The sequence below is a fragment of the Lepidochelys kempii genome, chromosome 2, assembly GCF_965140285.1.
Source record: "Lepidochelys kempii isolate rLepKem1 chromosome 2, rLepKem1.hap1, whole genome shotgun sequence".
Taxonomy (NCBI): Eukaryota; Metazoa; Chordata; order Testudines; family Cheloniidae; genus Lepidochelys; species Lepidochelys kempii.
The window spans coordinates 58,549,189-58,837,546 of record NC_136381.1 but is presented as its reverse complement, the minus strand read 5'-3'; the positions used below and the strand labels follow the sequence as shown (position 1 = coordinate 58,837,546).

Genomic DNA, 288,358 nt, shown 5'->3' with positions numbered 1-288,358 from the left:
TTGGGGCTTTGATTGTTGGCTAGTTATCTCAGAATGTAATCCACTGATCATCCTATTGAACTGAAGCTTGCATGAATCCTGTAACAATGTAACCAGTCTCCACTTTTTGTCCCATACTGAACTTTGCTTATGGAACAAAAATCTATCCATACTTCCCTTCCTCACCATTCAGTTGTGTACTTGTGTAGCTTAAGAGATGCAGAACTTCCAATGAATATCTCTCATATGGTGCATTGATCCTGCTCCTACTGAAGTCAGTGATAAAGCACCCATTGGCTTCATTGCAAAAGGATCAGGAAGAAAATGACTAGTCGTGGCAATGGTACAAGAAACCATGGGTGTAGGTTTTTTTTAAAAAAAAGAAGAAAACCTAGAAATTCCTTATATAAAAGACTATAAAACAACCTAGCAACTAAAATTACATCCATTGTCCATGAAAAGCAAAAATTAAACTTATGTTTTGGTTCATGCATTGCTTTTCCTAAGAACCATTAACTCCCATCCTGAGCAACCCATATTGGTGTGTGGACAAAGACTATGCAATTACATTTTTGTTCAAACTCCCTAACTGCATATCTGATTTTACTGATTTGTATACACAGGGTTGGAAGGCACTTTGCAGCTTCACCAGCTGGGAAAATTAAAACAGAAGTTCCAATTCCAATTAAAACAGAAGTTCACATACCTTACTTCAGAGCTGGCTTTATTAAAAAGGAGAACTCAAAACCAGAACAAATCAACTCAAATCTGATAGGTAATAACCACCAGGCCTTTCCAGCTGGGAGCAAAGGGGAACCACCCTTCTCCTTACTGATATCCTTCTTTGCACTAGCTTTCCTTTTCCTTTTATAACCCTACCCTCATCAGCCAGGTGACAGTCAGAAACCCAGTAACCCCTTACATGCCAGACTGCCATTACAACTTGTCACAAAGATATTGGATTTTTTTTTAAGTGTTGGGTGAAATAAATGCAATATTTATCAGTTAGTGAATAGTGCTAGTTTGTATTTTAAATCATAGGAACACAGGACTGGAAGGGATGTCCTAGGTCATTAAGTCCAGTCTCCTAGCTATTGCAAGCAACCCCATCATATAATCCTGTTCATAAATTTGTTCAACCTTCACCCTAAAACTCGTTAGTTGTTTGCCCCCTTTCCTGCTATTGGGAGGCTGTTCCAGAACCACACACCTCTGATGGTTACCGACCTAATTTCCAGCCTAAATTTATTCATGTCCAGTTTAAACCCATTTGTTCTTGTGCCAACATTGTCCTTGAGCTTAAATAGCTCTTCTCCCTCCTTAGTGTTTACCCCCTGTTCTATTATAGACTGCAATCCATATCCCCAGGCAGCTTTCATTTGCAAGGCTAAAGAAGCCAAACTCTTTTAGTCTCTTCTTCTAAGATAGAATCTTCATTCCTCGATCATCCCAGCAGCCCTTTTCTGTACCAGTTCCACTTTGAATTAATCTTTCTTGAACATGGCTGATCAGAAATCCTTTCATTTATGCATAAAGCAATGATTTCTAAAAAGTCATTTAATGTTGTGACAAAAGCATTGAACCATATACCTTAGTGATTCATCTGAACATTGTTTTTCATGTGTGACATATTAGTTTATATATTAGTTTGCATGCACACTAAAATGATTTGCATAGGAAAATATAGATTCTATGAAGCACGGATAATCTATTAAGCATGATGATTTATGTTTGAACTCTATTGGGTTTCTTTTCTCTTCTGAATGAAGCTATGTCAGAGGGGACTGAGCATGAGTCCCAGGGTAAAGATAAGGATAACTCTTCCTGCTGGCTGATGAGTTCTGTGCTGTGCTTTTTAGAGGCACACACATAATCTCACCCCAGGTCTTTACTCTATCATTCTATGACCTACCATCCCAGAAGAGCAACTAAACTATCTGCTATTTACTTTTAAAAGATATCTCCTCTCAGGGCACCTGCGCTGGTATAAACGGGTTACCATTATGTTTGTGTTTAAAGGGTAGTGTAATAACCAGTATTAGTTTTTGGTGGATATCTCACCACTTGGTCATATATACTGGCCTCAATTTTCAGAAGGGGTGAGCAACCACAAAGAGGGCAGCTTTTCAAAAAAACAATAACCCTCAGTTCCCTCTCAGGCATTTAAATAAGGGTCAGCAGAGAGATGGAGTTCTTTTAAAATCTGGCCATGTGTGTTACAAATGGGGGTACTGCCGTCTGAGCACTTATAAAAATCCAGGCCTTAATTTGAGGCATAAATGTCTTAATCTTTTGAAAATCTGACCCAGACATAGGTGGCACTTTTGAAAATCTGGCCTGTGATGTGTATAGTTTCCATCTAAGTAACACTATTTATAAAAATTGGAAAAATACATGAGAAAATTGATTTAAGGCCAAATTCTTGCCCTATAGCACAACGTGAGCGACTTGACTGTATGATGTTCTCCACAGGGGCTGGAAAGGAATCCTCTTCCCCACCCCTCAGACCACTTTGCAGCTGCTAGTGCAGCCGTGGGGCTGTGATAGCCCAGACTGCTCCTGCGTACTCACTCTGTAGTCCAGAATGACAGGTGAATCCACATTACTGAAGATCCACCAGCCCCACCCTATTCTATCCTCACAATTGCCTGTGTACTGGGATTCAGCTAGTCCTAGACAGTGCGGCTTCTCATCGCACAGGGTCTAGGGCCTTCTGTGAGGTCCCAGAGGCTTGTCCCATCACTCCATGCAGTGCAATCAGACTGGTTTTGTAAGGGACCTTTATAGCCATGCTATCTTAATTATATCTCAGAACACTGTACATTTCAGTGCATTGACAAACTGTTCAGATTCATATCATCATCTAATATAGTTTCATTCACTCTGCAATTAGTGTCAAATTGATATGCAGGTAGCACAGTAGATAAATATATCCAATACTTAGAAATGGTATTTACTTTAAAACTCACTTAAAATTAGTAATTTAATAGAAAGACCTTTACTACTCTGTGATTAGTTTCAGAATGATGCATAGGAATTCATACAGTTCTATGTAATATGACAAGTCGTTTTTCCCCCTATCATATACTAAAAGGTGAACCAGACTAATGGTAGCAGATTTTGGCCTCAGTGTTATATAGACCTGAAGGGCTTTAATAAAAGGGATATTTTATTACTCACAAATCATAGACATCAGCACGTTTTTCAGACATTCCCCAAAATATCATGTACAGTATATAAATTGGCACACCTGTGAAGGATGTTGCAATGTAAAATAATGGCTATAATCTCTCCAGAAGTACTGCCATTTGCAAACAAACTTTTGTGAATCATTGCACTGATGATAGAGAGTGAGTCTGTATGTTAGTGAGTGAGTGTGTATGTATTTTGAGGGATATCCATAGTTGCTCAACAGCTAGCTCATTTAAAGTTGCATTGGTGCTTTTTAAAATCCTATGAAAACCGTTTATTCACATATATTTCATTTGTATGAAATAGGTGGATATCGGGGTTGGGACAGCCTCATGGAGTCTGATGGTTTGAGAACGGTTCAAATTAATATTTTATTTCCAAACCTAGTTAGAGTTTTTAAACCTTTTTTCCCTGGAATTTAAATCCATGTTTTGGATTGTTCTTTGCTAAGAGTGACTCATTTTAAATAAACAACCAACCCCACCAACCAACCATGATTTCTAGCTAAAGGGTAGCATGTACTATGTTTTTGGGATGGAATAACAATCTTCCCATCTATCCACAAATAAATAAAATAAATACATAAGCTTGGCAGGCACAAAGAAGTTCTCTCTAATGGTTACACTATTGAATTGGGGCAATTCCTCATCTGATATAAATTGGCATAGCTCTGCTGAATTTACTGGCTTCAATCAAGCTATCCTGATTTACATTAGATCAGGATTTGACTCACTGTACTTATTTTTTCATTAGAATTTTCCCCTCTGTGCTCCCTTTTTTTCAGTCTTTCATAAGCAGAAAAAAAAATCCAATAATATGCATGTTTGCATCATACTTTCAAAGCCATGAAGTTCAAATGCCTTTGAAATTAGGCAAAATGAGTTCATTCAGCCCAGTGAAAATAAATGCTCTGCAGAAGTATCTAAAATTACTAGTGATAATTGTTTTCATATTAGCTGTACTGCAACTCTACAGTGATATATTTACTGCCTGTTCTGGAAGAGATACAACAGTGCAATGTGGGCAAGTAAATGGTTGACATTCCCGTGTTTGTAAATTATGGTTCCATGCACATTCCACATGGGGTGAGGCCCAAGTGCCTGTATGTTTTTGGAGCCTAAATCTGTACACTTTCCTTAAGCTCTCACAAATCCTGGCATATGAATCTCTTGCATTCAGCCTTTCTTCCTGACAAGTGCACAGACATAGAAGGTTCTATTAAATTACTGTAGTGGTGAAATGTTCCGACTGCCTTCTGCATAGCTGATATAAATCTACGAGCCAAATCTTAACTGACATGAGCAGTCCTATTGACTTCAATGAGACCATTTATGTGGGTATAGAATGACTATTCATGTGGGTAAGCATTTGCAAGATCAACCCCCCAGTTTTTATTCAGTCCTTATTCAGGCAGAACTCTGACTGCAACCGTGGATAAACATGAACATTTGCAACACTGAGAAGTGAACACGGGGAAATTTGCAAACATGGCAAGGGGTAAAATCCTACTTCCATGGAAGTCAATGACAAACTCAAGACAATGTGGAAGACAAGTATCAGAAATAGGGTGCTTAGTCACACGAATTCTGAGGCATGAGCTCTTAGTTAAATAGTTTGATATTTAGCAATTTTTTACTTACATAAAAATATGTTGGTTAATTCAGGACATCAATCATTCGAAAACCTCATTTCATTATATGATATTATACCCAATACTGTTTTTAATCTATGATGTAAGAGTAAAATTTACTTCCCTTATACAATGTAATTGGGTTCTATGTGAAAGTAGTGCAGGTGTGCTGAGGGTGTGAAATTCCCAGGTTTCATGAGTCTTGCCTAGTGAAACCTGAGTAAGGACCTCACAATTTAGCCCTGAATGTTTTAGTGTGTGCGTACGTACTTTAATTTTATAGGGTTGCATAACGGGAATCTAAATTACAACACAGATTCAGTCCCACCGAGCTGCACTCAGTGCAGGGCGGAAGAAGAAAACAGGCAAAGGTGACTTTATTTTTGCAGCTACACAGTTCTGGGATCAACCAGAGATTGGTTTGACTCTCCTAGTGCTATTTAGAAGAGTCTCAGGGGATGTTCTAAACGATATCTGACTGCCTATGGTACGAAGGGCTGTTCTGGAAGCTGCGGTTCACTAGAACACAGTTACTTCCCTTTTGCCCAGCCATATCCCCTATGAAAAGGGTGGTGTAGAGATGCTATAGTGGCTTTATGCCACCCAGAGATTATACAAGGAGAATTTTCAGGTAGTTGGTTATTCCATCTTTAAAGTCCTTTTGTACCAGTGGACTGACACAAAAGGGCAGTATCAGGGCTAAAATCTAACTCACAATCCCTTATTTGGGTAATTAAATTGGCATATGAGCTCCCAAATGTCTATGCTAGGCACCTAAGTGCCAAACTGATTGCCCAAATGTGGAATTAGAGTCCTAACTGACCACCCAAATTTGAAAATTGGGCTTCCCAAATTAGATAATGAACTACAATGGTTGCATGAAGGCTGTATAATAATGCATGTAACATACATTTTACAAAGGAAAAGACACGATACAATTTATCCTCCAGTGCATTTGCTTTGTAATTTTATTCACTAAATTTTAATAAGCATTAAAGTCCTTCTTTTAAAAAAAATCACCTCCGAAAATATTTCCAATTATTTTCAGTTCCCCATATCCTAAACAAATTATATTCACTAAAAACTATTGAGTATTAAAAACAAACATATCTGGCCATGTAAACAAAATGCAAACATCAAAAGTGGTTTTGATCTGAATATATCTAAATAGGGAGGTTTTTTACATTTTTTTCTGTGCCGCTAATGAGGTTTTACATATATGGTTTTAGAAAACAGACACCATTAGTGAAATGCAAAAGCCGTATCAATAAGGTTATTGCCTAATAACCCTGGGAAGAAATAGCATCACATAGTGTGGATTGTTAAAACCAAACCTACTCAGTAGCAGCTCTCAAAAAGAAACTCTAAATCTAGAGTGATAAATCTTGAATTTGCAGTGTACTTTGCTATTAATCATGGAATAATAAAACTCCAGTATTCTACTCCTCCTACAGTACATATGCAGTTCTCCCAACTGGAGATCCATGAACCCAAAACTCTGGAATTTAACATGTCATATTATTATAGCCGGAAAGCAACTGGAGGACCTGTTTCTCATGCTAACATTAAAATTTCAGTTTATTCAACAAAATAACGGAGCAAGTAGAGGCACCTTTATATTCACTGATGGCAGCAGAAGCAAAATGGTGAAAAAATGGGAACTACTGATGCGGCTGTTAACCGAACTTCTGTATCTCACAGTTTGGTGATTAGCAGTGGTAATTCAGTGGATGTACTACTTATAGGGGGTAAGGGACAATACTGCAGCTGGGCCACGCAAGTTTCCCACAGATTACACTTTATATCTAAAGCAGAAAATAACTTTGGCTTTATCTTCCTTATCAAATCCATTTGTCTGATGATGATTTTGTTAGTGCATTTGCCAGCATGTGGAAGTGGGTTCTAGCATACTGTTCCACAACTTTACAGGTGGAAGTCAGAATGTTTGCATTCATGCTGTTTGGCAAAATTAAATTCTGATATTTCAACATCTGTTTTTGTCGCAAAATGGGATGAAAAAAATCAAAATATCAAACATTTTCACAGAACAAAAAGCACTGAAAAATTTCAGTTTGGAAATGCCACAATAAACAATTTTGACATTTTCGCTTAAAACACATTTTTTCATTTCAAAATATCCATTCCAAATCACACATTTCATTTCCAAATGATGAGATTTTAAAATCTTGATTCAAAACATCAATTCAAAACACAATATTGCATTTTGAATGTTCCTATCAAAAATAAGAAATTCACATGTTCCTGTGCACATTTTCAATTTAAATATTTTTCCAGGAAAAAAATTTGGTCAATATTTTTTGACCATCTCTAGTTACCACTTTCTTCTGTTTCAGTAGGAATGTGTTATTTGCTGCTTTATGTGTGAAAGGTGTCTGCAGTTCTCAACCTTTGTAGCAGGCTTGCATATCACTTTCTCTTGCACAGTGTGCTAATCAAATTAAAACAACATTTACTTAAATGTATTAACTTACGTAACTGGACAAATCATGCTCTCTTAACATCGGTATGATTCTGGAATAACTTCATTGACTTGTGTGGAGTTGCTAGGGATTTACATTGTTGTTAAGAGACAGCAGAATTTGGCCCAGTTGCTTTGTTGTATCTGCATACACCCTGAGTCTTCAGTGTGGCATCCCGCAGCCTCCCCAGATATTAGATGATCTCTTTAGCCAGTTACATAATAACTGGTTCTTTAAACCTATTCACTTATGGTACATTGAATTTTCTGGCACCAGAGGTTCAAAATACCATCAGGTTCTACTTAGCCCTTCATCTTTCAGAGGTAGGTAAAGTGAGTTACATTCAGGTTACAATGTGGGTTTCATTTGGAACAGGCCTGAATACTCAACATCCTGTCTGCTGTGCATTAATTTTAAAGATCCCATGGCTCTGTTCATGAGAATAGTTGTCCTTGGACAAGACTTCACCTCATCCCCACCCCCCATTGTTGTTCATTGTACAGTAAGCTACTTGCCTGCCTGGCTGCTTTCCTTCACCTCAGAGAGAACTATATTTAACTGGTGAAGCGACACCAGTTGCATATGGATTATAAAGCACTTTGTCATCCTTTGAGAGGAAAGAATTGTATGTTGTTTTTGTTCATGAGGTATCATTTAGCTGACATTTACCCACACGTAATGGGTACAATTCTTCCCTGCATCTGAGCTCCACTTGGTGCAGGGGAAGACACAGAGTTATGGCTCCTTCATTCTGCACCAGCCCAGCCCCTAAAGGACCTTACAAGTAGAGGATAAAGTGTAGCTGCCCCCCACCTCGCTCCCAGCAAAACTGTACCTTCACTGGCATGTCCTCTATGCTGTGGTCAGGAACCTCACACAGGAGCTGCCTCCGCTAGGTTGATGCCAGCCAGGAGTTCTCCTCAGCTAGAGGAATTCTCCACTGGTCATGTATTATTAATTATTAACAACAATCATGTGTATTAGGTGGTGCCTAATGGCCAACAAAGAATGGGGCACCACTGTGCTAGGCACAGTCCAAACACGAGGGAGCAGACCTTCTCTGCTCACAGTCTAAACAGACAAGATGGACACAGGATGGGGGAAGGGGTAAAACATCCGAACAGAGTGAACGAAGCGATGGCAGCAGTTTAAGGCCAGAACCTGGCCCGATAGCATTAGCCAGGACACTACAATATTCAGGTTTCTTCTGCTTTAAGCTGAGCTATAGACATAATTTTCTGGTACATAAAACGGCAATTAAACATGCAAAATGTCAGAGCCTATAAGAAAAGAAAATCAGTTTCATTTCAACTGCATCAGTGACTTGCAGCCTAGCTAATGCGCTGCTGTGTACCGTCTGCAGTAAATCCTCACCTTCTTCAACACCTCAGAATGATTGGCTGTCTTTCGGTATACTGGCACCTATTTCATGTGAGAACTTTATGGCTTGATAACTATAAAGGGACAGCTGGCTCAGTGGAATGGTTATTACTTGCTCTCACCTCCTAGTTAGTAGGAATTTAAATATATAGAAATACTACGACAATTCTCTCTTGTAACTTGATATATGGAAAATGTTCCTTTATGTGTAAGCTTATTGCTGTGGGGATAAGTGCCTTACATCAGCAGTTGCTTTGTAAATCCCCTTTTAATAATATAGCAAGTTGCAGTGTGCTCAGACAGAACCCTCCTGAAGTTTGGGAAAGTTTGGATTTGAACCATGGAGCTCAAGCCCATCTCTAGTTTCAAAACTTTCTGCTAGAACTACATAGATGCATTATTAATTATTATTATTTGATGGAAAAAAGCATGACCTAAGATACTATCAGCTATGTATATGAATTATAACCCAGGTTTAGAATAGAAGACTGATGTGTAAGGTCAGCATTATAAAGGAAAACAACTTCCACACTTGCGGCCAGACTCTGCACCATTGATGTTAACAGGAGTTTTGCTTTTGTTTGTCATGGGAGCAGTAAAGATCAGGGCATTAAAGAGAAGACAATCACTCTCCCGTGCTCTCTCTTGTTGTTGTACTGTTGTTGTTTTTTTAAGTCCACTCATAAAAGCCCAGTTCACATGAAGTTGAGATTTTCTTTGTGATTTACTGTCCTTGAAAGACTAGCAGGCAGCCTTGTGAGTCACAGACAATACAGATCTGACAGTGACTAATTGCTTTCATTTATCCTGCTTCCCAACACATTCAGGTAAACTGACTGTAGTCTCTTGTTTGCCAGTGACCCAGGAAGCCTGGGTTTGGAGGATCATTACGGAAAAATATTGGAGTTTTGTAATCAGCTACTTGCATGGCTCTAAGGATATAATTACATACAATATAATATAATTACAATCAAGCAGAGGCAACAGGTTGTACATGTGTCTATTGTTAATAAAATGAAATCTATGTTACCTTAAAACACCTGTATTCTTTGAGTCTTTCTTAGAGTATCTGGCCCACAAACGTCATTCTTTCCATAAGCAATATTGTAATCCCCTTTACTCTCACTTTGCTTCTCCTCTCCTGTGTGTTATGAGGCCCCCTCTGTGCTTGATCCAGAGTACATGGGTCTATTGAAACTCATCTTGAGAGTCTGTCTCTTTAGCTCAAGCTGCAGAGACTGCTATGTTGGCAAGATGGAGGCATCCCTTCTACACTAAGCTTCTTTCCCGTAGGATAAAGGAAGCCTTAACACAGGCAAACCACCACTATTTTAACCACCATGTTGTGTAATCTTACTCAGAGCAGGACTGAGCAGGATAAGATGACCAAGAGGGGGTACCTCATGACCACAGGTAACAAACCAAGGCTCTGAAACTCACCGCTGGAAGAATTAAGAATGACCACTGGCCTTACCACATTTGGAGCTAAATGTAAAATCCACCTTTTTGACCCAATTTTCCCACAATAGTGTCCTCATACTCACAGATTTATTAAAGGGGGGAAAAGAGAGGGAAAACAGCCCCAAGGCTGCTCCTAGGTGGCAGAAAAGGGAGGGAGACAGCAAGAGAGAAAGCATTGTTTTCTTTGTTTAACTTGTAGGAGTTGCTCAGATACTACAGTGATGAGAGCCACATAAGTGTACCTAAATGGATCAATAGTTAAAACACTAGCACAAACACCAGTGTATTGTCTATACTAGAGTGAGCTACCACCATTGCAAACCCTGGTGGAAATGAACCACTGGAAGCTAGAGTGGGAAATTTTAAATTTTAGGAAATAAGTCTGATGTAGACAAGGCAGAACTACTGGAAGTAGTAGATGTCCCATTTCTCAAAATCCAATAAGCTAGTCGTACCAGCCAGTAACTCAGAAGGCTTTAACTGATTAAGAATGATAAAATAATCAAGTTGGCACATGGAGGGGGAAGGTTAGTATTCTTTGATTCAGTATCTCCAACCAGCTCCAGCATTAGCTGCTTCCAACATACATGTCTCTGAACTTCACACCTGGAATATTCCAAGTGTTAAAGGTGCTCTAACCACACACACTGTCGTAACACTTCTTAAACACAGTACACAATAGTGGACATGCTTCAAGATGCTGAGGTACAAAAAGATACTGAGAATTGCCCATTGGAAATAATCTGAAGGAACATTTATGCTTTTTGATGAGATTCTCCAGCACAGCTAACAAATTATTCTGTTACATTTGTAAATAGTGCAGTATTTAGAAAAGAAAATGAAACCTAAACAGCAACAAAAGCTCAATCTTTACTTGATTGTTTCCAGCACTAACATTATCTTTAGCCAGATTCCTCCAAAAATGTTTTCAATGGTCTCTTGGAAATTAACTTTACCATCAAATTAATGTTTTTTAAAATTTTTTTTGCCAGCTTTCATTATATTTTCTTTTTCCTTCAAAGTTGCTATTTTTGTTAAACCTTCCATAAATCCTTGCTAAATTCTTCCCATTTTATTGCGCGTTCCTGATATTTTAATATCCCAGTGCTACTCCATTTGCCTTTGTAGAAGTCATAACACTTTATCTGGTTCCAAGTGACTCCTTTTCAGATCTTTCCCTAGCTGAAGAAAATGCTACGACCTTCAACATAACTTTCAGGAGTCAGCGTAAGTGTTTTAGAAGGAGGGCCAGAACTGACCTTCAATAGGGGAATTTTTTTTATTTTGGCTACTCCATACACCATAACTCAGTTTTTTTTCTGAGATCCCAGGTGACTTCAGCACAAAATCTTGCACATAGAAAGAAGTCAGGTTTGTAGGTATTAAAATGGAAACTATAACAATTTTGTGTCTTTCCATCAGAAATTTTTCAATATGAAAAAAATGTATAAAAAGTAGTGACTGTTTGGCCAATGATTTTATTTTTCTAATTGACATATTCTTGGAATGGAAAATGCTAAATTGAAACATTGGCTTATTTAAGATCCTAAATTTCCTTCACTTAATGTCCTAGCCCTCTGCTAAATTTACTTTCAGCCAGTTCAGTAGCAGTGTAAGCTGTGGCTTTGCTCACCATGTGTTTTATGGTATAGTGTTACCTCAATAATACATTTTGTATCCCACACACATGCATTACTGTACAATGGACAAGTAATTTCATTTTGACTATTCTCTCCTGGGTATTTCCTTACAAGTTATGATTGACATTCTCTGAATACTTATTCTGTTCATTAAATATATATTTATAATTTAATAATACATTCCAATAATGGGTCACTTAAAGCAGCAGGTGCCTGTAAAGTATGCAGAGCAAAGCCAGCAACTACTTGAAAACATTTCATTACTTTTGGCCAGCATATACAGTACTTTTCTTGACCCACTTGTAGCTTTTACAACATATTAAAGGACTATAAAATATAGACCTTCAGCAATAAAAGTTTCTTTTTAGGGTCATTTCATCAGTTGAAATGTAATTTTTAAACCAATTGTAAAGTACATTCTCCAATATTTGTTCTATTTTGTTTCAGTTCTCTAAGTCGTGTAAAATCCTGGCCTTATTGAAGTCATCAACAGCTTTGCTATTGACTTCACTAGGGCCAGGATTTCACCCCTAATTTCTAAATTCATTAGCTCTCACAACTAGGTGATTCCTCAGAACATTTATTAATTATCATTATTATTTGTAGAGGTAGCCTTGGGCTGCATACACAAATAATTATGCCCATGCTCATTTCAGTTCAAGTACCATGAAGCCATCAGATGAAACTGGTCCTGGCACAATATTCATGCTAATGAGGCATGTTAAAAATTATAATAGAAATGTAGACCCCAATCCTGCATCAATAGAAGCCAATAAAAAAGCTCCATTGACTTCAACTGGAGGAAGAGAAGATCCACCATAGTCAAGGAATTATTCCTACAATTGGTTACAGTTATGTTTTAATATGATCTCTCAAGGTGTGTTACAAACCTTTAACAGGGACAAATTTCATAAACAAAACAGAATCCAGAGCTAACTGTAAATGATATATCAAACAGTGATAAGTACCTTTGCTGGACCAGTATTTTACCTCAATCACTGCGCTGCTCTTAAACATGGGATAACCGGGCTACCAGTGATGGGTACAGTCTTCCGGTTAAGGCCAGAGTGTATCCACAGTCAGAGACACGAATGGATTACTTTCTGCAAGGGCTGTGTTCATCACAGAGTTTATGATCTAAGACCTTGTTTTCTATCAGACAAACTCTGCTGTGAGGCGTTCTCTTTTCTAGCCTTTGGAAAACAGTGCTGTTAAGCTAAAAGAATTGTTGAAGTGAGAAGTGCTGGGCACCTGTAGCTCTCATGAGATGACTAGGAATCATAGGACCTCAGCATATCTCACATTCCGTCCCTTAAACTCTAGCTATTGGTTTTGGAGAGCAGTAGTTTTAGTACTGAGTTAAAACGGACTACCTTTACCTCCAAGACAAAGCTAGGGAAGCATGTCATCTCCTACCATGAAGCCTGGCCTTGGGTCTTCAGCAGAAGTCCTCGGAGAATAGTTACTGTGCCTTGCGCCAGAGGTGCTGGAACTAGGGGTGTTGGGGATGCTGCCGCACCCCTTGGCTTGAAGTGGTTTCCATTATATACAGGGTTTACAATTTGGTTCAGTGGCTCTCAGCACGCCCACTATATACATTGTTCCAGCACCTCTGCCTTGTGATTTTTCATGTCACTACTGCTGGCACGAAGTACACTTGTCACCTACCTTTCACCGTGTGAGCCCTGACAAGATACACTTTTCCGCGTTCCTTGTGATCTCTCAGGCAGGGACTTATCAATGCCCCACCCATATCCAGCACAGACAAGGGAAACCCCCAATCCCCATGGATCACTGCAGGATCCTCAAGCCCTCCACAACTCACCTTCCGACTGGTGTGATGACTGGGTGACAAATAACATTAGTTGTTAGCTGAGAAAAGGGGCTATATCTGATTCAGTGTTCCTACTGATTCTATTCAGTACCTGGTGTCTTCACTCCTCAGTCACCAATATTAGAGGATTGACAGAGTCAGGAGATTGCCTGGCTTGAAATCCTGCCTTCCCCCAGGACACACACTTCTGCTCAAGTTCTTTCTTTTTTTTTTAAGCACATGAAATGCAAGTCATTCAGGCATTGCATCCACTACCAAAGCAGAGAGTTCTGCTGGTCTTCTGTTGATAGAAGCACTTGTGTCCCACTGGAAAGCCAGGAACCACCCCATGAAATGGTATCAAATTCCCCTTTGTAGCTCTGTAGCATCACATGATGTCAGATCTTCAATCAGTTACCAGTGCAGGACAATAATCCTATTGTTGTCATCAGGAGAGTTTAAATCTGAAGGGGAAAGAAGAGAAAATTTTAGTGACACGTTGACTTTTTCTTGTTAAATGGTATTATCTGTGGTTGATCAGAGGCTTGGAATGTTAGAATTAGTTGTGGAAAAGTGGGCAGAGCACAGATGAAGCAGTCAAAGATTCACAATAAATACAATTTATCACATGTGTGGGATGTGTGAGTGTGAATTTTACAATATTTTAAATATTCATAGATTCTAAGTCTAGGAATGACTACAGTGATCATCTTGTCTGACCTCCTGTATAACACAGGCCATAGGACTTTGTATCACTTACTTTGCATGAAGATATTGCATGTAAAGCCAAGGCATTTAGACCTCATTCTCCACTGCCTTATGCTTTGTATAGTTATTTACACCTATGGAAAGTGAGAGCAAAGAGGATGTAAAATACCACTCTTCTAATTTGGCAGAGTTTCACACCCACTCAGCACAGGCAAATTACTACAACAAGGTGTAAAACAGTAGAGATTCTGGGCCATAATTGAGAATCTTAATTTAAATTACTAGGTTGATTAATCCACAAACAAATTTTTCCAAAAAAGGAGGAGAACATTAAAAAAATGTCACATGAATTATTTATGCTGGAAAATAAAAAGCATAAATTAAATGTTGTGTGAATATTTGTGAAGATTGTATTTCAGTGTGCAGATTGTGTCAGTAACAATTAACATGCCACCTTCAGGTATGCCAGACAAACCTGTTTCACAGAAATGAGTTAGCAGGACCATTTTATTTTCATAAATACAAAAAAAGAGCAAGAGAGAGAAAAAAGAAAAAGAAGATGAACAAATCCCTGTAGGCGTCCCTTGGTTTACTGGTGAGGGATTCAATAGTGCTTGCTGTGTAATAAAGGCACTATTATGAAGGAAACCTTACTCAAATTACTGGGTCAGAAAAAAAAAATCAAAAAGGACTTTGTGACTGACTGCGCCTTCTTGGTATTGTCAAACAGCCACAGCAAATTAAATTCATTTGACTGACATTGTGGCATGCATCATTTACAAATCTACATTTATTTGGCCAATAACATTTTTTCCTCTAACAAGCTAGCATACCATGAGTCTGTTTGTTTTTCAAACTCCAATTAAATTAACATTTACCAACTATGAATTGTCACTAGTTACAAAACAAATGATTAGTGATTAAAGCAAATATCCCAGATTTCCGATAGCACTATCTGACTTTAGTGATTTGTCAGGTTGCCATTTAAGGGCCTGGTTCTGGATCTCACTCAACTTGCTTTTAGAGCAACTTAACTCCATTCGCTTCAGTGGAGCTACTCCCGATTCATGAATTTGGGTCCCTGTGATCAGGCCATTGCATGGAGTCACACTCAAGTCACTGGGGCCCCATGAGTGTGCAGGGATTTGTCACACAGACATGTCTGCAGAATCAGGACTCTACAGTAGTGTAACTGAGATCAGAATCAGCCCTAAATATTTTTTTTTCAGTTTCTTAGCATGGCCCATTTTTTGAATTTGAGGTACTGCTACGGACAATTTAATGCGAACGGGTTTTTAAGAGTCTATGTTGCACATGCTGCAATTTGCCACCACTTTTGGGGAGTCACCTTGGGTTGGATTTCGTAACCCCACTCTTATTTTTAACCACCTCAAAACACTTAGCATCTTTGACTAAAGTAATAAGAACAATACTTAACTTCCTCCATGCTCTGTGCAAACTTCACAATGTAATAATAAAGTTTTTGGGCTATTTCGTTTTTAGAATCTCTAAATAACATGCCTTGCCTGTTAGCTTGTATAGATTTCAAGATTGGTAAGGATATACGACAAGACCCTTCACTCACAGAGTGAAATTTTGTCCTCTTGCATAAATCCTGGAGAGAATGCCTATGAGGTTGTAGGCCAGGATCCATCAAAGCACTTAAGCACATAAGTAGTTCCATTGACTTCAGTGGGACTAAGCATATGCTTAAGGTTAAGTACCTGGTTAAATGCTTTACTAGAACAGCACTTTGCCACTTACATTTCTGTTATATATATTTTTAAAAAGTATGAGCTCAAAGATTTAACCTGTTTACTTAAAAAAAAAGAAAAATCTTGAGCAGCATTTCAAGCCATTCCAGGTTCATATAACAAGATAAGTTTACCTTTTACATGATACTCAAAAATAAATCTCTCCTCACTTTTGACCTAAAGTTTACATTTTTCTTGTCCTTTGTGTATCAAAAAGCACAGTTCTAGCCTAAGGGAAAGTGTTTGAAGAATTTTATGTTTATATATGGTGTATATTATATTTTATAGAGAGAGGCAGAATCTATATTATCTACGTTTAGGTCGTGGGGGAAGGCCATGGTTTCCTGTGCCACAGATTCCCAGCTCCCGTCTGTAAGCAGGTACACAAAGCTCTCTTTAACTAGCTTGAAATGAGCGGTGAGATGAAACATGCCCACTGATGGTTAACAGATCTGTCCCCTAAGACTCCTCTCCTCCGAACATGGCATTTGTTTACATTCAGTGAAGCTTTTAGCATTTTCAGGCCTATAGGAGGATTTGGCTGGTAGCCCTGCTGTTGATTGTCATATTCCCTAGCTAGAAATGTCAGTTACCACTTTCCCTTCTTCTTCCATTCATTAAGCTTTTTCTATATTTTTCTCTATCATTCCTAGGAATTAATAATAACATGCTATTTGCATATCATTGTAGTTCTTCCAAGGGATGGGAATGCACACAGAGCTTGCAATTTTGAAACAAATAGTGTTTTGAATGTCTGGGAAATACTTAAAATATTATTTGTTAGCATCTTGCATATGGAAAAACAATTGGAAAATAAAAACTATTGTATGGCTGGAGCCGAACATGCAGAGGTGCCTTCTGGCCCAGCAACAAAGCTTTGCATTAAGCACATTCACCTAGATCACATGAAGGCACATCTAGAAACCTGTGAAAATATGACTGACTGCAAGGATGAACCAGCTAAGGAATCTTTGGCCCTGACATTTTTACTATGCAATGCTGGATCTACAATATTATTTAATGGCTACTTAGATTTCACTTTGAAGAATCTTTATAATCAGTTATTTCACTCTGATTGTAGCTAAGAAAAGCTATGTCCCTTTCTCTGCTCTGCTAACACACAATGTGAAGCTAAATATGAGAGGGCACCATATGGTTGATACACCCAATCCACTTTACTGGAAAGAGAGCACAGTGCCCCTGGAACATGCAAAGTCTTCTGTAGGACAGAGCCCAGGGTTTGTTTCATTCTACAGGATCTATTCATGTGTATTGAGGCCCTGATTTAGTAAGCAAGTAGTTCCACTGAAGAGACAAGGTGGAGGAGGCAATACTTTTATTGGCCTGATTTCAGTTGGTAAAAGAAAAGCTTTTGAGCTTACACTGAGCTCTTCTTCAGGTCTGGGCAAGGTACTCAGAGTGTTATAGCTAAATACAAAGTGGAACAGATTGTTTAGCATAAGGATTTAACACACATGCTGTAAGAGACCGTTTGAGGTGAAGTGGCCAGTTAACACCTCTACAGTCATGGGACAAAAAAAGAGGGGTTAGTGGGTTACCGATTGTTCTAATAAGCCATTAATCCAGTGTCTTTATAAAGTCCACGCTTTTTATCATCTAGCAGAGTTATGAATTTAAGCTCCCAGGCTTATCTTTTGAAGGTGTTGTGGACTGAAAGATCAGATATGGAGTGATCACTTTGTGAAAAGTGTTCACTGACAGGAGACGTGGTGTTTTTATCTTTCATTTGTGAGCTTACTCTCATTCCACTCACATAGCTGTTACTGGGCCATTTAGTGCACTGGATCAGGTACACCACATGTGGTGATAGGCATGTGTAGAACCCATGGATCTTGAAAAGTGTGTTGTGCGGGATATTGATCAGTGTAGCAGCAGAGATATGTCTGCAGGTTTTGCATTTGTTGTTCTGGCAGAGTTGGTGCCAGTTTAAATTGGTGTGTCCTGGTCTTGATGATGAACTTAGTGAGACTGAGGAGTTGTCTGAAAGACAGAAGAGGGGATTCAGGAAAGTTTTATTTCAGGATATAGTCCCCACTGAGAATGGGTTCTAATTGTTTAATGATATGCCATATGGGTTCCAGTGTGGCGTGGTATGTGACAACTAGGGATGTGTGGTTGGAGGGATTTTTTTTCTGTATTGAAGCAGGTTCTCTTGAGGTATTTGGATGGCCAGTTCCATGATGTGATCTACTTCTCTGGTGAAGTGCCCTTGTCTGGTGAAGGTGGTTTTAAGCGAGTTAAGGTGTGTACCCTGGACTTTCTCCTCAGAGCATATTCTGTGGTATATGAGTGCCTGGCTGTAGATAACAGATTTCTTGTTTGTTTGGAGTGGTAACAGCATCTGTGAAGGTAAGTATAGTGATCCGTGGGTTTCTTGTATATAGTTGTCTGAGGGGGTTCCATTTTTGAAGTTGATCATAGCATCCAGGAAGTTGTGCCAGTGCGGGAGTGTTCTAGAGAGAATCTGCTGGATGGGGGGTGGTTGTTGAAGTTTTGGTGGCAATTCTTCCTTAAGGTGGCCCATGAAGATATTACTTCACCTACCTAGTGTCTTGCTAATATCCTGGGACCAACATGGCTACAACACCACTGCAAATAATAGTTCCATTGAAGTCAGCGGAGCTCTTCAGAGGTTTGAAGATAGTGTGCGTCTTACTGAATAGGGAACTGGATGAAGCTGTGGTCTACAGGTGCCCTTGTTTCACTGAATATTCATTTTGTGTAGGACACAGTGTTTCCTGTTCTGTAGCAAACAGTGTCAGTCAGAAGCAACATGGCCATCCCATACTCGTTAAGTAAAACGTTTATATTTCACTACATCCTTGGGCATTCTCCATATATACACATGTATACTGACATATATAAATTTTACACATGCACACTGATTACCTGTACTTCATTTCCGGTCATTGTACAGTTACAGTAAATTAATTCTGCATAATGCAAACACAGGACAAGGCATGAGACAACGTACATTACCTATTCACATCAGTGAACTGATGACAGGATGCATCCTGTGACCTGAACAAGAATCCCTGAACATATAAGGTGAGGGAACAAGATCCATTTTAATTTCAATTAATATGACTATAAACTGACATGAGTCACTCCCATTTAAAATGGCGAAGGACCCTGTGTGCACATTTTCCATATCGTACCTGAAATCTGATGCAATGGGTGTCTAACTGAATAAGGATGATTAGCCGAGTTCAGGGGTTCTCAAACTTCATTGAACTGCAACTCTCTCCTAACCACTAAAATTACTACATGACCCCAAGAGGGGGGACTGAAGGCTGAGCCCACCCGAGCCCTGCCACTCCGGGCAGGGGGATGACAAAGGCTGAGTCCTACCATTCCAGATGGTGGGGGGGGGGGAAGCCCAAGGGCTTCATGCCCAGCTAGGGTCCTGTAACCTGAGCCCCGCCACCCAGGGCTGAAGACTAAGCATGAACCCCGAGCAGTGGGGCTCGGGCTTTGGCTTCAGTTCCTGGCAGTGGGGTTCAGGCTTCAGCTTTGGGCCCCAGCCAGTTTAATGCCAGCCCTGGTGACGCCATTAAAACGGGGGCCTGACTCACAGTTTGAGAACTGTTGGCCTAGTTGGATACTGTTGTTTTACAGCTGTAAACATGCAGATGTACATTCCTGATAGTAGAGAGCTCTTTAATTTAGCAGGGAAAGGCATAACGACAGCCAGTGGAGAGACTCTGAAATGAGACAAATTCAGATACCTTCCCACAATTCCTCTCATGTGCCCACCAGCACAGACTAATCCTCCCATAACTTACTGGGAAAGAATCATAGGGTGATTCAGCTTAGTGCCCCACAAAAGAACTGTGGAACATGTCACCAGAAGTCGTAGTGACACATGGGGGGAGAGGGCAGCACCAGTGAGCGCACAATAACTTGGGTATGACTTTGCAGTGTGGCTGCATACCTGAGTGAGGCTAATGTGGGTATTCAGACCCAGGTGCCAATCATCTGGACTAACTCTGCAGTGAAGACATACACTTGAAGTCTATAAATTATGGCTTGGATGTTTTTCTAAAAGATACACTCTGGCTCAACTAGAAGTTATGGGCTTAATGCAGGAATCAATTGGTGAAATTCTGTGGCCCACATTACAGAGGGTGTCAGACTAGAAGATCATAATGGTCCCTTCTGTCCTTAAGGTCTATGAGGTTTTTCAAATTAAAACTGTGTACTGTCTCTCTTGCTTAAACAGTCGAGAAATATATGGATGGACAGTAGGCACATAACTTTGCATGTTTACTCATACTAGAATTTCAAAATCACATTTCAGTACTAATATTTGACATTAGATCAAGTTTTTGATGTGCTAAAATGAATAACTCTTGAAGCGTATAAGGACATTTCATGATTGGTATTAATAATCCAATAAACAAAACTTTGCTAGGCACTTTATAATGTATAATCAGAGAGCTCCCCAACAGGTTATAACTTAAACAGACAGAAGAATTGAAGATCTAACCAGACTGAGGCAAAGCTTGGCATTTGTCCTGATAGTTTCATGATTTCCTGTTATATACATAAGTAATTTAGATACAAGATATATATGAAATACAGATTCTAGTACATATGAAAAAAACAAAGATTAACTTTTCTTCTTCATATTATTTAATTTAAGGGAAAATGGTGCCGTGAATGCTTCTATGCCCCAGTTTAGCAGCAATATCCCTCCCTATTCAGCAAAGCACTTAAGCATGTATCTCACTGGGATGTAAATACATGCTGAAAGTTAAGTGGTTTGCTAAGTTAACATGAACTTTAGCACAGGCTTAAATGCTTTGCTGACCTAAGGCCTTAATGAATTCTGAAGTGGTGTTCTGACATGCTATTAAATATAATAGAACCACGTCAGGTAGGATGCACAGATCTTACCAGGAATTAATGTTCCCCCTGAATACCTAGTAGAGTAACAGGATAACCAGCCATGCTTGATATATTAACAAATGAACAGTGAATACTCTGGGTGTAAAAGATCAACACTGCCAGAGTTGTACTGCTTGACTAAAAATAACCAGGCACATGAACTTTTAGCACTTATTAAGGACATCTTTCCTCTCATAATATATTTGATTAAAAAGTCCAGCTACACAGAGATTTTCTTTAAGTCCAGAAGGGGATGTACCTACCGTATAGAGGAGGTAAATATTTTAATTGCTTGTTCTCTTTTCCCACTTCCTCCCCTGCCATATTTGATCTAGGCTGGCTGTAGTGCAGATGACAGGTCCAGGCCGACAGTGCTGCTTGTACAGTAGAACTAGGAGGGAAGCCCAAGCAAACTTGTGCCGGCTCATGAAGTTAAAACAATTTTACATATAAAAAGGAAACCGTAACTAATTAACACTAGGCAGGTGGTCTAGCTGGAGATTTAAAATCCAAACTAGGTCACAAGGGAGTACAGGACTTGGCAGACAAAACTGTAATTGAAATCATCTCCCACGACCAGCCAAGTGAGAGCAGAGCCAACTACCCTTACGAAAAAAGATGCCCGTGCCAGTCGTTTCTGGGAAAAAGGAGCCAAGGACAGATGACTACAGCTCTCAAAATGAGCATGAGCACATTTAGCCTTCAGGGGTTTTGCTCCTAAATGGCTTTTTGTTAAATGTTATTCAGTAAGATTCACAGTGAGAGCAAAATTAGCCGTCATGGTGCTTTAGGAAAATCAGCAGGGAAGGCGATGGGGCTGGGGTGTCAAATATTAAAACAAAGGGGGGAGTGTGAAGGTTTATGTTGAACCTAGCTGGAATTTGGAGTAGGCAATATACCCTGCTGAGTTACAAAAGTAAAAGCAGATACCAGAAAAGCACAAAGCGGGCTGGGTGTGCGCTAAATAGAATAACTGAGATTACGGCAGTCAGCGAAGGAAAAAAGAGAGTTTTAGTACTAGAGAGAAAGGAAACAGAGAAAGCGAGATTTGTGAGGTGTAGGGCTGAACTGTTATGTTGAAACTATGGACCGGTCACATGGAGGTTCAGTGTCATAAAGCTGAGCCTAAGCTGTGCATGCGCGGAGGGAGAGCGAACACTCAGGTCACAGCTGGTGGTCCTGAAGAGCTCACAAGCTCTTGCTCTCCTCAAGCACCTGAATCTAAATGACAGGTTTCAGAGTAGCAGCCGTGTTAGTCTGTATTCGCAAAAAGAAAAGGAGTACTTGTGGCACCTTAGAGATTAACACATTTATTTGAGCATAAGCTTTCGTGAGCTACAGCTCACTTCATCGGATGAAGTGAGCTGTAGCTCACGAAAGCTTATGCTCAAACAAATTGGTTAGTCTCTAAGGTACCACAAATCCTCCTTTTCTTTTTGCAATCTAAATGTAATCATATTGCTAACCTAAATAACTGAGCAAACATGTGGATGGGAGAAGGACTTGAACATGTAAGTGCTCACGTGTATAATGAATGTAGAGTGAAAACTGTGCTAGTGAACACAGTCAATAGATTTGTATGTTTAAGGAATTGTAAATGACTGAAAAACACCGTAAGCTACATTTTCAAAGCATCCTTGTTAAGTGTGAAGTTAGAGTCTTAATCATGCAAAATAACGTGAAAAAACCCACAGAATTGTTGCCGTCCCATTTGCACTAGATGATTTTGTTGATTTGAATATACAACTCCAGGTCTGAGTATGCTCAGATTTCCATGTGTAAGTTCTTAACTGTATGTTTAACATGCACTCTTTGAAAATGCAACCTGTAAGGTCAATTGACTGTAGCTTGAACATTTTTAATGGAATCCTTTGGAAAGCAACTCAGTGAAGAGCTAATTGTAATCAGTGAGCTAGAAAGAGAGTAGCTTTTTAGCTTTAATCAGCCTCATGGTACCATTTATACGTTCTGGTAAAAACAATATTATAGTAATTTTATAGCAATTCATGTTCATACTTTACTGTGATTAAGAAGTAGATTGTTGCTATTATTATTGCATTTATCATCTACACTATAATGCAGGCATACAGTCATGCATGGCGTTATACAAGCAGATAAAAGACCAAGGGCCAAATCCACCGCTGGTGTACATAGGCATAACTGATTGATCTCTATGGAACTATTCTAGTTTACACCAGCTGAGGGTCTGTCCCATAGCCCCTACCCTGAGAAGATTACTCAGCCTTATGCAATACAAACTAGGAGATCAGCTGAAAATGGAGCAGATTGGTCAGTGAGGAGGTTAAGAATGGAATGATCCACCTAAGAAGTGTGAGTCAGGAAAAGAAATGAAACAGACAAAGGAAGTTGCTCGTCACAGGAGATATAAAAGCTGTTTCTGGTACAATGGGGTAGAAGGAAATAAAGGAGTAAGGGCAAGAGTATGAAGTGTGATCAGAAGGTTGGACTGGGGGATAAAGGGGCAAACATTGTGCAAACAAGCAAAGGTGAGGATGAGGCTCTCAAACCTGATTCAGAGCAGGGCCCAGATCTAATCCCATTGAAGACTGTAGGAAGACTTCTATTGACTTCAGTTGGCTGTGAATTGGGCACAGAGAGAGGAAGCCAGAGAATAGATGCAAAGAATGGATGGTTGCCACAATAACTGGAGAAGGTGATCTTTACTGCAGCCTTTTGGCCAAACTAAAATAGGAAGAGAAGTAAAATGTGGCAAGGCAGAGAGGAAAGGAGTGACAGGATTTAGCAAGGACTTGCATGTATGTGTGGGAGGGAGGGAAAGCAAGAGACATATCAAAGATGACACTGACATTGTAAGCCCTGGTGACAAAAAAGATAATAGTTATCAGTGGAAATGGGGAAGGGAGAGAGAGCATATGTGGCCATTGCGGGCCTGCAGAAATTGGAGCAGCCGTCAGGCTAGTCTAAGCCCTGGTCTACACTAGGACTTTAGGTCGAATTTAGCAGCGTTAAATCGATGTAAACCTGCACCCGTCCACATGATGAAGCCCTTTTTTTCGACTTAAAGGGCTCTTAAAATCGATTTCCTTACTCCACCCCTGACAAGTGGATTAGTGCTTAAATCGGCCTTACCGGGTCGAATTTGGGGTACTGTGGACACAATTCGACGGTATTGGCCTCCGGGAGCTATCCCAGAGTGCTCTATTGTGACTGCTCTGGACAGCACTCTCAACTCAGATGCACTGGCCAGGTAGACAGGAAAAGAACTGCGAACTTTTGAATCTCATTTCCGGAGACTGCGGGAACTGTGGGATAGCTACCCACAGTGCAACACTCTGGAAGTCGACGCTTGCCTCGGTACTGTGGAAGCACTCCGCCGAGTTAATGCACTTAATGCACTTAGAGCATTTTCTGTGGGGACACATACACTCGAACATATAAAACCGATTTCTAAAAAAACGACTTCTATAAATTCGACCTAATTTCGTAGTGTAGACATACCCTAACAGCACAGGACAGAGTGCACCTACAGAGTGGCACCAGGATCAGGGAAGTGCAAGGGAGAGTTTTGAGCCACCTTTACACACTAAATACTCCCAGCATTTTAGCTGTACCTGAGCATCTGGCCTGAAAACTATGCTTTGTTAGTATTTAAGGGAAAATCTCTCTTATTTAAGGTTGATAAAGCTCATCTATAAATATAAATTAAGTCCATGATAACAATAGAACTCCAATCTGCTGCCTCCCAATGTTTTGCTGTAGGCAAGAGACCATCCTTCCCTTAAACTCTAAGTAATCTTTGAGCCAGAATCAAATCAGCAACATAAGCATCCCCATGTACCATTACCTTATAGCCTCCATACAACCAACTGAAATATTGAAAGAAACTCTATGCACAAAATCTTTTGGGAGGCTTGTACAGTTTGTGCATCTGGGGACAATGGAGTCATTTATATAGTCCTTGTGATCACTATAGATACATTTGATGTCATCTTGAGGAAACACATTTGAATCCTTTTAAAAGTTTATTGCGTCTATTAAAAAATATTCTCTTGGACAATTACTACACCTGTTGATTTGGGCATTCAGTTGAAACTGGTGTATTCTAAAACCAGCCTGAGGTGATTCTTGTAAAAGTTTTAATTATCAAGTTAAATAAAACATCAGCTGTCTCTTAATGAAATACATCAGCTTGTGCAGACTTCCTCTTGGGTTTTACCGGATGCATTCAAATAAACTCTAATAGACAGCTGATTATTGTCATTATTACTTTTCTAGTGCCAGAGATGTGCCTGGCACTTTACAGAACTGAGTGGTCCTGCCCAGAATAGTTGATAATCTGAGTTAAAATGAAAATCATATATGAAATTGCCCTAGTAATGTAGTGATGTAGTGAAGGGACAGTGTTTTGCTGCTACAATTGGAAGTATATATTCTGTATTACAGTGTAAAACCTAATATTCCCCAAAACAATCTGTGTGTGTTAGGTAAAGACGTTAACAAAAGAGGTCACAGAACTTAGCCAGAGGGTTTGAGGCTGTTCTCTGAACCAGGCTGTATTTGTGCTGCCCCCAAAACAGCAGCTTTGGCTCAAACTTGTACCTGTGCCAAGATCCAGCTATCCACTAAAAGACCCTGAAGTTACTTGTTAAGCACATTGAAAGGTAAATTATGGCTACACTGTATGGGTGCACCAGGGAGGCGGGTACATAAAGAGCCCCTTGCCCCAAAGTCATAGCATGGATGCTTGTGTATCTTCACTGCAGGAAGGTGCACTATGCACTGATGGCAGTTCTCCACACCCCAAAGGGGGCAGGTACCAGCAAGATGGGTTCACAGTCCTGTCCCTTGCAGCGGAAAAGCCAGGAGCAGAACGGCAGCACTTGAGATAGCTGATGCTATAGGATTGAACAGGAGTGGGCTTAAGTGAATCAGGGCCTAAAGAGCAAAATTCTCTGTGTGTTTAAACTAGGAGGGTGGAAATGGAATTGTAAATCACTGCTGTTATACTATCACTGTCATGTGACCACTTAACTTTTTAGCATAATGACTACCATGAGCAGGAAGCTCAAAATTTTACATGATTCACTTTCACTGCTCATCTGATTAAATAATCTCATAATAGACCAGATCCAAAACCAGCTGAAGTTTAATAGGAGTCTTTCCACGGGCTTTGGGCTATGCCTATTTGGCCAGTTCCTGCTCCCACTGACTATAATGTGAGCAAGACAGGGCACCTATATCTTGTATGTTACATTTTCTTCTCTCATACTGCATTATTCTCTGTATATTGGTTTCGGATTTGTTGCATGTTTTGTATATTTTATACAATATGAAAATCAATATAAGAGATTGAACAATGAACAGCTAATGAAAAGTGTCTGAGGAACTGCAGCCGTTTCATTTAAAACAAATGCTTTAAATCTCCATTGCCATAGAGAAACGTTTTGCATGCTGTTGAATGATAATCGCTACCAAGATATATGTATTGTACTCACCATTAGGTAAAAACTACTGAACAATCCATTCAGCCATAGCATTGGTCTGAACAAAGTAAACTCATTCAGTGAAGCCACACCATTGAAATCTAAGAAAATGCTGCATAATATCGCTCTCAAATATCCAGATCAGTGTAACTCTTCCATGCAGTGAGCAGATTGAAGCACATCTAACTGTAAAGACTTTTTCATATCTACTTTGTAGATATGATTGATCAGATCTGGACTGGTCTGACTGCATCCATAGGGCAGTGTCAAAAAAGGAGACACCTGGACCTTTTCTCATGAGTGAGGTTTCAGCCCATTTCATGGACAAATTGCTCTGGATGTACCAGGAAGAAGTTGAGGTTCTAAGACACTGACTCATCAAGGTCCTTAAGTATGTGTCTAATTTTAATGGTTATGGTCACAGCATACACACAGAGGTTAGATAAAAACATAACTTCTCTTTCTGGAAGGTTGCAACATAAAACTATTTTATATCTTAAAATCCAGAATGTTAACACACAAGAACCAAAACCAGAGAGACACAAAGCAGGCTGCTCCCTAAGGCAAAGAGGCACAACTCACCCCGCTTTCTCTAAGCTGGCGCTTTTGCAGACAGAGTCCTGAGGAGCCAGGCAGCCTGTTTCCTCACAGAGCCTCCTGACCCACAAAGAAGGACCAGGAAGCCCCTTAGAATTTAAAGTGATAACTTGTAACTTTAACTCAGTTTTCAATGCAACACTTTAACCATGGAAATCAGTCTTGTTGGATCGGAGTCTAAATGCACAATAATTGCAATAGCTTCTCTCTACAGCTTTACCTCTATGACACAATAGGTATGCACAGCACTTCAAGGGCATAAGGAGGACAATGTCCTTCTCCAAGAAGTTTACATTCTAAGTCCCTGATCCTGCAAACACACTGATGTCAAAATGCACCCAACAGGCACAGTCAATCATTATGAAGTCAATGGGGCTACTCAGTTGCTTAGAAAGCAGAAAAGTATAAGGATTATTCTACTGCACATTAGTCTTGGCAGTCCATGGGAGATCTGGGTACTCAGCACCTCTGAAAATCAGAATGATTATTTAGGTGGCCAAATACAGATTTAGATGCCTAACTTTAGAGACCCAATCTTGAAAAATTTGGCTGGCGATGTCACAATGTGGCAGAAAATGGTGGTGAGGGTGAAATGTAACTATGCAGAGGCCAAACAGAATAGGAAAGAGTGAGACAGAGGGCTAGCTATAGGGTCTGAATATAGCAAAGAGTTAAATATGACTGGAAAAGTTAGGGAAGGGAGGAAAAGTGTTGGAACCAGCCTGTGAGTGAACATGTGAGTGTTGGAGGGAAAACATGCATGTCTACACTACAAACTTTGGTCAACACATGTTACATCAGCATAAGGCCATTGTGGTTGGTATACCGCTTGTGTGTGTGCATACTCAGCTCATTGCGTTGGTGCTACACATGCTCACCAGCAGTGGTTGTGTTGATGTGTAGTGAGATGTTCCACTGGTAAATCTGCCACCATTCAGTGCACAACTCAACATTGGCCAGTGCATGTAAGTTCTGGCAATGCATGGTGGGGCAGAAATGAGACAAGGGTCAACTTCTCAGTGTGCCACTGTTTCCATCCTATCTATATCCTATAATTTTCATGCATTATTTAAAAACCCCATGAACCTGAGTGGCCTGCCTCACAGTCAGCCATCTCTGACAGAAACATGGATCCAGCACAGCTCTGCACTATTGTCTTAAGCATTGTAAGCTCTGGTATTTGCAGAGCCATAAGAACAACTGAATGAATGGGGAACATGATGATTTCTTGGAGGACAGATTGTTGTAGGAAATAGTGAGAACCAATTTAAGGTTGTTGGTGGCATTCATGGAGCAGCTGCAGATGGTGGAACACTTCTTCTGGGCCTGAGAAACAAACACTGACTGGTAGCACAGCATCATAATGCAGGCTTGGAATGACAAGCAGTGGCTGCAGAATGTTCAAATGCATAAGGCCACATTTCTGGATCCGTGTGCCGAATGTTCAGATGCATAAGGCCACATTTCTGGATCCGTGTGCCAAGCTTGCCCCAGCCCTCCAGTGCAGGGACATTAGAATGAGAGCTGCACTGACAGTGGAGAAACAAGTGACAATCTCACTGTGAAAATTTACAACACTGCGTTACTACCAGTCAGTGGGAAATCACTTTGGGATTGGAAAATCCACTGTGATGGGCTGTCAGGTAAGTGTACAGGGACATTAGGACTGTGTCTCTGTGCCTGCAATGTGCAGGACATAGTGGATGGATTTAAAGTAATGGGGTTCCCAAACTGCAGTGGAGCAATAGATGGCATGCATATCCCTAGTTTGGCACCAGACCATGTTGCTACAGAGTACATCAACAGAAAGGGCTACTTTTCCAAATGTTGGTGGATCACCAGGGATGCATCACTGACATCAATATTGGCTGGTGAGGAAAGGAGCATTAAGCTCACATTTTAAAGAAATGTTCAAAAAGCTAAAAACCAACCAGCAGATCACCACTGGTGATATTAAAATGCCAATAGTGACCACTGGGGACCCACCCTGCCCCTTGCTTTCCTGCTCATTACGCCATACATCAGCCACCTCAACCGCACCAAAGAAAGATTCAACTTCCAGCTCAGCAGGTGCAGAATGACAGTTGAATGCACTTTTGGTAGATTAAAGGGACGCTGGCGTTATTTACTCACAAGATTGGATCTCAGTAAAAATAACATCCCAATGGTGATAGCTGCCCCTGTGTCCCAGATAATATCTGTGAAGCAAAGGGAGGATAGTAGCCACCAGAGTGGAAGGTGGAGGTAGAGAGGCTGTTTGCTGAGACTGAACAGCCGGAAATAAGGTGTATTAGAAGAGGTCAACATAGAGCTATATGGCTTAGGGAGGTTTAACAGTGAGCCACAGTATGCTTTGTGGTGTACTATGCTCCATCTGGCCCCATAATTAGGAACTGTGTGGTGCTTGATGTAAATCTATTACCATAACACTGTCAGTACACCTATTAATTCTGTGGTGCTTGCTGTAATTTGTGAATGATCTTATGACTTTTGCCACACTATACAGTAACAAGTGAGTGGGTGCTTTCCGAACTGCTAGGCACTCTGCAGCATGTGTTGAGAACGAGTAAGGATGAATTATTTTCCAAATAATATAATTTCATTTAGTAACAGTACCAATGCAAAGAAATCCTGAGCAATTTAAAAGCAAATAAATTAAAAACTTAATAAATTAATGGAACAGAACTTAACAAGGGGAAAAAACTTTCATGTCCATTTTAGCTACACATACAGCAACTGTGCCTTTCACAGGTAAGTAAGTATGAAGCTATGGTTGTCCTTAACGTCCCCTGGTGTGGAGTGGTAAGGATAGGAATGTGACCTTGATACCACATGGAATATTGGGGAAGAACATAGGGAGATGCTGTAATGCATATCTCTGTGGACCGCAAAGGGAGGTGAGCCCATGATTGTTGAACCTGTAAGTCTGCAACACCTGTGTTTGCTGCCGGAGAAACTCCATTATGTCCTGGTGTATCTCCCTCTCCTTTTCCTACTGGGACTCCTGGGCCTTTCCCCAATCTGCTCTTTCCTTCTTCAGGCTGCCTGCGATGTTCACCCTCCAGGCCCTTTACTCACAGTGTGATGCAGCACTGGCTTACAGGATCTCATTAGGCATGTCATCCCTAGTCTCCTCTTTCTCCTCCTTATCTGGCTCAGGCATTCCATGGGCATGGAGGAGGATCATTTCAAGGCCGCAATGGCAGAGGCTGCAGATAAAACACACAGAGGTACCATTATTAGTATAATCACAATGGGAAGTGGAACTCAAGTTTCAGAACTCTCTGACCTTGCTCCCCTGAAGTTTTAAACAAAACAAGCTTATTGGCATTTCTGCTTTGATATGCTTGTACATGGTACCACTCACAGCACTAGCCAGGGCAAGTATGGCCCTCCAGGGGTGAGGCAAATGAGGAGGGAATTGCTCGATTGCATGAAACCATGAATATGGGACAATAGATTTGAATCCTGGCATCATTTTCGACAGCTGGTGGTTAGTTTAGCAGATATCTCACTCCTGATGGTAACAAAGGCACAGAGCGTACAGCTGCTGATGGCGCCCCAAAGCCAGTGGGGGCCACGTGCTGCTAGCCTGTTTAATGAAATGGTACCTGCTGAAGTTATCACTGACTGGTGTGAGAAAGTGTCCTACCACAGAAAAAGAAATAAGGCTGCCATCCCTAGAGACCTTTGGGAGAGGATTGCAGAGTATCATAGAATCATAGGATATCAGGGTTGGAAGGGACCTCAGGAGGTCATCTAGTCCAATCCCCTGCCCAAAGCAGGACCAATCCCCAATCAAATCATCCCAGCCAGGGCTTTGTCAAGCCTGACCTTAAAAACTTCTAAGCAAGGAGATTCCACCACATCCTTAGGTAATGCATTCCAATGTTTCACCACCCTCCTAGTGAAAAAGTTTTTCCTAAAATCCAACCTAAACCTCCCCCACTGCAACTTGAGACCATTACTCCTTGTTCTGTCATCTGCTACCACTGAGAACAGTCTAGGTCCATCCTCCTTGGAACCCCCTGTAAGGTAGTTGAAAGCAGCTATCAAATCCCCCATCATTCTTCTCTTCCGTAGACTAAACAATCCCAATTCCCTCAGCCTCTCCTCATAAGTAATGTGTTCCAGTCCCCTAATCATTTTTGTTGCCCTCCGCTGGACTCTTTCCAATTTTTCCACATCCTTCTTGTAGTGTGGGGCCCTACTTATACATCCCAAAATGCCATTGGCCATCTTGGCAACAAGGGCACACTGTTGACTCATATCCAGCTTCTCATGCACTGTAACCCTTAGGTTCTTTTCTGCAGAACTGCTGCCTAGCCATTCGGTCCCTAGTCTGTAGCCGTGCATGGGATTCTTCCATCCTAAGTGCAGGACTCTGCACTTGTCCTTGTTGAACCTCATCAGATTTCTTTTGGCCCAATCCTCCAATTTGTCTAGGTCCCTCTGTAACCTATCTCTACCCTCCAGTGTATCTACCTCTCCTTCCAGTTTAGTGTCGTCTGCAAACTTGCTGAGGGTGCAATCCACACCATCCTCCAGATCATTTATGAAGATATTGAACAAAACCGGCCCCAGGACCGACACTTGGGGCACTCCACTTGATACTGGCTGCCAACTAGACATGGAGCCATTGATCACTACCCATTGAGCCCGACAATCTAGCTAACTTTCTACCCACCTTATAGTCCATTCATCTAGCCCATACTTCTTTAACTTGCTGGCAAGAATATTGTGGGAGACAGTGTCAAAAGCTTTGCTAAAGTCAAGGAACAACACGTCCACTGCTTTCCCTTCATCCACAGAACCAGTTATCTTGTCATAGAAGGCAATTAGATTAGTCAGGCATGACTTGCCCTTGGTGAATCCATGCTGACTGTTCCTGATCACTTTCCTCTCCTCTAAGTGCTTCAGAATTGATTCTTTCAGGCCCTGCTCCATGATTTTTCCAGGGACTGAGGTGAGGCTGACTGGCCTGTAGTTCCCAAGATTCTCCTTCTTCCCTTTTTTAAAGATGGGTACTACATTAGCCTTTTTCCAGTCATCCGGGACTTCCCCCGATCGCCATGAGTTTTCAAAGGTAATGGCCAATGGCTCTGCAATCACATCCGCCAACTCCTTTAATACTCTTGGATGCAACGCATCCAGCCCCATGGACTTGTGCACGTCCAGCTTTTCTAAATAGTCCTGAACCACTTCTTTCTCCACAGAGGGCTGGTCACCTCCTCCCCATGCTGTGCTGCCCAGTGCAGTAGTCTGGGAGCTGACCTTGTTCATGAAGACAGAGGCAAAAAAAGCATTGAGTACATTAGCTTTTTCCACATCCTCTGTCACTAGATTGCCTCCCTCATTCAGTAAGGGGCCCACTCTTTCCTTGACTTTCTTCTTGTTGCTAACATACCTGAAGAAACCCTTCTTGTTACTCTTAACATCTCTTGCTAGCTGCAACTCCAGGTGTGATTTCGCCTTCCTGATTTCACTCCTACATGCCGGAGCAATATTTTTATAATCTTCCCCGGTCATTTGTCCAATCTTCCACTTCTTGTAAGCTTCTTTTTTGTGTTTAAGATCAGCAAGGATTTCACTGTTAAGCCAAGCTGGTCACCTGCCATATTTACTATTCTTTCTATACATCGGGATGGTTTGTCCCTGTAACCTCAGTAAGGATTCTTTACGGCCTAGATGGTTTGTCCCTGTAACCTTCGTAAGGATTCTTTAGATACAGCCAGCTCTCCTGGACTTCTTTTCCCCTTTTTCTCCCAGGGGATCCTGCCCATCAGTTCTCTGAGGGAGTCAAAGTCTGCTTTTCTGAAGTCCAGGGTCCGTATTCTGCTGCTCTCCTTTCTTCCTTGGGTCAGGATCCTGAACTTGACCATCTCATGGTCACTGCCTCCCAGGTTCCCATCCACTTTTGCTTCCCCTACCAATTCTTCCTGGTTTGTGAGCAGCAGGTCAAGAAGAGCTCTGCCCCTAGTTGGTTCCTCCAGCACTTGCACCAGGAAATTGTCCCCTACATTTTCCAAAAACTTCCTGGATTGTCTGTGCACCGCTGTATTGCTCTCCCAGCAAATATCAGGGTGATTGAAGTCTCCCATGAGAACCAGGGCGCGCAATCTAGTAACTTCCGTGAGTTGCTGGAAGAAAGCCTCATCCACCTCGTCCCCCTGGTCTGGTGGTCTATAGCAGACTCCCACCATGACATCTCCCTTGTTGCTCACACTTCTAAACTTAATCCAGAGACTCTCAGGTTTTTCTGCAGTTTCATACCGGAGCTCTGAGCAGTCATACTGCTCTCTTACATTCAGTGCAAGTCCCCGACCTTTTCTGCCCTGCCTGTCCTTCCTGAACAGCTTATATCCATCCATGAAAATTTCATTGAGATCTCTGAGGAGGATTCAAAGGACATCCCTGTCTACATAACCAAACTGCTCCACTTGGCCGCCCTTCCATAATTCTGCAGTGGAATAAAAACAGATGATAACACTCCTTCTCTTTGTTTTACCTCTACCTCTTCTAGTTGGAGTAAATTACTGAGAAGTCGAGAGCTGTGTCCTGCTAAGTTGAGGAATGTCATCAGCACATCACTGTAATGGGACATACAATTACACACTTACCTGAGCTTCCTTCCCTTGCAACGGACTCACTTGTACTAAACTGCTGGGACTGACTGGAATGCAGTGGAGTCTCAAACAGGTCCTGGCTCCCGGCATAGCTGGGCCCCCCCATTCACATGTCCCCCAGCCTCTTCCTCCTCCACCTCCTCCTTGCCCTCTCGGTTCCCACCAGGGGCCTGTGGCTTGGGCTGCTCAGAAGTATCCACGATAGCGTGCAGGGTGGAGTTGGGGTCTCCACCAAGTATGGCATGCAGCTCTTTGTAAAAGTGGCAGGTCTGCAGCTTGGATCAACTGTTGGCTTCTCTAGCCTTCTGACATGCCTGATGCAATGCCTTTGCTTTCACATGGCACCGCTGCTGGTCCCTGTCATAGCCCTTTTCCTGCATCCCCGTTACAAGCTGCTCCTACTTTTCTACAGTTGGTCTATAGCTGTGCTTGCAGCCTCTTCTCCCCACGGGCCCAGGAGATCCAATATCTCCTGGCTGCTGCAAGCCAGAGGGTGGCTGGGGCATGCAACCAGCAGTGTCAGCTGGGCAGTTGCACACAGCAGTGGAGAGCTGCTAAGTGTGCTCATGAAGCTGGACAATCAGGAAAAGACATTTCAAAAAATTTGCAGGGCTTTAAAGGGGAGAGGGGCCTTTCAATCTCAGTGACCCATGGGCCGTTCACAATTATTACCAGAGTGGGCAGTATCAGACATTGTGGGACAGCTGCTGGAGGACTGTTTGGGATGACATAAATAACAATGTCTACACTCACACTGCATTAACAATGGCTCAGTGCCTCTTGGGAAGGTGCTGTTACTGCGTCCCTGTAACACTTACACTGGTAGGGGACAAATGTAAGTGTAGACAAAACACAACTAGATCAATGTAGGTGGCTCATGTTGACCTAACTTTATACTGGTGTAGACCAGGCTATGATGGAGTCAGTTTGAGTTTGTATCCCTTGAAAAACTGAGGTTTTCTAAGAACTCCAGGAAGAGACCCTGTCTCGACCCCCTCAGAAGCCACCAGACTACACTGTAAAGTCAGGGGACTAGGGCAGGTGAGGAGGAGAAGAGGAGGAGAACGGGAGAAGGCAATGGGCCAAGAGAGGAAAATAGAAGGGGGTAGGGAAAGAAAATGACAAATTTTTTTTTTGAAATTTCAGTAATTGTGGACATAGCAACCTGCTCCCTGATAAATGTTGTAACTCTTTCTTCCTGCCTTTTTCAGTTTTTTGTATTTTTAGATTGTAAGAGGAATGGCATCTTCCTATATATCTGTGCAGCACCTGACATGCTTTGGGCATTAGATTAATATCAATAATTAAATCTAATGGATTTGTGTTTTCCAACATCAGGGTTGAATTTAGCCTTCAATCTGGAGCTTCTTCCTCATGTACAGCTTACCACAGCATACATAACTATTTCCACAGTGATGCAATTCACCCACGGGAAGGTACTCACTGGGAACACACAGCTACCTATCAAGATTACTTTTAGTGTCATTTAGTCTGCACTTCCCTGCACCATCTTGAATAGTCTCTGCCACAGATATTTAGGGGAGCTACAGCCAAGAAACATGGGGCTGTTCAAAAGCATTGGCTCTGCCTGTGAAGCATGAACCCACACAGTTCAGGTGCATTTGAAATGTACTTGAAAATGTTCTCCAATCCAGATTTGAAAATTCACTTTCACTAAACCCATTATCTATTTAGGATTATTTCAACATTGTCCAATTACATTCTTTGAATAAAAGACTAATGTACTGTCTTTCTGGCAGGACTCACCTTGATCTGCATTATCATTTAGGCCCCCATCTGAAAACATCATTAATTTAAATAAGCAATAGAGACTAAAATAAAATTCCATTCATGCTTAACTCTCCAATGTGGTTTTGAAAACCTTTCTTCTTTAGCCAGTCTTATGTTACATGCTGGATGGTCTTTGCTTTGACCACCTCATAAAAAAAAGCTCATAAATAGTTTTCATGTGTTATTTAAACTAGCGGCACTCCCTGAGGCACTGTGCTTTTATTTTTAAAAATCCTCTGAGTATTTCTAAAGTATTTCTAAACCGGTAGCAGAGGTAAAACTATATTTTAACCCAGGAAAGACGTTCTATCACTATCAGGTCACAAATTTTCTTACTCTTTGCTGATAAGAATAAAGCACTTTCAGCAAATGTTGCCTGATTTACATGCTTTCTCTAAAAATCATTAATTCCAGGACATGAGGGAAAATAACTGAAATTATTTTAGAAAGACAAGGCCCAACTTCTATTGGACCAACTTCTGTTGGTGAAAGAGACAAACTTTCCTGTTAAGAAGAGCTCTGTGTCGCTCAAAAGCTTCTCTCTTTCACCAACACAAATTGGTCCAATAAAAGATATTACCTCACTCACCTTGTCTCTTGAATATCCTGGGACCCACACACAGGGGCGGCTCTACCAATTTTGCCGCCCTAAGCAGTCCCCGCCGAATTGCCGCCGTGGGACACGGACGGCAGCCCCATTCTGCATGCCGCCCCAAGCACCTGGAAAGCACATGGAAAGCTGGTGCCTGGAGCCGGCCCTGCCCACACAGCTACAACAACACTGTAAACAACAATGACATTACTTTGTTTGACTAGATGCTTTCCAAAACCAAAAATGCATACGACAGACACAAAGAACTGACCAAGAATTTTTCCTTTTACAGTTGACCATGAATGTTCCTGAATGAACAAACACTACATAAAAGCAACATTGGATGATGTCCATCTGCTTGGTGAGGATCGGGCGCGGTGCAGAAGGAGGCTGTCACTTCATGTGAAGTAGTGGGCAATGACTGAAGTGTCTACTGCTGTCTGTAGATTGGGTGGAATACTTGTAAAAATAAAGATGGCATGAAAGGAGGTTTCTAAGAACAAAATTAAAAAAGCTTTAAGATATAGTTAAGGTAGTAAACAGGAAATATACACCAATATTAATAGGCCATTGTAATTATGAATGAAAGTGAGGAAGTTATGAGTTTAGGTTGAAAAACAAAAATTTGGAAGTCAAGGAATCAGAAAGTTGTAGAATTAACAGAAACGTATATGTCAGAAAGCCTGGAAGTATTCATTTAAGGTTCCAGTTATGTCCTTATTTACCTTTCCAACAGGCAACAAAACTGCTCTCCTATCCACAGTCCAGAGAGAGCTCTCCATACTGATCTGTAAACTAGAAGTTCACCTAATAATGTTGAGCTGGAGTCTAAATCCTCTCCCACCCTTTCCACATAGACTTGAGATCACTACATCCCAAGTGACCAGGGGGAACTGGAGTTGTAGGACGCAGGAAGCAGGGATCACAGAAATATGTTGATAATACTTGAACCATTAGAATAGTGGAGCTTTGAAACTGCATCTTTTCATCAAGCTCTGCTGCTTCTCCTGACACTTCTCTTTCAACACACATGATTCAACTAGTAGAACTGGCAAAGTCTGCCCAATTTACCAGTGGAGCTCAATAAGAATTCTTAAAGGGTCACGTTCGTATAATGGCTAACTCCAAATTTCACAACGCCGTTATTTGAGGAACATGCAAAGACTAGATCTTGAGGAAAAATTAATAAGGCAACACTGTAGCTTTTTAACCAAGCTGATTTTTTGAGATATACCATTTTAAAATAAATCTATTAGAAGAATCTTGAAAGATTTTTTAATATGTTTATTTATTCAGACTCATCTCTCCAAGACTAGTTTTCCAATTAACCTCAAATTTTCTTTAGAAAAGGAAAGAAAACACAATTATTTGACAGGGAACCATTCATGAGAAATCTGAGGCAGAAAGGAAGTTTCTAAAGAAGTCAGAATTGTGTTGCATGCAGGGGAAGGAGAGAGAAAGAAATGGTCTCAGGATTCATTTTATAGAACGTGAGCTGTTGCATCACAAACCATGAGTTGCTACTGCAGCCATTTTCCTTGCAAATAGTTCATCATAACCTCTCTCATACTCAGATCAAACCCTTCGTGCCAAAGGAAGCCATTTAAAACACTGCTGCCATTTATCTGTCACAATAGCTGTAGAATCACATTCCAGTTCTAATCCCCCCACGCAAACATGAAAGGTCAGCTGACTAATTACCTGATGTACACCTCTTCAGTAGCCAAAGTGGAACTAACGGGTGCTGTGTATGGGACCAGATGTTCGGTTCTGAGCATATGTGTGTGTGACAATTTCTCCTCTGACTGTTGCATCAAATTCTGCCACTGGGGAAAGGAGATAATCTCCACATACAGCCATCAACTGTGAATGTAGGGTGGGGTGGGGGGGAAGTGCCCTTCCAGCATGATTTCACTGAGAGATCACCATTTAGGCCTGTGCTGTGTTGAGATGAAATGTAGATTGCCCCCACGCTTCACAGACAAAGCCAGAATCAGAAGACAATTACACACTGTCAAGGGAGATGGAAATTCAGCAGGAAGAGGAGGATTATCTGGCAAACATCAGGGCATTTGGCTGACCTACTGGGAGCTGTAGGGAGTAAAGAAAAATAAAAATAAATGAAGGTTTAAAATGGAAATGTATGAGGAATAAATACCTCCAGTTGGGTCACACATTAATTACCAGTAAAAATTCAACTACTAGGTGCCATTAATACCTAATATAAACACGTTAGCCTATGTCACAGCACTTAGCATTTTACATCTGAAGAGCACAAGGTACTTCACAAATATTAATGACCTCATCCTCACAACACCCCTTTTGTGGTGTTTGTAGTTTCCCCTGTTCTATAAAAGGGAGAACTGAGCCACAGAGCAGATAAGTGACTTTACTCCAAGTCACACAGGGAACACAACCCAGATTTCCTAATTCCCAGTTCTGCCAGAATCATCCTTCTGCTCCCAGTAGAGAACCATTTATGCTTGAAACACTGATCTAGGTACAATATTATTTGCCAACCCTTTTCAACTGATACACATACCTAAATGGCTATTGCCAATGCCCAGCATTCAAAAATCATGAGTCAGGCCTCAAAACACCAGGATATTGGCTAAAACATAAAGAGATTTTACAAAAGAAGAAATGTTGGGTTCTTTTTATTTACCTTTTAGTTTTGGAGCCTTCAGGACTTGTGTCTTCCAACTTTCCTCAGTAAGCGTAACGGTTAAACACTAACTTACCAAAAAAAAAAAAAAAGAAAAGAAAAGAAAAAGAACAGATTCCTAGGTAACCACAGACTGGCAGGAGCAGGGACTTTAAAGAAAAAAACAAACATTGCAGGAATTGTGACAAAAATCACAAGAGTTGGCAGTACTGTTAATACCTTCCCTTGGTAGCTTTGCCAATGATAAAATCATAGCCAAGGTAACTGCATCTCATTGAAATTATCATTCTGTTTTAAAATTAGCATTTGGCATTCTCAGTATAAAGCCAAGGACTAAATGGGAATAAGAAAATAACCTACCCTTTCCACCCAGTAGTAGCCGTGATAGTCTGTATCCGCAAAAAGAACAGGAGTACTTGTGGCACCTTAGAGACTAACAAATGTATTAGATCATAAGCTTTGTTGGGCTACAGCCTACTTCACTGGATGCACAGAATGGAACATATAGTAAGAAGATATATATATTGTGATACAGCATAGCCAGAGGGCAGCACGAGAGTGTTAGAAGGGAGCCTTATTCTCTGTAGAGAGAAGAAAGTTTGCTATAGATTAATTAAAGCACCTGAAGCCAGTCACTTGATAAAATCCCTGCTTCAATCAGACAAGGGGAGGAGTTGAAGCAGCGTGGATTGGTGTTGGAGCAGAGAGCATTTTGGCGGAGTTGAAGCAGCGTGGATTGGTGTTGGAGCAGAGAGCAGTTTGATGGAGTTGAAGCAGCGTGGATTGGTGTTGGAGCAGAGAGCAGTTTGATGGAGTTGAAGCAGCGTGGATTGGTGTTGGAGTAGAGAGCAGTTCGGCGGAGTTGAAGCAGAGTGGATTGGTGTTGGAGCAGAGAGCAGTTCAGAGGATTTGAAGCAGAGTGGATTGGTGTTGGAGCAGAGAGCAGTTCAGCGGAGTTGAAGCAGAGTGGATTGGTGTTGGAGCAGAGAGCAGTTTGGAGGGAAGCAGAGGAGAGTTTGGAGAAGTGCTGTGGTGGGCTAAGGAGACCAAGACCCTAGGTAAAGGGACACCTGATTTTTGCAGAGGGAGGGCAGGAAGCCCCTCAAGCTGAAGGGCAGGAGAGGGAAGTAGCCCAGGGAAGGAACTGCTAGTTCAAGTGGTTTACTGCTATCCCTAGGGCCCCTGGGCTGGGACCCAGAGTAGAGAGTGGGCCCGGGTCCCTCCCTCTCCACTCCCCTCCTCTAGGACACTAGTTGGGCAGTTAATACCCCAGTTCGGGGTGAGAAATGGTGCCCTGAACCCTCCCCAAGAAGAGAAAGCGCGAGACCCATCAAAGTAGTGCTGGCAATTTGCCACAATATATACATACAGAGGTGGAAGTTGCCATACAAACTGAAAGAGGCTAATTAATTAAGGTGAGCTATTATCAGCAGGAGAAAAAAACTTTTGTAGGGACAATCAAGATGGCCCATTTAGACAGTTGACAAGAAGGTGTGAGGGTACTGAACATAGGGAAATAGATTCAACATGTGTAATGAGCCAGCCACTCCCAGTCTCTATTCAAACCCAAGTTAATGGTATCTAGTTTGCATATTAATTCAAGCTCAGCAGTTTCTCGTTGGAGTCTGTTTTTGAAGCTTTTCTGTTGCAAAATTTCCACCCTTAAATCTTTTACTGAGTGGCCAGAGAGGTTGAAGTGTTCTCCTACCAGTTTTTGAATGTTATGATTCCTGATGTCAGATTTGTGTCCATTTATTCTTTTGCGTAGAGACTGTCCGGTTTGGCCAATGTACATGGCAGAGGGGCATTGCTGGCACATGATGGCATATATCACATTGGTAGATATGCAGGTGAATGAGCACCTGATGGTGTGGCTAATGTGATTAAGTCCTATGATGGTGTCACTTGAATAAATATGTGGACAGAGTTGGCATTGGGCTTTGTTGCAAGGATAGGTTCCTGGGTTAGTGTTTTTGTTGTGTGGTGTGTGGTTGCTGGAGAGTATTTGCTTCAGGTTGGGGGACTGTCTGTAAGAGAGGACTGGTCTGTCTCCCAAGATCTGTGAGAGCGAGGGATCATTTTTCAGAAAAGGTTGTAAATCTTTGATGATGTGCTGGAGAGGTTTTAATTGGGGGCTGAAGGTGAAGGTACTATACCTTCAGAAAGGGATTAAACATCTTGTGTTATATCCATGCTAAATAACTGAAATCTACATATGTATATAAGAACTAGGTATTATTAATTATTATTATTATTATTATTAATAATGTCTTTTAAATAAATACTCATTGCCCTAAGTATGAGTGGTTTAATTGCTTCCAGTACATTTTGATTTCTCAGTCGTGACATCTTCTCTACACAGCACTGTCAAGTAAATCCCTCTTAGATAGCCACTGATACGTCACATGACAAATATGGGTTCCGAGCTTTCTTAAAGATACAGGCCTGAAATTCATCCCCAATAACATCCTTCCTTGACTCTTCCAGTTTTAAATGAAATGTGTGTTTGTCATCTGGCTGGGAAATGTTTGAGATCAAATTGAAAGTTTAGCCAGCCCTTCAGAATATAAAGGAAGGTCATCAAATGAGCATAGCAGCAAATTTGCTAGGAATAAAAATGGATGTGATACATTTTTTTAAACTGCAATTGAACAAGTTATGGTGTGAGAAAGGAGAAAAAAAACTTGTTCTTGTAGGTGGACCTGGAGTAAACTTGTCTTTTTCCTTTCCCCCTTGCAGTCCCTGATGCCACATTTTAAATCTAATTGTCACCCCCTCCCTTCTCTTCTTACTTAATGGCTTAGTAACAACTATAGCTTCTACTCTACCTTCTGCATAACCCAATTCCATCTGCTGTTACTGGGCCTTGGCTGAGAGGCAACCAGGGTCTTAGAGAACACAATCACCCTCTAAAACTACACCCACAAGTTAATAGGAAGTCAGTGCAACGATCTGATGGAAGACCTCTGATTTTACATACAGTGGGCAGTCCCACACAGAAAGCAACCAGCTGCTTTTTCCACAGTAAATACTACCAGAACAATTCTGGTTGTCTCTTGAAATTACTTTTCTTTGCAGGTAGCACCTTATTTTACCTGAAGTTTCTATGGGCTAGGTTTTAAAGTTCTACTAGTTACATGTAACCAGAGCTGGAATTCACTTGCTAAAGCTAAAAAGGAAAATTTTCACATAGACCCTTTGGAATCCTGTTCCCACAGAAGTCAAGGGAAAAATTCCCATCAAGTTTGCCTGGTGAGATGCAGTCCTATTTGCTCATGGCTTCCTTATTCTCGACTGCCCTGATTCCACAAAGTCTTACACATGTGCTTAACTTTACACAATGAGTAGTTGCACTGACCTCAAAGTAAAGTGCATGAGGCAGATCCATTCCTAAATAAGGATGCTTTCCTCATCAGGATCTAGATGTTTAGTGATATTTTCTTTTCATAGCTGTACCATTATTTGATTAGGGATAGATAATCGTCTAGCTGGACAATTACTGTGGTAAACCCTTGAACCATTAACATTTCCTTGTACTTTTATTTGGTTCACAAACCTTGTTTTGCTGGAGAACAAGGTTTAATTTTATTTCCTTTTTCCTGTTCAGCAGGCCAAGTTCTGTGCTACTCCACTGGGTGAGGAGAGAAGAAACTTACCTCAGCTCTTGGGAAGCATGTTCCTTTTTATCTTCTTTTCTCATACATTTGTCTGCAAAGAAGCAGGCACTTACCATGATGGTCCTCCCATTTTAACTTCTTCCCACTGTGTTCAATATCCTAAATCCATATTCTAAAATGCCCTAATGTTTTTACATTGACATTTGAGACAATAGCCATTTAAATACTTCCATAACATTATATAGTATGTTTCCTTTTGTTCTGAGATGTACCTGAACACCTTCCTGAAACGTACAGGAACATCTCCAACTCTGATAGTAATATTTTCCACAGGCTTCTAATTACTCTTTCATCTGTAGCAAATATAGTCTGATGTTCAAAACTTGTGTGGGTATCTGGCAGGACTTCGAACACTAATGTTCTCTTGGGTCAGGTTTCTAAAATCATTCGAGTATTTCTGAAAACATGCTGGCAAAAAGAGACTGCTCAACAAGAAGCATAGGTTTAATTCTTAGACAGTGGCTTTCCACTGAATGCTTGTGGTATGGGTTCTAAAGAGTACAAGTACATGGGATTTCTAAGCCTTCAGTTTCCGGGTGATAATCCTTTTGGACAGATGGTTTTATTGTCCAGATGACAAACTAATTACCAATAACTTTAAAGAAATAAAAATCTTATTTGAAATGATGAGCTAAACATTATGTCAAGCAATAACAAGCCATTGTAAAAGCTTCATTCTGAAACATGAACCTACAAATGTCCTAAGGAAGCAGTTTTCAGACCCAGACCTGCATTAGGTTTATGTTAAAATTCCAGGCTAAATTTAAGGCTGCATCAGAGCTAGATTTTTATAGTCCGCTTCACTGGCATTGAAATGTGTAAGATTTCAGCCCCAGTTAGTAGAAATATTGCAGGATTCCCACTGTTTCTGAACCAGAATTGGAAAATAGACCGTTGCCAGTTAGATCTGATTTAGAACCAAACTTGTGGGGCAGCTTCACATCTGGGATTCAAATCCAAATACTCCAGAAATTCAAAGGTGTTCTGATTTGAGGTTCCAGTTTAACTGTGTAAAGTCTATTTAATCTAGGTAAGTGACCAGATCCTTTTACTATACATCATCATATAGAACTCACTGTGAAAGGCTATCCAGAATGCTGTATACTAGTGTGTTACATGACCTTTACATTTAAAACATTCCATATCTCTACCAAATGCATTGACTGCATTTACTAGTTTCCATTTTCTGTCATCACCATGATCAACATGCAGAAGTGTCAGCCGAAAAGGATACAGTCACATATTCATGCCCGTCTTGTACAATTAACTGCATTGGTGCCAGATTTCTGGCCTGTTGTAAAGCATTCTGTCCCATCTCCTGCACAGCAATATTACAAACACTAATTATTTTTTTTATTTATTTGTCTCCATTTTCCTCCTTTACCACAATCACATGGGCATAGTGGCTCCCATTTGCAGCAGCAGCAGCAGTTGTGTGTCCTTGTCCATCTCACTTGATTAGCCAGTTTAATGCTAGGGGTTTGAACAGCACTGTGCCATTGCTGTGCTGAGTATCCTATCCCATCTAGAGCAATATTTCATGTATCTGCTGAGTACCTTTATTGAATTCATTGTCTCCATTTTCAGTTACCGCTGGTCATTACTCGCCAGTCAAAATCAGTTTAGTAAACTTGTGAGCATGTTTTGCCATAGCTGCAGAAGGTGTGGCTTCTTGGCATTGTCCTTCATGGCAGTAGGGAAACCCATAGGCACATAATCAGGATGGCTAGTTGGTCCCACAGCTTGTGGCAAGGCTCTAATTTTAGCATATTAGCTCAATCAAAGCTAGTGCAGGTATGTCTCTTCTAGCTGGGAAACACACACTCCAGCTCCAAGTGGATTCACGTCTAATTAAAACTCTTAAGTCCATACAGTCTCATTCACTTTACAGCTTTGATTTGAAAGAAAGTGTTCTTCTTCCTTTTTGTGTTCACTGCTTGCCAAGGGTTGCTCAGGGTAAAATATATATAGTTTCATTTAAGTCCACAGAAGGAAGGGAAGGTTTTGTTTGAAGCCCATGCTAAGGTGTTCTATAACAATATTACTATTCTAAATTTCAAGGCCAACCTGTTTAGTTTCTCTAAACTGAGGAAAGGGGTGGAAAATGCTTGCCTTAATTCCATAAATATAATCAACTATTTACACTCCTGAGCATGGATGAAGTATCCAGCTGCTGATGTAGCTACTGAAGTAATAAATCATGTAGGGTAAGGGTCAGACTATAACCTGCTACAGCACCTTTATATTTTCTTTTAAACCAACAGTGGTTTGCAATTTTCTTTGCTGCAAAGAGGGGAAAAAAATCTACCCAGAACCACGCTGCTATTTTAAATTACTCAGCAGAAGTGGGACTCATAAGACTGACATTTGTACTCCTCTGCCAGCATTGGTTTTCTATAGATATGTTGCTTTTTTCTTTCAGAATTCTCAGAGGTCCTCAGCTCTGTACTATAGACAACATATCCTAAAGGATAACATTTTAGCACCACTTTAATTGGTAAAACTGCTGAAAGAGCCCAAACACCCAAGGGAACAAACAGGATAAAGATAATTGCCTCTGCCCTCAAAGCTAGTGTTGTGGTCCCTATGACTTTGTCCCTATACTTCAGCTTGCCAGCTGCTGGATGCCTGACATTATGCCACTGTTCAGAATAACTCTTCAGGTTGTTTGAGAGAGAAAGGCCTTTTGGATCGTTGACACAAAAAGCTTAACGAAAAACATCATACAAAGTAAATAGACCCAACTCTATTGGTTGCATAATGCAACTGCTGAAAGCATAGATGAGGACATTAGTTTACTTACCTGCTGAAGGAAATACATTCAGACTAAAAGGTTGGTACCAGATTGTGAAACAGGAGCCTCCAGATGAAGAGAAATGACTTGGCCTAGCATGCTTGTTGCCTGCTTTGCCAACACTGAGTAGTACAACATAATGTAGTAATGGTAGTGCTTAAAACATCAAATGGAATTTAATTAGTGCACTGAGAAAAATAAATGATTATGAATACTGAGATCTCTGTATTTTTTCCTGTCTTTCTGTGGAACTGTTGCATAGGGGATCTTGGAATCAGCAAATGATATTCCCTCAGCAAGGTAACCTGATCTCAAATCTATCTATCTATGGTAGTTACGTGACTGCGCACCTCCCAATCTTTAATGTATTTATCCCCACAACACCCTTGTGAGGTAGGGTAGTACCATTATCCCCATTTTACCAATCGAACAGACCACAGAGAGAGGCTAAGTGACTTGCCTAAGATCATACAGGAAGTCTGTGGCAGAGCACAAAATTAAATCCACCTCTCCCAAGTCTCAGGCTAGCCCTCTAACCACTTCCACAAACAAAACCACATCATGGAACCAGAGAATTTAAATTTAGAGATGTAAAAGACCTGGTAGGCCAGCTAGCCCATCCTCTGCCACTATTCCCTTCAGTACATGTTCTAATGCTTTGTCCAGTCTACCTTTAATTGTCTCAGTCAACGTAGCTTCCATTCTTTCCCTTTGCAGATTATCCCACAGTCTAATGGAGCCCACTGTCAGGAAAATTTCCAGACAGGCAGCTTAGTTTTTCCCTCTTCATGCCACCCTTTGCTATATAGTTAGATCACCATGTGTACTTAGGTTTTTAGTTTTAAATGCTGCATGTCAATGTATGCTGTTTACATTGTGGCTGCCCAATGCTATACCTTTCCTGTGGAGAAATAAAGGGCTTCAGTTTACTTTGCTACCAATCTAGCACCACTGAAAATTCTCTCCAAAAATAGAAATGGAAATGAAAGTTACTACAAAGTAAATTTACTTCTCCCCCCACCATGTTTGCTGAACGTGAAAGACTGGAAGGCCTGTGCGGACGGTTCTCTTCATTTCTCTTGGCTTGGTCGGAGGGCGTATTGGTGAACTTCAGATTGTCCTTTTCTCAAACAATCTGCTTCCAAGTCAGAAAGCCAAAAGGTACGTAAAAAAGCCACCTACACTTCCGGTTCAGCTAGCACAAACCATCCTGTCATTATTTATAAGTGACACAGTTAGGCTACAAGCACTGCCATCAGAGATGCACACACAACTAACTCCCACTGAGTATGGTGAGGAGGGTTGTGGGACAGAATTTGAAAAAAACATGGAATTGAGAGAAACAGGAAATATTTAGAGAGACGAAAGGGGAAACCACACACACAAAGTGTTTTATGAGTTTACATTGTATGCTTTTGAGGACAGCAACTTTGTCTTCTTACAGGTCTACAAAGCACCAATATACTCCTCCCATTTCACAAATAATTATTAATTCCAGCTCCTTGGCATTATCCTGAAGGAACAATCCTAATAATTTGGACACATATAATTATTATAGGTAGAACTACTGCAGCTGGTCATCTTATCAATGAGCTTCTAAGAAATGAATGGGAACTTTATGCAGTACTGTTTCTAAAAGGAAACACAGCAAATGCAGGCGAATTGCATTACAAAACAATCTTAATTCTGTGTGACTTCCTGCATCCCTCTTCATTAGAATGGGGAGTAAGAAATTATTGCCATAGGTTTTTGGCTGCCATAACTGGCTTCACATACTTATGAACATTTTCATACTTAAGCCAACCAACTAATTGCGAAACAATTCTTCACCTATCTTTTGGACTTATTTTTATTTTACAAAACCCCAACGATTTCAAGGGGGATTTCAGTGACCCCATTGATTCTCATGCTGCTTGGTACATACCACAGACAGAACATGCCCCTGACCATCTAACTGTGGGTCTAATGCAAAACGCATCATCTTCAGATAATCACAGTTTGTTCTAATGTGGTAGGGAGCAACAGTTAGCTTTAAAGGAAAAAAGGGGGACAGAGGTGGAAGCACAGTCATATTTTATCTCTACCTTGCAAGAAAACATTTGAAATACTGTGTTTGTGTTTTGCCACTGTAACCTCAATGCTTGAATGGATTACTACAAAATAATATATAGCATCTGGGCATCTCTTCCTTCAAAACTTTACAGTGCTGTACATTTAAATCATTTTAAGATGTCAAAGTTTTTTAAAAATAAGGGACCTGAGGCACCAATTTTTTAATGCGAGAGAGAGAGAGAGAGAGAGAGAGAGTGTTCATGTATCAAAGAGATTGATCCACAGCCTAGGGTATATGGTTATGTAGGCTACAGTTTTCAACATCATGTGTAATGTCAAGTAATCTACAGCTATAGGCCTAGTCGCCTTCTGAAAGCACATGTCTGGAGCCAAGTAGTGCTTGCAATTTAGGGTTCTTGGTTTAAATCTAATTTGAGATATGCCTTTAAAACACATCATGGTAATACAGCAGTCTAAACAACAAAACCACCAGAAAGAATTCAGCTGAGCTTGCGGTCGTCATTTCTCCTGAGAAATTGAGGAACACAACTGAATCATACCTCATACATAGAGAGGGTCAGGGAACTCAGCTTATTTTAAGCTGCCTCCTATATCAGGGCTGGATGGCTGGCTAGTGAATTTCAGCTTCCAGTTCTGCCAAAACCACTCAGACTTAATACTCCCAAATGCTAACAAATCTGCAGGGGGTTTGCTTCTCATACTTTGAAAAAGCAAATTACAGGAATCCATATGGTTACAACCCCCATGCATGAGCCAGAGCACGTCGTACAATGCTAGTTGTAAGGAAAATTCATTTCACTTTTTGGATTTCAACAGCACAAATTAATACACATGTATATTTTATGAGACCGAGAAAGTTCCTTCTTAAGCACCCTCAACTTGTATAAGTAATGGACTAAAACAGTAATAACTTCCAAAGAGAAGACGGCCTCAGGGGTTAGTATAGTATTGAATTAGCCTTTCCCCTTTGGAGAGACAATTTCAAAACCTATTTAAGTGCCAAAAATGAAAGTGAATTTGCTGATCCAAGTTGTGTGCTAATCACCCTTTGTACACATCAGGAAACCACCACAGTGCTGCTTTGGACAGGCACAAGAAAAGTCATGCAGCTCACAACAAATATGGGGTAGGAGCGATTAGTGTATTCTGTAACCCACTCATTGCTTGCCTCAGGTAATTTCAACTCTCTTCTACTTCAATGGACCCCAAGTTCCTCGCTTTTATGAGGACTAAATTCAGTCACAAGCTTAAACAAATGAAGAGCCAGTGCACTCTGATTCCCATTCTTGTGGGTTATTTTATATTGTTCTTCTCTAGCACCCACTGATCAGAGAAGCAGCTGCTGCCTATCTAGTTTACACCTCTACAGCCAAGGTATTTTACCAAGGCATGGTGGTTGTTCTATAGAGCTTCTTATCTGGGTAGCATAGACAAGTGAGCATTTTTTTCTTCTTGAGACAGCAAAAAACCTATGGCAAAAATAATCAAATACTTACGTCTCAGAGGATGGTTTACTAGTTCACAAATCAATTTTATTAATTTAAAACACAAAATTAATGAAGAAAAATTCTGTACACAATTGTGGACACAACACACTTTTTTGTACAATAAGGCCAAGATAAACTGTTTTTTTTTTCAGTCTGCAAAACGACTACAAAAATTGAAAAGACAAAAAACTGTCACTCTCTACTTTGCTTGAAGCAAAGGAAAAAAAATCTAATTATAATAGCCCCAATCCTAAAAGAACGACACACCATGTGCTTAAACTTTATGCACTGTGAGTAATTCCCTCGACTTTGTTAGAACTACTCACACTAATGTGTAAAATGAAGCACATGTGTAAGTCTTAGCGAGACAGGGGCCTTAGTTGGTAATTAAGCAATTTGGAAAATCCACAAATGATTAACTAGCAGCAATATGAATCCTCCAACACAGGAGGGTGTTGCTTCACAGCTACTTTGGTGCTTTGCAGGTAGCTGTTTAAAAGGCTGGTGTTGTTTTTTGGGGGGTGGGGTGGGAGGAAACGGGGAGTAAAATTTTGAAGAATGAACCAACAAAGCTGAGGTTTCTTTTTAATGAAAAGATGGAAATCAGGGAAAGGGAACTGGTACAATTCAGGCCCAGATGTCAGACTCAGTTTAACTGACCACATTGCTCATGTCCTGTAAGGTTTAAAAAAGTCACAACTCATAGATCAGACAGAGTTTACATTGATAACAGAAATTAATATAGACTATGGATATTTTACATCCTTGGTGACAACTATTTCATTGTGTCCATTGCCGGCAATGGATGTTACACACTAGGAAAATCTGACTCCTGGTGGAAGAGAATTAAAAAAACTGAAGCGGGTACACTGCATATAATTATGTTTTGCTCAGTTTCTCCAAAATACTCTTTTCTAACTTACGTGAAACAAAGCACATGCTGTAATTTTTGATTTTCTGACAACATGAAAACTTTGATTTGTTAGTCTCCAACTCAAATACCCCTTGTATAATTATTTTCTATTCTGTAACTTCTTTTTATGGAAGGAGTTTGTTGGTTCATTATTCAATTCTTTAAGGAGATTTAATACATTAGCATTAAAACAGAAAATGAAAGACAGTAAGGAATTCCTCTTCAATTAAGTTGTGTAGCTCTGTGTATGTGTTTAATGGGGACACATGGTAACCATCATTTTATAGCCAGAATAGCTGAGGGGGAAAAAGAGAAAATAGCTGAAAAACAACAACAAATTCCTTATTGACACTTGACATCCATGCTTTTGGTCTTGACAAATTTATCTAAAAAATCCATTATCTACATATTTATACCCCACACTCTGATAAGGCACTGCACAATAGCTGTGTACACATTGCCTCAGACTTCATCAACAAGGCATTACTACCTCTCAATAGCATTTACTTAACCAATATGTAAAAGAATCATCCATTATTACAAATTTACACAAAAAATTCTTCCTGTACATGATTGTCTCAGTGATGTACCTATTTGTTTAAATTAGACATACTTTAGACTACTTTGCAATGTGCTAAAATCAAAAGTGTTTGCTGTATCATGAGACAAAGGCTTATAAATAGCCTTTAATCCTATCATATGTATCCTCAGTTATATGATGTCAAAACACAGTCTGTTCATAAATAAGTAAAGATGTACAGAGTACCCTGGGTATGAGAAACCAAAAAAGTAAACCTTCTTTACAAGAAAATTACTCCACTGGTATTTTGAAAAATTCAGTCTTCATTGTGCAATCAAGTTTGCTGTGTTGAAGAAGCTGTGTGTGTCACATTGAAGATTCTAAAAACTACAAAGCATTTGCAGGTCCTTTCTTTCTTCACAGGTATGAACCTTTTGTTTATTTTGTATCAAATGTGGTAAAATGCGCTGTTAAAACATTCTCATGGCTTGTTTTCATTGGATTCGCAATATTAGAGTCAACAGCTGTTCTGAAGAAAAAGGCATGCTCCTCCATTTACTGAAAGGGCAAAAGTTAAGACCAATTGCAGCTGTACATCAACATGTTGAAATCACAAAATTCTGTAGTCCAATGCTGACACAAGACACAGGCATACTGTCCATGGGCATAAGGGAGGTTCTGGGGTTTCAAAGTGCTGCTAAGCTGCTACAAGTACTCCAGTTCCAAGGCATGATGAAGGGCCATAAGGTCAGAGTGGCTTGAGATCCTCCAAAATGGCATGGCATGCTATGAACAGAAGAAACACAATGTCAAAAACTTGGGCATTCTGGTCTGCAAACTCATCTCATTGTCTCTTGCAAGAATAAGGTAACACTGCAAGAGGACAGCAATACTTCAGCTGCTCTCTAACTATGTATGACTCAAGATGAGCTATAATAATTATAACCTCTCTTCTCATCAATATTTCTCAGTGCTTCTAACTTGAATTCTCAGTAACATCAAATCTATTTTTTTTTAAAATCACATTTGTAGGCCTTATTTAAAGAGTAATTTTTTTAGTTCCTTTTTCTAAAAAAAGGATTAGGTACGTTTCTGAAATACAAAATATATTTCTATAGAAACACGGAAAACATTCTATCCTGCAGATGAAATATATGGATATATAAAAAAATGATTAAACTTGTTGACAAAAAAAAATGAAGATAAACTTGTCTACTGTCAAAACATGTTTAGTCTTTGAGAAACTATTACTGGCAGGTGAGTTAAACAACGCATTGGCAGTGATTCAGAATACATCAATATGCTATTCAAATCATGCAGAAAGTAATTTTTTCCTGGTGGTTTGTATTATGCTGGTTATTGTTTGCACTGACCTTAAAACAGCTTTTCCATGTAGGAGAATTTTAAAATGAATGTTTAATTTTTTCCCCATTAGCTAAAAAAAAAGTCTAGGTCTAAATCTTGAACATATTTGCAAGACACCTGAATAAACTAAAGACATGAATACCAGGGGGACAAACACATATTACATCACCCATGAAGGGTAAAATAGCTGATTGTGAAACCTCACTATCCTTAAGCTGCAAAGCAGGCACTACAGTGTCAGCAAGAAGTTTTTCGTAAATAAAAGAAAGATAATCTCCTCTGTCAGAGAAAATATTCCATTCATCCCAAAGGAAAATTGCTTCAATGCAACAAATAATTTCAAGGCTACAATGAACATGTTTTTCATTGGTTCAACTCACAGCCAGCTGATTTGAGCACACACACTGAGAACAATGTAGGCATTACAATGGCTTCTGGGATTCGGTGGCATTTTAAGAACACTTTCTGGGGCATGTAACTTTATTCTCCTTCAAATCCCTCCTCAGAAGTTCAGAGTGAAATCCTGGTCCTAATGAAGTCAATAGCAAAACCAGGCTTTTACTCATGGTTGTCCTTACAGTGCATCTTCTCTCTGGCTTTCATTCTGGTCACTTCTCCTAATTTACATGCTGTCTAGCTATACATCAGTCTTGAAATCTCAGAGATCCCTTACACGCTCTCTAGTGCCTTGTTTATTGTAAACCATTAATATGTTACTTTATGCAATTTAGATGGTAAGATCCTCAAAATGGGTCTATAATTTGTTATTTGTCTGGAGAGTTTTGTATAAACCACTGTGTACGCATGTCATTGCAAGCCTGGCAATAACATCATGATGATCTGGGTTGGACTGAAAAAAATAAGACTGGAAAAATAAGGAGCTTAAAGATAGGTAGGCGTGTAAATCTCTTTGAAAATAAATGGGAGTGCCTAATTTATGTAGGCTTCTTTGAAAATCCCAGCCTCAAGAAACAACTGATATTGCCTGTTGAGGAAACTGAAAACAAGCAACCATTGCTCCACTATGGAGTGAAATACCATGCTGCAGCAGGACCTTGCTGGAGTGTGTGTTAATCAACTGGCAAAGGAACATCAGGGAGCCCTGGGGTAGCTGAAGACTGAGAAATGAGTGTAGGGCAAAAGTGGGGAGAAAACACAGGCAGCCAGCTTCCACAAATGTTGTAATACAGAGCAGGTGAGCTTTATAAGAAGAAAAAAAAACTTTGAAGCCCTGATGGAAAGGCAGAGGGGAACTCTATCTTTTTCAGATCGTCACAAAGCCTTGAAAAAGAGCTAACTGCACTTCAACCTGAAGAGCAACAAATGAGCCATTGATTTGCAGAGGCACTAGGGTACTTTAAGGTATTTTGGGAGCAGAATTCCAGAGAAGCATAGCAAAGCACAAGTATATGCTTAACCTTCTTCTAAGAGATCTAGAAACACTAGCGGTCAACTAACTAGAGGACAGAAAATCTCTATATCTTCAACCTAGATTCCCATTGTGTCATCTCCATGCCAAGCTCCATCAGCAATGGCAGCCAGATGTCCTGGTCATCCTTTTCCAACATGACCGTCTCAATGCCGATTTCCACATTACCCCGTATGCATGCAATAACCTCCCTCTCCTGGTCTGCAAAGCCATTTCTCTTCCCACATTTTCATCCAAATCCCTCCTAAAGTCACAAAATAAGTCAACAGTAAGGTTCAGGGGAAAAAGTTGCTAATTATTCAATCTGGGCTTCCCAGTGTATCTTGTCTTCTCTGTGTCTATTTTACTTAGACAGCAAGATCTTTGTTGCAGGAACTGTCAACACCGTATGACTTGCACAATACCAAAAACATTGTTGGTGCCAAACAATGCCCAAGACAGAAGTGTTTATGTTCACATCAGGTTTAGGCTGTTCTAGTTGAGCTGGCTGCATTTTCACCCATTTATTTTTGCACCTCACTTGAGCTGCCGGAGTTCTCCTCCTTTGTCCCCATCCAGCTTTTCTCCCATGAGTGCTCTCTGCCTAGTGCTAGGCACCACTTCTCCTTCTTCTCTGATTGGCCAACTAGGAACCTCAGTTCCCTGCTTCTCTTTTTGAATCAAGCATGGCACCGGGTCTCCCCACTCAATTATGCCAGGGAAAGATGAGCAAACAATGTATAGCAGATGGAGCATGGTGACTGACATGGTGGAAAGTATCTTGCTATTTACTAAGAAGTCAAGAGCCAAAGAGAAATGAATGAATGGCACAAGTAGGATTATAGTCAGGTGTTACTGGCTCTCAACTCCATGTTCAGCCCCCTTGATCATACTGCCTCCCAAGTAATACTCCCTAGTGTCATACTGGGTACTCATCAGATATGTGGAGCATCTAAAGAACTTGTGTCAAACTATTTAATAAATTAAGTCACCGTTACTCCTTTGTACTTGTGATGGGGTGTATATACCCCACACTAGGGCTGAAGTGGTTAAAGAACAACTCTAGACCCAGACGATCCCACCCACACCTGCAGAGCATGCTCCAGATGGAGGTGGAGCTCAAAAGGAAGTCAGATAGCTCAGAAGCTTGGATTACAGAGTGGGATGCTGGAGGTGGCCCAGGGAGGACAGCTGTAAAACGGCCTTGGGGTGCCTGGTCTTTGCTAACCCACACAGGGCCCCGGACAAAAGCCCAGTGGAGTGGGACGACCTGGGCTCCCCCTATGAACCCCCTTCTGCATTAAAAAGGAACCGGCCCTCCTAACAACTAGGCATACCTCCATCAAGCTCCAACAATCACAGTACTGTCCAGATGCAGTATAGGTAATGGATTAGTCTCTGTAGTCTGGGATGTGATTCAGGACCAAAATCTCCAGGGGGCTATTTCTGAGCTACTGAATGGTCTTGGAAAAATCATTTAAATTCTCTTTGCCTTAGTTTCCCTATCTGTAAAGCAGGGATAATTCTACTTATGTATCAGAAAGGAGTATTGAGGGGATTAATTATGCTTGAAAAGGCCTATGAAAAAGTTATGTAAATGCTCGGCATTATAATTATGTTCAAGCCTTCTGTATGTAGGCCAAAAAGGCCCCTGGTTAACATTGCCAACAACGGAAACATGCCAGGAATGCTGTAGCTGCAAGCATACGTCAATTTACACTGGAATTTTGTTTACAGGTCTGACCTGGCAAGATCAGATCATTATGAATTTCACTCAGTGGTATACATTTTATACTGCATCTCGGGGGGGGGGGGGGGGGAAGAGGAATTCTTGCTGTGGTTCATAAATAAATAAATAAAATAAAAAAATTCACCTTAAATAAGGTAACATAAGTTATTGTACAAATCTATCAATGCACCTTCATCTTTTGGTAGTATATACCCTACAAGCCAAACATTCATAATAATACTCTATCACAGAGAAAAACACTCCCAGATTCGCAAACCCCTATAAAACACTATAAAATGAGCAGATAATGACAAATCCAACTCGTTGAAAATAGCAACACAGCTCTGGGACCCAGCCTCAAAGCATTTGCTTTTTTCACTGGGTGACCAGGAAGGAAGGGCTTTCATTGGTTTATTTTCATAGGTATTTGACAGACATTGCCTTTAAAAAGTAAGCTTTTGCTAACAGTTACCACACAGTGGAATCTGATATACTTCAGGTATTTTCTATTCTAAGCATATTGAGCAACGGTAATACCTCACATACTGCTGGATGGCAAATACTATGCCTAATGGCAGTGAATGTAACTGGATTGCATTAATATCTGATAAAAATGTGGAATACAGTAAACATAATTGTTGACTAGTGTAACATGTAAAGATTATGGAGCATATTTTCAAGCAATCAATTTGCAGACACCTAGAAGATAATAAGGTGATAAGTAACAGTCAGCATGGATTTGTCAAGAGCAAATCATGTCAAACGAACCTAATAGCTTTCTTTGACAGGGTAACAATCCTTGTGGATGGGGGGGAAGCAGTAGACATGGTATATCTTGACTTTAGTAAGGCTTTTGATACTGTCTCGCATGACCGTCTCATAAACAAACAAGGTAAATATAACCTAGATGGAGCTACTATAAGTGGGTTCATAACTGGTTGGAAAACCATTCTCGGAGAGTAATCATCAGTGGTTCACAGTCAAGCTGGAAGAGCATATTCAGTGGGTCCTGCAGATATTGGTCCTGGGTCCAGTTCTGTATAATATCTTCATCAATGATTTAGATAATGGCAGAGAGAGTACACTTATAAAGTCTGTGGATGATGCCAAGATGGGAGGGGTTGCAATTGCTTTGGAGGACAGGATTAAAATTCAAAATGACCTGGACAAACTGGAGAAAAGGTCTTAAGTAAATTGGATGAAACCGAATAAGAACAAATGATTGTTACAAGGATGTGTGTGAATATTTTTTCTCCTTAACTCCAAGGATAGGACAAGAAGCAATGGGCTTAAATTGCAGCAAGGGCGGTTTAGGTTGGACATTAGGAAATACTTCCCTGTCGGGGTAGTTAAGCATTGGAATAAATTGCCCAGGGAGGTTGTGGAATCTCTGTAATTGGAGATTTTTAAGAGCAACTTAAGCAAACACCTGTCAGGAGTGGTCTAGATAATACTTAGTCCAGCCCTGAGTACAGGGCACTGGACTAGAAGACCTTTCGGGGTCTCTTCCAGTCTCATGATTCCATGTACCTACCTCTATTATAATTTTAGTGGTCAAAATGAGATTTCCATAATATCTGTAAGTAAGTCTGAACATTTTGCCTATTAAAACTTATATATTATGCAATAGAGCTGGTTGTAATTTTTTCAACAAAGATTTTGAAATAAAAAAAAATGGGAGCCTGATAATTTTTTACTGAAGAAAATCATTTTTTCAAAATGTTTCAATTTTGTGATGAACCTTTGAAATAAAAAATGTTGACATGTCAAATTTTTTCATTTTGACATTCTGAGTAAAATCCAATTCACCTTTTAATGTAGGAAATATAAAAAATAAAAAAGTGGCAATTTCCCTTTTTGAAACAAGAAATAAACTCTCAATTTTTTCTATCAAGCACAAAACAAAACAAAAGTAACAATTCTGAACAAAGTGAAAAATCTTGTTGTTTCAAATATTTTTGCAAAATAAACCATTTTTCGATTGCATAGCACTGAAGGACAAATTGTAAATGACATCTCTATTTCCTGAAAGAAGTATTTGCTCATGACAAAGAAATTTATACCTGGAATTTTGTAGGGAATATGAATAAAAAGCCCACACATTTGTGCCTTCAGTCATGCCGCCTTGTGCTGTGGTTCTGTTAGACCTCACTCAGCAGATTAGGGACTAATCAATACCTTGTAGAAACACTTCCTTAGATGCTGGAAGAAGTGATGGAGCACTTGAATAAGTACTTAGCTAAGACCAGTGTACTGTGCTAAGATATACTGTGCTGTTGTAGGTGACAATTTTCTGACAAATCATAGGACCTACATCTTCCCTTCTGGTCCTGTGGTCATTCCAGATCCAAGTTCTAATCCTCTGAAAGGATGGCAAATTTATCCCCAGTGTTTCGGTCAAACTGAAATGTGGGTTTATTACATTCTGACTATTTAAAATATCCAATGATATCAACTAGATATGACAGTCTTCACTTCCTGTCCTGAAATAAAAATGTGAAGTGTGCTGTGAGTTATTAAATAGTGGCTGTGTTGAATATCCATCATTATAGTATATGATGAATCACAAATATTAATGAATTTATTCTCACATCTCCCCTGTGAGGTGGAGAAGCATTACTGCCATTTTACAGATAGAGAACTGACTGACCTAAAAGAACCTAAAGCCTATAACCTATAACCTAAGAACAGTGCCTGTGGTAACAAAAATTGAGTTGTGTTGTGATAGTGGCTGGGACAAGACAGCAGGTTTTCTTGCAAAAAAGTCACCTTATTTTGGTATCTACTGTGTCACTTTAGCAGCCTTCAGATGCAGGAAGACAGCAACCTTCATGTGGCATGACTTTGAACTCTAAAATACTAACTACATCAAGTGTTCTGTGTTTTGATCTAGAGAAGGCTCCACAATTTACTTTTGCTCCTTGGTCTGTACTATGAACATGAAGGCCTGAGTATTTCAACTGTCTTATAAAAATGAGTTTTCAGGAAATAATGGTTTAGGGAAAGGTGACAATACCATGACTTATCCAATGCTAAGTGAAATATAAGAGGGTGCAGTGTCCCTAGTGTATCACACTTATTTTCATCAATCAAAAGGAAATGTGAAAAAATGTGGATTATGAAAATCTTTTTAAAAATAACTGTACACTGTATAAACTTAATTTAATGTATTTACTGACTCAGTTTTATAATAATTACAATAATTTATTTTAGATACATTTTAAACATCCATCACCTGTGTACTGAACTAGCATTTTCAGTAAATAAAGGACTTGTAGGCAGGGGTGCTGGAACAATTTGTATAGTGGGGGTGCTGAGAGACATTGAACCAAACTGTAAATCCTGTATCTGAGGGAAACCACTTCAAGCCAGGGGGTGCGGCAGCATCCCCAGCACCCCTAGTTCCAGCACCTATGCTTGTAGGAATATTTTACCACCCTTCTATGATGAAACAACAGGTCTGTTTGTTAGTGAAGTGGTTTTTAATACGGACCCTCATTTTCTCACTTACTAATCTGGAAGTTCGTCACTGTTCAGTACTGGAACAGAAAATAAAAATCTGTGAAGTACATAGGTTGGCTATTTTAATAAATTACAGAAGTCTTGATGAATAAAACAATATTGTTCATTATACAGCATCACTGGAGTGGTAAATGCTTTACAAACAGGGAAAAAGAAAAGAACCCTGGTTTATAAAAAGTTTATATTTATTATTGAGCAGTACTATGTAGGGGCCTTCAATCGTGGACCAAGGCATGGAATGCTACTTGACGGACAATGGGATAATAAAAAGATAGTGGCTTCCCTGAAAAACTCACAAACACACAGATTATTGGTGGGAAGGTAGGATGGAATGTGGTAAAAAGTTACGTGGAAGAGCGGGGTACTCTAATAGGTGTCTTCATAGTTACACCATTTTTGTCAAGTTTTTATTTTTATTATTATAAACCTTCTACCATTTTGTTGGTGCTTCTGTGTGTGGAAGGTTAAGTGATTTTATAGTATAATAGAGTTTTATCTCTCCTTATTTAAGCATAATATATCTGAATACAAATATGTACTCAAATGTTTAGTGCTTCTAGTATTGCTAAAATGTGCTGATTTACATAATTCTTCAGAACTGAACAGTTTTTCCACTGTGTTTATCATTCACATATCTAATCGTTTTGGGTCAAATTAAGGTCTAGCTAGCATGGTGGCTCTGGGGCATAATGGAGTGCAAGGCACCCATCTCATCTACTTGTCCTCGTTACCCACAACATGGATAGACTTTGCGGAGCCACTGTGTTCCCAGTTCACACAGGTGGCACCTTAGCTCTGTCCCCACAATGGGGCAGCCATTTTAGCTGTGCCAATGCACGAGGGAGTGTACATTGGACCAGGTGACGTTTACTCCCTTCCCAGAGCAGCAGGGAATCTCACAGAGAGACTGTAACTTTGAGTCACAATCTCACTCTGGAGCAGAGAAAGTAGATCCTCAGCTTCCTACATTCTCCAAATCTGAACATTCCTTCCAGCAACAAAGAACACATGGAACAAATGCTCCAAGGGAACTTTCTCTACTACCTCTTCATTTAACAAATGGGAAGGCTTTCTTAGTTAGGCCTTCCTGCATGGTGTTTCCAGTTAAAAACTGCTGAATTAGGTGTTACTGAAAGAAGTACTTTTGTCACCGTTACATGGAATACTACTTCACTGAGCAATGGAAAGGAACAAAGACAACAGCTTTTCCTGGTATTAAATGTAGCTGTTAAAATGTAATCATTTACAGCAGAAAACTTCTCTGCAAAGATTAAAGGCATTTCTTAAGGGAGAAAGGAGGAATCTGTTCATTTTAGTGTGCCAAAGGGACACATGAAACTGACAAGTTCGCAAACTGATGTAACGAGATGGGAAACTACACAGAAAGTTTCAGAGGGATGTAAGTTGGTATTTCATGTTGCAAAACTATTCAGTGTCACATCTTGTAAAATTGCCATGTGGTGTAATTAGTTTAATCTCTCCATTCGGAAAGCTTTGAAAAATGGTTACTAGAAAGATATAGTATCGCCACTGGGATTTTCAAGTTAAGCTGGGAAAGAGAGAGCGTATGGAAAGGCAATTTACAAGGAAAATGAGGCAAGATAAACCTCCTTGCTCCCATTTTTTCTTCTCTTTGTACTTGCTAGGATAATATTCTATGGTTTCAGTCAAAGACCTTAGACCAGCCCCTCTCCCCCTGCACTCTATTAGATTGACATATTCAGTAGTAACTCCCAGCAGTAAGACAAAGTGTTGCTTTTTGAGATGCCCACTCCACATTGCAAGAGAAGAGACCGTGATATTTTCCCTTCCTAATGGAGAAAGGAAAAAACATGTAATAAGAGATTCAATTGCATCTTCTGCCAGAGCTAAAGCAACAGGGATTAGAATAGCAAGAAATAACCAATATTTGGCCGAAAATGCAGGCTCCCAATTTAGGTACAGCTGACATGAGCAGAGGTCAACATTAACGTATATGCGCCATTTCTCAGATACTCTTTCAATGTATAAAGGTATAAAATTCAGGTATAAAATTCACAAAACAATGCGATGTATCTAAACACCACAAATTGTAATAGCTGTGCTTAAGTTTATTATATTTCATGGCATTGGGGGATGCCAATTAGAGAAGTGGAATTATCAGTTTTAGTCAAACCAGAATCCATACTTAACATCCTTCATACGGATATATTGGATACACATAGCTACCCTAATGCATCTTTTGGAGGACAGCAATATCCCAGACCCAACAAGAATTTTAAGTAGAGTGTGTTACTAGCCCATCAGTCAAAATGTTCTAATTTTGTAACGCTACACAATTATAGATCTGAGATCACAATCAACCCCGATGCATACAATCCCAGGTGTGAGAAAATGCACATATTTACTTTCAAAGACTTGAAATAAAACTGCACTGAAAAAGAATTACTACCTTTTTTGCTCCTTGTTCTTCTTCCACGCCATCACCTATAACAACATACACTACTTTTCTTCCAAATCTTTGAATTATTCGCTCAAAACAACTTTCCTTTCCTGAAAAAGAAATGTAAACTATTAAGGGTTTTACACATGATAGCTGGTGAGAGAACATAATGAAACCACATTCATTAAACACCCATCCAAGATATCTCCAAGCACTTGCAATGTAATATTACCGTCACTGAGAGATTACAGAGCAGAATCTCTCCTGGATCAATTCTGTGCTCAGCATAGGAGTGAGAGCAGAGTGTCAGAGACACGGCTCCTGACATCAGTTAGAACTGCTGACAGTCAGCTGTAAAATCTACTTACGGTCTTTTAACAGATCCTATACTTGTGGAGAATAGACATCGCATAGCAGAAGTCTGCCTCCACACCACCTCCCCACTTCCTATGGCAAGCAGGTGCAAGCCCCACACCTGACACACTCATGACTTCAGAGAGTTGCCCTCTGAAAGGGGAATTTTGTGCTGTTTGTCTGTAGCCAGCCTCCTGAATAATGCTTTGGACTCAAATGCCCATAAGTTATACATCTGTAAAGACAAAGGAACTGATCTTGCATTGGATTGTCTTCAACTTTGTACATGAAATTCTCACCCACCTTTAATTAAAAAAGAGCATCTCCCTCAGGAGACAACCTTTGTTGTTTGTCCACTGAGTGGTTACTTAATATAAGCACAGCTCCTTACTTCAGTGGGATCTCTGCAAAGGCTTATGCTAATGAATCCCAATCCAAGACTGGGGCCAAAGTTAGTGAACAGGAAACTCTGCACTCTTCATAGTTCATTGTCTTAAGTTTGGAACTGAAAACCCAGACAGAGTACATTGTGAGGTCTATAGTCAAGATTGCCTAAGTGCTTCCATTGTAAAACAGCATTTCAGTTTTTCACAATATAGGTTTAATTTTACATTTTTTTCCCACCTACAGTATGTCTAAAGCATAGATTAGTGTTCTGGCAGATGGTAGGGGTGGGGCCTGGGGCAGAAGGGGTGGGGCTGCATGGCTAGCGTCCCCCAAGAGGTTATAGATTGTTGTAATAAGCCATAGATCCAGTGTGTCTATTCAGAGTAAAAGCCGTGTTAGTCTGTATTCGCAAAAAGAAAAGGAGTACTTGTGGCACCTTAGAGACTAACCAATTTATTTGAGCATAAGCTTTCGGGAGCTACAGCTCACCTCATCGGATGCATACTGTGGAAAGTGTAGAAGATCTTTTTATATACACACAAAGCATGAAAAAATACCTCCTCCCACCCTACTCTCCTGCTGGTAATAGCTTACCTAAAGTGACCACTCTCCTTACAATAAGAAAAGGAGTACTTGTGGCACCTTAGAGACTAACCAATTTATTTGAGCAATGCTCAAATAAATTGGTTAGTCTCTAAGGTGCCACAAGTACTCCTTTTCTTTTTGCGAATACAGACTAACACGGCTGTTACTCTGAAACCTCTCCTTACAATGAGTATGATAATCAAGGTGGGCCATTTCCAGCACAAATCCAGGGTTAAACAAGAACATCGGGGGGGGGGTAGGAAAAAAAAAGGGGAAATAGGTTACCTTGCATAATGACCCTTTACCCTCTGATCCCACTGAGAGTTACCAAAAGAAACTACAGCATTTGCTCAAGAAACTCCCTGAAAAAGCACAAGATCAAATCCGCACAGACACACCCCTGGAACCCTGACCTGGGATATTCTATCTACTACCCAAGATCCATAAACCTGGAAATCCTGGGCGCCCCATCATCTCAGGCATTGGCATCCTGACAGCAGGATTGTCTGGCTATGTAGACTCCCTCCTCAGGCCCTACGCTACCAGCACTCCCAGCTACCTTTGAGACACCACTGACTTCCTGAGGAAACTACAATCCATCGGTGATCTTCCTGATAACACCATCCTGGCCACTATGGATGTAGAAGCCCTCTACACCAACATTCCACACAAAGATGGACTACAAGCCGTCAAGAACACTATCCCCGATAATGTCACGGCTAACCTGGTTGCTGAACTTTGTGACTTTGTCCTTACCCATAACTATTTTACATTTGGGAACAATGTATACCTTCAGATCAGCGGCACTGCTATGGGTACCCACATGGCCCCACAGTATGTCAACATTTTTATGGCTGACTTAGAACAACGCTTCCTCAGCTCTTGTCCCCTAACGCCCCTACTCTACTTGCACTATATTGATGACATCTTCATCATCTGGACCCATGGAAAAGAAGCCCTTGAGGAATTCCACCATGATTTCAACAATTTCCATCCCACCATCAACCTCAGCCTGGTCCAGTCCACACAAGAGATCCACTTCCTGGACACTACAGTGCTAATAAACGATGGTCACATAAACACCTCCCTATACCGGAAACCTACTGACCGCTATTCCTACCTACATGCCTCCAGCTTTCACCCTGACCACACCACATGATCCATCGTCTACAGCCAAGCTCTGCGATACAACCACATTTGCTCCAACCCCTCAGACAGAGACAAACACCTACAAGATCTCTATCAAGCATTCTTACAACAATACCCACCTGCGGAAGTAAAGAAATAGATTGATAGAGCCGAAGAGTTCCCAGAAGTCACCTACTACAGGACAGGCCTAACAAAGAAAATAACAGAACGCCACTAGCCGTCACCTTCAGCCCCCAACTAAAACCCCTCCAACGCATTATTAAGGATCTACAACCTATCCTGAAGGATGACCCAACACTCTCATAAATCTTGGGAGACAGGCCAGTCCTTGCCTACAGACAGCCCTCCAACCTGAAGCAAATACTCACCAGAAACCACATACCACACAACAGAACCACTAACCCAGGAACCTATCCTTACAACAAAGCCCGTTGCCAACTGTGCCCACATATCTATTCAGGGGACACCATCACAGGGCCTAATAACATCAGCCACACTATCAGAGGCTTGGTCACCTGCACATCCACCAATGTGATATATGCCATCATGTGCCAGCAATGCCCCTCTGCCATGTACATTGGTCAAACTGGACAGTCTCTACGTAAAAGAATAAATGGACACAAATCAGACGTCAAGAATTATAACATTCATAAACCAGTCGGAGAACACTTCAATCTCTCTGGTCACGCGATTACAGACATGAAAGTTGCTATATTACAACAAAAAAACTTCAAATCCAGACTTTAGCGAGAAACTGTTGAATTGGAATTCATTTGCAAATTGGATACAATTACCTTAGGCTTGAATAGAGACTGGGAGTGGCTAAGTCATTATGCAAGGTAACCTATTTCCCCTTGTTTTTTCCTACCCCCCCCCCCCCCAGATGTTCTTGTTAAACCCTGGATTTGTGCTGGAAATGGCCCACCTTGATTATCATACACATTGTAAGGAGAGTGGTCTCTTTAGACAAGCTATTACCAGCAGGAGAGTGGGTTTGTGTGTGTGGAGGGGAGCGGGGGGGGGTGGGTGAGAAAACCTGGATTTGTGCTGGAAATGGCCCAACTTGATTATCATACACATTGTAAGGAGAGTGATCACTTTAGATAAGCTATTACCAGCAGGAGAGTGGGGTGGGAGGAGGTATTTTTTCATGCTTTGTGTGAATATAGAAAGATCTTTTACACTTTCCACAGTATGCATCCGATGAAGTAAGCTGTAGCTCACGAAAGCTTATGCTCAAATAAATTGGTTAGTCTCTAAGGTGCCACAAATACTCCTTTTCTTTTTGTGTCTATTCAGTCCATGATTTTTAGTGTCTAGCAAAGTTACAAATTTAAGCTCCCACGCTAGTTTTCTGAAAGTTTTGTGCAGGTTTCCTTTGAGAATAAGGACTGATAGGTCAGATATCACAGATAGGTCTGTGAAAAGTGTTCACCCACAGGTGATGTTGTGTTTTGTCTTTTATCATTTTCCTGTGTGAGTTCATTCAAGAGCGTAGTGACTGCCTGGTTTCACTCACAGAGTTGTCATTGGGGCATTTAGTGCACTGGATGAGGTACACCACATGCTGTGATATGCATGTGTAGTACCCAAGGATATTGAGAGATGTGTTATGGAGTATGTTGTTGATTGTAGCAGTGGAGATATGTCTCCAGGTCTTGCATCTGTTGTTCTGGCAAGGTCTGGTGCCGCTTTGGGGCTGATGTGTCCTGGTTCTATGGGGAGCTTGCTTCTGATAATGAACTTGGAGAGGTTGGAGGTTGTTTGAAGGCCAGAAGAATGGGTTCAGGAAATATTTCTTTCAGGATGGAGTATCCATTGAATATGGGTTGTACTTGTTTGAGGATACCTCAGATGGGTTCCCAGTATAGGATGGTAGGTGACAACTAGCTGCCTGTCCTCTTTCTCCTTTCTCTTCCCCTTATGATTGGAAAGGTGTCAACAGGTCACTTCACCTTGAATGGTCCCGTGAATATGTGTTAACTACTTATGCTAAACACTCTGTTCCACTTTGTATTTTGCTGTGACACTCTGTTTCCCAGGTCTGAAGAAAAGCTCTGTGTAAGCTTGAAAGCTTGTCTCTCTTACCAAAATAGTTGGTCCAATAAAAGATATTAACTCCCCCACCTTGTGTCTCTAATATATGGTATTATGTACTTCTAGTTAACCAATCTGATATTCCTGTGTTTCACTGAGAAACAAATCTGCATAGACTTTGGCACAAATTTATTAATTTCAGTTTGAATAAACTTAAAATAATTAAATTCTGGAGGCAAACATTTTAGCTTCTGGTAAATTCTTTTGTCAATGGGCTCTGATGAAGACACCGAGCCCTGGAATTTCACCATATAAATTTTTAGTTTTGTCTAGATTTAGACTGAATGCTTTACACTTATGACTGAACTTTTGAATTTCTGTTTTAGAAGATAGCCCTTAAAGGTTACAGTTAATAGCATCTTGTCTGATTTACACATGGATACAGGAAAAAAAACAGTACAGTGAATCTCTATGAACTAAAAAATGAATTCATTTTGGACACACTGAGACTTAAAATCAAACATACAGAATAGTGACTTTCCTGATCTAAACTATTATGTAGTGTTGCAATGAGCTGTTAAAAAGCTATTGTAGTTCATCGCAGGAGTGGCTGCATTTCAGTTGTGGATGATGCAGTGCATTTTAGTGGTTATATAGTAGCTTAGGGCTCCAGTTCAGCAAAGGGTCTACCAAGCTTGCTGGAACAGGGCCTAAGTTTGTAAAATCATAGAATCACAGAACTGGAAGGTACCTCGATAGGTCCTCTAGTCCAGTCCCCTGCCCTCAAGGCAGGACTAAATATTATCTAGACCATCCCTGGTCTTTGTCCAGGTGTTTGTCCAACCTGCTCTTAAAAATCCCCAAGGATGGAGATTCCACAACCTCCCTAGGCAATTTAGTCCAGTGCTTAACCACCCTGACAGTTAGGTGCTGTAGGATCCCTCAGTATGAATGGTGTTTTACTGTAAGGTATGTTATTTATCATTAGTCCCTAGATGCTATCGTGATATGAATATACAGATACATATGGTTTTTCATTTAGAACTATGGCCTCAAATATTTCATCATGTTATTAAAAAACCTCACCTATTTTAGTTGCACTGTAAATATTTTCTATTGGAAATACAACCCCTAATCCATATAACAAGACTTTTGCCAGAGCTGGAATAAGTTGAGTAGTTGTTACTAGAATATTCACACAGTTTGTCCTGCAAGAAAACAAAAACAGACACCCTTAAATATACACATATATATATTAACACTAAAAAAAAAGGGAAAAATTAACCTTCCTCCATTCTCCCCCCAACAAAACCTCACCATCATAGTCTCAAAGTACTTTAGAAAGGAAGGGAATCAGAAGAAAAATTTACTCACCTAGTGCTGTAACAATGGTTCTTCAAGATGTGTCTCCCTGTGGGTGCTCCACTGTAGGTGTGCTTGCATCCTTATACTGCTGATCAGAGAACTTTGGTAGCAGTGTCCATTATGCCCCACCACGAGGCTGTCTCTCCTCGTGCCCCTCCACAAGGCTATCCAGCATGTGCAGGCTAACCCCCCTCAGTTCCTTCTCTACTGCAGAGCCATTGACAAGAACTCCAAAGTAGAGGGGAGGCGGGTGGGTTGGGGAGCACCCATGGGGGACACATCTCGAAAGGTCATCATTATTGCGTAACTTCTTCTTCGAGTAGTGTCCCTATGGGTGCTCCTCTTTAGGTGACTTCCAAGCAATATCCCTACTGGAGGGCTGGGGCTTCAGAGTTGGGTCAGTTACAGATGACAGTACTGTGGAGCTAAAGATGGCATCGGAGGCAGGTCCCCAGTAATTGCTTGGTGTTCTGCAAAGGTGTAGACTGACGCCCAACATCAATACTCTACAGATTTCTGAGATAGGGACATTCTTGAAGAAGGCAACAGATGAGAATGATCTTGTGCAGTGCATGCGAATAGTATCTGGAGGGGTTATGTTATGAATCTGATTACATTGTCTAATGCAGCCTGAGTCCCACTTGGAGAGTCTCTGGATTGATATTGCTGAGCCCTTGGATCTTTTCATAATAGAGAGGAACAGCTTCGGGGACTTCCTGAAAGACTTCGTCCTATCCAGGTAAAAGGCTCGGGCCCGTCTGACATCTAGTGTGTGTAATATAGTCTCCTTGCTGTCACAGCGAGGCTTGGGGTAAAAAGTCGGAAGGTGAATCACTTGGTTTATATGGAACAGGGCAGTTACCCTGGGGATGAATTTTTGGTGCGGCCTGAGCGTAACCTTGTCCTGAAAGAATACCATGGAGGGTGATGTGCCATCAGAGCTGCTATTTCTCCTATCCTCCTAGTCGAGGTGATTGCTATCAGGAAGGCCATTTTCTTCAACAGGTACATAAGCAAACAGGTGGCCCTGGGTTCAAAGGGCGGTCTAGTTAGGCCTTTCAACACCAGGTTTAGGTCCCATGTAGGTGTGGGGTGTCGGGATTGTGGAGAAAGGTTTATTATACCCCCGGAGAAATCAAAAAAGGTCCCTGTCCCAGGGAAGAAGGAGAGCATCACCTAGGGAGTGTTGTCCTATCCCTGCTCTGGAGCAGGAGTGTGGACATTTCTTGTTCAAGTGATTAGCGACCAGATCTGTGGTCAGTGTACCCCAGCATCTAAATAGGTCATAAAGTACTGCTGGGTTTATTTCCATTCATGGTTGTGAGGGAACTTGCAACTTAGGATGTCTTCTATAGAGTTTTGTGTGCCCAGAAGGTAATCTGTTGATAGCGTAATGTAGTGGGAGATGCATCAGTTAGTTCCATAGCCTTATCGCTTCTGAGCGGAGGGTGGGCAACCTGGCTCCTCTTTGTCAATTTATGTAATACATGCATGCTATGTTGTCTATTAGGACTTTGGTGTGTGATCAGTGGGAGAAAACGAGTGCAGACATTTCTGAATGCCCTGAGCTCGAGGAGCTTGATGTACAAGGATATCTCCATGGATGACCACTTGCCTTGTGTTGTAAGGCCATTTAGATATGTGCCTCATCCTATAAGGGATGTGTCGGTGGTGAGAAGCAACAACGGGGAAATTTTCACAAAAGGAATCCCTTTGCAAACATCTGCTGGGTCCTTTCACCAATCCAGGGATATATTGACTTTGGCAAGCTGTGATGCACATCGCATAACCACCGCAGCGGAGCTGGACTGGGTCACAGTGTTGGCTGCATTGAAGGCAGTCTGTAGCACTGTTTGGGCTACCAGTTGTCCTTCCTCGATGATAGCTTTGAACTGGTTGTGCTGTGACTCTGGAAACTGATCAATAAAGTTGTCAGGTTTCCAATAGTTGATGTAGATGTATTTCATTGTTAAGGCTTGACAAATAGCTATTCGAAAATGTAGTGTGACCGAGGAATAGGCCTTCCTCCCAAAGAGGTCCAAGTGCTTCCAATCCCTATCAGATATCATTTGGTGCTCATAGCCCCGGGAGTTTACTGCATCCACAGCTATTGAGTTTGGGGGAGAGGGGAAGAAAAGAAATTCCATCCCCTTAACTGGTATGTAATATTTTTTATCAGCCTGTTTACAAGTAGGTGTCACTGATGCTGGGGTCTGCCATATGGTTTTTTCAAGGTCCTGTCAAGCCTCCTTGATAGGGAAGGCTATTTTAGAGGCCGAGGAAGAGTGTAATATGTCACGGAGTTTGTGATGGGTGTCCTTGACTTCTTCCAACCCTTTTTCCCAAGTACTGGAAAAGTCGGAAATCATCAGCTAAGCACAGTGGCAGGGACATGAATGCTTCATCTGGGGAGGAAGAGGATATGTTGTTGTTGGTCCTTGGAGTCACATTTTCCTCAATTCCGCCCTCCTGCTCTCAGCAATCTCCTCTGGGAGTTCCAAGGTTCTAGATGCCGTAGCCGAGGGGGAATGTCTTGGGGGGTACGAGCAAGGCTGGGAGCTCAAGAAGAATGGGGCAATATGTAGCCCAGGGATCCCAGTACAGCCACTGAGGCAGTATACTCTCGGAGCCTCTTGGCAGTGGGCACAATAGGGAGCATGGGAATAGTGGGAAACTGTCTCCTCTGGCTCACTGACTCCTCACTCAAAAGAGGGGGTGCACGGCAGGGTACTGGAGAAGACTCCTACACTAGGGGGAGATGCTGTGCCAAGGTCCCGGTGCCAAGAAGAGGAGAGTCTGGTATGCTAGATACCCGGAGGTCTCTTGAGTGCCGAAATGCTAGTGGAGCTGACTGACCCAGTGCCATTGGTGGTACAGAGCGTGTCGGGGATCTTGCCCATACAGACCGATGACGGTGCCAAAGGAACATCATATACCGGCAGCATCTTCTTACTGGAATGCCGTTTGCTCCTATCTTTGTCAGTTGGTTCTGTTGACTCAGTGCCAGTGCCCATTAGGTCCTTAGGCCTGTCAACGGTACCTGACACTCCTGATCTTTGTGAGCTGGGACTGTCTCGGTGCCAATGGTACTGAGTGTGCTGGAGATCTTTTGTGGCTAGCTCGGAGCTCACTCTGGTGACCCACAGCTCTCTTTTTGAATGACTTTACAAGAGGGGTCTGTGGCTGATTTCTTTGACCCATCCTTGGATGTTGAGGGCTGTGGGGAAGACTCACATCTGCCAGGTGACTCTTGGTGAGGGTTTAGGGAGGGCTAGATGGCTGCCTCCATGAAGATGATCTTCTGTCTCAACTCTCTGTCCTTGTGAGACCTGGGTCTGAGTTGCTGGCAGACACCACACTTCTGTGTGATGTGGCCTTCCCCGAGGCAGTGTACGCTGCGCGAGTGCTTGCCTGCCACAGGGATGGCCTCTTTGAGGGAGAGGCACTTCTTGAAGTCTGGTGAACTGGACCATTGGGGAAGGGGCCCCCAATGAAAAAGGGGGGGAAATAAAGTCTTTTTTTTAATATTGGGGGTAGAGAAAATAAGAGAGACTACAGCTAAGACTAAGGACACTAACAAACTAGAAACGCTAAAGAAATTAACGATCACAAACAGACTGCTAATGGTCCCATCTCTAGCCAGGGGCAGTTGACAAGGAACTGAGGAGGGTTAGATCATGTGGCAGGGCATGATGAGAGACAGTGCATGTGTGGGCCTAATGTACACAACTGCCAATGTTCGCCAACCAGCAGTGCAGGGACACAAGCTACTGTGGAGCAGTCCTAGGGACACTACTTGAAGAATTATCCCCATTTTACAGGTGTAGAAATTGAGACACAGAAATGTCACGTGCACATAGCAGGACATTTGCTGAAGAGGGAAAAGAACTCAAATCTCCTGACTCACAGACCATGTACACCATGCAGTATCTCCTAAACCATAGGCATTACAGGCAGATTGTTAACGCTACCTATTATTAAGGTTGCACAACACTTCCCATTATAAGACCCTATTTTCAGTTGCTTAGAACTTTGTCAAATTTAACTATTCAGGATGAAAATTTCCATGTCTGCCTCAGGTTTTTTTTATTTTATTTTTGAAAATTTCAGCCAGAAGAGTTCAGTTGTTTCTGAGAATGAGGCAAGGAAAAAATACTATGTTTTTTACTGTGAAAAATTTCCTAGTTCTCTTTGGAAAGTTCTAGTGCCCCCATACTTCGGAGCACAGCCAGAGAGCAGGGCTATTAGAGGGGCCGAGTGCAGGGCTGCAAGGATTAGGGATGCCTTGAGGCTGAAAGCCACCAGTAATGTCTGGTGCCCTGCCTGGGAGTGAAGTGCAGTGGTTCCAATGTTAGTAGGAGCAGGGATTTGAAATTTGGCAAGGGAGCGGAACCTTTATGTCAGGGATGTGCCTTTTACCATCATCATGAAAACTCAGCCACATTTGGCCAAGTCATAAACCTCAGAATAAAATCACAGTTCACGCATGCTCAGAAGAGACTTGCTAGAGTTTAAAAGATAAAACCTCAGAAGATTCCGTCCTTATTGAGCATGCTCTAGTCTCTCACAGCTCCTAATGATGACCAGACTGCACAGGTATCATCTGCACAGAGCCACTGAAGATGCTCCATCCCCTCATAGTTCCTGTGTGTGATTGGAATGTGCACACACCATCCCCACAGGGTGACTGAGCATGCTTCCTCCAGCCCAGAGCTACAGAGGTGAAGCTGGACTTTTCCTATAATGGCTGCTCTGGGCTGGTGTGGACCCAGGCACTAGAACTGAGAGTATGGAGCCTGTCTCTCCTGTGCTCTTAATGACCACCCATCCCAGTTCTGGCACCCAGGAAGTGTGGAGGAAGAAGCCATCCAATTCAAAAACCAAGAGGAGAAGGGCCAGACTTAGGGCTCTGAGACGCAGTGTTGGAGAAGTATATTGGGACAGGGAGTCCAGGGGATGAAGACTGGAATTGGAGGCTGGCAGAGGGCAGAAACTGGGACTGGGAACCCGGGATGCAGACTGGGACTGGATAGGAAAGGAGACTAGGTCTGGGAGCTGGGGAGAGTAATGGGGTGGGAGTTAAGGGAGACGGAGGGTAGGGGGGAACAGGGATAGGATGCAGAACTGGAGTGTGTGTGGGGGGGAGAATGGGAATGGAGAGGAGACAGCTCTGATAAGGGGCCACATTACAGGGGAGAACTGGGACTGAATGGAGAGAGAGACTGGGCCAAGGAGCCAGAGGAGATGAGGACAATGAAGCCCAGGGAAGGAGACTGGGTGCAAATGGGGATGGGAAATGTGGGTGGGTGGTGACTGGAGACCATGGAGCTGGGAAATGAGAACGAGAGAGACAGAGACAGAGAGGTCAGGGAGTGGGGGAGGGAACTGGCACTGGCTGGGCAAGGAGATTGGCAACAAGGAGTTAGGAAGGTGAGTGGAGGGGACTGGGAACAGCTGGACAAGGAGACAGGAAGCAGGCTAAGGGGGGAGGCAGTCTGGGAGTCTGGAGGGATAAGGCAAGGACTTACAGGGCAAGAAGCCTGGGATCAGCGGCCTGAAGAATGAAAACTGGGACTAAAGGTGAAGAGAATGGAACTGGGATGAGGAGCCAGAAGTACAGTACAGACAGGCTGGGGCAGGGACAGATTGGAAGGGTTAAGGTAGAAGGGGTGAAGATTGGGGTGGGTATGGGGAGGAGAGCGTATCCACGACAGCATAATCCTTTCTAGAGCCTGGAATGGAACCACACACCCCTGAGTTTCACCATTCTGCTGCTGTCAGCAAATATCTGTGAAGCCCACTGGCAAAGCAACCCACCTGCATCTAGTGCTGATCCACAGAGAGGATGACCTACTCCTGCTACAGTTACTCCATCAGCTGAAGTGACAGAGGTCTTTTGTGGTAGATGTAAGGGTTCCAACCCTTCTGACCACCCACGTGGCCATTAATAAGATGCCACACGATGAAACTTCTGTTTTTTTCTAATTTGCTTTTTTAAAAACTTAGAAAGTACTCACAAAAGTCTACATTAAAACAACATTATTAATTGCAATTCAAGCACTGAACAGTTGGGAAATGTCAGAATTAAGGTTCCCTTAATTTGGCCCCCTTGTGTGTATGCATTAGGATGCAGTTTTTAATTACATGATCATATACAGTAAAAGCTGTTTTATCCAGCATACTGGGGATATGGGGGGTGTCGGTAAATGAAAAATGCCAGTTAACTAAGAGGGAGGGAGTTTGGGTGTGGGAGAGGGTGCGGGGCAGGGGGTTGGGGCGTGGGAGGGGTGCGAGGTGTGGGCTCTGGGCGGGAGTTTGGGTGCGGAAGGGAGCTCAGGGCAGGGGGTTGGGGCATGGGAGGAGACTTGGGATCCGGGGGGGGGGCGCCGGATCCGGGGAGGGGGGGGGCGCTCACCTCGGGCGGCTCCCCGCAAGCAGCGACCTGTCCCATCTGCTCCTAGGCAGAGGTACAGCAGGTGGCTCTGCACACTGTCTCCACCTGCAGGTGCCGCCCCTGCATCTCCCATTGGCCATGGTTCCTGGCCAATGGGAGCTGCAGAGCCAGAACTCAGGGCGGGACAGAAGCAGTGCACAGAGCCGCCTGCCATTCCTCTGCCTAGGAGCAGCAGGGACAGGTTGCCGCTTGTGGGGAGCCGCCCGAGGTGAGCCCCCTCCCGCACCCAAACTCCCTTCCAGAGCCCACACCCCAACCCCGCACTCCAAACCCCTCGTGGCCATTCCTCTGCCTAGGAGCAGCAGCGACATGTCTTCTGGGGAGCCACATGGAGTCAGGTAGGGAGCCTGCTGGCCCCACCCCAACCAGGACTATAAACTGGACTTTCTATGGAGATTAGAAATGCCGGTTTATAGAGCTTTCTGGTTGGTACAGGGCTGGATAACACAGCTTTTACTGTACTCTTTTTTTTCCCCACAGGACCCTTGCCTCAGGACAGACCTGCTCTGGGGGCACTTTGTGGGGAAGGAAACTGTTTTCTGTAAGACCCTCGCCTCATCTCTTGCAGAGATTGGAAGATCTGTAGTGAACAAGGCAGGGGACTTCTGGAAGAGAACAGCTGGTCTCATAATTAAGATAGCTGAATGTTGCCCTGGAGAACTGGATTCTATCCCTGCATCTGCCACAGAGGTCTTTTGTGTTTCTGGTTACATCTTTTAAACCAAACTTTGCACAGGGGTTGGTCACTAATTGTGTATTCCTTTGTTTCTTGATGCTTGACTTGAGACTCTTGGTCTGATTTGCAGAAAGGCTGAGAGCTCATGGCTGCAACTGAAGTCAATGAGATCTGTTCTTTGAATATATGAAAAGCTATGTAAATACTAATTACTCTAAGAAATCAGGTCCCAGGTGTCTTAAATTTGACACCCAAATGGATTCTTTTGATCTTAATCTCTCTGTGCCTCAATTTCCCCTCTATAAAATGGGGATAATACCCTCACCTAACAGGGGTGTTGTAAAAATAAATTCATTAATGTTTGTTAAGCACTCAGATATACAGTGATGACTGCAACAGAAAAGCACATGAGGAAATGATTAATTTTGTCTTTATGTCAGTTTGAATAGTATGCTGTAAAGAAGTCCAAGGGCCACACAATGAAGAGAAAACAAAGTATTGAAGAGCAGCTCCTAAATGAGGCAGAGAATTCTGTGGGAAAAATAGTATGTAATCATGTAATTAAACATTGTATCATAATGCATATGCAACAAGGAGGCCCAATTAAGATTGCATAATCAAACTTGATTGTGGCATTTTCTAACTTTTGAGTGCTTGTTTGTGTAAACGTAATGTTCTTTTAATGAAGTTTTGTGTGTGTAACACATTGTTAGGTTTCATGAATATTCTGTGCTGCCATGATAACTCTTATATACTTACCTAGAATGAATAAGTGTGAGTGCTTTCAGTGCAAGTGTTAACCAAGAATCTGTAAGAGCTTCAATTTCTGCTCTAAGTTGCAACCAAGCTTCTCTCTTTGCGGGACCAAGAAGACCTGTGGTGTAGAAAAGGGTACTCAATAATGTGTCGGTATTTAAACTCAGATACCTTTCTGTTATTTCCTTCTGCTTCCATTAGTTGTAAGAACAGTTTTCTGTAGGGACTACAAACTGAACAGTTCTCTAAGTAAACAGAATCATGTTGAAAAGGATCAGCAAACAAGGGCAAGGTTAACCCTTTTCATTTATAACTTCTCATTTGTCTTTCGAGAAACAGATGAGTAATATTTATGATGGACACTTGCCTCCAACATTATTTTTGTAGGTGTTGTAGATTTCTTTTACGCGTCTGTAACGGAAGGCCAATTTTCTCATCCAGTCCACTCCTCCACGCACACCCGTTGCTAGGCATAAATTAGCGCTGGTGGCTGCTGCAGGAAAGCCGTCTGTTCCGAAGTTATAGGTGCTATTTAGAGTGAAGAAAACTCCCAGATTAACAAAATATGTTGAACCAAAATTAACGGTCAGGTATACTAGTGACATTGATGGAGTTTCAAAGGCATAAATGAAGGCAGAACTTGACCCAATATATGTTTCATGGTATTTTACCATTTTTCCAGGAAAACAACTCGCAAAACCCAATATATTATCTTGGTCGGTTCTGACTTACCTTAAGTCTTGGCCGTTGTCATCTGAAGACACATCATCTATATGAACCTGGTCGCATTCCTAAGATGACAGATTTTTCCTTATTAATTATTATTAGGCTAAATTAAAAAAAACAAAAAAACAAAAGGCTTAAAGATCTGCTCATCAGGGGCTTTTTTTGATTGGATAAATCAGTAGATGGCAGTCTTGTTAAATCAACAATTTTACTCATTTTTTATGTTCCATTCATAGAAAAAAGTGCACTGTCATTAACTACTACTACTATTATATGACTTTCTGAAAACACATTTTTGTATTTAGAAAGGAAAGTGGTTAAAAACAATTAGTGTATGTGTTCCATAAATGGTCTTGTACCCTTTCAGGTACCTTAAAACATCATGCTGCTCAAAGCTGATTCAGTCAGTGCATAAGTATAACTGAAACCAGACAATTTGGTAAATGTAACATATTAGAAAAATTAAACCTGATGCTAACCGCCAATGAAATTATGACCTCTGATTGCTGTTGAGCCACACACCAACATAGCCCAAGGCCAATGTTTCAGAGGAGTGCAGACAAAAAAATCTGTTCCTAGTTTGCCATTCATTTGAGAGTTGTGAGCTTCTCTCTTTCTCTTTGGTCTTAGTGTATGAAAGCAGCATGCAAAGATGAAAAAAAATCTAAATAGAAATAGCCAAGTCAAATGACCTTTCTTCAGTCCCTTGTACATAAACTTTAATACAATACATTTATAATTAGCTTTATCTCAGTAAATTACAAAGTAATATAGTATGTGTTGTTTGCCATTAAAAGGCAGTGGAACATGAATTACTATTAACAATTTGACATTTGGCAGGTAAATAAGCAAACCTCTAGCATTGTAATTCAAACTGAATCCAGTGTATAAAACAGTATTTTCCAAATATTTCAATAATGCTCTCTTTTCCCGCCTAACATGAAGCCCCACAAAAAGATGATACATTTGATGTGCTAAAACACTGGAATTGTGTATTTTTGTGTTACTGCTTCCCTCTGAACAAATTTTTCTCTCTCCATGGATTTGTGAGGGATGGAGGGAAGATAGAAGTGGAAAGAAACTCAAACCAGCTGTTCCCTAACAGAATTAAAATCATGACCCTCAACCCCTGTTCTAAAACATCTATTCTCCAGCCAGTCTTCTCCCAGCAAGCAGCAAGCTCCAAGGAGGAAAAGACTTTGACCCTGTAACCTTCTCCTCCTCTCCTGAGGTCAACAACCTCAGATAAGAAAAAAGGAAAAGAAAGTCTATCTGGCCTCACATGATGGCTGTGAATTTTTAAAGTAAAACAAAACAAAAACAAAACAAAAATAGGTTGCTATCTGAGGACACAGGTTAGAAAATTTCTAAAGCTATTTAGAAAAATGATATTTACTTTATAACTATTCTATATATTTGTAAAGTGTGCAGTTCATACAGTGACAAGAATTTTGTTGCACCTTTGTATTTGAATTAATAGTAGTTTAGCTAAAAGAGAAATAAAAATGAACCATGATGTGAGAGGCAGAACTATATTTGCTCAGATTTAACCATCATCCAAGGCATTGCCTGCTTTGGCAGATACAATGGATTTGATGCACAGTCAAAGCCAAAACTAAAACTACACATTTGATGCTAGAAAGGCTTGAAAATCAACTTGGCTGATACAAGTAGAAAATTTCTTGGCCATGTGACATCAACTCTAGTAGAATCTAAATTTGCATTTCCAAAACAAGTTTCTAGTCTGTATAGGTGTGACAATAATCATTCATATGTGAGCTGCAGATGTAAATTAATGCAGCGTCATCCTTCTGAGTCTACACACAACATGCTTTTGTGCCTCTACTGCTCAGAGGGATTTTTCCAAGCTGCTGCAGGAGCGTGACACATGAATCTTCTGTTTTCCGTGCAGCTATTCAGAAACCTGTTTGCAGCAGTGAAATGGACAAGAATCCAGGCAATTTCATTCTATCAAAGCCTAGGAGAGCAATGAATTGCAGCTGGAGCTTGTCACCGGAGAGGAAGGCTCAAACAGACTATGGGAAGGAGACACACCACTTGCAATGGCCACCAAGCTAAGGGAAGCAGCGGAGACCCATCCCATCACACAGGAGAGGCTGCGGGAGTGTTAGAGTAGTGGAAACCTCCCAACCCAGGCAGGCACCGGAAACTCTTGGACAGTAGATGGGAATAGTGAGAGAAAGAATGCTCTTTGTTCCTTGCTAACAGCCAGAGACGGTCTAGGGGCTAGGGAACTACAAAGTAGACAGGACCCCCACTTGTCAGAGGTGGATACAAAAGACAGGATCTAGGGACAGCATCTTAGTAGGCATCACAAGCACCTTCTCCTTTCCCAGCAGCTGGGATTGAGGTAGTTGCCTGCTCACCTGGATGGGTTGATAAAAAGGACTTTGACCCTGTAATCTTCTCCTCCCCTCCTGAGCTCAACAGCAGATAGGATAAATTAAAATAGGAGATTGAAAGAGAGAGATTGACTGATTTTGCAGAGCTAAGTGGGGGGGAGGGGAAGTAGAGACAGAAAATATATTGGAAGAGGCAGAGAACACAAAGTAGAGAATGAGAAGAAAAAGAGAAAACACCTGGAAAACTACAAAGAGAAAGATATTCTATGATCTGTTATAGGAAATAAAAAGAAAAAGGTGAAGTCAGGATGGGAAAGAAGGTAAAATAAAAGCAAGGGAGGCAAATTATAATTTAGAAAGGATTAAATAGAAAATTGACAATATGTTACAGTTAAACAGAGGTCAAAAACAGTATGCAACAGTTTTGTTCCTTTTAAATGCTGGACTATGGCTTTGGGGCTAAGTATGGTTTGAGACAGGGTGGCTCAGCTATTTTTCACTCTGTTTAGCTGACTAAGAGTTTGGGCTAGTGGGCGTTGGGTAAATTTTTCAAGCCCTGGACACCAGATGGAAAAATGCTTTTCTTTAACTCATTTAGCAGGAAATCTTTTTGCAGAAGCCAATTATCTCTTGACTGTTAATTAATCTAGTCTGCCTATTCTTCTGGAATATCCTGTGTTTGTTTTCACCTGCTTGCTTTGTCTGGGGCTTTTTGTCCCCAAGCAGAGGCAGCTACTTGAAGCTTTGTTTGGTATCTTTGTTAGCTATAATTCTCAACAAATGTCAGGTCTTAACATTTTAAAACCATGGGTTACCAAAGCGATCTCATAGGGATTTGATTAAATGAAGTTTATGGAGTGACTGAGAGTGAGAGAATTTTCATTCTTTATCAGTACATTTTTGCAAAGGTCTCTTTCAATGAAAACACAAAGACTTTCAGAAAATCCTAAAGCACTTCTAAAAAAGCGTCCTCAGAAGAGGGAAACAACTTTTTATAAACACACCTTTTAAAAGTTTTAAGAAAGCTATGAATAATGTCTTTCCCGTACCTCTCTTATAGATGTATCAGGCCACTGAATCACACACATATAAAGTTTAAAAGTTTTCATACTGTAAATAAAGTATATGATAAATTATATCCAGGCATTGCTTTTATTCTCCCTCTCATGCCTTTAGCATATGTAAGTTTACAACTTTGTGAAAAATTTATAAGTCCCTTCAGAAACACAGTATTCATGCTGAACTTAGAATAAATGTATATGATTTATTCATATATGTATTTTGTTGTATTGGAATCAGCACAGATACCATCTCTGCATTAAAGGTGCTAGATTCTACTGGAGATGGGTAGGATGGGTCAATGCGCTAAGCAGTAAAAGTACCTGGTGAATTATGCTGAAAAAAGGCTGTTTTTTACTCCGAAATGTGTTGACCTTGTAATTTCAGCACATCCAGCTGGAAATCCTCATCAGGGACTGCAAGTGGTGACATGTTTGCATCCAGTTTTGGGATTCTGATCATAGAACCCGAGATGTTACTCTGCAGAGCAAGAATGATCACTGGGAGGGAAAATGCATTCAGTATTGTCTGGGGCCCAAATTTTAAAAAGCACCTAAGTGATTTAGGAGTCTCAGTCCCATTTTTCAGTGACTTATGCACTGAACAGCTTAAATCTCATTGATTTTGAATGAAATTTAGGCTTCCAAGCGACTCAGACACTTGAAATTGGGACCGAAGCTACTAAGTCACTTATGCACATTTGAAAATTTTACCCTTGGTGCACGTGTACCTTCTATTGATGAGGAGAAAACACTGGCTATGTAGTCATGGAGGCTGCTACCTTATCATTTATTGGGCACTGTCAGCATACTCAGCTCTATACACACAGATCAAGTCAGCCGCCAACCCTAAAAGGACAATTCAATTCCAAACCATGTTGCATAGCTACAGTCTGGAAGCAGTGCAGGTTTTGTTCTTGGTTTTTATAATTCTTTGGGGAAAGGCCACTGAAAGGCTTCATGGAGGAAGTGAGCTTTAAAGAGGAGTTCAAGGCAGAGAGGGAGGGAATTCTCAGCACACCGAGTAGCCTGCAGGAAAGCATGAAGCCAAAGCAGAAGGATGCAAAAGAGGCTTCTAGGAGGGAGACCTGGGAGAAAGGGGTCAGCAACGGGAACGGGGAGGACTGTGCTAGCTCTTTGGAGTACAGATAGCAGGCAGGTAGGGCTTTGCAGAGCCATAATAGTGAGAACAAGAAGCTTGAACTTGCTGTGGAAGGGGATGGGAGGCTAATGAAGCCATGTGAAAACAGCAGTGAGAAATATCATTTTAGCAGCTGCATTTTGGGCCTGACAATTGATTTAAATGGGCCTTGGATGAGATCAGAAAGGTGAGATGAAATGCAGCAAAGCCAGAAAGAAGGGATGAATAGAGGAGTCCAGCATAGTCTTCCAAAGCACAGCTCAAGTCCTCTCTCTCCTCCATTCCCAAAGCGTTTGCTAACTCCCTATTGCAACCTTCGCCCCCTCTTTCTCCCTTTTTTGCTCTTGCACAGTGGCGAAATGTGATTTCCCCAGACCCATCATTCACAACACTTAAAAGCCTGCCCAGCCTGCATAGGTATTTCCTTCTGGATCTAGCCCCTTAAAGTAGCTTAGAATCTGAACATAGCTTCATACACAAAATTTTAAGTTACGGCATAAATGGTCTGCAAATATTTACATTATTCTGCTCATCTCACCACCCCTATGGCATGCTTGTGCCATAATTATATAAAAGTATGCCTTACTATTCAACTTACTTTAGGAAAATTAATAAAAAAGAAATTAAGGCCATTGCAATGGTTCATCTTATCTGTGCCAGTAGTACATGCCAAGTGCAGTGATGTAATAACTAGCATGCGGATCCTCTGTATTTCTGTGCTACAAAACTGAAAAACCCCAAAAAGCCACAGCAATACTGTAATCTTTGAATAAAAAGCGAGTATAAGATGGCTTTGGACAAGTTTGCACATTATGAAAAGGGAGAATATGAATAATGTTATGAACATATCCTCAAGAGGATGCAGAAGCATTACAGCCCCAAATCTGCTGATTATAGCCAAAATGCACTTCCACGTTTGCTTAATCTTCCTAATTTACCGTGAGAAAACTAACACCATGCTGTCAACTAATTGTTTCAATACCTTGCTTTACAAAGTAAAATGAGAAAGGGGTGGGGGGGGGAAATCCCTTCAGAGCAAGCTATTTTCATTTAGCCTTTACATCAGTGTGTCCATTGAGACTAGCTGGAAGCTAGCCAACTCACAGGAAATGATCCTTGGGATTCTCTGTTCACCTCATATCTGTCATTACGCAATTATATCCACTGCTTCATTCTCCCTACTGAACAGTAGAGAAATTTGGTCATGTACATGTGAGAACAGATCTGGCATAGGAAGTTAAAAGTCACAATCCTTTATAAACGTGATCTACATAAAAATCCTCAACTAAAAAAAAATCCTTGAAGTTTAGACTATTGTGCTTAGGGGTTTTTGTTTTGATTTTCATACACATTGTAAGGAGAGTGGTCACTTTGGATAAGCTATTACCACCAGGAGAGTGAGTTTGTGTGTATGGTTTTTGGAAAAAAAGGGGGGAGGTGAGAAAACCTGGATTTGTGCTGGAAATGGCCCACCTTGATTATCATACATTTTGTAAAGAGAGTGGTCACTTTGGATGGGCTATTACCAGCAGGAGAGTGAGTTTGTGTGTGTGTGTGGGGGGGGGGGGAGTGGGCGGAGGGTGAGAAAACCTGGATTTGTGCTGGAAATGGCCCAACTTGATTATCATACACATTATAAGGAGAGTGATCACTTTAGATAAGCTATTACCAGCAGGAGAGTGGGGTGGGAGGAGCTATTGTTTCATGGTCCCTGTGTATATAATGTCTTCTGCAGTTTCCACAGTATGCATCCAATGAAGTGAGCTGTAGCTCACGAAAGCTTATGCTCAAATAAATTGGTTAGTCTCTAAGGTGCCACAAGTACTCCTTTTCTTTTTGTTTTGTTTTGAGTCAGCGCCATCTTTTAGTGTGTCTATTCCAGACATCACAAGTATGCCCTTTCTACATGGATATCTGCCACACCAGATGTACATCACCCTGTAAACCTGCCCAAGCAACTCTGTTCTCCTTTAGGAAACTTGAATTGTACAGGGTGCTTTACAAGATGACATCTGCTTGACTGACAGATGTGTGTACAGTACTAGAGCTGGTTCATGTGTGTGGTATGTGTTTACAAACCTATTGATTCCTCTTTAAAGTAAATAGTTTCCTATGGCTTTTTATGATTAAAACTTAGAAAAATAATAGCAGAAATCTTGCCATTTGTTAATTCTGGTAGTTAAATTTTATATAAAATCTTGATTTCTCATTTGGTATAAAGATCATGAAACATCTCATTTACAGAAACAGTTCAGTACATCTATATTTGTACACAGAATATTAAACATCTGCCAATGCAATAAATATTTACCTTCTGTACAATGCTATTCTTCTGTACTTGCTAAATATACAACAAAAACCTGCATTAGCTTTCAATCAGAGGTAATAAAGGCTAAAGTGCTGCTCTGAACTGCCTAACCCATCATCACGGAATTCCTGTTAACATACAACATAAATCCATGTGAAAAAGCAGGGACTACGGTTCGCAGGTTCACAATACTGGCACTCAATTGGCAGAACCTGTCATCCCTGTCTAGTCTGCACTTTGTGACCCTACCATTTTCTCTGCTTTCCCACCACAATTATTCTGTGCCGAAGAAAAAAGGTGCGGATTACCTGTAGGTCAGGCACAGGATATGAAAAACAAAGAGAGCTCTTGAAATCCACTTCATTCCATTTGACAATTTGTGGATGAACAGTCAAGGAATTAAAACAGACCTTGACGAGTTTTAAAATACTCCCATTTTACTTAACTGATAGAAAGAAACTATACAGTTTATATTCACATAAAAATGCATTCTTAAATGCCCATTAAGTAACAGGTCTAGACAAAGGAATAAATCAGTGACTAAACAGACACCAACGGATTGAAAACTGTATTCCAAACCCCAAGGGCTGGGAACTGAAATTATTTAGTGAGCTGATTTTTCCCCAACAGCATGTAAGGAACATTTTACTACTTTGCAAGTCTAACCCCTCCAACCCCTGTCAGGAATCACACTGGATCATGTTTTGTTCTCACTTGTCAGCGTGTAAATGAGAACACAATTTTGTGCACTGATTGAAGTGACACACACTAACATGCTATTTTAGTGAATTTTAATTAATCACTAATATTTTATTCTTATTTACACGAATGAGGGATAGATCCTCAAGGTTTAAATGATCATAGGTCCATCAACTTCAACTGAGCTATGACAGCCTACCCAAGTTGAGGATCTAGCCCAGGAGTAGTCAATAGGCGGACTGGGAGCCAAATCCAGACTGCCAGATGCTTTTGAATGGACTGAAAAATCTTTTTATTTAGTTATTATTTTGTATTTTCTCTGGAGTCTGGACCTTGACCAAGAAATCTGGACCTTGACAAAAATAACTGATTACCCCCGATAGCCCCAGGAGATTCTAATATAAATGACCAAATCCTAGTCTCCTTGTTCACATGACCAGTTCCATTCATATTAGAGTATTCACAACATGAATAGGAGCCTCACCTGCAATCTTTACCCATGGGAGTAGTCCCACTAAAAATCAATAGTCTAGATTTTCAATTCAGTTACGCTCATATAAATCCAGAAGAGCACCACTGATATCAGAATCTGATCTAATGGGGCTACATGTATGAATATGTGTACATACTGGCACTGGGTTCTGTGCGCGAAGTTAAACTGCTGACAATTTCATCCTGTCTACCTGTTTTGCTAGTTTCTTTACCTCTGCACTGGAGTAGGTGTAGATATTTTCAGAATTGAAATTCTAGTTTTATATATACATTTTTACCACTTTTAAAATATACCCAATATACTGAAATCTTTCTAATATTGAAAGGGAAGGCTGAAAATATAAAGCATCCTGGTATACCACAGTAAGTGTACTAGAGCAAATGACAATAACCACAAGTACAGTTACAAAATCCAAAGGCCCTCAGCTTCCCTCAAAGACTATAGTTTTAGAATTAGGGTTCTTATTCTGAGAGTATATCACACCATACCAGATTCGTTCATCATATTGCAAAACTGGGATCTAGAAGGTGGTGAGATGATTTAATAATTGTTTAGAATTTGATGTAGTTTTCTTTCTGCATTTCCCCAATGTATGTCATTACATAGGGAAGGTGGGAAATATTTTAGAATTGCAATCCAAATTTTTGCTAGAAGTCTGCCAAACTGACTAGTTATCTCACACAGAATATACTTTTAGGAAAAGTGTAGTTCTCCTGACAAATCTGCTATATGACTGACAAAATACCACTCAGGTGGATCTGTTTAAACAATTCTTCCTTCCTGGAAAGCACAGTATTAAGTTTAAAGTGTCAGATTCACCCTACTTTAAAATCTCAGCACTTCACACTGTAAATACCTTCTTTATGACATGATTCATGCTATATGTGGATACACCTTTGTTGAAAAATCAAATCTGTGACTAATGAAAGTCGGGGGAAATAAAAAATGGCTACATTTAAAAGAAAGGAAGAAAATCGATGAACATGGCTAATATTTCAAAATTTACTTCATGGCAAATCTATAAGAGCCAACTAAAACAAAGGTACATTTTTAAGCACATACAATTTTTAGTGACATTATATTCTCAGAATTGTTTGGATACTTTACACTTATAAATCTTTGCAATACGATGAAGTTGCTGTATTTTCTATAGAAGCTTGAAAATTAAATAACTTTCTGGGAAGAGGAAAGGATTCTAGTGGTTAAATAGCACAGAAAACACTGGTTCTGTTTCAGCTCTGTGCCCCCTCCGGCAAATCACTTAACCTGTCTCTATGCCTCACTTTCCTCATTGCTAGGACAGATATTCATTCTGCTTATAAAATGTCCTGGATGAAAACTAATCCAATTGGCTAATGAGTCTTTCTTCCAATGTAATTATCTCCTAATGTATACAAACACTGGGATTAAAAAACCTTTTCACCAACCTATCACTAAGCATATCTAAATCTGCCACATTTTGAGCAGCATGAACTTCTCCATAAAATCCTTTCCTTTTTTCCTCCTCCTCCTCCCCTTTCTTTAGCTCTCCAGATGACACAGGGCAGATGTTGACCCCAATTACCCTTCTCAGCAGCAGTAGCTGGGTATCAAAGGAGATGCTGCTGCTGAGCTGAGTGGAGCAGGAATGGTAGCTATTTTTTGGAAGGTTTGCTAATGTCAGTTAGCTGAGGGGGGTGGGTGGCTACTCCTTTTATGCCCATTACTGCCACAGTCCCACTCAATAATCTGGAAAGAGCAAGAGGCAAAAGGGTGGTTAACATATAGTATTTTAAACTACTTCTCCAATGGCTCCTGCTTTCTCCAGCTGAAAGGTGTGTGTGCGCGTGTGTGTAAAATCTACTCCCTCCAGCTGATTTGCTAGGGAAAGGTAGGTGGAGACTTAACCTTTGCTTCCTCTACCTAATATGGAAGGACAAATAGGAAATAGGAAACAAACAGAAGCCAATCCCTGATTTCTCCAATCCAGTGTTTCTTAACCATTGGTCCGTGGACTGGCAACAGTCCCTGAGATCTCCCTGATAGTTCAGGAAGGCAGCAAGCCAATCCTTGGTACCAAAAAGGTTGAGAAACACTGATCTAGTCCACTTCTGGCTAACATTTTGCTTAACCCCAGTTGAACTCTCTGCTTGAGCAAATTAATGGACTTATCCTCTCCTATCTTTTCATCAATAAGATATAAGTGCAACAACATGTTCTAGGGTGAGCATTCATCAGCCAACTTCAGATGTGTTAAGGCTTTCAGCTAAGATATTGCCTGATGAATGCACACTTTAGTTTTATTGCTTATTTATCTATATCACAAAGGGGTTGTGCAGCTTAATTCAATGTTTGTGATGTGCATGAGATCCTGAGATACTAAACAAGTACAAAATATTAATGTTACTCCTGTCTGTCAAGATATTTTTAATGCACCCAGCACTTGAGTATCTGGGCACTAACAAATGGTTACATTTGCAGACAGGCAGTTTGAAAACTGTATTATCCATCTACTCCCTTGTATATGCAATGAGGGGAGATTCCCTCCCCATTTCTCGTTTTTTCTATTTCCCTTTCTGTCTTTCTTCCCTCTTCTTCAGGGAGGAGAAATTGAGCTGTTCTTGGATTGTTACTGAGGGAAATCAACTGCAGATAGATGGGTTTTGTATCTCAGTTTGCACATGCTGAGATCCATCGTCACTGTGATACTCAGTAAAAGGGAGTTCCATAACAATGGGCCAGCTGCTGAGAAGGCACAGTCTCCTACTCCTACGGGTCTTAATCTCAGCTGTGTCATTGATGACCAGAATTGCTGAGTGTCTGGAAGATGAGGATTAGGTTCTTAAATAGGATCTGATGGCCTATTGCAGCATGGGGAACAGTGAGATGATGTGTTCTCAGAAGGCTTTGTTATTCAAAAGGTGGCCCACGATGTGTAGGGCTATCTGAAGTTTTGTCATGGTATTCACCGTTATTTCCATATAGGGAATCTGGCAGCGATCAAGCCTGGACATGCTAAACACTTGACTCACTGTGGCTGGTTCCTTGTTTGACAGGAAGAGGTGTAACCTCTGTAAGCTATTATTTGAAGCTTAGCTGAAAAATGATAAAAGGCATTTTTGATCACTGATGCGAATTCTGGGGCAATGCAGAGTCCAGAATGACACCGACTCCATATATGATGACTGGGTGGGGAAATGTCCTCACACAATTTAGAGTGAAGTTACAGTCTGGCCATATAGCATCCTCCTTTTCCTATCAGCATTCCCTGTGTCTTTTTCAGGGACTAAGTTTAGCCAGTTGTCTTTCATCCATCTGCTTTCTGATGGGTCTGAAAATCCATGTTAAAAATCCAGAATCTCCTCCAGCAGTTTTACATACAAGTTGACTTAGATGGGAGACAGGATTCAGCATTGTGGCCCAAAGACAGGCATACACCTCAAAGTAGATCATTCTGTTCACCCACTCCTGCCAGTTCTCTCTGGAAGTCAGCCACATCTCACGATCAGCAGTGTAAAACACTGCGGACAGACCCAGCAACATGACCATGGCTGATGGCCCCATGTCCATGGCTAAATGGAGATCATTTAGCAAAAATCTGAAAGCACACGACGAGCCAGATTGTTTACCTCTTCAGTTTTTGATATTACCAGGCTTTATCAATCAGATCACCTGTGCAAATGATTGCATTCTGAGATGATTATCAGAGGTCAACAGTTTTATCTGCATTTCCTTTTTTGAAAGTAATTTTCAAACAAAAAATCTTTTTAGTATCTGGAGCAATAATGGGGCAATTTCCAGACATTTTGAAGTACGACATTTAGAATATATGTAAGAATGTTTATGTTGGCTTCTGGCTTCAGAGAATATCAGGCTCATTGATCTATGAGAAAAATACTGAATTTCAGTATTTTTTGGCCTCATCTCAGTCAGTATTTAATTCTCAGACCAACAAATCTTGATATTTGCTTTAAGAGTAGTCAATGTCCACTGACTACCAAGATTGTCCTTTCCAATTTGACAAACATTTTTTTCCTGCAATTATAATTTTTTCTTGAAATTGACACAACTGTGTTGATGTACATCTCTGTTAATGTAGCCACTTTAGTGATCTCATCATAGCAAAGGAAATATGAAGCACACGTTCACCCCATCATGCTACGTGGGCATTTTTAAAGCTCTGGGAGAAATCTGCAAGTTTAATGTTTTTTTTACAGAGACACAAGAAAAAAAGAGAATCCAGCACATGTCTGCCTCACAAAGAGAAAGTATTATTGATTTTGGTGGGTTTTTTTTTTTTTTTTTTGCTTTCTTTAGACTCAAATGAGTGACTGGAAACCATAAGACTTAAATTCTCCATTTGCTCTGCCACAGACTGCTGTGCAATCTCAGACAAATCACTTAACTTCTAAGTGCCTCCATTTCTCCTGAAAATGGAAGATAACACCAACCTCACAGAGGTGTGTTGGGTGGCCTAATTGTTTATACAGCACTTTGAAATTTTTAGATATGTGAACCACACAAGTGCAATATATTATCATGATGGATAACATTCACCAAATTAAAACAATTTTAGTGTACTGTAGAGTAAGCTAAGAATCAGGTTTCCACTACTTAAACAGTGTCCTTTTCATTAAAAAATTACAAATATATTAAGCAGTTTAGAGAACATGTAATGAGGTAACTTAAAAAAAACATTTAAAAGGGTCAAATTCTGCCCTATTTCAGACTTATGCAACGTCATGGACTATAGCTGGTTTGTACAGATGTAAATCAGAGCAGTATTTGACTTAGTGGGCCAGATTCTGATCTCAGGTGCACTGGTGTAAATCTGGAGTAACTTTATTGACTTCAATGGAGTTACTCCATATTTTACACCAACACAACTGAGATCAAAATCTAGCTCCACAGTCTAAAAGCCTTACTCACTTTACAACACCACCAAAAACCAAAACAAGAACAAAAAAACGATCGTAACTCAGAATATAAGTAATTTGTGAAAGCTTAGGCAGACCGCATACTCCTAGGAACAAATCTCTGATTTACTGCTGTCCCCATTTCTTCCTCTCCGATGGGTTTACCCATCAATTTGTAAACATAATTTGTCACTTGCACCAGTCAGTGTTCTCTGTAATTTCTTTTGCCTTTCTTTTAGATCTGTTATTCCTGCTGAGACACTCTCCTAAAGAAGAATTTTTCACACTGACACCAACTGTAGTCTTGCTGTGAATAACCACATTCCCATAAAAATTATTCCCTTTACTGCAAAGTTGAAGCCAGACCACTGGAATAATAGTCAACCCAGGAAACCTTTTATCTTTTCCTTGAATCACTTATTTTAACCCTTCTATTTGAGGATTTATGTTAGTAAATATTAAACAGTCTCCTTTGCAGGCTTTTCATTAACTGTTTTTGAGTAAATTAATTAACATTTCTGTGGCTGGTAAAAGTGTTCAAAATAATTTGTCTTTTAAAATTATTTTTAAAAGATCAGAATGAATTAGACCAAACAGCCTAAGAAAAAAATGTTGAATGTTAACTTTCAGATGCTTTCCCAATATCTAAAACAAAACACTGGTACTGTTGCCAAATGCTAGTTTTGATAATAAACTAAAAAAATCCCTTAGTATCAATTTATACTCTCAATATTTTTGTATATTTGCTTGTGCTACAAGCCCATTTTATTTCGAACTGGGATTAACTGCTACAAAATACACACAGTTTTATAGTTTCAAAAACATATTTCCTCTCCTGTTGTGCTTTATGATAGTAGAATCTTAGGATCCTTTTGTTACCAAATGGTCACTTTGATACCAAAACAGTGTAGATTTAGACTCAGACAAAGTCAATAATCTCATTACTCAACATACCTTGACAGTGCAGGAGCCAGATGATATAGGGATTTAAAAAAAATATTATTGTTCTTGTAGAGTACAATGGAATTAGAAAACCCATTTTTATAAAACAAAATCAGGCGAATGCCTTTACTGTCTTGTCCTTTTTGTGCAGCTTGTTGGCTTCTGTTGTAGGTGGTTACAGCTTAAATCTCCTCTAATCATGCTGTCAAATGAGTGTAACCCCTGTTACAATCAATGGAAGTTCTGCATGTGTAAATACAGCTGTACTGGGACCCAATACTTATTCACACACACACATACAAACACACACACACACACACACACACACAGGAAAAAGGGCCAATGAGAGCTATGTTTTCATTCCAGTGGAATCCTCTCTCAGTACTTACCACAATTAAAAATATTTGGAAATGCTGTAATCAAATATTCTTTAAATATACAAAGTACTGGACCAATATATGTATGTTCCATGCTGTATAGAGGCTAAGGGGCTATTCTGTCCTTATGCATTTGTTCTTACTAGCAATGGGAGTTACACAGATGAATGGGGAAAAATGAAGAGACCCTAGACTGGCTGAAATGGTCTTTTCTAGAGTTCTGTAAGGAGCTTGTGCTTAGATTTACCTGATTTCTCCTCTCTCATGGCAATAAAGTTTCAGCTGAGTTTAGTGTTGATGTCAGGGGCCAGTATTTTGATGTCACAAGTATTTAATAGTTGAAGTCTTTTATATGTGCATAGTTGTCAATGTACTGTTTAGCACTGCACTGAGGAAAAATCTGTCTCAAATCTGTACCGTTTTAACTATCCAAGAAGCTTAAATACATAAACAAACACTTCATCAAGAGTCTCTCTTCTTACTTCTTCTCTAACCTGTTCTTAAAAATACAGCTTAGACACTAATGTTTCACACCGCACATTGAGATACTTTCAGCTCACTTCAAAATAACCCAGCAGATTTGTTAGCCTCTTTCATTTCATTTAAGGAAGGAAATAGAGAAACTTTTAAAATGAAAACAGAAAATTATCTGGAGCAAAATTATATTTTAAAACCTAGAATATAAAGTGAGACTCTAAAACATCAAGGGAATCAGTTTTTTTTCTTTCTTTTAATGTTTTGTCAGACCATTGAACTGGATGAAATTCAGGTAGAGGCTTTAATATGACCACACGGAAACAGTAGAAACCTCTTGAGACCCTGGAACTTAAACACATTTTGGGAAGTCTGAGTTAGAGCACTCCTCTTGCACTTTTCAAAGAAAATGTGTGGAAGGCACATCTTAATTTTGTCCCCTTGGAGGTAAAATTTGGACATACTTCCTGCAAAAGAAACACCACAAGTTTTTTTTTTTTTTTTTTTTAAAAACAGTGTATTTATTTCCCAATTAATGAATTTCTGTAGATTTGTCACAATTGGGTACTTCAGTCCAAACTACAATGTGGCCCTCAGGATGCCAGACGTGCATTGGGAATGTTTGAAATTTGGCTTTAAAAACCAAACAAAAAATATGTTAAAAGGGTGACAGCAACCCATTCATAGATTCATTCATAGATTCCAAGGCCAGAAGGGACCATTATGATCATCTAGTCTGACTTTCTGTATAACACAGGCCACATAACTTCCCCAAAATAATTCCTAGACCAGATCTTTAAGAAAAACATCCAATCTTGATTTAAACACGGTCAGTGATGGAGAATTCACCACAGACCCGATAAATAGTTCCAATGGTGAATTACTGTCACTTAACAATTTATGCCTTATTTCATCTCAGTTTGTCGAGCTTCAGCTTCCAGCCATTGGATTGTTAGCCTTTCTCTGTTGCCCACATAGATACTTATAAACTGTAATCAATTCACCCCTTAACCTTCTCTTTGTTAAGCTACACAGATTGAGCTCTTTGGGTATGTTTACACAGAGATAAAAGACCTGCAGCACAGCCAGGGCTGACCTGGGTCATCTGACTCGGGCTCACACTCATGGGGCTGAAAATTACTGTGTAGACAGTTGGGCACGATCTGGAGCCTGAGCTCTGAGACCTTCCACCCTTGCACAGCAATTTTTCCACCTGGACCCCAAGTCCCCATGAGCCCAAAACAGCTGAGCTGGGTCAGCCAGAGGTTTATTTAATCCCTGTGTAGATTGTACCATTTGAGTCTATCACTAAGGCAAGTTTTCTAATCCTTTAATCATTCTTGTGGCTTTTCTCATGCCCCGTGAGGGAGAAGTCCAGACAATTGGCACTGTTCTCTGTGGTAATCAGATCAATTGCTGGCTCCTGGAAAGTGAAGCGTCAATAGGGTTACTCCACACTGATGACACCAAATCTACAACCTCATGACTTCCTGTCAGAGAGGGAATTACTGAACGCCTCCTTGTTTGTTCACATAGAGCATCGTGGATGTATTGTCCTTCAAGATCTGCACTTGATCTTCCACAAAGTTCTGCGGAACAGGGAGGGAACGCTATAGAAGCCAGCCAGATGGCCCTGAGCTCTAGGATGTTCATATATAATTTCAAATTGTCCTGGAACAAGGTCCCTTTTATCTGCAGATGGCTTAGGTGGGCACCCTAAACTGGCACTGAGGCGTCCATGACAAGTGTTGTCAGGAAGGGGGGGCAGAGAAAGGAACCCTTGATTGCTTGGGTACAACCACCAAGTAAGTTCTCATAGGACATGGGTTGGGACAGTGACTCTTACAGTGTTTGGACAGGAAATGCACCAACCTACACCATAGATGTAAGGGTTGCAGATGAAGTCTGGCAAAGGAATCACGTGCGTACACACTGCCCTTGCTCACTATTCCCAGACATGTATGCATCATTGAATTCAATTGCAGGTTATTTGACACTGACTGGAGAGATAAAAATCTGCCTTCCAGGAGGTAGGCTCTTGCCAATCAAGAATCAGTCAGGGTTCCTATGAACTCTGTTGTCTGTGATGGTGAGAGATGATTTTTTTTTAGTCCAAAAGAAGTCCAAGTTGGGTGAAGAGGGAATACATAATCTATGGCTATTGTGGTCTCTTGCTGGGACCTGCCCCTGATCAGCCGGTCATCCGGGTACAGGTAGTTATGAATTCTTTATTTCCTCAAATGTGCATTTTGTGAATACTCTTACTAACACGGAGAGTTCAAATGGCAGTCCCTTGTCCCGGTAAAGTTGGACTCTACTGTGAAGCAGGTACTTCCTGTGGGAAGGGTGGATACCTATATAGAAGTATGCATCCTGCAAGATGAAAGTCACAAACCAGTCTTCAGCTTGGAGAGATGAAATGATGGAGGCAAGCAATACCATCCTGAACCTGAGGTGGGGTATGTGTTTGTTCAGTGTCTTCAGGCCTAGGATAGGATGAAGACCCCCTTTCTTCTTGTGAATGAGGAATACTAGGAATAAAAGCCACGTCCCCTGAATTCTGATGGCACGTCCATTACGATTCCTAAGCAAGGTGGCCACTTCTGCTTAGAAGCAGCTCTCATGAGAAGACTGATGTGAAATGGGGTAGGTGGAAGGAAAAACATGGAATTGGATGGGGCAGTCGTGGGCGATAACCTCTAGCACCCATCTGTCTGATATTATGACAGACCATGTCTGATGGAATGGTATAAGGCAGCTTTCAAAGATCTTGCTCTTTGGACTGGCTTTGTTGTGGATCATAAGAAAGGCCCTACTGGGTCAGACCAAAGGTCCATCTAGTCCAGTATCCTGTCTTCTGACAGTGGCCAGAGCCAGATGCCCCAGAGGGAATGAACAGAACAGGTAATCATCAAGTGATCCATCCCCCGTCATTCATTCCCAGCTTCTGGCAAACAACAGCTAGGGACACCATACCTGCCCATCCTGGCTAATAGCCATGGATGCACATATCCTCCATGAATTTATCTAGTTCTTTTTTGAACCCTGTTATGGTCTTGGCCTTCACAATATCCTCTGGCAAGGAGTTCCACAGGTTGACTGTGTGTTGTGTGAAGAAATACTTTCTTTTATTTGTTTTAAACCTGCTATTAATTTCATTTTGTGCCCCCTAGTTCTTGTGTTATGAGAAGTAGTAAACAACACTTCCTTATTCACTTTCTCCACACCAGTCATGATTTTATAGACTTCAATCATATCTCCGCTTAGCCGTCTCTTTTCCAAGCTGAAAAGTCCCAGTCCTATTAATCTCTCATCATATGGAAGCAGTTCCATGCCCTTAACAAGTTTTGTTGCCCTTTTCTGAACCTTTTCCAATTCCAATATATCTTTTTTGAGATGGGACAACCACATCTGTACAGAGTATTCAAGACGTGGGCGTACCATGGATTTATATAGAGGCAAGCATGATATTTTCTGTCCTGTTATCTATCCCTTTCTTAATTATTCCCAGCATTCTGTTCACTTTTTTGACTGCCACTGCACATTGAGTGGATCCTGATAGTTCTGTCAATTTCCTGGGGTGCTGTGAAGGAAAGGTACATTGCTGAAGAGGAAGAAGACTAGCAACTCCAGTTATACCTAGTTATTTTCTTGGCATGATAAATCAGGCTGCCTGGTGTGATAAGATGTCTAGGGCTAAGGACAGTGTGGATTGCAGAATGGGGCAGGACGGTTGATTCCCAGGAAATGCACACTGATAAGGAATCTTTAAGGAATAAAAAGCACCACTGGCTCAACGAATAATTCCACGTCTTCAGTTGTGGTTTGTACTTCCCTGGGAATCCCCAATGCTTGAAGCCATGTTGTTCTGTGCATAGTCTCTTTAATGACCATAGATCTGGCTGTGGTCTCAGAAACATTCATTATGGTCTATAAAGCCAACTTGGACACTAATTGGCTTTTGTTATTCATATGTTTGAGCTCTTTCTTGTTCTCACTTGGGAGCTTTGATAGGAAGGGTGTCACTGTATTCAAGGTCAAAAAGACATATCTGGACAAACGGGTCTGGCAGTTTGCCTCTTGCAAACTCCTATAAACTCTATTAGTTGTGAAGATGTCAGAGCTAATTTCTCCTGGTTGAAAGGAGCTGGAGGAGTAGGATTTATTCTCAAATAGATTGTAATTTTTTGGGTCCTCGTCCTTTGAAGTGCTTCTGTTCGATTTGGATTTCTCCTGCACCTCTGAGATGACGAAACCGTCCAGTTTGGAATGGAGTAGATCTAGGCTAAACCTTTTTGAGGGACCTGGCTTTTCTACCCTTTTTGCAACTGGTGGTGTGACATTACACTCCATATTCTTCATGAAATTATGCTTATGATAGGGATATGACATAACTGAGATACACTACAAAAGTTTTTTCTCCTGCTGATAATAGCTCATCTTAACTAATTAGCCTCTCACAGTTTGTATGGCAACTTCCAACTTATCTGTATGTATATATATTTCTTCTTACTATATGTTCCATTCTATGCATCTGATGAAGTAGGCTGTAGCCCATGAAAGCTTATGCTCTAATAAATTCGTTAGTCTCTAAGGTGTCACAAGTACTCCTGTTCTTTTTGAGGATACAGACTAACAAGGCTGCTACTCTGAAACCTGACTTTATGGAAGATGGCTCATGGAAGATATCATTGGAAAGGTTATGATTTACTGAATGTGATTATCCAATTTGTATGCATGTATCATTTCTGTATCTAAAGTTAGGAATATGGACTATAACAATTACAACTAGGTGTATATTGGGAAGACACCCACCAGATGACAGGCCACCAGATTTGATGAACCATTAGGAAAGAACAACAAGACTGTGAAGATACTAGTCTCTCCCCTCCTGGGAGGTGTCCTGGGATGTAACTGCGACACTACTAGGCCAGGTGGTCTTGTCACCTGATACTAAACATTATCTTGGATTTCTTGTAGCTTTCCCCTAAAAGGGAAGGGGAGTCAAGTTTGGGAAACAAAGGATTCCTGCCTTATGTAAATCCTATTTAAGGGTGGGGAGGGAGGCAAACAGGACTCCTTTCCAAGGCCTTTCTGAATCTGAAGGGCAGAGAGCTTGCATGAGGGCATCTTCATGTCATTTTACTTAATTAATTAATGAATAAATACTCTCTAAGTCCCTTCATTCCCTTCATTTCTTTACAGTATTCACAAGAAGAAAGACTGCTAAAGACACCTGAAGGGAAGGCAAGGGGGAGTCCAGACTGAGACAGGGGTCCAGTCTGAAAAGGAATATAACTGGAACTGTAAGCTACAGAAATTTTGCAACCTGCTTAAAATAACATTTAGGGTAAGAAATTGCATTTTGTAACCTGTTTCTTAAGTATATTGAGCCTAGCTTGCGTATTTTGCTTTATTTGATCAGTAATTTGCTTTGTTCTGTCTGTTATCTCTTATATTCACTTAAAATTCACCTTTGGTAGTTAATAAACTTATTTCTTGTTTATAATATAACGCCGTTTGTACAATTCATAATTTGGGGGGCGGGGAGGGGTAAGAGGCTGTGCATACCTTCCTCCACATTGAGGCTGGAGGCAGGTTTCATAATATACCTTTGGGTCTGCACTCCAAGGAAGGTGGACACCTGAGTGCTGGGGCAAGTCCCTTAAACTGAGTCTTCACAGAACTCATCTCAGTGTCTGTGTCATTCTGCAGTTGGGTGTGGCCCTGCCTGTGTGTGTGTGCTGGAGGAGGCTTAATGGCCTGGCTCAGCAAGACAGGTAAAAAGGGTGTACAGGCTGGCATAACTGGTGGGCTCAGTGGTATCTCAGCACATCAGGTGGCATTCTAAGTGGGGCAACCCATCACGGGTGGTATTATGGCGGACATTTGCCATAGAGCCTTAGCAGGGTCAATCAGCCCTGGCCAAAATGTTCAGTGACTTATGGGATCTTTCTTGTATGATGGATGCCTTTCTCTACAATCCTCAGAAGACCTGAAATGACTTAAAGTATCTGGCACTGGGGCTGTAAGAAGCTGGTTTGTCTGGTACCAGAGAACGAAAGGCATACTAAGCATCTACTTGGTAAATGGAACTTTCTTGGACTTTTAATGGGATTAGTGTGTCATAGGAAGGGCAGGGCATGAATCTGCCATGCTGAGGTGTCCGATAAAGGGGAGGGCTGTACATGGGGTTGGGAGTGTCTGACAATCCAAATTCAGTCCAAACAGGTTAACATCATTCATGGCAGTTCTTTAGAGATGAAACAGATGAGTTCTGAAGAAGCTTTGAAGATTTTGCCAGAGCTAAAGCCTAGCAGGTTGGACACTCGCTCAGTTCCATCTTGCTGCCACAAATGGTAAGAGGGAACTGAAGCAGAGTTGCAGCCGCCCCGCACTTTATGCCTTCATACAGGAGCATGAGAAGACTCAGGGTGCAGGTGTGGTCCCTGCTAGACACTATTACTCACAAGGCTCTGATCTTGTGTGCATGATGCACATGAGCTTCTACAGTGGTATCCACACTGACACATACTCAAAGAAGAAAGTGTGTTGTCACTGCCCAGCCAGAGGCACAAAATACTGGTAATTTTGTGAGGGAAAACCTGTTCAAATTCACAACGTCTAGATAAATTTATAAGAACTGAAAATGCTGCTAAAATTGTGATTGTAGAGAACTTTCATTCAGTTACCAGGAAATGTTTTTATTTCTCATGAGCGAGACCCTCACTCCATTGAAGTCAATGGCAAAATTCATACTGATGTCAAATGGGCCAGGATTTCACTCTATAAATTGTATTTTAATGAAATTGCAACTTTTAACCTTTTCCAGAAAAAAGTATTTTGTCTTTTCTACCTATCACATGGTAGCAGTGGCAATGAAAAAAAGGGAAATCTTTCATCACTTTCTGTTGTAATGGTCTTTGTTGTGGTGTTTTTTGTTTGTTTTTTTGCAGCAGTCAGGCCTTCTGACTGTATTAATTACAGAATAACTAGAATCAGTTTCAACTAGACTGAGGGCTCAAAGCATGCTGGGAAAACAATGTTACAGTAATAACGAATTCTTGATATTAAATGCCTTTTCTCAGGCTTGTGGAATAACTATTGGAAAACAACACACTGTTTAGTCAGTGAAGCATACTTAAGATTTTATAAAGAATAAAGAGCACCTTATCATTGCAAATCAGTTAATCCAAGTTGCTACATCTGAGTAAAATCCACCAAGTAAACAAATACAAATTATTAGGTATATTAGAAAGGTTTACAGAATTATAGACTGCGGAGGGGAGGAGTAAAGTGGGGCCAAATGCAGCCCATAAGTATTTTACAATGTGGCTCTGATCTGTCCTCTGTTTTAACATGGGGAATGTGGAGACTCCACGACCCAGCGTCCAATCTGGCATCTTGACTGTCCACTTGGAACTCAGTGGCATACTGTAAACTAATACTGATAGGGCGGAATTTCCAAAAGCAATCAACATTGGTCTACCTCTGTCCCACTGAAGTCAATGGTAAAACTCCCATTACCTGCAAATGGAGCAGAATTAAATCAATCCTGAGCACCTTTGAAAATCTCACCCCTACTTTCCATGGGATGAACTGCCTTATGGGGTGTGCTGGAAATCTTCACATTATGCAAATTATCTGCAGCCCTTATGTAGGCAATAACTAAGTGGGCTTGATGAGGAAGAATATGCTAATATAGTGGTTCAAAGGTCAATCATTTCAAAGCAATATAAAGTTTATATTGTAACTATGCAGTTAAAATTGATTATGTTAGCTGGTTGCTACATACAGGTAGGATTATGCCACAAACATTAAGCAAAACACATTAAAAACAAGATAGATGGTCACTGAATTAGAGTCTGAGGAGATATTAATGTAAATCCTTATTCTGACACCAAAATATTGCCTATAACATGAACGTAATCTCTGATTCATTTCCCCCACCCCTTTACTTGTGCAAACCACCAATATAAAAAAATAGCTTAAGATCAGCAGTGGTATAGTTAAGACATAACATCAAACTAATTTCTCTCCCCCCTTTCTTTTTTGGAGGGCTTGCACTATTGCTTTACAGTCATGACTGATAATATTCCTTCTTCTCTCTGTCAGAGACGAAATACTTTCCCTAAAGTAGCTGAAAAATTCATTCCATATTACATTTATAATAAATGACTTCCATAGACATTTAATCAGACTGCACATGGAGACAGTTTTGTAAAATAATATACAGGACATTCCTCAGATTCACAAACAGAGAAGCAAGAAACGAATTATGCATCTCTGAGTACAGATTATGTGTCTTTCACTAGTGGAAGAAAACCAATTGCCAGTCATTACTGTATCTTCGTGTATATCATTCTCTGATGTGTCAAAATTAAATTAATAATTTAATAATAAAAAGGGACGAAACAAAAGAAAAAGCCAGAACCAAAACAAACAGAAAACAAAAAGCTCAGACAAACATAACCCCAATGAACTGAATTGAATAATTAGTTTATTGGCTCTTTATTTCTTCTAAGAAAATTTTCATTTTCTGTTAAACTAAAGAGAAAAGTATCTCTTTCATAAAAATTATCCGGAAAGATTTCATAAAGCTAAGGTTTCTAAAAAAAGATTTATGATCTTGGTCAACTAATATATAAAGTAACACCTACAGCTTCAGAGATGAAGTTATATCTATACTTTTTAAGATACTAGGACCAATGAAATCTTGTTTAATACCTTGCAAACCTTAGTCTTAATCACTATTTTAAGTATCAAAAATAGAAGTAACCAATAGTTCTTTCTACAATGTACCTAATTATAAAGGTCATGTAATTTACCAAAGAAATAAAAGAACTGATTTTTAAAGGGAGTCAGCAGGACAAATGTTAGAAGTTGTGATGGGTGGATATCACATTTTAATCTAGTCATCAAGTGGCTAACTTCCTTAAAAATGCTTGTAGCATAGTCTCTAAAATGCTAAAAACGTGTAAAAGAAGGGATTAAAACATAATACTTTATGTCCCATACCACAACATATTGCTAATTGGAGCATGAATTCAGGCATTACTACATCATTCTTGTCTGGTGAGATAATTGTGGTTCTCTTGAGAACATTATGCCAATACTTATAGTTCCCCCGTTACATAATGATGTCTTCTAAGCCTGGGCACTTGGGCACTAACTCTCACTGATTGATGCTCACTCTTCAAAATGAGGCCACTTATTTAGGTGCCTAAACATAGATTCAGGGTATATCTACAGAGCAAAAAACAAAAACAAAACACAACAAAACCGGTCTCAGAGCCCGGATCAACTGACTTGTTCCTAGGGCTTGCTCTATGGGGCTAAAAATAGCCATGCAGACATTTGTGCTCAGGCTAGAGACAGGGGTCTGAGACCCAGCAAGGGAGAAAGGTCTCAGAGCCTAGGCTCCAGCCCAAGCCCAAACACCTACATGAGCCCAGCACTAATGTCTACATGTCTATTTTTAGTCCCACAGTGTAAACCCAAGTCAGTTGACCTGGGCTCTGAGACTCGCTGCCATAGGGGATTTTTTGCTGTGTAGATGTCCCCTTAGAAGACTATGTGTTGAACATATGGTCCTTAGTTTCTACTTCTGTTTGATCTATGTATATATTATGGTTTCATAATCTAATTTAAAAAATTATTTCAACCAATACATCTGCCAAGTCTACTGTACGTACTTTAACAATGCATTTGCAAATATTTACACCTCTCTTTTAGTATATTAAAATACTTATAAGGCTCATTTAATGTACCATATAAGAATCTGAGAGTGATCCTTCAAGATTTACAATTATATCTTATATTAGTTTTATTACTCTAATAAAAACAAGAAAAAGTGAAACCCACCATTCTATTACTTTTATTACAATTAAAAAGTTCTATAAGGTTGCAGCTACACTTCCATTATAAACCCAATTTTGATTCTCCTAAAAGCCACAAATACAGCAATATTGGCTTCTAAGCTAATAAATTGGGCCAGTGGCAGGGCAGAATTATTTTTTACCAAGTTTGATTTAAACAACATAAGATTAATAAGTTATCACATTCTAAAGCCTGAGACTGTCACCAGAGTTCAAAAAGTTAATTTTTTTAAAAACACCTTGTAACAAAACAAAATGAACAAAAACAAGATAGGTTAAAATTGCTTTTTAGGCTCATATAGCTGTGCTCTAGTGCACAGAACCAAGAATTAGTTGAATAAACTGTAGATTTGAAAGTTACTAAATTTTATTATCAGGATGTCTTAATGGCTCCAACGAACTTAAAATAGACCATGAAATGACTGCTGGATATTTACACTGCCACTGAAAAAAAAAAATTCTAGGTTGAAATATTCAAAGCCAACCAGGGCTTCCCAATGGAAGTTGTCTACATCTCTCAGTTGCTTTTGAAAATCTCAACCCTAGCCTCTTTTTAAAGTGATCATTAGGGAGTATTGTAATTAAACAGAATTTTCTCCTAACGTGTCTATCAGTAGATCTACGGGGTGAAGGAAATGTCCGGATGTGCTGTCCCCCACAACCCTCTTGTCCTCTCCTTCCACACTTCTCTGCACATATCTTATGGTCCACAAGAGGGTATCCTCCCTTCTGTGTAGTTTCTGAGGGCTGCAGGAGATGGTCTCTACACCTTTGGATCTTAGAAGATATACAAGAGTGAGGCTTTGCCCCTGCAGACCTCAGAAGGCCGGGGAGGGGAAAATGGCTCCCCCGGCACCCTGTTCACCTCAGTCTCATGTTATGACTATTAAAAAAACTGGGATATCCCCAGATCAAATCTTTGTTAAAAGGAGTTAAGGTTATGGGCATGTGTATGCATGGGTATGCATTTGGGAGTACATTACCTCCCAAGAACACCTGAGTTAAAATAACCAACTAAATGTTGTGAAACCAAGTAATCAGCAGTTAAGTTTTCACGCCTCAAACGACGACTCAACTGAAAAAAACTACTATAACCCTCACCCTATTCCAGCAGAGGTAACACATACTAATAATCTACATCCCTGATGAGCATATATGCTTCAGTGTGCACAATATGCTGGAAGACAGAGTCACACCACGCTTTACCAGGACTGTGGAGCACTAGTAGGTGCAGTAGAAATTTCCTCCTCCAGCCTTCACAGCCAATGCTTTCTGGAATGGAGAGCCTGGAGCCCAGTGTGCTAAGCACTGTGCCAACTGACTAATGGACAGCCCCTGATTTAAAAGCTGCAATGCTGCCAATGGCGGGCAAGGAGGGGCTGCCAACACCTTGTTTCCTTCTTCTCAGAGCACCCATGAACCCAGGGTAGAATCTGGCCCTAAGTATTTAAACACCACCCAATATGAACCGTGTACGTTTATATTTAAGAATCCTTCTGCATTTGGATTGCTCTGGCATATGCTGGGAACACCAGACAATTGGCACAGTATTGGGAGAATGTAAAGGTGGCCAAGCTGCTCTGTGAGGTTCTTGGCCTTGGCTGAGAATGTGGGCCGTTCTTTCTACAAAAGTACAGTCTGCTTCAAGGGTTAATGAATGATTAAAAGACACTATTTTGTAACGTTAAGGCTGTAACATGCCAATTATCCCCAGGATGTATGTGATTAACTCCTATTCATGCCAATGGCACTTACATTTAAGTATCAAGGGATGGCTACAGTACTCACATTTGGTTGTGCAAAGCAAATGAAAACACTACAAACTTTATTAAGCACACTGGTAAGATTTGATACTACTATCTTTTGCTGCTCTGGATAAAATGAAATGTAATTGTAGATCAGAAACAGATTTGGAAAGTAAGTCGCTTGTCTTGTTATGGTCTTCTAAAGTCTGAAAAATCAGTTCTACACATGTCATTCACAAATGGCATTTTTTGTATCAAAACCAATAATGTCTTTATATTCAGCTTCCTTAACGAAAGAAAACACACTAAAATGCAAGCTTTCTTGTATTCAAAACTTAAGTGTAAAAATACATAGTTCACAAAGGAATGGAAGAAAAAATAAAGCACATTTAAATAATTTTATTATACTGTAAGTTGCCAATTCATCTGTGAGGAGTTTCTTCTCAGATGAAATGAAATCAAAACAAGGGACAGATGTTGTACAAACCACATTTAAGATCTGTCACACACTGGCATTTTTCAAATGATTTTAGCTCATCTACTAAATAAGGTGTATTTTGTTGATTTTGAAAAGGGAAACATCAGGAAATATTTAAAGGCCAATTGATGCCAATTAACTTTGATCAGCAGAAGTTGCATTTGAATCTTTTAAGATTCTTTTGCCTGTCTGGAATAACACACATTCCTAAAATCTAGCAAAACAACCACCTGATGATTAATGCCCATTGGCAGTCCAACCACAAGCTTGCTTAACAGTGGGATTTTAAATAAACAGCTGTCTTTATGATGATGGGAAACAAATCTGACTATTTTCATATTTTCTTGCTATGAAAATATGAACAGAAATCACTTTTTCTGTTTTAAGATGAACACAGCCACATATCATGGTGACAGTTGCTTTCAGCAATCCAGACGGTTTTTAGAATGATCTCACAAGAATCCCAAATCCATAGCCCACAGAGGCTGAGAAAGCCCTTTGCATGCTGACACCAAGTACTCACAGCATGCCACACAAGAGAGGCATAACTAACAAAGAAATCCTAGTATGTAACAAATTGTACCTGCCACTGCGGAAGGCAGAAGACCCACTGTAATAAGCCTCTGAGATTGACAGCATATACAACATTAATGATTTCCCTTGGGTTCTCGGGTAATATTTCCTCACAGTGGGATGTAACTGAGAAATCTGCACCCAGCTATTAACTGTTTATAGAAGCTGAAGTTTAATATTTAATGGCCTGTACAGACTATTGAATTCTAATGTTTATAGATGGTTTTGGTGTATCCACTTCTAAAGCTGGTCTATCATGATCATATATACAATAGTTGAATAATCTAAAATTGCACCTCTGATGGCTCAAAACTGGTGTTTACATTAAATAAAAGCATTGTATTTCGGGGTTAACAAAAACTGTTGGAGATTTTAAAAATATATGTACTCTAGCATTTGCATTTGAAAGTTGTTATACCAAACCAGACTTTCGAGCTATTTGCTATCATGCAATATGAAACAAATGTTAAATAACTGCTCAGTGTAAATAAACCGTCAGTACTTACTTCTAAATCATTAAAGAACAGGTGTGTGTCTGCCAAATTGAAAATCATCTCCTCCATTCGTAGTCCAAGTGAAACTGAAGTAGGTGGATCCTCAAAGAAGAAATGACAAAATATAGTCAGTAACTTGCATACTCCATATGCTAGAATAAATATTTCTCAGAAGCAGAGAATACTGAACATGTCAACTGATGGGTCCGCCTACATAGTTAAAGTTGGACTCCCCTAAAACCTTGCACCATAGTATCTAAATATGTCAACATTTTAAAGGACACTTTAAACCTGTTGATAATGAAAACCCCAATTCTGCAACTGGGCAAACCCCTTCACCCATGCAGAGCTTCACTGCCTTAAATGGAGCTCTGAACAGATATAAGGGGTCCACTGATGTTGTTTCAATTGCAGGATTGGGACCTCCCCTGCCCTCCAAGATTTAATGACTGTGCACAGATTTAGAACAACCATGGGCTCAATAATACAGTCCTCACACAAGCAAACTCTCTTGAGTAAGAGGATTTGGTAATTAGCCTAACTATTGCCTTTAATAAATCACCATTAATGTTTAATTTACAAACAGCAAAAACATATAAAATTACTCCTTAATTCTCTGCAAAACTGTACTTTAATTATTCTTTAAATATAGCCCACCCATGCAGAATGAACAAATCTATTGTTTGTTATTAATACAGAACACACTAAATTCTCTGCAGAAATTACCATAACAACTTACTCCTTACTGAGTTAATAAACTCAAGAAGTGTATTCAGCATTGTGGTTACCAAATGCATTACAGATGTTTGTCCTGTTTTGATTTTTATGTGCTTTATATATTTTCTATCTGAAAATTGAAATAAGAGTCTAATATATTTATTTGATGTACATTCCCTCACTTAAAATGCTTTCTCAAGAATATCCAAGAGCATACAAAATAGAACCTTAAAAAGTATGTTATAATGCTTCAAGACACAATCAATTAACCAAACATTAGTTCATCAGGAATTACATTTTATAATAAAAACAGGATTGCAGGAACAGTTCTCTTTTTTCTTAAATCTGCTTAGATTCTACAACTGATGACAACTCAAAATGGGAACTTTAATAGGTTTAGCCTCCAGTTTTTTCCTATATCAATCAAATTAATAGGTTTTTCAACAAGATTTCTGAAATTCCCAAACATCTGTCTGTCACAAGACACTATGCATTATTGGCAGAAAACAGTTGAAAAAAAGATTTTTTAACTTGGCAGCTTAGTCTGACATTTCCAGAGAACAAAAAATGAAATCAAAGCTAATCTGAAAGAATATTTTGCAAAGAAGCATTTAGACATGCAGATGTCCAAATAATGAAGCTCTAACACAATTTTTTTTATACAATTCACTAACAAGTTGACACACAATAAAAAGTGAACATTTTTCTAACTTAAATAAATACTTCTGAACCCCTATAAAAAAGGATTTTAGTGTATTGCTACAACTGCATCATGCCAGTTTGTTGGCAATATTAAGCACTTTGCCCTTACAAATCAGTCGTCTTGTATTTATATTTTACATCAACAAAAATTTCAGAAGAGAACATTTTGATTTGTAATGCAAATGTGAAGATTCATCTGCTTGCTTTAAAGTATGAATCAGACTACTGTTTTCCCTCTTCTGTAATGCTGGTAGTTTCACAGAACTAAGTTTTATTTTATTTTCCTGGAAGGGAAGTGTGTACATGTAAGGAGTTAGGAAGGTTCTATATTCTCACTGAAGTCCTAAGGATGGCTTTCCTTCTCACCACACTTTCCATCTTTGTGGACAGTTATAATCTCAGCATCCTTTATAGTTCATCAGTATCATTTCTTATTTCAGTTGCAGGGATTGCTGTTCAATGAAGTAAAACACTCCGTCCTTCTAAGGGCTGTCTGTGCTAGCCCCACAGAACTCCTGCCAACCTAGGGAGCTGGAAATTGGAACTATGCATCTGACACTGGACTCCCACACGACAGTGCAGATCACTAACACCAAGCACCACTTTGGCACTTCAATAATAAAACACCACCACCACCAGATAACTGAACCAGTCCCATTCAAATGTTATGGTCATGTCCATTCGCGACCTTGCATGTTATTTGGGAAAACAATGAGAGATACTGGCTCTCCATAGTTGTTACAATGTCACAAGCAAACCTTAAAAAAAAAAAAAAAAGCGTGTCTAAAGAATATTGTAAAGAAAAGTTGAATGAATAATTAATTTTAACAAATTTTTAAAAACACACACTTGAGTCAGAATAGATATATTTTTATTTGCATGATGTGGACCATTTAGCTCAAATGTTATTTTAAACTATTACACACAAAACAGTGGGGTTTTCTCTCAAGCTACATTATTAATTTAGTTAGAAAAAAGAAAAGAAAAACAAGATCAATGACGTTTCCTGAAAAATGTCAGATCAAATCCCATAAACGCAAGACATGAAGCAAAACAGGTTACTTTTAAAATAAAACGTAAATCTTTGATTTAACACCAAGTACTTATTAGAAAGGTTGGTTGTGCCTAAAACTATACTTAGACTGCTGCCTTGGATACCACTTTAGTGGGCTGTAAGGACTTCTCTATATTAGGGTTTTAGCCACCAATGTAGCTGCATTGGTGTAACTGCACCAATAAAAAAACAGGACATGTGTGTCAACTCAGGGTGATTTACAGCAGTGCAGTGTGGACTTTGACTAGTTACAATGGTGACTAAAACCTAAAGATGACAAAGCTAGATAAGGCCAGAATAATATAAGATGCCGAGCCCTCTTTTGGAATTTAAAGCTATTAATTGCAAGGCAATTACTGCGAGATGCAACACAATGAAAAGAGGCTAACAATCTGTTCGCATTTATTAGGATTTGCAGTTCAATGTGAGCACCTTTTAAGGAATGGCCAAAATCAGGTGCAAATCTCAGAGAAAAACCACTTAGCTGAATGAAGAAATACCACTGTTGAATCTGTTAAACAAGCCTTTTCTTTTGAACACTGGCATTAGAGCCACAAACGTATATATGTCATTTGCAATTTTGACCCATTTGATGCCTTTGTCAGGGGGAAAAATAAGAAGCTGAAAAACAGGAAAGATCACTGAGTACACAGCTTTGCTTATTTTCTACTAGGCTGACTGGTAACAATTGAAGGCTTAAGTGAAACAAGATTTTTGTTTTTCTTAAATCTTTAAAATATATAACACCCCTCCCCACAAATATCTTATTTGTAAAAGACTATCTCCTTAAAAAGAAAAGGAGTACTTGTGGCACCTTAGAGACTAACAAATTTATTTGAGCATAAGCTTTCGTGAGCTACAGCTCACTTCACTGGATGCATTCAGTGGAATGTAGTGAGCTGTAGCTCACGAAAGCTTTTGCTCAAATAAATTTGTTAGTCTCTAAGGTGCCATAAGTACTCCTTTTCTTTCTGCGAATACAGACTAACACGGCTGCTACTCTGAAACCTATCTCCTTAAAGTATTTAATGTAAAAGTTTTCACAGAAAATGGAAATACGTAAGGGCCACAGCATTTCCAGTGCCATTCCAACTGTATATCCACCTGTTTCAAGTTATCAATACTATACATGGGGCATAGACTTCTTCCCAGCTTCCAGGACCCGTTCAGTAGGCAGATGGCTCAAAACATCAGGTTTATGTGGATGCTAGCAGCTCTAATGTCAATTAAAATAACTGTTAACCACAAGCGTTGGGGCAGACAGATCTCCCTTTCTCTTTTACACTTAGTTTTTGCCTAAGAGCAAATTACAACATAATTCCAAGAATATTTTTTTAGTTAGTACATTTGTATTATTATACTCATTTCATTTATTTCAACTGGGAAGAAAAATATCCCAGTCTTCCAGATTAAACACTAACACTATGGCACGTTTATCATTTTGCTCATAAATAACATCTGAGGGACAGAGGTGAAAAAAAAATAAATGGAGAAGGTGACGTAAATGGAAAAGATGAAGGGAGAGCAAATGGAAAAGGGGAGCAAAAACCAGAAGAACAATAGTAGGAGAGAGGTAGATACCAAGAAAAAGAATAGAGGAACTGTTGCTGAACAGATAATATCTACTCAGCGACAGGTTAGAGTGTTGCCATTTCTCACTATATTTAATGCTTTCCTTAATATCCAGCTCCTCCAGTTAATTGGTTATGTGAGAACCTCGGATTCCACTAAAAATTAAGTTTCTAACTCTCCTGGTTGTGGATAAAAGCTTGAGAATGGGAAGCCTCAAGGCTTAAAAAACAGAAAGCAAACAAACAAACAAACAAACAAACATTAAAATCTCATTATTTTGGGGCCTGGATTATGTTGTTTTTTACAGTTGGGGACTGGTAATACTGACTTCAGAAAACTTTAAGACACCATCAACTGAGAAAATCAGATTTCTATCTAAAAACTGTGTACCTATTACTGTCACAAGAAGCCCCTAAGATTGCTATACAAGAGGGAAAAGTATTTTTCCCAGTTTGTTCACCGTTGTGTGTTTGACAGCATTTTGGATGTGATCCAAAGACCATAGAAATCTATTAATATTTTTCCTATAACAGTTTAAAATGTAAAGAACTTGTGGGGCTAATGTAACATAACAAAGCACACATGAATCTAAAGTTCACATTTTACTATGAAAGCTGGAAACTGCAAGCCATGTACACATCCTGCTTATTCTAAGATGTTCCAATATTCTCTTCCAAAGCAAAGGCTACCTCGAATCACCATCTTCTTCCCATTACTTTTGTTAAAACAGTTCTTCTTATATCAAACATGCTTTGTTCCCACAGGTAATGTCCAAAAAAGGTGGAATAAACTCTAAACTTGTTGTAATGCATGTTGTTTTAACATGGCCTAATTCTGCAATGTTCCAATGAGACCCAGTGTGTATTTACTGAATGGTAGACACATTCTGTCACATATGCATCAGCAGTCCAACTAAGCTACGTCTCAAGTAACTGGTTTCTATAGTGACTGAAGTGCTATCATGTGTCACTCATCTCCTTTTAACTTGCATATTTAGCTACCTACAGTATGTGTTTATGTCAAATTGCTACAAAGTAATATGTTAGGAATCAAACATCATAATTCATTATGAAATTATTAACCCATAGTTTTTGTCAGAAGAATTTAGGGTTCAATCATTTTGGGCTGACACCTAAATACAAGATTGGCATGTGAAATCAAACAAATATTTTGATAAAATTTAGGCATCAGACTGAAAATCCAGCCATGAAAATATAGGGGTTGATTATATAAACATTGCTCATGTTGAGTAGCACTTGTAGTGAACAAGACTATTTTTTTGAATGTGTGTTACTCACTGTGACTAATGAACAAGTAGATTCCAATGGTTAAGAACAATTTTACATCTCTTAGAATACATCAGCCAACTTTACTTATAATTTAGCGAAAATGAGGATTTATTAACATAGTAAACCAGTTTACAGAAGAGTAAACTGGAAAGTAATGTTTGACAGTCCTGTGCTAACCTTTTCACGTAATAAAAAACACCCAATTACTAATTGTTCTTTGAGATGTGTTGCTCATGTCCTTTCCATGCTAGGGGTGTGCACAATGTGTGCACAGCTGCCGGAGATTTTTATCTTAGTGGTATCCATAGGACTGGCTCTCGTGCCCTCTCCAGTTGTGCGCATATGCGCTGGTATAAGGGTCACCGCCAGCCCCGCACCCTCTCATTGCCTTCTTGACGGTAACTTCGACAGAGGGGTAGGAGGGTAAAGTCATGGAATAGTTATGAACAACACATCTCAAAGAAAAACAGTTACAAAAGGTTAGTAACCCATTCTTCATTTTTCTTCTTTTGAGTGTTTGCTCATGTCCATTCAATGCTAGGAGACTCACAAGCAGTAGCCCAGAGGTAGGCTCGGAGTTCTTGGATGTACTGACTGCAACACTGCTCTCCCAAAACTGGCATCGTCTTGGCCCTGTTGGGTGATGCCTTACTGGAAGGCTAAGGTATGAATCAGTGATCAGGTTGCAGCTCTGCAGATATCCTGGACTGGTACCTGCATAAGGAATGCTGCTGATGAAGCCTGGGCTCTTGTGGAATGAGTGGTTACAATGGCCGGAGTTGGGACATTCGCCTGCTTGTAGCAAGCCTAAATACAGGAGGTCATCCAGAACAAGTTTCTTGGGGATAATAGAGGTAGCCCTCTCATCTTTTCCACTATTGCTACAATGAGTTGCGTGGATTTGTGGAAGGGCGTAGTTCTCTCAATATAAAAGGCGAGGGCCTGCCTAACATCCAATGTATGAAACTGACGCTCCTCAGCCAGCTTTTGAGACTTTGGGAAGACGACAGGTAGAAAAATGATCTGGTTGTGTGGAATTGTGACACCACCTTTGGTAGAAAGGCCAGATAAGGGGGCAGGTGGACTTTGTTCTTGAAGAACACCGTGTAAGGAGGTTCCGATGTAAGGGCTTTGATCTCAGAAACCCTTCTGGCCGAGGTGATAGACACCAGGAAGGCAACCTTCCAGGAGAGAAGCAGTAGGGAGCACAATGCTAATGGCCCGAAGGGGGGCCCATGAGCCTTGACAAGACCAGGTTTAAGTCCCATAGTGGATGGGGTCGGCTCATGAACCTTAGAATAGAGTCTACAGATACCACTAAGGGAAAAATCTCTGGCAACAGTGCCCATGGCACACACACACCTAGCATGGAATGGACATGAGCAAGCACTCGAAGACAAAAAACTGATGCAGAATTATAACTCAAAAGAGCTTCATTTCAGTAGCAATGGATTCCAAGATGGTAATCTTTTGGTTTTAAAAACCATATGAAATGGATTGTAACCTGTGTGCAGTACGCTGCAAGCTACTAGACTATCTATTCATTCACTTATTATTTCCAAAATTATTTCAAAGTCAAAAATGAGAATTCCCTAACAATACACAAGCAATTAATGTGATTTTTTAAAAAATAGACAATATAATCAATCTGGCTTATAACAAGACAGATTTAAATCAAACAAGAAACAAATCAGACTTCAATTGCAAGTCATTTTGTTTCATAAAAACACAGAGAATTGTGAAACATTTTCCTTGGACACATCAATTCATAAACTGTTTTCATTCACTTTATAACTGCATTTCTCTTGTGGCAAATGATTGTGAAACCACTATTCCAAAATAACATTCAAAACTCCTCCTATACTTTTTAGGACATGAACAGCAGCAAGGCTAAACTCACAAGCAGACACTTAAAAATTAACAATTAACATTCAAATGAAAAATTAGAGCGTGGACAAATATATTACACTAATCTGTCCCGGACCCAAAAATAATTTTCCTTATTTATAGCCTTGTTGAGGCATTCAAATGTACTATTTCGTTATCAGTGTGCCAAAAGGAAATGCAATACCTTATCCCACAAGTCACTGAGCACTTCCTGAGAGGAGCTGAGCCTTTGTCACTCACTCAAGACCCACTAAATCGACAGCAGGGAACTCCCAGGTTGACTGCGGTACCCCAGTTCCCTGAGAAGAGTAAGGTAAGTTGACCGGAGAGCGTCTCCCATTGATGCAGCGCAGTGAAGACACCGGGGTAAGTCGACCTAAGCTATGATGACTAGCGTAACTTAGTTCATCTTACCCCAGTAGTGAAGACAAGCCCTCAGAAAGAAGCCAATGCGAGCTACAGATGCTCAGCAGCCCCTATGATCAAACCTTTAAGTGGTACAATTATTGCTTCCAATAACGTAATTTTTCTCTTATAGAAGGTAAGGAAGAAATGGAAGTGAGAAAAACCCTCTTTATCTTAGTCTTTCTACCTACCCTCTTTATACTTCAACCTTAGTTTGTCTCTCGTGACATTCCCCTAACATTCCGGTCCTTACTGTAGAACAAAACACCTATGCAGCAGCACATTATTGTAAATTAGTTCCTTGACACTTACCCTCCCATATCTGTTAGCATAGGACCCTGTAAGCAAGGAATGAAAAACGATGATTGTCTCATCCAAATCCCAAATGAATACTCTCTGTAAAAAAAAAAAAAGAACCAAATCAATGTGTCCCTCTGTAAAGTTGATACTTGAATCAATAAGTGTACAAATGAGAAAGCTGTACTGAAATGGTCACATATTAATATGATGGTTTCCTTACTATTTTCAGAAAAACGAACAAATTGCTCCTGAATGGAGTTAAACAACCTGCTAGTTTTGTGCTACAATTACTACTATTCTAAATTATTCTGTGAAGATATAAATGCAGTTATTATTAAATAAACAAAAATAGAATAGTACAGTATGTTATTCAAAAGAGTGGGGAAAATCTGAAATACATTAAATAAAGCAATTGAAAATTAAACCTATCAGATTTGAATCTTCATCTGTATAGTATTCAAACTAAACAGCCTCGGTAAATTGCTATTCAGTATGACCTCTGAAACTAAAACAAAAGGGTGACATTTCTAAAGCACTTATTACTTTAGGCGTTTAAGTCCACTTTCAAGAGGACTTAGGTGCTTTTAAAAATCTTTCCCACAGTAAATTGTGTCTTTGCCATTTAGAGTTAGTTGGAAATGTTATTTCCCCCCAAAATTTTGTTTTTGTCTAAATTTTCCAAGAACATTTTGACTTTTTGGCAAAAATTCAACAACCAAAACAAACATATTTCATCTCCCTGGACTGACAATATCTCCCATGAGGTACAACAATCTTCCTTACTGCCAAGGGGGGTTAGTGCATGCTGGGAGTCCCCGGCCACAATGCATCATGGGAGATATAGTCTGGACAAAGAGTGCAGCCCATCGAAGAGAATGGAGACACGAAGCCACTACAGTGCCATGGGGCACTGTAGCAACATATCCAAAATTAAACATTTTTGGTTTCAAGGGAAACATTTTTGTTTCCGTTCATTTTTTTGATAAAAAATACCAAAAATTTCCAGGGAAAGCAGATTTTTTCATTAAAAAACAGGGTTTAACTGAAAACCCAATTTCCATTGTAATAGAGTTTAGGTGGGAAATGTTCCACCAGCCATATTGTCATTGTATTGCTGTTCTGTAAATAAGTCCCTCTCTTCAAAGCAATTGTAAAGATAGCAGAGTCTGTAGTAAATACAGGGTATATAACATACCTCCAGGTCAGAGTCAGGCAGTGGTGAAGGGTTATTGTTTCTTCTGCCTCGCCCACGTGATTTTCCATCAGAACTGCGACGCAATCTATCTGAATCAGAATCTTTAATGGGCGTTGATGGACTGTGGATTGTACTGTACTCTGCTGTAATAAAGAAATTACTTTCACCTTTCAGTTTAAAATCCAGGGGTCAATTTTACTTTGTTTTATTTATTTCTTTAGATTTGATGTTAAAAAAATATAACATCTGTACAAAAGCTCTGAGTGCACTGATAATAATTAGGTCTGCATTGACGATAATTAGGCCTACAATAACCACCAAGCAGCAATACTACGGATATACAAATCAACTAACTCCACCCATCAGCAGCCTTAATTAATCAGACAGAAGTAACAATTTACCTCAGCTAACCAACAATAAAAATGGAAAAACTCAAGAAAATCTTCACAACACCAAATCATACTCAAGAACATACCTCTTATCCTTCTCCAAAATCCCTATCAAAAATTTTTAAGTTTGTTGTCATTTGGAATAATGTTTTCACCTTTGTTAATCTCATTCTGGGCCAAATTTTCAAAACATCTCTCTACTATTATCTCCACAATGACTAGTGAATGCAAAGTCACAGTGCAAGTGATATAAATTAGGATTCTAATATTAACCTTCAAAACCTTTAAGAATTGGAAAGTTAATAAGACTATATTTTCAGATGTCACATTTTTTTGTTCAAAGGAATTATTTCTAAGATGAAATAATCAATTTCATAAAATGAAACAGAGGCAAAGAGTGCTGGATTACTCAAGATAAGGATTCATGTTTTTAAATTGGCCCTATTTTTCTACTCCTTATATTTTTGAAGGTATTCTTTAAAGACCTCCTCAACACTGAGATTACTAGATGAGTAATTTCAAAATAGGACACAGAATCTTTCCTAACAAATGCATGATATATTATGTGTCCCCAGTCTCCTTGTTATTAGGGCACGAGTAATAAAGGTCTGTTTTCTTTGTTGTGTGAGCCAAGGGCAGCAGAACTGTACCTGGCATACCCCGATGGAGGGACTCACCCTCAACTGAACGGCACTCGCTAGGCAGGGGACATGGGTGCCAAAGCCCAATGAGTGGGGAGAGAGGGTGGAGACAGGTATTTGCACCTTGCGGTGGGGCCCTGTTTAAGGGTCCTAGACACTATTTGACTCTTCCTTTCTCCACGGTATAATAAAAGAACTAATTTAGACTCAGTTGAGAGTCTTGTTACATGTTGCACAACTGAAATCACTCATACCTAGGTCTAAGTATTAGACCTACTTGGGTATAGTGTTTCTACTGCAAGAGACTGCCCAGTGTGCACCAGCAGTGAGGCTTCCACCACTAACAGCTGAAATCACAGAGAGCTATGTTAAGTGGGGGGCCTTGAAGACATCTTGGTGAGTAGCCAGGTGGCTGGTGAAAAGGCACGTCCAGCAGGGCCCCGCAGAGAGGCACGGCAATCGGCTATTGGGGCGACAAGTGAGTGCCTGAGCAACGGATCATGTAAGGCCTCCATACCCCCTCCTTCCACCCAGGGTGGGAGGTGAACTCTGTGAATGAACCTCTGAACTCTGGGGCTGCACTGGACAAAGACAGCAACTGTGAGTAGGGTACAGAGAAGGGATGGGCACGTTAAACAGACTTTTGGGTTGCTGAACCTGAGGAGAAAAGGACACTGCCCAACTTACTTGGGGCTGGGTCTTTTGCTCATGGTTTATGAGCCCTAGTTGCGGTGTTTTCCCAAATTAACGCTCAGTTACTTCCTTCCTTTTATTAAAAGTTTTTGCTACACTCAGACTCTGTGCTTGCGAGAGGGGAAGCATTGCCTCTTAGAGGCACCCAGGGGGTGGTGTATAATTGTCCCAGGTCACTGGGTGGGGGCTTGAGCAGGTTTTGTGTTGTATTGTTGAAAAGGAACCCCTAGATATTGAACCCGGCCCTTGTTGTTGCTGGCATCACCTGGCAGAAGAGTTGCACTATTCTTAACATCCTTAGGTTTAACAATACTGAGGTCTTGAACAATGTTAACCAAACAGATATCATGTCATAGTTGCTGGAACTACAGGTACTGGGGGTGCTGCCACACCCCCTGGCTTGAAGTGGTTTCTATTATATACAGGGTTTACAGTTTGGTTCAATGGATCTCAGTACTCCCACAATAAAAATTCTTCCAGCACCCCTATATCCTGTGCAAATTATTCTTTATGACTGGTTGCAGGGAGATGTGAAAATTTACCTTTCATGAGACAAGTAGAAGGGTTTGGTTGCTGGGTGGTTTATTTGGGAATCTCTTTTTAAATCCTCTCTTTAGAATTTTAGTTTCAAAAGAATAACCTCTCATATTTCTCTTCCATGGCCATACTGAAAAGATTTCCAGGCATTTCTCATGAAGGCAGTGAGAATTTCCATCATGCAACAACACATATACTGATTTCTTATTTCATTGGACATCAAGATTCACTATTCTCTCAAGTTCAGTAAGTCCTGAGGCTCATATCAATATTACTTTAATATGTGCAGCAGTCTATCTGTATATAAACAAAGCGCTGCAGTTTGGATGGATGGATGGTTATCCTTTCTCACGTGAGAAACCCCTTCTCCTAAAGAAAGGGTTAGATTAAGTTAAAGGTCCAAAAACCTTTGAAGTCAATGCAACTACTCACATGAGTCAGAATTACCCAAAGAAGTAAGGATTCTGTGTATTGGATGAACAAGGCTGATATTCTCTAAGCCATGTGTTTGGTCCTCAAATTTGCACTTAACTTAAACAACTAAATTAACCTGAAATATTCTAGAAGAAAAAACAACAAACCAGAATAAAATGTACGACATTAAACCATATGAGAGACTCTCCAAGCGGGACTCAAGTCTGCAATCTGATTATTTTCATACTGAACTATTAAAATAATTCAACTGCATAAAGCTACATCATTAAAAAGAAAAGCAGATATGTAAGCTTTGAACAAAACACAGAAGTCATTGTTGGATACAGTTATTTAATTTAAACTTTAAAAATGTCATTTCCTAAACAATAGCTGGCACGTGCATTCCAATATAAACTCCATTATACAGTACATTCCAACATAATATTCAAATTAATATTTTGACTGAAAACCATCTTCTTCCTGGGATATGACATAATTAGTAATACATTGTAATATATTAATTCAAATACATGCTTTCAAATAATACTTCTCTACTTTTAAACTGACATTCACTGTTAATTTTTTAATAGCTGTAAATTTTAACTGAAGAACCTTTTTTAAAAAAGGAAAAAATTATAGTAAATCTGTGTTAAAAGTGGTCTGACCCAACAATGGATATTTTTGTTCAATAATACAAACAGAACCAAATCTTTCTAGAGGTGGGGCCTGAGTTTCAGAGATGATGAACACTTGCATTTTCTATAGACTTCAACTGTAGTCGAACCTCTGAAAACGTATTTAGCCGTCTAACTTCAGGTACCTAATTTTTCAAAATTCTGACTATAGATCCTAGCTGCCCAAGATGGTAAATTATTGTTGTCTGGGTACATACTGATTGTCCTAAATAAGATGACAAATATATGTGGAACGATAACACAGGGAAAATGTAAATAAAGATTTAGTAAATGATAAGCGTAAACATACCTAAAGGAGTGTGCATGGGTGTGTATGTGTCAGTGTAATAAAGATATATTTCTACTTTCACAACAAACAAGTTCAGTCAAGCTTATTGGGTAGAAAATACTAAAAACTATGGCCCAAATCCCGGATGGATGGTGATCTGTGTGGAGAAATGGGGGACAAGTCAATACAGGGAAACACTATGACCTGTGTTATGCAGGTGGTCAGACTAGAGAATTTAGGACTTTTTTTTTAAACTGTAAGTGTAAATTCGTTTGGGTAACCATTAATTTGGGGGTCATCTAAATTTAAAATATTTGTCTATTTGCTTATAGCATGGGTGTTTGACTAAATTACACTAGTACCATCTGGTTAGTGTTACCTCCTGCTTATTTTAAGTGTCCAGGTAGTCTTTGACTTAGCATATCATTTTGTCATAATTTTACATTTATTGTTTTAATAAAAGTACAGGAATTGCCCAAACAATCAGCACACTGGTCCATTTATTTCAGAATCTCGTCTCTTTCAGCAGCTTCAAAAGAAGGTGCAAGAAACCTTGTGATGGAAAGGTACTACCTACTGAAGAAGTTTCTTCCTACCTCCAATCAGTCAATGTTTTCTCTCTTCTAAATTATTTTTTTAAAATCCTACTGAAAATAACCATGGATGTTCTATCTATCTATATTTTATATTTGTCCTCAAGCTATCTTGTGGCCATGAGTTCCTTGAGTTAACTATGTGTTGTGAGAAATATTTCCTTTAATTGGGTTTTAAATATGTTGCCTTCAGTTTAGTTGAATGCCTTCTTGTTCATCAGAAAAGGTAAATAGGAGCACCAAATGCACCTTCTCTATTATTATTATTATTGTACGTAATACCATTTCTTCCCTTACCATAGTCATATTATAAATATTTTCTGTTCTATGTATATACACTGTACTTCCCTCCTACATCTATATACTATATATTTAATCTTTTACATTTATGGAAAAAATCAATAAATAAGATTAAAACATTACTAATGTGCTATAAATGTAGCATATAACTTCACACTACAGCATATGTTTCTGTTCAGTTATTATGGAAAGGCTTTGCCTATATAAACTCTCAGCTCTGGTTCACTCAACTACTTCTGATTTACTGTTATGAAATCTGATAAGGAGAAGAAGGAGTCATAGTGGCTTTTTATTTTGCAGCACTGAGCATGGCATGGTATTAAAGAAAAAAATGTTCAGCCTATGGTGATAAAACAGTAACCTGTGGTTCAGAATAATTTTAGCAGGCTAATAGAGTTGTTATTATTATTATTTGATGCTGCAGTGTGTGAGCAATATAAAAACAACCTTCAATATCTTTTAAACATACTATATTATGGAAACCAAGAAAATCTCATAGGGGTCAATCTCAAGAATAATGCAACTCTTTCTTCCTGGAAATGTAACTTAATAAATTATGATTGTGGTTTCATGTAAGATAGGAGGGTAACTCTGAGTTACCCACTATTTCAAAACTAAATTATTTAACACAGTATAAAATATAGAAAAGTTAATCGAGAACTGCACAAACCAAGGCTATCTATGTCTAAAACTATGATGATATATGGATACGGGAGAGAAAATGTTTCCATAGTAAACTTAAATATCAAAACTCTACAGAAATTAAAATTTTCTAAAATGTAGCTGCTTTAAAATTATGCTTTTTCCTCAAGAGATTTTAAACTTTTTATAATTAATACTCCTGTTACACAGTTGCTCTAGTAATGACTTGCCTAAATACTCCAAGGATTGCATACAGGACAGGAACATGCTGTTCAGACTTCAGTGGCTCTAGAATGAGGCATGGTGTACATAAAAAATTAGTTCGACCCAGCTACCTCAAAAATCCATACCCTTGAGCAATATAGTTAAGACAACCTCACCCCTGGTGTAGACAGCACTAGGTCGATAGAAGAGTTCTTCTGCCAGTGCAAGAAGTGTCTACACCGAAGTGCTACAGCAGTGCAGTTCCAGTGCTGCAGCTGTGTACTCCATCCCTACTCCACCTCCCAAAATTTCATTTTTAAAAGGCAGTAGAACCCAGAAGATGTGTATGTACATGAATAAGCCTCCCCATAATCTTAATTGCAACCCTTTTACAAGTGTTTATCCATGTGAATAGTCCCACTGACTTTAAAAGAACTACTCCTCTGAATAAAATTAAGCACATACACATGCTGTACAACTGCGAGCTTAGACTATAAGCATTTCAGAACTGGGACCATGTCTTTTCTACGTTCTCTGAAGGGCCTAGCACATTTGGGCACTATATACACACATGAATGCGTCTTTAAAATACTATGGGGGTTCAATTGAGGCATGCCATAAGCCCCAACGAAGAGGCAGTACAAAGTTGCATTGCCTTAGGCCAGGAACTAGATTGTGACTCAGAGTCACCGCTTGGTTCCTGGTTCCCTCCTTATTTCAAGATGGAGCAGGAAGGAAAACAACCTGTACTAGCCCTATAGCTTGTTCTATTGCCATACCAGCTCAGTTGTCCTGGCCAGCTCAGAGACAAGGCTCCATTCATGTCCTGCCCCTGCACAAGAAGGGGTTAGAAGCCCTACAGTGGGGTGACCAGATAGCAAGTGTGAAAAATCACCCTACCCTGCAGAGGCTTCTCTCCTTCCTTCACTGCTACCTGTGACACAGCCCCCTTACTCCTCTGCATAGGGGATTAGCATGCGTTACAAACTTGCTTATAGTCATTAAATCCATAACACAAATATTTCAATTGCAAAGCTATCCCTGACAACTTATCACACCCAAGAGGGAAGAATAGAAAGTGGAACAAAGGATATACTGTAGAGCAATGGCAGGGCTGGTAACAAAGGCAACCACATGTATGGATTCCATTGTTGGAGAGTGAAAGAGAAGCAGAAAGAGGACCGGATAGAGGACACAGACCATCCCTGTGAAGAAAGCTACACCAAGAATTACGTTTCCACACAAGTTTATAGACCACACCTTATGGCAGGGGTTCTCAACCTTTTTCTTTCTGAGGCCCCCCCAGAACATGCTACAAAAACTCTAGGGCCCAGCGTGGGGAGGGGGGGAAGATAGGGCTCGGGGCTCTGGGCCAGGGAGGGAGTGGGGGCCTCAGGCATAGGTGTAGTTTGACTTCTATTTTGGGTGGGCAGGAGCCAGCAGGCGTCAAACAGGCTCTGCTCAGCAGGGTCTGGGGATGGAGCACTACCTCCACCCGCTGACTCACCTCAGCAGGCAACCCACCTGTCTGGGTTGGGGGTGGGGTGGGGGTGGACAACCAAAAATTATAACTCATAGGTGGGGGGCTCAGCTCAAAAAGTTTGAAAACAGCTCAGGATGCAGGGAGAGGGGTAATTAGGGGTTGAGTGAGGGAAGGGGGGTAGCTCAGGGTACAGGCGGGGAGCTAGGGGCTCTGCGCGTGCAGGGGGGGTAGCTCAGGGTGCTGGGAGGGCTCTCCCTGTGGTGGATGCTCCCCGAGGGCTCTGCCAGCCACAGAGCCGGGTCCCCCCGCCCAAGCATCTCATACCAGCTGCATAAGCAAAGGGGGCTGAGGAGCAGCTTCAACCCCCTGCAGCAGCAGGAGATGAAGGAGCACCATGGCTGCCTGCTCCATAGCACCAGCCAGAGCAGCAGCTGTCCTGCACTGCCCAGCTCTGGCTTCTGGCCAGGGGGTGGGGAGAAAAGGAGTGGAGGGTGGGGGTGGAGTGCCCCAGGACTGCCCTGCTCTTGCACTGTAGTTTGGGGTGGTGCAACATCTCCATGTCCCCCCAGCTCTGTCCATGGGCTCAGGGCTCCTGCCCCATGGGGAGCACCGGGGCTCAGGGCTCCAGAATTCAGCCCTGCTGCTCCTGGCTTCAACCCCGCGGGTAGCACCAGGAATCAGGGCTTCAACCCCACGGCTCCTGGCTTCATCCCCGCGAGAGATGCTGGGGCTGGGGCTCTGGGTTTTAGCTGCAGGGTCCCGTGGACCCCCTGAAAGGGTTTGCAGACCCCCTGTTGAGAACTGCTGCCTTATGGTACCTCAGACAATTAGCCATTTCTCAGCGAGACTTTAGCCAGACATGGGTCTTTAAAAAAGCAGCTGACACAAAGACCTTGCCAAGACTTGTGGAGGTACTGTTTGAAAATGGTATTATTAAATATTAAACCAAGCTTTGATTGTGCCACTAATTTTAAGTAAGGCAGGATAGGTCCCCTGTTTTAACTGGGAACATCACTTTTAAAAAGAAAAGCAACAAACAGTCTATACTTTCCCAGTGCAATTTTAAAAAAAAACTATTTGCTGAATTAGAATTATATGGTAAATATATTTTGATAAAAGTTAATTGTTTGTTTGTAGTAAAGGGAATTTTTTTTAATAACATTTGAAGTCATTATAGATCAGTGAGCCACAGAGTATTAAACAACAAACCAAACCAAAGCATAAGTAAAAAAAAAAAAGATCGGTGAATCCTGCTGCCTTCCATACACATTCACATGTACTGTACAGAAAGAATCCTGTCTCCTTCTGTATCCTGCTTCTTTCCCAACTCACCTTCACTAACTGTATACAAAGACACAGCACTGCCTACATTTTCTTCAGCTATGTATTCATGCACAAAACCGACAGAATGCTGGCAGATCACATTACCAAATCCATTGTACATATGCAAAGTATGTTTTTTAAGAACTCTTATAACTGCCAAATCACAACGGGATTTTTACCATACCACTGAGAAGCACATCTGCAACCTAGGAACTTTTCCCTGAGAAATTTCAAGCTTCTGCCATATATTATTGATATGCTTGAGATATTGGGGGAAAACCCACCCTTTTTCATAATAATGAAAAAGGCATAGTTTTTCACTCTTCATTTTTAAAAACAGCTAGCCCATTTTGACTCAAGCTTGCAAAAAAGAAAAAAAAACCCAACAACCTCCTCAACTAAATTAAGACTGCTAAATTTCAGCCAAAAAGGTGGGGGAAGTTGCAAGACACTGAAAGTGTTTAATTAAGATTGCACAAATACTTCCAATTTAACTACCCATCATAAAGATCATTATGAGTTTGGTTATAATATGTGCAATATAAAGACAATCTTTCTAAGTGTACAGTGGGCTAAATCTTGAAGGCCTCTTTGGTTTTACTCATTACTTATTTATTTATTCAGACAAAATTAATGGGATTTGCCTAAGTAAATACTGAGTATAAGGGATTCAGAACTTGGCCCAGTATAAAGGCTTTCCCATAACCCATAATTTTAAAAAAGTATTATTAATATTGCAAATAAATAAAAATTACTGTGCATTTCTCCTGAAAACCTTATTTAAATATTCATCTTACATTTTCTGAGCCATTGCTCTATCAAAATCTGTGCAAGAGTTACCATACATTAAAATTTTGAAAAAAAAAAAACCCTAAAAAAGCCCCCCAAAACAAAAAAAACAAACCAAAACCAAAACAAACCCCCAAACCTTTCAACTAACAGAAATGTGGCCCACAGGGATAATAAAATCCATGTAATTACCTGCTGCAGGATCTGTAACTGCTTGACTGGTGACGCCAGATGGTGGTTCTTGAAGCTGGTATGTTGCATTAGTGGAAGGTGGTGTTGGGCTGGTGTTGCTGCTTGTCATATAATGTGACGGGTAGGGTGAACTATTATAATACTGTGCATATTGACCCTGGCCAAAACTAGGATAAGATGGATATTCCTACCAGACAAAAAGCAACATCAGAGTTTCCTTTCAAGGTTTTGCTACTTTTTAGTATACATTCCAAAATATAAGTAAAAACACATGTCTGAGTTCCACTGTCTTCACTGGACTGTGCACAGTAGAGCTGACAAACATGAGATTGTATAAGTAAACCTAAATTTCACATACTTCTAGTAAATTTTTTCAAAAACAGAATATTATTAGATATATTATTGCAGTTATGTAAACAAATGTGAACAATAACCATGCAGCGAGTTCTTTTATGAGATAAAAAGGAGGAAAAAAATTCCCTTGAAATGACAGTATCTTTTTCTTAGCAAAATCTACCAAGCTCAATATTTTTGAAGGGGAAAGCATTGTGTGACTTGCTAGTTTGAAATACAGTTTTGTCAAACTTTCATTTAATTTTATTTAGAAATTTACCTGCTGTGAACTATTAAATCCAGTAGAGTTTGTGAGTGAATTATTTCCTGTATATATTCCTGATGATGTTGTAAAGCTGCTCCCTGAAATGAAATGAAAGATGATGTTAATTACTAAAACACTCTATCTGAAAATAACTCCACCACAGCAAACTTGTAATACTTCCCATATGTTGACCACTTTGATTGTCATCAATACTAAACATGCAGAAACAGGTAAAGTGATAACTCATTATTTCTGACCCCTATACTTCATTATGTAGTTATTGTGTAAGAGGAAAAATGAGTCTGATGGAACTCCTGTAATTCACAGAATGGAATGGGATCAAATTTAAAAATATCTTTGGTTTGGTTTTATATAATGCCTGTCAGACTTAATGTACTAAACACTGACAAGTGCAAAGTAATGCACATTGGAAAAAATAATCCCAACTACACACATACAATGATGCGTTTTAAATTATTTACTACCACTCAAGAAAGTGACCTTGGAATCACTGTGGATAGTTGTCTGAAAACTTCACCACAATCTGCATCAGGAGTCAAAAAGGCTACCAGTATGTTAGGAACTATCAGGAAAGGGATAAAAAAAATAAGACAGAAAATATCATAATGCCACTATATAAATCCATGATATGCTCACACCTTGATTACTGTGTCCAGTTCTTGTTGTCCAATCTCAAAAAAAGGATATAATGGAACTGGAAAAAGTTCAGAGAAGAGCAACAAACATGATCAAGAATATGGAATGGATTCCAAAGAAGGAGAGAGTAAAAAGACTAGGGCTGTTCAGTTTAGAAAAGAGGCAATTAAGGGGGGATATGGTAGAGGTCATGAATCATGAATACTGTGGAAAGCGTGAATACAGAAGGGTTATTTACCCTCTCCACAATACCAAAACCAGGTGGCACCTGACTAAATTAATAGGCAGATGGTTTCTAATACAGACAGGAGGAAATACTTGTTCACACAATGCACAATTAACCTACGGAATTCATTGCCATGGGATACTGTGATGGCCAAAAGTATAACTGGGTTAAAGAAAGAACTAGTTAAGTTCTTGGAGGATAGGTCCATGGATGACTACTAGTCAAGATGGTCAGGGATACTGCCTGGCATCACCCTCAACCTCTGACTTCCAGAAGCAGGGAGGGGAAGACAGGGGTAGATCAGTCCAATTGCCCTGTTCTGTACACTGCCCCTGAAGTTCTGGCACTGGTCACTGTGGGAGACAAAATACTGAGGTATATGGACAATTGGTCCGATCCAGTTATGGTCTTACTTAAAGTAGTAAGCTTTGAAAGTTCTTTTAAAAATAATATTGCAGTACCCATAAGCTTGATTCTGAAAGGTGCTGTGCACGTACAAATCCCACTGAGGTCCATAGGAGTTGTGGGTCCTTAGCACATCACAGAATGAGGCCAAACGTTGTCACTGATTGAGAACTGACATTGTTCTCAGTGCCTTACAAACACAGAAGAAGACTCAGTCCCTGCTCCAAGCAGTTTACAAGCTTGTCCAGTTGTGAAAGTCATTATGGTTCACTAATTGATCGCAGATAGTCTTGGGCGGTAAACTTTTTAAAAAGGTGTTTGGCCATAACACCACGAAAAATAAATTCATGGACTATCAACATAGATGCCAAAGACTGAATGAACACAGAGACCAAACTACTCCCTCACCACTAGCCACCAAACATAGACAGATGTTGAATGTCTAATCTGAGGAGCCGTGGCTCTAAAAGGGCAGCAACCCCATTCCAAATGGATTGCCTTCACTGGTTATGCACCCAGCAGCAACACTGCTGAGAGGTGAGACATATGGATACATAGGGAGAAATTATAGAGGCTGCAGAAAGCCTGCTATATGGCAGAACTGCTGAAGTTGTGCTGAGAGGGAGTAAATGAGAATGCAGAAAAGCTGCACATTAACCTGCATTATTTGTTTATAGCCTCCCCTCCTTCAAATCAGTTTTGAAACACTATGTAAACAAAGACATGCTGCAATCTAGGGAGAAGAACCTAGGGCAAGCAAATAAGTGATAAGGAGATAAGCTGAAAAATGAAAACAGATAGAAAGTGAGATGTATAAATTCATTGCTCCCTGGCACTGCAACACATTACATTATTGGCTGAAATGGGTCAAGATCATAGTAACCTCCAAACTGGTGAGACAGTTTGTGGTGCAACCGACTGAGACACTGACATAATCCTGTGATTGAAACCTAACAAGTTAGATGCCTCTGATGCTGTTGAAGGTTTGGGTTAAAAAGATAATGATGAGATAAAAAAATAAAAACATACTCTGAAATAATTCCAGGCTTCGCATCTAAATGTACATTAATTGCAAGGAGTGCAGGTCTGGGTGCTTGCTCTTCCTTTTTTCTTTTCTTTTTTTTTAAATAAGCCATGTCAGGAACAACGTACATCCCAAAAATCATGGGGCAAAAATATTAAAACAATTCAATTGTGAAAGTTAATGAAAACGTGCACACTCCATGGCCACCGAAGACCTTGTACGCAGTGGGTGTGGGGGATGTCCAACTGCGTTCTGAGTAAAAATACAATCTGAATGTAATGCAAGAGACGCTAAGAAGAAACATTTAGAAACATTTAGATTTTTTCCTATAAATCTTTATTACTTTCCACTATTACTGCTGGGGCTGCACAGTGGTTGATAGATGCTCATAAACCTGTGAGCTAAATCAGAGTGCTTCAGCAGAGGAGTTTGCATCCTCAGAGAAATACTACTCATGAAAGAATACAAGAATTTAAATTTAATTTAAAGTTGAGGATCAACACTATTTTTTTTACTTTTTCATAAGCCAGAATGAAGATGCAGAATCTTTTAAAATGCAAAAGTCTTCAAGCTTTTTTTACTTCCTTGAATGCCACAGTTAGGGGAAATAAGTTTTTTTTTTTAATTCACTGATGCAGAAACACATGTACAAGCATTATAGGTTTGTCATTTGAATTATTCTAAAAAAGAAGTACAAGGTCTCTCATATTTTAAAAGTTCTTCTTTAGTTACTGCATTCTCTTTTCACAATGTGTGTTGGCAGATAATTTACAAGAGCAAAAGAAAAAAGTAATTGCACCCTGGTCAACATATCACCAAAAAAAAAAAAAAAAAAATCTCTTTCATCTTATGGTCAGCATTGGCTCCTATGGAGGAGGGGTGGGGGCCGCACAGACCGTAACAAACATGAAACAGGTTTCTCAGAAAACTGCTGTGTGGGCCACCCAGGGCTACTGGCCTAAAGTTGTTTTTAAAATACTTCAATTTTTGCCACATTTTTTAATCAGCTGTGTGTCAAGGCACAGAGCATACTGTTCCTGTATTAGATGAACAAAGAACTGTGAATATTTATGAAATATATAGCCTTACTGAAACAAACTGGCCAACTACAGGACTTCTAATGTGATAAAAGCTGTAAATTGCAGGTCAAAGGTCTAGTTTGCAAAGAACAAGGACCCACATTAAAGCGAGGAATCTCAGTCAGCATATGAAGAATGCTGGAACCTGCTGGGACTAGTATGCAGCTCCCATGTGTAGAACTTTTCTCCAGTACTTCTACAACAGGCAGGATGCTGTCCTCCCCTGTGCATTTTCTACAGAAGTCCATTTGCTTTCCTTGATCAGCCTCCTTGCCATGGGCTATGTCTATCATCAGGGCACAATATATGTGGCAGAAGTTGGGCTTTTCCCTGGAGGGCTGCACTATGAAGGCCAGATGGGCTATTTGAACCCAAGGTTTCTTTCTCTTCCTTATGCTGTTTAAAAATCCTTGGCAAACTCTCCCTATTCTTCCTAGTAACTGCTTGGCCATCCAGCACAATATTTTTAAACTCCATAATAATAACTAAATACCTTAACATTTACTTTTTTATGGATGAATTCCCAAACCCACTGGTTAGTATAGTCTGAATCATAACAACCTGTGTAACTAAAAGAATAGCAGCACTCATAAATTTAACACCACTACAGCTGAATGATACATTGATACAAAGTAATATACACAATTAAATATAGACAAGGGCTTATATTTCTTTGATTTTTAAACAGAACTGCACAGCTGCAAGTGTGGTCCTTCTCTCTGCTTTTGATTCCCTTACACTTTTCTAACCCCACCACCCCCAGCCTTCTCCCTGCTCCATTTAATCTGACTGAGCATTCCCCACATGTACCATCAGTTCAGAAACTATGGGCTCAGGGCTACAGCCTTAGTCAAGTGGTCCTTTAGTCAAGAACTCAAGGATCATACTTCAGAACACTTACCAAAAGGGGAGTGAGAAGCATAGTAGTTAGGAAGAAATAATTCCCCCACCCTCTGAATGTAAAGATGAAAAATTCAAAACAAACAGAAGCCCAAGTGCCAAGATAATGTCTGTGTGGATACTCACACAGCCATATGCCTCATGATTTTCAAAGTTGGCAGCTTTTCCTTTAGCTATTGTTCAGCTAATCACCATGCCAGAATTTTAGTATGGACAGGCAAGGTATTGTGTAATTGCCTGCACATGCACTACAGAAGATCTACATTTCAGGTGACATTTGCTCCTAATGGGAAGGGCTAGCATAGTGGCCTCCACACAATGTGTGTGCTGCAGGTGCGGGTGGTAAACCAGAAACAAAGGGGGGAGGGAAGGCGGTATGCTGGCAGTGCAGGCACACCAGTGGCTCAGGGTTATCTTGCAGCCCTCCCTGCAACAGATAGAGATGCCTCCAGAGGCACCAGCCCCCTGGAGGGTTGTTAATGGAGCAGGCCAAGGGGTCTATAATTTTGACCCAGTGGTTCAGAAACCACACTAAGGAGATGAGGAGCAGTAGCAGCTGCTATTTCAGCCTCCATGGAAAGGCTGCATTGAGAACCTGCAGCCTGCCCATGCATTCATACAGGGGGGAAGGGGAACAAATCCATTCCCCCTCTCTGGAGGTCTCTGAACAAATAACAATGACTGTGGTTTTGGGTGGGGAAGCTTAATTCCAAACTTGAAGAATAATTTAAACCTTGAAGCTGTTGAATTTCCAGAACTAAAATTGTGAAGGGGAAACAAACATTCCTGTTTATTCCTAGCACCTATCAAGTCCGAATGAAAAATTCATAGATTCAGAGACTCCAAGACCAGAAGGGATCATTGTGATCATCTAGTCTGGTCTCCTGTGTAGCACAGGCCATCGAACTTCCCAAAAATGATTCCTGTGGGAATTTTTTTTTTAAAAACCATCCAATCTTGATTTAAAAATTGCCAGTGATGGTGAATTCACCATGATCCTTTGTAAATTGTTCCAGTGGTTAATTATCCTCACTGTTAAAATTGTACACCTTTTTCCCAGTCTGAGTTTGTCTAGCTTCAACTTCCAGCCGTAGGATCCTGTTATACCTATGCCTGCTTGACTCCAACCCATTATGAAATATCTGTTCCCTGTGTAGTACTTAGAGATTGTAATCAAGTCACTTCTTAACCTTCTCTTTGCTAAGATACAGAGATTGAGCTCTTTGTGTTTATTACTATAAGGCATCTTTTCGAATCTTTTAATCATTCTTGTGGTTCTTCTCTGAACCCTCCGATCTATCAATATCCTTCTTGAATTGTGGATACCAGAACAGGACACACTATTCCAGCAGCAGTCACGTCAGTACCAAATACAGAAGTAAAAAAATCACTCTACTCCTGCATGCACTCTACCACTTATCTACACGCCCCCCCGCCCCAATGCAGTTATATCCCCCAAAATTAAGCTAGTACCAAGTTTTTAAAAATATAGAATTAACCCAATTAAAAGACACACTAAAAAGATAATGGCAAGGAAAACATGGTGTAGAAAAATCCTGTAAAATATTATTCTTGCAACGGGTTTGTCCAGATAAACATTTAGTTTGCAACAAATTGGGGTGTAACTCTACCTAACACAAGCCTGCTACACTAAGTGTCTACATGGGTCCTGCTGACATGCACTAACAATTCTTAGTGTACTTTTATCTACTCTGCTTTCAAAGTGGGGTAAACCAAAGCATATTAAGGAACCATTAGTGCATGGTACTAAGGTCCATACAAATGCTTTGTGCATGCCGGGCTAGTAAGGTAGGTTTACACCCCAGCCTATCATGAACTAAGGGTTCATTTTGACATGTCCTAACTGTAAGAACAAAAAGACTAGAAAGGTTGTGGTTTTCCTCTACATCCCTAAAAACTACTCCAGCATTTCATTTGGATGATGACTGTCATCTCCACCCCAACTTTCTGTAGGTATCCCACAGGGCTCCAATCTTGGCATCCTCCCCTTCTCCCTCTCTACCTGCTTTCTGGGTCATTTCATTCAAGCATGATTTAACTGATGACTTATAGTTTGCTCTCTGCACTCTTGACTTTTCTCCTTCTGGTCAAAATAAAAATATGGCCTGTCTCTCTGACATCTCCTTGTGGATGTCTAGCCATCATCTTAAGTTTAACCATGCCAAAACAGAACTTTTAAACTTTTCCTTCAAACCCTCTCTTCTCTGAGTCACCCTGGACACTACCATGATCCTCCCTGTCACTCACCCTCATAATCTGGGCCTGGTCTTTGATCCAGCTTTCTAGATCTTTACATCTTTACAAGTTTTTAAATCTTGCTGCGGTTTCTTAGATAATTTCTTCAGGATCTGGCCTTTCTTCTTTATCCATATAGATCACTTCAAACATGTCATCACCTTCTTTTCATCCTTCTACTGGCTCCCTATTCACTGCATGACTTTCAAGGTCTTTCAGAGCCTATGCCCACTCTAGCTATCATCTCCCATACACTACTGCAATGTTGACTCTTGCCTGCGCTCTGCCAATGATGCCAGTTTCCATCACCCATTTGTAAATTTTCCAACAAGTACCTTCTCACTTTCTCCCATGGGGTTTCCCATAAACAGCTGCAAAACCACCCTTATTGCCCTCCCTCAAATCCCTCCTTAAAGTTTTCCTCTGCCATGATGCCTACAAAAAACTCAATGATGGTTAGGTAGCTGGTGTGTTGCACCCACTGTTTATCATGCTAACTAGCATCATCTCATTGTTTTCCCCCAGCCTGTTTTATCTCCTCTTAGACTCTAAACACCTAATTTTTAGATGTACCTATATATCTAGCTTCTGTGGGTGTTAGAGGCCTAAATACCTATAAAAATCTGGCCCTAAACTTGTCTTTTTGTTAGGTATTGATACACTGCCTGGCACAAAAAGGTCCTGATGCATGACTGTGGCACCAAGGCACTACTGAAATACAAATTGTTAACAACAACAACATGCTCTTCAGCACAAGTATTTCCTAGTGAGAATGGATTATAAGATTTCTTGATAGAATCTGCCTTCTGGGAGTTGCTTGTATAATCACTGATACGTATTTTGAGCTCTTACTCCAGTAAGTTAGTTTCCTTCAATTCTGATGATGTGACTATCAGCAGACAGTGAAACCAATAACCTGGTTATGATTATTCCCATTCAGAATAGAAAACTTTTAATTACCAAATTGATAAAAGTAAACATACTTATTTGGTACTGTCTTGTCTCCTGCCTGCTGGGATGCAGCGTACCTAGATCTATATTTAAGAAGCTATGTGTCAGATGATTACCTTTTCAATACTGCAGTTGCTCTGCTGTATCTGAACTAAGGGTTGGATGGGTACTTCCTAAAAGCCGTCAAACATAAGTGAAGCCTTGTCTAGTTAATCCAGTAATGCATGTCTGCTTCAGAACATCTGATAGAGAGTTAATTACATCTAGAAACTGTAACAGGTATCATAAAAACTGGTGCCAACATTTTCAGAAACAATCTTCAATTCTGGGTGCCTGAGACACCCTACCCCTTCTTTTCAGAGATGTTTATCCCCGACAACTCCCACTAACTGCAACTAGAGAAGCATGTACTCTGCATCTCTGAAAATCAGGTCAAAGATATCCCAAGTTGGGCACCCAAAATGAGAGGCCACTTATCAAACAGAGGCCTAGATGGATGGTCAGATTCCAGAACTATTCACACCCAGTCAGTGAACAACAGAGGTAGGAATATGAATGCTACATTTATAACACAGAAAAAATACATTTTAATGTCATATTTAAAAGAAACAAATAAGTGCATCTAGAAAAAAATGTAATTGACAATATTAGCTACCACTTACAAAGCTCTACACCTTCAAAATACTCTAAAAATGTTAATTAACTCTGACAAAGGCTCTGAAAGGGACAAAAAATATTTACCTGTTTTACAGATAGAGAAAACAGACTCAGGTGTTAAGTTAAATCTGGTCACTTCCTATATTCATAATCATGCCAATTTTTTCCAGTACTATGCTCTGAAGCACAGTAGTTCACTATTTATGAAGACAAAATTATTTGTTGGAATAAGAATAGAATATTTACATTAAAATGCTAGTTTAATCATTAAAGGTGGAATTTTCAAAAGCACCGAGGGTTAGCCTAACTCTACTCCTATTAAAGTCAGTGGGACTTTTATCACTGACAGCAATGAGAATGGAGTTAGGCCAATGCTGAACACTTTTGAAAATCCTACCCTAAACTGATATTTGCTTTATTCTAAATGGAAAAATGAATAGAGCAATGAAATATACTATAAATGGTAATACATATGTATACAGACCTTGCATTTGGTAGCTATATGGTGCCTGTCCTGGCTGAGGCGTGCTAAAGCTTGTCCCATAGCTTAGAAATCCTGTCTGTCCAGGAGACTGTGATTGTGACAATCCACCTTCTGTCTTGATGCCTGCCCACAATGCACCTAAATCAGTTAGTGATAGCAAATCTATTTGTTCATATTCAAACACCGACAGACAATAAAATCACATAACTAGCAGTACTTTAAACATACACCTAGTTAGTAATCACTGCATGCATTTTTGTAATGATGCTAGTGGTATGTGCAGTAGAGATAAGGGAGAAGCTGCATGTAAACATAAGTTCACCAGGGACAGTTTCAGCTCAAAACTGTGGTTTTTAAAAATCAAGAGTTGCAAGAGAAATGAATATATGGCCAGTTGCCCTTTCCGGAAAGTTGCATAATTTTTTACTCATTTCCTGCCAACTCAGTCAGAAGCTAACATTTCCATAAGTTCACGAATTTCATAGATGGCAGAACACCAATTTCATATAGTTTCAATGAAGTGTAACATAACCCACTCTTTTTCATAACATAATAATTGAGATTTGCATTGTGAAATATTTATGGATAAAGGATCAACAATCCTACTTTTTTCTTACACAGCTCCAAAGAGGCTTTTACAGTATTATAAAAAGAAAATCCTCTTTAAAAGTGATTAAATTAGGTCCATTAGCACATAATATGCCTTTTCAAAAATGGTATGTATTGTAAAACATATATGGTTTTTAACCAATGACCAAAATAGACATACAGGATGCTAAATATGCCTTAGAGAGGAGCTCTCAAACAGGGAGGATACAGCAAAGCTTCATTAATCTGTACTAATGACAGGCAAATCCATTAAAAATTATGCTCTAACAAAACTCAGCCTGATCCAATGCCTACTGAAATGGAAAGACTCGCACTGACTTCAATGGGCTTTGGATCAAGACCTAAATGAATAAACAATAAATATCAGGAACAGACATCACAACAAGTACATTATTTGGACACTGGAGTTTAATTTTAGCTATTTGAGATATTTCATAATGCATATTTTACAAAAATAATAGTCTTAGCAATATAGTAGTAATATGAGTAATGTAAGACTTGTCTCAGATCTTATTGCAGCAGTCTGTGATTACCTCTATACTCAGAGGTCACCATTATTTGGGGTGAATCATAAAGTGTGGATGAGTAGTAGACTTTTGTAAATGATAAACTATAAATCCATTTACCTTTTGGTTCAAGTCTTAAAAACTCAAGTCCTATGATGTATGAAGGAGGGAGGTGCAAAAAAGTCATTACACTTGTACAATATGCAGTTATATGCCCCAAACAGTCCAATATGCATGACTGCATATTTTTCATGCGCTCCTGAGATATCCATTTTGTAATTATGGCCCTTCACTTTTTTCTAATTCCTTCTGCATAACTGCCAAAGTAAGTTGTGTTTAAATAAGGGTTGGTTCCCCTTGCTGTTCCCTTTCCGCTTATATTTCACCCTGCAATTAAATCATAATGATGAATCTGACATATGGGCTCACTGTGAAACTTCCACTTTATAGTGTTGGTATCAATAATTCCCAGGAACGTTATCCTCATCTTTCATAATTTGAAAGACCCTTGAAACGCTCATGTGAATTTTTTTTAATTAGTTTAAACTGAGATCAAGCTAAGAAATTTTAGCTCCTGCTTCAACTCCCAGCCTTTGAGTGTGTGCAGAGAGCATTTCTCCTAGTTCATGCCTCCTTTCAACATGAGGCAAACAAGGGACGTAGCGGGTAGGAAGCTGGAGGTGGATGCCAACTGGAAGATAATGTGCCACTGACAGCTTCCAGTTCTGGCCCTTCTGCAAATTTCTAAGAAGCAGGCGGAGGAGCTTTTCACCTCCTGACACCCCACAACTCCTTGTCTGCTTTCCTCCAGTGGCTTCACTTACCAGCTCTTCATGCTCCTTTACCCTCTCCTTTTCTCTTCACTAGTCCAGACATGCAAAGAGAGGTAACGGGGAGAGACCATGAAGGTACTATCAGGATCCAGGGGGAGAAGCAGCTGGTAAATGAAGCCTTTACAATATGCCACTAAGAAAGGCAGACAGCAGTGGAGTGCCTCAGGAAATGAATAGCTACACTTCTCCAGCTTCCTCAGTAGCTTTGCAGATGTACCAGAGCCAGCAGCTCCCTAGGAACTACTTGTCAGTGGTATTTCCTTCCACCCCACTTCCTGCTTCCATGAGTTCAGCATGGTAGAGATGCAGGAGGTGAGAAATAGAGAGACTGGGCCTCTTCCTGGCAGATACTTAAGTACTGCTCTGAGTGGTGCTCCCTGTGCCTTCACAGCAGCACCTTCCCAATAACTGCCTCAATCAAAGAAGCTGAGAAAGGGCTGGGATTTTAATTTTCAACCTCAATTTAAAGTGACATAAAAATTAATAAATCCCAACTAGATTTTAGAGAACATGGCCTTTCAAATTTTGAAAAGTGCATTTTCAGTAAGTCCCATGCCAAGTCTACATTATAAACTTACATAAATACACCGTTCAGGGGTGTGAAAAATCCCCAAGGGCTTCTCCCATCAATGTAGTTACCGCCTCTCCTGGAAGTGATTAACTAAGCCAATGGGAGATGCCCTCCTGTCAGCACAGTAGCATCTTCACAAAGTGCTGCTGCACCGTTGCAGAGTTTTAAGTGTAGACCTGCCCCCAGACTTAAAAGAGAGAGAGAGAGAGAGAGAGAGACCTAAAAAGCAAATTTTCTCTTTCAGATGAGTAGGACATATCTAACGCTGCTATTTTGCTCATTCCACAAGTGTTGGAACCCGTAGGCATGGAAAGAGAGAAAGACAAAGTACATGATGCAGAAAATGGGATTCACCTGCAGACCTGGGAAGAGAATTTTGACTCTAATATGGTGCCCATCCTGCTTGCTTTGTGCAGATGAACAGTCCCATTGCCTTCAGTCTGACTGCTCACATGAGCACAGACTGCACGACTGGGGCCTAAAGATGTAATTAAATGTATCTGTACACAAGGAAATACTCTTATGTCAACTCCCACAGTATGTTTGCTTTTTAATGCTACTGTTAAACAACAAGATACATAGCTAAAAGAACCTTGGCTGAGCCCTGAGGTGGACATGTAGGAAAACAAAAAATGCAATGAGCCGTATCACTTAGCCAGTTTTTCAGTTGTAAAAAGGAGTTCTGTAATGCAAAATGTGCAAGACGAAACTGACCAAAGTCCTCGGCACAGTGGATGGATGGGGCAGGGGGAGAAAAAAAAAGCAAGAGACTAGATAAGCATGCTAGCCAAACCAGCAAGCAGAGTCCAAATAGAGCAACTCACATACAGAGCACGGGTGACAGGGAGCCAGCTAAACTGAGAGGGTGAAATCCAGGCCCCACTGAAGTCAATGGAAGTTTTACCACGGACTTTAATGGGTCCAGGATTTCACACAGAAAGACAAAGGGAACAAGATAAGTCACCGTCTGGGCTGCCCAACCCACCACAGATAGCCAAGGACCAATAGAAGCCTCAAACAAGAAAAACATACATTTACGATATACGTAAGAAAAATACATTACCATCACTGAAAATATATTTTAAATATTCAAATAAAATGTTTTAGATGTTTAAAATATGCAGAAAAGAGTTGAAATATATGAACTATGTTTATAGCTATTTATTTTATAATATAGATCAATATACGCAATACATATAGGGACAATGTGAAAAATGTAATTGGATTATATATCATCATATTGTCAGCATTTTAGAGCCTTAATGGCATTTACTTCAATTTCCACCACGGCAGATTTCCAAAACTACATAAAAGTAGACTTCTTGAGTCAGATCCTCAGCCGATATAAATCAGAAGAGCTTGACTGGTTTACACCAGTTGAGGATCAAGCCCTGTATTTATCAATTTACCCTTGTATGCACTTGGATTGCACAATTCTTACTGAAGTCAACAGGTGTAAGAGAGAGCAGTACTAGCTCTTTAAATTTTATATTTCCCCTTTGTCCATTTCTAACAAAACATTTGATGAATGCTTCTTTTCCATGGCTTCTATTAAAGGTAGCATTAAAAAAACAGAAATAAAAGGTAAAAGCAACTATTCCACAGGAGGTTATGAGAGTTGTTATGGATTTGTATAAGTCACATTTGTCAGGTACATTCCTAATTAGACTCTAGTAAATACATATACTAAGCTTTCCCCATTTCACCGAAAGGGAACTGAATGTAGGTTTTTGACTACAAACATGCACATGGACAGTTGTCACATTAAACACAGAGAAAATATGTTTCTCTGGGTCATACAGCTTTTCTGGGTAAAAATGTTTACCCCAGAATTAAATAACATTGATACTGACTCTTACTCACCATATGAAGGGATTCCATAGGGCTGGCCTGGCTGTGGGTATGTGGCATAAGCTGTAGCTTGCTGCATTCCTGTTGTAAACTGCGTCTGCCCATATGCAGCCATAGTTTGTGAGGAAGGGGTAGGAAGAATATGTGGGTATGGTCTGCTATTGATTATAAATGACAGAAAATAGAATTTGTATTAGACAGAGATATATGAGTACTTGTGTTAACTGACAGCCTTATTATATTAGCTTGATTAGCACATGGTCATAGATTGCATGAGAGAACAGAAGTTCTTAAAAAAATCTTTAAAATACAAACAGCTAAAATAAAATAAAATCACATACTTTCTCAAGAACAAGCTTTGGGTTAAACTCGGATAACAGAAGAACCCAATGATGATTCTAAATGAGGCTAAAACCTGTTTATTTATTTCAGTTATTATTATTTAGAAAAGATAACTTACTTGGAAGGATAAATCTGTGGTGGGGAGAACTGATGAGTTTGTCTTGGGCTGAAGCCACTGCTTCCAATTACTGCCCCAAGGAGAAAGGAAAGCACATTAAAATGTAAACACACACATCTGAACTAAGTATTACTTTTTGCTAACAGAATTTCAGAATTTTAACAAGGTTTTAAATAAGTCCAAATACCATAAATATTCTGACCTACAAAGTAATGTTTTAATAGGGATAGGTTTCAGAGTAGCAGCCGTGTTAGTCTGTATTCGCAAAAAGAAAAGGAGTACTTGTGGCACCTTAGAGACTAACCAATTTATTTGAGCATAAGCTTTCGTGAGCTACAGCTCACTTAACAGGGACAGGTGCCAGTATAGGAATGCTCAATATTAAAATTAAAAGCTTGATTAAATTGCCCTTCTTTGTACAACTCCAGAGCAATAATTTATTTTTGCTTGCAGTCAGACAACATTTTCAAGGGAAACAAATTTTCTCAAATGATTGCACACTGGAAATAATTTCCTTCCATATTTTCAAAGGTTTACGATACTCCAGCACAATGTTTTATTAATGTTTAGAATATTAGATTCATAGAAATGTAGGGCTGGAAGGGATCTTAAGAGGTCATTTAGTCCAGCCCCCTGCACTGAGGCAGGACCAAGTAAACCTAAATCAGTAGTTCTCAACCAGGGGTACATGTACCCCTAGGAGTATGCAGAGGTCTTCCAGGGGGTACATCAACTCATCTAGCTATTTGCCTCTAGATACTTGCCTAGTTTCACAACTGGCTACATAAAAAGCATTAGTGAAATCAGTACAAACTAAAAATTTTGCATACAGACAATAACTTGTTTATACTGCTCTATATACTATACACTGAAATGTAAATACAATATTTATATTTCAATTTATTTATTTCATAATTATATGGTAAAAATGAGAATAAGCAATTTTTCAGTAATAGTGTGCTGTGACACTTCTGTATTTTTAGGTCTGATTTTGTAAGCATGTAGTTTTTAAGTGAGGTGAAACTTGGGCTACCGAGATCAACCAGATTCCTGAAAGGGATACAGCAGTCTGGAAAGGTTGAGAGCCACTGACCTAGACCATCCCTGACAGGTGTTTGCTTAATCTGTTCTTAAAATCCTCCAATGAGGGGGATTCTACAACCTTGAAAGCCCATTCCAGATCTTAACTACCATTATAGTAGAAAGTTCCTCCTAATATCCAATCTAAATTTTTCTTACTGTGGATTAAGCCCATTATTTCCCTCAGTCTATTTGTCTCAAGACTAAGTAAACCCAGTTTGTGTAACTCTTCCACATAGGTTTCAGAGTGGTAGCCGTGTTAGTCTGTATCAGCAAAAACAACGAGGAGTCCTTGTGGCACCTTGGAGACTAACAAATTTATTTGGGCATAAGCTTTCGTGGGCTAGAACCCACTTCATCAGATGCATGGAGTGGAAACTACAGGAGCAGGTATAAATACATGAAAAAATGCGAGTTGTCTTACCAAGTGTGAGGTTAGTCTAACGAGACAATTCAACCGACAGCAGGATACCAAGGTAAGGATACTTGGGGTAAGGCATGATTTGTTCTTGACACATACAGGTTAGCTATTATAACTTTATTATTCTCTAAATGCTTACAAATTGATTGTTTAATAATTTGTTTGAAATTTGTTTGAAGTATCAAAGTTGGGCTGACTGGTCTATAATTCTTCTAGTCCTCATTTTCCCCCTTTTAAATATAGGCACTTTGTGTGCCCTTCTCCAGCCTTCTCAGACTTCACATGTCCCCCAGGAGTTCTCAAAGATAATCACCAACAGTTCTGAGAATTCTTTAGCTGATTCCTTATATACCCTAGAATGAATTTCATCAGGCCCTACTCACCTGAATATATCTAACTACTCTATAACCTGTTCTCTCCCTATTTTGGCTTTTGTTCCTCCCCCCTTGTTAATATTAATTGTGTTAAGTATGTGATCACAATTCACCTTTTAGTGAAGACCAAAGCAAACCAGGCATTAAACACCTAAGCCTTCTTGATGTCATCCATTATTAGCTCTGCTTCCCCACTAAGTAGAAGACCCACACTTTCGTTTGTCTTTTTCTTGTTTCTAATGTGTTTATATAACTTGTTATCGCCTTTTACGTCCCTTGCTAGGTGTAACTCATATTGTCCCTCCATACTTTTGGCTATTCTTTTGTACTCCATTTTAGCAATTTGTCCAAGTTTCCACTTTTTGTATTCAAAGATCTGTATTTCATAACAAAATTCTAAGTACGTTTCCTATTGAAAACATACAGGTAACTTCATAGCATGGGTCTCTTTTTAAAATAATTCTGTAGTACAAAGGCTATACTACATCTTCCACTTTCAGCTTCTTTCCTTGCACTATCTACTTATTTCTAATCCATTTTCAGACTTTGATAACTTTCAGTATTTCAGAAAGATGTCATAATGAAATAGCATATTGTCTTAATGAAAAACTGTTAAGTGTGTAAGATCAAGAAATTAACCTAACAGGTGTTTTTTTTCTGAAGCTCAGATTAAGAGCTCCAAGTAGCTATTTATAACCCCCAAAATCAATCCCTGTTAACACAGAAATATAAAATTCATATAAGATCTTTAACTAGATTGAATTCTTTGTGACCTTTCAGGGCACTAAAGAGAAAGGAGGTCAGCTATGCATTGTATGCTGGGCCTTCTGCTCATCATTATAGTATAAAGTGAAAGACCATACACTTTGGGAGCATATTAGCTAATCACAGGATGACTATGTACTACAAATGTGATGTTGCCATGAAAAAGGCAAATGTGATCCTAAATGGCATCAGGCAAGGTATTTCTGTTAGAGGTAGGGATATATTAATGCCATTGTACAAGGCACTGGTAAGACCTGATCTGTAATACTGCATACAATACTCAAGAAAGGAATTCAAACTGAGACATGTGTAGAGAAAGGGTACTAGGATGATTAGGAGACTGGAGAGCCTGTCTAACAAGAGGATACTAAAAGATCTTGTCTTGTTTAGTCTAGCAAAACGAATGCTGAAAGGAGATGCAATACATCAGAGAAATAAATATAAGGGAAGGAGAAGAGCTATCTAACTAAAAGACAAGGGTGGCTCAAGAACATATGGGTATAAACTGGCTATGAGTAAACTTAGGCTGGAAATTAGAAGAAAGTTTCTAACCATCAGAGGAGTGAGGTTCTGGAATAGCCTCCCGATAGCAATAGAGAGGGCAAGCAATCTAACTAGCTTTAAAACGGGACTGGATAAATTTATGAATGGGATTATATGACAAATTATAAAGATAGCAGAGGACTGGACTCAAGGATCCAGAAGGTTTCTGTTGGGTTCCCTGTGGGGTGTCACCTGGAACTGGGGTATCCCTGAACTCGCCTGACACACTAGCCTGGGCTCTCTTTACTCTGTACTGCCGTGACAAGCCCTCTCCAGCACACACACAGGTAGGGACACACCCAGCTACAGCTGCACACAGATGCTGAGATCAGTTCTGCATGGGAAGGCTCAGCTAAGGCACCTCCCAGTTGCTAAGGCACGCACTCCCCTCTGGAGTGCAAACCCAAAATTATACTGTGTTGCGCTACACAGGGAACTGTACAGCGTAAGCTCATGAAATTCACCCGCTCCCTCAGTGGAAGATATTCAACAGATTTCTGCCCCCAGTTATGATTTCCACCCACTGGTTTTAGACCAAAACAAGTTTATTAACTACAAAACATAGATGTTAAGTGATTATAAAGGATAGCAAACAGATCAAAGCAGATTACCTAGCAAATAAAACAAAAATGCTATTTAAGCTTAATATACTAAGGAAATTGGATATGAGTAGCAAATTCTCACTCTAATTGTTGGTTTAGGCAGTTTGGAAAGATTCTCAAGGGCAAGCTGCACTTGCTTGCAGCTTAAAACCCCAGGTTTCACAAGCTAGAAATCCTCTAGCCTGGGTTCAGCTCTTCTCCCCCAGCTCAGTCCTCATTTCTTAGGTGTTTCCAAGTGCCTCCTTTGGGTGGGGAACCAGTGAAGAACCACAATGATGTCACTCCCTTGCCTTAAATCACTTTTGCATATGATGGGAACCCTTTGTCTCACAGTTTGATTCCCACGCCTGGTCAGTGGAAAAACACTAGTATTCTATGATGGAGTCCAGTACCAGATGACTTGGTCACATGCCCCTGTAGGGACACAGCAGCCATGACTCGGAGGCTCTTTGTAACTCCTCAGGAAGGCTCCCCAGTGGGAGATTAGCATCTTCTAAGACCTACTGTTCTCCCTAATGGCCCTTCCCAGCCAACCATCTAGACTGATTGCATTCTGCTTAGTGAGTGTTCCCTGGGTGTAAACACGTTTGTAACTGATGCATAGACAATATTCCTAACTTCAGATACCAAAATGATACATGCATCCAAATAGGCTAATCATATTCAGTAAATCATAACCTTTTCCGCAATATCTCACAAGCCTTATCTTGCACAAAATACATCATGGTTATGCTATAATCATATCACAATAATGTCTCTATGAAGAATATGGGGCTTAATGTCACAGTTCCTTCCAGTTCTATGTCCCTATTATTTTTAGAGGTACCATGAAGAAAGCTGCCTTCTCTCTGATGACTATTTGGGTCCCACTTCTTCTCTACGCCCAAGATCTCTTTTTAGCCCCTCACAGGGAAAAGGTCAATTTCAGGTTGTGAGATCGCTATAAAATAACTTTCCTGGTATCAACCTACCAAAAAATTACTTGCCTATTGTCAGGCATCTGGAATCAAACAGAGCATGCGCAATGTACCATCTGATAGCATTTCCTAAAACAGTTAAGCTGGGCAGAATCTGATTTTGTCCCTGTGAAGCATACAGATTTGTTCTCAGTACTACAGAATTATTTCTGAGTGACCATTACCAAGAAAGATAGCAAATAATTTTTTTCCTGTTTTCCCTTATCGTTATCTCGTTTGTGTCAAGCCCAAAGTAAATACACCCCAGCTGTATAATCTATATGACACACACATATATATATATATTATGTATAACAAGAATCTCTATAAATAATTTACAGTCTAAGAGTGTTCTCACACACTGTGCTTTCAAATAGCTGTGAAAAAATTGAGACGTAAAATTAAGACAGTATCTTTCAGAGTAGTTAGTGTATTGGCATCCAAGGATTGTTAAAGTCAATTTGATGGGCTCAATATTTCCCTCATCCAAGCTCTGTTTTGTACAGCAGGGGCCATCATGGAACCAGTTATATCTACCCAATCTGGTGCAGACCCAGCATCTGGATTGTCTAGGATCTGCTGGAACTTACACCTACATACCTTATATCACTAGAGGTTCAACACAACAAGACTCTGTCACACCCCTCATCTTACCTCCAATATACCCCTCACATATACCCTACACTGAGAGAGTGGAGGTGTGGTCTAGTAGAGGAGTTGCCTCTGGTGAGTTTATGCCAGTTGGCAGTTACCCTCCACGAGGGAACTGTTTGCTGGCCAGCTACAGCCAGAATCTATCCTCTTTGCCTTGTATGAGAGGCTCAAAGAGGATGGAGTGTAATGTACAACCGATCCCTATTCTCTTAAGTTCAAAATTTTGAGTTTAGATCTCTGAATGTGCTTGAATATATTAGAAACAGTTGTTGGCCAATCTTTAGCATAATCAGCACACACATATGTGGCCTATATCAATCAAGACACATCAGCTGGTCAATTTTTAAAGTGAATCTCTAAAGTCAACATGAGTCTGCAAATAACACTCTCAAATAACACACTGCAAATAACATAGCTCTATTGCATCTCTCTGCAATCATGATTGTAACTTATGAGTTCAGAATTAGGTACAAATTCTGCATGACAAAAACAGTAATATAGAAATAACAGTGTTAATTCACACATTTTGGATTAATATGCACCCTTTCGCCACCTTTTAGAGACCTACTGGCACAAATGGCAAATGTAAATATCTGCACTTTTTGGGGAACAGCCAGAATTCAGAAGGCATCATAACGGTAAGCAAGCAAGGAGGACGATTTTAGACTTTCATCCCATTCACAACTAGAGCATGCAGATGTGGATCTGCTAGCCATCAGAAAACAAAAACAAAACAAAAAAACAGTTTGAGCCATAATACTGCCCCAATCCTGAGTGGAGCTCCCAGAGAAGTTATCCATGGATATCAATGAGTTGATCTCGCATTTCTTACTTATGGAAAATTCCCACTGACTTTTGCCTGAGTAAGATGTGTAAGATCAGGCCCGATAGAATGTGCGAGCTACAGACTGTATAAAACCTTTTATTTTTAACTTCTGCATACAGTATTTAGACTGTAAGAGGGGAAGAAAACAGTAAGTGAAAAATATCTTTATTTATTTCTTACCTGATCCTGAGAAATTGTCTAAAGACTCGTCTGCTGTAGTCGTAGCAATCTCACTGCTGCTCATTGGTTCTGTTTTAACTAGAAGTATAAATTATAAATAATCTAAATGCTCCTAATATTCATGCACACATACACATGCACACACATTATTCACAAAATACCACTAAAACACAATCTTCTAACAAATATTTGCTATCTGTATTTTTGTGTAAATATAAACACACACACACAAAGATCTGTTTCTGTCCCCAAGGAATAAAAGCCACTGTAACAAACTAGAAGATACTGTCATGGACAGATCAACCAATGAGTCCCCATGCCACTTTGTGCACTCCTATGATTCTTAATCCTTTAAAACCAACACATCTATAACAACAATCCTTTATAACCAACATATTCAGAGAGTCATTGTTTGTTGGTTGCAGAAGTAAGTTTTCAGAATGATCTGAATGAGGCAAAAATTGAAGCATTCTTTTAATGGACTTCTTCTAGGGTTGGTTGAAATTTTTTTGTCCAAAATATTTGTGACGGCAATTTGGGTTTTCAACCAAACAAAATTTTTCATGAAAAGTGTCTGCTTTCAGCTGAAAATTTCAGTATTTTGAAGAACTGAACACCTGACAAATTATCTTTTTTTCAGCCAAAATCCACACTATTTTCTGTATTCATTTTTTCCCTTGAAAAAAATCAGAATTTTCAATGGGAAATTTAGACAAACTTTTTCTTTAATTTTCACTGAAATTGTCCATGGAAAAAAACCCCTATTTTCCAACCAGCTCTAATTTCTTTCTCAAAGTAAAATTCAGCTCCGAAAAGTGATTGTCCGGCGATACCGAAAGAAGGATGGGAGACATTTGACATGGTTTTAATCAGGCCATAACTTTTTTATTAGATGTCTGGGTCTACACGGCAGATAAAAGTGTACAGTGCAGGTAATTCCATGTTCATTCAATAAGTATCCGAAGGGCTTTTGCCAGCCCCCCCCCCCTTTTTTTCATCCAGGTCCCCCAACCCACCCATTGCTGGGACCTTGCCATCCACCCCTCCCCCTCAGAGGAGGGTTAAGGTGGGCTGTAATAAAGGGAGTTTGGCTTCCTGCCGTACCATTCATAGGAGCCCCAATCACCCCGACCCATTCCGTTTCATTAACTAACATCTCCTTTTTAAATCCTTTACCAAGCCATTTATCTGGTCACTGTGTCCCTTCCCTATGGAGTACCTGCACTGGACATCCACCACAAGGAGGTGCCAGCAAATTGCTTGGCTGCCTCCTCCCCAAACCCAGTCGGGTTCCCAGATATCTTCCAATGCCCTCTTTTCAGAATTCTGCTCTGAAAAGTGACGGTATCAGAATGACTTCTTACTCAGCAACTCTGTCCATATTCAGCTATGTAGCTAGTTACTTTATTGACAGAAAAGTTATTACAACTTTTTACTCTGGTTTACATGGCAGAACCAACACAGATTTTTAAGAGCAAGAGAGCTAGACTCTCTTCTGGCTCATGCTTCAACAACAAAATTATTAGTTCTATTCTCAGTTATTCCAGTACATATATACACAGTACACTTACTTAGTGCCTAGATCCTCAAGTAGGACAAACAGGGCACAGATCTGACCCTAATTTAGCTTGGATGTAACTATGGGCAAAATGTAAAGGCAATGGCTTTGCACAAGAAATCATTAAGACAACATAAACTACCCTGCAATGCCATTTTATCATACCAGCCTTTCCACATACATCATGTTTTAAGCAACTAAATGCATATCTATAGCCTTGAATCCAGCTTGCAAATTATTTTGCCTGGGAATTGGAACTATCATTGACAGGAATCTACATGGACCTTGCAAAATGTGCAGGACTCTCCCCAGATATCTTTTTCTCTCTGTCCTTAGATCAAATCCCCTTGTGATGCCCTATCTCCCATTTCCCCAGCATGAGGAAAGTGGTATATGGCTCTGTGTGCGTGCATGTTAGCATGACTGTGTGAGGTAATATAATTTATTCAGGGGGAGTCATTAGATTGACAGAAGGGGGCCCCTGTCTTCCCCTAGCTCTCCGTGCATGCCTTTTCCCCTTTTACTTGACCTCAGCCAAAAGATCTATCCCTAACCCCTCAAATTTCTCCTCCTCCCTGGCTACTCTCTTTTCACCCCCATACAGGGCTCTTTGCCTGTAATCCCTACCTCATGGAGATCCAGATCAGGCCCAGGCAGGGTTTATAAACTCTAGTGCACTCATTGAGCTACTCCCACACTACTTCTAATAACTAATTCCACCAAAAAAAATCCCCATTAATAGAGAAAGGGAAGGGAAACAGAGGCAGAAAGAGCCCAATGACTAGCCCACGGTAACATAGCAGATCAAGGGCAGAACCAGGACTAGAACCCAGGTCTCCTGGTACACATTCCAGTCCAGCACCCTATACACTAGACCAGCTGCCTCTCTGCATAGTATGCATGTGTCCCTCTATAAACTGTGAATAAGTGTCACTCCACCCCCCCGCCCAACACTTTGTGACTCTTTCTAGTCCAATTTTCATAAGGCAGGTATTCTCATGGGAATGATGCTGTGGGATTTGTTCTCTGGTTAACAAATGGGATGGGGGGGAAAAGAAAGAAAAATAAAAGTAAAAATAAAAGAAAAAGCTGAACCTAGCTTGGGAGCTGCGATAGATGGAAGCTAATATACACTAGCACTGTTTCCCCCAAGCTTCTCTCTCCACTGTTCAGTATTGTGGAGCCCATTGTATGCCTCTTTTTGGCTTTTGTGGAATAGAATAACCTTCTTCCCAGAGATGCAGGGCCACTGCATTGCTGGCATCTGTAGCAATTCAGGTGCTCTCACGGTCCAGAGATCTAACATATCTTTTCTTCCAGGGAGCACCTTTTTTGGAGGAATATTAATTTTCTAACTGGAAGAAAATGCCATAGTTGAAATAAAAACCTGGTTCATATCTGCTGCTTACATTTCATCTGGATTTCATATTTTTGTTACAGAGCCATTAACGGAAAAATCTGATCAAAGTCTAGCTTCACCCTATATGACTTATCAGCAATATTTTACTGCAATAATTTTTAGAGCTGAAAACTTCTAAACTGTTTCTAAACCATATAATGCTTCCTAAAATAAAGAGGAAACAAATATATAAAATATACTGGGAGCTGCATGGTCATAGCAAGAAATGTAACACTAACCAGTGACTGACACAATTTAAATTTGACAGCATTTACCCCAAATTCCTCCACAATATATCGCATCTCAACTGTTATGTTTCTTGCATTAGAGTAAGAAAGTGAGGGTGCAACAGAGTTCCTGATCTGGATTCTCATTTGTAAGTGTAATTTACAAATAAGCTTTACTAGACCTTCATGATGAAGAATCATGACCCGCATAGAGCTTCATGCTGCAGTTAATCAGTAGTTTAATAATGATGTATAGGAACTGAAGAGCCTTCCTCCCATAAGCAGCCACAGTTGTATCAAAATGTCAGAAAGCAATTGCATACTTTGATCTGCCTGGGACCTAGCTCACGAAAGCTTATGCTCAAATAAATTGGTTAGTCTCTAAGGTGCCACAAGTCCTCCTTTTCTTTTTGGACACTCATAGTTTGTTACGCAAAGAAATGAATTCAGAAATGATAGCATAGCATTCTATCCCACAGAAATCACTTACAACCAGCCATGGATTCTGACTGCAGAGAGGGCTGTCCAACCCATCCAAAAGACAAACTGACCTCCTGAATGGTAAATGCTCCCCCCGAGGAGAGAAGCTAAAAGAGGGCAGTGAGAAGAGATGAGCTGGGAATAAAAACAAGAAGTGCAATCCTATCAGAACATCTTTTCACTGATCTATGTGTATCAAATGGATATGGAGCAGTCCAAAGAAGCAAAACTCTGGAAAGTCATGGTACATTGTTCTGTTCATAGCAAGTACAGTATCATCCTTCCTTACTGCATGTGCTGTTTTTTCCTGGTTGCCTAGTAAATGTTTCCTAAATGTGCTGCGGACTCTAGCTTCTCTACTTCTCTCCCCTACATTAAAGTATCTGCAAGCTGCTCTAAGCCTTCACAGTATGGCTCTGAGCTACTAATGGGACTGGTACCACACGATGCAGAACACATATTGCAAGTTTCCCTGGATAATTTTTAACAGTGTGTTCAATTGTGAGAGAGGGAAGAAAGAAGGACTGGCTGAAAGTTCCCACTGCTGCTGCTCAGTAGCTGAAACGGAATGTTAAGCTAGTAAATGGAGGTGGCACTATTATTAATTAAGAGATGTTCTGATTACTATCACTTGAATCCACTCCATCACGTAAGGTATGTCTACATTGCAATATAAGCCCAGGGTTCGAACTCAGGCTTCCGCCTAGCCCCCCTTCCGTCTACACACAAATTGCCCTAACCGAGGACTCAGACCCTGGGTCCCAGGACCCTTAGGGGATGGAGAGTCTGAGCCTCCATAAAGCTGGGAGCCAGGGTTCAAGCCCCACTGCAGTGTAGACAAAACCCCACTGGACTCATGCTCTGGGAGTCCGCCTAAAGTACCCCCAGTCCCATGGGCAGACTATCTTTGTGCTCTGGCCAGTCAAGTTTGGGGGACTGTCAAGTTTTCCCACGCTGTACCATGAACAAAGGACAGGAACAGCCACATTCTGGGAGGGAGCTAGGAAGTCTGGGATATGGGTGGTTGGACTCAAACCCGCATAATGCAGCATAGATGCTGGAACTCCCGGTTGGGACCCAGAGTTCAACAATTCCTAACCTGGGGTTACAAATGAGTGTAGATGCTCAAACCCTTGGTTAACAAACCCAGGGACTACTAAATCGAGTTCTAATAACTCTGAACTTATATCGCTTTCAATGGCACATCTTCAAGGTATTTTCAGAAGTGAAATATTATCCCTCCTTCTTCATAGAGAGCGCACGATTCATCACTGTGCTGCTGAGTTTCTATGCTGCTGAAACACCAGTGACACAAAGCTGCACTAAAACAGAAGTGAATCATGCCCAGGCTGTTCGTAGGAGTTCCAAGAATAGAACCCAGATGGGTTCTTTGCTGCAAAGATCCCTTGCTAAGGAATAGTATCATCATCATGCACAACTCATTTAGATTTGGTTTGCAAATCAAAGGAATCTGTACAATCTGTGCAAGTGGAATGTCTGTGCCAACTGCTCTTTTATATAATTGTTCCTTTCCCCATTATTTCTGACATTTTAATCAGATTTAAAAGGCAAAACAGAACCAAGAAAACAAAAAACAGACTATTAAGGCTAGCAGATAAAAGTTCAGAAAGCTGCATGAAACACACACATACACACGAAAATATAACAGGCAAAAACTGGAGTTAGCAAAGCTGTTGAGGCAGCATTAGATTCGTTGCATGTTGAGCTACTTTCGTTGAAGACTTGTTATTTAATATAAATTAAATGGATCCTATTTGTGAATAGCTATTTTAAAAGTTTATCTAGAATTACTCATATATTAGTTTTTGAACACCACTAAAGAAATTATCTATAAAACACAACCGACAAGCATTATCTGTCTCACCCGTCACACAATTCGCAAATGCACAAATATCACACAATAGAAGCTGCCAGGTAATAAGCACTTTTTGAAAGCCTATTTTTAACTATAGATTTGGGAAGCTGCTTTCAGGCTATTTTTAAAAATCTTGATAAAAAAATATAAAAATTAGCATTAATGCAACATTAAGATTGCAAATTCAAGCATGCTGAAGTCAGAGGTTCCAGAAGATAAGATTCCTACTGCAATATGAACTTGAATATGTCACACATCTTGTACACTTAATGGTGATTGTATTACTGTTAGTTAATTGCAAAGTAGTTTTAGCTGTCGGTCCTAGGATATTAGAAAGACAAGATGGGTGAGGTAATATCTTTTATTGGACCAACTTCTGCTGGTAAAAGAGACAAGCTTTTGAGCCACACAGTGGTCTTCTTCAGGTCTGGGAAAGGTACTTTGAGGGCTTGTCTACACTGCGACGTTGTCGACAAAACTTTTGTCTTTCACGGGTGCTTAAAAAAGCCCCCCTGAGAAAGACAAAAGTTTTGCCGATGCAAGTGGCAGTGTGACTGTGGCTTTGTCGGCAGGAGCACTCTACTGCCAACAAAGCTAATGCCGCTCACGGGACTGGAAGTATTTTGACGGCAAAAGTGCAGATAAAATACTGACAGAGAGCATTCACACATGCTGACTTTTAGCGATAAGGATGTGTTGACACAGCCTTGTCGCTAAAAGCTGCATAGTGTAGACAAGCCCTGAGAGTCACAGCTAAATGCAAAGTGGAATAGATTGTTTAGCATAAGTAGTTCGTGCATACTGCAAGGGTCCATTCAAGGGCCTGTTAACACTTCTGCAGTCATAGGACAAAAAGAGGGGGTTTCTGCTCCACCTTGTACTAGGCACAGTTTATACAACATGGATAGGTTAACAGAAGATGCCTTGGGTTGCCCTAGCAGTGGAAGGTCTTCACTTAAATTTGGCTCCAGCCAACATAAGTGCCTCTCTATGACAATTTAGGAACACCATCACCACAAGTGGCGTAGAGTAACGGTAGACGTAATTAGGTTGACACAGTGTTAGAGTAGACACTGTGTTGCTTACATTGAGTGTTACTGACTTTCTGGAGCTATCCCACAATGCCCCATACTGACAATACAATTGATACAAGTGAGGACATGCATCGCCAACACAAGGAGCCAACCGTGCACACATAAGCGATTTAATAACTTCAGTGGCTGTATGCCGATGTAAGTTAGGTTGACATAATTTTGGAGTGTAGACATGGCCTTAGTTGTGATGCTCGGAGTACCTTTTCCAGATCTGAAGAAAAGCTCTGTGTGGCACGAAAGCTTGTCTCTCTCACCAACAGAAGTTGGTCCAGTAAAAGAAGTAACTGAGAGACAAGATGGATGAGGTAATATAACATTTAAACAAGGGCAGAAAATGTCTATGAGATGTATTCAAAATGAGAGGTAGGCTCAGATATATATGAATTACTGCAGTAGCACAAACCTTAATTTCTGGAACTTCTCACTTATAAGTGCATGATTTCTCACCTTTGGTACTGAATTAATGCTACTTTTTTCATTTGAAAAGAACGGAACCTGTATCCCCGCCTTACCTATAATGTTCATTTTGAGTGAATCCTAAAATACACATACCCTACACTCATAAAAACATACAACAGCTACACCCTAAGACTTCAATCATGAAATAGATCCTGGCAGGCAGCTGTCTGCATCCATGTGGCACACAGAGCACCATTAAAATCATTCAGGCTCTATGCAGGCACAAGCATAGACTCAGACAAATCCAATTGCACGATCGGGGTCCAATTTTATCTTCTTTATTTGATCTCAAGGAAATATGCCAGGAAGCATTGCTACATTATACCTAGAACTAAAAATCAAACTTCTGAACAGCTTCAGCAAAATAAGCTTTCCTCTCTTAGGAAGTTCCAGGTGCCTTAAGGATGAAAGTGCCTCTTCTAATGATGAAATTTAATGAAAATATTAGAATTAATAAGCCTAGAAGTTAAAGAATCTTCTAAAGCACCAGCAAAAACTAAGAAAATATGTTTATTTTATATTTTCCCTTGGATTTCTTTGACATTCCAGTGCCAATTTCTGTAGTAAAGTTAGCATAACCGTCTACCTGTACCTACTTTTAAAATTATACTTGCAATATACATATTAAAAGAGCCTTCTGTTCTGCAGTTTCTACTATCTGGAATAACCTCTCTCTCTACCTCATCAACTCTCAATCCCATTCCAAATTTCATCTGAAAATATCTTTTCTTCTTTGCTTATATTTCTTAATTTCCTTCTTTCCTATATATTATTTGGCTCTGGTAATAGACTTCTGTAGGTATTAAAGTGTATACATTAACATTATACATATGTAGACAATTTTCACATATAAATCATCAGATTCCCAATATGCCACACTTATATCAGAAGTTAAAAGCTAAGCTAGTAGAGATACAGGCTTTCAGTGATGGAGCATTTTTCTGAAATATCATTTCATATATCTACCACTAATCAAACAACAACATTTGTTTAGTCCAACATCCAATTCAAGTCTAACATTCATTTGAAAATTCGGAGAACTTGGTCACTTATGGTAATTCAACATTCTGCCTGCCTGGTAGTCTCTAATCTGATGCGGTTTTATTTCCAAATTATCATCTAACTAGATTCCAAAACTTGTTTCCCATTAACTTTTGTGTAAATAGACAGATTCCCAAATGGCATTAATTTTGGCCCATGTCAAGAAAGATAGGTGTTCTCTTTTAGTTTCCTCGCAAAACACAATAGTGAAAATTCATCCTTGAAATCCATTACTTCTTTTTTATACTACTACTGACAGTGGGACTTTGGCTCCCAAGTGCATAAGGCCATGTCTACACTGCAGGAACTATGCCAGCATAGCTACTGTGCCGTAGCTTAATCAGCATAATCCCGCAGCCTACACGGATGGGTGTAGGAACACTAGCTCCCTGAGCGATGGTAACTGGGTCGACAGAAGCAGTTCTTCCACAGATCCACCTGTGCCTATACTGGGACTTAGGTCAGCATAGCTCCATCACTCAGGGGTATGGATTTTTCACATCCCTGAGCAATGTAGCTATGACAACCTCAATTTTAAGTATAAACTAGGCCTAAGTCACTTTTAAAAATGACATGTAGTCTTCTCAGTCTACTAGGGATTGCAATGCCGAGCACACCAATGCCTAAATACCTTTAAAAATCTGGGCCCAAGAGGCTGATTCTCATTTACACTGGCATTTTAACACTGCTCTGGCAGTGTAAAGTATGAATCGGGTGCAAATGTAAAGTAGCTTTAGTGAAAATGAGAATCAGCCCCCAATATTTTTTCTGATGCTTAAAAAGGAGCGGGCAAAAAATTTTCTTTTTAAAAAAGAATTATTAAAAGGATCAAGGAAATAGTTGCAACAGATGCTACATTTGTACCATCATTACCTGAGGCTTAGTGTTCACTGAAGTGAAAACTTACTGACCTTGGGTCTTGCATACACCTATATACATACGTAACTTTACCTGCTTGGGACCACTCACGGTGAGTAAAGTTAAGCATGTGTGTAGGTATAGGCAGGATCAGGAACCTTGCTGTCTTCTCAGGTGTCCTACAGCAGCTATAGTCTCAGCATAGAAAATCATGTTCATGTTAGGAAGTCACACGTAATCATATATAAGGCACTAATAAATAAATAAATAAAATACCACCACCTCCACCTAGCTCTGACTGCAGCAAAATTATTATTTTCCCACAGAGACAACAGTTGGCTGCATTCGTCTTCTCTTCTTCTGGACTGTATATAATACATTATAACAGACATACCCCCAAGCACGCAGCCATCTAGTACAAAAAATTCTTTAATATTAAAAAGTTATGGCATAGTCACTGTACCGTATGTCCAAAAGCAATATTTTAAATAAAAGCATGTAGGCAGTGATAAGTTACAATAACACCAACAGTTGTATTCATGAACCTATCCTCCATGAACTTATCTAATTCTTTTTTGAACACTTATTACTTTTGGCCTTTACAACATTCCATGACGAGTTCCACAGGGTGACTGTGTGTTGTGTGAAGAAGTACTTCCTTAGGTTTGTTTTAAACCTGCTACCTATTAATTAAGGCTGAAATGTTGATCACAACTTTGGACACTACTGTAACTTCTCTCTATTAACCAATATGATCAGGGACATGACCCCAAGCTCCAGGTGTCCCTAAGCCTCTGACTGCCAGAAGCTGGGATGGGACAACAGAGCATGGAGCACTCGATAATTGCCCTGTTCTGCTCATTCCCTCCAAAGCACGTGTCACTGGCCACAGTTGGAAGACAGGATACTGGACTAGATGGACAATTGGTCTGATCCAGCATAGCCGTTCTTATGTTCTTAATGATCATTTGAAAAGCATAGCTATAGAAACACCACATTAAGTTTTTTGGCTAAAAAGCAAAAGTCAAAGATGCAACAGTAGATATTGTTACAAAACCCCACCTCTTTCTTTAACAAAATGTGCATATTTTAAAATTCTGCAAAATTTGTCAATAAATAAATGTGGCTCCAGCATGGCAGTGGGAAGCACAGGCCACTGGCTGCATTAGGGTGGGAGATCACCTTGGCAGTGAGGCTGCACCCAACCCTAACACAGTGCAAGGGCTGGGCTTACCCTGCCCCTCTGCGCCAGGTGCACCAGGGTGGGTGGGCAGGCTCGGCCCAGCAGGATCCAAGTATGGAGGGGCTTAGTGTGGAGGGATCCAGGTGTAGGGTAATCTGAGTGCGGTCGGCTCAGTGGGAGATCTGGATGCACAGCGGCTCATTGTGGGGGTCCAGGTGCAGAGGCAATGGGACACTGCAGGGGATCCAGGTGAAGTGGTTGGGGCTCAACGGAGGGCGGGGAGGGGGGTTGGTTGTGGGGAGATGGGGCTCGGTGGGGAGGGGTCTGGTTGCTGGGGGAGTGGGCTTGATGGGGTGGGGGTCCAGGTGCAGCTGGCTGGGGCTCAGTGGGGTGGGGGTCTGCTTGTACGAGGCTCGTTGGGGGGGGGGGGGTTTCAGGCGTAGGGGAGTGAAGCTTGTGAGGGTGAAGTTGATGGGCCTGCTTAACAGGGAAGCCCCAGCTGCTGCTGAGGGGGAAGCCACATCCTGGGCGCTTGCTTCCCCCCACGATTCTCCTATCCCCTTTTCTTTCCCATCTCATTCCCCTTCCTCCACTGCTCCATGTCCCATCCCCCCCTCACTCCCACATTCCCCTTCCCTTGCCCTATTCCACCCCTTTCCTTCCCCACTGCCTCTTCCCCCATCCCCCTTAGAATCATAGAATATCAGGGTCGGAAGGGACCTCAGGAGGTCATCTAGTCCAACCCCCTGCTCAAAGCAGGACCAATCCCCAATTAAATCATCCCAGCCAGGGCTTTGTCAAGCCTGACCTTAAAAACTTCTAAGGAAGGAGATTCTACCACCTCCCTAGGTAACGTATTCCAGTGTTTCACCACCCTCCTAGTGAAAAAGTTTTTCCTAATATCCAACCTAAACCTCCCCCACTGTAACTTGAGACCATTACACCTTGTCCTGTCCTCTTCTACCACTGAGAATAGTCTAGAACCATCCTCTCTGGAACCACCTCTCAGGTAGTTGAAAGCAGCTATCAAATCCCCCCTCATTCTTCTCTTCTGCAGACTAAACAATCCCAATTCCCTCAGCCTCTCCTCATAAGTCATGTGTTCCAGACCCCTAATCATTTTTGTTGCCCTTCGCTGGACTCTCTCCAATTTATCCACATCCTTCTTGTAGTGTGGGGCCCAAAACTGGACACAGTACTCCAGATGAGGCCTCACCAATGTCGAATAGAGGGGGACGATCACGTCCCTTGATCTGCTCGCTATGCCCCTACTTATACATCCCAAAATGCCATTGGCCTTCTTGGCAACAAGGGCACATTGCTGACTCATATCCAGCTTCTCGTCCACTGTCACCCCTAGGTCCTTTTCCGCAGAACTGCTGCCTAGCCATTCGGTCCCTAGTCTGTAGCTGTGCATTGGGTTCTTCCGTCCTAAGTGCAGGACCCTGCACTTATCCTTATTGAACCTCATCAGATTTCTTTTGGTCCAATCCTCCAATTTGTCTAGGTCCCTCTGTATCCTATCCCTGCCCTCCAGCGTATCTACCACTCCTCCCAGTTCAGTATCATCCGCAAATTTGCTGAGAGTGCAATGCACACCATCCTCCAGATCATTTATGAAGATATTGAACAAAACCAGCCCCAGGACCGACCCCTGGGGCACTCCACTTGACACGGGCTGCCAACTAGACATGGAGCCATTGATCACTACCCGTTGAGCCCGACAATTTAGCCAACTTTCTACCCACCTTATAGTGCATTCATCCACCCCATACTTCTTTAACTTGCTGACAAGAATACTGTGGGAGACCGTGTCAAAAGCTTTGCTAAAGTCAAGAAACAATACATCCACTTCTTTCCCTTCATCCACAGAACCAGTTATCTCACCATAGAAGGCGATTAGATTAGTCAGGCATGACCTTCCCTTGGTGAATCCATGCTGACTGTTCCTGATCACTTTCCTCTCATGTAAGTGCTTCAGGATTGATTCTTTGAGGACCTGCTCCATGATTTTTCCGGGGACTGAGGTGAGGCTGACTGGCCTGTAGTTCCCAGGATCCTCCTTCTTCCCTTTTTTAAAGATGGGCACTACATTAGCCTTTTTCCAGTCATCCAGGACTTCCCCCGTTCGCCACGAGTTTTCAAAGATAATGGCCAATGGCTCTGCAATCACAGCCGCCAATTCCTTTAGCACTCTCGGATGCAACTCGTCCGGCCCCATGGACTTGTGCATGTCCAGCTTTTCTAAATAGTCCCTAACCACCTCTTTCTCCACAGAGGGCTGGCCATCTATTCCCCATGTTGTGATGCCCAGCGCAGCAGTCTGGGAGCTGACCTTGTAAGTGAAGACAGAGGCAAAAAAAGCATTGAGTACATTAGCTTTCTCCACATCCTCTGTCACTAGGTTGCCTCCCTCATTCATTAAGGGGTCCACACTTTCCTTGGCTTTCTTCTTGTTGCCAACATACCTGAAGAAACCCTTCTTGTTACTCTTGACATCTCTTGCTAGCTGCAGCTCCAGGTGCGATTTGGCCCTCCTGATTTCATTCCTACATGCCTGAGCAATATTTTTATACTCTTCCCTGGTCATATGTCCAACCTTCCACTTCTTGTAAGCTTCTTTTTTATGTTTAAGATCCGCTAGGATTTCACCGTTCAGCCAAGCTGGTCGCCTGCCATATTTACTATTCTTTCGACACATCGGGATGGTTTGTCCCTGTAACCTCAACAGGGATTCCTTGAAATACAGCCAGCTCTCCTGGACTCCTTTCCCCTTCATGTTAGTCCCCCAGGGGATCCTACCCATCTGTTCCCTGAGGGAGTCAAAGTCTGCTTTCCTGAAGTCCAGGGTCCGTATCCTGCTGCTTACCTTTCTTCCCTGTGTCAGGATCCTGAACTCAACCAACTCATGGTCACTGCCTCCCAGATTCCCATCCACTTTTGCTTCCCCCACTAATTCTTCCCGGTTTGTGAGCAGCAGGTCAAGAAAAGCTCCCCCCCTAGTTGGCTCCTCTAGCACTTGCACCAGGAAATTGTCTCCTACGCTTTCCAAAAACTTCCTGGATTGTCTATGCACCGCTGTATTGCTCTCCCAGCAGATATCAGGAAAATTAAAGTCACCCATGAGAACCAGGGTGTGCGATCTAGTAGCTTCTGCGAGCTGCCGGAAGAAAGCCTCATCCACCTCATCCCCCTGGTCCGGTGGTCTATAGCAGACTCCCACCACTACATCTAAACACACTTCTAAACTTAATCCAGAGACACTCAGGTTTTTCTGCAGTTTCGTACCGGAGCTCTGAGCAGTCATATTGCTCCCTTACATACAGTGCTACTCCCCCACCTTCTCTCATTCCCAGCCCCACTCCCTGTTGCACAGAAAACATGGAAGGGGAGCACAACTGGCATTAAGACCCAGGAGGCAACACTCAGCTGCAGAGTCAGTGGAGCAGCCGCAGCTGCCTTCAACTAGTTAGCTCTGCACCTGCAGAAGGGGGGGGCAGTGGCACGTAACCCGTGTGCCCCCTCCTGCCTCATCTCTGTTTGGGAGGGCAATCCCCTCCAAAGAACTGCATCCATGGTGGTCCCCCTTCTTCCCCCCACTCCACCCTGCAGCTTCCCTTCGCTTCCCTGGCGTTTTCTGAAGGGAAGCACAGGAATTTGGGGGCGGGGGGGGAGGGGGGACTTTTTCTGCAGGCGTGCAGTCCTGCAGAACTCCCCCAGGAATAATTTTTAAGTGTTGGGTTGATCCAAGGAACCCGTTGTTCACCAAAAGTCACCATGTGCCAGCTTTATTGAGCTTGAACCCCTAATGCTTGCCTGACAGCCAAAACTGCCTTTTGAGCTCAGCACATCAACAAGGCGCCTATCCTGCTTTAGGGCACAGCGGTTACTAGAATTAAGTTGACCCTCACCTAGTGCATCTCTCCACCAATGCAGGAATGTTACTTGAGATTTTTCTGGTCTAGTTTTCAAAACCCAAGCAATGGGACTTCCACAACTAATCAATTCCACCATCAAGAAGTTTCTGCTAACATTTGAACATGCAGCTTTGGCTTTTCTACTACTGGCCACCTTAATCTGACTCAGATTGACCCATTTATCATTGCTCCAGAGCTGAAATATTCTCCTTGCTGGTGGTTAGAAAATTAGCGTTATCTGTTGGGGTGCTTCTATGTTAATCTCTCCTTCATTCAGACAGTAGAACTGAGATGATTTTTGGGATGGAGATCCCACTTAATTTTTTTCTAACTAAACCCACCATAGGTAATCTGGCTGTGGAGATCTTCCTGAGCATGGACAATGGCTTGTGTGTTACTCTTGTTAGTCTGTGACTAAACTGTCTCTGTTCTTTAACTTCTGTAAATAGTGCTTAGATGTTAATGCAATTGGCACCTGATGTCACAAGACCAACAGCCAATGGCAGAGAATCAGCCAGCTAGAAGTCAGAGAGGTTTGACCTTCAAAGCAGAATCTGAAGTTCTAGGCAGTGAGTATCCAACCAGTGCCTCCTAATCAAACAAGAAGGTACATATAGTTTCTTCTAGTTTCCAGGACTCATTGGGATTGGAATCAGATACTCCCTTACTCTTTGAGGCATACATCTTTTCTCTCTCCCCATGATAAGCAAAGCTTTTCAGAAAATTGCAGCATCCAAACTGCATTCAATACAAATTGATAGCTTCAAACCATTCTAGGAGGCATTACTTGCTGAAGCCGCTAAATCTCTCTCTACATCACCCTCTTCTGCTGCTAAAGCAGGAACTTCTAACCTAGAGCCCAATATATTAAGGATCATCCTGATTACCAGTGTCTATTTCCTGGACCTTGAGCAGCCCCACACAGAAGGAAGTTGATATCCATGCTGTTTCATGTGCTTAACAGATCTCCATCTTTCACTATGGAATGGTGGTACCTGCTCCATACTTATGGTTGAAGCCACTTCCCATTGTAAGTCTGATTTTAAACATCCCTACTCTCCACTAAAATTCCCTGAAAAACCTCTAATCTCCCTGAAATGTCACATGCTACAGGCAAGAGATTTACTGGGAAGTTTAGAAACAGGAGTTTTTATTGAAGTTAGAGTATTTCAGAAATGCCACTTTCATCCACTTTACATTTTCCATAACTTTTTTTTTTATCATAATCTTTCACTGAAATGGCTTGGCCTAGAAACTCCAACTTTGTTATGCTATTGGCCTATGTTTAAATGAAGTGCCTTTTTATGTTTGAAGGAGGGTTTGGAGGAATTACAAAGATCCTGTTTTCACATATATACAGAGAATTGTTTAAAATATAATATTAAATATGTTTATATTTAAAAACCATGTCTAAACTGTCCTGTTCCTGATTAAACTTTGCTATAGGACGTGCTGGGCTGAGCCACAAGTGTGTGTGTGTGTGGGGGGGGAGAGGCTGGAGAGCTGGGAAATATACTGGGACAGGAGGCCAGGCAGGCTAAGAGGAGGTGCAGAGTTGGATTGGGAGGTAAGGGTCTGGGGTCATATGGAGGAGTGACACAGAGCAGTGCTACCTGGCCTCAGAATGGAGGGCGAGCTCTTGGGGAGGTAGAAGAACAAGAGCATGGATGGGATAGGAGACTGGCAGGTGATGGAAGCAGGAAAAGAGGAGGGGCATGGAAGGAGGCAGACAGCTAGGGAGGGATGGCCAGATTAAGCTGCCCAGAGCCTTAGGAACACTGTGACAGGAGGCCTCCTTGGAGTGGTTATGGCAGGGGCAGCTCTACCTTCCCTCCAAGAGAAGCAGGGGCAGTTGCATGCATCTGCCTTATTCCTCCCAGATGTGGTAGCTGGAGGGGGGGCCCAGTGCACACCCCCGCAGCCAGGGTGTATTTGCCTGGGTAGCTGGACTGGGCCCACTATAATTTTCTTCTCCTGTCACATACAAGGTCCTCTGCTGGGGTGGAGCCCCAAGGGCAGTGGGTCTTGGAATTCACACCCCATTAAGATGCATGGGTAGTTCTCCTTCTCAGAGCTATTGTTTTAGGCTATATTACTCCTGAGGGCATTCTCTGCCAAAAACATTAAAAATCTGCACACTATATTTTAAAATTCTGCAAATTTTATTTGTCAAATAAATGTGGAGGCTCCAGCATGGCATTGGGGAGCATAGGCCACTGGCTGCACAGAGGTGGGAGATCACTGTGCAGCTCCTCCCACCCCAGGACACAGATTCAATGGTGAGGCTGTTCCTAACCCTGACACAGCGCAAGGACTAGGCCTGCCCTAAAAGCACCCCCCCTCTTTGGCAGGTGCACCAGGTGGGGGCAGGCAGGCTCAGAAAGGCAGGATCCAAGTGTGGAGGGGCTTAGAGTGGGGGGATCCACATGTGGGTTGAGAGGGTTCTGTGTGGGGCAATCTGGGTGTGGGTGGTTCAATGGGGGATCCGGGTGTGGGAGGGATCTGGATGTACAGGGGCTTACTGGGGTTTTTGGGTGCAACGGTAATGGGACTCTGCAGGGGGGTCCAGGTGAAGGTGGTTGGGGCTCAGCAGGGGGGATCTGGATGTGGAGGGGATCGAGCTTGTCAGGGTGGTCTGGGTGCGGAGGGTTCAGTGAGGGGGTCCAGATGCTAGGGGAGGGGATCTCCGCGGGGTGGGAATCCAGGTGCAGCTGATTGGGGCTCGGTGGGATGGGGATCTGGGTGGCTCGTAGGGGTGGTCCGGGGGAGTGGGGCTCATCGGGGGCAGGATCAGTGGGAAAGTCTGGGTATGAGGGGGTCTGGATGCACAGGGGTTGGGTGAATGGGGGAGCAGCTCCCTGTACAGGGATCCTTTCCAATGCAGCTGAGGAGCAATGGGTGAAGGAAGCAGGGTTGGGGGAGAGGGTTTGCAGAGCTTCCTGCAGCTGGGGGAGTAATCTCAGGGTGGGTCTGACCCAGCCCCAGATGCCGTGCAGGGGAAGAGGAAGTCCTGTTCTCCCCAGCCCAGCCAGAACTAGCAGCTGAGCATGGCACAGGGTAGAGAGCTAGATCTTTTCCAGTCTCATCCCCTGCCCCACAGTGATTTACCTCTCTGCTGGCTGCCCTGGGCACCTGAAACATACTGCTGGGGAGGGTCACATGACCACTCTTGTGGCCTCCCTTTGCTTCCCCATCAGAAAGTTGTTTTTCTGCAGGGAAGCAAAGAAATCTGCGGGGGACATAAATTCTGCACATGTGCAGTGGTGCAGAATTCCCACAGAAGCACTATATGTGCACAGGCGGATGTCTTTGAATCAGTTAGATTTGTTTAACCTTTACAAGCTTTTTTCACAATCATGAGATCTAGAAATTCAAAATACTCAAGTGGTAGAAGCTGGAAATGAACAAAAAATGGAACCAGACACTCCCCCACGGCCAAAGAATTCTTCATCATTGACCATTCATCTCTCTGACTATCATCATCCACTAAACCTTAATTTTGCTCCCTATAATATAGAAGATTATGTATAATGGTTAACATACCAAATTACTAAAATTTAAAAAATCCTACTTCCTATTAAAGGGATCCATTTCCTAAATATTATAAAATTAGACTACAACATTAGCCACTGCAAAAAAGCTGCGCTAGATGCTATATTATTAAAAACACAAACCCACAAGCTCAACATATTGTATGCTAATAGAAACCTGCTCCACCATATGCTCAGCATATTTCATAATACAAAACAAATCAATTATTCCATTTCTGTAGATTAAAATATTCCTCTACTCCACCAACACATCACACTGACACCTTACAGAGCTACACATTTAACTAATAATATATAATATCACCAGTATGCATCCAAACATATATTTCTATTACAGAACAAAACAAAGAGGTAAACTAAAGGCTGACTGGACAGTGTAAGTCAGGTGGAGTAATAAGTGAATAAAGAAGAATTATGAGAGTGGGAAGCGTCTAGATCTCTTAACTATTTATTTCCAGACTAAGTGTTTTTGTTTTTAAGTTAGAGAATATTTGTAAAGAAAATGTAATACTTTCGTGTGATGAAACATGCATTTAAATGTAATCCTTTTTAATACAGACTTTTGCTTGTATGCGTGTTACAGAGTCTGGAGAACATGCACCATAGTTAACAATCTTGCCTTCCCTCAGTATGAGCTGGTTAAAGCAAGAAAGTCAACTTCCATAGTGCCCAGGAAGTAGCTATGGGATCTTGAAATATAAGGTACAGCTCTCCTCTGCAAATTGCCATCCAGAAGGGATAAGTTTTTATTATTATTATTATTTTAAATATACAACCAGTCTAATATCTAGCATCTTGCACCCTATGGTATTTTAAAGATCATGCCAAACAGCCCCAGTGCTTTCTTTTGAATCCGTGAAGGAGGATTCAGATTCAACAGCCTTAACACTACCTAATGGTTATCTGCCTGGCCAGGACAGTGGGGAGCTTTTATTGCCTTTGTGGAGGCATCTCATCCTGGTTCTCCTTCAAGTCAGATACTTTACAGATTAAGGCTGAGATTTTCAAAGCCACCTAAAGGGATTTTGACATCCAATTGCCTTTGAAATTAAATGTGCCACTAGAAATCTTTGAAAATCTCAACCTAATTTTTTGTTATCTGTTTCCCCCATCTATCTGGGACTAGAAATCTCTCTTCCCTCCTATCTGGCCCCTCAAAATGAGACAGAAGCACCTCTAGGACTCTCAACATGAAGAGAATGCTGTAAATTAGAAAAAACAGATCCCCTGTTTATTTTTGGTGGGTTTAATACTGCATAAAGACACTTTAAGTGGGCAGAGGTTCCAGTTTCTGCCTAGGTTAATTCCCTGAGAGTCATTTCTAATTCTTAGTTTAGAAGTGATTATCCCTTGGTAGAATTAGGAATCTAACGTAGCAGCCACTTGTGGAAGCTCCTTCAGAAGGTGGCTTCTGTGCAGGACAGCTTGCTAAACTAAGCCTTTTCTCTGTACCCACCCCCTGCATTAAGAAGCTGGACACTTGCTGAAAATGCCACTGGCTGGCTGGCAAAAAGTAAAGTTGAAGAATGGTAATCTCTTACCTGCTAATTTGAAATTTCCCAGTCCCTTTGTGTCAGTCCTGACATGGCAGCCCTTCTGTGAGAGGAAAAATAGCGAAGGGGCTAGAGCAGTAACAGCAGTGGACCCAAATTAAATTCCCTGATCTGCCACAGACTTCCTGTGTGACCTTGATCAAATCATTTAGTCACTCCGTACCTCAGTTAAATGGTGATAATAGTACTTCCCCACCTCACAAGGGTGTGGTAAAGATCATTACATTAAGAGATTGTGAGGCACTCAGATACTACAGTAATGGGATAAAGTACAAATATTACAGATATCCTCTCCTGTTTTGGTATCTGAGATTACTTTTTCCTAAACATTTTCAAACAAACCTTTTAGTGTTACTTTCAAATTTATTGCTTGGGAAGTCTCCAACTAAGCAGGATCAGCCAGACAGCCAGCCCCTTTTATAAAAGAAGTATATAACAAGATCTCTCCTTTTCCCTGTTCCCTCTCCATCTGCTGGTAGGAGGATTTACACTCTGGGCTGGCATATTAGGATAGGAGAAACCAAATGAACCAGTAAGAAATTACTGTATTATTACTGGCTTTTCCTAAAATGATGAACAAATTTTATTTCCTCTTCACCACACACCAACACAGGCCGTAATGACGGTCTCATGATCTGACATGAATTTAAATGAATATTGCTTTGATTTATGGAAACTGCCATAATTTAAGAGATCTCATAGAGAAATTGGCATCTGAAGCAAGAATAAGTCAGACTTATCAAAATTCCTTTGAAATTATTTTGGATGGGTAGAAAAATTTACCCAACCTATTCAGAACAGGTAAATGGCTACTAAAGTGGAATTTCTGCACTGGCAACCATGGTTACAAGATGTTCATAATTGCTTATGACTGTGCGGCGCACCTTTGTACCAGGGCACATTTTGCATTGCAACAAAGGTGGGTGCCATACCAAGTGTCATTAAGCAAGCTAAAGGGTGTATTATCAAACCAGTATGCAAGGATTAAACTGTATGATTCAATCACACAACTAAATCCCCATTCAGTGCTTTGAAAGCTTACTACTAAGTGTGAAGCTAAAAATATGAGCTAATAACAGTCATCTATCTAGCAACCACATCCTCTTGTAGTACAACATCAAAAAGAGGCATGTCTGAAAACGTGTATGAGAGGAATTAAAAAACATGTGTTTGAAACAGGGCCATTTCACTTTGGGACAGATTTTTTCCCCCTAATTTACAGAACACATTTTGCACTCTGGGGTATGGAATTCTGCCCAACTCACACCCATAGCGAAATGAAACTTAACGTATCTTTATAACAAACTTATAACATGCAAAAATGCACACACCTGAGGCCATGATTCTCATTTACATTACGGCCCCTTTAAAGTAGCAGAGTGATGTAAAGGGGTCCTTTGTTTAAATGAGAATGAGGCCCACAGTCATCTTGAACAGTCAGTTTTGCATATTACATTTAACACGTGAATGTTCAGCAACACATATCCAGTCCACATGCAACAAACAAGCAAACCACACATTTGTCATACTGTAGCATTTTAAGGGAAATATTTGGCAGCCATATACAATGTATATCCCTAGAATCTGTAATTTCATTTTAAGCCAGGTCCTACTTCAGCAGAGTGTGCAAGAAAATATAATTTTAGTTTATGCTTAATTTAAAAACAAACAAAAGCTACATTAATCTTGTTTTTCTAAAGCTTGATCATCAGTTAAAAAAAAAAGTTTTCCCCAGAGCAAGAAATATACACTGGCAGATTCAGGGGAAAATTCTGCCCTTGGACTCTTATGCTACTCCCACTAAATTCAGTTGGAATTATTTCTGTATTTGAGAACAGAATTTGACCCTAAGTGCATATCTGATTCTAGAATGAATTATCTGATATTTCTTTCACAGACTTAAATTAATTATTTGTCACTGAGGGTAACCACAATTGTACGAATTACTACTGCAGCTTTTATTAACTTAAACTTAGACTGGAAACAGTGGGCATGAGATACTTTTCAGAAATTTTTTTTTACATCATCTTAAAATGCATGTTAACATTTTTGCTGTGTTCACCATGGCTACACAAACCTGCAGTGGTCTGTGTACTAGTACTTAGCAACCAGTCTGCAGTGATGAGCAGAGTCATGTCACCTGAAGGGAAATTGCAAACAAAAGAAAACTGTTGGGCTTCATCTCAGTTTGTAAAGTTTCTTTGAAAGGCTACATTTTTCTTGGTAGAATTTAACCTAAATGAACTTACACATTCTGAAGTCAGAAATGAACTATGTTAAAAACAAATTACAGTGGTTTAGTTTTATATTTCTCAATAAAACTCAACATTGCACTCACTGAAATACAGACATTATTTGCAAATGTATTTGTTGAATGGTATTTGGCTGAAGTTGGGGCACAAGTGGAAACTATACAAATAACTCATTCCTTAAAAACAAAACATTTAGGGCCCTTGGTTCCCTTTGCTCCGTGTGTGCGCACACCTCCGATTTAGGTCAATAAGGAGTTCTGTGGCCAGGTCAAGGGAAGGGTCTTGTGGTTCAAGGAAACACGCTCAACTTCTGTGTTGCTGAAGTGCCTCCAGATTGAACAGAAGGGCCAAAAACTGGGAACATTTATAATAAAGCACTTAGTGATCATCAGGGCTTTGAACTCACACTAGTAATAGCTATGTGTTGGTTTAATGAAATTAAGCTGTGGGTGAAATTTTCAAAACTGCGTAAGTTCCACTTTCAGAAGTCACTTAGGAACCTAAGACCCACTAAAAGTCAATGGAATTTAGGCTCTCAGGTGCCCAAGTAACTTTTGAAAATGGGACGTTTATCCTGTCCCGAAAGTACATCTGATAACATATAAATGACAGAAGAGTCTTTTGTGGGCATGGAATATTTAATTTTTTCTACTTTAATTAAAATAATGGGAAAACCACAATCATACATAAGTCTTTATTTAAAAACAAAAACAAACAAAAAGAACCCCAGAGGTTAATACTATAGGCTATTAGAATTAAAAATGGCTTAAAGTTTAATCTTACAAAACTTATTTTGTAGCAATAGCATAAAGTAAATTATACACAAACTCCAGCACAACTGACTGTCAGCTTTTGATAAGCCATCCCAAACAACAGTCGACTCCAATTAGAGTGGATAACAGAGATGTCTACGGAGCTCAGGGGAGACAACATTTATCTGATTGACAGATGTCTTTCCTGGAAGAACGCAATGCATACTGTATCTAAAACAGTTTGGCTCATTATTTATATGTTGGCTTTTAACACACAGTACGTCTTTACTACATGTAATACTCAAATGTATGCTATAAAAATCTGTTTTATAAAAAAATGTGATTCTAAGTTTCAGATTTGTGAATACATTAGAAACTCATGATCTTTTATTTTCTTTTGCTGCAGGGTTGTAGTAAAGACTGCTTTCCACAATTACCTGAAAGGACTACATTTTTACAGAGGCATTATTTGTAGGGGAGATGTGTTGAGGTATTCTTCGTATTATACTGAGAACAAATATAGCCAGTTGATAAGTCAATTGCATTTTGTTTCTGCTATTTCTCCTCTTCTCATCAAAACATGAAAAATATGTATCATATTTTACCTTCACTGAATTATTATAACTATTTGAATTTTGGACAATCCATCATAAGAGCAGAAGCTGAATACAGCCTATCAAATTATCTTTAGGAAATATCAACACATAATTTTTAAGGACAGCTTTGTATTTGCCTACATGGCAAAGCTTTCATAAACTTAGTAATTTACACAAAATGCAAATCCAAAATTAAAATAGAGAAATGGCAATGCTTGCTTATAATATACCTTTTATAGAAACTAACTGTAGATATTTCCTGTTCTTCTCAACACTAAAATGCAAAATTATTTTGTTGATGGATTTCAACTATTTTAAGCAACATAATACCACTCAAATGCATTGAAAATATGTAAAGGGAATATAAACATGGCTTGAGAGCTATTGCTGAAAGCCAATAATATTAATTACTGACAAACATTGACCATAGTCTTTATACATCATATTACACAAAGATAGATCATCTACAATAGTACAATTTTATATATATATAATTTACTGACTTAAAGATTGATGGAACAATCTCTTGAAAAAGAGCAACATACGAAGCATATTCAGAGAAAATGGTAGCTCACCTTCTGTGCCATTGGGTGTCATGGAATTATTATTTATATGAGAGTTATCAAGTTTTGGACCATTGGGGGATTCACTACTACCACTCAGTCGGCTATGCGGGCTGGCTAGATCCTGCATTTCCATAGACCTAAAATCAAGAAGCAGACAATTTTACGGATACGTTGAACTTTAATTATGGAGGATTTGTCCATACATCTAATCCATTATTTCTACTCGATTACAAAATACTTTGTAAATAATCAATAGTTTTCCATAACACAATCTTTTTTTCTCATCATAAAAGTGTTAACTCTTGCGTTGTCACTCCATATATTCAACTCATGAGAAACAGTCATCTCTAATATTGTAACCCTTAACACAATAAAATATAAATATAGGAAACTATATCTAGGAGATTCCTATCACCTTACACTTTTTAAATTATGTGTAATGGGCAGTTTCATCAATGTATAAAAAAAACCATTCCCTTAGCAATAAGATAAAACTGTGCTTTCTCAAAATTTACCACCCAATTGGAATTTAATGGGCCTCCAAACCAAATAAAACACTTGAAGCAATTGTTGAAACCTATAGTCTAGTGACAGGGAATGAGATATTCTTGATGTATGTGTTTACTCTGGCAAACTACTTAATTGTTCCTCTGTTTCCGTTGAAACAAATGCAGCATTAAAACACTATTATGTCTGCTCCCTTGTTTGCTCTGTGGATTACATAAAGTGTGCCCAATTGAAAAGGGATAAGGCAACCTACAGTGAATCCATACAGGCGTCAGTATGCCTTAATACTCTGCAGTACCGCAGCTGTCAGTTAGTCAAAATGAAACAAAAACAATTCAGATTCAATGCAAAAACAAACAAACAAACAAACAAAAATCAACATTTATGCAGTAGACAAACAGCTAAATTCCACAGAAATATCTTCAATTCAACAATTAACAGTTTCATAAAAAGGAAAACAGGCCTCTGGCCATGATCACAGTTACAATTTTCTCAGCTTGCATTTGTTAAGTTTGTAAACAAAGTATACATTGCTTTAGTTTCCATTGTTCCAAAATCTTATGATAAATGCTAATGACTCAACTTTTTCTAAATAGTCTCTCCTGATAGAAAATTCGTATCGTTTACTTTTCTACGCATGCATTTGAACCTGGGACTGTTTCCACTTTAAAAAATTATATACTGAAGGCACTTTTTAGTATTTATTTAAAAAACAAAAAAACTTCTCTTTTTCCTTCCATAGTGGAAGTGTAAATAGTCTTAAACACAAATGTTGTTTTACCCATATGATTTTTCATGCCTACAATGAGATTATATTGCGGCAGCCTTGAATGCATTGTTTCACCTTAACTCCCCCTAGCAAAGCACAGCCACACATTTTGAAAGCCCAGCTACAGTTCTACGGTGGTTTTTGTTTTGTTTTCAAGAAGCAAGAGATTCTCTACCATTTAAATGAAAAATATTTTAGTGCAGAACCGAATTTATTCATAGCTTACAGACTTTACTGTATTTATTCACGTCAGAAATCTCCAAGCATTGATGTACTATTATTCAGTTTAAAGTGGAAAATAATAATAAACGTTTACTTTTACCTGAAGTAAACAACCGTGCTTCTAAGCAGTACTTGCCATAGAGAGGCCAAATATCAGTCATATCCTTACCTGCAGCTTTAGAAAACAGCAACATCTGAACTGCTTTGGGATTTTTGCACCTGCAAACCCAGGAAAGAAATAGAAGCCTTTATTAGTCTGCTTTAACATCAAACCTTAATCTAAACAAGGATATTACTGCGGATGACAATACTGTCCTTTAACCAAAAGAAAAGGAGAATACTGCAACAGTGAAAGGCATATTGTCTTTAAATTGAAGTCTCAACTGTTGTTTCCTCCTGCAGGTCTATCCCCCTCCTCCCCATGTCAGGGGGAAGGCAGCCAAATGACGGGATAGTGATTCATCACCGGCCTATGACAGCTGCAAACTGGATTACCCCTCCCCCAATCAACATGCAAAGCAGCCTTGCTAAAAGGTAGCTAGAAAGAGGTGTCTGGAAAAAGGTAGGTGTTAATGCAGGGAACATGTTGTACAGAAGTAGCTCAAGCAGTAAAAGCTCAGCATCCTCAGAAGATCTTTCATCTTTTGTTATCACTGGTTGAAATATATCTCCCTCCCACTCTTTAACTCAACAGTTTCTTAACCTTATCATGTTGGTTTTCTTCCTCATCTGTCTGTCATTTAACATTCATTAGATCAGATATTTTCTTAAAATGGGAAGTACATCTGCTACGTAGAGCTGAAAATCATTTATGACCAACAACTTGGTGCAACTATCTGAAAACCATGTCCATCTCTAAACAGTGCCAATTAGTTTTCTAAAAGATGTCACCATATTGCAAAATAAAACAGATTAAAATGCAGAAGAAAACACACTTCTGCATGACAGAGTTCTATTTGTAAGGTTTCTAACTATCTGTAAGAATTTCAGATACCAAACTTGAAAAGACTCTATAGTTCTCTTGTTAAAAATGTAACTGGCGTGAACCTCCCACTATTTGCTTTTGGTCATCCTGAGATTCAGAAGGGAGCTTGGATTTTACAGTGGAAACCAATTAGCAGTCTTCCCAGTTTAGTAAAAACAATCATTTCCAAACCCCAGCTGACTAGTATATTTTCATCTGATGTGATCAGAAAAACTTTATGAATGTGGATTCTGCTGGACATCACTTAATGGATTGCCTTAGATAGTAAACTTTTCTCTAAAACCAGTCACAATTACCAGCAGGTGATAACTCGCAGGTGAAGATAGGCTGTTGGCTTGACTGCAGAAACAAACTTCTCCAGCAAAGGTATATAATGTCTAAATGTCTACATTCAGAATCTTTCATGTGCATTTCCATTCAACCTGAACTGACATCTCTTAGATGATCACAGAACAAAGAAACAAGAGAGATGAGGCATTTTAAGTGCCATAAAAATCATCCAAGCAAATCTCACTTTATGTGTGTGTAGTTTTTGTTATTTTTAATCACAGACAGAATTACTACTTCAGCAAGAGTAAACTACTGCTAGAGGTAGCCAGGCAACGTATAACTTTACAAGTGATGTCAAGAAGCATGCAATAATGCATAGAGAAAAACTTCAATCTTTTTATAACTGTGTATTTAAAGTATTGCATAGCGTGCTTTTCAATGCTTTTTACCAAGCCAAATCAAACTGAAATATCAGATGTGTGTTTGCAGCAGCTACTCCATACTTTTTTTTTTTTTAAAGTAAGAAAAAGAAAAATAGTCAGATGTAAGATGGAAACATTTTTACTCTTAACCCCAGAAACTGCAGCAGAATGCCTTAAGGATATGTTCCTCTACTGGTACTTCTATACACCTGGAATAAATTATAGGTGAGAACTAACTTTGTTTTAAGAGCTATCTCTGCTTAGTAATGTGGAAGGTCATTTAAAATACGTCTCAGATGAACAAAAGAAAAAATATTTTCTTTTTAAAAGATATATATTATATATATAAAAACTAAATGGCATAGTCTCCAAAGTATATTTTTAATATTATTATTACTTTATCAACTTCTGAAATGCATTTTATCCTAACAATTTTAATTCCAAAATAAAAATTAACAAAAATGTAGTTACTCACAAAATAATAGTTTTTATTAAAAAAAAACAACAAAACTTTGATTCAGTTAGTGTGGGGAAAGAACAACTTGCCTGTATGTTTTTCAACTAGATGTAGCCTAGAAAATTAAATATATACCTTATATGTTCTTCTACACTCTCACAAATCATAAAGTTCATATCCAGGATCTTCATTTTCATTAGGCATACTTCAGATATATTTCTTTGTGTCTCAAGGATTATTTAAACCATGTGTTGTTCGTTACCATATTTAAAAATGGCTCTTTAATCAAAATAACTTTAAAACAACTAATCCTCACTTAGGCTGGTCAGCTGAATCCACACAGTGGTCCAGGAAAAATAAATCTACTCTCAAGAATGCGAATGCAGACAACAATTAGACACAGATGTGAGTGAAATTAGTTACAGTTTACAAAATGCTACACTTCACATGCTTTCAGTTTTTTATGTGTGGTACAAAATTACAATGTAGTAAAGAAACAAACTTATGATGACGAGGGAGAAAAACACATTTCTGGGTGGCGCTGGCTCACTCTTATATGATTGCCCACCTTTGCCATGAGGCTTCTAGATAAATGAAGTTTTAAAATACATTCTAGTAGCTCAATAATTAAACAAATTTCTCCTTTAAGCAAAGGGAAAAAATGTTTTGGCCTTAAGAGTCCATTCAAGGGGGCACATAAAAAAATACACAATGAAAGGGTTTTTTTGCTGTCGCTCACTTATACTCTGCATCCTGATTAGACTAAAATTGCCTAAAATGATAAATGACATATAGATTCTTCAAAATGCATCACAAGTTATTACTATTTATAATTTAATTATTTTAAGTAACTTTCACCTCTTCATCTTTAACATGGACCACAGATTCTGGGACTGTATTATATATGACAAGGAAAAGAAAGGACATTGATATCACAGCTACTTAAAATTCACCCATTTAAGAATCTTAAACCAGTAACATCAAATTCTGATTACTTAATGAGGTATTTTAAGTTTGCCTTTTTTACTAATTAAATTTATAATTCTTCACAGATGTAGGTTTTGTTGATGTTCAATTTGTCTCTCTCATTTTGTTAAACCTCACATAGTACTCCACCAATCCACTGAATAGCCACATTAAATCTGTTAATACCATGCTCTTCAACCCCAGAAATTATTTCCAGAAGGCAAACTTGCTTTGAGAGATCACCAAACAAGACTTAAGGTACACATTTTATCACATTTTCCCTACCACAGAGCTCAGGATGCGGAGGAAAATTCATGACTTTTGCACTGTTTATTATACTTCGCTAAATTACAAATCAAAAGCATCTGACAGAAGATCATATATGAAGCCAAAAAGTTAATAATGTTCTGTGAAAAGTAAACTGTAAATGGGAAGGGATTCTAAATCTCGGCAGCACAGAGCAAATAAAATGTAGGTACTTGTCTAAATTATGGGTTTTCCACAGACTTTTTTTGCTTGCTAGAAGCAATTTTTATTAAATGACTATAATTTAAAACATTTTTTCCAGCTGAAAATAAATTTTCAAAGTGAAAAAACTAAGCTTATCCAAATAAATATAGCTGGCATATGAGCTAGTTTTTTTCAACCACAGTTCTACTCTACCCAAAAATTTCAAAGACAATGGCAATTTTCTAATCAGAATATTTCTTCATAGGAAAATATTGTCAGTTTTAACAGCATAAACTATACATATTTTTTCAAAACAGCATTCTTTTTCTCTTTGAAAACATTTTCCATTCACAAATAAATGTAATGATTTCAAAGGTAAATGTGAAGAAATTAAAGGAAAAACATACTAGAGAAAAAAGTCACCTCAGAAACTGGCAAACTCTTTCATTACACTTTCACTCTTCTTGTAATCCTACCAATATACAGAATATATGAGGAAGTCATGTTTCTTTTTAATTCAAGTACTTACTTCAAAGACGAGATTAAAAAGAATAATTTTCAGAACAGAAGCAAATGATCACAGCTCTCTAATTTTTAAATACTAGTTTATTTTTTAAAAAATACTACCTTTCATTTACCTATTTTCAACACTTACAAATGAAATATTTTGACATCTGACTGAAATGTGAACAGTATTATTCTCTTTAGGAAACAAGTACCACTTCGTGTCAATACTTCTAATACATACAGAAATTTTAAAATGAACCATGAGCTTTCTGGTCTTCAAAGCATTTTTTGGTTCTTACAAAATATTTTGTATCTATCAAAACTTAGAAAATGATAACTTTGCTTTTGGAGTTGCGCATTCTTATGCTGTGTGCTCCAGAAGGTGAAGAGTGGCTCAGTTAGGTTTCTGTGTCTGTCACCACACAGATTTTTCAGGTTTAAAAGACTACGGCTGCTCAATAGTGGGCTTTAGTAATAAAACAGTAAGGAACTCCATGACTTGTGAGTGTGTATGTATGTACATATATACACATTTATACACCCTTAATTATCTCAAATACTCTGCACAAGCAATTTCAGTAAGAAACTGTAAATAATACTTATTCTGAAAAGTATGACTGGGGCTAAAAAATTCTGACTACACAGAAAACAGTATTTTAAAAAACTTCCTGTCAACATTGTCTTTTTAATTATTTAAGAGACAAACAGCATTAAAAAGTTCCATACAAGTTTTATCAATTCTTAAATTTTGTTAGTTTTCCTGCTTGTCTCTTCATTGAAATATATCTGCATCTAAGGAATGATTTTAAAGTCAGTGACACCTCTACTTTTATAGAATAAGTCTTTTACTACAGCAGCCATCCATTTTATTGATGTTTGTAAAAAACACCTTAAGAAATACATACTTGTGAATCTTTTGTGAGTCTTGATTGCTCAAAAGCAAGATGTAAAATTTATTGATACTTTAAAGAGCTTTAACTTCCGGATTCTAAGTTCTTAGTTCTAAATGAGCCACATAAAATGTCAATAAACGTCATATATTTTAGCTGTATAGATGTTTATTCTGTCTTCTCTAAAAGTTCTCCTTTGCAGAACTGAATCTTTTGCCTGGTGTTTGGAAAATTTAAACATATTAAGCAAAAGGATTTCCTGCTTCAGAAAGTACTGTCAAGATCTCTGTAATGCATTCTTCCTCCAAATTTCTTCATTATTTTCTCATGCTCTTGCACCTCTTCTTCACAGGTCCATAGATTGTATATACTCTCCCCCCATCAACTTATCATCGTGTTATTTATTTTCAATGAACCATTAATACTGCACGAAATCAAATAGGAGGAACAAAACTCTGACTGAATACAATAAATAGAGCCATGTAACATCATCTGCTTTGAGGGAAGCCTACAAACCCAAGCCTAAAACATAGTGAAAATTAACTGTTAAAACTGTTGATTTATAATTAGGTATTAACCTAATCATGAAATGGAGAACGTACTTATAGATGAGATCTCATACAAAGTTGCTGAAGTACTTGGGAAAGTACACATTGTTTTGCAATTAGGCCATTTCATGAGGTTGGGGTTTTTTTTTTGTTTTTTTTTTTTAAGCTTCAACAGAAAAGACCTAGTGTTATCTTCCTTCTTTGCATCACAGGACAGCTGTTGTCACTCCATGCAATTTTTAAAACAGCCGGTTTGTACTTACAGTGATTGGATCTGCTGTATCCACCAGTTTTATGAGCTCCCTTCACGTTCTCTGACTTAAACCACCATTCCTCACATAGCTTTATTCCTGGGTAAAGTATTGTGCTCAGCTCTGTTGCCGACTGCCCTGGTTTTTAGTAGCTCTCACTCGAACACGAGAACAGAAGTGAAGCGTCTCTGGAGGGCAAACCCAAGCTCAGAGCAAAATCTTGTGTGATTGCTGCTGCAGGCTCTGCCTGCAAAAGCGTCGGGGGTGGGGTGGGGTGGGGGAGCAAGTTTTCCAGAAAGAAAAACCACCAAGTGGACTTTCACAGGAAGACTTAGAGTCGGAAGTGGCACTGGGGAGTTTGTGTCTAGCACCAAACTCTGAACCATCAGCTCCCACTGTTCTGTTTAGTAACAGCTTTGAGGAATGGGCTGTTCCCCCCACTGAACAGCAGCAGATAATATCTGAGAGCCGTAGACAAAGAAACAGCAGAATCTTCATGCCTTCTATTTGTTTGCTCAGTCTTGTAGGTCTGCCCATGTAGCCTCGGGGCTTTTTGTTTTGTTTTTGTAATGCAAACCACAGCTATTCTCCTGTCCGAACCTTATTGGTTTAAAAGTAACAATTGAAATGAGCCCTGTGCTGCCTGACTCAACCTTGCTGCTATAGAAAAATTTAGTATGTAAATGAAGGAGCCTATGATATCCGAATAAACAGCTGCTGTGGGTGAAGAACAGAGCTCAAGCGCTCTGTCAACAAGCAGTGTCTCTTTCTCCCCCAGCTAGCCATTCATATCCTTTGGTGGCAATTACACAAGAGTTCTTTTCCATCTTTTTCTGCTTCTCACTAGAAAAAGCAGTGAGTTCTTTTTTTTTGTTCAGTAATATATTTTAAAAAAATTAACTCAGTTTAAATGTGCCCGTATTCATTTAGCTAGGTTTAAAGAAAAGCCACAACAAATAGAAAAGCTGGAATTAAACACACATTTCCTCAAAAAGTGAAGCTAAACAAGGATATTCACAGAAACACCAAAGCACACAAAATATAAGTGTAGACATGCAGTTCTGATAGATATTTGATAATAAATGTTACAAATTCAAAGATTACCTGGTAAAGAAAATGTCTGCTCATACTGTACAACCTTTTTCACATTGAAGTCTGCCCAATGCAATGTTAAGCTATATAACACAATGTCTGGAACCTTCTAACAGTGCATAACATGCAGATACATGTGAAATACCTGTATGTCTCAAAACAATCAGAACTGAGTTTACAAGGTGTTTGACTTGTATTTTAAAGTATTAGTACTCAATTATCAGTATTAATGTTTTAATTTTTTCAAAAATGTGGAATGGCCATTTCCAATTAAATGAAACGTACACCTATATAGTTAAACAGTTAGATGTCACATCAATTAAACACTGAAATATATAAAGTTTAGATCTCACTAATCTTGTATTTCAATAATTTAATGTAAAATGTATTTTAATATAAACTCATTTCAGATGTCTTAAGTTAATATTATTGCATTTTTGTTTATTCACCATTGAAAGCAGCCTATTAAAAATAAAAAATACATAAATTAAGTGTAAAGCATTGAATATATAATATGTAGTAACTAAATTTTGACAAGGTTTTTTTTGATGATTCTGTTCTTCTATAAAATATTTTTCAGTTAGCTTAACTCTTATATTTTCCATACTTTTAGAGCAAAAATAATCAAAGTATGATGAAAAAACCAGTCTGATTATTTGCAATAGAAATACTTGAGACTATGCCCAATTCTAATGTATTAAATAAAATTTAGCCTTATCCAGAATAAACAGATTTAAAATGTTTTTCATTGACAAAATTTGTTGTTATATACTATACTGGTAACATAGCCTTACCTTAATTTAACTAATGAAAGCAATACTTCCAGATGAAAAAAATCTTCTGGCTATCATATCCAAGTAAGTGACATTTTCTGGAGAAAGCACCTCAGGAAAGCAAACCGTTTTGCCAAAGCTACAAGACGACCTGAAGCTGCAAACACACCTAGGGTTGCATTTTGTTTAGTGCAGAAAAGCAATCTCGGGATAGTCATATACCATATATGGGAGCTCAGGTCAAAATAAGCAGATTTCTATTGGGCCTGTCCATGTAGCCAGCATAAACTTTGAATTAGTTTACTTCTTTATACTCACATAATGTTTCGCATGCTAAAAATACTGCTTATAATGTTTTATATTAAGCTGTAAAAGAAATACAAATACATTATCATAGAAATATCCAGTTTTGTCCGGTAAAATTAAATAAGAGAATGAAATACAAATAAACAGTAATTGTTCTGTGGAATCTCAGCCTATTTCAAAAAGTGTTTAGTTTAAAGTCCTTACTAGTGTGGCATATATAAGTGTTAATTACATCGTTAAAAAAAAACAAAAAAAACCCTCTAGCCAATCCTAACACTTTAAAAAAAAAAAAACATGCTCAACTTTACTCCTTTCAGGAGTTCCATCTACTTACATGAGCAAAATTATATACATGCTTTTGCAGAATGAAGGCCTGAGTTATTTTGGAGAAATTTCAAAACTGAAACATGTTGTTATGTATTATCTAACATTTTAAAACATTACTCAATATCCCTTTTTAACAAACAAACCAACCAACCAACCAACCAAAATCCAGAACTTGCTATGTAAAGACAAAAATAGTTTAAACATATAAGTAACACTCAAGACTCCTAGTAATGTAGATTATTGCCATATAAACACATTTCATTTTACTTTTTCAAATCAAATACACAGTTATATGAAATAAACGTTGCCATTTTGAAACTTTTGCTTACTGAAACAGATATATCCTCTATGGTTTAATTTTGTATTTGTATGACTAAGGGATCAGTCCTTAATGGAAGTGCCTGAATAAGAATTTCAGGAGTGTGTCCTATATCTGTATTCAAAAAACCCAGACACACACAGACTAATACAGTGGTGGCAGACATGGGGTGAGCTACAGTCAGGTATAAGATGGTCAGAAAAAGGGCCCTTAGCACTGCAGGAAAAAAAATCTATTCTGAATATTTTAACATGTTCCGTAGCATTCATGTTGGCAGTAGAAGATAATATGGTAATTGGACCTATTTAAACACAACAGTTTCATATACAATAAAGCAACAAAGAGGAGGCTGGTAGATAAAATAGGGTTCTCTTTGTTCAAATAATTATTAAACTGTTATTTAAAGTTCTTTATGCTGAAGTCTAGTCTTCAGAGATCAGATAGTCAATATAATTATTTCATGTTATGATCTAAACTATTAACTTATTATATTGAGACTATGGGCCAGATCCTCAGATGGTTTAAATCAGCATAGCTTCATTGACATCAGTAAGAATATGCTGATTTATACTAGCTGATGAGCTCATCCTATATAGCTATAAAAGGCCAGATTATGCATTTCACATACACAAAGCAGGATTCTGCTTTACCTTACAGCCTCCTCTTAGCTGTGTTCCTTGATTCACCACCTTGGTTTGAACACTCATGTCACCGAATTCCCAATCAGCACAGGTTATGCTATTTACCACTTGCACTCCACCAGCAAATTATATAATTGTTTACATTATTGCTGAATTTGGAACAGACTTTCATTACCGTTGCATATATTTACACCAGGTCTGAATTTGTCTTTATTCTGTATTCCTTGTATACCCAATCGCCATCCAAGGATTTATAAGAAATGAAAACTGGACTCTTTATAATATACCATATTAAGTGTAAGATAAGCTCATAGGAAGTAGTTCCATCACCCTCACTTGCATTAAATAATTCCTTGCTCCACAAGTCCTCCCATTGGTTTTAACACAAGTAAAACTGGGCTGACTTGGAACAGTAATTTGGGGGCATTTACATATATTGCAGTGACAGGCATATTACAAACATTGACTAGATAAAGATAGAAGATCATGATGCAGAACAGTGGTATTAAGTATTTCAATATTTGTCTCCACATAAAAAGTTCTACATAAACATTAAACAGATGCACAAGATGACTACCTGTATATTTTTTAGTTTGAAAACAAAAATAAAATACATTCTAAGATTATTTTATTACTGAATTAAGTTCATTTTTGGACTCCCTACAACAACATTAATATAACATTTGAATCCCCTCAAATAGACAATATCTTTCCTATGTCTCCAAACAAGTTTTATTTTACACATAACAGCTGTTGCCTAGATAAATGCCTAGGTGTAGTAGAAGTTTGCAATGTTTGATGGGAGCTCTTAGTGTTTCATGCTACTGAGTTGATCAAAAATAGAAAGTCTTTGGTGATTACAAGCAGAGAAAAACAGTGGCAGAAGTCATCCATTCAAACAATTACTTCTGAAAAATATCACTAAGATTAGGAAGGACAGGGCTTGATTAATAAATTATTAATATTGAATTATGTTCTTTCAAGAGTTACCTAATATGTGTAATGATGAATTAAGGTATAATGCATAATCATTAAACATGCAAACTGCTGACTGTAGTTATTAGTCAAAAGATATACCAATGGCTACATTAAATTAAATACAATTTTTTAAACTAGTCCATTAATTTCTGTGACTCTGAGATACTTATAGATTGTAAAATGACTATAAAGTCATGTAATCCACAGACTTTCTGCAGAAGGAATGCATACTTTCTGTATTCCAAATCTAATTTGATAGCAGTTATCTTGAGGGTTCACTATTTTTCATCTAAAAATACATGAACAAAAAAATTGTGTGATGTGCACTTTCTTTTTTACCCTCATAATGGTAGATTATGTCTATCATTTGCTCTTCTAGGCATGCACTGAGTATATATGTTTGAAGGTTTCACTAAACAAGAGGTACAGTAAGAAGACAGACAGAAGTGTGTATATATCTAGATATAGATATAGTATAATATAGATATATATGGTATTCCAGTAGAAAATCAAAAAAAGTTTGTTTGGGGTTTGTCTTGTTTGTTTAAACGTGACAGTACATTTTAAATATCTGTAATACTATATATAGAGATTTCCTGTAGTTTTTCTTACTCCACATTTCCCCAAATCTATCACTCTCCTCTCTCAGCAGTCTCTGCACGGAAAACACATTTTTGGCTTTCATATTAAACCACTAATAGTTGCGATCCATCGAATGTTCTTAAGTGGATACTCTAGTCAGCAATGACACCACTTCCCTGACAGTTGAGCAGGCTATTGCCATGACATGCTACTGGCCCAAGCTGCGGGATCAAGACCTTACTCCTAATTCAGAGATTCCCAGCAGGATGCTATAACAACTCCACTAAGGACAATATCCTTTATTTTAAGAATATTACATCTAGCTAATTGAATTTCTGAACATTATTTAAATGGTAAGCAGGTCCTTCAAAGTTCAATACCTTTTAAGGTGGGATTTTCAGAAGTGCCTAAGTGACTTGGGAGCAGAAATCCAATTGAAATTCTATGGGATATGTGCTCCTAAGCCACTTAGGTACTTTTGAGAACCTTTCCCTTTAATATTAAAGCCTCAATCTGGCAAACACTTAAGCATGTGAGTAACTTTATTCACATGGGCAGTCACACCGAAATCTATCGGACTGCTCCTGGATAAAGCTATGCAGTGTTTGTAGAATGGGGGCCTAAATGGAAAGAGCAAACTGGGAACTGCTAACACTATTTTTAATGATTTACATAACTGTCTTTATGCTATCTCAGCATCAAAAAACAGAATATTTTCAAAAACAGTAATATAATCACCAGTCATTATAAAGAGTTATAGATAATTTGTTATAACAAGCAAGTCATCAAATACACTAATGATGAACTGTGTAGATTTATATAAGTTATAATCAACAGTTCCTAACAATGTTTAGTTATAAGAATGAAACATAACTTAGAGACTGCGTTTTAACTTATAGAGTAATCAGCTGTTATCTGATATTATGATTAATTGGCCACTGTAAACAATATAAAGATATGATTTTGCAAATTTCCAGCTTTTAGGTAGTTAATTCTCCAAGAACTACTCCTCATCTTTGACTTATCGATACCTCATATAAGATGGAAGTAGCAATATCATTACCAGTTTGCTCAGTGCAATAACTTTGCCAGCTACATAAATTCAGTACACTGTAAAACATACGCCATCTCAGTAACACTGGATTGTCCTTTATCTAACCATTTTTCCGGTAACGTGCACAAAACCAGTTTTGTGAGCACCTCCCATAAGGCGTAACAGGAGCTGGAAAAGCACTGTTTGTTTTTCAGTTCTGAATTACAAACCAACTCATAATTTTTAAATTCTGCAAGAACAATATGCATGTCAACTAACCACAGAAATTATGAGTTTATTTGATGTGAATCCCATTTTGTTATTATTTCCTAACTTTGTGCCATATATTCTTTTCCTTCTAGCAGTGGTAAAGTCACTGTTCAACAGTAGATGGAGTAGTGGGTAATTACTGTATCTTGGTTATTTGTAAGCGTCTGCATAATTTTTTGACCAATGACACACAAGACTAAAACTAATAAAAGGTGAGTTTGCTGCTGAATTTTAAAAAATTAAGCATCTAAGAGGAATAGTGAGAATTAAATGCCCAAGCTCAAATCTGACAAAATAGTTACGAAAAGACTTACAATTATTCATAAAACACACACTGTAAGTTTGTTCATAACTTTCTAAATCACAAACCTTGGGTTAGTTGAATATAACAAATATATATGTCCTCAACCTTCAAATACTCAATCATCCACAAGTATTTTTCTTTTGACGTACAGGAATGGTGAAGTGTCTTCTAAAAGTGAAGTTCATAAATATTCAATGCTTTGGGCCTTGTAATGAAAAGGAAAAAGTGCAAGTCTAAATTAAAATAATCATTACATGGACAACTATTTTCACACTTTCATCAATTGTTTCCCCATTGAATTGTTTAATTGCAATCAACCCTAGTGATTTGCTTTGATCTTTACTAGTAATTACATCACGCACATTCATTTGTTTGCCAAGGGTCCAATCTTTCTCCCATTGGGTCTCAGTTGTAATTATATTCACAGAAATCCCAATAGCTGCATACTAGATTTTGGAACTTTGTATAATCACTTAGCATCGGGCTGCTATATTTGTTGTTACAAAGCAACTGCAGAGGAAAACCTTTCATATGGCTTCAAAGTCCCCTCCCCCACCTCCTCCTGCTTCCTTCCAGCAGCACTAACTCTTTTTTTGCTGCAATCTCACAAATCGGAAAAAGAGTAACCTCTAAAGCTGTTTTAGACTGAAGGTCAGAATTCAAAGGATTGTAACTTAATCCATACAGCACTGTAATCACATTGCTATTGGAAACACACCCAGAAGCACCAGTATTCTAGATGTTTTTATTAAGCAATGTCAATAGGTATACAATCTGGATTTTTTTTTTCCGTACTATAGTTTATCTAGACTCATACTTGCAGGAGATCAAGTTGCTTTCTGCCACTGAACTTTACTTTAGTGTTATGTGAGGTAAGGAAACTGGACTCTGTGTTACATGCTAATGAAAACAACAGCTTCAGTTTGTTTATCTTAATACTTACAAGAGGCACCTCTTGCAGCCTAAATTTAAACAAAGCTTAAACTCTTTTTAGTCATTGCATACTTTCAGGGTGCTAATAATTTAAAAAAAAAAATTAAGCACATTATTTTTGATGTGTTTCAATCTACACTTCCTGCCTGAAAACAGAGCTCCTTTAAGAGATGTCTAATTCCTGAGCCACTGTGATCATTTCAGTTATAGATCAAGAAAATCTATATTGTCATTCCATGAACACAAAAGATGCCAGGACTCTTTTAGAGTTAGGAGCAGCAGAGCAAATATCATAGGGGGCACTCTGTAGTTGCTCTCTCATCCCAAGTTCCCACTGACTTCCAGGGGAGACAGGCCCGAAGACTTCAGGATGGACCCATAAGAATATAGGGCTAAATTCTCAAAGGCCAAGGTTCAGCTTCCTTTTTTGCAGGCATTCCCCCGAGTACTTGCCCTTCCAACTATTTAATTTGTTCCCATAATCAAGTAGTCAGAGGTCCAAATACTCAGATTTACTTCTGAAATTCACTCACAGAAGTTAGGCCTCCCTTTTGAAAATTTGTCTTAAGTTCGTCTTGTAAATATCTGGATATAAAAATTCTTATGTTAGCAGAATGCATCACATAGGCCAACACTGTTGCTAAATTATTATTTCAGAGTTTCATGGGCAGAAAAGAAAAAAAGGAAATGGATGACTTGATCCTCAACTGATGTAAACTGTTATAGCTCCACTGAAGTCAATAGAACTATGCCAATTTACATCTGCTGAGGATCTGTCTTTGGGTGTATAAAATTGACCATAAACAACCCATTGTTTACAGAATAGTTAATAATGGAAAAATTGTTACAGGTAGTCAATATGGTCAGGGGAAACAAGAAATGTGACTATAAACACAGTGGGTCAATACATACAAAGAATTTGAAGCCTAGATATCCAAATCAGCTTGGCTGAGAAAAGAGAGTTAAATTCCATTGCTAAATTTTAACTATTATACAGTATTTTGATTTGCAAATGCTAGATTTTGATAGCTATATTTGTATATAGGGTGCATTTGTGATAAGAATTGCGTCTATTTTTTTTTTTAAAATGTGGTCGATACAGAAACTCTCGGTCTAATGTTTTTCATTCAGTGAGGATTGTTATGTTCACATTTTCCAATATTCTTTAGAAGTGGCAAAACCGGAGTTAGATATATTGTGTACAATTAGGTAGCAGGTGGCTTAAAGCATATTTGACACCCTGGTTTATTTTCTCTTCAATAGTTTTTGGACTAATAAGAAGGGTAAGCAAAAAATAATGAATAAAAAAGGTATATTTTTACATATCCAACCAAAACTCTAACTGTACTGATACAGACTGACTGCAAATCAAGTAATTATCTCTTGTCACTGGAAAAACAAATAACAGAGATGTCAGCCTGTTTGAGGGAGAGGATACTCATGATACAGCGATCATGATGCCCTTGCTGGCTGATCCATAGAGCTCCAATTAGTTGTGGCCTTATGGGAGAGCTGTTCACTTTTTCTTCCTTTCCCAGCCAGCCAGAGATGAACGGTTTCTCCTGCTGGGTCGGGAAAGGTAAAACAAATAAAAAAAACCCAGAATGGAGACATCTGATGAGGATTCTTAGGCATAACAAATTATTTTGAAGTCAACAGGAGGTTCAAGAACTATTTAGCACATGCAAATAATACCTTAGTTCAGAAGAAAAGGGGAAAATCAGAACAAACATGGACCATCTTTTTATTATGTGTGTCTGAAGCCTAACAGAGAGGGGCCTGTGCTCTCTAGGTGCTATCACAGTACCCTGAGTAACAGTAATAGGATCCCTTCTACCCCGCCCATGATGTACATCTGCAGGTATTTTTCTTACTTAAAACTTTTCACATAGATTTAATTAAGAGAACACTATAAATGTCTTCACATTCGAAATCCCACAAACAGATCAAATAATTAATACAGCTCTTAGACCCTGTATTGAAAGAAGACCAATTTGCATTGGACCCTCCTTTTGTGGAATCAGTTTTTTCCAGAAAGTTGCTGTACTTAACAATACTGTATGCAAAATAGTATTCCATGTATACCAGGACCTTTATAAAAAATGTGCCACCAAAACTGATGACTTATGGAGTTTTTGTTTATTTATTTATGTCTTCATAAGTAAATAAAGTACTTACACTGTAGTACATTTTAATCTGTTATAAAATAATTCTGGGCTGATCAAAGATTTCTGAATATAATCTGACACACAGAAAAGTCTGCAAATGGTAAAATCGTTCTTTCACCTTTAGCCGCTGAAACATGTATGCACTGCACAGTACATTTCAGTTGTGCACATATTATAGGTATATCAGACACTCCTGTAGGCAATGCTGTGAATATTTACAGCAGTTCAGAAGCTGCAAGAGGTAGGCCCCAAACCTGCGACCTGACCCACATGGGCAAACCCTCGCAGAGCCCCATTGACTTCAATGGGAGCATGTGCAGGCATAACAGTCCACCCGCATGGATCAGATTGCAGGATCTCTGCATGACATTTGGACTTGCTGCTGCCTGCCAATACCCTGGTTTCCTCAAATCTGAACTGGTGTCACAGACCATAAAATTACCTGAAAAGCACAACAGCAAATTAAAAAAATAGCCAAAGGTTACTACACAGTAAAAACATGTCCCATTAATTCACTAAGAAAAAATGACTTGCTGTTTCAGAGTATGTCTATACTGCAGTCAGGAGTGAGCGGCCTAGTTGGGGCAGATAGATTCCTGCTGGTGCACCAAAAATAGCACTATGGATATTGCAGCTTGGACTCTCAAGCCCACCCTACACCTCCTAGGCTTAAGAGCCTGAGCTGCAGCCTGAGCCACAACATCCACAATGCTATTTTTAGCATGCTAATTCAAGCCCTGCTAGTTTGTGTCTGGCTACTTGGATTGGGGGGTCGCACCCAGCTACAACGTAGATGTACCCTTACAGGCCCTGATCCAGAGTTTTGTATTGGTTCAGAAATCCACTGGGGGAAAAGAATCATATTGATTTCAGAGAGTACTTCCAAAGTCTTGATTTGCTAAATCTTTAACCTTAACATCTTATTGAATCATTTAAAGATATGGGCAAAAATTTCAAGCTCTGGCCCTGATCTTGCAAAACTTAAGCATGTGCATAACTTTACTTATGTCAGTTAATTAAGCCTGTAATACCAATAAGTCTTCCCTCAAAATAGTTGAAAACTCAAATGGCACATAAACAGAGCATCATTTTAACAGTAAATAAACAGGAAAATACATGTGGTGAGATCACTGGGGACTTATATAAAATAATAAATAATAATAATGTACATGACAACATTCAGACCTTATAAATGCCTGTACCTGTATAATATAACCATATAAGTGTGGCTCAGTTGAGGAGATGCTTAATTTGTTAAGTATGCTCTTTGCATAGTAGGTATGATACTGAGGATGTGCCCCTAATGTAGGAGTTAATAGCCATAAGCCACCGTTTATTATTGAAACCCAAGGTGACCATAGTTGGGGGTGGAGGACAGGCAGAACCTGTTTTTCCACTAACATAGGACCTGATCCAAGGCAGAGAAAACTCCATGAAAGGAATCCCATTCACTTCAACAGGCTTTGGATCAGGTCCATAGCAAGGAAAGAAGTCCCAATTAATAATTTATTATGTGGGTCTTTATTCTCCTCTGTAAAATGTGCAACTGGATTCAAGCTATTTTAAAGCTAGTTTCAAAGACTAATTTAAACATGAATAAGTCTGGAATATCTCTCTCTCTTTTTTTTTTTTTTAAACCGTTTGACCAAAAAAAAAACAAACACCAAACAAAACAACACCACCACATTTGGTCTTCTAAATATGTAGTTTGAAGTCCTTACATTAACACTGGTCTCTAAATACTGAGTTGAGGCCACAGTAATACACATTACTTATGAAGTGTATTCTATTATCCATCTTATATTATCGACTGTTAGCTGACAGTCATAATCAGAAACAAAATTTTATAACAAACTACTAATAACTTGATTAATGGTGTTAGGTAATTACAAACTAGTTTTTCAGATAACAAAACATGTAAAATGAAAGCAATAGATTTTCTCATAGTCACTGGACAAAACAAACATCCCAAAACGCTTCAGCATGGAGTGGCCTCAGTCTTAGATCCGTCTAATTTGCTTCCAAACCATAGCTATTTAGTGTGTGCTGAAGGCTGGTGAGAAAACACTGGGTTCAGCCCAACCAACTGGGGTATTTGGGGCAAACCTGAAAACAACAGGTATTACACGGGCTCAGTGCAATAAAACGGTACTTTGTATAAGCCATAGATGATAATCCATCTTAATGATTTTAAAGCCTGAGGCATCTTAACATTTGTTTTACACAAAAACAAATCATGTCATGAATCTGCATATTCATTGCCACACATTTTTGCTAATTATGTTTAAGATGGGGAGAAATAGAGGGTGAAATCCTGGTCCCATTGAACTCAAAGGGAGTTTTGCCATTGGCTTCAGTGGAACCACGATTTCACCCAGAGTGTATATGTCAAGGATACTGTCTGATCTTCCTTAATTTGTAGTTGGGGAATGCTTATCTTTCCACTTCAGCAGATTTTCCCACAATTTCATGTTCAGAAATTAGCGTATTTGGGTGCTTAGCGTATTTTTCAGCCACAATCTGTGAAGCAGTCACACTTGCAGACACACCTGCAGCAACACAACATGATCTCCTTTCAATTAGCTACAACTTTTAGATTTCTTTCTTTTGGCCTGATTCTACCATTCCATTCACAGTGAGTGTATGATTTAAAATGAACTACTTGTGCAGTAAAGTACTTCTTAATACTAGTAATAGTGGAATAATCGGTCCCTTTGTCTGAGGTCTAAGCATTTAGAATATTTGTATCTATTCTCTATTAAACCTGGAAGTGCACTTTTTTTTTTTAAACAGAAATTGTAAAAAAAAAAAAAAACCCCAAAAAAACCTGAAAAAAATCGACCTTTTTTTTAAAAAACTGAACTTCGTGTGCAAAATCATTGACTTCTTTGAAATCTTCCATTTTTTGCAAAAGATTTCACATTTTTATCAAAGTAATCTTTGAAATAGAGTAGAGTACGATTTTGATATACATTTCAATATAAAGTATCGATAAAAAACCATGGAAACTTTGTTTAAAATGGAAAATGGGTACATGTCAAAACAGATTTTTTTTTCAAATTTTCCCCACAAAACTTGTTTTTCCATTTTACAACCAGCTCTACCCTGAAACATATACAATTTTGACTACATACAAACCAAGAGGAAATACAGAAGAATAAACACACATTTATTGGGTGAATTAATTTATTTTCTCTCATCTGCCCGTAATCACAACAATTGGCTTTCTTAGTGCAACTCTGCTAAATGTACCCAAATCATCTTTTCCTGTTATCTACATCATGCAAGAGTGTTTAATGTATTCCATCTTGATCAACCCTCTTATTTGATTTTTCCTCCATTTACATAATTCCTTGTTAGCTCAGGAAATTACTTTTCAGATAGTGCCTACTGAAAAGTCAATGTGTTGTTCAACACCACTGTGTCTGGGCCCTAATCAAGTTATGGTATCTACTAGAGAACCAATTCCCACACCCCTTGGTGACTGTCCTGTGGAGCTGACTATGAGAAGCTCATTTCCCTCCTGTGAACTTTACCGATGAAGGTGGGAGGAGGGGATGGAAGAAAGTAAAGGCAGTTCATATTAACGTGTTCTTTTGTTGGCTGTCTCAGTTCTCCTGCTCTGAATCACCAAAGACATTGCAATACCTCAACATCCAGAGCGGAATACACCTATCAGTACAGATTCTGAATGATTTATTCCTATAATTGTAGTCCCTAGATAAATGCCATCGTAGGTTATAACATCACTGAACTGGCCAACTCTCTCCGTCAATAAAGAGATATTCCAAATCCAATTGCATGTGAGCTAATGCTGAGCTGCTATATTTACCTAGTACCACTACACGATTAGGACCATTGTTCTGTAAGGCTTGAGTAATGAAAGAGATAAAAGTCTAATTTAAATTTCACTGGAGAGAAAATCTCAACTGACTCCTGTCATGGTCACCTCACAACTCAGTATGCTTGGTTGGACACAATAAACACTCGCCCAGTGACTGTGCTCCCTGATTGGACAGAAGGGCCAACAGATCACCATTTAAGCCAACAACAGCTGCTCAATGCATTGCACCCCCACGACTGCACCAGACCTGCTTCCTGCACTGACCCTTGCTCCAACCCATACTGTCTCCTGCTCCAGCCCTAGTCCCCACCTTCCTCTGAACTTCAGACTCCTGAGTCTGATCATTGGCTTGTCTCCTGACCACAACTCCAGTTCTGCCTTTGCGTTCTAGTCTGGCTCCTGAGTCTGTCCAGGGCTTGTCTCCTGACTAATGTTCTGGTTCTGCCTCCAACACTGACATTCTCTACCACCACCTTTAGTTCTCCCCTCTAAGGCTGCATTGCCTACACCTTGGTATTTGACAGTGAGGGTTTTTTTTTTTAAATCACTTTTCTTGCCCCAGGGTTAGGCTGCTATAAATTTCTCCTCATCTCTTTTAGGTTCCTCCTAAAATTATTCCAGTATCCTAACCTTAGTGGCAGACAGTTTAGAAGGGGATGCAAGCCGCCTTGGTCATGTAGGGAGGAGACCCAGGAGATCTACTGGCATGCTATTCAGGGATACGGTTTGAGGGGGAGGTTACATGTGAAATCTGCTGGACCTTCCAGTGCGGGAGGTTTGGGGCTATGAACATATGTTAAACACTGAGCTGTTTTATTCTTTTTAGTGTCTTTGAACAGTTGTCTTTTATCATGGAATTCTGATGGTGGTGGTAGAGAGGTTAAGATAAATTGAAAAGATCCTAACTATGGGAGTGAGGAACTAATTGGTGTTGGACTACAATCCAGGGATACTATTTTGACGGGAGATTATTGGTGCATGTGACCAGGTTTCTCGGTGTAGGAGATGTTTAGACAGCTATTTGTTTAGCACTATATGGGAGCAGCTAGAGGGTGGCTCATTGACTTGAAAGGTTTTAAGGTACTATTGCTTCTAGACAGCCCTTGTATACTCCCTGGAGGTCACTCATCTGCCAGTCAGCTGTAGCACCCTTTGATGACCATCTTAGGATGGCCAAGAGGGTAATACAATGCTCTTGAGATTGGTAATTCTTTCTGAGGGCTTCATTCTCTCAAGTCCTATCATGTTGGGCAGGGAGAAGATGGCAAAAGATGATGATCATTTCCAGATGTATACTATGACTTCATTTTGCATTTTTCCCCTTCTGGTGACTAGACTATCAGACGTCAGTCATCTGCTTTAGGGTTTATGCCATTGAATGCAAAGATGGTGACTAATGAAGTTAACTCCATTCATGATTTGGTTAAGCATTAGCACCCCAACTTTTTAATGTACAACAGTGTTGGAGAACACTGTAGATGTGGGCTCTAAGCCCAACTTTGTGCTCCCCAGATCTTTGGGCTATTTGATCAAAGGTCCAGTCCCCAGATGGAGCAGCTTCAGAGCAGGTTAAGCCAGCTTTGGGACTGATTTGTATGGCCAGTGCAATGCGAAGCAGTCTTATTATACTTGGAGATCTGACCTTGTATCTACCGTCTTGACTGAGACGGTCATCTGCCATTCTTTACATACCCTTAACTATAACTTCTTCTATTGTTACAAGTGTTGACTGGTTCAGGTGACTCGAAGTATAAATAAGAAAAGTATTTTTCTCTTTTTATATTTTTGAAAAGTGAGTTATTTTACGGGTTTTTGTATTTAAGTATCTCTTTTTCGAGTCAAATTTGCTTTCTGCTTCTGTGTGAATGTGGTAGTTATGTCACTATCTTGGGGTTTTGCTTCATTGTGCATTTTGTCTCTGATTGCATAAATATTGATAGGGAGACACCTACGGAAAATTTTCAAAGTGGTGCATAGAGACTGAGCTAAGCAGTTCCTATTAATGTTAATGAGAGTCACATGGCTATATTCTCACATTCTAATTTGAAAATTTGCCTTCTGCTTTTCACCATTTAAAGTAAGTGTACTATTCTAAGTATGTAGTCTTTGCATCTCCCTGTTCTGCAATCTATAAATATGCAAGAGACATCACACACTCTCTCCACATATAGCTACTTCAGGATACTCTATAGCATTTCATCCACAAAGGGAAGATTCTCAGCTTAATCACACACAAAACTCATAGTGCTGCTGTTATCCTGGTTCCAAAGCTGCTTCTACGAATTCCTATGTCAACTTACTTATTTATTTACAAATATAAGCTAAAAAAAAAGCCTACCCTGGGAGCCTCTGACATAAATAAAAGTATAGTTACATGAAGATAAAACCAACAGTTTTCCCTAAAATCAGAATAAGAAATAACCAGCTAGGTATTTCAAAGGCAAAAAATACCTCACCACACCCAGCTGTATCAGCCTTTCCTTCTCCATAGCTTGGGTAATGAGATGAGTCTTTCAGGGTGCCCTAAAGATCAGATCAATCTATTTTGGACCTTGGGTGTGGGTGGAGTGAATTCCAAAGTTGAGAAACCTGCCCAGGATTTATGCCCTGCCAAAAACTCCATCTTATATAGCCAGTGAGCTCTAGCTAGAGCTCTGTGGATTGCAAATGTAGCAGTGTGATATGGGAAGAGAGGTGGTCTTTCAAACTGACAGGATAAAAGCTATTTAGGGCTCTATAAATACAAAAACAAAACCACTACCTTGAATTCCACCCAGCCAATTTGGGGTCATGTGCCCATGATGAGAAGCTAGGCTGCTTAGAATGCAGTAGCCTGCCTACTACACCAACTTCATTTTCTTGAATCATTTAAGAGATAACCCCTTATGGAATGCATTGCAATAGTCTAACCTTGAGGTGACAGAGACATGTATTACAGGGTCAAGGTCTCCATCCAAAAAAAAAAAAAAATCACTATCTCTTGGTCCATCAAAGAAGAAAACAGTGTCCTGGTTTACTGTTGCTATGTTTGTCCAACAACAGCTGCAGGTGCAAACATATCCCCAGATATGAACTCTAACAATAAATGGTGAGTATATACCCTTCTTAAAGCCTTGCCACATCTTCCAGATGTTTTCCCCAGCCTACCACATTGGTCTTATCTGGACTGAGCTTCAACCTGCTAGTCCTCATCCAGGCTCTCTCTTTATTAAAACACTAGGTAAAGCATTCAATAATATTGACTAGATAGGATGAGACAGAAATAGAGATGGGGTATCAGCAGTACACTAAAGAGCACATTGGCCCACACTTCCTGACTAAACTTCCAAATTGGCCTCAGATACATATTGAACAAAAAAAACCCAAACAAACAAAAATATACCCCCAAAGCCCAAGAGTTTTGGAAAGGATGCAAATCCTCATTCACAGCATAATCCAACCTCCAACAGATGTGATTTAGCAAACCATTTTTTATATATGTAGGCTATGCCATAACTGCTTACTGCAGTATTTCTTGCACTTATTTCTAAAGCATCTGGCACTGGCCAGCAACAGGACACTATTCTAGATGGACCACAGGTCTGATCTGGTAAAGCAATTCCTACAGTTCTATATGTCACAAGGTGACTGGCCCTTGCAGGGGAGATGGGTCCAGATCCACCTGTGACACATTTAGCTCATCTTCACACATGGAAAAAAAATGACAGGCAGGTCATGTGACTAAACCATGCACAAGACAGAAGCCCATGGAGAACCAAAGAGAGAAGAGAGACTCCAGGTAGGAAGCCCTGAGAGTTGGTGCTTGGTAGAGATCAGGGAGAGATTGAAGGGAGCCCAGGAGAGCCTGAGGACTGAGAGATGAGCCCGGGGTGGGGGTGGGGGTGCCGAAGAGTGAAATCTGAAGAAAAGACACTCCGGAAGGGTTTGCCCAGCTTCAGGCTAGGGTGGAAGACTCTTGTTTGGACATGGGTACCCTGGAAGGGATGGACTTTAACTTTTATTATTTAACCCAAGGGCAAAGTTACTGCAGCAAATCACCACAGCATCCAAAGCAGGCTGGAAGTTCAGGAGTGCCAATCTGAGAGAGAGAGAGCACAACTGTGGAAGCAGCTAGCCCAAAGCCAGACTAGAGGGACAGCACTGCTATACTACATAAGAGGGAGGTGGACATGAAACCCTTCTGAATCCCACATGAGAGCGCACTTGGAGCAAAACAATGAGTAACCAAAACTGCCCTCTGGGATCTCTCAGAGATATGAACAAACCCACCTAAGGGCAGCAGCATTGACTTCTACTATGATTTGCTGGCAAGTCAAACAAACACTCACGTGATCAAAGGCAACTGATAGATCTAACAATATCATCATGAACATCTGATATTCATTCATGATGATATCATCTATAATTGCCACTAAGGCAGACTCCATCCCATAACCAGATATGTAACCAGATTGACAAGAATCAAGATCTAACACAGAGAATACTCAAAGTTGTCTCACTTTTGCATTTTCAGGAGGGCCTGCAAAACATTTGGTTTGTTTGAAAAAGGATTCCTGTCCATGACTTCTCACTATTGTTAGCCTGATGATTTTGGAGAGGTTTAATTAAATGATTCCAAACTTAACAGGCCCTTCTTAACTGTGCCTTTCTCCTTATCCACTCTCATTAGGCGTACAGGCTCTGGAGGGGTCTGCCTGCAATCTGTAAGTTTTAGGATTTAGATCACTTTACATAGTTGTCAAAACTCCTCATTGAGGTAGGTAAGCATTATCACCCCCATTTTACAGATGTAGAAACTAAGGCCAACATTTTAAAACATGGGTGTATAAATTAAGCATCTACAGGTGCCTGATGAAAATTTTCATCTCTGTGTCTTAACAAGAGCCACAAAGGGAGTTATTGTCAGAGCTGGGAATAGTTCCTTGCTCAGTGACCTTCACTATTGTGCTCAGGGCTGCACAAAGGCAGGGGCAAAAGGGACAGTTTGCCCTACATTCCCTGTTTGACAGGACCCCCAAAACTAGAGGAGTGGTTGGGCCAAATTTGAGTGGGAGGCATTACAACCTGGACAGACTCCCCTGCCCAACTGGGCTCAGAAACCACTGTTGCTGCCATTCGCATCATTGCCCAGGCCTGAGGTTACTTGCCATGCTGAGAGCCTGGATTACAGATACCTCTCCCACCGGCAGCGAGACTGGACTTCAGGGCGAGATGGTAGCACCCTCCTCCCCCCCACAGACAGACAAGGCAGAATCTCTTTACGCCTGTGGGGAGAACAACAAACTTACAGGTCTGGGACTGCAGGAGGCCTCAGTTTCAGATGTTGCCCTGGGCCTCCCAAGACCTTGGTGTAGTCCTGATTCTGCTTTTCATGTTATTAAGCTTCCCATTGTTTGGCTAGAGATCACACTGGATGCCCAGCAGGGGTTCTGATTCAGCCCCAGGTACCCCAGTGAGTTAACAGCAGTTTGGGCAGCACTGTCACCTGGAACTATCAACTTGATTCTGGGATCTTCCTAAAAATAGCAAGAGACCTATGGTTAGGATTCCCTTGAATCCCAAAACCCAGTCCTTGGTGGCTGTGAGGGAATGGTGAGTAACCTGTGAGCCTCAGAAAATCCTCGCTATTGGTTTATATTTTCAAGGCTATTTCACAAGGAAAAAGCCAAGTAACTTACTTTTAATAAAATGAAAGCTGAGATTCTTTTATATTACTTGGACCGCCAAAATACTGGGGATCCCATGGCCGCTGGTTTTATGGGACCACAAAGGTAAGCTCTGCCTATAACTGTCCAGTTAGAACATGATCCTTAATTAGTATTTGTAGCGATACATGCTAAACAGCAATGGGCATAAAACTGAGCCCACTGAGAATCTCTCGTCATGTTAGCCGGGGGAGTTTAATTTGACTGACAGGGGAATGGCCAACCTATAGGGTCCTGGTTGGAGGATGGGTGTGCACTCATCTTTGTCCCCTCTCCACACCCCGAATTCATGCAGAGTTCATGTGTGTGGTAGAGAGAGTGGAGCACAGCTCCACATCCCCAAGCTGCCCACTGGCCAATTCAGGAGTGGGAGAAAGCAGACTGGTTCCAGCAAACCTCGCCTCCCTGTGTGTTTAAGCATTTTGGTGCTGAAAGTTGCCTGTCTACCCACCCTACCCACAGGCAGTGTAGCTGTCATAGCTGAGTTTCCAGGTTTGCTGTGCCTCTAATCTTTTAGGGATCAGGAAAGAATTTTCCCCTTGGGGCAAGACTGACAAGGTATCCAGTGGGTTTTTTTCCACCTTATTCATAACATCCTGGAACATAGTGGTACAGAATAAGGATAAAACAGAGTACATTTAAAAAAATAAAGAAGAGGAGGTAATAAATGAAAACAACTTGCAGCGAGTGCTCAGTGAGGATCAGAGGCTTCAAGGGGTCAGCACCTGGTGTAAACCTGAGCACAGGCCCCAGGAGAGACTGGTGGACCCATTTAGCCTGTGGAATAAGAGGAGGTCTTAAATCCTCCCAGACTGAGCGCCTCACCTGAATGTTTGTTTCCCCTCCTGGAGACAGAGTGGTGGATTTAATCACTGGGCTGAACTATGAATTGAGTACTGGGGGTTTGATTACAAGAGCCAGTTCTCAACCCTTGGTTAGCTGTGTTACCTTTTCCAGGGGAAGGTGGTGATACTCAGCAATGGGCTACCAGTGATTTAGCTAAGGGAGAAAGTCTTCATTCCTTGGCTTTGAGACCATTCATACTTCTATTGGACTCAATTAATGCCTAGTAGTTAAGGCAGGGATCAGCCTCTCCACAACATTTGAATATTTAAGTTAATAAAGTTATATCCATTCATGTGTCTATGTTGTTATTCTCCTGTGTATTTTGATCAATGAGCCAAGCATGCCTGACTAATCTAATTGCCTTCTATGATGAGGTAACTGGCTCTGTGAATGAAGGGTAAGCAGTGGACGTGTTGTTCCTTGACTTTAGCAAAGCTTTTGACACTGTCTCCCACAGTATTCTTGCTAGCAAGTTAAAGAAGAATGGGCTGGATGAATGGACTATAAGGTGGATAGAAAGCTGGCTAGATTGTCGGGCTCAACGGGTAGTGATCAATGGCTCCATGTCTAGTTGGCAGCTGGTATCAAGTGGAGTGTCCCAAGTGTGGGTCCTGGGGCCGGTTTTGTTCAATATCTTCATAAATGATCTGGAGGATGGCGTGGATTGCACCCTCAGCAAGTTTGCAGATGACACCAAACTGGGAGGAGAGGTAGATACGCTGGAGGGTAGGGATAGGATACAGAGGGACCTAGACAAATTGGTGGAATGGGCCAAAAGAAATTTGATGAGGTTCAACAAGGACAAGTGCAGAGTCCTGCACTTGGGACGGAAGAATCCCATGCACCGCTACAGACTAGGGACCGAATGGCTAGGCAGCAGTTCTGCAGAAAAGGACCTAGGGTGACAGTGGACGAGAAGCTGGATATGAGTCAACAGTGCGCCCTTGTTGCCAAGAAGGCCAATGGCATTTTGGGATGTATAAGTAGGAGCATTGCCAGCAGATTGAGGGACGTGATTGTTCCCCTCTATTCGACATTGGTGAGGCTTCATCTGGAGTACTGTGTCCAGTTTTGGGCCCCACATTACACAAAGGATGTGGTAAAAGTGGAAAGAGTCCAGCGGAGGGCAACAAAAATGATTAGGGGACTGGAACACATGACTTATGAGGAGAGGCTGAGGGAACTGGGGATGTTTAGTTTACGGAAGAGAAAAATGAGGGGGGATTTGATAGCTGCTTTCAACTACCTGAAAGGGGGTTCCAAAGAGGATGGATCTAGACTGTTCTCAGTGGTAGCTGATGACAGAACAAGGAGTAATGGTCTCAAGTTGCAGTGGGGGAGGTTTAGGTTGGATATTAGGAAAAACTTTTTCACTAGGAGGGTGGTGAAACACTGGAATGCGTTACCTAGAGATGTGGTGTGTCATAAATATAAAGGGAAGGGTAAACCCCTTTGAAATCCCTCCTGGCCAGGGGAAAGCTCCTCTCACCTGTAAAGGGTTAAGAAGCTAAAGGTAACCTCGCTGGCACCTGACCAAAATGACCAATGAGGAGACACGATACTTTCAAAAGCTGGGAGGAGGGAGAGAAACAAAGGGTCTGGGTCTGTCTGTATGCTGGTTTCTGCCAGGGATAGACCAGGAATGGAGCCTTAGAACTTTTAGTAAGTAATCTAGCTAGGTATGTGTTAGATTATGATTTCTTTAAATGGCTGAGAAAAGAATTGTGCTGAATAGAATAACTATTTCTGTCTGTGTATCTTTTTTGTAACTTAAGGTTTTGTCTAGAGGGGTTCTCTATGTTTTTGAATCTAATTACCCTGTAAGATATCTACCATCCTGATTTTACAGGGGGGATTTCTTTATTTCTATTTACTTCTATTTTTTATTAAAAGTCTTCTTGTAAAAAACTGAATGCTTTTTCATTGTTCTCAGATCCAAGGGTTTGGGTCTGTGGTCACCTATGCAAATTGGTGAGGCTTTTTATCCAACATTTCCCAGGAAAGGGGGGGTGCAAGTGTTGGGAGGATTGTTCATTGTTCTTAAGATCCAAGGGTCTGGGTCTGTAGTCACCTAGGCAAATTGGTGAGGCTTTTTACCAAACCTTGTCCAGGAAGTGGGGTGCAAGGTTTTGGGAAGTATTTTGGGGGGGAAGGATGCGTCCAAACAGCTCTTCCCCAGTATTAGTTTGGTGGTGGTAGCGGCCAGTCCAAGGATAACGGGTGTAATATTTTGTACCTTGGGGAAGTTTTGACCTAAGCTGGTAAAGATAAGCTTAGGAGGTTTTTCATGCAGGTCCCCACATCTGTACCCTAGAGTTCAGAGTGGGGAAGGAACCTTGACATGGTGGAATCTCCTTCCTTAGAAGTTTTTAAGGTCAGGCTTGACAAAGCCCTGGCTGGGATGATTTAATTGGGGATCGGTCCTGCTTTGAGCAGGGGGTTGGACTAGATGACCTCCTGAGGTCCCTTCCAACCCTGATATTCTAGGATTCTATGTGTAGATGTGTAAAAATGCAAATGTTTAATGTCTTTAAATATTCTATAAAGTAACGTGCATAAAGCAGCAACAAAATACAAATTATATTTAAAATTATTCTTGCATTTAAGAAAACACACTATGCACCTAGTAATTAGTAATAATACTTAGCTTCTGTTACAGAATAAATGGTGACTATAACTTGGAAATATCAACAACAATGCATCTTTTTTGTTTACAAGTCTAGCCTCCCTTGCTAGAAATCATCCAGAAGAGTAAGGACAAGAGAAAACCACATACTATTATTTTTCAGTTCTTCACTTCATCAGTATCTCTCTCTCTCTCTGTAGGTCCTACTGGTCCTCAAACTATAGAAGCAAGTTTGCTGCACACACTGCATTCAGATTGCAACATAGTGTAAAACTGTAGAAATAAAACAAAACTATATGATTATCACACCAAATTATATTGAGGGTTTTTATTTAATCTGATTTCCCCACCTCAGCCAATTCCATTTTTTGCTGATAGAGCAACTTCTTTGGATTGAGAGAAGTAATAATGCGATACATCCTCAGTCACTGGAAATCTCTTACGTATCTAGCCACAGTAGTAAAACTGCATCTCAAGAAAACAAGTTCATCATAGAGTCAATGGAGGAGAGGAAAGGAAACTACGGATGCAGAAACCTTCCACCTTTTGACTGAGTTTTTCTTCTTGCTAGAGCTCATGCTTCGCAGCCTTAGAGGTCCATTCTTCCATATTATGAGTCATTTCAATGTCCTGAATTGAAAGGCATCTCAAACTGATGTTGTACACAGCTATGGCCAAGGAAGTAGCTATCCTCTCTCATCTGGAGTACACACAGCTTCATGAACATTCTGCAGTATTCATCAGAAGTTCAATTCCTCCTTCTCACCATTAGCAGATGATCAAGAGTGAACTGGCTATCAGTAAGGGAGATGATTTTCCCATTGAAGTGACATGAACCTGCAGAGATATTTATGATACTGGTGTTTATTTGGCTGAGCATAAGAGAATAAAATGAGAGAGCACATTACGGCCGTATTGAGGGAAGAGGGCTGTTCTTGGCTTAGCAACTCCCAAAAGAGCAATAACCCTCCCTCCTCCCCCACAAGAATGACTGTGCGTATGAGCTACAGAATGACTTGATTTTATATAAACCCGGTCTTAGTATAGTAGGCTGGGAATCTTGGAGACCCTCAGGCTATTTCAAGGAAGTAAGGAAGAGTTCCAGCACCCTGGGCCCCAAAGTGAGGACAGATAGCTTCACAGTGGCTGGAAGAACCACAAATTCTCCCTCCTTCACCTCTAGGGTTTCCAACTTCCTGACAGCAGAAAACTGAACACCACTGCCCAATGGGAGCTGCGGAGCCAGTGCTGGGGCCCGGACAGCGCGCAGAACCGCCAAGGCCACCCCTGCACCTAGGGTCTACGGACATGCTGGCTGCTTGCAAGAGCTGCATAGAGCCAGGCAGCAAGGAGTCTGCCTTAGCCCCGCTGCGCCACCAACTGGACTTTTAATGGCCCGGTCAGTGGTGTTGACTGGAGCTGCCAGGGTCCCTTTTTGACTGGGCATTCTGGTTGAAAACTGGATGCCTGGCAACACTATTCTTCTCCACATGGAGTCTGCTAGACACAGAGGCTGGTAATTTCAAGGTATGATAATGTGCAGTGGGAAAACAGTCAATGTTCCATTGAAACAGAAGCAACAACTGCACTCCCCATAACAACCCTCCCCCAACACACATACATAAAAGTACTGCAAGAAAACTAAAAAAAATTTAAGGTCCCTTGGTTTTAAGGTTTCTTCACAAATTTTACTGGGTTTTATAATTTGAAGGGCTGATTTTTAAATCAAATTTTCTATATTGCTAAGACATAGATATCATAATGTAAACTGATATGTTACTCCTCTGTTAACCCAAAATTGCAGAAAACTGTTTCTAGACAAACAGCAACAGCAGACAAGCCGTGACCACAACCATTCCCCACCCCATTCAGCTCAACAAGGTGGAAACTTCAAAGGCTCTAAGTGATATCATTATTAAGCATGCACAAATTGTATTTCCCTTTTCCTTAAATGATTTTTAAAACAAAGAAATTAAATGTAGAATTATGTTAATTTAGTGCTTGAAAAAATGCACAACAATCAGGAATAAAAAAAGTTATAGTAATCTTACTTGTCCACTTAATATAATTAGAAGTCATTTAGGTATACATTTAACAATGTAAAGATTTCAAGCTTGACACATGTGCAATGTCTAAAAACTATAACACTTTGGTGTCTTGACTTTTGTACATTATTCTGTTAACAAGTTTTTGCATTTAATTAAAATTTAACTCATTCTAGGATCATAAGAAAATGTTACTCTGAAAGTTTTCTTGTGTTACATTCTTGAATTGTAAATGAAAAGCTTATGTAGGACATTCGTGATATCAGCTTGCTTTATTAATGATGAAAGCATCAAGGAGAAGCAGTAGCTTGCCAGTGATCCCCTCTCTGGCTGACTGGGAACTTCAGTCTTGGAATTTTCCCTTTGTGACCAATTTTATGGAGCCGCAGGCTCCTGGAATACTGTTCATGATACCAGCTGGATATGCAGATTCTTTACCATTCCATCATCTAAAGCTCTTACTGAGAATCAAATCTATTTACATGTTCATTTTGAATTTGAATTTGCAGAAAGCAAAAGGGGTTTAGTAACTCTTTGGAGAATAATCACTATCACCTGAAAAAAGAAAGAGAAATAAACAAGGACCCACAATCACAGATGACTTAAAAATATTGAAATCTTTGTGAAATATACGCATAAAACTAGAGTAGACTTACCAATAAACAGTTTCCACATGGTTGGTCGTAATTTAAACAGGTGGCTGGGTGTAGATATTTTCAAGGTATAAAAGACTCATGCACACATCCAGTTCATTTGCTAAATTACTGCCCACTATCTGCATGTTCATATTGAAAGAAGGTAATGTTTAAAAAAAAAAGCCAGTTCAAGAAAACTGCCAATTTACTAACCCTCAATCTCAAATATAGTTGTGGTCAGCCAGCCAGTCATCCCACAAAGCTTTCAAGATTCAGAATGCAAAAAGCAGGGAGAAGAATCAAGTACTTGCTAAGATTTATGGCGTTCTGAATCCTAGTTACCCTGAATACTTAAATTAAATGCTTGGAACCATTAGCTAGTGGCAAAAATATACAGTTTTTGTGCGGTGGGGAAAGGAGGATTGTGCTCTTTTGATTAAGAGTCATCAACAAAACATACATACCATAAAATTACTTACATAATGTACAAAAGAAAACCAATCAGTTTCTCCTTCAATGGCTTCTACTGCACCCTCTTCTTGCTCTCTATTGGTATCCCTACAAGTTCCTTGGGAATCTCCTTTTTTCTACTCTAGGTGATTCAATCTGCTCTCATAGTTTAAATTATATCTATGTCAATGACTCTCAAATCCACTTCTTTATCCATATCTTCTCTAGCTGTGGTCAAGCTGTTTTAATGCTCTTTCTCTCTTCTCGTCCTAATTGTCTCACCACCAAGTCATATTCAACATGGTGAAAATTTAATTATTTCCCTCCAAACCCTTGCCATCCTTCCCTTCTCAATTATCATAGAAAATTTCACCACCCTCCCTGTCACCCAAGTGCACAACTTAATGGCATATTCAACTCTTCTCTACTCCATGCACCAAATATTGTCAGTACTTCCTTTAAAGTACCTTAACATCTGTCCTGTCCGCTGTATCCCAAAGGGTTCTAAAAACCCTTGATCATCTCTCATAGTGGCTACTGTAGCCTCCTTTCTTGACCCACTGCTGTTCAGTTCACTCCATTCCAGACTATCCAAAAAGCTATTAAACACTCTTCTTATCCTCTCCAGCTGCTCTGCATTCCACTCTCAGTATCCACATCCTTTACCTGGCTTCTCCTTGCCTTCTAAATCACAATGAAGCATCTCGTGCACAGTCGAGGCTTTGAACAACTCCACCCCTGTAGACATTTCTGTTTTCTCCTATTCTCCACTTACTTCTATCAACGCTTGTATTCTTATTCCACTCTCATTTTCACACTTTCTTCCCTGGTGGCTCCTACTCTTCTCTCAAAGACTAAACAGCAATACCTCTCACCTTCAAATCCCTCCTTCAAACATAGTTATTCTGCAAAGCCTTCAAAAATGTCCTTCCAGGTTTCCACCACCACCACTTCCAACCAATGCTGGCATCCACCTAAATGTGTCCTAACTGTTTTGACTGAGCATATACTAGCATGTAAGCCCTTGAAAGGAGATCTGTACCTTCAGATATAATTGTACAGAACCGATCACAGTCAGCATTCACAACAACATTGTACCAATGGCAAAAGAGACAAGAGTTCTTCTCTCAACTTCCATTAATTCTATAACTTTTATTTAACCTCCTTTCTATTTTTTGCTCAATTTTTTATTATTCCTTGTTGTAGATTCGAACATGCATTCTAACGCTAATTTCACCATACAGTTGTTTGTATATGGTAGTCCCATCGGTTAAAGTGTGGTACATTTTTTTGGCGAAGTTATATTTCATAACTATAGTAGGAGTTTGGACTTGTTCTTATAGCTTGGTGCTGCTAACCAGGAGACCTGATTACTAATCCTGGCATTGACACCGGCTTGCTGTGCCCCAGTCTCCCTATCTGGAAAATGGCTATCAAAATATCTTACCTACCTTTATCTAATGTACAGGATTGTAGTGAAGGTTAATCAGTTAATATTTATGATCTCAGGTGCCATGTATTACATTATATAGCCTTTGATAACATGATAGCCAGGGAATACAATTGACTTTTGTCAGATAGGTGTTATTTTTCTATTAATTATATGTGGGCCCCACACTACAAGAAGGATGTGGATAAATTGGAGAGTCCAGCAAAGGGCAACAAAAATGATTAGGGGTCTGGAACACATGACTTATGAGGAGAGGCTGAGGGAACTGGGATTGTTTAGTCTGCAGAAGAGAAGGATTTGATAGCTGCTTTCAACTACCTGAGAGGTGGTTCTAGAGAGGATGGTTCTAGACTATTCTCAGTGGTAGAAGAGGACAGGACAAGGAGTAATGGTCTCAAGTTGCAGTGGGGGAGGTTTAGGTTGGATATTAGGAAAAACTTTTTCACTAGGAGGGTGGTGAAACACTGGAATGCGTTGCCTAGGGAGGTGGTGGAATCTCCTTCCTTAGAAGTTTTTAAGGTCAGGCTTGACAAAGCCCTGGCTGGGATGATTTAATTGGGGATTGGTCCTGCTTTTGAGCAGGGGGTTGGACTAGATGACCTCCTGAGGTCCCCTTCCAACCCTGATATTCTATGATTCTATGTATCATATCTAGTTCTTTCAATATAAGAAGGATTAAAATATTCAGTAGTAATTTGTCAAAACTTGGGGCCATTCTCACTTAAATTCTCTCAAATATTTAGTTTATTGTAGCAGTGAATTACTAAGTTAATGAAGCAAACATCCTCTTTCAGCACTAACACAAGGAAATAAGGGTATAAATCACTTTGTTTGACATCCTTACACCCCTCCCCCCCCCGTACAGTCTCACTTGAACAAGAAACATGAGCATTTTGAAGGTGGATAGAATTTTGTAACATTTTAAAAGCATTTGCTATATTTAAAGGCTATTGTTGTTAACTTTACCATTCAGTTGTACGCATCATCTAACCAGATGCCGCTGATCAGTTATGTCCATGTTATTTGTAAAAGCAAAAAACAAGCAATCTTGTGATGACTATGCAATTTTGCAAATGACAAGCTCTCTGAAATCCTGCCCTGAGCCACACAGAACTCCAGATGAATAATTAATTACATATTGACGAGATCTGATAAAAAGAGCTCTGAGCTGTGTTGACATTTATGTCTTCTTCATAATGTTCACCAGAAAATATCATTCCATTTGAAACAATTTTTGGAAACCTAACTATTTTCCTCTATCTTTTTTTGAAAGATCAAGTAATGCAGTATTTCTGGCAACTGCAGACTTGGCTACTGACATTTTATTTCCTACATACATTAAGTGCATCCTTAAAATGTAGTTCTATGGTCAATTACTTTATATTCTCAGAATGTTATATTCTTCCAGTAATGCATAAGAAATTAAATTATATGCTTAATAGTTACATCAGTTTAAGCTATTTTATATATTTTCTTTTAAATGCTCTAATTAGACATTAAAACTTCTGTACATAACATGGGTATCTGTTAGTTGCTCAGCATGGCATAATACAACCAGTCTCTTTGGATTTGGTTTAAGTCTTATTAAACAACACTTGAAAAAACTGTTACATCAAATAATTAAAACACCACAAGATACTGTATCTGTGTTTTGTATTTAAATATGAATGGGAAATGAATTTTCCTCTCTATTTTCCTATTTCATTTGCTTTTAACTGAACCAGGATGGCATGCATATTTCTGCTATAGCTCCACTGTTACTGTACTTCAGATGCTCTTAATAAATTGCACCTTCCATGAAAAGAAAAGGTGATGGATTGAAAAATGTTTAGCGCTACCATACATAATTGATAGGATCCCTAGTGCAAATAAGTGTCTGATAAATAATTAAATTTAATCTCATTATAAGAGTTTTCATAATGGGATAATTTAATTAAATGAAAGCCAAAGGGTTTCTAGGGGTTGAAAGATGCTAGTATTGCTATATTTGGCTAATGGTCTGGGGATAGTAAAATGAAGAAGGGTAATTCACATGGGTACATGCATTATTTAATGAATCCCTCTGAGATGGAGGAAAGGACAGATCAATGATAACTTGTCATTTTGTCATTGCTTACAAAGCACATTTAAACAACCTGGGAAATGTTTTAAAGAAAAAAAAGTCTTGCAGTTCTTGGAAAGACATCAGCTGTCTCAGTGTCACTATACACACACCATATATTTTCTTTTCAGATACGTATTTTCACTTCAACTAACATTGCTAAGTTTTGTCCCCCTCTCATAATGAAAATAAGAGAAAAACCTTACAAGCTACTGTACAGTTAAGTCAAGTCTGCCTCTAAGTGAAAGTTATAATGGATACAGCATGTATATCTGATACTAAAAAATTGATAGCTATGTCATCTGGGACCCATTAACAAGCTTTTTGAGCAAGCAGAGTTTTGTGCTTCGAGTCTCCAGAAGCACTTAGCTAGACTAGGATACTAAAACCATAGAGTCTAAGCAGTTATCTCATTTACAGGTGATCAGTTATGAATTAATATCAATGATGAAGGGTACATCTTTTCAGATAAGAAAGGTGTTATCTTGTAAACAGGTAAAAGTACAAGACCTAAAAACTGAACAGATAGGCTTTGTCATCTAAAATTACTAAGGAGATATTCTTTTCTAATGAGATATACCAACTACCATTATATTAAAAAATGCTGTGTTCATTCACAAGCTGTCAACATAGCAATTGCCATGCCACATCAGTCCTGTAGGTTTTCTCCAAAGCTAGCTAGGACTAGAGGTTTTAAAGAAAGGTGCAAGAAACCCTTATAGGACTACCTGCCCATAAGGGGAAGTTTCTTACTAGCTCCAAGCAATTAGACATTGGCTTCTGCCGAGAAATATGATAAATACATAACTCTTTAAACAATCCCATTTAATGTAACTGTAGATGTTTGCATCCAAATAAATGTCTAATCCTTTTTTAATCCAAGTGAATTTTTTGATATCAATTATATCTTTTGAAAGTGAGTTTCATAGGCTAATTATGTGTTATGTAAAAAAAGTGTTTTCATTTATCAATTTAAATTAACTACCTTTCAGTTTCCTTGATGTCCCCCCTTGTTGTTCACTCAACATCCTAATATTTCCCTTTTTGATTGCTGTTGTGCATTAAAGAGAAGTTCCCGTGAGATGTCCACAATGACGCCCAGGTCTTTTTCCTCAATGGTTTCAGTTACTTTGGAATCTCATGTTGTGCACGAATAGTTCATATTATCCCTTCCAATGTGTGTTCCCTTATATTTGTCAAAATTAAATTTAATCTGTCATTGTGCTGCCCAGTTGCCCAGCCCTGTTATGTTCCTCTGAAGTTCCTCAGTGTTTCTTAGTCCTTACTATCTTAAATAATTGTCTCAATAATAAATTTTGCCACCTCAGCACTTAACCCTTATTAGATTGACAAGTGAAAATATTAAACATAGAATTCCAATAGAGATTCTTGGGACACTACACAATTAAAGTTTTGACATGGTGAAAATTGACTATTTATTCCCAATCTGTTTCTGGTCTTTTAGCCAGTTTTTAATCCAGACAAAACTGTATCTCTAGCCTCATGACTACTTAGTTTCCAGAATATCATATAGTGGGGGATTTCACCAAAAGCTTTTTGAAATTTCAAATAAATTCTATATCCTAGTTCTTTTTATCCACTATCTTGATGACACAAAGAATTCAGAAGCCTCACAGGTTTGTCCATGTCATATCCATATTGATCTAAGTGTTTTATAACTCTATAATCATTTCAACCAATTTACCTGGAAGTACAGCTCACCTACCTGTAATTTCCAAGATCACCCGCACCCTTTATGAAGATCAAACGTTTACTGCTTTCCAGACCTCCAGTGTCACAGGTGATTTTAATGAGAAAATTCATATTTTAATTAATAGAACTGGTTGAAAATTGGGTAAATACTTTGGGGAAATTCTCACCATCTTTCATTAAAAAAAAAAATCCAATTTTGACATTTTGGACCAGCTCTATTTATGAACAGTTCAGCCATGCTCTTCTCATGTTCCTTCAAAATTCTTGGTTACCTGTTACTGTTCATTAGTCTGTTCAGCACCTCCTCCTGGAACCACAAATTCCAGCAGTACCTCATCTTTGCTACCTTATAACAGTAGGTCTTTTTATAGATTTTCTTTATTATATGATGCAAAGGAATCATTTAGCTTCTCTGAAAGGTCTTTTTCCTCCTTAATTTTTCTGTTTACTACCTGGTGGTTCAGAGGACTCACTGACTTTCTGAAAATGAATGATTGAGATGGTTCTTCTTAAGGGAACTAGCAAAAACTCCCTAGAGAAATGACCACAAATTATTATTTTTAAGTGGTCTGTTTGTTTTATGCTTCTGAAGGCAATCAGCAATTTACATGTATTGTGAGACATATCAAGGCCAACATTTTCTGCTTGAAGTTCAACAATTAAATAAGTGGTCTGATTTCCAGAGATTTTCATCTCCCACTGACTTTAGGGAGAGCCGAGTGTGCTCAAACCACATCATTTCTACTATAATGCCTTGCCTCATGGACCCAGGTTTGAAACTAATTGTCCTTTCCATTCTTCCACTTCCTAAGGCAGCCAACTGTTTAAAACTCTCGGTTTTGTGTGTGTTTTTATTCAAGTCTATTTAATACAAATGCCATAGAAACAGTTGGGAGGAAGGATTTCTTTGCTGAACATTTAATAACCCACCCCTTCAACTAAGAGCTAAGGAAGCTCCCAGTCTAGTTCTCCGCTCCTCCAAAGAGATATCCAGCAAAAGTAAGCATGATGATACTCGATATTCATCACACTTCTAAGGTTAAAAAAAAACCAAGATGAACATTGTGAAATTGAGTTTTGGGCCTTCTTTATATATAACAAACAAAGGGCACAAATTATTTCCCTCCTTTTGCAAGTCGCCTTCAACTTATCCTTTCCATAATTGCTTGAAATGTAACCTTAATTTTGAATTTCTTAGCTTTCAAATATTGGTTGTTTAAAAAAAAAAAGCTAGAATGTTCTATTTATTTTCCCCCGCTAACATTATAAACTTTATTTCAGTTTGTGTCTCGGAACTAGTATTTGCATAAAAAAAGCTTAGCAGACAACCATATTTGGCATTGCTACAGATATCACAACACAGATCAAAATTACAACTGACAACTTCTATTTTCCTTTGCAACCCACAAGTCCCCACATAGTAAGAGAGCAATCAAATGAGTCACCGGGGTGGGGGCAGGTGGAGGGCTCAAATAAGAAAAAAATTTGATGGGGAATCAAACCATAAACAAATCTACCCGACATAACTGCCTTTCCTTCTTTACTTCACATATTTGTATTCATTTTTACTTTGTACTAATTCCTGACAGGCAATTTAAACTCCCAACTTTGTCAGCCAGTTGGGCTCACTTGAATAACCAGAATTTAACACTGCCATGAGGCTGAACAATGGTTTCCATGCGTCCTCAAATCTATTATGATCACTGCATAATATGAAAATATAATAACTTCAGCAACAAACTAAGCTTGTTAAAAGAAAAGGAGTACTTGTGGCACCTTAGAGACTAACCAATTTATTTCAGCATGAGCTTTCGTGAGCTACAGCTCACTTCATCAGCTTGTTAATTCATTTTGTACTAGCTGCTTATTCAATGCATTGTGCCAATGAATGAGTATCCAGCAATACTGAGTCAATTAGCAAGGCGTTTTACAGAAAGTTCTGCTTTCTGCTGATATGCATTACACTGATATACGCCCAGATGAGGATACTAAGGAATGAGAATTAACAGTAGAAAGAATATTTGTACAGTTATGTGAACTCACCATTTTTCCAAAACTCATTTTAAACCCTATTTTTGTGCATAAATAATTTGCGTTAGGGATCTGATTTTTATTTACATGTGTATTTTAATTTTTTTATTTTTTTACAGGAAATGTTGAGATTCACAGGAAGTGTCCTGTAAATGCAACTCTAGCACACTCCAATCATCATTTAGATCTAGAAAGCCATCAATTTTCTACAAGTATCTTTGAGAAACTCTGACACACTTTGGGTCTGATATTCAAACTGAATTCAGGGCTGAAAAATGGCTTCCCAGATGAGGGCTTAGAGCCTCCTCTCAACAAATTAGAACAATAAGATCTTGGCCTGCCCTTTACAAAAAACAGTAAACAGAAACACAAGAAATTACAATTTAAACTGCTATTGGCCAAAATAAAATAAAATTTCTGCTTCTCAATTCACCAGTTCATATGTAATAAGTGTTCCCACCTTCACATCAATTTAACAGACTGCAAAACCAATCAAAAGCAATATTTGTACTGCCATTTCTGGATTTCTTCCTGCTGCCGTGAAATCCTTCCCCAGATAATTTCCACGACCTCAGTTCTCTCTGAGACATACTAGTCAGCACAATGAACAACAAAACTTTGGTTACACAGTAGACGTCTACCTAAAATAAAAAGAAACCAAAACAGTAATATTTTTCCTGCTTAGAGGCTGGGAGGGATATTCTGTACAGAACTGTTCAAAGCTGCAGTTTTTGACCATGTGTGTATTTTGTGAACACAAACCTTCATGGTCTGTTGCCAGGGTGTTGGCAAACTACCCTTAGCAAAACTGCTTGAAGACTGGCTAGCATGAATTTCAATGAGACCCCAATCTCCTCCTTCATAGACATCACACATCTCCCACCACCTCAATACTAAAAGATCCTTCCCTTGCCCCTTCTTATCTTTGGTCACCTTCAGAGGGACCCAATAATTGGTTTCCTCTTCCAATCTCCTGGGGACAAATGGCCCTCTACTACACCTCCCTACAGCCTTAAAGAGTAGTGGATTTCCCAGAGACCTTCTAAGGGTGGCAGGAAGCAACAAAACCCCCAGCACACACATTCCTATACTGCAGTAGGAAAAGGGAAAACATTCCTGCATCTATCTCCAGTCAGAATACTGGGCTCTGGACCAGAAATGCCCCATTATCCCTAGTGACCACATGTGGAAGAGAAGCCCTGTAATCCCTAGTGTATTCTCCAGTTACTGTGTTAGGGATTAGACATCTCTACCTTTGATCTTACTAAAGCAGCTCACTCTAGCCTTTGGGGAGTTGCGAGAAGGAGCCTTCCTGCCAAACCCCTCAGATTGTCAGTCAAGAATTGGAAAGCCTGTTGACATTAACAAATTGCCCCCAAATTTTCTGCTGGATGTACTCCGTTGAGATCTTTGTGATGGTGTCAGGGTCAGGTGAGAGGACTCAAGAAGCAGCTCAGGAGCAGGCCACTGGTTTTCTTCTGAAGGCATCAAAGCTACAGAGGGCTGGGCAAACAGGTAGGGTAGATGAAGGAAGTGCTGAGAACTTTTATGAACCTGGGCTGTTGGCTAACACCACAGAATACACTCTGCATAGACACCCCCCCCCCCCCCCCGAGCTCACCTGAAACCAAGCAGTCTGCAAAGCCCTAATTCTGAATTCACAAAGCAGAACCAATTATTTCTGCATCCTTGAATTTGTAAGTGACAGGTTTTAATGAGTAACTCCAGACATATCACAACCATTTTTTGGAGCAGCTAAAAAAAGGGGGAGCAGGACAGTAAGGGCTTGATCAAGGTCTGCAACTACTTTTGGGTCAAAAGTAAAGTGACTCAAGGTGCGTCTTACATTTTGTGACAATGTCCTAATCCAGTCAGAGTAACAGGACATAATTCATTTTTGTTTAGAAATTAACTAAGGCAACTAATAGCAATTCTGTTACACTGAGGTTTTTCTAAAGAGTTGTAACAACAGGGGTCTAGTCGGTCTAACCCTATTGTGATCTCGACTGTTGGAATGTGGATCAAGGTTCACAAAACGTTACAGGAACCTGTAACAATGAACGTTGATAGAAAATAGACAAAAAGGAGACAGGCTGAATTAGTTCAAACAAAAAGGTCTACTAATACAATCCAAAGACTACATAACATCACATCATGTAAACAAGAGGAGGGAACCAGAAATTAATAAACCAAAATAGGTGTGTCAGAAATTAGGCCTAAATGGTCAACAAAATAATGAGAAGGTGAGCTATTCTGCTTATCACCCCTTTTGGGGGTCCTTAAAAAGATTTTGGGGGGAGGAATAATTATGATGTTGGAGTGAAGGATAGATGGACTGAAAAGAGCAAGCTTTACCATTTTATCATCATGGCTGCCACCCCAGGATCCACCTTGACACCACTGGGCCTTCATCCTCATGATCCTGAGAGTTGTCTTGGTCACTCCAGGCCACAGTGGGACCCAGATGACATCACCATCTCCACCAACTTGAGCTAAATCCTGAACAGCACCTAGAATGAGAGACTTGGGTTCCGGTTGTCGTACACCTTCCTCCTCCCAACATGTCCTTTTCTCCCTCCCCCCCACCTTATTTTTTCTTCTTTCCTATCACTCTCTTTTTGCCTTCTGTTTAATAAATCTGGCCTAGCTAGCCAAGACTGTCTATTTTGCAACACTGTTGTAAGCCTGGGACCAAAGAGGCAGCTAAAAGCAATGCCCTACCCATTCCAATACTGGTACGAGTTTGACAGATCTTTTAGGGTATGTCCACACTGCAGCTGGGAGTGAACCTCCCAGCCTGGATAGACAAACTTGTGCTAGTGGGGCTAGTGCACTAAAAATAGCCATGTGGAGATTGTGGTTCGGCCTGGAGCCTGGGCTCTGGTGAGCTTCAGAGCCCGTACGCTAATCTGCGTTGCAACGTCCACCCTGCTGTTTTTAGCATGGCAGCAAGAGTCTGTCTACCTGGGTGGGGAGACTCACTCCCAGCAGCGGTGTAGACATATACAAAGTGGCTGGTAAAACCACGTGCTGTGCCCATGGGTACGTCTTCACTGCAAAAACACCTGCAGCAATGAGTCTACGAGCCTGGGTCAATTGACTCTGATATACTGCTCCTTAACCTGAAAATTAAGTGTTATTAAAGAACTCACTAAGATTTCACATAAGGAGACAAGATAAGGACCTTGGGGAGAGGAAGGGGAGCAGAACTCCCAAAATGTTTATGAAAACCATTAAGAAACAGGAAAGGTGATCTAATTTGATGAAGAAATTAAAGAAAATTCTCAGAAGCAAATTCAGAGGAAATTTAGGATCTAGGATTTCATTGATAATGACAATATTTGACTTCTGAGTCTGCTGGTGAAGATAGAAAGCCAGGATCATGGCTACAGATGAAAAAGTGAACAAGTAATTACAAAAGTTCCAGAAGAAACCAATGACAAAAAGTGAAATGATAAAATAAAAATATTACTTTTGGATGAGAAATGAAAACGTAATGAAGAAAACCACCACCAAGGACTAACTCTTTCTTTCCCATCTTTCTGGCCTCATCCGAGGGCTGATAACCTTGAAGAGGTGAAGAAAGGGCATAGAATGTAACTAGGGGAAAGGGGCCACGTCTTGTTCATCTGACTAGATTAGGATGTTAGAACAATACAAGTGAGGAAAGATCCACTGACCTCCGGAGAAAACTTGAGTGACTAAGGAAAGTACCAGACTATTTAAAATATGAGAAGAGACATATAAACCAAAAAACCTTCTGCAGCCAACGAGAACAACAAACATCCACTGGCTATGCAAAATAAAAATAATATTTTACTTCCCCCAACACTGAAACCCTGGGCACAATGTTCAAAGTCACTCAGTGGAAACAGACTGACGCTTTAATGGTGCAGAGAGAATGTGCTCCTCTGCTCTATCAGAGAAAGGAGAGAACAATCAAGCCTATAGGATCTAATTAACAGATTTCAACCGACATCTCTGGGATCTATAGAAAGAGAGGAATCTGGGCCTATGACATCAGACGAACAAGAAGGTTAAATTATAGTGCTAAATCAGTTCAATTTTGCCAAGCAACTAAACATCTAAACAGCAACTAAACATCTAAACATCATAACAACCATGAAAGAAGAATTAACATAGAGTTAGAACTGATACAATTATCACTACAGGGTATGTATAACAGTACTAGCCATTATATATTAGCCCTTATGGTAGACCTTGGTAGATCATAAAGGCACATGAACTAAACAAAAATAATGGCCTCCATTCCATATGATGCCTGACCACTGCTCAGATATAGTGGAGCGGGGCAGCCAGAGAGAGCCAGCTGTGGCTCCCTGATACTCAACTGTCAAGCTAAAGCAGCAGGGGGCCTACTCTAACTTCTGCTACAATCTTGAGATCAGGTACAGGGCAGCTTGGCTTCACCACACCCTGTCCCCACCATATGTGCCATTATGATCTACCACATCAAGGTCTACTTCTGGAAAGCATAATGATTCATGTCACTATCTACTTGGGGATGGCTTACTTTGTGGATTATTGACTAGATAAACTGGAACAGTTCTTTCTGAGCTTTCCTTTTCCTACACCTCCCTCCACATGCGCTGACTTTCTCATTTCCCCGAGGTTGCTCGATTCCCCACTCCACCCCTTCCCCCAAACTGCCACCCCCATCTCACCTCTTCCTGCCCCTAACCCACCTCTTCCCACCCCTCCTCCACGTATGCCCTGCCCTCACTCTGCCCTCTCCCCCCAGTACCTCCTGCTTGTCACTGAACAATTGATTCATGGTGGGCGGGAGGCACTGGGAGAGAGGGAGAGAGAGGAGCTGATTGGTGGGGCCCACCAGTGGTCGGGACATATGTGTTCTAAAAATGAATAGCACTTTATACATATGCTATTCAAACTTTAACTCATTAAACTTAGACTCTCAGAAATGTAGGGCTAAAATGGAAATCAAGCAGTCACCTAGTCAAGACCCCTGCACCAAGGCAGGACCAAGCATACCTAGTCCATCTCCGAGAGATGTTTATCCAACGTATTCTTAAAAGCCTCCAATAATGGGGATCCGCAACCTCCCTTGGAAGCTTACTCCAGTGCTTAACTACCCTTATAGCTTCCTAATATCTAACCTAAATCTCCCTTGAGCAGATGAAGCTCATTACTTCTTGTCCTACCTTTAGTGGACATGGAGAACAATTGATCACTGTCCTCTGTATATCAGCCCTTAACGTATTTGAAGACTTATCAGGTCTCCCATCAGTTTTCTTTTCTTAAGACTAAACTTTTCTTTTCTTAAAACCCTTTTTTTAGCCTTTCCTCATAGGTCAGGTTTTCAAAAGCTTTTATTATTTTTGTTTCTCTCCTCTGGATTTCCTCAATTCGTCCACATCTCACCTAAAGTGTGGCAACCAGAACTGAATCTAGTATTCAATCTGAGGCCTGAACAGTGCTGAGTAGAGGGGGACAGTTAGCTCCTATATCTCACGTACAACACCCCAGAATACCGGTCTTTTTTACAACTGCATCACACCGTTGTCTCCTGCTCAATTTGTGATCCACAATAACCACCAAATCCTTTTCTGCAGTACTATCACATAGCAAGTTATTACTCATTTTGTAGTTGAGGATTTGATTTTTCTTTCCTAAGTGTAGTACTCTGCACTAGTTGTTATTGAATTTCATAAACCTCATAACATCTCCATGAGGCAGCTATGTATCAATTGCATTATCATGCCCATTTTACAGATGAAGAAAATTAGACTGAGCCATTCGGAGATTCAGGAGTACAAATCAAGAGTTCATTGTTTTCCTTTCCATACCCAATCTGCTACATCTAGGCTGCCCAACTCAAATGAATGACAAGAGGAACAGAACTCTTAACAGAATGCATTATCCAAATACCAAATCCAAATATATGCTGCACTACACTGAATATCTCAGATAAACTCCCAATTTCCTTTTATTTGTATATTGTATAATTATATATTGTATTTGGTTTTTTGGTCCACTGAAAGGTCAGACTACAAATTTGTTTTCTGTGTATCATGCAAAGTATATTTCATATAAAAGCAGAGTCCTCTTAAATACCTGCTAAAAGAACAGCCCTGTTCAAAGCAACATTTATGTTACAACAAGGTTTTCTATTTACAGCCATCATGCTAAATATGCCTTAAAGCGAACAGCAAAAAAAAGTATGGAAACATACCAGTACAATACTATCTATGGAACATATAACATGTATAAATTCTTCTTGCACAATATCTATATTGTTTCTGTCCTCTATCCAAGTAGATGGTCCAGTTACCTCAATCTGAATAGAAAGCTTGCTATTGAAGTTAACACAGAACATCTGTTTTTCATTTTGAGGTGCATTCAACCATTCATTAAAGTGTCCTAACTGGTCATTTTTGGATTTTTTTCTCTCCCCCTCAGCTCCCCCCTCCCCATTTTACAATGGTTTATCTTTTTAATACTACTTTAAAACGTCACAGTCATTTTAGCATTTCCTTTGAAAAATGCCAGCAGAAACAGGAAAGAAAGTCAAATATGTATCTCATCTAATTTCTAGGCAAAGCGTCAGAACAATTCCTACAGTTCACCTTTTCCATACTTCCTATGGGTGTTTATTTTCTGCAATTATTCATCAAGGCTTCACTGAACTTGAATACTAATAAATTTTTAGAAGTGAAACAAGAGGCCTTCATGCTGTCTGCAGGGAGGCCTAGAAAAACTCCGAGCTTGGTTGTGCATAATTAGTATTAGCACCTTTGGTGGCAGTATTTGGTTACTTTCCATAGCAAGCTAGATCAGGTCAAAATAGTTGAATAAAAAAACAAAATCTCTACAGAATAAATCTGAATAAATGATTTGTCTTTAGGTGTCAGACTTAAAATTGTTTTTCATTAAACTTTATAAATGTTCTCTTTAAATCTGAATTGCAATGCTTCATCAAGTTATTAGGAAGGGAATGTATTTCACCAAGAACAAATATGTGAACTTCAACTTTTCTCTTCTGTAAATACATAAAACTATATAATGGTTTATGACTAGATTTGTGAGGGAAAATTCAGTAGTTTTTTAATTACACAAAAATATCTGTGTAACTCAGAACCATTAATCGTGGTTCAAAAGGAAAATTAAAGATTAAGAGCTGCAAGGTGCTGAGCATTTGGACTCTAATCCAGCCACACTTTTAAACACATGCTCAACTTTGTGTTGCACAGTGCTGAAAATTAAGCATATGCTTAAGTGCTCGGCTCGATGAGAGCCAAAATGCTCAGCGCCTTGCAGAATCAAGCCCTAAATAAGCCAACATTATAACCAATTATTTGCACAGTACCATAAATATACATTGTATTTTATAGGCGAATATCAAGAAAGTCCCTGCCCTCAAGGGCTTATAAATGTCAAGGTAGACTGAAAACAATTAGAGCACAGCAGACATAGTGAGATGGTGGAGAAGAGCCATGGTGAACAAGAGGATGGCGGCCGGATAGAATTTCTCACATTTTTTCCTTTATTTACATTTTTAGTTCAATTGAACATATGAATTGTTCCATAGATGAATGTAGGTTGTTCTGATGTTCTGTATTTGGCTACATTTCATCTTAATGAACCGGTAAGAGTCTTGCAGCAAGAAGAATTCTGGCAGTTGGCCTTGAAGCTTGGAAGTAGTACTGTGTCATGGAACCCTCTGGTTCTGGCAGAGATGGCATCGCAGCTCCTGGTCCCTTGGCTGGTGGATCCCAGAAGACTCAAATACATACCCTACATGAAAGCTTTAAAGATGAAGAGAACTAGGTCCATATCACTTCCTTCCTTCCTTGGCAGTACTCTCATTTCTTAGCTATCAATACTCTTTTTTCTCAGCCTAATCTCACCTTTCATTTGGTTTCTTCTTTTGGGAATGTAATCCTGCACAGAGGCCTGCATATAAAACTTCCATCAGTATTACAAGGAGTTATGATCACACAGTAACCAAACAGATCAATGCTATGGTACTTGGAAGAAGAAAAACAAACCAAAACACAGCCATGCTGAGGCCCAAAGTTAAGTGATCCAACAAGGAACTGCTCATCGCAAAACAGGCTGAGCAAGGATTTGTCAAAGAAATGGTGAAACAGGTCTATAATGAAAAAATCTTTGGTACTGCATGTTACTTTTCAAACCAGATCTTTAAATAAAATATAGCCGAACACTTAGTTAGCAAAAGAACTGAATCGGATTATAGAGCAGGCTGATTCAATTGCCAATTAAGGTTGCCCGACGCTTCCCATTATAAAACATAGTTTTCAATTGCTTATAATTTCCCCAAACTTTAACCATTCAGACTGAAATTTTCTATGCTGGGTTTCTACCTCGGGTTCAACTTTTTGGCCATTTCTGAGATGGAGGCAAGGGAAAATACATTATTGAGGGCAATTAGATCAGTTGAAGCTCATAGGGGAGCAGGCTAGGACTCAGAATCAGGGGAGCAGGAAGACAGATCAGATGAAGAGTTGGGGGGAGGAGAATGGGGAAAAAGATAGTTCAAAAAGACTGGGACAAGTAGCAGAGGGAAGGGACAGATTGGACAAGGAGCTCAAAAAGAAAAGAGGGCAGATTAAGTCTGGGAGTCGGTGGGAATAGTGAATATGGGTGGTAGGGCACAGAGATAGATAGGATGGGGAGCCAGAAGATGGGGAATTGGGACTAGCTTCGCAAGGAGCTGCAAATGGGCAGTGACCAGCGGATGGCTGGGCAAGGGGACTGGGATTAGGAATGGTAGGGACTGTGGAGGAGTAAGAATAGGACTTGTTATGCAAGGAAAATGGACGTGGGAAGAATAGCCTGAGGATTGGAGAACAGCACTGTCTAGGTGAGGAGAACAGGACTAGGATGAGGAGTCCGGGGTGAGGAAGAGACAGGACTAAGGCAAGAAGGGTAAGGCCAGAATGGGTCACGCTTGGGGGATAGAGGACAAAAGAGTCTATGCCAACTAGAGAACTATTCCCTCCAGAGTCTGGAATGGAACCCAAGATTCCTGAGTCTCACCAATCCTCTGCTGCGAGCAAACATCTGTGAAACCAAATGGCAAACTTCTAGTGCTGGCCCACACAGAGGATGATAGCTCTCAGTTACAGACCTCTGCCACTTGAGCTAATGGGGTGGGGTAAATCTAAAGATTCCACTCTTGCTGATGACCCATGTGGGTATCAATATGATGCCACATGATGGCATTTCTGTTATTTCCATTTGTATTTTAGAAATCTAGGAAATTAAACACACAAAATATTATGCTAAAAGATGATTAAGGTTTCAAAGTAAAGAACTAAAAAGTTAGGAAATGCCAGAATTAAGGTTGCATGTGCAATCTTAATCTCCCTCTCCCCCGCCGCATATTCATTATGATACAGTCTTTAATTGTGTTTGCTGGCTCTTGGCAATATTTATGCTGCCATATGAACGACAGGTAGCTAACTGGTTCAGCAATAATTTCTGTGTACAACCTTAATTGTCATAAAGGCAGGGGGTGACATGAGATGAACTGCTAACAAAAGATAAACTATAGCTTTATAGATTCTTGGGCTACTTGTGGACCAAAAGGGCAGTCAAAAGGAGGAAAAAACAGGCCAGGAAATGTAGGAAGCAGTGCATGCATGCTTCCAAAACAGAAGAAAACCCAACACATGGCAATCCCTTTTGCATAATGGTACATGGCACACATTTAAGGTTAGCTAGGAACCTATATTAAGGTGGGAGTGTACTGCCTTTTCCTAACACAGATGGCCACTGCAGCGAAGTGTATTCTATGCAAAAGAGTCTTAAACCCCCTTCCAATTTGCCCATGCTCTTTTTGGGTCTGCACTCTCCCCCCCGCACACTCAATGCCTCTCTGATCTTGAATGCCTAACACCACAGCAGTATCATCAGTAGACAAGCTGAGAGTTCAATGATGAGTCTACATTCAATCCATCTTTAGTCTGTATGAGCCTTAGGCAGCCCTTGCATACCACTGAAGAATAAAGCTCCTTATTTGTTGAGTATACTGACTCCTCCGGATCTCTCTCAACTTAGAGACTATTATTTATTATAATGTTGTACTTTTCATTGTAATTTTAGATAATAAGTTTAATTCGTTAATTGAAGTGGCATAATATACAACTTTCAGGAAAGATTCTCTAATGGCTGAGTATCCTTAACTCCCCAAAAAGGCAATGGGAATTAAGGATACTCAGCACCTTACATGAACAGGCCTTTTATAAACACCTAGAAACATCATCATTCTTCTCCCTCCAGAAAGATCAATCTACAAATTGTGCAATCCAACTGCCAAAAAATATTTTTAAGTGCTTTTTTAAATAAACAAAACTAAAATTTATTTTTAGAATTAGCCTTTAGAAGGAACATTTCTTGCATGTACTGCCATAAACCAATATTTAATATCTGCTTTATGTGTGCTCCGTTTATAATGTGCCACTCTACTGCCTAAACACTGCCATTTACTACAAACAGAAGAATAATTTGTTTAGCTATATAATCAGCAGAGAGGCAGCACACAATAAAAGAAGGCATTCTGGTTTTAAAATGAATAAAAATTGATTGCGTCCCTATAAAAACTAAATTGGCAGAGTGTTAATTGCATTTCACATAAACATCTGTAGCAGTCGGTGACTCGTTACTGTGCTGTAATGCAATACAGGACACTTAGGAATAAATGCATCCTCCAGATGAGTTCACAGAGATTTTCTAAAAGCGCCTGATGAGATTGTAAAAATCTGATTAGTCAGAACTGCTAATGACACTTAAAACAAAGGGAAATCTTTAAATAAAATTATTTTGCTCTCCTTCTCTCTTGATAAATTATATGCAAATTAGCACTGATTGAAAAATGTTTGCCTTGAAGGTAAATTCATGCTAATGAAGAAAAGGTCATCAGCCTTCAACAAGAATATCTTCTGATTAAATCTGTAGGTACTTTCAAATTTTGTTAGTTTATTCTCCTCTACGTATAGTGGTTTACTGAGTGAGCAAATGTATACACTATTTTTATTATTAATTTCTGTCCTGGTAGCACACACAATGCACTAGGCATTGTTCACACACACAGAAAAAATCAGCCCAGTGCCTGCCCCAATGAGCTTACAGACAAAAGCCGAATCCTCCAAAGTTGTAAGCACATGCTTAAATTCATAACCATTGTGAGCAAACCTATTGACTTAAACCATATTACTTTCAGAGCACAAGGTTAAGCACACATGTAAGTCTTTGCCGGTTCAGAGCCTAAAACAACAATGCTAAAAAAATAGGAAAGAAGAATGCAATCAAAATACGTACTTTATATACATCTATCCAGTAGTCAGCTTACAGTTATGGTCAATTGAATTTCCAACCAAAAGAAACCTCAAAAAATACAAGAAAAGTTGATTGTGTACTGTTTGTTAGTCAACTTTATTTAATGGTAACAGTACCAAACATTCCACTCCTTTAAATTACAAGTGGTATGACTTGTGGCGCGGGGGGGTGGAGGGGGGTTCTTCTCTCTTGTTTAGCTGTCAAGGTAGTATATGTTGAGCACATATTTCAAGCTCTGGCAAATTATAACTTTTGCAAGAAGTATAATAAATTTGAATTAAAGATGCAAACAGATAGCATCTGCAAGATTCCCCCCCCCCATAGCCACATAAAATTGGGTTTCCAGATCCACATAATTAATTTTTAATAATAATTTTAAAATAAAATAAATGTATAAATGAAACTGTAAAAAACCCATAACATATTGCTCACTTTAAAATTAACACAATTCAAATTCCTATTACAATAGTGCTTCAAAACTGTCATTATCCAAAGGTGCTCATCATTTTAAGGAACTTATTTTCCTCTCGCTGATAATGATTCCAGTGAACTTGCTCACAATTTTCAATGGAGGAAAGACAATCAGGTTCCAAGCACCTAGATAGAACTTGAATCATATGAAATTATCTGGTGATAAATCAACCAGGGTAAGATTTTGTTTATACCATTACTACTGTTAACCTCTTAGAGTGTAACCTCTATGGAGAAGGGACCGTGCCTTCCTTTGTGATTTTACAACTCCCCTAGTACAATGGGATCCCCATTCCTGATCATTGAAAAATACTATTTAATGTAATTAGTATGTAAAAATCACAGCTGCCACAGTTCAGGGCAACAGCACCCATATTTCCCCTCCGTCGTCCCTTGAGGACACTATGACAGAGTGCTAGCAGCAGCACCCTGATCACTGATGTTGTCGCAGCGCAAAAAAAGCTGCAGGCTCAGAGGGAAGCAGTTAATCACTTTCTGTTGTGGGATCACGAGCACTTGGGCTGTCATTACCAAACTATTGATACAACTGGCAATAACTGGGAGGATATAAGTAGGAGGAACAGGAAGGGGAAGGCTCGGAGGGAAAACTATGTAAAAGAGACACACTGTGCGGAAAGCTCCTGTTGCAATATGCCTGTGTCTTGTTCCGTTTGCCGAAGAACTGTGGGATAAATGGTATACGTGTGTAAACAGGGGAATAGTCCCGCTATTGTGGGGAACTTTCCTGGCTTCTGCACTACCCCGGTGAAGTGGGCTAGCAAAAGGATCTGAGTCCTCGCTCCCACTTCCTTTACCCAGTGGCCTCCCTGCTCTTGAGGACTTCCCTTCCACCCTCCTGTCTGGCAGAGTCCTCGTAACCCCAACAAGGCTGCGCCCAGGATTCCTGGGGGGCTTGACCCCCAACCCTGCTGTGGTCACCTAGGACAGGGGCTAGGGTGTCCCCACTCCGGGGTACTCTCTCTGCACTGGGCACTTCTCTGACCCACTGACCATCACATCCAAGTTAAAGCAAATGCAAGTTATTTAATCAACAATTAATTTTAAAAAGAATAAGGAATAATGGGAAAGGTTAAAGGAAACACATCAACCCGCTCTGTGGCAGGGAACATCACAAACAGTGTCTCTGGAACGTCAGGGCAGTTCACAGTCTGTTCCTTGTAAGTCCCAGGCCTTCTTCTCAGGCCCTGGCTGTGCTGTAGGGATGTTGTGGGTTGGACACTTGCTCTGGTGGTGGCCACACGCTCTCAGGCTCTAAGTGGTAGGACCCTTCTTCCCAGTGTCGCCCCCGCCCTGTCGGGGTTATGATCCAAGTTTGGCCTGCAGAGCCTCGTGGCTGAGGCGTCTCCCTGTGCTGGGCCAGCTGCCCAGGGTCCCCTTCGCTCTCCCCAGCTGCTCACCGCACCCAGCTCCAGACTGCTCCAGCCCCAGCTACACCACTCTGTCTCTGCACTGCTGCTGCTGCTCTGCCTCCAGCTCCCTGGGCTGCTTCTTTGGCCCCCCTGGCTCTGGTTGCTGCAGCTCTGCTCCCAGGACAGGTCTGCTCTGCAGGCTGCTTCTGTGACTCTGCTCCCAGCACTGACCTGCTTCCTGGGCTGCTTTTCTGGTCCCTTTGGATCTGGCACAGCTCTGCTCCCCAGCTTAGCTTGGTCCCCTGCTTTCTCCTTAGTTCGGCCCCACTCTGTCTGACCCAGGCAAATCCAGCTCACATGGAGGACGGGTCCTCCCTGGCCTCCTGACTCTCTGATTAGCCTGCCCACCCGTCATTCAGGCTGACCTGCAGCATTGGCCTCTCCCCATTGTTCCTGGGGGCTGTCAGTCTCAGGGTCATGATTCCCCATCGACCCTTCCCCCTTTTTAGTCCTGGGAGCTAGCCAACCAAAACACCCCCACTGAATGTTAGTAAGGGGGCAACATCATGACTATGATGAAATTGGGTTTATGAAGTGACGGAATCAGATAATGCAATGTGGCACACCACATAGAGGAGGGAGTGCCCTGTGACAGACACCAATTTTAGGCTCCTGGCTTCTCAGCTATCACCTCTCTTGTGGAGGGACATGGGTCTCTCCTTCCTGAGCAGGGGTTTCTCTAGGTTGCATAGATCCCTACCTAAACTGTGATATTCCCAGCAAGCCAGGTAGCTTAAACAGGATCTGCACTTTGCTTTCTTTTTGAAGGTTATAAACATAGTTGCCAACAATTGTAAGTTACCACATAGCTCTTTCTAAGCAAGCACATTTATTCTCATGATAAAAACATTACAGAGAAAACACAGCAAAAACAATAAAAGAACCTACACACATGCTAAAAGGTTTACCAGAGATCACCCCAACCCCAACAAGGGTTCTGGTCAGTGTCAATCCTTCTAACTTTCCACAAGGATTAGCTGCCCTCCCCCCACCCTACCTCCTGGTTGGACAGAAGGTTCTGTCCATTTGCTGGACCAGACACAAGCCCTGTGTCATTGTGAACTTGGGGTATTTATCCAAGAGCCATTTCTTTGCCTGTTGGTCTCTGGAGAATCCAGTTTGAATTAGTATCTGTGAACGTCTTCAGGTGGTGGTCCTTCTCTGAAGGTAGTACAACCTGAATGAATTTTCCTCATCACCCCCCACTGTTTTTAGTTCTGGAGGAGGTGTGGTCACCCTCCCCTGTGGAATTACATACAATCCCTGGCCCACAATTGTAGATAAAATTAATGCAGTAAAAGCTCCTGAAGATATTGCGGGAAATTGCCATATCTGTCACAACATTATCCAGTTTAAGAAAAAGCATTTTACTTGAGTCAAAAAACAGGAAGTTGGACCAGTGAAGTAAGTGTAGTTCTTGGAAGATGTATGAGGGAGTCCTAAATTAAGTAAAATTCTTTCACTTTCCTCCATTATGAGTAGCTCTTTCCAAATGAAGAATTCCTTGTGTGTCCTTTATTACAAAGTGGATGTTCCAATTTACAATGGATTCTTATATGCCTTATAAAAGGGTATTATGAATTTGGTCTGATTATTTGTTCAGTGAAATATCTTTCAATAAATGAGAAAAAAGAAATCTGGAACCAGTGGACACTTTCTGTTAATTCTAATAAAGGTCTCAAAGTAGGTGGATAATTTAAGCATGCGAGTAGTATCATTGACATCAGTGGGACCACTCATACACTTGAAGCTATGCATGTGCTTACCTTGCTGAATCAGGTCCATAAGGCCAATTTTTGACTGTCTTACCCACATCAGCAGTCCTACTGAAGATCAAAGCTTGCTATCTCATGGGGAATTCCTCATGCCATTTTCCCCAAACATTCTGCAGTGTGTGAAGTTTGCAACTCTGTAGAATGAAGGTGCAGTTCCACACCCAGAACTCAGTCAACCTCATAAAATTACATGGAAAAACTTCCAGGTGGAGGAGTTCAGGGCCTTTTGCTTCCACCTGCTCCTGACTACACTGCACCCTCGCTGCCAGAGCCTTCACTTTTTGCAGCTGCCCCTGAGACCTCCATAAAGGTCGCGCACCCCACCAGAAGGTGCTTGGAGAAAATGTAACATACTGAAGCTTTTTTCATCAGGTTTCCAGCTGATTGTTGGTAAGATGGTACAAGCAGATGAGGGAAACTGTTGAAGCTCTCAAATGAAATAAAGCCCTGCTCCTGATATCTCATGATATTTCTGTCTACATTCCTCTTTTGTAAACTATCATATGGGGATCATGCTAGAAGATCCAGAGATGTCTGTTTCCACAGGTTTATCCCAATTAATGATAACAAATGCTGTCGTACAATAATTCTTTACTGAACATCTTAGGGGAAATCATTCTGTCCCTAGGATCAATGAGTGGAGGATCCCTTCCATGCGAATAGAGGGCCCCCTGGTCAGCTATTTCCATGGCCCCATCCACATGGTGAATACTTTGGATATCCATACATAAGTAAATTGTATCCTCTGCATCTCTACCCCCTAACATCTAGCACTAAATCTCTCCAAAAGTTAATGCAGTTTGAGGCATTTGTAAACTCTGGGTTTGATGACTAAATCAAAACATTGTCAACATATGAAAATATGCGGTTGGCCACATTTTAACCTTGATTCCTTTCTTTATAATGACACAAAATGCAAAGCTAATGACCTCTACTAAAGTGAGGTCAACAGAAGACAGCTCTGGTAAAGTGGGTGAGTACTGTTGTTGTTTTCTGGTAAAAGAAACAGGAGGGAAAAAAAAGATTGGTTCTTAGTGCACTACCTTATTAGGCATTTACTTGGACCTAGTATATAAAGGTGTTCCAAAGTTCATGGCTTTAAGAACTGAAAATAAATAGTGCCAGTCTAAAGAATCAAAAGCCTTTTCCAGGTCTACCGAAAGCAGATTGCTCCTGTTCTTTGAAATCAGATTGTACATAAAACATGTGAAATAATCTTGTGAGATTATCTGATGTAGAACAATATGGTATGAATCCTGATTGGTTTCAGTGCATTATAAAATTAAATTATCTGTTCCAGCTTATTTAGCTAGTAATTTAGATAATATTTTAAGATCTGAATTCAGAAGCACTATTGGTATAAAGGGCACCCTCCAAAGAACTTTTATTAGGCTTAGCAAGGACTGTAATATTACCCTCATTTGAGTTAGATCATCTAATTTGGGTGAAATCATGATTGACCAGTTTGCAGAACCTTTGCCCAAAATGTTCAATGGAATGTGCTTATTAAGAAACAATTTGGCTTGCTGTCTACCCACACTGGAATGGATTTTTAATGATATGCACGACATCTTCATAATTATTCCTGCCATAGGAAAAGATGATTCAGTTACGTACAATTGAGAAACTAGGATATATCTTTTCCAAGTAACCATGCCAGTAATTTCTCATTTTGTCAAATCATTCATAGCCTCTCTGTTTAGATTTAAATGACAAGTGTTCAGTGGCTGAAGAATCTGTTATGGAGAGTTTATTTGTTCAGACTGTGTTAGTTCAGCTGCAGTTTCCCCTGAATGATTTAATACATATTGCTGTTATAACTCAGATTGTGCCTTACAGTGTGTGTTAATTTTTTCAGTCATTTTCTTTTAAAAACCAGGTGCTATAGAATATAGCATGTGCCTTAATTGTGATTTTCAAAGCTTCCCATTTAATATCTAATGCAGTTGCATTTTTGGGGTTATTTTAGAAATGGTCAGCAATTTCAGAAAGTAAAAAGAGCTGGAAACCATTGTGGGTTAGTAAAGGTGGAATACTTTACTAGTGCCTGGTAAACAGGATATTTTGTTGTTGGGCCAATATGGTAACTAATGAGGGAAGCCCTGGATAGGTATTTTGTTTCAAAAACTTGAAATAAGAAATTTTTAGGGAGAAAGAGAAAAACCATATGAGAATGTGAGTTACATGCCAAGGAAAAAATGAAGAGTCTTGGAACAGGGTTCTTGTTTACAAATTTCAACTAGTCCAAGTCATTAGTTATCTTATACCAGCTTTGAAGTCCATTTGCCTAGTGCCATTTAATTTCGCCATTAACACTAAAGAATTTGTATTCCTAAAATTAGAAGACCTGACTACTTCAACTTCCTCTGGTCTTCAAGACAGTCAACTTGTCCCCGCAGGTTCATTTGAAACACTGCCGCAAAAATAATCTTCCTATCCCATTGCTCCAACCACACTAACCCTGAATCTCTCTGACTTCCTTTCCTTCATCACATCAAATAAATTTTCCTGTCCTTCCTTTAAGGACCTTCACAATTTAGCCCTTCCCTTCTTATCTGATCAGACAATATCATATCTTACAATACTGCTGGTGCCCTCTGCTCTCCAGTGATATCAGTAATGATTGTTCATTTGTCTGATTTTCACAGAAGCACCCATGCACTCTCTCCCACGCTGACCGTTCTGCAAAGAATGCCATTCTCAAACTCATCCATAAAACCACTACTCCTGTCCTCCTTCAGGTCTCTCCTTAAGACTGACTTTTGCAATGATGCTTATGACAAATTGTCAACTGACAATATTTAGGCAGGTGCGGCCAGAAGCAATTATCTCCTGATTTACTCATGTCATTAAGAAACACCAACAGCTGTTTCTACAAACTATGCACATGCTTAGCCTATCACTGTTATCTCTTTTCTGCCTCCTCCGGTCCCTAAGCAGCCTTAAACACATTAGGGAATCTTTTCATTCACAGATCTCAAGAATTCTTTACAGAAGAGAGCAAAAGTATCATTATGCCCATTTTACAGATGAGGAAACTGATACACAGTAGTAAAGTGACTTACCCAAGGTCACACAGCAAGTCACTGGCAGAGCTGAGTATAAAACCCAGCTTTCAAGACTCCAAGTCCAATGCCCTATCCTCTGGGCCATGCTGCTTCCCCTACATATAGAGTGTGTGGCTGGAGAGATTCCTTTTAAGTGAGAATTTATAGGTCCTGATTCTCTACTGCTCTGCACTTGTGTAGACATTTACATCAGTGCAGAGTGAGTGGAAAGTGGGTATAAAATGCCACGGAATCAAATGGTCATGTTTCATATCGACTTTTCACAGGTGTAAATGGTTACACATGGACAAGGCAATGGATAGTCAGGCTTCACACTCTGGTGTGAAGTGTAATCAATTTTAATTATGTTAGAAAGTAGAGGCAGCTACAGATTATTAATAAACCCAAACACGTACTTCTCAGAGGCTCTATCACCAGTCTTTCAGTAACAAACAAGGAATCTAATACAGAAGAAGAACTTGCACCAAAGTGATTTGGAGTAATTTCACAGGAAGTTGATAGGAGTGGTTGATCTTTTTCAGAACTCAGTTTCCTGAATCTAGTTATACTTTCATTAGAATTTTTTGAAATTCCACTGCTGCAATTAAGTTTGCCATCAGAAACATTCTTCACTTTATATGTGTAGAATTCAGTTTTTCTAATCATCACAGCTGCAAAGCCAGCTGCACCCTGTCTTTGAGTGCACCCTCTCTGGTGTGGTGTTCAGACTCATGCCCTTACCTGGGATGGAATCCTGCAATTCTCATGCCTTTTAGAATAGGTCCTGAGGCTCCAGCACTTGATATACCAAAAGTGATTTCTCAAGCAGGTCCAACTGGATTTAGCACCTGCAAGTCAGCTTGCAACCAGTGGTTAATACTGGTGACCAGACAGCTCTCTCATACAAAATATTGTTTAGTCTTAAGAGTAGGATCAAAGTCTAACATATGTGAAAAAAGATTTCAACACAACAAAAGGCATACACATCTCTCTCTCTCTCTCTCTTTCCTAGAGGCTTGGTATCCCTTGGTGGAAATCCTAGGCCGGTCCCTCTTTACTTTATACCGCTGACCTGACCTGCGGTGTATGCTTGTGAGAACCACTTCTCATCAAGAGCTCTCAAAAACCATTTTCCCTCTCCTTCAAGAGGGTCACTTATCACTCCAGAAGCTCTTTGTCTCAGGTTCCTAGGTTTTTTTGGTTCTCCTGTGTTTATAAACTGGGACCCCTCCTTGACAAACTGGTCCATTGAACTGGACAAGGGGTCAGAGGTAGGACATCAAAGCTAGCGGGTCTAGTATTGTCCCTCATGTGTGGGTTATCTGAAGCTATTGTCCTCTTTCTTACATAGGTGCAGCCAACCCCGGCTTAAATACACTGCTTTTATTCATACAGTACCTCCCCTACAAAAGTCTAACAGACAGAACATATAATATTCATAAATTATTACAGATCAGCCCCACGTCCTTCTCACCAACACTGAATCCTAAAGATGCTGGGATGAGTATCACTAAATGTTATTTTTCTCTCAGCTTTTTTGTTTGTTTACTGCTATAAAGTTCTATTTCTAAACTTCAGTGATGAAATCAGGGAATAGTGAAATCTTTGCAGCAGCACATCCTAAATAAAAGGTGGTTCTAGACAGCTTATTTTTGTCCCTATGAATTAAGGCAATTAAATATTATGGATCTAAGGAAATAACTGGAGGAGATGTAGGGGTCTTTGCCAAAGAATTCTATGAGGTTTTTCTAAAATAGACACTGAAGCTACCACATCAAAGTCAAACAGCATAGACAGCATTTTTTTCAACTTAAGTTGTGCCTTCTACCTTTTTTGCTATGGCAAAAATTAAATTATACATTTTTACAATAATTATATGAAGTACTTTTATTTTAAAAAATACTTTAAAATGCATTAGGCCAGATCCTCAGCTGGTGTAAACTGGCATAGCTCTACAATGGAACTATGACAATTTATATCAGCACAAATCTAGCATACTAAATTATTTAAAATAGGAAAAATCCACAACGCACAAAAGGCAAAATCCTGGCCTCTTTGAAGTCAGTGGTAAAACTCCCATTGATTTCAGCGTGTGCACAATTTCTCCCACACTATTCATGACAATGTAGTTATACATTGCTAATTAAATTGTTTTTACATCTCCAGTCATCTCTAATCACATCTCTTGTACGACACCAAGCACAATGAGGCCTTGGTCCATAACTCGGATGCTAGGCACTATGGGAATACAAACAATAAATACTAATAATAATGATAATAAATATAAAAGGAAAGGTCTGCAGAAGCACTATTTGCTGGTAGGACTTACTGTAGTAAGACAGCAATGCATTGGCTACACTTGGTTCATGTTGGGAAGATTATCTTCATACCATAATGGCTAGAAACAGGTTTTTTGGTTTTTTTTAACTGAATGCTAAAAGGTGCACTGCAGGAGACTATTGAGAAACCATGATTTAAAAAATAGTTACCAAAGACTTGGAATACATGGCAAATCATCAGAGCATGACGAATAACTAGTCTTTCGTATCAAACTATTCATGTTTCAGAAATACAGCTACACCTTAAAAATAAGGCTGTATACTAACAGACTTTTCTCAGTAATTTTTGAAAAAGTCAAATACCTAGAAAAGTTAAGTGACTTTCCTCCCCCCCTCAACCACGAGTGCACTTTGAATTTGAACCACACCTTCCTCACTGAGTCATGACCTGGTAAAGTTGCTCTTTGAGGTTTTGAAAGAATACAACCCAAACAAATAAAACAAGAAAAGGGCTGAGTGAAAGACTCAGCACAAATATTTGTATAATCTGACTAGGACAAGTAAAATTTAGTCCATTATAGCAAATTTCTTTAAATTATGGAGGTCTGATGTCACATGTGTCTGTACAGGATGCACCCACAGTTCACTAGTGAGGCACCTCACTAATGGTTTCCAAATTTATTTAACCAGTTATTTATCATTTATATATTTTATGAACATGTACAGTGCTTTACAGAGAGATAAGAGTCATCAATGTGAGGAGCTTACAGTCTGCATGCACATCACCATGGTATTTATACTTGAACTTGTGAATGCATTTGTTAAAAATCAGAGCAATGCTGTCTTACTGAAGACCTCCTCTTCCACATTTTGAATAATTTACTAAGTCTGACTAATGCATGCTGAGAAATTCCCTGTTTAGATGAAAGGATGTCTCAAAGTTTAAAAATATAAAGATCATACACGCCTAAAAAACAATCTTTAAAAAACATCTGATTTGGCATTGCTGAATGGAGCTTTTAGTACTGGGACTACTGTAAATGACGTTGGGAAATTCCCATGCTAAAGGATTATGGAGAGATTAACCCTTAAATCTAAATCCCCTTCCCCCATTTAAAAAAAAATAGAAGCTACCACAGTGGTACTTCACTGTAATAACATCTTGAGCTCTTGGTTCCAGTGAATGTGTGGCCTTAACTGAAGTAACTTTGACAGTCCCAGCTCAGTCCCTAGAGAACACGGTCCACACGATAAAACTAGGATTTCGTAATTTAATACAACTGAAATTCTGTATTGCAGAGACACCCCGACAACTCAGTTAGCATGGAGTCTGATTCACCTCCTGCTCCTGGGAAGGGGTCAGGATGAAGGTCACTGGGGCAGTATGAGCACACTCATAACAGTTTGCTTCCATGAAAACTGACTGTGGATATGTGAGGGACTCCAATGTTAAAACTAGTCTTTGGTAGTCATTCTTGAAATCTAAGTGGCTATTACAAAATGAATTGCGATATCCTGGGTTTTCAGTTATGAATCCTGATTGGCTGAAAAAAGGCAAAGGAAGTCATAACCCTTTTGTATGCAAGTCACTGCCTTCAACAATAGGTTCTTCATGTTTCAGCCACAAACTCTAACATTTATTCCTCATCTGAGTTTACCTTAGAATATACATGTATAAGTGTGCACCAACAATTAGTAGGAAGGTGCCTTTCCATCTGTGTACAAATGCATTTACCCAATTAATTATGTAAGCAGTGTCAGGATGAGCTCCACCCTGACATCTGGTGGTGAGGTGTGGCAAGTTGTGGAAAAGAACTTCAGGGGCCGATCTCATTTGCATAGGCACACCCACCACGCCTAGAATGAGACCATAGCTGCCCAAATGGTCACTTTGGCTGCTGTGGGATCCCCAGTGTCTCTGTTATTGGGGCAGGAAGAATAAATTGTTATTACCCTGATTATGGGAACTGTGCTTGGAACTGTGCTTGGAACTGTACGTGGCCTTTTGTTACGATGGAGGGATTCACCATCATCTAAGTAGCACTCGCTAGGCAAGGGTCATGGGTTCCAAAACTGTGTGAATGGAGAGAGGCTGGGGACAAGTATTAATACTTGGTGGCATGGGCCCCTTGGTGAGGGCCTTACATGCTGATTGCACTTCCTCCTCTCTCCACTGTGGAATATCAGAGCTAATTTTGATTTCATTAGAAGTCTAGTTATAGGCTGCTGAGCTCACTTTGGGCTGACAGTGCACCAGCACTGGGGCTCCCCTACTATAAGCTGAATTCACCTAAGAGCTGAAATCACTGAGTGTTGTGTTAAGTAGTGGGGGAGCCTGAAGATATATTGTGGAGCAGTTTGCGGGACGGCTGGTGAAGCAGTTCGACACGGAGCAGTGTGTGGGTGGCAGGAGCTGCTTGTGGGCCGTGGAGCTGAGTGAAGGAGTTCGTGGGGCGGCTGGCGGAGCGGAGCGCAGCTGAGCGAAGGAGTTCGTGGGGCGGCTGGCGGAGCGGAGGACAGCTGAGCGAAGGAGTTCGTGGGGCGGCTGGCGGAGCGGAGCGCCGCTATGGAGCTATGGGGCGGTCAGCTTCAGATCACGTAAGGTGCCTCTTACCCCCGTCCCATTTCCACCCAGGTTGGGAGGTAAAGCTCCGCCGATAAACTTTCGAACTCTGGGGCTGCCCTGACCAGGGACAGAGACTTTTGGGGCATTGGACTTTTGGGGTTGCTGGACTCAAGAACCAAAGGGAAAAGGGCATGCCCCAATTTGCCTGGGGTGGGGTTGTTTTTGCTCATGGGTTGTGTTATGAATCCGGTTGGTGGTGTTTCCCCAACATAATGCCACATTGTTTCTCTCTGTTATTAAAAGACTTTTGCTACACTCAGACTATGTGCTTGCGAGAGGGGAAGTATTGCCTCTTGGAGGCGCCCAGCGGGGGTGGTATATATTTGTCCCAGGTCACTGGGTGGGGGCTCGAGCCGGTTTGCATTGTGTTATTGGAATGGAACCCCTAGATATTGAACCCGGCCCTTGTTGCTGCCAACTCTGATGGGCAGAAGGGTTACAATTATAATGGTTTACTAGTTATATAGTGGTCCCCAAAGTGACACCAGTGGAAAAATCTCAGAAAGCAATGATAATTTCCAAACTCAAGAAGCAAGAAAAAAAAAAGTGTTGTGGTCTGTTAAATTTGTTTTGTATTTTCATATAATGGGAACAACATTCACAGCACTGGAGATTAGTTGCATTAAATAATTTTGAGGTTATCAGATCTTTCAGCTTTGTTCCAGCTTTTAAAATTGCCACAAAAGCTGTTTACTGCTTTGCCATAAACAATATCAGTTAAACAAATTGATATAAAATTACTGGCCATGTGCTTGGAAAAGCTTCTAAAGCATAAACTTCTCCCAAGAGCCATGCAATTCTGTATAGAGGCCACCATTATTCCCTAGAAATCAAGACCACTGATTATATAATAAGTATTAATGGAAACGAATGTTCATTCAAAATTTAATAACTACTTTGTTTTCTTCTGTAAAAGGAACATTTTCATAATATTCCTTTATTCTGTCTGAGGCTTAGCTTTATATCCACAAACGATACAAATAGCTATTGCCTAATTTGTTCTTTCACTTGAATCAAAGCATTCATCCAGCTTTAAATATTGTCCATTTCTAGCCAAATGTCCATTCATTTATTGCAATTTTTTAAAGTCTTTGAATAAAAGCAACTACAGTAAAACCTGCCAAGAGCGACCACTCATGGGAGTTAGCAAACGGTGGTCATTTATAAGAGGTGGTCTCTCTTCAAAAGGGTATTGCCATCCTTCTACGCTGGTGGCATCGCTACCTTCAGAGCTGGGCGCCCAGGCAGCAGATGCCACTCTCTGCTCTGCCTTCAGAGCTAGGTGGCTGGAGAGCGGTGGCTGCTGGCTGGCCACCCAGCTCCGAAGGCAATGCCGCCACCAGCACCAGAGCAGAAGGAAGGGTGGCAATACTCTCCAGTCCTCCAGCTCTGAAGGCAGAACAGAGAGCAGCGGCTGCTGGCCAGGTGCCCAACAGTTCACAGTTAAATTATCGGGGAAAAAGGTTCTGTGGCCTCTGCAAGTAGTCACTCTTAACAGGTTGTGTCTCTTCAGGGGCGGTCGCTAAGGCAGGTTTTACTGTATCCATAATTGTTCCAAAATACTAAAAACAACAAATACCCAGATCCAAACCATTTAGAATTAGACGGGTACAGAAGAGGAAGAAGGCCCAAGTAGTCTTCCCCTAACTTTGTGTACCTCTACAATCATGACTGCATTACAGGTCTGAAGAAGTGCTAGCTACAGTGGAAACACAGTTGTAGAAATGTGCTCTCCCAACACCCCGGAGGCAATATACTTTAACAAAATCATCCTGTTTCCAAGAATCCTTGCTTGGCTGATGCACCTCGTAAGAGGCATAACTATACATTGTACCCCGTCATCCCCTTTCCTCTCCACTTTCACCTGCACTGGGGGCCCCCGAATCAATTCTGATTCTGGTTTCTACAACGGTTCTGATTTATTTTGCCACTTCATAAAGCTATTCAATTACTTTACGGTCAAATTAAATGTATCAATGCTAGTAAATCTGTATTTGTGCTAATACACAGGCAGATTTTGACTCCTTATTAAAAGTGTACCTTGTAGGTGTTTCCTCCTCCGTCTCCTCGCATGGCAATGCAAGGGGCCTGATCCTGCAAACACTTACTACCGGATGTAGCACTTACTTCAAAGACACCCAGATAGCAAGTGTTTCCAGAATTAAGCTGTAAACAAGCATCAAAAGTTTAAGCATAAAAAAAAAAGTACATTTGAACATTGGGAATTATCATAATGCAAAGACTGAGTGAGTAATGATTACAAAGTACCTTTGTTTCTCTTAATACAACAAGTGAGTAGCAGTAACTGAAGACAAATACTGCTATTTTCTGTTTTTGTCATCAAGTCCCTCATCCAGATATGGTCCTGGCCAATTTAAACTAAAACACACATACCTTCCTGTAAAATTGAAGGAGGTAAAGATTAGAGTCTGAACAACTCATTTAAATTGTAAGGCTTACAAATTCTTGTGCCTCCAAGAGCAAGTTAAAAATCACGAGGTCCTCTTTCTTTTTTGTAAAGATCTTGAGCTTAACATCCTGGCTCTACACAAGAGTATGTGATGTGCCCTAATGGATGCAGCATCAGGTTTACAGCTAAGAAACTTATCCAAGTCTGATTTGCCTGCAATGTCAACAGAACAGGTATAATTTAGATTTCAGTTACGACTCCAAAAATCTAAAAGCTATTTAACATTACAAACCTGTTCTAAAATATTAAGTTCCGTACCAAAGAAATTATGAACATTAATGTCACACGAGGCGACAGCAAGGCATCAGTTGTTAACAAAATTAAAATCAAATTCATAGTACATGTCCTGCTGTTAAGCTTCCTTTATCTGTAAATGGATTAAATAGCTTAGTGACAAGTGTATACAATTTTTCTTGTGGAGCAAAATATCAAACTCTAATATATGTTTTGAAAAATAAGAGAGGCTTCTTAGCAGGTCACCTTTCTATTATTAATAAGGCCGTCAAACAATTTTAAAAATTGCAATTAATCACAAGATTTAAAAAAAGTCATGATTAATCGCAATTTTAATCACACTGTTAAACAATAATATAATACATTTAAATTGGTATTCTAAGTATTTTTTGATGTTTTCTAATTTTAAAATACATTGATTTCAATTACAACACAGAATACAAAGTATACAGTGCTCACTTTATGTTATTTTATTACAAATATTTGCTCTGTAAAAAAGAAACAAAAGAAATCATATTTTTCAATTCACCTCATACAAGTCCACTCAGTCCTACTTCTTGTTCAGCTAATCACTATGAAAAACAAATGTGTTTCCATGTATAGGAGATAATGCTTTATACTATTTCTTTTGTTTATCGTTATTACAATGCAAATATTTGTAATAAAAAATATAAAGTGAGCATTGCACACTTCGTATTCTGTGGTGTAATTGAAATCCATATATTTGAAAAATGTAGAAAAACATCCAAAATATTTATAATAAGTTTAAATTGGTATTCTATTATTAATAATGCCATTAAAACTGAGAATAATCATGACTATTTTTTAAATCTAGTTCATTTGTTTTGCGTTAATTGCATGCATTAACCATGATTAATTGACAGCCCGAATTATTACCTTTGTAGAATTTGGTTTGAAAATGATCTAAGCCTCCTGCTATCAGTGCAGAATTTTTGAAATTTGTAAAAAATCCATGAAGAGAAGAACCCAAATCACATTTGTAACTGGCATAATGAGTAGTTTCTGAAATGACATCCTGCCTTCAAATGATACTAAACCTTGAGGTCTCTGATGATACAGAAGTATCAGGAAGTCTTTGAAATAAAAGAGCTATAAGAGAACGTAACTAATTGGCATTAACAAAGGGCTGGTCTCCACTACCAGAGATTGAAACTGTTGCAATCGATGCAGCAGGTCTAGTGAAGACCCGCTAAATTCATGGCAGACTGCTCTCCGGTCGACCATGGTACTCCAGCTCTCTGAGAAGAGTAAGGGTAGTCAACTGGAGAGCATCTCCCATCGACTCAGTGCTGTGAAGATACCAGGGTAAGTCGACCTAAGCTATGTCAACTCCAGCTATGTTATTCACGCAGCTAGAGTAGCGTAACTTAGGTCAACTCACCACCATAAAGAAGACAAGCCCTAAGAGACCCCACAAGCAATGTTTGTGACAAGTCAATGCAGAGATGTGACTATTGCTCATCAGGGAGCCCAATGTTATCAGCAATGGGGGAACACCACATCCCTCCCTGACAATGCCCCTCACCAACATCCTAGAATCGGGCTATTTACATTGCTGTTGTTGCTCACAGCTCTACAATACTCCTGATTATAAGGTTGGATGGATTTAGGTCATCACTACTTTTCCAACACTTGTGCTGAAGCCAACAGTAGGAGTGAAGAAGGATCCATTGGATTTATGAGAGGAGTCTTCAGGAGCAACTCTTAATAATTCTGCAATTTCTGTGCAGCCTCAGTTAGAATCAATACAGCCAACCAGAGAAAGAAGAGATGTTGATACCTCTGCCTTGTGCGGAGCACAAAACAACAGCCCTAAGCTCCACTCCTTTCATAGTGAAACGCTGAGGAGCTATATACACCTCATGCAATATTTCAGTCAAGACCTATCAGAAGAATATGACCAATCTATGCAGGTTTTTGCAGATTCTGAGCTGAAATGGGAGACTCCTTGGCTAAAGGTATTGTGCTGACAGTTACCTCCTAAAGTTCCCACCACACTTTTTCCAAGTGTTAAAAAGACTGTATGTGCTTTCTTCAGCCAACAGGTCCCACAAGCCATGTTCCTCAACCACTTGTGCTATGGGCTAGACTGCCTTGTTTTTCATTTTAGCATATTGTTACACTGGGGGTTGGAGAAATGTCCTTGAAGCCAGTGGGTGTAACACATGTCCTTAATGGAATTAGATAGCTGCAACAATAGGAGCCACCACACGAAACACAGGCCACATGCAACGCTGATCTAGAACTGGCGCAATGCAGGTGGAGGAGTTTCACTGTGGGCCAAATGCAAACACAGGGAGGCTGTGGAGGGGTACAGTGGGTGGGAGGAGAAGCAGCAGAAAACCAAAGAGAAAACTAAAACAAGCACTGGCAGCATGGCCTTAAGAAAAGCCTAGAGAGCACTTCTGGGGTAAAGTGCTGGCTTAAAGAGGCTTGGATCTGTGGGCAAAGAAACACCCAACTCCTTCACTGGTTTCTCCTCCTCATGGGAAAAAGCCTACAAGACTCCAAATATTGGCTAACTCCTTGAGTCAAAAGGGATAACAGTATAGGTCTCTTCACAATGCTTTTTCTCTGGGGGAAGTCAACTTTTCTGGCAGAACACATCTTTCCTGCTAGGTTTCCCAAGACTGCCGGGCCTGTCAATCTGCAGCGATAGCTCCTGAGTCACAAAGAAATCACCAACACTATAAATTCCAGATTGTTTAAGCTGTTGATGTGAGCACTAATTATGTTAAAGTTAAAGCTCTGCAAGACCTCACAGGAAAGGGTGGAGCTTGAAAATAAGACATTTCTATGGCTGTCACTTTGCCTGTCTGGCAACTCACTCAATCCATCAGCATGCACCAATGGAACCAAGTGACAGAAATGAATTTGGCAGTATGAAATTTTCCCTGTATGGAAGTACTGCAGTAATTTGCTCTGCAACTGGAATTCACTGTGACTGAATGACAACTGGTCTCGAGAGTGCATTACTTATTTTAGTAAGGTAGACATTGCTAATATTGGCCTGACCCCATGAACACTTGTTTGTTTGAAAGACCGTTAAAGTACATCTTTATGTTTCTTCTTCGTTTAAGTATTATTGAACATTACGATACACTGAAAGAAATAACATTCAATATAAACATGAATATACTACCTACACAATTGTACGTGTTTTTATTTTTCACCTCTGATGTAAAGACGCTATTAATTTTCTAAATGCATTGCAGAACTTCTCCACAATGCCTGACACAGCATTTTGCCAGGGCAATAAAAGAAAGCCTGACAGCTGCACATTTTCTAGAAATATGAAGAAGCCTTGCAATACCCGCTAGGGAAAGTTCCCCCGTCTATAACTGATTTTACAACAGCTTGTTTCTGATCATTTGGTCCTAGAACCCTTCTGTATCCATTCTTGCTACAATTCACTATGTAAATATATACAAAGACTGTGCATATTTAAAAACAAAATCAATCTTGTGAGTATTCTATTGCTTATTTAGGAATACTGATTTTCCTGAAACAGCTCATTCTTTCAAGGGCTACCTATTTTACTCAAATCACCTTAGGTAACAGAAAAACTCAGGATAATGCTGTGAACTAAAACTCCCCCTAATAACAAATATTAACTGAAGGAGAACAGTGCAATGAAAGTGGTTGGCCTCTCCTCTGACAGCGAGACGCACTGGTGCCTTGTGCTGTCTGGTGATAGGAACTAAATATATTAGCTGCATTCTCCATGACATTCCAATTTGAACTTAACATGCCAGTGGTTACACTACAAGTGAATAAACAGCTGCCATAAGGCAGGCAGTTAAGATCTGAAATGCATAATAATTGAGGAAGCACACCTAAAAATAAAATATTATTACAATTATTCTTTGACAGCTGTTATTTTAAAAGATTTATACTAAGTAAATTTGCATGTAAAGACAACACAACGATACATTCTTATTTTTCAGAGTTTAAGTGTGTGCTAAAATTATGTCACTTAGCCATCTGTTCATGGAAGCATCACTTGCATGCAGTAGGAATAGCAAATTTCTGAAAAGTAAGATCATTAACTCTGTCCTACTTTTAGAAGTTGCTAAAAAAAATAGTACAATTCTAAAATTTGCTATCACTCATTCTAGCATTTGCTATTATTCATTCATCTCTTAGTTTTACCTTGTATTAACATATTATATAATTTTTAAATAATCATTTCTATAAGACACATAAAAGAGTGCATAATGTAGAGTATAGTAATAAGTGTATAGTATCTAGGAAACTCAAATTCATTGCTATGCTCCACAAAAATAACTTCCCCAGATAAAACAGTTCAAATCAATAAAAAAAACAAAACTGTTTACAAACTATATTGCTCTTATATCTATTCAGTTTGAAATTTGCAGTCTGAAGTAGTATTTCCTTCTTTTCAGTAATGTGGAATATTTTGAATTAAAAATTCTTTCCTTGTAATCAACACTTGCGGGGCGGGGGCGAGAGTTTAGGGGTGCAGAGAGAGAGAGAGAGAGAGAGAGAGAGAGGTTTGAAAGTTTGGATCCAAATTCTGGCCTTAGATACATACATATAACTCCCATTTAACAGGAGTGGAACATACAACATTCAAGGCCACCGGGTCAGTCCTTGGGTTCACTGTTTCTACACCACATGTAATTTAGTTGGCATGGTGTAGAGCTGCCATGCCCCTCTAAGGCCTGGTCTACGGGGGCGGGGGGGCGAGCTAAGTCGGTCTAAGTTACACAACTTCAGCTAAGAAAATAGCGTAGCTGAAGTTGATGTACTTAGAGCTACTTACTGCGCGGTGTCTTCACTGCAGTAGGTCGACTGCTGCCGCTCCCCCGTCGACTCCACCTACGCTTCTCACTCTGGTGGAGTACAAAAATCGACGGGGGTGCCTCGTCAATTGCCTAAGTCAATTTATCTCGTCTTCACTAGATGCAATAAATCGATCCTGGCTGGATCAATCGCTCCAAAGGTAAGTGTAGACACGCCCTAAGAGTATGTCTACCCTTCAATATAGAGGTGTGATTCCCAGCTCAAGGAGACATACTCACGCTAGCTCTGATCAAGCTAGCATACTAAAAATCTAATGTAGCTGTCACAGTGCAAGTGACAGGAGGGGCTAGCTGCCCAGCTACTTACTTAGTACCTCTAATGGGCAAGTACTCAGAGCAGTGAGCCCCTCCTACTATCTCAGGCCAGCTACATTTTATTTTTAGCCCATTAGTTTGATGAGCACTCGTGTGGGTATGTCTCCTCAAGGCAGGAATTAAATCCCCACGAGGTATAGTCATACCCTAAATTACACATAACTTATCCTGTGCTCCAGCTGCCCATGTTCTGAGGTGATATTAAAACAATACATTAAACTGAAGGGCAGCTCAGAGCTTACTACTAGCATCCTTCATCTCCCATGCTTCAGAGTATTTGTGCACATATAAAACTATTCCTGGACTGCAGGGCTGGCTGGTGTCTGTAGTCACTGGCTCCCCATATGGGAGCTTCCCTGTGCATCAGATACATTTTTGTTTAGAAAGTTGAAAAGAACAGAAATACTGTAATCTAAGCTCCTGGCTCATTTCTGGGTATCTTCTTCTCCACTCTGGCTGAGCTGGTGAGAAAGGTCTAGCTAGCCAATGGAAGGAACCGTGTTAAGCTATTCAAATTTAGCCAGCACTGGGCTCCATAATCATTAGCATACAGGCAAGCCAGTAATATCTCGAGTGTCAGAGGGGACTAGGCTTGGGACAGAACTGGTTGCTGAATCGGAGCCGAAGTAGCCGCATGTGGACAACAACCAGTAGCTCACTGCAAAGCAAAGGCAGAGCCAGCTAGGAGCGGAAGGCTCAGAGCTCTGCAGAGACTCCCAATCTACTGATAGTATATTAATTATATCGATTACCTTAGGATCCCCAATTGACAAATTAACACACTGAGGTTTGGTAGGTTCTAGTTCCAAGATCAGGCCCAGTGTTATCAGAATTACCATTAAGCTGGGAACCCCAACGCGCACGGTTGCAATGCTCACACTTAGGAAAAGCTTCTGAATTTTTAATATAGTTTTATTAACATAGCAAAATCTTAAAAACACTCCAACACAGACGGATAGATAGAGAGAATACAGAATGAATGTCGGAGCATCCATATACTCACACCATCCCTTGCAAAAAGACTAAGCATTAGCCTCATCATCACACCACAACCAGTGGTTGTCATCCTGGTATCTCCCAAGAGATGCATGCCGGGATATAGCATTTATAATGTATTACGCTGACACCCGCTATGCCAAATGCATATTCAGTAAGGGTTTTGGCCCCTTTTCATTATTTGAACTTCCTCACCCTACAAATTTTGGGGTGCCCTTCTCCCATAGGTTGCTAGGCCTTTTACCTCAAGCTTATTAGCACATACATCAGTTAGTTACCATGGTTTTCTTGTGGTTGAACATCAGCAGATGTTCCTACTTAATATATCTCAAGTTAATTTCAACTGGCATCTTATGATCTAGGGTTACTCTTGGTCAGCTGCTTATGCTAAGGCTTTTTAGGCCTTGATTAGTTTAGCTAAGATATTGTAGGCTCACTGTATTCCTGATTAACTTATACCTAGGTGTTACCTAACAAACCTATAGGCTACAATCCTGCGACTGGCTAGGCGCCAGCAGTTACCACAATGGGAGGATACAGTGGTCTGCAGGTAGGAAGATGGTGTGGAAGGGTCAAAATGGGACTGTTTATCCTTATAGCCCTTGACTGGACTGTCCCTAGAAGCTGGATTTGGAACTGTTTAGATCTTCATTGTTAATGTAACTTAAAAGCAAATTATACCTGGTGTATTTGCAGCTTTTAGTTTCTGGCACTCATAGTAAAGGACTCCTCTGTTACTCTAAATGCATGAGTGTGTATGGGAACCCACCAACATCTGGAGCCTTTATAGTCAAGTGCTTGGAGCATCTGTAGTGCTCGTCTCTGAACTCGTGGTACCCCTGAAAAGCTTAGTCTGTCTCATCTGTTTACAGTGTAAGAGTGCAAGAAAAGAAGTATTATTGTCCCATTTTATAGACAGAGCACAGAGGGACAGAGAGATTACATGTCTGCTGCAAGATACACTAGGTATGTACACGTCCTCCGAGAGAAATTTGGGGCCCTGGTACATCATGTTCACTGGGGACTCATTCCCTCCCATTTCACTGCAGTTAGATGTTTTGGGGGGCCTCCTAAGCTTGGGGCCATGGTACAGTTATCTCCGCTTTCCTCTCATCTCTTCAGCCCTGGGTGTGTCTACACAGCATTTTGGAGCAAACAGGACCAAGCCTTCCAGTCCAGGTCAACAGACAGTGGGGCTTACACAAGTGCTCTAAAAAACTGTATAGACAGCAATTTGAAGTTGCTGCTTGAGCTGGAGCTCAGGCTCAGAAGCCTGGAGAAGGGAATGGGTTTCCGAGCCTGAGCTCCAGCCCAAGCCACAACCTCAAAACACTGTCTACACAGCTATTTTTAGAGCGCTAGTGAGAGCCCCACTACCTTAAGTCTATTGACCCGGGCTGGAAGGCTTGCTCCTGCTCGCTCTAAGATGCTGTGTGTAGACATATCCACACAGGCTCCAAATCTGTGACACAGCTAGGAAGTTAACTCAGACCTCCTGAGTCCCAGTCCAATACCTTACGAACAAGACCATCCTTCTTATCTAAGCACAATATGCTGTAGTGAGCAGTCTTGCAGGAGGATGGACTACAGGACAGAATGGGTCTTTTTCATTTCTAAATGTGATAATGTTATGAACTTTAGTGTTCTGGTTATTGAGGAACTTTATCCATCTCAGAAAAGACCCTCAAAAATATGGCAGTGAAAAAACAATGAAATCTATAATCAAGATTCAGGTACGGGTGTAATATGACACCTTCTGATCAAGAATTTGGATTTTTGTGTTCAATTAACCAATTACCCTGGTTACAATAGATGTACGGCTCTGTTTGTTTTTAAAAAAACAAAACCCTGAAAACTCCTTGGTGAATGTTTTATAAAAATACTATACAGAGATATTTATGTGTGCTGAGACAAGTTAGATAATCTCCAATTCATATAAAACCCAACACCTGCACACCTGATTGTAAGCCAGTTTCTGTGATTCTAATTGTGCTTGTTTAGCATGCCTCTATGAACCTCTATAGCTATACTAACATCATTGTCGTATACTTAATCACAGGCAGGTTTATTTTTGTTGGCAGACCTACACAAGTTGCTGCAGAACAGTTACCAGCACTTAATTCACTCAGATCAAACTTTTATACCTACAGATGAGTTGTAAAATAGGAAGAAATGTTTGAATAATAAAATATAGCAATTTGTGATCTCTGCTTTGAGTGACTTTGAAGTTTAATATTATAACTCCAAACACATCAAAATAAATACATTAAGCTCTATTTTCTTCTACAAAACACACACACTTGAGAGTAATTCTTGATGAATGACCAACAGAGAAAGGCTAGGCACCTCCATAGGAATTATATCTCAAGAGCTTCATGTGATAGGACTCTGTACAACAGACATTATATACGCACACAGGCTGAAGTAAAAAATGTTAAACATAGTCCACAATGCCCATCTGTTTATCAAGAAATGCCAACTTGTCCTATTCTGGCCACGGAGGAATCCTGCCATTCAAAGTGAAATACCAAATGTGAAATCTGCAATGAATACAGGAAGTAGAATGCAAAAGAAACACTGAAACTCCCTGCAATTTCTGATCACCTTTGGTCCAGGGATTAAACAAAACAGAAAAGATTACCTTTAATTAGTGGACTACTTTTCATATTTTTACATTGTAAATCATAAGGTACTGCGCAACAGCTTCAATGTGTTATTGCACTGTTAGCTTTCTGTGCCATAAGATTCCAAATGAGCAAGTATTAAATAATGGCCCCCAATTCAAGAGTGGTTCATTCTGGCAATTCTCTTTTATATATAAAACTTCAAAATACATGTCCAGCTTTACTATGTGCAATAAATTGGAGGGTTAACACAAAAGGCAATATGAATAATAAAGCCTTGACAAAAACAAAACAAAAAACAAAACATACGAACGGCCATATTGGGTCAGACCAAAGGTCCATTTAGCCCAGTATCCTGTCTTCTGACAGTGGCCAATGCCAGGTGCCCCAGAGGGAATGAACAGAACAGGTAATCATCAAGTGATCTATCTCCTGTCGCCCTTTCCCAGCTTCTGGCAAACGGAGGCTAGGGACACCATCCCTGCCCATCCTGGCTAATAGCCATTGATGGACCTATCCTCAATGAACTTATCTAGTTCTTTTTTGAACCCTGTTATAAAAAACCTGGTAGATTCAAAAGATCCATATTTAGCATATTGTAACACCTCAATGCTTTATAAGGGTACCAGACTTACGGGCACAAGGATAAAACCAGTATTTAACAAACTAAAGACAGTTAACCTTGAAGTAGTTACCAAAGAACTATACATTAGGAAACTAGAACAGAAAAAATAATATGACAAGAATGCCCAACAGTTAACCCCATTACAAGTGGGAGAGAAAAGTTAGCTGGCAACCTACCAAGTTCACAGCACCATCTCATATGTCATAATCACGCTTGGGTCCAAAAAGAGGAACAGAAGACATCCCAATAAAACCAAGGAGGACACCAGCTTTGTTTCTTGAGACCATCCACAGTACTCTGTGTGAATGGAAGAAACATGTTCTTAACAATCACTGGCAATGAGACATGGCAGGAGCAGCATACCCAGGCACCGGGTGGCAGATCCGCCTCCATGGCTTAACAGGTTACTGCAGGAGAAACTGTTTGGAAAACATATATTGACCCTTTGACCAGAAACCTACTGAGGTTCACAGATAACATCAACATCTGCCAGTAATGACTAAATTGTAATTAAATCTTTGGAAATTGGGAAAATTCCAGAGGACTGAAAGAAAGTCAATATTGTGACAATATTTAAGGAGAGAACATAGGAGGACACAAGTAATCATAGGTCCATCAATCTGACGCTGACCCCAGACAAAATAATGGGTATGGTCCCAAGTCAATCAGGAAAGAACAGAAACGTAATTAACACCACTCAAGATAGTTCAGGGGAAAATCACAAACATACATTTTATCAGTCGTTGACAAATCGGTTGATAAAAATAACTTGGCTGACATATTAACATTTGGAAATGAGAAAAGCAGAGAATCCTGCCAAGACGAAAGTAGTAGCAAGTGGATGGAGTTGAAATCCTGCCTGGGAAGAAGAGGTGAGCACTTCTGCCTTGGGATGGGGATAAGAGGGGAAAGGAGAAGCCCTCTCTCTTTTGCTCCAACACCTCACCTGCCTCTCTTGCTGCTGCAGTTGTATTCCCCAGAATCTCCTCACACGCTCCAGATTCCTCCTCACTGCACCTAAACCTTGGAGAACCCAGCTAATTTACTCACTGAGCCTTTTCACTTACATCCCATTCACTCATCCACTGCGTAACTCAATATTATGAATGCTATAAGGCATAGTAAACAACTAAACAAGCTCAACAGGCTGCAAATTCTCAGTGCAGGTGGCTCCCTTAAATAAGGTTAGATATCACTGGCTACTGATTTTTAGCAACAAAACTAAAGTTCAGTCATGAGTCAGCCTTTGTCCAGTGCTCAATTCAGCTAAAGGGAGAAGAAAAATAGTGGTACTTTTAGAATCCATATTTCCAATATTCAGCTTGAACCTTAAATGCTTTGTTTGTATTTATTGTTATTAAAAGAATGTTCTTACCAAAAAAAAGAAGCAGCAAAATTATGTACTCTGGGTCATGTCAGAAACTTGCAGGAGAGGTGGACTTGTAAGTATGGTGCTTTCCCTCCTCTCACATCTTGTTTTCAAGTCTTGTCTTCATGTCTATTTCATATCTCCATATCTATTATTCTATTACCTAGCACAATGGGGCCCTTACCCCTCACTGGAGCTTCCAGTCACTAAGGAGAAAATTTTTAGAGATACTAAATCATTTAGGCACTTTTGAAAAATTTACCCTAATATTATATAAATAATAAATAATGAAATGTTTCAAAACACTGGGCATTCTTTGTTCAGAGTGCACGGACTCAAACAAACAATCAGTTGTCAACATCACTGCATACAAACCATAATAATCTTTGCCTGCTTATAGAAGACCAAAAGGATCACTTCGTAACAGCGCTACACAAATTCCAGAAATTGAGATAGACACTTGTAAAATTAGTTTATAATTCAGATTATTTTGTTGCTACCAGTTTTTACCATATTGTAGCACACAAAATGGTGAAACACTTTCTGGTGACCATCTTCTTCAGAACTCAATGCTCTGTTGTACTGATACATTGTTAAAAATAAAATCAGACAAAAAAAAAGTAATCACACCACCTAATAAGCAATAGAAATACAGTAAAAGACAAAGTCCAACCTATGAATGAAGGTACAAATAAGTAACTTAAAAATGTCAGTACATTCTTGATTTAAATCAGATGAACGTACCAATGAAAACCATCAGGTAGGACTGGATCGTTTTATGAGGTATGTAACAAGAAACCAAGTGCAAGTTCAAATAATTAAAATTGTTCACATTGCCAGGAACAGCTACCAGCAGTTTCCAGTGCAGTGGTTCAAGTTGTTTCAGAACCAAATATTAATCTCAAACACTGTATCAGTGACAACAGATGGAGCTCCTACCATGACCTATTGTAATCCAGATTTAATTCATTATCTTGCTAAGGAAGCTGGTCACCAATTGGTGGAATTCTGTTGCACCACAAGGCACTCTATGCCAAAGCAATTATAGTAGCACTTGTAATGAGGGTTGTCAATTTCACTGTTGCGAGAGTTCTTAATAATTTAAAGTTTAATGACATGCTGCCTTTTTCAAGTGTTTTAGTCAGGACTGTAGATGTCAACAATGTCAGCTACACAAAGGTTGTATTCTTGGTGACTTTGGGGAATGTTCTGGAAGAAATCAGGTTGTTCTTAGTTCAAAAGGAACAGCACTAAATAAACTTGCAATGGTTGAATGACTCTTTTTTCTGACTTCACTCAGCACTTCAACAGAGCATAAAACTTTAAATATGAGGAATGATGATAGACACCAGGGCCTTGTCTACATTAAGGACCTTTAGCAGAAATTCCCACTGGTTCTATCATCAGTTCCCTACCCTAATAGTAGTATCACTGAAAGCACTACTGAAGTGATCATTTTTATCACTTTCAACTGACACAGTTACACTGGTGGGATTCTTTGTTGAAAGTTCAATAGTGTGGACACAACCCATGTTCGAAAAACTTCCAGCTTTTTTTCATAAGTTCTGAAATAGTCCAGAAAGACTTGGACACAACTAAGTTTAAATATTCACCTTTGTTGAGGCAACAACTAGAAAACTCAGCTGCTTTCACAGACCATGTTGTCAACATTGGTGAAGTGCACAAATCATATTCAGGTATAATTAGGAAGACTTTTCAGGACAGCTTTTTAAGTTCTGACAGGTTCAAAATAAACTACTATTCAGACTATTACTGAATCAAGAATGGAAAGTACCATCTGGAAAATGAAGTGTGTGGACCTCAGTTTCCAGGTGCAAAATATGGAGTATGGCAAATGGAAGAAAATGAAAAACTATGATGCTATTTGATGTTTTTGTTTTTATGAAAAAAAATTAACCATAGCTTTGACAATGACATTCAGTTCAACTCATTTGTTTGACAAACTGTTTTCTAGCAATGAAATTCCATCAGGTCTGATATTAGGAACTACCTAGTTATACAAGTACAGAATTTATGGCTCTAAGACTATAAGAATTCTGAAATTTGCCATATGGTGAATGCTTCTTTTTTCATTTCTTGGCACGTGGTACAAAAAGGCTCTTCAACATCTTAGCATACCCTTGTACTCGTGATACTCTTCTGAAAAATGCTTAAAAATCTCACTTGGATACAGTGATCCATATGAAAGGCTTGTCTCCCCAATTAAAATTCAACATGAGTCACTGTGGCCTTCCCTTGTGCTGCTATTGCAATTCCAAGGCCTTTATAATGCTGTCAGGACATTAGTCTCTAACATACAACCTGAAAGCAATCTTTCCAGAGTTCCATGGTCTGATTCTCCCTGGGAGAGCTCATGTTGAACAGTAAAACAAAAAGATGAAATTCAAAAAGTATTTATCCTGTTTTTTTTTAAATACATTATGAATATGGTGTATTTCTTTTTTGTTTTAGTCCCAGCAAGAAGAAACAAGTTGCCTGTGTGGCCTAGGTTTCTCTTTAGAGTTGCCAGACCTCAAAAGTGCCTTAACAGTATTCATGTCTTTATCAGAAAGAAAGCATCAGCACTCAGAATGCCTTCCCATGGCATGATTTGGCTGGGGGCCAGAAACTGATATACTCTGCTCTTCCTTTTAGATATGACAGCAACGATGATTCCATACCTAGGGAAATCAATAGCCACCCAAATTCCTGCAGAAGCAGGTTAGACAAATTAGAAGGAAGTTTGGACCTTTACTGCAAAGCATTCATCAAACATGGATTTTTATTTATTTTCTTGCACATACAATAGAACCACCAGAAAGAAACAGACCATTAATTACAATAGTAGATGTTGCTGTATGAACAGGTATTCTTGTTTTATATTCTAAAGGAGAAGGACATAACTGATTGTTCTGTTCATTAAGAACAATTTTTCAGAAGTAGTCCTGGAACTCTAAGCAGTCAGTTGTTCAGTTCAGCAGATATATGCAGACTGCTGTGAATTGCTGTTACCCTTACGCTTCAAAGATGTGGAAATACGAAGTGCAACTTCCTCTCCCAAGAAACTATGGATTTCCTGGAATACAATATATTTTCCATGTTCCTTGTTTTCTGTTTATCTAGTCATTTATTTTTTGATCACCGTACCTGATCTGTAGATGCTTGCTGTTTATTCACAACACCACCACCACAAACCAAGAATTTAACCAAGTGTACAGTGTTCAAAGCAGGTAAAAGATGACTTGTCTATATGAGTACCTCCACTCTGTGCCCTCAGCTTTCCTGCTTCAATCCAAAGCAGTTTTATTTTACCTGTAGGAACGGAGATCTAGCTCTCATACCCAACCCAAGACAGCCTGATTCTGAGCAAGTAGTCTATTACGCTACCTGCAATGATTCAAGAGAGAGAGTGTACCAACCTCAGGGCAGACTGTGAGGAAACAGGGCACAAACCCCAAACTGGTTTGAGAGTTCTACACTTACATTTCACCAACCAACTGTCAAACTCTTCAGACACTATAAGAGCCTGGCGTCACAGACAGTTTCCTCAGGTACTCTGATCTACCTACAGATGGACCCTTACACCACGAATCACAGCAATATTCAGGTTACCAAAGGACCAATCACTTACCCCAGGTCAATTGCACCTTAGATTTCACGCTAGAGACAATGTTTATAGCCAATGCTATTATATAATTATAATATATAATGCTATATAGAGATTTAATAGGAAAAGGAAAAAATGGTTACTAAGCTGTCGTAACCGTTGTTCTTCAAGATGTGTTGCTCATGTCCATTCCATGTTAGGTGTGTGTGCTCACCACATGCACCGGTACCAGAAGTTTTTCCCCTCAGTGGTATCCATAGGGAACCAGTTCTGGCGCCCTCTGGAGTGGCGCGCATATGCGCCGGGAAAAGGGGCGCTACCAGCTCCCCACTTCCTCAGTTCCTTCTTGCCAGAACTCCAACAGAGGGGAAGGAGTGCAGGTCATGGAATGGACATGAGCAACACAACTTGAAGAACACCAATTACAAAAGGTTAGTAACTTCGAGTGCTTGCTCATGTCCATTCCATGTTAAGTGACTCCCAAAAAGTATCTCCAGAGGCAGGCAGGAGTTCATGGATATGTCGATTGCAACACAGCTATGCCAAAGCCTGCGTCATCTCTGGCCTGCTGGGTGATTGCATAGTGGGTCGTGAAGGTGTACACCGATGACCACGTTGCAGCGCTGCAGATGTCCTGTATAGGGACTTGCACCAGGAAGGCTGATGACGACGTCTGAGCTCTGGTCGAATGGGCCGCCACTATCAGTGGGGGTACAACCTGTGCCAACCTGTAGCAAGTATGGATGCAGGTGGTGATCCAAGACGAAAGCCTTTGAGAAGACACTGGAAGGCCTTTCATCCTGTCAGCAACCATGACGAAGAGTTGAGTCAACCTATGGAAGGGCTTATTACGCTCCAAGTAGAAAGCCAGAGCCCGCCTGATGTCTAGAGTGTGCAGATGCCTCTCCTCATTGGACGCATGAGGCTTTGGGCAGATGACTGGAAGGAAAATGTCCTGGTTAACATGGAAGGGCGACATCACCTTTGGCAGGAAAGCAGGAGGGGGATGCAATTGAACCGTATCGTTGTAGAACACCATGTATGGGTGCTCTGATGTAAGGGTTTTAATCTCAGAGACTCGCCTCACTGAAGTGATAGCCACAAGGAAAGCAACCGTCCACGATAGATGTGAAAAAGAACAGGAGGCTAGAGGCTCAAAGGGAGAGCCAGTGAGCTTAGAGAGGACTAGGTTGGGATCACAGACTGGCGGAAAAAATACTTCAAGGCCTTTTAGGAACCTGATTGTCATCTCATGCAAGAATACTGATCTGCCCTGGACTCGGGGATGGAAGGCCAATATGGCCATCAGATGTACCTTGATTGAGGAGAAGGCCAGGCCCTGATGTTTTAAGTGAAGCAGGTAGTCCAGAATGGACTGCAGGGAAGACTAGGTCAAAGAGATCTTCCTCTCTGATGCCCAGCAGAAAAAGCACTTCCACTTCGCCAGGTAAGGCGCTCTAATGGAGGGATTTCTACTTTCCAACAGAACTCGCTGGACTTGACTAGAATAGGCCTGCTCCTCCAGGTTCAGCCACGCAGCATCCATGCTGTGAGGTGGAGAGAGGCAAGGTTCGGGTGCAGTAACCTTCTGTGATCTTGAGAGAGCAGGTCTGGGCAGTTGGGAAGTGTCCATGTGGGTGCTTTTGCCAAGTCCATGAGCATGCTGAACCAATGCTGGCGAGACCATGCAGGGGCGATCATGACAACTCTGGCCTTGTCCCTCTTGATTTTCAGGAGGGCCCTGCTGATAAGTGGGATCGGCGGGAAGGCGTACATCAGGTTGCCTGTCCAAGACAGGGGAAAAAGGTTGGAAAGCGATCCACTTGTGGTGAGAAAAGAACGACCTGTTGAAGCAATCCTCCAGCATGTTTCAGACGCTGGGGAGATGTAGAGCCTTGACGTGTATGGCGTGCTGGATACAGAATTCCCACAGCCAGGGAGCTTCTTGACAGAGGGTCGAAGACCATGCTCCCCCTTGTCGGTTGACATGGAACATGGAGATTGTATTATCTATCAACACCTGTACCACCTGATGGGACAGTTGAGGAAGGACTATCCGCAAGCCAAATGGATGGCCTTGAGATCCCTGACATTGATGTGCAGTGCCAGCTCTTCCCAGGACCACAACCTTTGGGTCTTGAGTGTTCCGAGTTGAGCTCCGTAGCCCAGGTCAGATGCATCCGACACTAGCACCATTGTGGGTTTCGGAGTCACAAAGGGTTCCCTTTGGACATATTGCCCGGGTTGGACCACCTTTCCAGAGCAGAAAGTACTTGTGGCAGAATTGTGAGGACCTTGTCCAGGTGGTGCCTGACTGGGGTGTAGACTGACGCCAGCCACATCCGGAGGGGTCTGAGACGTAGTTGTGCGCGACAAACTATGTAAGTGCATGCTGCCATGTGCCCTAGCAGCCTGAGGCATACCAGTCACCCAATCACCATGGCCAGGTTAAGTTGGGTGATGAGATCCGACACTGCCTTGAATTTTGGTTCTGGGAGAAAAGCCCTGGTTTGGGTAGAGTCCAGCACTGCCCTGATGAACTCTATTCTTTGCACTGGAAACAACATGGATTTTTGTTCATTTATCAAACAGACCCAGTGCGCGGCAAGTGGCTTGCACCAACTCGACACTGCAATGAACTTGCACCCTCAAACGACACTTGATGAGCCAACCATCGAGGTGTGGGTAGATCTGAACCGTGTGGCCCTTTAGGTAAGCTGCAACTACTGCCATGCATTTTGCGAACACCCTTGGCATTGTAGCCAGGCCAAACGGAAGCGCTGTGAACTAGTAGTGGGCCCTTCCAACTACGAACCACAGGAACCTCCTGTGTCCATGGAAAATCAAGATATGAAAGTATGCGTCTTTCAGGTCGAGGGTGGTGTACCATTCTCCAGGATTTAGGGAGGGGATAATGGAGACCAGGGAAGACCATGCAGAATTTTTTGAGATATTTGTGAGGCCTCGCAGATCCAATATGGGGCGCAGACCGCCCTTGGCCTTTGGTATCAGGATGTACCGAAAGTAGAATGCTTTCCCTCTTAGATGCATGGGAATGTTCTCCACAGCCCCTATTTACAGGAGGGCTTGCACATCTTGGGCAAGAAGGTGCTTGTGAGAAGGGTCCCTGAAGAGGGAAGGAAAAAAGGGGTGTTAGGGGGGATAAAATAAACTGTGCTGAGGATTCACCAGTCCGATGTTATAGCAGCCCAAGCAGGGAAGAAAGGAAATAGGCAAGTTGAAAACAAAAGAGGTGCAGGATCCTGGCTGCAGACTGGGAGGTTGCCCTCAGGCACATCTTCAAAACGCCTGATTGTTTCCAGGAAGGTAGCAGGAGGGGCACGAGTGGGAGGAAGAGGCTTGTTGTTGGCCTTGATGGCGTTTGTAGCCCTTGCCCTTTTTAAGGTAGGGCTCCGGTCAGGCCTGACCGCTTGATCTTTGAGCTGCTGTGGCTTAAACCTCTTTCTAGCAGAGGCAAGTGGATAGAGACCTAGGGAATGCAGACTAGCCCTAGAGTCCTTAAACCCATGTAACAGTGAGTAATTCTGTTCTGCAAACAGGGTTAGGCCATCGAAAGGGAGGTCCTGAATTGCCTGCTGGGCCTCCGTCGATAGCCCCAAAAATAGCAGCCATGATGCTCGTCCCACTGACACAGACGTAGCAATGGACCTGACCACTGAGTCCGCCACTCAGAGGCTACCTGAAGAGAGGCTCTTGCCACATTTCTCCCTTCCTCTAAAATAGCCAGGAACCCTTGCTTGGACTCCTCCAGCAGCGAGTCAGTGAACTTGACCACAGACTGCCACACATTAAAATCATATCTCCCAAGTAAGGCCTGATGGTTTGCTACTCGTAATTGGAGGCTGGCAGATGAATAAACTTTTCAGACAAATAAGTCTAGCCTCTTTCCATCTTTGTTCTTGGGAGTTGAACCGGGTTGTCCCTGCCTGGCTCTCACACTGGCCACAGGGACTTGTCGCAAAGGTGGGTTTTCCCCAAACACTTCAAGCAGCTTTGATGTGGGTCCCTGACCGGCGTAGGCTTTTTACAGCAATCACAAGGCTTGAAGCCTGGTGATCGGGGCATGCCCTGTCTCTAGGCTTAGCCCCTCAGGGGACTATTTAACTTATCTACTGTCACTGTTAAGCTAACTATCAAGAGAACAATAAAAACTACTTATGTAAGAACTATTTACACAATGGGTGATAGGAAAAAAACCCATTGGTTAGAGAATGCTCCCCAAGGAAGGAGATGTTCCCGCACTGTCACTGGTGGTAAGACGGAACTGAGGGAAGGGGAGCCAGCGGCGCTCCTTATACCAGTTCATATGTGTGCCACTCCAGAGGGCGCCAGAGCCGGTCCCCTATGGATACCACTGAGGGAAAAAACGTACGGCACTGGTACTTGTGGTGAGCGCACACACCTAACATGGAATGGACATAAGCAAGCACTCAAAGATGAAACAAGAGTTATTTACAAGGTTAAAGAAGGTAAACATATATACACAAATGAGTCACAATCTTAAGTTTCAAAAGGTAATAGAAGCTTCTATAATAGACAAGGTCTGTATGTCCTGAAGGGCTAACCCATGGCAAGCAGCTGGGATCTCTTGCTTATGCCTAGAAAACCCTTGCGCCGCAGAGCCCAAGCAGCAGAGAGATAATCAGTTATTTCTGTCTGAGGTTTTTATCCCCCTCCTGCCATATGCTCTGAGCTGCGAGGAATTCACTTGCACTTCCACTGGGGGAGGGCAGAACAACCAACATATTTGTCCTCTTAAGTGTCCCACAATAGTCCATCTCGTGTCGATGGGCCTTTGCCGTTGGGTAGGATGTAACACCCTCTGTTGGAGATCAGCACTTCACATTAATGTCGTCTCCGGTCTGGTGATCTACATACTCACAGACTCTCACAGTACAATCACTCAATTACCACCTCACAATATGGAATACAGAGGTTATAAGTGAGATGAATGCTTGTTTGTTGCTGCCTGCATTAAACAAAATCTAAATATTAAACTCATTCCTATAATTCTAATACCTATTTTTACGCTACTAACACCCAGGTGAGCCAGACTGATTCCAGTTATGCACGTGTCAGTGTTCCACTGAGACATGGAGACTTTGACATAAGCTGGCTCCTGGCCTACCAGCATCACAGAGACATCTTTTGCTGCCTTTAGGGACGTGATGGGCAACCTGTGGCCCGTCAGGGTAATTCACTGGTGGGCCATGAGACAGTTTGTTTATATTGACCGTCTGCAGGCATGGCCGTCCGCAGCTCCCAGTGGCCGCGGTTCGCTGTTCGCAGCCAATGGGAGCTGCAGGAAGGGGCGGCCGGCCCGCGGCCACTGGGAGCTGTGGGCAGCCGTGCCTATGGAAGGTCAATGTAAACAAACTGTCTCGCGGCCTGCCAGCGATTTACCCTGAGGGGCCGCAGGTTCCCCACCACTGCTTTAGGTATGCCTACACTGTACCTGGGAGGTGTGACTCCCAGCAGGAAGAGACTGACTAGTGCTACACCAGCTTCAACTAGTATGCTAAAAATAGCTGTGTGGGCATTGTGGTGCTGGCAGCAGCTCAGGCTAGCTGCCTGAGTCCAAGTCCACCCAATTCTTTGGGTCCAAGCTCGAGTACTATCTAGCCCAAGTCACCAGCTGTGCGGCAACATCCACACTGCTATCTTTAGTGTGCTACCCGCGCTGGGAATCACAGCTCTCAGTTGCAGTGCCGGCATACCCACAGACTACAAAAAACACACTCTAAAGAAACTGGAGGGCGTGCTCAGCAGAAGCAATTATCGCCCCTATTAGCTGGAGAGAGAATCTGAGGAGAGGAGGAGGATCCAATTTGTATCTGGAAACCCAAGCTGTTCTTGGTTACTAAGGATCAAACTAGGTACACAAATGATGATGATATGCTGACCTGTGAGTCTAAAAAAAAAAAAAAAAAAAAAAGGTGTTGGAACAGGGAAAGCAACAATACAGATCAGTTCCAAGGACCAAGTAGGGGATTTATGCAGTACGTGGTGCTCCATACAAACCTGCTTCATCTGCAGCTTAGCTTTTATACTGTCTGACTGAAACAAGTATTGAAAAAAGTAAAGTGGATCTTCCCCACCATCCCATTGCTGCTGTTGACTTCACAATTCTGGCTTGTAGTAAAATAGGAGAATGTAACAAAATGCATATTATTTTAATCATGTTACAATAGTTTTGGAACAAGAATGAAAATCCAAGCTGTAGAGGGCCTGTTTTTAAAGGGGCCTTAAATTTGGATACCATTTTGCACCCACAAATAATTGCAGGTGAAAATGAGGTGTGTAGACATTTAGCTGCTTGATTTGAGCACACAGACACACGGTTTGTTAGATGGCAAGATGCTCTCAGTTGCACTTGCAAAATTGTACCTCTATTTGAAGACAAAGAGAGAGGCCAGGCTTAAAAAAAATTACAAACCAGCCAAAGATGAGATCAAAGTATAAATTAATTAATTAAATAAATAAATATCACAGGAAACACCTACTCCCTAAAGAAAACAAAGTACTAAATGCAGTCTCAGTAAGGGCCAGATGCCTGAATATGCAAGTACTTGTAGATTGTTCATTCTCAAAAGTTTTTTCTACTTTTACTAATATTCTTGCCCATGTCTCTCCAAATCTGTGTCTCAGCATGTAGTTAAATGTCTTAACTCAGCTGTGTGAAAACATAATGAGTGTATGCCTGGAAATGCCTGTTCACCTAGTCCTTGCAGACACACAGAATCAACATGTTTTGTTTGCCTTTAAGGGCTCTCATTCAGTGATCTATGACGAATAACAATATTTATAACTACGTGAACTACGATAAGGACAATCAAATCTTAGGCTTCAGACAGTGATCTGACCACCACAGGAGTTAAGCAGGAATTTTCTCCCCATGTACAGCATTGCACAATTGCTTACATGCATTATTAGGGGTGAGAGAGGAGAGGTTCACATCCTTGTGAATGCCGGAGGCAGGATCCAGGTTTCAGGTGTCAAGTATCTGAGCCAGAATGGCAAATCCTATGTTCCCACAATTATTGTTGGTAAGCCCCTATGAAATCCCTCCACTGATTTTTAAAGATACGTTTAATTTAGATCTTAGTTTGTTATTCTCTACAGTGACAAAGAGGGGAGCGAATCTTCATCTTCTCAGAGAGTCTAGGAAAATGTAGCTAAAGCAAGGCAGAAAGAAACAGAGGGACGTTTGTCTCCTGTAGCCATGGAATTTGAATTTCTCCTATTTTAAATAGGGTCCTAAAATGATTAATTTCACCCACAGCCAATATAATTTAATTATCATAAGACAAAGTTGGCATTTACATTACAACAAAATTATGTTCCTCAAATAAAAGATAGAACATAACCTGAATGTAACAACATTCTGCGCAAAAAATAAATCATGAACTTGAATGTTCTATTAGAGAAATCGATCACTCAAAAGTCAAGAAATATAAAGTTATATTTGAAAACTCAATCTTAACTTTATGCTTTTGTTCTTAATTCATTTAAATATGACTTCCCTATCATTCTAACTTACTTTCCCACTAATCCTCTATTATGTGTTAAGATGCAAGAGAAATTCAGGTTGAATAAGGTTCTAAGCTTCATGAGGCCACATAACAATGACTGTGACCTAGGCAAACTGACCCCTCCACATACGGGAGGTACAAGGCTAACAGAGGCAGGGAAGTAAGTAAATAAGATACACAAACACACACACCACCCCTAAAGCAGCACACCGTAGATCCCCAACCCTTTCTCTCATCCTACATCCTAGGCAGGACTACACAGGGAGTGGGAGTTACTCCAGACCTAAAGCATAAGTATTCTACTCAGTACAGCTCCCAGGAGCAGCCAAGGGTATTAGAAGGAAAGGGGCGGGTTAGAGAGAGATTTCCTTCCATGTCACAACATTCTTTTAAGAGACATGCTTTGCAGAAGCATAAGGAGAGAGGTCACTGGGACCCTGGCACTTCTTCCTCCATGCATGATTTTTCATACCACACCAATGAGGCCCATCTTTTCTCCAAGACTCAGCACCATTTTTGGGCTCTTTGCAACGGAGGAGATCTGCTAGGTTCTGCAGCTGCTGTAAGGTCTGTATCACTAATGCTGCTGAGCACAGGACTGAGCCCACCAACATGTATCCGCGTAGAACGTTTGGCAAAATTTTTCCATCACAGGTGTCTAGAATAAAGCTCTTACATAAAAGTAGCCTGTTTTCCAAAGGTGCTGAGATCAATGGGAACTGTAGGTGCTCAATACTTTTATTAAGTTGCCTAATTATGGATTTGCCCCCCCTCCAGGGAATTCAGTCGCAGTCCAGCACATGGACCAATTGCAGAATACTGCTCTAAATTTATTAAACAAAAATGCTTGATTGGGGTCCTTAAAAAAATAAGTCTTTTTTTGTTCACATCCTCTGTCCAAAAATATTTTCAGGGAATATTTATATTTGGCATTAAAATACTTTCTTCTTATGAGCTAAAGCCTTCTTTGGGTCAGACTCTTGCTCCCATTGAAAATTAATGGAAATCTTGCAAACAGTTTAATGGGACCAGGATTTGGGCCCTGCATGGAAGAAGGTATTTCATGACAATCTTTGAAGTTGAAATCACAAACGAATACTGTATTTTTTTTAAGCAGTAGTGGGGCCACACATTTCTTATTTACACTGTATGGATATCAGCTGCACATTTTACTTTATTTCACAGTTTAGCTTATATTTTATATATAAAAAATAAAAGCTAAACTATGAAGTCCAGTGAATGAGCTTCTGATATATACCTCAGCACTTTATTCTTAGTCTGGTTACCATCCGGATTGCTAAATCTTTCTAAATTAGACCAAGCAATTTCTCTTTGTTTTACCTAATATTTGAAAATGGCAAAAAATCCCATGGGTCACTGAAAATTATCCTTTCATTCCAGCCGCCTGCTTCAAGTCAGTCAAAACATTCCAGACTTCAAAAGGGGGCTTTGCCTACTTAGGCCATTTTGGTGTCCTTCTATGGTTGGCCTATGAGGGATTGGTTATTTGGATAAATTAATTTGTGGAGCCTGCTGGCCTTCTAGAAGACCTCAGTGTCTGACTGCAAATTAGTTCTACTGAACATGTAGAAATCCCTGGGCAGACTAGAAGAAATAAATGGTGATAAAATCTAATACTACAATGTTTGTAATGCAATTTTATTCTGCTATGTGGCTTGTAAGCAAAGCTAATGTTGAATTAAAATGTTAAAAATATAAAAAACGTCCATGAAAGCACAAAATCAGATCAGTATCCAAGTCACAGCAGATAAGGCTAAATGCCAACTTTAAAGTAAAGCTTCCAGCAGGAATCTTTTACAAGAACAAACAAAAAATGTCCTAGTTCTCCACAAAATCAACTCACTATTTACATTACGGATGCACCCCCGCTTAAGCCAGGAAGTCACACAGTTGAATTCTGCTTGAGCTGAGGCTGTGAATAAACTGCTAGGCAGCCTTTTAATGCATAGTTGTACAAGTGCCTAAGGATAGTTTATCCTTAAGGAAGAGAAGTCTGTGAGCCAAAACTAACAAACATGGCTCCTCAAGCGGAACAATGGTCCAGAAAACTCAGTAAAAAAGAAAATAAACTTCACTGGCAGTTTGTTTTTTACTGTTAAAAGCTCAGCTACAACTTTATCAAGATGGTAAGAGACTTCATGCACACACTACATTCTCACAGCTGCTTGAAAATTTATGGTGAATTGTAGAACCCTGTCTTACTATACTTAACACACTTTCAAAGGGCAGTTAAGTATGTGCTGTCTAAAGAAAAACCACACCTTAAAACAGTCCAATATTCACTTCTAAAGAAATATAGAGTCAAATCTAAATTAAGTCAAAGATGAAATGAGTTGGATGATCTCAACCAAATCTCTGCTGGGCTTTTGTCCACATCACAAAACAACCATTTCATTTGGAGGAATTGGGGTTTTTCCATTAGCATAGTTTTGTGGGGAAAAATTGTACTAGCAATTACTCTCTCGTTATGCAATTACTTCCCCCATATCACAGGCAATAAACTACAAAAATTCACAAAAATGGAGAGATACCACAAGTACTACATTTAGGCCCTGATTCTACAAAGACTTAATATTGTGCAGCGTAAGTAGCTCCATTAATTTCAGTGAGACTATAGGGCAGAAAGTTAAGCATATGAGCAGGTTACTTACCTGAAACTGGATGTTCTTTGAGATGTGTGCTCCCTATTTGTATTCCAGACGTGGGTGCGCACGCATGCCAGACACCGGAGCCAGAAGTTTTCAGCAGCAATGCCCATTGACCCACATGCACGCCGTACATTGCCTTGTGCTCCAGGCAAGATTATAAGAGGCCGTGTGGGGTGACGCACCCCCAGTCACCCTCTTACCGCTAAGTAAATAGGGCCGTCCGCAGCAGAAGGGACAATGGGAAGGCACAAATGGGGACCACCAGTTATGGGTATGTAACCTCCTCTTATTCTTCGAGTGATGGTCCCTCTTTGTATTCCAAACATCGGTGATTATGAAGCAGTGGTCAGCTTGGAGGTGGGTGCCAGGATGCCAGAGGTATCACCTGTTGCAGGACAACACAGACCACTGTCACCTCTGCAGCTGCTCACTGGTCAATGGCGAAGTGGGCAGTGAAGGTACATATGGAGCGCTAGGTCGCCACTTGGCATATACCGTGCCAAAGGACGTCCTCCAGGGAGGCGGAGGTGGTCGCTTGCACTCTCATGGAGTGGGCCATAATTCTGCCAGGTGGTGAGGCGTTGGACTGCGCAGTGCACTACCTGATGCATGTCAAGATCCACTTGGATATGCGCTTATAAAATATGAATGGAATGTCTTTAAAAAGTGTGCACATCATTCACAAACCCTACAAATAGTTATCCTTTATTGAAGTCCCTGAGATGGGTCCTTTTGATATAACAGAGGCAGCTTTCAGGTTCTTTATGCAAAGGATTGGACATGCTGAACCTTACCAAGTAGCTTTAATACAAACTTAGAAAGAGAGAGAAAAAGCAACCTGTGTTATTACTTGATATCAGAAAGAAGTTGCAGCAAAACTGAGATTCAAGTCAAGATATTGAGAAATACTCCAAATAGCTGTGCACCTGCACAATGCACGGTACTCAATGCACGACAAATAGTTTAACTTTAGCATTTAAATTTTTTACGATCAGACTCTGATTTAATCAGACATCAGACACAGCTTTGCACCAAGCACAGAGAGTTTGAAGAAGAGATTCTATTTGCCCAAGACTAAAAGCTTGTTCTTATAATAAGTCTTTTCATTAAACAAGACTCAAACATAGAGGATGTCTACGCTTCTACCTGGGGGTGGGAGTCCCCTGCTTGGGGAGACAAACTGGCACTAGCTCTTATTTAGCTGGTGTGCTACAAACAGAGTGTAGCCACAGCAGCGTGAATGGTGGGATGGGCTAACCACGCCACATACATTCCTAGGGTACAGGATAGGCATGTCCGCGAGGCACTAGCCTGTCCCACCACTCACACTACCACAGGTACACGCTGTTTTCAGCATATTAGCGCAATGAGAGGTAGGACGAGTTTGTCTCCATGAGCTGAGAATCTCAGTTCCAGCTTGAAGTGTAGACAGGCCACAATTCTCTATGGGCAATACCTCTGGAGAGAATGAGGCAGGTGTATTTAGAGATACACACAATCCTCTAGATAATATCTGACTTAAATGTTATACAGTAGAACCTCAAAGATATGAACTCCAGAGGTACGGACTAACTGGTCAACCAGACAATGTGGGGAACAAGAAATAAACGATCAGTCAGCAACGGAGACAAAACAAATAACAGCAGCAAATACTGTACTGTACTGAGCCTGTATTGAATCTTAAAAGGTAGGCACATGTGGGCTGCCTGTCTCCACTCCATGCCCCGCCACGGTGCAGGGCAGCCACTTACAGGTAGGGGATGGTGAATTCCATTTTCCCCTCTCCCTGCCCCCGGCTGGGAGGAGGACAAGCTAGCAGCAAGCTCAGAGCCCTTGAAGAAACTTCCTGAGCTGCTCCTGAAACCCGGCTGGAGCCATAGCCCCAGTTCCTGCTTGCACACTGCGCTCTGGAGTAGCAGCTCAGTTTTAGAGGGCTACAGCCTGCACCAGCCACCCACTGACACTGCAGTGCTCCAGGGTGCCTCACTCAACACCCTGGCAGTCAGGGGGCTAAAACCCAGCTACCTGTCCCCACCCCCACTGGCTAGGCAGCCACTGCAGAGCTGTCAGCCCCCGGTCTGAGCAGTCCGCCCTGAAGAGCATCCCATAATGGCTTGTTCAGAGTTATGAACACCTCGGGAATGGAGGTTTTTCATAACTCTGAGGTTCTACTGTATTTGTGTTTTCTTTCTCAGATATCAGGTGGGAGCGTGGAGGGAGTAGATGGAGTTAGTCCAGATACACACGTGTAACTAAGAGCTGCCCAATCAGTTTATATGGTATGTGATTTCAAACCCATAATCACTGCACATTCAAGTCCATTTGATAAAAATGTTAAAAATTTCTTCAGAAATGAAAATATTGCTCAGATGCAAGAGGTAAATTAAGTCCTAGTTTGGCTGCTTGAGTGTAACAGCGGCATTTGGCCAAGGGAGTTATTTTGGTGTCCCCTGCTGGCTGTTACCATTGACAAGATGACTACTGATCCCAGATACAAGCTGGAATATCACTGTCTCTCTCATTCAGCAGAGAAGCTCTGGCCCTAGAAAGTGGCAAGTCTCCCATAGTTACTTTTTCACTTGCATTGTATTGGCTGATAAATATTTTCTTTTTCCTGGTACTTCCTCGGGTATCTGTCTACTTTTTTCCTTTCCTAGTATGTAACACACCCTTCAATTTAGTTACTGAATAGGACCTCAATGTTTCCCACTCAGTCTTGAAACGGCATCCCCAAAACAGTTTGTATTACGTGTGTTTAAATCTTTTACTTTCTGCATTACTGGGATTTTCCTCCCTACAAAAATCTCCCTATCTCAGTGGCTTACTACCAGAACTCTGCAGTGGCGGCAGGTGCTCTGGATCCTGGACTGCAAAAAGCTATTGGTTTGTGTCACTGTCATTTCACAGTCTGGAACTCCCCTTTCCCTCCCCACACACATTTTATGGTTCACACACCTTTTCTCCTCCACTTTCTCACTCTGTACCTCATTTGCTTTGCCTTGCTAACTACTGGTTTTAAGAAATCTCAGTGTTGATTTGGTTATTTGTGACAAATTTGGCTGCCCAAACAGCAATTTAACAGATTAACAGGAAACCCAGTTCCAGGGCCTGATTCACCACTGCATTATTCCAGTTTAATGGTGATGTGGCTGCATGAAAAATCAGTGGAGTTACACTACTGGCATAAAACTGATAAACCACAAAAGGTAAATCTGCCTCCTGCCATATATGTTTGGCCAGGACAAACTCCACAGTTGCAGTGACCTACATGTACCTTGATAGAGAAACTCCACTCAGTGGCCATCAAGGTGTTACACATCAGTACAGTCCATGACTGCAACCTATTTCAGCAAAGTGAAGGATACCATAAGGAGGCCCTGAGCACACGTAATGCTCCCCAGACTCTGCAGTCAAGTGGGCTGGGTTGAGTGGTAGAAAGAACGGATGGGGGGGGGGGCCCAACAGAGTTCCCCTGACTGACAGCTCCTAAACATGAACAAGTACTTCTTGTTAATGACAACTGTAATAATCACTTACACACTGCCCATCAATATTGTGCACCTGACCAATACACATGGCAATATTTAAAGTACAACCTGTGTTCAGTTGTGTGGTGAGATAGTATTATAGTGGAAGCCACAAGAAAAATTGTAGCTGCGTCAGGCAGAATTCCTCTTTGGGCTCCAGGGGAGTGCTCGACAGGCATCAGCCATGGATATAGCTGTGGTGGTGCCCATGTGGTGGTGCAGAAAACTATTCAACGACATGTGCAAACAGGGCCAATTCATGTTCACCACCAGTTTAGAAACCATAATTGAGCCCTGTTTGAGGTGCAACCACAGTTTCTGAAACGGTGTTGAATATCGATTGGTCCTTTCTACGCATTGCTGTATCAGCAATGGATACAATATCCTAATGTGGACATAGACTCCTATTGTGAAATAAAATGTCTAAGCCAAGTGGTAGTAGCCACATTGCTTTAGACAGTAAAAGCTAGACTGGAGATTGAGAAGACAAATACTGCAGGGAACATTCATCCATTGTCAGGAGAATGGACTACATCTGGACGCTATCTCCCAATTTTGGGTTGCCACCTTTTTTTTCTTGGTGACTCATTTCTTCCTACTTTGTTGCTATGTGAAAAAAACAATCACACAAGCAGGGGAAACTGACTATACAAGAAGAAAAGGAGTACTTGTGGCACCTTAGAGGCTAACAAATTTATTTGAGCATAAGCTTTCGTGAGCTACAGCTCACTTCATTGGATGCATTCAGTGGAAAATACAGTGGGGAATGAATACAGACTAACACGGCTTTCTTTTTGCGAATACAGACTAACACGGCTGCTACTCTGAAACCTGACTATACAAGGGAAACAGTGAAACTGACTACCTAGAAAGTACTGTTAAACACACGAAGTAAATAAACTTAAAAACATAGAAAAAGTCTCTAATATTTAAGTTAATAGTAATCTTAGGAGCTATTTTTTATGATAAGTAAAAATTGGTCAGACAAAGGTAGGATTTGTATGTAGGCTGTTTCCTGATCTGTGTTTCTACAATCAAGGATAAAAGCTACAAGTTAGAGGGTTCATTAAGAGCTCATAGAGAACAACAAAACAAGCTAATGAATGCATAATCATGCAAGGTATATAGACTTATTTATAGCATTCAAATGCGTTATTAACAGCCTCATTACATTAGCAATCAGTGTACAAAGCTTCTTAGCAATGTGGCTTGTGAAACAGGCATTTACAGGAAACAACTGCATCACTGAAATATAATTTCAGAGTCACAGATTTTGTCATCATGTATAAAGCTGACTTATGAGACTTTGTCCTAAACGCACACCAGGCGTTGTACCAATTTATTCCAGCGGTGAATCTGGCATACAATCTCACAACCACATATAAAAAGCAGGTCAACTGAAATAAATTGATTAGGAGACTTGCTAATAGGATTAAAATGTTATGAACAAATCAAATCGGATAAGAAAAATACTTGAAGACAGCAACAAATACTGTATTATAGTATGAGACATTTTCAAAAATATCATCTTTTAAAAATATACATATATTATTATGCAATGCATCTTTGGATTAGGCCTCTAACCTCTCATATTATAATTCATAGCCTCAAATCATCAAAAGTGGGTATTTCACTTTAAGGAGTTTCCAACCACTCAGTTACGACAAAAATAATTACTACTTTAAAAGCAATAACTCTTTCCTTAGGGCTGACATGTTGTTTACTTACAGACTTTCCATTTATCCCCCGAGGGTCTTCACTGAAGATATCTTCTTCCAAATTATATACGGGCTATTAGCTAAAGTGTGCTTCAAAAACAGTCCTCACTCACACACACACACACACACCTATGCAGAATACAGCATCACACCGTTGTATTAATTTGTTGGCATGAAAGTAAGAGCTGATCTTTACATCTGCAGCTTTCCATTAACTAACATGTACACACAAGTCAGGAACATTCATCTTCAATGAATTAAATTAATCTTTAAAATAAATATATGGTCTTGCTATTTATGACAACCTACATGAGCCAAATGCAGGAAGTGATAGCTCGGTTGTGCTTGCTATCAGCAGCTGAAAGAAAGGCAGACAGGAACTTTTCTACAGCCACTATTTCTGTGCCAACAATGCAAAAGATTGTTTTAATTGTGGGTTTTTTGGGGGGGAGAGGGTGGTTTGTTTGTTTTTCATTCAGTTTCTGCATGCTATCTATGAACATCAATTGTACTGTAATGCTAAAAGGAAATAATAACGAAGAAGTATGATTGTAGACTGAGCCACGATAAAAGAGAAAATCCACAACGTTTTCAGAATGTTGCCCTCAAGCTAAGGATATTATACTAAATCTCTGCAAGTTTACATTAGGTCACAGTCCCACTGACTATAAAGTCATAAAGATGAGATGCGTTGTGTTCTCTCACCTTCAGAGAGTGTTCTTTGATGTTATAAGTAACAGTAAACATAGAGTTACATTTAAAAAGGTTCAGTCCTTTTTTTAAAGGGAGCATTTCAAGAGATTATTTCCTTACAGAGGAAACTATCTTCAGAATAAAGTGTTGTGACAATTGTTTAAGATTTAAAATTAATTGTTCATACCAGTCAAGCAGCTATCACTCCAAACACCAGCTCCCAAAGTTGTTCCCCCTCCCCAAATTTGTGATGAATCTGTTTACGAAAAGTGTGGAGTAAATGCAGCATGAACAGCAGATACAATGTAAACCAATGAAATCACTGATGAAATCTGAGGGCTTGTCTACACTTACAGCAGTGCAGTGGCGCAGATGTGCCTCTAGCACTTAGTGAAGATGATACCTATGCCAGCAGGAGAACTTCTGTCAGTGTAGATACTCCACCTTCCCAAGAGGCAGTAGCTATATTGATGGGAGAAGCTCTCCTGTCTACATAGTGCTGTGTACACCTGGAGTTAAGCTGGTATAACTAAGTCGCTCAGGGGTGTGAAAAAAACACAAGCCTGAGTGATGCAGTTATCCCAACAAACTCCCAGTGCAGGCCAAGCCTTAATCTCTCTCTCACACACACAGAGTTAAGTAAATGGCACTTTTCCTTCTGTAACAAACTAAGGCCAAGGTCCCGCAAACACTTACTCGGGTGAGTAGCCCTAATTCAGTGGGACTACTTGCACACATAAATCTAATTATGTGCATATGCATTTCACGATTGAGATCTAAGGACTTAATCCTGTCATCCTTTATTTCAGTGGAAATATTACATGTACAAGATACATACTGTTGGATTCCACTCAGCCCACAAATGCTTCTACTTGTATAAGATTTATTTAAAAAAGCAACATAAAAAAAGCATTAACAGGTCAACTCCACACAGTAGGGAGGATGCTGATATGTGACATGTTTCCTGGTGTATCTTCCTCATCATTTCTGGTTTACAGGGAAGGGATGATCACGGTGGGGCTGGCCACTTTAAGGGGAAATGGGCCTAAGGCCACCTGTGACAAGCTTAATTCACCTTCCCAGGTGGGGAAGATGAAGATCAGGTGACCCACTTAGGCTTCTTAAAAGGAGGGTCTGCAGAGAGTTAAGAAATGGTGACCCAGCTCCAGGAAGGAGGGCTGGGGACTTCCTACCTTAGGGGAGAGAGACATTGAACTGGGGTAGCAGCCTGGAGGGCCAATGTATATCAGGACGAAATAATCTGGAACCAAAAGGGGAGTGTTTTAATTACCTTTGGACTCTGATCTGGAGTTTTTGAGGAATCTGGGGAAGAAAACTGACAAAGAGACCTGCACAGCAACGTCTGGCCATGAGAGCTGTGGCACCAATTCAGACATTTCGGGGGGAGGGGAGAGGGGAGAGGGGCAAATTACAGTCCCTGCCTCCCTCTGACAACAACTCTGTAGAATCCCCACTTGTCTCCCCTCCCCTTAGGAACACCAGGTCTCCCTCAGCCAGGGAGTATCCCTTCTCTCTCTCTTTTCTGCACAATGCATGAGCGAGTGCCACCTGGAGTCAAGTTCTTGGCATGCTCTCCTGCACACCACCATACAGGAACAGACTTCTCATGCACCAGGTCACAACGCCACTCAAATTTGGCCTGGTTGCCCCTTTGTCTGGATGGTGGGGCTGCCAGGTCAAATTTCACTGATGTTGTGACCATGCAGCTGGAGCAATGCTCCGGACTGCTCCAGCAGCTTCTATACTAATTTAGTACAAGACCACTGCTGAAAGGTGGTTGGGCCATGGTCCACCTGTCCAACGCCTGTACTCTGGCTCTGCAGCCTATGGAATATGAGCAAATGCTAAAACCTAATGGAGTGGCACATTCATACAAACCCCAGTGCTGTCTATTCACACCACTTTATGAGGGGGCACCTGAGTGACGATCACCCTGTTACAAAGATCCAATACAATCCTTCTCCTGTTGAGGACAATGGCAAACTTCAGATACTTCTGTGGGACCAGGACTGGGCCCTTGGACTTGTTCTGACACCAGATTCCTAATCAGGCAATTAGAAAATTATTAAAGACTTTAAAAAGTTACAAAAGGAATTTTTTAATTAAAAACCAACAAACAGCAGGGTGAAATGTTTCTCTGCCAAAGGCACATACAGAATGCCGTTCTCCTAAGCAATGACTATTGCCTGTTTAAAAAGTCTTTTCCTGCAAAACTCCATAAAGGGAAAACCACATGAGTGGAGACTCTGCAACTTCACTGCAGGAATAAAATGGTGCCTTTTCTCATGGAAAATATCCAGCAGATAATTGATGTCATTTGGGTGATTTGGCAGCTTTCCAAGTCAGCAGTGTACCCTTTACAAATATATAATATGAAAGCTTTACCAAGACTGGTAACCTTGTACACTTAAAACGCATTCTTGTAATAATGCCAATAAGCATAAAACAGATAGATTTTAGTCTATACAATTTCTCAGGAGTGACTAAATGACCTGACTCACAGGAGCGGCAGCTAACATTATCTCACACGTACAGATGTTTATATAATATAGTTCCCATAAAGCCATATTGTGTAATATATCACTATCAGAAAGAGCCCAATATTGCATTCTTTGCTATGGCAAAACACACCTTCAAGTCAATGGAGTTGCATGCTCATAATTAAGGGGGTTAGAAATTTGTCCTCTACATTCTGACTACCCACCCTGCTAATAGGGGCAAAAATTCAGCCTGCCTACAAAGCTGTAGAAGGCCTCTGGCAGCAGCACTGAATTAGCACTGACATTAGAGTTTAGCTTTGAATATACAGCAGTTGATTTACAATGTAATACTGTAATCTTAATTTTAAAAAATTAAACTTTTAAATTTAAACAAGGGCAATTGAGTTATCTTTATTATAAATGTCATTTAGAATATTTTAACATTTAGTAAATTTCACACAAAAAAATTAAATTCCCTTGCATTGTATCAAAAATTATATCTGAATTACTCAGAGTATCTATTACACAGAGATTATTATATGCAAAATAGGTCATCTGATATGGGGGGGAAATACCTCACAAATTATGTGAAAGACAACACTCTAATTGAGGGGAAATCATGAAAATACATGTCCTTTTTTTTTCCTTTCTATATTACTTTGAGATCATTTAACCACTTTGCTTATTTAAATATTATTATTCAATATGTATATGTGATAGCACCTAAAGACCAACCAGGTCACAGCATCACTATTTTATGCACTGCTGTGACCAAGGGACTCCTGCTGCAACTGGCAGAGAGCACAAAATGCAGAAGGTTTTACAGGGATCCTCTGGGTCAGATATTTGCATAACAGCTCACCAAAGGGTGACATGTGAGGTCTCTATCGAGAGCCAGCAGCCCATCGCTTATCATAATCACTGTACGGATAATACTTAAGGATTTATACATCTATACTAAAATTCACGTTCTTAAGGACTGGGAATTAAGGCAGGTCACCGGGGTGGGGGGGAGAGGGAGGGGACATAACTTAGACCTTTCAGACAGCAGGTTACAGATGCCATGAGAGTATTCTGTATTTTATGACTCACAATGGAGGCCTATTTTCACACTGAGCAAGATACTAGTTGAAAGACTGCAAAATCTAAAAGAGAGAAAACCTACAGGAAAAAAACAAACAATCAGCAGGGGAGAATCCCGTTTATGAATAAGATCAAAGGACAGTCTGGTATATCAGGGAATCCAAAGAAACACAAAAAGAAAAGGAGTACTTGTGGCACCTTAGAGACTAACCAATTTATTAGAGCATAAGCTTTCGTGAGCTACAGCTCACTTCATCAGATGCATATCGTGGAAACTGCAGCAGACGATATGCATCTGATGAAGTGAGCTGTAGCTCACGAAAGCTTATGCTCTAATAAATTGGTTAGTCTCTAAGGTGCCACAAGTACTCCTTTTCTTTTTGCGAATACAGAATAACACGGCTGTTACTCTGAAACCTGTCATTATGCAAAGAAACACAGAGAATCGTTCACCAAGGAAACAAGCTGACAGCGTTGTTTGTCTCATGAAAAGAGGATCAAAGCCATCCTGGCTGTAAAGCGCTGGTAAGCAATACTTTATTAGACAAGAGAGTATCTTGTTAATTAAGTCTAGGCTCCAGAATGTGTGTAAGAACTTCATTTAAATATAACCATTTGTCTACAATATTTCTGCTTGCTCCTACTTTGAATTACTTTGTTCAATTGACGTATACTTGATTATAAAGATATCTAAGTACTGTGTATTAAGCAGAGCCGTGGTTTGGGGTAGAACTGATAAGCTGGGGTGTAGTCCTTCTTTTGAAGAAGCAGATCTGAGACCACGAGTGTCCAGTGAAACAGGGGCTGGACACTCCAGGGAGTCACTCGCACAGTTCAAGGGTTGGAGTGTGCCTTTTTTCTAACCTGTAGAGAAACAGCCGGGCCTGTAGAGGTCTAGAGGGGAGTGCTTGTTTTGCCCCATAGCTGGTGGAGTTGGGGAGCTGGCCCCCTGGCAAGCACAGACTAGACTTCCTTATGCTATGGGCAGGTGGTACTGAGATGCTTCACAATGTTGGGTACCCCAGGAAGCATTGCAGCTGTACAAACGTAAGATAAATGACAGCCCCTGTCCCCAAAGAGTTATTCATATTTTTAAAAGGTAATAAAACTACAAAAGGTAAACAAGCATAAAAAAGGAAAATAAGGACAACCTGGGGAATTGCAGAGCAGGGAGCTTAACTTCAGTACCCAGAAAGATAATGGAGCAAATAATTAAGTAATCAATTTGCAAACACCTAGAAGATAATAAAGTGATAAGTAACAGACAGCATGGACATTGACAAGGTAACAAGCCTTGTGGATAGGAGGGAAACAGTAGATGTGTATATCTTGACTTTAGTAAGGCTTCTGATACTGTTTTGCATGCCCTACTCATAAACAAACTAGGGAAATACAACCTAGACGGAGCTATTAGAAGATGAGTGCATAACTGATGGGAAAACCATTTCCAGAGGGTAATCATCAGTGGTTCACAGTCAAGCTGGTAGGGCTTATTGAGTGGGGTCCCGCAGATATCAGTCCTGGGTCCAGTTCTGTTCAATATCTTCATCAGTGATTTAGATAATGGCATAGAGAGTACACTTATAAAGTTTGCCGATGATACCTATCTGGGAGTGGTTGCAAGTGCTTTGGAGGATAGTATTAAAATTCAAAATGATCTGGACAAACTGAAGAAAGGGCCTGAAGTAAATAGGATGAAATTCAACAAGGACAAATGCAAAGTACTTCACCTAGGAAGGAACAATCAGTTGCACACATACAAAATGGAAATGACTGCCTAGGAAGCAGTACTGCAGACAGGGATCTGGACGTCATAATGGATCACAAGCTAAATATGAGGGAACAGTGTAACACTGTTGTAAAATAAGCAAACAGCATTCTGGGATGTACTAGCACGAGTGTTGTAAGAAAGACACAAAAAGTAATTCTTCTGCTCTACTCTGCACTGATTAGGCCTCAACTGGAGTATTGTGTCCAGTTCTAGGTGCCACATTTTAGGAAAGATGCGGACAAATTGGAGAAAGTCCAGAGGAGAGCAACAAAGATGATTAAAGGTCTAGAAAACATGACCTACAAGGAAAGATTGAGAAAAATGGGTTTGTTTAGTCTGGAGAAGAGAAGACTGGGGGGGGGGCATGATAACAGCTTTCAAGTACATAAAAGGTTGTTACAAGGAGGAGGAAGAAAAAAAATTCTCATTAAAACCTGAGAATAGGACAAGAAGCAATGCACTTAAATTGCAACAAGGGAAGTTCAGATTGGACATTAGGAAAAACTTCCTAGCAGTCAGGGTAGTTAAGCACTGGAACAATTTGCGTAGGGAGGTTGTGGAATCTCCATCATAGGATGTTTTTTAAGATGAGGTTAGACAAACACCCCCTCAAGGATGGTCTGGATAATACTTAGTCCTGGCATGAGTGCATGGGACTGACTAGATGATTTCTCAGGCTGCCTTCCAGTCCTATGATTCTATAAAAAGTACTTTAAGTTGGATTTCATTCCCTTCACTCTACAATGATATCCAAAGGTGGACAGTTCCTTCTCTTTACATGGAAGGGTAGCAATGCATACCTTCATAGTTAGCTTAAGGTGACTTTCTCCTATAAGGGAAAGGCTCATAAAGACTTCTTAAAAATCATCAAACGCACACCAGCAGGGACGGGACAATGAGTCTGTATCCTCAATACACCAACCCCTGGTCTACACTAGGACTTTACGTCGAATTTAGCTGCGTTAAATCGATGTAAACCTGCACCCATCCACACGATGAAGCCCTTTTTTTCGACTTAAAGGGCTCTTAAAAATCGATTTCTTTACTCCACCCCTGACAAGTGGATTAGCGCTTAAATCGGCCTTGCCGGGTCGAATTTGGGGTACTGTGGACACAATTCGACAGTATTGGCCTCTGGGAGCTATCCCAGAGTGCTCCATTGTGACCGCTCTGGACAGCACTCTCAACTCACATGCACTGGCCAGGTAGACAGGAAAAGAACCGCGAACTTTTGAATCTCATTTCCTGTTTGGCCAGCGTGGCAAGCTGCAGGTGACCATGCAGAGCTCATCAGCAAAGGTGACCATGATGGAGTCCCAGAATCGCAAAAGAGCTCCAGCATGGACTGAACGGGAGGTACAGGATCTGATCGCTGTATGGGGAGAGTAATCCGTGCTATCAGAACTCCATTCCAGTTTTCGAAATGCCAAAACCTTTGTCAAAATCTCCCAGGGCATGAAGGACAGAGGCCATAACAGGGACCCGAAGCAGTGCCGCGTGAAACTTAAGGAGCTCAGGCAAACCTACCAGAAAACCAGAGAGGCGAACGGCCGCTCCGGGTCCGAACCCCAAACATGCTGCTTCTATGATGAGCTGCATGCCACTTTGGGGGTTCAGCCACCACTGCCCCAGCCGTGTTGTTTGACTCCTTCAATGGAGATGGAGGCAACACGGAAGCAGGTTTTGGGGACGAAGAAGAAGATGATGATGAGGAGGTGGTTGTAGATAGCTCACAGCAAGCAAGTGGAGAAACCGGTTTTCCCGACAGCCAGGAACTGTTTCTCACCCTGGACCTGGAGCCAGTACCCCCCGAACCCACTCAAGGCTGCCTCCTGGACCCGGCAGGCGGAGAAGAGACCTCCGGTGAGTGTACCTTTTAAAATACTATACATGGTTTAAAAGCAAGCATGTGAAAGGATTAATTTGCCCTGGCATTCGCGGCTCTCCTGGATGTACTCCCAAAGCCTTTGCAAAAGGTAGGACACTTTACCACTCCAGGCCAGTAACACGTACTCGGGAATCATTGTAGAACAAAGCATTGCAGCGTATGTTTGCTGGCGTTCAAACAACATCCATTCTTTATCTCTCTGTGTTATCCTCAGGAGAGTGAGATATCATTCATGGTCACCTGGTTGAAATTGGGTGCTTTTCTTCAGGGGACACTCAGAGGTGCCCGTTCCTGCTGAGCTGTTTGCCTATGGCTGAACAGAAATGTTCCCCGCTATTAGCCACGGAGAAGGGGGAGGGTTGAGGGGGTAGCCAGGCGGTGGGGGGAGGCAAAATGTGACCTTGTCATGAAAGCACATGTGCTATGTATGTAATGTTAACAGCAAGGTTTACCCTGAAAGAGTGTAGCCACTGTTTTATAAAATGTGTCTTTTTAAATACCGCTGTCCCTTTTTTTTTCTCCACCAGCTGCATGTGTTTCAATGATCACAGGATCTTCTCCTTCCCAGAGGCTAGTGAAGATTAGAAAGAAAAAAAAACGCACTCGTGATGAAATGTTCTCTGAGCTCATGCTGTCCTCCCACACTGACAGAGCACAGACGAATGCGTGGAGGCAAATAATGTCAGAGTGCAGAAAGCACAAAATGACGGGGAGGAGAGGTGGCGGGCTGAAGAGAGTAAGTGGCGGGCTGAAGACACAAAGTTCCATGAAAGTGCCCTTACGCATGCGAAAGTTTCGCAGCCACTGGGAATCGTCCCAGACCTGCAACACTATGCGGTCCCACCAGTCTGTGCTTGTTTCCTGAGCCCAGAATCGGCGTTCCACAGCATGAACCTGCCCCATTAGCACCTTGATGCATGCATTGGCAGGGCCCATGCTTTCAGAGAAATCTGTGTCCATGTCCTGATCACTCACGTGACCGCGCTGACGTCGCCTCCTCACCCGGTATCGCTCTGCCAGGTTCTGGTTCTGCATATACTGCTGGATAATGCGTGTGGTGTTTAATGTGCTCCTAACTGCCAAAGTGAGCTGAGCGGCCTCCATGCTTGCCTTGGTACGGCGTCCGCACAGAAAAAAGGCGTGGAACGATTGTCTGCCATTGCTCTGATGGAGGGAGGGGCGACTGACGACATGGCTTACAGGGTTGGCTTACAGGGAATTAAAATCACCAAAGGGGGTGGCTTTACATCAATGAGTATTTCAGGCAGGACTTCACGGAGGGTTCCAATAAGAAATGGTGCACCTAAGTAATTGTTCTTATTGGAACAAGCAGGTTTGTCTGACCTCTGATTGATACATGGCTAGATTTACCTCGCTGCACCTTCTCTGTGAGTGACTGCAGTGTGACCTAGAGGAATGCGTCCCCTAGACGGGGGAGAAGTGGAAGCAAATGAGTACAAAACAAATCTGGTCTATTTCTTGTTTTGATCCACTCCATCTATCTTTTACATCTTTGGCTGGCAGCAGACAGTGCAGAAGGACTTCAAGCCATCCACATCTCATGGCTGCTCGGCAGAAGATGGTGCAGTAGGACTGCTAGCCATCCTCATCTCTTGCCTGCCTCGCAGAAGATGGTACAGGAGGACTGCTAGCAATCCGTGTCGCCTGCCTGCTCACCATAAGTTGGTTCAATAGGACTGACTGCAGGACTAAAGAGAATGACCTGGTCAAGTCATTTCTAATGTAGTCCCTGCACCCATGTCTGCCCAGGCGCTCCTGGCCGACGTGGCCAGGAGCACCTTGGACATGACGATGATGGCTACCAGTCCTACTGCACCATCTGCTGCCACAAGGCAAGGGGTTGCTGCTGCTGTGTAGCAATGCAGAACCACATATGCCAGCACCCAGGAGACATACGGTGACGGTTACCTGAGTGGGCTCCATGCTTGCCGTGGTATGGCGTCTGCACAGGTAACTCAAGAAAAAAGGCACGAAACGATTGTCTGCTTCTGCTTTCACGAAGAGAGGGAGGGAACGGGGGCCTGACGATATGTACCCAGAACCACCCGTGACAATGTTTTAGCCCCATCAGGCATTGGGGCCAGAATTCCAATGGGCAGTGGAGAATGCGGGAACTGTGGGATAGCTACCCACAGTGCAACACTCCGGAAGTCGACGCTTGCCTCGGTACTATAGAAGCACTCCGCCGAGTTAATGCACTTAATACACTTAGAGCATTTTCTGTGGGGACACACACACTCGAATATATAAAACCGATTTCTAAAAAACTGACTTCTATAAATTCGACCTAATTTCATAGTGTAGACATACCCCAAGTGTGTTTGGTTACAATGGAAGGGCTTTCCACATTTCCACTCCTTCTGCACGTCAATAACTCCACCTCAACCCCTAATAATACAGGAAATCTGTTAAAGGTTGAGCAGAATTATTATATTTTAGATATAGATATACACACACACACACACATATATATATATATATATTTAGGGTAGTCTCTTAAAACAGGAAGTTGCCAATTAAGGATAATCTCTTGCACAGATTTCAGGGTTCACATGAGTTACAAACAAGGGTCGATGTTTTGGCTGGCAAATCCAGACTCTGCAGCTTAGCTGCCTACATAACCTGATGTACATGTAGAGAAATTATCCTCCTAACTGATATGTGCTCTGAGCAACAGTAACATATACAGTTTGATGACAAGCAAAAAAAAAAAAAAAACCACAGTATAGGACATGTCACAATTGATTATCTCATAAATGGGAGGTCCAACCTAATCATAACCTTGCATAGTAGAAAAATATATTCTATACAAGTTCTTATGCAACATTTACCATCCAATCTCAATGCAAACTTTGGTTCCTAAGAACAGTGAACCTGATTCTTCACTCTAGCTGAGCTGTTCTTGGTACAAGAAAGGGTGTTGTGTTTCCTTTATTCCAGGCTCTGCCCTGCTCCCAGAATACGTTAAGCGCAGTCTCTGGGCTACCGTAGCTTCTATTCAGCTCCAGTTGGCCCCTAGGTGTGCTTCTGATAGCCAAGAATAGCTGAAGTAGAGCAGTGCTTCAACCATGCCCCTTTGCTGATTATATACCCTACATGTCCCCAGCTCCAGGGATGGTTGGAAAAAAGAGATGTGGAGCATTTCCTCTGCTATTGCCCCATCTGGAGAACCACTTAATGTTGGAGATTCCCTGGTGATTGGTTCCGCTGCTGTAGTCCCTTTATTTCACAAGAATAAGATAATTTTGAAAATTTGACACAGATATTATCCCACTAGCATATTATTTTAAACCTAATATGCATTTTTGTGAAGTCCCAGAGCTGACTGCTATGTGTAGGTCAAATCCTAAACAAAACAACAAGCTCCAACCCTACTCAACATGCTGGAATGAAAAATACCAGGGACACTTTTCCATATCTGGGTCTTGAAAGCTTAGAGATGGTTTGTTAGGGAAGGGGAAAGGTGTTTTGTGCCTCAGTCATCAAGCTTTATTCTAGTGCTACTAGCGAATGACAGTGCGTACATACAGTTTTATGTCTACATTTTAAGGAGGTCAGTGGTTTGGGTTTTAGGGTTATATTCAGGAAGTTTGCTTTCTAGCATTCGGTAAAGAATTATTACCAAACGCTAAAAAAGAAACTTCCAAACATAACAGCTTTTTTAAAAAAAAAAAAAAAAGGATCAGTTTAGACAGAAACCTACTGGCAGCTTTGAAAACAATTAAAGCCATTGCTTGGGGTGGACAGCCCATCCGTTCCAACATAGGAACTCTGCAGCTGCAGGTTTGGTAACCTCTCTCAAGTGGCCCTAGGGATCCCAATCTAATGGATTAGACAGGGACCCAGATCTGCAAAATGTAGTGTACTCACATACTGTATAAATTTCTCAGGAGTCAAATGCACACCAGCAGAGACGGTGACATGAATCTGAATGCATAAATTTTGGGTATGCATCAGACGTTCCTGTGTAAGTGTAGTCAGAGTGAAATTTCCCACATAACAAGTCAGTTTTGGAGTCTACCATGTGAGATAGGTGTCTGCTTTTGCCCACACACTCACTCAGAAAGAACAACCCCCTCTCCACCTCAACAGTGCCACAGTATCTGGATCTACGGCTGGGGCAAGTTTTTTTGGGAGGAAAGCCGCTGCATTTATTTTTGTTTGAATGATTAGTTTGAATTTTTAAATATATGGCAAGGATTCCTATAGTCCTGGACAGGAACTCTATAGATCTAAATAAATAAAATTTACGGTGGATAAGGAGATCCTGCAAAAATCTAGTGCAATATATGAAGTCATCACTACCATAGTGACTAGCATTTCCAGTGTGAAAGCAGGCTAATAAGAAACGCTCCTACAGAAGACATGCAAAGAGTATCCCTGTAATTCCCAATGCAAGATCTTGCCATTCAAAGAGATGTGTATCCATTTCTCTTCTGAGTAATTTGATAAAACGTAACATGTCTCATCATGAATAAGTTCCAATATATATTACAAATCCTATTGTCCTAATTTTTAACACTTCTGGAATGACCAAATGGGTAATGTTTCCCTTTCACTATTTTACAATACCAAGTATGACAACACAACAGAATACAAATTGCTTACTCAAAATGTGAGAGATAGAAGGTGACATACCAAAACCTAACATCTGTTTAAAAAAATAAAAAAATTACAAAGCATGGAGGCCCTCTGCATATTGCATACAGGCAAACTAAACACTCAGGTAGAAGCATCTATGAGGCTTGCTCCAGAACACATAAGGTAAAAATGTATTTATTTGTGTCCATATATTATGTAGATTCTGTAGTAAAAGGAGCCCACAAATAAACCTTTCCAACATGGATTTGACCTGGTGGTGCCTCTTGCTATTGTAAGGAATAGCCAACTTAAATCCAGTTAGCATTTATGGGTAGGGGATAGGTACCTAATCACCATTTGTACCTAATCACCCTTAAAAAAAAACAAACTCTCACCCTATATGCCTAAATTTGCTGCACATGTACATAACTCATAATGGACAAAATCTGGCTCTTTCAGCACCGCTCTACACTGTAGCCTGCTAGACCCGTCAACTACTACTAAGGCTAAAATACCTCACTCTAATGACATCTGTCAGTTTAAAAGTTGATTGAAAAGCACATTATCACTTAGGACAATATATTGCCCCTGGTTCACATGAAAAACAACAACTTACATTGAGATCAATGGGAGTTGCATGTGTTTGTTGAGCAACTGGGGCGTTGGAGCAACTGGGGAGGAGAGGGAATCAGCACTGGTCATGGGGGGTAGGTGACAGCTACACCACTGGGTCCTATTCTCTAGAAATGGTGCCAGAGACTGTGGCTACAACCTGACGAGTCACAAGGGAGCTTAGAAGCACATAGTTTCAGCCCATGGGTCCAAACACATCTTTATGTGGCACTAAATTCTGAATGCTAAAACTGTTCTTAAATGTCACTATCACATATGTACTTTTTTTCTTTCTTTTCTGTTTGGAACGAATAGCTCCAAGACACATTCAGAACTAACAAATTAAGAAAATGTTACTGTGACAGAGGCCTGGTCTACACTGGGGAGGAAATCGATCTAAGTTATGCAACTTCAGCTACGTGCATAACGTAGCTGAAGTCAACGCACTTAGACCTACTCACCGCAGTGCCTTTGATGTGGTGTGTCAACTGCTGCCGCTCCCCTGTCAACTCTGCTTGCGCCTCTCACAGCAGTGGAGCACTGGAGTGGACGGGAGAGCGCTCAGTGGTCGATTTATCGCGTTGAGACTAGATGCAACAAATTGACACCACTCCCCCTGCCCCCCGGGATAGATCGGTGCCCGCCGATCCAGCGGGTAGTATAGACATACCCAGAGAGGCCCTTTGCTGGTTCACTGCTGTGTGTCAACAACGTGTCAGGCCTGACAAATTCATTATACACCTAACCTTGCTGCAATGGCATTTATCGAAAAAGAATATCTATTAGGTATCAAATGAAAACTTATAATACACTGGCCAGTAATATAATTGTGAAATGTGTGTATTAACACTATATGAGGAACTACAGATACTTAGTGATATGATGCTTTAAAGTCTGTGACTGAACAAAGGGAGAAACAGGTTTTCTTCCAGATAGGAGGGAAAGTAAAGTAATTATCTCCCTGTCTATAATTTAAATTGAGCAAGGTCAACTAAAGACAATAGTGACTATATTTGAGTCAACACGAAATGCAAATTAACTAGAAAATGTGAAAAATGGACCTGGTGTCTACATCACAAAGAACACACAGCAAGAGAGAGGAACTTTATCTCAGGTACGTATCAAAAGAATACATTTCAAAGCTTTTCTGGACTGCAAGAAGAAGGGAAAAGAATTCTTTGTTTATCCATCACTGAGGGAACGAATAGGTCAGTGCTCTTTGCATCCATGAACAGTGAAGCCCCAACCACGAGGGTTGGTGGTGCTGAGCATGAGAAACAGCTGTAGGTGAGAAAAACTGCTTTTGACAAAGACTGGAGCCTGCCAAGGTCATATGCAGTATCTCAGAAGCATGCTATACTTTTGTTTTATTTGTCACCATTTTTGTTTCCATTATCTTTGCTTAGTATCACTTAAATCTCTGTTCTTTATTAACAAACGTATTCTTGGTTTTACTATAAATTCATCTCAGTGCTGTAATACTAAAGTAAAGCATGCGTCCCCAGCTTAGCGAAGAAGCTGGTGTGTGTACGGTCTTTGGAGTCAGCAGACTTGGCAATATCTATGAGCATCCAGTGACAGGGACTGGATGCTGTAGAGGAACCCTCTTCACGGTTTTTCTCAAAGGTTGGGGTGCACCTACTGTTAATCTGCAAGGAAAGGACAGGACTGGCAGAGTCCTGAGGAGAGTGCTGGAAAGGCTGGTGTTCCATTGGAGCTGATGCCCAGTTACGAGACATAGACTCCCTCACACTGGAGGCAAGGGGGGGTAACAAGGTCACCCATAGTCATGGGCACCCCTCAAAGGTGTCACAGTTACAAAGCATTAATAAATGTTATGAAACTTATGAATGAAAAGTTTGAAAATACAAAATGTAAAATGCAACCAGAACATTTACCTAACCAGTAAGTAAAAGAAAGTGTAAGCTATCTTAGAAGTAACCTTCAATTTTACACTTATATATTGACTTTACAACCTACATTCTGGTACTGGATGAAACCAAACAGATGTAATAACTATAGATCTGAGTTAAAAAGCCTTTTTTTGCATGTGTTATATTACTGCAGTTTAAAGGTTATGGTATTGCTAGATTTTACATGGCCAGGTTGTTATGAAATACTTCCAGCCTACAAATTTGATGCCTGGCAGTAAGATATTTTATCACACACAAAAAATATACTGGTTTTTCACATCGTAGCCCAAAATAGTAAAGCTTTACTAACATTCAGGTACCTGTAATTAACACAAAAGTCACATTTAAAAGTATTACAGCTTCCTACAAATTTGCTAATCTTAATTCTCTTTCAAACGTGAACCACTTTCACCATCGTTGCTCAAGGTTATAAGAAAGTTATTTACTGGCTTAGACAAAGGAAAACAGTTTTATAAAGAATAAGAAATGTAAATAATACAATTAATTTGCACGTATTACATCTGCATATAACATATACCTTTGCTTCATAACACAGTAATTGCAGATTCTCTCTCTTGTGGGCACTTCTGCTAAACAGTCACAAGGAAGGACAGCTTCAGAGAAGACAATAATCTAGTATGCTAATCTAGTATACTAAGGGAAGACCCTGGAAATGCATGGGTTGAAATCCTGGCCCTACTGAAGTCAATGGCAAAACAACCAGTAGATGAATCTTGGCTCTGTCACCAATCCTCTCTACAGCCTTCATCAAATCACTTAAACCTTCTGCCTTACTTTTCTTATAAAATGAAGATAATTGTACCTCCCACAAGGAGACAGACGATCCTCCCTTTATCTAAAATGAGTGAGTGAAGATAGTAGGAGGCAAAGAATCAAGTACAGTAGAACCTCAGAGTTACGAACTGACCAGTCAACCACACACCTCATTTGGAACCAGAGGTACACAATCAGGCTGCAGCAGAGACCAAAAAATTTAAAAAAGCAAATATAAGTACAGTACTGTGATAAATGTAAACTACTAAAAGAATAAAGGGAAAGCAGCATTTTTCTTCGCATAGTAGTTTCAAAGCTGTATAAAATCAATGTTCAGTTGTAAACTTTTGAAAGAACAACCCTAACGTTTTGTTCAAAGTTATAAACAACCTCCATTCCCGAAGTGTTCATAACTCCGAGATTCTACTGTAAATGACTTTTACTCCAAAAACCAACAGACAGCCCCTGAGTATTGGTCTGATCATTGGGAATTAGAGAGAAGTTAAATTGTTTTGTGATTCTGCTCAAAAATACTAAGGGCAGCTCTATATCAGCGTTTCTCAAATGCGGCAGCCATGACCACATGTGGCCACTAGGGGCTTTTCTTTGCGGCCGTAGGCTCCTGGGCAGTGATGGGGTCAAAGCAGTGGCCCCTCCCCTGAGGCCTCCAGCAGGGGTTGGGTCCTGCCCCCCTCTGGAGACAAATGCTGGAGGAGCAGGCTCCTAGTGCGTTCCCCACTTTCCCCGGGTGGCGGAAAGAGGGCTCTGGCCCTGGGCTCACCCCCATCCATTCCTCCTGGCCCCCACTGTCTCCCCCAGCCCTCCATCCATTGTCCCCATCACCTCTGGCCCCCACTGCCTCCCTAGCCACTTCCCCATCCAGGGCTGACTATATCTGCTGTTGTGAAAAGTGACATTTGTATGTTTATCACTTCACAGCAGCAGACTTAGTAGCTAGCAAGTCTAAAAAAAAGCAACAACAACAAGAAAGACAAGAACATGCAAAGCACCTTATTTGTGTTTCTACTCTGTTTAGCTCCAGTACAGAATAGAGACAAGTGTACATTATTTTTATTAGAGTCTGCAAAAAATCCTAACATTAATAAATTGCAATGATTTGGACACGTATGTGGGCATATTTACTTGTCTTTCCTAAACTTAATTAGGAATTTTAGTTAAAATTGTAAAAGTGGCCACCAGCAAGAGTTGGTGGCCGCACTCTGAGGCCACCAAAAAATTTGTTATGAAAACCCCTGCTCTATATAGACGGCAGACCAAACATTCACATCTTTTGTGCTTCCGCTTCATTACACTGGCAATCATTTAATTCAAGGTAAAAAACAAACAATTAACTTGAGATAGCTAACATGATTTAAAGGCTCATCTGGACACTCTTCAAAGGTCTGTTCTAGGCTACTGTGGAAGTCTTGCACTATTGCTACTGTACAGTGCTGCTCCTACATGGAACATCATGCTTAAGCATATGCAACCATGCAAGGGATTTTCTGTCTGTGTTTTAACAAAGTTAATACAAATTGCCCTCCTCCATGCAATGCAACAGAAGAGAACATATGTTCTTTAGAGTGTAGAAAGAAAACAAATTTGAACCTAATGTTATTTAAGAAAACTCTGTTCTTTGTTTTTGTTATTACAAATTTCACATGCAATGTAACTACAGTCTACACAATTACAATTTTAAAAGGAGAGGCCATTAAGCCAAAAGAAGTGGTTCTCAACTTTTTTTGGATCCTCAATCAACAAAATGAACCAAAAATAATCATCCTGTAACCAATTATAACACTGTTGTAGCATGTGAGTCATAGGAAGACATAACAGAAATATCTTGGATGCTGGGGCTGCTGTGGATAGGGACAGCAAGGGGAACCTGTAGGTATGAAGTATCCCCAGCCCTGAAGCTGAGCACTGTCAAGGATGACAAGGAAGTGTCAATGGCTGGAACTGAAGGACAGGAGAGGGCACAGAAGCAAGTCTTTCTTTTCCTGCCCCTGCCCTCCCCACCCAGGATTCCTGGCAACCACAGGGTATTACTTCCCCTCACTGCCAGGGGAAGTGACCCATTTCTGAGTCATGCCCCACGTGGGTTGAGAAACACTCGTTTAGAGAAATAAGAAGACTACAGAAATGAAGTGCTCCTGAGATTTAATCCTGGCACTAACAATGTCTCATCATGCGACCCTAGATAAATCACTTTACTCTGTTTTTTCCTCTGTAAAACAGGGATAAGAACCACCTTCCACAGTGGGGTGCTGTGAGGATTCGTTATTTAACATATACCATGCTTTAAATGTTCAAAGTGAGACCACTTAGCAAAGGGCTGAAGAGAAGCATACTAATGCTTCTGTGCATTACTGCAGAACTGCACATTATTTTATGATTTGCTCCATGTACTAAACTCACATCCAAGCAATTCCAAGGCCAAAAGGACCTCTCTCTCTCCCCCCACCCTCCCCAGTCATCATTTCCACTCCTAAAAACACACATGAAGATAGTCACAATGAGACAGTGACATTCAGCTCATTTAAATACTTCATAGCAGGAAATAAGAAGTCATAGACCCAGGTGTCTGGCCCTGGAAATCGAAACTGGTCATCTAACCCACGTGCACGATGCAGTCCCCTAGGAGCAACTATGGACAGGCAGCACAAGTGTCAGCACCTTGCAGGGCTCATACACCCCAGTGCCTTCCATTCAACCCCCCCTTCCCCCATGACCTTTGCTGTCTTTCTTTGAACTCCCTCTACCTCTATAGTTAAGCCAGGGGAGAGACTGTTCTGCATTTAAGCCCACACCCAAAACCCTCCTGCAAATCCTGCACACGGGGAGCCAGCTAAGAGCAGGTACTGTGGCCGGCCCTTCACATTTGCAGCGGTCTCTGGGGCTGAGTGGCAGGTTACAATTTCACAAGATCTAATCTTCCATGCAAGTAAAACAAGCAGGCTCCCCGCAGAGCCGTAGCATTTACCCCCCACACGGACCCCTCATGGCAGCACCCCCTCCTCCACGTGCCAGGCAACATCCACACCCGCCTACGTCCTCCCGGGGCCAGGCAGGGGCCCCTGAACCCCTGCAGCCCCGCGCGGCGCCCCTCGCCCGCCTGCCCCAGCGGGGCCGTGCGGCGAAGCAGGGCGGGCAGCGCGGATGCCCGGACTCACTTCGAAGCGGAGGGCGCGGGGAAGCGGCGCTCCCGCAGCAAACGCCGGGCGGGCACCTTCTCGGAGCCCGCGGCGCTCGGGGGGGGGGTGCCTGGGCGGGGCGTGGGTGGCACCGGGGCGCTCGCTCCCCCGGCCCGCAGCCCCGCGTCTCCGGCCGCGCGCGCCGCTCTCCACCTGAGCAGCCCCCGCTCCAGCCTCCCTTGCGGCCGCAGCGCGCCTGCCCGGGCCCGGAACGGTCCGCCCACGCCGCGGCCTGAGGGGCGCAGGCAGGAGCCGCAGCGGCGCTCGCCAGCGCCCGTCCTGCTGCCCCCAGATTACGATCGGGGGTCCCCCCCCCCACCGCATGCCCTTCAGTGGGAGCAGGCGGGGCCCCACTGTCTCAGCCACTCCCCTAGGGGGTGGAAAGCAGGGCTGCCCTTGGCCCGTTGGGTCCTGAGGCGCCGGGAAGCCTGCGGTCCCGTTAGACACGGCAAGGGCTGGGCAGTGCGGGCCCTTGGTGTCCTGCAGCGCTGCGGATGCTCTTGTCTTAAAGGGGCACTATGCGGTTAGACCTCCCAGGCCCACCTGTCCCCTCCTGCGCCCCTGGGCGGTCTTCAGAATCCCCTAGCAGAGCTTCCCCCCCCCCGCCAAACCCACCCCTGGGCAGGGGTGGGCAGCGCCCAGCCAGCGCCCCCTTCAGCTGTGTACACTGGGCATCAGAAAGCAATCCTGACCCTACCGGCAGTATTTTCTATCAATGGTCTGCCCTAGGGTTGCCAACTTTGCGATTGCAGAAAACCGACACACCCTTGCTGCCCCTTCCTCGAGGCCCTGCCCCCGCTCACTCCATCCCCAATCCCTCCCTGGCTTGCTCTCCCCCACCCTCGCTCGCTCATTTTCGTGGGGCCGGGGCAAGGGGGTTGGGGTGCAGGAGGGAGTGAGGGCTCCAGCTCGGGGTGCAGGCTCTGGGGTGGGGCTAGGGATGAGGGGGTTGGGATGCAGGAGGGGGTTGGGGATGGGGGCCGAGGGATTCAGGACTGGGGCAGGCAGTTCGGATGTGGAAGGAGGTTTGGGGTGCAGGCTCTGTGCGCTTACCTCAGGTGGCTCCCGGGAAGCAATGACATGTCCCTCTGTCTCCTAGGAGCAGGGGATGCCAGGGGGCTCCACGCACTCTCCCCATCTGCAGGTGGCGCCTCCATAGCTCCCATTGGCTGCAGTTCCTGGCCAATGGGAGCAGCAGAGCTGGCGCTGAGGATGGCACCTGTGCCACAGGCAAGGGCAGCACATGGTGCCCTCCTGTGCCTAGGAGACGGAGGGACATGCCGGCTGCTTCAGGGAGCCACATGGAGCCAGCTGCTGCGGCCAACAGGACTTTTAGCAGCATGGTCAGCTGTGCTGACTGGAGATGCCACGGTCCCTTTTCGATCAGGCTTTCTGGTAAAAAAAACCAGACACCTGGCAACCCTACCTGTCCACTCAGTGATATCCATTTCTTGTGCTGGAGGGAGGGGGCAGCAAGGGTAACCTGGGAGCAGTACCATACAGGGAACCATGCTCCTGTGGGAGTATGGCATAAATCCAGGAAGCTATGCAGAGGCACCAGGCCTTCTCCATGTGGACCCCAAACTATCTTCTCATTCAGAGAGCCAACCGCCTGCTAGTAAACATCATCCCTTCCAAATCTAATAGAGGGGAAACTCTATGGACCATATTCCTCACTGTCTTGCCCCTTGTATAGTCATGACATCTGTACAAAGTGGATATAAACCATGGTCAAATCAGAATTCTCTGCTCACTTACACTGGAGGTAGAACATTACACTTGTACAAGGTTAATCAGAGCCTTTGAGTCTAAAGCCAGATAATCTGTCTAATGTAAAAGCAAACATCCAATTTTGTTTGCTTTCCCTATGTTAAAATCTTATGCATGTGACTAAGTGTCTGCAGGATTAAGGTCCAAATTTTATCCTTTTTTACCCACACGTACACACAAACTGATGGGATGGGGAGCCATCACAACCTAATTTTCCCCCTTTATATTTCCCCACTTAAGTAATTTTGAACACATTCTTCTCCTCTCCAACAAACCTCTTCCAGAGCTATACTCTCCCCTTCTTTTGTGTTGATTATAAGGATTTTCCATTCCCCAAAGATACAAACCATATCTTTAACTTTTGACAAATAAAGGCCTACATCCTACAATTTACACTTATCCCTATAAAGTCAATGGGACTACTCACATGCTTAGGGTTAAGAATGCACATAAATATTTGCAGAATTGGCATCTGACTCAGATGATGAAAATGAAAGTGAGTCAATCTGCACTGTTTTAGATCATTATTGAGTAGAACCAGTCAACAGCATGGAACCATGATCTCTAGAATGGTGGTTAAAGCATGAAGGGGCATACAAATATTTAATACATCTGGCATGTGAATACCTTGCAATGCTGGCTACAACAGTGCCATACAAACACCTGTTCTCCCTTTCAGGTGACATTGCAAGTAAGAAGCAGGCACCAGTATCTTCCATAAAAAACAAACTTGCTTGTCAGACCGATTGGCTGAACAAGAAGTAGGATTGAGTGGACTTGCAGGCTCTGAAATTTTACATTGTTTTGTTTTTCAGTGCAGTTATGTGAAAAATAATTCTACAATTGTAAGTTGCACTTTCACAATAAAGAGATTGCACTACAGTACTTGTATGAGGTAAATTGAAAAATACTATTTATCTTTACACTACAAATATTTGTAATAACAAATAATATAAAGTGGGTACTATACTCTTTGTACGCTGTGTTGTAATTGAAATCAATATATTTGAAAATGTAGAAAATATTTAAATAAGTGGTATTCTATTGTTTAACAGTGTAATTAAAACCAATTACAAAAATAATCTCATATCAATTTTAAAAATTGTTTGACAGCCCTAGAACATAGCATAGAACAGGGATCGGCAACCTCTGGCATGTGGCCCACCAGGGTAAGCCCAATGGTGAGCCAGGCCATTTTGTTTACCTGCCACGTCCACAGGTTCATGGCTGATCACGGCTCCCACTGGCTGTGGTTTGCCGCTCCAGGCCAATGGGGGATGCGGGAAGCAGCACGGGCCAAGGGATTGCTGGCCACAGCTTCCCGCAGTCCCCATTGGCCTTGAGTGCCCATGGCCAGTGGGAGCCGCGAGCAGCCGAACCTGTGGACGTGGCAGATAAACAAACCGGCCAAGCCCACCAGGGGGCTCACCCTGGCAGGCTGCATGTCAAAGGTTGCCAATCCCTGGTATAGAATGTCAATCTTTAAATGTTATCCAGAACACCAGTACTATGATACAGAAATTCTACAGATCTAATCTTGCAGTGTTTCTACTGACTTGCCTTACTACAGCTTTTTTCAGAGAGAGGAGGACTTGTGTCTATGCAGTAAGAAGGATGAAATAAGGCCTATTGTCGCTGATCTATACATACATCACAACTGCTACTGGTGTTAAGTTCAGTTCCACACACATGTAGTCCTAAATGTTCTTGATACTTTCTGTTTAAAATAGAAACCATATGCTCCTTATGAAGCCTAATCCTATGAGATTTGATCAACACCCTCAATGTCCACTGAAATTAATGGAGGTTGTGAATGCTCAAGGCATGACGAGTTGCTGAGCTCCTTGTTGGAGCAGACCCTTTGGAATTCCCACTGATTTTAAGTGGTATATGGATCTTAATATTACTTCAAAATATTTGGAAGCATTTTTATGTATCTTATTAATTACTATTAGTAATAGTAATCCTATTCAGCAACAAATGTACATATTCAGAGCACTAGTATTTGGAAGACATCAGTGCATTTGAGGGGCTGACAGCCATTCCTAGCTAAACTGTTGCTTTTCCTCATATTCTGCCCCCCTCCAAAACAAGGAGGTCTCCAGAACTGTTTCTGGTATTTGTGATGAATGTCAGATCCTAATAAAGGGTATGGTTTGGCTAAAAGTAGTAAGAGATTTAGCACAGCGTACAATTTCTCATCTGAAATAGGCATTTCAGGAGCCAGTTTCTTGAACACAAATTTCTTCCAGACACTTGCTGAAATAAACAATGCTTTCTAGCCACCTCCGATATATTGCCAGTAGGATCTGTCTTTACATATCTTTCAGTTAAGTCAGTGATCCAAATACAAGATTCATTGCTCATAATTTGGATTTTTTACAGTCTCAAAAATTTGAATTCATTAACCAATGAGTGGATTATACTCTTCTATGCATAGTGTTTTCCCTTTTGGTCAGATCTAGAGCTAAATCCCACTCTTCTTATTCCTGGGAGTAAATTGAGTAGTGCTTGGTCTGTAATATAGATCTCTTAATTTATGGAGTAATTTATTATTATAGTAGTGCCAAAGGTACAACCAAGAACTGGGCTCCATTGTGCTAGGCACTGTACAAAGTAGCAGATTGTAAGCTCTTGGGCCTGGGCCAATCTAAATGGACGAGATAGTCACAGAGCGAGGAAAGAGGGTCGGAGGGACGGGGTGGCATTTACTTAGGAAGAGAGAGGCTATTTGGAAAGGAAACAGGGGCAGGTGTGGAGTGATGCTGAAGTGAAGAAACCTGAGGGAGAGGTTTGGGGCAAACTGCCAATTAGCACAGGACAGATAAATCCAGTAAATAGGGAGGAAAGTTCTCAATGGCCAGAGCTCAGCTCCCTGTTTTGGCTGCTTCTGCTCCCACCAGCTGGAGTCTCCGGCTGGCTCCTCTCTATATTTCCCCTCCCCGGTCATTTTTATTCCCATTCTACTGCATAGCCCATTCAGGTATGGTAGAGTGAGCCAGATTGTGCTCTACCACATGCATGATAGACAGAATTGTTAACTATAGACACAATCCTCCCTTATTCATACAAATAAAGGTTTGCTGGATTGGACCCTTAAGTTCCAGTTTCATAGTCAAATTCTGCCCTCAGAAGTTGGTCTGCAGCATCTGTATTGCTGAAAGAAAGAAAGAAAGAAAGAAAGAAAGAAAGAAAGAAAGAAAGAAAGAAAGAAAGAAAGAAAGAAAGAAAGAAAGAGTGCAGCTTGACTTGCAGACTCCTAAGGGGAATTTTCAGGGCTCACATTTCTGAGGAGAAAAACACAACTATTTTTTTACTTGGAAACATCTAAGCCATATGGCACTGAGACCCCATAAAGCTAGCACCCCATGATCCCACATTTATAAAATGACTTTTCACAACAGAACTTCACTTGAACTGATTCAGAAAATCTACATGAGACAACACAGCAGAATAGAAATGGTTTCCACAAAAATGATGCAATTTCATCCTATTGCTCTTGGCTATGCTCTCTTGGACTGCCCTAAACAATTCATCTCACACCTTGGAGTTTACATTGTTTAAATCCTTGGTTAGATTATTATTTTGTCCACATTATAAAGTGGTCAAGAAAATCTGGTTCTTACGGTTTCTTCCTAAATAAATACATTTGATTGGTAATCTTTCCAATCTAACTTTTTTTTCTGAAATCCCTTCAGTTTGTCAACATCTTTCTGGTTGCGAGGTACCCAGAACTGAACCCAGTATTCTTTAGGTGGGCTTCCAAATGTGTTTGGAAAAAAAGGAACTGTTATCTTCCTGCTCCATGACTTTAACATACTGGAAATTAAGGACTCCACCTGTTATGATTGAAATGAATGGCAAACTCCAATGGAAGCAGGATGTGGTCTTTCAACATTTATTCCTGGATTTTTCTTATGATTACTGGAGTTTTGCTAACATGGTAGTCTATTCTGTACGATCCTCTGTTAATCTCTTTGTGCATGAATAGTCCTTAGATCCATCCAGACACCAACCACATTGTTCATCATTACTATTTTCTAAGGACCCAGTCTTGCAAACATTTACCCTTGCTTTGTTAATGGAGTACTCATGTAATAAAGACTAGTCACAGATATAAGTGTTTACAGGACTTGATCCTAAATATCTCCCTAAATGAAACATCTTAGATTATTATATTATTAGATTATTATTATTAGATTATTTGTCCTCAGATTAAAATCTTATTGTATCCTTTCCATATTTCTAAACTCCCCGTATTTTTGCTTCTTTATACTTACTCTCAGTTACATATCCCAATTTAGTACTATCTGTAAATTGAAGTAATGTATTAAACTTCAGTCTCTCTGATTAGCATGACTTTAGGCCAATTTTTTCATAAATAGGGGCCTAGAACTAGGATCTTAAATCCATATTAAGATCGTGAGCCAGTACTGGGTTTACAATGGTGCCAGTGGCCATGGAGCCAGGCCCATGCTCAGAAGGGGCCCCAGCCTGCTCCAATTGCACTGCGCCCTGAGACCCCACCAGCCTGCTGGCTCAACCCCCACCACCACCTCCAACCCACCACTTGCTTTTCTCAGCCTGCTGTCTTGTTGGCCAGCCAGCCAAGGGCTCCTCTCTGCCCCCTGGTCGGACCCCAGCGTACCACCAACTCCAGGCAGTCTCTGCTTCCCACCACCTGTGAGGCCCCGTCTGTATCCCCGGAGCTGTGCTGCCTGGGTCTGGTGCAGAAGCCTGGCCAGTCTCAGCCAGTTGCAGGGAGGAGGGCAGTCCAGTGTGGGGGAGCTTGTCCAGCCCCTCCAGGCAAGTGGGTCCTGACGAGGGAGCCCGGCCAGGGCAGGCCCTGGCCTGGCTGATCTTGTCATTCCCGAGGGGCCAGAATGATTTCCTGCCCTGAGACCAACCCTGGCTGCACTGCTGGCCATAGGGAGTTGGGGGCCCAGTGTTGGGTGGGAGAGCTGTTTACTGCAGCATGGGCCTGCCCCTGAGGGAAAGGGGCACACTGGCAGACTGGGCTGGACGGTTGCCCCATTGCCACTGGTCATTGCCATGTCCCATTGCCACGCCAGCCCCTCGCTTCAGGTACCTACCTCCCTGCACCATGCTCCATTGCCCCCGGGGGGCCCACACAAGGTTAATCCAGCCCTGTCTTGAGCGACTGGGGCTCAGGCCACATATTTAAGGCCTCACTCCTACAAACACGGTGTAACTTGATTTCTGTGTGACTATGCACAGTAGTAAAGTTAAGCATGTACTGAGGTATTTGCAAGGTTGGGGATTAAGTTCCTAAATGTCAATTTAGAAGCCTAATTTTAGGCATCTATTTTTGAATCTTAAACTTTAATATATTCTAATGTTTTTGCTGATTTTTCTTAGAGTATGTGGTCTATAATTATCCACTTTTCTGTTTTATTAACTAATTAGTGTAATTTTTATTATTTTTTATTCACAGTTAAAACTTGCTGTTGGGTTTTCCATTCATCTCACTACTTGACATTATTATATACTTAGCAAGCACAGATTAGCGTAAAAGGAAACTGCCTCGTATACCAAAGAAAAATAACATTTAATAAAGAACTGATAGTACTTTGATCTTTTTCACCTTCAAAGTGCCTTAAAGTATGACCTAACTGGTCAGTTAACTATTTTTCTTTAAATATAAGTCAGAATAAAATAATATACAGATAAAATAATATACTGTGTTAATCATATCATTAACATTGTTTTAATCCCACTAACAAAATAATGTTGAAGATCTGCTGTGGCAATCCATTTATGATATTGTAAAAGCAGATTTCAGAGTAGCAGCCATGTTAGTCTGTATTCGCAAAAAGAAAAGGAGTACTTGTGGCACCTTAGAGACTAACACATTTATTTGAGCATAAGCTTTCGTGACCTGCAGCTCACTTCATCGGATGCAGCATGAAGTGAGCTGTAGCTCACAAAAGCTTATGCTCAAATAAATTGGTTAGTCTCTAAGGTGCCACAAGTACTCCTTTTCTTTTTGTAAAAGCAGAGTTACACAAATATTTCCAAAAGATTTCTGTAAATATTTGCTTGAATAAAAACTGAATTCTCTGTGCCTGTGTTCAGGCCCCTTTTGTGCTCCCTTCTGCAAATATTCCAGGGAATGAGTGTATTGGCAAGAATGTTCATGTAAACAGTGAATTTTAAGTAAACATTATAGAATAGTAATGGAAAACAAATTCGAACTCATAAAAGCAAGATTTGGCACTAAAAACAAATCAGGAAACAGAAAGGTGCCAATGTGATTTATACATCCAATCAGATTTAACCATCTCTGTTGGATTATAAATGTTTGCAACCAACTAATCACAAATCCTCTAACCCAAGAATTATTTGCAGAAATTGTTCAGCAACTAAACGAATACATTTTGTTTTATCATGAGCCATTCACAAACAGAAAGAAGCTAAATAAGTCGCATGAATTGTTCACTGCAAATTATTTGCCCAGCTGTAGACATGAGGTTTCTGTTC

The 288,358-nt window shown here is 40.5% G+C and overlaps 1 protein-coding gene across 10 annotated transcripts; it reads right to left on the bottom strand.

The window, feature by feature from the left end:
• Positions 1–48,781: 48,781 nt before the first annotated feature.
• On the bottom strand, positions 48,782–280,233 carry EYA1 (EYA transcriptional coactivator and phosphatase 1). Of its 10 annotated transcripts, XM_073330852.2 has the most exons (21): positions 280,067–280,233; positions 195,257–195,379; positions 179,050–179,189; positions 166,783–166,832; positions 165,125–165,252; positions 163,027–163,089; positions 141,754–141,831; positions 135,353–135,422; positions 134,905–135,050; positions 130,523–130,660; positions 121,899–121,981; positions 121,286–121,472; positions 112,123–112,265; positions 110,940–111,023; positions 103,014–103,103; positions 75,090–75,148; positions 74,725–74,885; positions 74,361–74,475; positions 66,193–66,314; positions 60,604–60,704; positions 48,782–50,934 (listed from the first exon to the last, which is right to left on the bottom strand). In XM_073330852.2, the coding sequence occupies exons 5-21, from the start codon at positions 165,246–165,248 to the stop codon at positions 50,854–50,856; spliced, it is 1,845 nt and encodes a 614-aa protein (XP_073186953.1). In that variant the 5' UTR covers positions 165,249–165,252; positions 166,783–166,832; positions 179,050–179,189; positions 195,257–195,379; positions 280,067–280,233; the 3' UTR covers positions 48,782–50,853. The 10 variants fall into 10 exon arrangements, with proteins under 10 accessions (XP_073186953.1, XP_073186963.1, XP_073186964.1 ...); XM_073330862.2 differs by lacking the exon at positions 163,027–163,089 and having other exon boundaries at positions 48,784–50,934; XM_073330863.2 differs by lacking the exon at positions 163,027–163,089 and having other exon boundaries at positions 48,784–50,934; positions 134,905–135,047.
• Between the last annotated feature and the right edge of the window lie 8,125 nt (positions 280,234–288,358).

Coding starts and splice junctions, on each gene's coding strand:
- EYA1 (XM_073330852.2), bottom strand. CDS start 165,248: ATGGAAATGCAGGATCTAGCCAGCCCGCATAGCCGACTGAGTGGTAGT. Junction 135,051..135,352: donor CCACAGATTTATCCTTCCAA/GTAAGTTATCTT, acceptor TATAATCAATAG/CAGACCATACCCACATATTC. Junction 60,705..66,192: donor TTACAGTGCAACTAAAATAG/GTGAGGTTTTTT, acceptor TTTCTTTTTCAG/GAAAGGAAAGTTGTTTTGAG.